Raw genomic sequence first — 240,683 nt, forward strand, 5'->3', positions numbered from 1 at the left:
TTGTAACTGGTAGTTTGTACCTTTTGACGACCTTCACCCCGGTACAACCCACCTGTAGTCTGATCTCCATTTCTGTGACTTTGTTTCTTGAAGTGTAATTGACCTATAACACTATGTTAGTTTCTGGTATACAGCATACTGATTTGATATTCCTATACATTACTAAATGATCACCATGTTAAGTCTAAACCTGTAAAGTTTAACCGGTTAAGTTAAAATGATGTCACCATTCAAAAATCTTGTTGGCTATATTCCAAATGCTGTGTATTTTATCTTCACGACTCACTTGTTTTGGAAGTGGGAGTCTACACCTCTTAATCCAGCTCACCTAATTCATTCATCCCCCTACTGCCCATCACTCTAACAACAACTGTTTGTTCTCTGTGTCTGTAACTCTTTTTTTTCCGTGTTTGCTCATTTGAATTATTTTCTGCATTCCACATATAAGTGAAATCATATGGTGTTTGTCTTTCTCTGTCTGACTTACTTCACTTAGCCTAATACCCTATAGGTCCATCCATGTTCCAAATGACAAGATTTCATTCATTTTTTATGGATGAGTAGCATTCTTGTTTATATATCTATCCATGTATAATCTCACATATTCTTTGTCCATTCATCTGTTAACAGGCAGTTAGGTTCCGGCCATATCTTGGTTATTGCGAATGCAATGACATAGAGGTGCATACATCCTTTGGTATTAGTGTTTTTGTTTCTTTGGAAAAATGCCCTGAAGTGGAATTGTTTGGCTTCCCTGGTGATTCAATGGTCAAGAATCTGCCTGCTCATGCAGGAGACACAGGTTTGATCCCTGGGTTGGGAAGATCCCCTGGAGAAGGAAATGGCAACCCAATCTGGTATTCTTGCCTGGGAAATCCCATGGACATAGGAGTCTGGTGGGCTACAGTCTATGGGGTCACAAAAGAGTTGGACATGACTTAGCAACTAAACAATAACAAGGAGTATTTGAATCATATATAAGTTCTATTTTTAATTTTTTGGAAAACTTCATACTCTTTTCCGGAGTGGCTACACCAGTTTACAATCCCACCAACAATGCACAAGGGTTGCCTTTTCTCCACATCTTCTCCAACATTTGTTATTTGTTGTGTTTTTGATAATAGCCGTTCAGACATGTGTAAGGTGATATCTTACTGTGGTTCTGGTTTGTATCTGCCTGATAATCAGTGAGGGTGAGCATCTTATCACGTGACTGGTGGCCATCTGTATGTCTTCTTTAGAAAAATGTCGATTTTGATCCTCTGCCCATTTTTTAATTCGGTTGTTCAGTGTTTTATGATGTTGTGTTGTATGATTTCTCTATATATTTTGGAGCTTAATCCCTTATCAGATGTATCATTTGAAAATATTTTCTCTCATTCAGTAGGCTTCCTTTTCATTTTATTGGCAGTTTCCTGTGCTGTGCAAGAGCATTTTAGTTTGATGTAGTCACTATTGTTTATTATTACTTTTGCTTCCCTTGCCTGCCGAGACATAGCCAACAAATTATTGCTAACACTTGTTTCAAACAGCATATCGCCTAGGCATCCTTCTAAGAGTTTTATGATTTCGGATTTTACGTTGGTTCTTTAAAGCATTTTGATTTCACTTTGGTATATGGTGTAAGAAAGCAGCCCAGTTTGATTCTTTTCCATGTTCCTGTCCAGTTTCAGCAAATGATTTCCCTACAATCATTTACTGAAGATTTTCCCCTTGCCGTATATTTGCCTCATCGTGTAACTGTGAGTTATATTTGAGCTTCCTATTCTGTTCTATTGATCTGTACACTTATTTTTGTGCCAATACCACACTCTTTTGATCACTATTTTGTAGAGTAGTTTGAAGTCAGAGATCATGATATCTTCAGCTTTTTCTTCTTTTCCAAGATTGTTTTGCTCTTCAGGGTCTTGTTTTTCATGCAAATTTTATAACTATTTATTTTTGTTCTTTGACAAAGTCCACTGGTATTTTGATAGGGATTGTCTTAAAGCTATAGATTGCCTTGGGTAGTGTAGTCATTTTGATATTATTTATTTCAATCCATGAGCATATGTATCTTTCCATTTGTTCTGTCTTCTTCAACTTCTTTTATCAGCATCTTACAGAATTCTGAGTACAGCTATTTCCTTAGTTTTATTCTTAGTTAATTAGTTTTATTCTTGGGTATTTTACTATTTTTGATTTGATTGTAAATGGGATTGTTTTATTAAATTCTCTTTCTAATAGCTCATTATTAGTGTATAGAAAGCGTATAGAAATGCAACAGATTTCTACATATTAATCTTTCATCCTTCAACTTTACTAACATCAGTTACGAGTTTGAATAGTATTTTTGTGAAATTTGTGAGGTTTCTGTATATACTATTATGTTGTTTGTAGACAGTAACAGTTTTATTTTTCCCCTTCCAATTTGGATACTTTTATTTCTTTTTCTTGTCTGATTGTTGTGGCAAAGACTTCCAAAAAAATTAAAACTGAAAGTGTTAGTCACCAGGCATGTCCAACTGTTTGTGACTCCATGGACTGAAGCCCACCAAGCTCCTCCGTCCATGGGATTTCCCAGAGAAGAATACTAGAGTGAGTTGCCATTTCCTTCTCCAGGGGATCTTCCCAACCTAGGAATCAAAGCCGTGTCTCCTGCATTGCAGACAGATTCTTTGCTGTCTGAGCCTCCAGGGAAGCCCCCAAAGACTTCCAATACTATGTTAAATAGAAGTGAGAGTGTTACTCTCTGTCTTATTCCTAATCTCAGGGGAAACACTTCAGCTTTTCACCATTGAGTGAGAAGTTAGCTATGGGATTGTCTTACACAGTCTTTATTATGTTGAAGTATGTTCTCTCTAGACCCACTTTCTTGAGAGTTTTTATCATAAATGGATGTTGAATTTTGTCAAAAGCTTTTTCTGCATCTGTTGAAATGATTTTGTTGTTGTTTAGTTGCAAAATCATGTCAGACTCATTTGTGTCCCCATAGTCTTCAGCCCACCAGGCTCCTCTGTCCATGGGATTTCCCACGCAGGAATACTGGAATGGGTTACCATTTCCTTCTCCAGGGGATCGTCCTGACCCAGGGACCAAAGCCATGTCTCCTGTACTGGCAGGCAGATTCTTTACCACTGAGCTACCCGGGAAGCCCATTGAGATTATTATATGATTTTTATTCTTTATTTGTTTATGTGGTATAGCACATGAACATGAATTTGTGGATATTGAACCATTCTTGTATCCCTGGGATAGATCCTACTTGATTATGATTTATAATCCTCTAAATGTATTGTTAAATTCAGTTACTAATATTTTATTGATAATTGTTGTATCTATGTTTATCAGTGACATTAGCCTATTTACTTTTCAGTGTGATGATTTTGTTTTTGGTATCAGGGTGATGTTAATCTCGCAAAATGAGCTCAGAAATGTTCCTTACTCTTCAATTTTCTGAGTAGTTTGATTAAGCTAAATATTAACTCTTCTTTAAATATTTGGTAGAATTCACCTGCGAAGCTTTCTGTTCCTACACTTTTGTTTGTTGGGATTCTTATTGTTGATTCAATTTCATTATTGGTAATTGTTTGGTTCATATTTTGTATTACTTTTTGATTTCCTTTTGGGAGTTTGTACGTTTTATGAGTTGATCTATTTTTTCTATGATGTTCATTTTATTGGTGTATATTGTCCATAATTGCTTATAATCCTTTTATTTCTCTTCTATCAGTTCCAATTTTCTCTTCATTTATGATTTTATTTAATTTACCCATTCTTTTTTTTTGTGATGAGTTTGGCTAAAGGGTTTTCCATTTTGTTTATCTTTCTAAAGAATCAGCTCTTAATTTCATTGAACTTTTCTAATTTTTTTTAGTCTTTATTTATTTCTGCCTCCAACCTTTATTATTTTTTCCCTTGTACTAATTCTACGTCTTGTTTGTTCTTTTTCTACTTCCTTTAGATATAAGTTTAGGTAGCTTACTTTATATTTTCCTTGTTTCCTGAGGTAGGCTATTATCAGTATAATTTTCCCTCTTGGAATTGCTTTTGTTACAACCCTGGGCTTCTCAAGGTGGCACAGTGGTAACGAATTCACCTGCCAATGTAGGCTAGAGATGCAGGGTCAATCCCTGGGTCAGGAAGAGTCACTGGAGAAGAAAATGGTAACCCACTCAAGCATTGTTGCCTGGAAAATTTCATGGACAGAAGAGCCTGGTGGGCTACAGTCCGTGGGGTCACAAACAGTCAGACACAACTGAGCATGCATATGCATAGACATAAATTTTTGATTATTGTGTTTTCATCTTCATTTGTCTCAGGTTCTTTTTTCACTGAAGTATAGTTGATTTACAATGTTATATTAGTTTCAGATGTACAAATAGAGGTTTAATATTATTACAGATTATACTAAATTTAAAGTTATTACAAAATATTGTTATATTCCCTGTTTGGTGTATTATCTTTCCGGGCAGTTTTTGATTTCCTCCTCAGTTTCATCAGTGACTCATTGCTGGCTTATACATAGGTTAGCCTCTGTGTGTTTGTGCTTTTTGCAGTTTATTTCTTATCTCTAGTCCTATATTTCTGTGGTCAGAAAACATACCCAATATGATTTAAATCTTCTGAAACACAACTATATATTTTAGAAATAAATATAGTGAGTGAAATCACTCAGTCGTGTCCGACTCTTTGCAACCCCATGGACTAGTAGCCTACCAGGCTCCTCCCTCCGTGGGATTCTCCAGGCAAGAGTACTGGAGTGGGTTGTCATTTCCTTCTCCAGGGGATCTTCCCAACCCAGGGATCGAACTGGGTCTCCCACATTCCAGGCAGATGCTTTATTTATTTTTTAGAAATAAATGTATATTTATAAATATTAATTTAATAGAGTCATTTTGTAGTTGAGCATGTGGTTCATACTAGAGAATGTCCTATTTGCACTTGAAAAGCATAGTGCACTCTTCTGCTTTTGGATAAAATGTCCTGCTTATATTGGGTGGCCAAAAAATTCCTCTGGGTTTTTCTATAAAATATTATGGGAAAATCTGAACAAACTTTTTGGCCAACCCATTTTCTATTTATATCATCTGTTCTAAGATGTCATTTAAGGTCAGTGTTTTCTTATTGATTTTCTCTGGAGGTACTGTCTGTCCATTGATGTAAATGGGATTTTAAAGTCTCCTATTAATATTATGCACTACTTGGATGTAATCTCAAAAATGGCAGAATGGTCTCTGTTCATTTCCAAGGCAAACCATTCAATATCATGGCAATCCAAGCCTATGCCCCAACCAGTAACGTTGAAGAAGCTGAAGTTGAATGGTTCTGTGAAGACCTACAAGACCTTTTAGAACTAACACCCAAAAAAGATGTCTTTTTCATTATAGGGGACTGGAATGCAAAAGTAAGAAGTCAAGAAACACCTGGAATAACAGGGAAATTTGGCCTTGGAATGCGGAATGAAGCAGGGCAAAGGCTAAAAGAGTTTTGCCAAGAGAATGCACTGGTCATAGCAAACACCCTCTTCCAACAACACAAGAGAAGACTCTACACATGGACATCACCAGATGGTCAACACCAAAATCAGATTGATTATATTCTTTGCAGCTAAAGATGGAGAAGCTTAACTGTGTAGCAAAAACAAGACCGGGAGCTGATTGTGGCTCAGATCATGAACTTCTTATTGCCAAATTCAGACTTAAATTGAAGAAAGTAGGGAAAACCACTAGACCATTCAGGTATGACCTAAATCAAATCCCTTATGATTATACAGTGGAAATGAGAAATAGATTTAAGGGCCTAGATCTGATAGATAGAGTGCCTGATGAACTATGGATGGAGGTTCGTGACACTGTAAAGGAGACAGGGATCAAGACCATACCCATGGAAATGAAATGCAAAAAAGCAAGATGGCTGTCTGGGAAGGCCTTACAAATAGCTGTGAAAAGAAGAGAAGCGAAGAGCAAAGGAGCAAAGGAAAGATATAAGCATCTGAATGCAGAGTTCCAAAGAACTGCAAGGAGAAATAAGAAAGCCTTCCTCAGCAATCAATGCAAAGAAATGGAGGAAAAGAACAGAATGGGAAAGACTAGAGATCTCTTCAAGAAAATTAGAGATACCAAGGGAACATTTCATGCAAAGATGGGCTCAATAAAGGACGGGAATGGGATGGACCTAATAGAGGCAGAAGATATTAAGAAGAGGTGGCAAGAATACACAGAAGAACTGTATTAAAAAAGATCTTCATGATCAAGACAATCACTATGGTGTGATCACTCACCTGGAGCCAGATATCCTGGAAGGTGAAGTCAAGTGGGCCTTAGAAAGCATCACTATGAACAAAGCTAGTGGAGGTGATGGAATTCCAGTGGAGCTATTTCAAATCCTGAAAGATGATGCTGTGAAAGTGCTGCACTCAATATGCCAACAAATTTGGAAAACTCAGCAGTGGCCACAGGACTGGAAAAGGTCAGTTTTCATTCCAATCCCAAAGAAAGGCAATGCCAAAGAATGTTCAAACTATCACACTATTGCACTCATCTCATATGCTAGTAAAGTAATGCTCAAAATTCTCCAAGCCAGGCTTCAGCAATATGTGAACCATGAACTTCCTGATGTTCAAGCTGGTTTTAGAAAAGGCAGAGGAACCAGAGATCAAATTGCCAACAGCCACTGGATCATCAAAAAAGCAACAGAGTTCCAGAAAAACATCTATTTCTGCTTTATTGACTACGCCAAAGCCTTTGACTGTATGGGTCACAATAAACGGTGGAAGATTCTGAAAGAGATGGGAATGCCAGACCACCTGACCTGCCTCTTGAGAAACCTATATGCAGGTCAGGAAGTAACAGTTAGAACTGAACATGGAACAACAGACTGGTTCCAAATAGGAAAAGGAGTACATCAAGGCTGTATATTGTCACCCTGCTTATTTAACTTCTATGCAGAGTACATCATGAGAAACGCTGGGCTGGAAGAAGCACAAGCTGGAATCAAGATTGCCAGGAGAAATATCAACAACCTCAGATATGCAGATGACACCACCCTTATGGCAGAAAGTGAAGAGGAGCTAAAGAGCCTCTTGATGAAAGTGAAAGAGGAGAGTGAAAAAGTTGGCTTAAAGCTCAACATTCAGAAAACGAAGATCATGGCATCTGGTCCCATCTCTTCATGGGAAATAGATGAGGAAACAGTGGAAACAGTGTCAGACTTTATTTTGGGGGGCTCCCAAATCACTGCAGATGGTGATTGCAGCCATGAAATTAAAAGACGCTTACTCCTTAGAAGGGAAGTTATGACCAACCTAGATAGCATATTGAAAAGCAGGCATTACTTTGCCAACAAAGGTCCATCTAGTCAAGGCTATGGTTTTTCCTGTGGTCATGTATGGATGTGAGAGTTGGACTATAAAGAAAGCTGAGTGCCTAAGTATTGATGCTTTTGAACTGTGGTGTTGGAGAAGACTCTTGAGAGTCCCTTGGACTGCAAGGAGATCCAACCAGTCCATTCTAAAGGAGATCAGTCCTGGGTGTTCTTTGGAAGGAATGATGCTAAAGCTGAAACTCCAGTACTTTGGCCACCTCATGTGAAGAATTGACTCATTGGAAAAGACTCAGGAGGTAAAGGGGATGACAGAGGATGAGATGGCTGGATGGCATCACCAACTCAATGGACGTGAGTTAGTGATCACTAATCTAGAGCCAGACATCCTGGAATGTGAAGTCAAGTGGGCCTTAGAAAGCATCACTATGAATAAAGCTAGTGAGTTTGAGTGAACTCCAGGACCTGGTGATGGACAAGGAAGCCTTGCGTGCTATGATTCATGGGGCCGCAAAGAATCAGACACGACTGAGTGACTGAACTGAACTGATGCTTCCTGGACCAGTATGTTTGCTTCATTCCCCAGGTTATCGAAGTTTTTAGCTACTTTTTCTTCTAATAGATTCTCTGTTGCTTTTTCCCTCTTCTTTTTCTGGGACCCCTATGTTGAAAATTTTTGCCTGCTTGGTATTGTCCCAGAGGTCTCTTAAACTCTTTTTAAAATGCTTTTTCTTTTTGATGTTCTGATTACGCTGATTTATTTTGTCCAATTGTGTAACATGTTAAGACATGCTACTCCAAAATGTGGTACTTTGGCATACTGAATATTTTAAGCTAAATGAGTCTGAGAAAACAAGAGAAGCAAGAAGATTACTCTGCCCTTCCCTACACACACATTCCTGAAATGGGTCATAAAATTCTCATGTGAGAGGCGTTCTCCCTATATGGGGAAGAAAGGAGCATCCCCATATCTGAAGACAAATAGATACCTACAGGAATCTGAACAAATAGGCTTTGCTAAGTTTCTTTCTGTTTACTACAATTACTTATTCTTTGGCCTTTCATAGACTGTTCTGTTCAGTTCAGTTCAGTCGCTCAGTCATGTCTGACTCTTTGTGACCTCATGAACCGCAGCACGCCAGGCCTCCCTGTCCATCACCAACTCCCAGAGTCCACCCAAACTCATGTCCATTGAGGCAGTGATGTCATCCAACCATCTCATCCTCTGTCATCCCCTTCTCTAGCCCTCAATCTTTCCCAGCATCAGGGTCTTTTCAAATGAGTCAGCTCTTCGCATCAGGTGGCCAAGGTACTGGAGTTTCAGCTTCACCAAACTGGTATTAATTCTCAGGTTTAACTGTTTATTCAGGTTTTCATTTCCTTATGAAGGCTCCTATGTCATGCGAAACATATTAAACAAATCTGCATTCTTTTTTCCTGTTACTCTGTTTCTGACAGTTTAATTTTCAGACCCAGCCAGAGACCATAAGAGAGTTGAGAAAAACTGTGAATACAAAAAATTAACCTTTATATCTTTATTATCCTCTAAGACTCTCATAGGTATGGGCACATCCTGCTGCTGCTGCTAAGTCGCTTCAGTCGTGTCCGACTCTGTATGACCGCATAGACGGCAGCCTACCAGGCTCCCCCATCCCTGGGATTCTCCAGGCAAGAACACTGGAGTGGGTTGCCATTTCCTTCTCCAATGCATGAAAGTGAAAAGTGAAAGTGAAGTCGCTCAGTCGTGTCTGACTCTTAGCGACCTCATAGACTGCAGCCCACCAGGCTCCTCTGTCCTTGGGATTTTCCAGGCAAGAGTACTGGAGTGGGTTGCCATTGCCTTCTCTGATGGGCACATACATTTACATAAAATTTTAATTAAGCACAAAAAGAGCAACCAATAGACAAGTCAACTTCAGATGCCCATGTAATCTTTGGAAAACTCTGTCTGTAACAGTTGTTGTTACAAGTAATAGAAACTCAGATTGGTTTGAGAAAATAGAAGGAGGTTAGGGGTAGGGTCTGGGCATTGGACAGCTCATCTGCAGTATGTCAGGGTCACAAAAATTGTTATCAGGATCCTATCATGTTCATTTCATCTTTTAAATCTTCTTTCTTATACATTGGCTTTGTTCTTTGTAAGGAACTCTTCCCATGCTAGGAAATACACCTATGGCAGCTCTAAGTGTAGGTGGCCTACCAGCCAGCAATCCCAGTAAATAAAGGCTTATCTCTCAGAGTAAAGCCACCAGGGAGGGCTCAAATCAACCCATTTGTGACTCAATTCCTGAGGATGGGAAGATGAGATGTATGCAGATTCCACTCCCAGGACATAGTCACATCCCATTAGCAGAATAAATATGGAGCAGCTGCCCTCCACCATCAGCAGAGTTCATGCTCAACAGGTTGGAGAGTCTGTCTTGGATGAAAAGGAAATAAATACTGGATCAGGCATAATTATGATGATGTGATCACTAATCTAGAGCCAGACATCCTGGAATGTGAAGTCAAGTGGGCCTTAGAAAGCATCACTATGAATAAAGCTAGTGGAGGTGATGGAATTCCAGTTGAGCTGTTTCAAATCCTGAAAGATGATGCTGTGAAAGTGCTGCACAAAATATGCCAACAAATTTGGAAAACTCAGCAGTGGCCACCGGACTGGAAAAGGTCAGTTTTCATTCCAATCCCAAAGAAAGGCAATGCCAAAGAATGCTCAAACTACTACACAGTTGCACTCATCTCACATGCTAGTAAAGTAATGCTCAAAATTCTCCAAGCCAGGCTTCAGCAATACGTGAATCGTGAACTTCCTGATGTTCAAGCTGGTTTTAGAGAAGGCAGAGGAACTAGAGATCAAATTGCCAATATCCGATGGATCATGGAAAAAGCAAGAGAGTTCCAGAAAAACATCTATTTCTGCCTTATTGACTATGTCAAAGCCTTTGACTGTGTGGATCACAATAAGCTGTGGAAAATTCTGAAAGAGATGGGAATACCAGACCACCTAACCTGTCTCTTGAGAAATCTGTATGCAGCAGTTAGAACTGGACATGGAACAACAGACTGGTTCCAAATAGGAGAAGGAGTATGTCAAGGCTGTATATTGTTACCTTGCTTATTTAACTTCTATGCCGAGTACATCATGAGAAACGCTGGACTGGAAGAAACACAAGCTGGAATCAAGATTGCTGGGAGAAATATCAATAACCTCAAATATGCAGATGACACCACCTTTATGGCAGAAAGTGAAGAGGAGCTACAAAGCCTCTTGATGAAAGTGAAAGAGGAGAGTGAAAAAGTTGGCTTAAAGCTCAACATTCAGAAAACGAGTATCATGGCATCTGGTCCCATCACTTCATGGGAAATAGATGGGGAAACAATAGAAACATTGTCAGACTTTATTTTTGGGGGCTCCCAAATCACTGCAGATGGTGACTGCAGCCATGAAATTAAAAGACGCTTACTCCTTGGAAGAAAAGTTATGACCAACCTAGACAGCATATTAAAAAGCAGAGACATTACTTTGCCAACAAAGGTCCATCTAGTCAAGGCTATGGTTTTTCCAGTAGTCATGAATGGATGTGAGAGTTGGACTGTGAAGAAGGCTGAGCGCCAAAGAATTGATACTTTTGAACTGTGGTGTTGGAGAAGACTCTTGAGAGTCCCTTGGACTGCAAGGAGATCCAACCAGTCCATTCTGAAGGAGTTCAACCCTGGGATTTCTTTGGAAGGAATGACGCTAAAGCTGAAGCTCCAGTACTTTGGCCACCTCATTAGAAGAGTTGACTCACTGGAAAAGACTCTGATGCTGGGAGGGACTGGGGGCAGGAGGAGAAGGGGACGACAGAGGTTGAGATGGCTGGATGGCATCACCGACTCGATGGACGTGAGTCTGAGTGAACTCCGGGAGTTGGTGATGGACAGGGAGGCCTGGCGTGCTGCGATTCATGGGATCGCAAAGAGTCGGACACGACTGAGCGACTGAACTGAACAGGCAAAGGGAAAGACAGATATACTAAATCCTTCTTTTAATAGTTTTGGATGTTCTATAATTCGTTGTGACATGTTTCCCTGATGTTGGTCCACAGCTCTAAGCTCTCTGAACAGCTCTTCACTTTCTCTTTAGCTGTAGCTTTAGCCAAACTTCAACTCCAATCCTGCAGCTTCTCTTTTCTTTTTGTATCAGAACAGGGTAGGAGGGGGATGGAATGCTGTCCAACAGTCTACTTTAAATAGAGGAGAGCAATTTTCCCCTCTCAGAAGAAAGCTCTTCACATCAGGGTATTTATTTTTGAGGTGATTGCTGATTAATTACTTACATTTACATAAAATTAACCTCTTTTTCTAACAATTTAGATGGCTTCCAGCTGTCTCTTCTTTCCTTCCCTATCAGTCTGGCACAACACTCTTTATCTTAAAAGGAACAGACCTACTTTTCTAATGCATGATAGAGAAGTATTCTGAAAATATTTACTTAAACAAAACAAAATCAAGGTCTTATGCAAAGCTGTAAATCATCATTTTTTGTGATAATATTGTAATTAAGAAGTTCAAGACCAAAAATCAAATGAAACTGTAATATGACCAATAGTTGACAAACATACAAAGTACCCAAAACAACCAAACACTTCTTTAATTATTACAGATGGTTAAATGAGCCCACATCCCCATTCAAATTCTCATGCAGCCATGAGGATGTGTGTACCGTGTACTGAGTTTCCACTGCATAAGCAAATAGCTACAGGTGGAATGAATTTCATCTAAAATCAATTTATGAGTTAGAAAAACTTGAAATACTTAAATGGCCATAATTTTGCTTTTCTTCTTAGAGTTTCAAAGGGCAAGTTATGTATGATTTAACATCATAGGCCTGTTAAGAAAGCCTTCTAGTAAACTTGGATTGATACTGTCTTTGTCACTCAGAAAATGTTTCTCTTTAAGCAGAATCATAAGATTTAGGTTCTATTCCCTGATCTTTCTTTCTTTTCTTTTTTCTTTAAATTAAAATGTAATTGGCTTATAATATTGTACAAGTTTCACATATAAACATAGTGAATCAATAATATTCTTCATACAGTTATTACAAAATATTGACTATATTTCCTGTTCTGTACATTATAACTTAGTAACTTATTTATTTTACCCTAGCAGTTTGTACCTCTTACATGTCTTCAACTATTGCTGCTCCCCTCCCAACCCTGAGATTTTGAATCATCTTTACTATCATTACTCTAAATCCTTTTTCAGGAAACAGGTTGCCTATTTCCTCTTCATTTATCTGGTCTTGTGGATTTTTACCTTTCTCTTTTGTCTATAGCATAATTTTTCCTTATCTCTCTCTCTCTCTATTTTTTTTTTTTTTTTGATAAGTGGGACTGTGTTCCTGTCTTACTGGTTGTTTTCCTGGGCTTCCAGCACTGGAGTTTACAGGCTGTTGGGTGGAGCCAAGTCTTGGTGCTGAAATGTGGACCTGTGGGAGACCTCACTCTGATTAATATTCCCTGTGGTCCGAGGTTCTCTGTGCAGTGGTTTGGACTGAGCACTCCCACCATGGAAGTTCATGCCCAACATCCAGGCCATGAACCAAGATCCCACAAATCACGTGGTGCTGTTAAAAAAAAAAAAAAAGGAGCGGAACAATAACAAAGAATTAAAAAACATAAATTCGGAAAACTAACATAGACATTAGAAAATTGAAAATATAAATGGAACAACCACTGGAAGGTAAAACAGAACCACAACAGCAAATGAGCAAATACACAGCCTGAAAAGTCCCTGTCTGTGGGGGGTGGGAGTGGAGCTCGGGTGGGGGTGTGGGATTCAGTCAGGGCAGGGTTTGAGTGGGGTGGGCCTTTGTTCTGACCCAAAGGGGCTTCCTAGGTGGCACAGTGGTAAAGAAATGGCCTGTCAATGCAGGAGATGCAAGAGATGCAGGTGTGATCCCTGGGTGGGGAAGAGCCCCTGGAGTAGGTAACGGCAATCCAATCCAGTGTTCTTACCTGGAAACTTCCGTGGACAGAGCAGCCTGGTGAGCTACAGCCTATGGGCTCACAAAAAGGCAGCCGTAACTGAGTGACTGAGCACAACTGAGCACATGGCCAGAAAAGGCCCTGAGGGGGCCGGGGGCCAGGCCCTGGGCTCAACACAGCTGGAGGGGGCCCTCGGCCACAGAACATGGAGAATGAGGCCCAGGACCTCAGGAGGCTCACCAGGGCGCACATGGGCGGAGGCGGGGGTATGCTAGCTGCATTTTTCATGATCCTCTGACCCCTTAAGTTCCCTCTCCATCTGCCTTTGCTCTCCCGCCTGCCCCTCCTCACGCCCCAAGGACCCAGGGAGCCAGAAAGGGCCTCGGAGGGCAGAAGACCAGCCTCAGGACCCTAGCAGGCTCCATGGTGCCTGAGTGGGCAGAGGGAAAAGCTAGCCATGTCCCCCTCCAATCCCCCAAGTCCCAGAGTGTCTCTCCCCATTCCTGTTGATACTCTTGAGGTACATGGGCCTCTCCAGGTGTAGGAACCCCTCGCATCCCCCAGCCATCTCTCAGAGGTGCCTGTCTCATCCTACGTCCACTTCTCCCCCTTCTTTGCTCCCCTGCGTGTCCTACAAGTTTGCTCAGGGATTCCGCCCATCCACGTGCATGTCGAGGTCCCCCACCAGCGTCTGGTAGGTGCCCTAGTTCTGGGAATATGCAGATCCCATATCCTCATGCTCCCACATCTTGGCTCTGCCCCCTAACAAGTACTATTTCTATCCCTTACTATTTATTATTATCACTATAATATCCCCTTTCACCTAGCTCTAATGCTTTATTTTTTAAAAATTGTATTTATAATACAGTGAAGTAAATAATGCAGGCTAACACATAACTTCCAGCAGCATCTGTATTACATATTTCATTTTAAATTATTAATGCACAGTGTATAATTATTTGTCATAAATTGTGTTTTTTAGGAGTTTTCCTGGTTGTTGTTGGTTTACTGTTATAGCTGTGTCTTAGATTCTGTCTCTAAAAAATTTGTTACCATAGATATAGGGTAGGATTCAGATTTCATCCTGCAAGTGATTTCAGATGCTGCTGTATTTTTGTCAGAAATAAGTGGCCTTGTAGATGATCACATGGAATTACTCAACTTTCAAACCCTGGTATGTTTCTTTTTTCTTTTTTTTTTTTTAGTTTTTTATTTTTTAAATTTTAAAATCTTTAATTCTTACATGCGTTCCCAAACATGAACCCCCCCTTAACTTAGTCAAAATTGCATGTTATGGCAACTTCCATATAGTTAGCAATGTAAGTTAAGAAAAAAATGATATCTTCCTATATGATTTATATAATTCAAAAAATATATAGTGCTCCTAAGAAATCAAGTTAGATCCCAAATACTGCTGAAAGTATAAAAAGCAAATATTTTTTCTTGCTTTGATTGTACAAGAGAAATAGCCCATGTTAAAGAAATATGTCACCTGGCAAGATATATTAATTTTAAGAACACCTCAGTTAACACAGAAGAAAGATTTATTGATTGTATTAAAATGAAAGAAAAAGAACCAAAATGTTGTAAATTGGAAAAAGATAATGTTGACATAAAAATAATTATCATCACAACTACTGTACATAAGTAACAGTGGCAGTTGTACAAAGAAGTAGAAGCCATTATTCCTCAACTATATATGAAAATAACAAATGTGTGACTTATTCAGGTCATATTCCGAAGAGACAAAATTTCTGCCCCAATAAGTTAATATACAATAGCGTTTAAAATATTGTACATATTATAAACATGTTTTGTGAATTCAACAAGTAAATTAAATATTTTCATGTCCATTCTAAAAAGTATTTAAAATGCTTATAAGAATACCCAATGATCATCAAGATGAAATGCAATCAGCTGCTGTCCCATGCAAATCAATGACATTCAGCAAATATTAATATGTGTATCCATACATTAAAACCATATGCAAGTATATAATACATAAAATCAAATACTATATTATTATATTAATATTTAAAATAAAATCCTGTTAGTATTGTACCATGGTAAAATCAAAAGCATCATGTTAGAAATAGATTACAAATATTCATGCAGGCTTCATGATGGGATGGTGTTGTGAACCAAGTGGAAATTGTTAAGGAAACTCTCCATGAAAAATTCCTGACTATATGTGAGGAGTGCATGCATGCTCAGTCCCATTCCAAGCTTTGCAACCCTACGGACTATAGACCACCAGGCTCCTCTGTCCATGGGATTTTCCAGGCAAGAATACTGGACTGGGTTGCCATTTTCTCCTCCAGGGTAAATCTTTGTGACCCAGGGATTGAACCTGATATAATTAACTTTAGGCATGTTGATAAGTAGTCCAAGACCCCCTTAAGGAAGAGGTATACAGTCTTTGCCTGAGTGGAGTAGGCCCCGTAAGCACCAATCAATACATCTTACTCAAGGATATGTTTTCCTTAGGCTCTGTGTTAATGATTATATAGGAACAATATATCTTGCCTGAGAACATGTTTTTCCTTAGTTCAGTTCAGTTCAGTCGCTCAGTCGTGTCCGACTCTTTGCGATCCCATGAATCGCAGCACGCCAGGCCTCCCTGTCCATCACCAACTCCCGGAGTTCACTCAGACTCACGTCCATCGAGTCAGTGATGCCATCTAGCCATCTCATCCTGGGTCGTCCCCTTCTCCTCCTGCCCCCAGTCCCTCCCAGCATCAGAGTCTTTTCCAATGAGTCAACTCTTCGCATGAGGTGCCCAAAGTACTGGAGTTTCAGCTTTAGCATCATTCCTTCCAAAGAAATCCCAGGGCTGATCTCCTTCAGAATGGACTGGCTGGATCTCCTTGCAATCCAAGGGACTCTCAAGAGTCTTCTCCAACACCATAGTTCAAAAGCATCAATTCTTCAAAGCTCAGCCTTCTTCACAGTCCAACTCTCACATCCATTCATGACTACTGGAAATACCATAGCCTTGACTAAATGGACCTTTGTTGGCAAAGTAATGTCTCTGCTTTTTAATATGCTATCTAGGTTGGTCATAACTTTTCTTCCAAGGAGTAAGCGTCTTTTAATTTCATGGCTGCAGTCACCATCTGCAGTGATTTTGGAGCCCAAATAAAGTCTGACACTGTTTCCACTATTTCCCATCTATTTCCCATGAGGTGATGGGACCAGATGCCATGATATTCGTTTTCTGAATGTTGAGCTTTAAGCCAACTTTTTCACTCTCCTCTTTCACTTTCATCAAGAGGCTTTGTAGCTCCTCCTTCACTTTCTGCCATAAGGGTGGTGTCATCTGCATATTTGAGGTTATTGATATTTCTCCCAGCAATCTTGATTCCAGCTTGTGTTTCTTCCAGTCCAGCATTTCTCATGATGTACTCGGCATATGTTAAATAAGCAGGGTGACAATATACAGCCTTGACATACTCCTTTTCCTATTTGGAACCAGTCTGTTGTTCCATGTCCAGTTCTAACTGCTCCTTCCTGACCTGCATACAGATTTCTCAAGAGGCAGGTCGGGTGGTCTGGAATTCCCATCTCTTTCAGAATTTTCCACAGTTTCTTGTGACCCACACAGTCAAAGGCTTTCGCATAGTCAATAAAGCAGAAGTAGATGTTTTTCTGGAACTCTCTTGCTTTTTCCATGATCCAACGGATGTTGCCAATTTGATCTCTAGTTTTCCTTAAGTCCTGTGCTAATTATTATATGACAACAATATGTCTTGCTTGAGGGCATGTTTTTCCTTCTTAACAGAGATCTGTTCCTTTTGGCTTATCTTGCACTGATGCATACTCAGGATGTATGCCGTGGGAAAGGGATCTGGTAACACTTTTACAACCTTGAGATATTTTTTTTGGCCTATTGCTAGCAACCAATGAGTGGAGTATTCTCTTTCATCCCCTTCTGATGTCTATGTCAGAAGTCTTCTTTGTTTCTTTTCAATAAGCTCTCTTTCCTCAACACAAGTCTTGAGTGGTTTCTGTTAGCTGCCCAGATCTTCCTGGTTCAGTGAGGGAATTCCTCCCCTCACAAGAGCCATGAGCTTAGGTACAGCCTACACTCTGTGACTTTATGACATCGGGACAGGTTTCAAACCCATGTCTCCTGTGTCTTCTGCATTGCAGGCAGATTATTTATCATTTGAGCCATTGCTGCTGCTGCTGCTAAGTCACATCAGTCAGCCATTGGGGAAGCCCCAACTATATATGAAATGCATGTTTATTAGAAGCTCTCTCCTCTGGCTTACAATGGGAAGAAGTACCTTTGAAATACATTTATAGGAACAAAAATCTTTAACAAGATATAGGAATATACTTTCTGGTACATTAATAGAAAATGAGCTAAAAGGAAACGTAAAGAAATGGGCAATTAAAAATCAACAAAGAAAAATATCAATTTGTATGGGGAAAGGACTTTGATTTTTAAAAAAGGAAATCATGCTGCTGCTGCTAAGTCACTTCAGTCATGTCTGACTCCGTGCAACCCCAGAGACAGCAGCCCACCAGGCTCCCCCGGCTCTGGGATTCTCCAGGCAAGGACACTGGAGTAGGTTGCCATTGCCTTCTCCAATGCATGAAAGTGAAAAGGGAAAGTGAAGTCGCTCAGTCGTGTCCGACTCTTAGCAACCCCATGGACTGTAGCCCACCAGGCTCCTCCGTCCATGGGATTTTCCAGGCAAGAGAAAGGAAATCATAGGTATCTGTTTTACCTTTTGAATAGAGACATACAAAGAATCTGCCAGCAATGCAGGAGACCTGGGTTCAATCCCTTGGTCAGGATGATCCCCTAAAGAAGGACATGGCTACTCACTCCAGTATTCTTGCCTGGAAAATTCCATGGACAGAGGAGCCTGTCAGGCTATAGTCCATGTGGTCACAAAAAGTCGGACACAACAGAGTGATTAACACACTTTCATACAAAATTAAGATAAATGCCTTCATATTTTGAATTTGTTAGGAGAAAGTTTATTTGCAATGAATGTACCTAATTTACAAAATGCAGCAATTGTTTTGGTTCTTAAATATGTAGTTTTAGATTTTAATACATTCAGCTTAAATGACCTTAAGTAGTATGCAATGGCTAGTATTTTAAAAATAACAATAGGGTTTCGATCTTCTAAAGGTGATTCACAATATATTTATAACATTCCCATAAAAAAGTTGGTAGTGACCTGAATATTATTATTTTTAATAATACTAGTCACTCTGAAATCATACAGAAGATGTTTCGATGGGCTAATAATTATAAATATTTAAGATTGCCACTGTGTTATGAAGAAATATCAAGCATGGCAATATTTTAATTTGAAACCAAGATAAGAAGTATATTTTAAATGTATTATAGATAACTGGTATTCTTTTAAAGCCGGGAAAGTAAAATTATAGTAAATTCTGGTTTTCACATACTTAAGATATGAAACTTAAAATAATGTGTCTTAAAAATAAAAAATAATGTGTCTTAATACACTGCCTCTTTACTTTTTCATTATTTTTTCAACTACTTTTACAGTCTTTCTATATTGTTTGCTCATAAAAAGTATTTTACTTGTGATCTATGCACCAATGAACATGTGTTCAGTGCCCCATGACGATCAGTCAGTTCAGTCGCTCAGTCGTGTCCAGCTCTTTTCGACCCCATGAATCACAGCACGCCAGGCCTCCCTGTCCATCACCAGCTCCCGGAGTTCACTCAAACTCATGTCCATCGAGTCAGTGATGCCATCCAGCCATCTCAACCTCTGTCGTCCTCTTCTCCTCCTGCCCTCAGTCCCTCCCAACATCAGGGTCTTTTCCAATGAGTCAACTGTTTGCATGAGGTGGCTGAAGTATTGGAGTTTCAGCTTTAGCATCAGTCCTTCCAATGAACATCCAGGACTGATCTCCTTTAGGATGGACTGGTTGGATCTCCTTGTAGCTCAAGGGACTCTCAAGAGTCTTCTCCAACACCACAGTTCAGAAGCATCAGTTCTTCGGAGCTCAGCTTTCTTCACAGTCCAACTCTCACATCCATACACGACCACTGGAAAACCCATAGCCTTGACTAGACAGACCTTTTTTTGGCCAAGTAATATCTCGTTTTTTAATATGCTATCTATGTTGGTCATAACTTTCCTTCCAAGGAGTAAGCATCTTTTAATTTCCTGGCTGCAATCACCATCTGCAGTGATTTTGGAGCCCAAAAAGATAAAGTCTGACACTGTTTCCACTGTTTCCCCATCTATCTCCCATGAAGTGATGGGACCAGATGCCATGATCTTCATTTTCTGAATGTTGAGCTTTAAGCCAACTTTTCACTCTCCTCTTTCACTTATACCCCGTGACGATAAAGGGAGGCAAATACTCTTCTATGCCACTAAAGAAATAGACATTTTTATAACCTTCCAGAAGTCATATGAGGAAAAAATAAGGAAAGCATGTTCATAATTGTAAACTTCTTTCCTTTCACCCAGGGATACTGAGATCTTGCCAGGCACATCCCTGTGTCCCCAGATCATTCAATTCACTGGACTAGAAGGTCCCTATAACTTGTATTTTCCTTATACACGTCTTTCTGTCTCTCTAAATCTGTGCAAAGTTTTCTCCCACAAAACAACTCTGAGTCTGTGACAAATCCCACAACATGCATTATCTCCCACTAAGCCCTTTAAAGACCCAGGCCTGCTGAAAAGTAAGCTCCATTAAAATATTACCCAAGAAAATAAAGTAACCCATGTAGGAACTTCCATAAAAGGATGACTGTGTTATTTAAGGGAAAAACAAAAAACAAAAAACCAGCCTGGAGAGAAGTTGTCAGGGCCCCTCCTCAGATGTCAGGGCACAGATGGGGAGCACTCTTTTCCTGAAGATGTTGTCATATGCTGGCACTTGTCCCAAAGCCACTTGTCCCCTCAGCGGGTCCTGAGGGGGAAAAAATGTCTCTTGGCCTTAGAGTAGAATGGCTACTAAGTATGTGGGCAGGTTGCGCCTGAGCTGCACACAGACGAAAGGATGGGTTCATGCGCCACCTGCTGGCCACTAAAGGCAGAGCGGGGTACTCAGATTATAAATCACTCAGTGTCAATGTCCCCAGTTCAGTTCAGTTCAGTTCAGTTCAGTTCGGTCGCTCAGTCGTGTCAGACTCTTTGCGACCCCATGAATCGCAGCACGCAAGGCCTCCCTGTCCATCACCAACTCCCGGAGCCTATTCAAGCTCATGTCCATTGCGTCGGTGATGCCTTCAATCTTTCCCAGCATCAAGGTCTTTTCAAATGAGTCAGTTCTTCGCATCACGTGGCCAAAGTATTGGAGTTTCAGCTTCAACATCAGTCCTTCCAATGAACACCCAGGACTGATCTCCTTTAGGATGGACTGGTTGGATCTCTTTACAGTCCAAAGGACTCTCAAGAGTCTTCTCCAACACCACATCAATTCTTCGCCGCTCAGCTTTCTTTATAGTCCAACTCTCACATCCACACATGACCACTGGAAAAACCATAGCCTTGACTAGATGGACCTTTGTTGGCAAAGTAATGTCTCTGCTTTTTAATATGCTGTCTAGGTTGGCCATAACTTTCCTGCCAAGGAGTAAGCGTCTTTTTATTTCGTGGCTGCAATCACCATCTGCAGTGATTTTGGAGCCCAGAAAAATAACGTCTGTCACTGTTTCCACCGTTCCCCCATCTATCTGCAGTTAAGTGATGGGCCAGATGCCGTGATGCTAATGGCACTGGTGACAGGGATCCCAGCCGCTCCTGCTCATGCCCAGACACGGGGCCACGCCAGGAAACTGCCCGAGCTCTCTCACACCAGCAGCCCACCCAGTGTTGATGGAGCCTAACACATTCACACTCATTCACACGTTTAAGCAATTTTGCATCCAAATAAGCTCTGTTTGTATAATTGGAAAGCTGAGACCCAGAAAGAGGTACTGGTTTAGGGGACAATATGTGGGCAGAACCCAGAAGAAAAGTAGGAATTCCAGCATCCTCGGCCAGTCCTCAATCCCTCCTATTAAGTTTAGTTTGGAAATGAAAGACCCTAAGATACAGCACTTAGGTGTGCTGGAAATAGACTGTGCCACTGGGCACCATGAGAGGGTGATTAAGGAAGAAGAGACCCTGTAAGTGACAAGGGAGAAAGCAGAAAGAGGTTGGAGCTGGCTCTGTCATGGGTCAGAGACCTCCATCCCACTGGCAACATGTTGAGAGGCCCATAGTGATAAACCGAACGTCGCTCCTCGTATCAGTAAACAAAGGATGCTAGAGTCACTGGTGTGGTCGCAGCCACTGCCAACAGGGAGCTGGGGAGCCTGGAGGGAACGCGGGAAGGAAAATAATGCCTGCCATCTCGCAGCCACCAGACCGGAGCCGCTCCTGTGGTGAGCCCTGAGGAAACTCAGGATGTGAAAGCATGGGATACTGGCCCCAGATAGGTGAGGTGCATATCAAAAGGATGATTCCAGTGTTCCCAATCTCTGGCATCTTCCCATACACAGAAAAGTGCCAAGTTCCTTAACTTTGTTATAGGGAAGAGCCAGTTACGAGGCCCTGTTGGATCTTTCTCCTTGACTTTACTTCCTGTTGCTTTTGTTCACTAAAGAGATACTGTCCATACATAATGGCCTGCCTCAGGGAACCTTCTCCCTCTGCTTCAATGTTAAACCGAAATGCCTTGTTAAAGACCCTGTCTACCCGTAGATGGCTACAGGAAGGAAGAAATTAACACATCCTTCCCCAAGGCTGGCCACTCCAGGAGAAATTTTCAGGATTAATGACCTTTTTGCTTTACTTGGGATTCCTGGTAGCACAGCTGGTAAAGAATCCTCCTGCAATGCAGGAGATATCGGTTCCATTCTGGGTTGGGAAGATCTGCTGGAGAAGGGATAAGCTATTCACTCCAGTATTCTTGGGCTTCCCTGGTGTCTCCGCTGGTTAAGAATCCACCTGCAATGGGGGAGACCTGGGTTTGGAAGATCCGCTGTATAAGGGAAAGGCTACCCACTCTAGTATTCTGGCTTGGAGAATTCCATGGACTGTGCAGTCCATGGGGTCACAAAAAGTCAGACATGTCTGAACAACTTTCGCTTTACTTCCTCATTTCACTCACTCTCGGTTTTATAAAAGAACCTGGCAACCAGACCCCAATAAAATGGTTATTTTGAGACATTTGTCTACCATATTCTTTGTCAGCCAGCTTTGCAACACCTCAACACCTCATCTCATGGTTAATTGTCTTGTCATGCAGCAAGGAGAGTGAGCTTGGACTTGGTAACAGCTTGCTAGATCTGGTTTTCTTTCAGTTCAGTCACTCAGTCGTGTCTGACCCTTTGCGACCCCATGGAGTGCAGCACGCCAGGCTTCCCTGTCCATCACCATCTCCCAGAGCTTGCTCAAACCCATGTCCATTGAGTTGGTGATGCCATCCAACTATCTCAGCCTCTGTTGTACCCTTCTCTTGCCTTTGATATTTCAATCTGGTTTTCTTTAATTACTAGAATCTTGTTATATTCCCAACTACCTGTTCTTTACTTCAAAACTCCTATATATCTGAGAAATGGAATATTTATTGCCATATTAGTATGCAAGGATGTCACAGTCATCAGTAACTGCAGCCGCCAAGGAAAGTGAGCTGGTGAGCCCTGAGAGAACTCAGGAAGAAAAAGAATACCCCAACCATTGGCCATCAGACTATACCACTCCCTATGGTGATAACTTTGTTTTCTGTGAATGGATTTAAAAACTAGAAAAGAGAGGTTGTGATAGGAGAAAAAAGTATCCAGTTTGTCTGACAATTTTATCATCACCTCCTCTTCAGCCTGTAGGTAAGAGAATACTCGCAGTTTCCACTGTTTTTATTCTCCTTTATCCTTGAGAGGGGACTTCCCTGGTAGCTCAGCTGGTAAGGAATCTGCCTGCAATGCAGGAGACCCTGGTTCAATTCCTGGGTTGGGAAGATCTGCTGGAGAAGGGATAGGCTACCCACTCCAGTATTCTTGCGTGTCCCTGGTGGCTCAGATGGTAAAGAATTTGCCTGCAATGAAGGGTACTTGGGTTCGATCCCTGGGTGAGGAAGATCCCCTGGAGGAGGGCATGGCAACCCACTCCAGTATTCTTGCCTGGAGAATCCCCCTGGACAGAGGAGCCTGGTGGGCTACAGTCCATGGGGTCACATAGAGTGGGACACAACTGAGTGGCTAAGCATAGCATAGCATATCCTTGAGAGAAGAGACTTAGTTTTCTTTCAGACATCAATTCAATAAAGATAAAATTCTTGGCCTCCCTTACAATTCAGGATTACCAGACAAATTTCAGGCCATGATGTGTGCCCAGATGAAAATATGAGCCTTTGGGGAGGCTGCTCAGTAGGAACTAATACAGCTGGGCCTGCTTTGCCCTCTTTGCAGTCTTATCTCTAGTCTGAGATCATCACTTCATGGCAAATAGATGAGGAAACAGTGGCTGACTTTATTTCTGGGGGCTCCAAAATCACTGCAAATGGTGATTGCAGCCATGAAATTAAAAGACGCTTACTCTTTGGAAGGGAAAGTTATGACCAACCTAAACAGCATATTAAAAAGCAGAGACATTACTTTGCCAACAAAGGTCAGTCTAGTCAAGGCTATGGTTTTTCCTGTGGTCATGTATGGATGTGAGAGTTGGACTGTGAAGAAAGCTGAGCACCAAAGAATTGATGTGGTGTTGGAGAAGACTCTTGAGAGTCCCTTGGACTGTGAGGAGATCCAACCAGTCCATCCTAAAAGAGATCTGTCCTGAGTGTTCATTGGAAGGACTGATGCTAAAGCTGAAACTCCAGTACTTTGGCCACCTGAGGCGAAGAGCTGACTCATTGGAAAAGACCCTGATGCTGGGAGGGATTAAGGGCAGGAGGAGAAGGGGATGACAGAGGATGAGATGGCTGCATGGCATCACCGACTCAATGGACATGAGTTTGGGTAAACTCCGGGAGTTGGTGATGGACAGAGAGGCCTGGCGTGCTGCAGTCCATGGGGTCGCAAACAGTCGGACACGACTGAGCGACTGAACTGCAGGGAGCTGAGTCTGAGATTCAGATGCAGTGCCTTGTCCAGGCAGGAAATCCAGCGGCCATCCTGGACCATGAACGGCCTTAATGATGGAAAGTACATATTAAGATTCTGGAGCAGAAAGACAGATGATCTGTGAACTGACCTGATGGAAATTCCAGGATTAATTTGGACTGCCTGCCTCTAGGGTTTTTTGTTTGTTTGTTTTTATACGAAAAGAAACATCTCTTTCCTAATTGTGGCATTAATATATATATTTCTAGACTATGTAGCCAACTCTAATTCTAAGAAAAGTATTAATACAAGTTTTCCATAGGATAACTGTTTGACCTTGGAGAAGAGAGGTCCCTTCTTTGGGACATATCCCCCTACCCAACATCACAGAGGCAAATGTGGATGCAGGTTGTGCAATTCTGACACCTGATGCTTTTGCCTGACATTCTTGTTTTGTTAGATTGAGTATGGAAGGAGTGCAAAGGGTAATGTGGGGGTGGGGGGCAGGACCTCTGAAATTGCCTCATGAGCAGAACCTTTGCATTTTGCCCATGCATGCTTGGAAAACGGCTCTCACATGACAGGGCTTTCTTCTGGCCTTTACATGGGCATAGGGACTGGTTGATTGGAGGATTTTTGCCCCATGTGCCCCAGTGTTAAGGAGCATTTAGTGCTTATGAGCACTTGAGTGGCACTCCAGTGTGACATTCCATCCAGCATATATGAAGCCTAACAATGTCTCCCGGCTGTCACTTGCTTGTGAGTGAAAGTTGCTCCGTCTTGTCCAGCTCTTTGCAACCCCATGGACCATACAGTCCAAGGACTTCTCTAGGCCATACTGGCGTGGGTAGCCTTTCTCTTCTCCAGGGGATCTTCCCAACCCAAGGATCAAACCCAGGTCTCCCACATTGCAAGTGGATTCTTTACCAGTTGAGCCACAAGGAAAGCCCAAGAATATTAGAGTGGGTAGCCTATCCCTTCTCTAGCAGATCTTCCCAATCCAGGAATTGAACCAGGGTCCCCTGAAAAGCAGGTGGATTCTTTACCAGCTGGGCTATCAGGGAAGTCCCTGAGAACATGTTTATGCAACTGTATATCTAACCTTTCACTGTACAATTTGAAAACCGAGGTCCAAAAAGAGGCAAGTACTGACCCAGCGGCAGAGCTGCCGCTCGCTGCTCCAGTGAGTGAGGTCCTACAAGGCCTTCTAGAACTAACATCCAAAAAAGATGTCTTTTTCACTATAGGGGACTGGAATGCAAAGTGGGAAGTCAAGAAACACCTGAGTAACAGGCAAATTTGGCCTTGGAGTACAGACTGAAGCAGGGCAAAGGCTAATAGAGTTTTGCCAAGAGAACGCACTGGTCATACCAAACGCCCTCTTCCAACAACACAAGAGAAGACTCTACACATGGACATCACCATATAGTCAACACCGAAATCAGATTGATTATATTGTCTGGAGACAAAGATGGAGAAGCTCTATACAGTCAGCAAAAACAAGACCAGGAGCTGACTGTGGCTCAGATCATGAACTCCTTATTGACAACTTCCTACTTAAACTGAAGAAAGTGGGAAAAACCACTAGACCATTCAGGTATGACCTAAATCAAATGGAAGTGAGAAATAGATTTAAGGGACAAGATCTGATAGACAGAGTGCCTGATTAACTATGGACGGAGGTTCGTGACATTGTACAGGAGACAGGGAGCAAGATCATCCTCAAGAAAAAGAAATGCAAAAAGCAAAATGGCTGTCTGAGGAGGCCTTACAAATAGCTGTGAAAAGAAGAGGAGTGAACAGCAAAGGAGAAAAGGAAAGATAAACCCATCTGAATGCAGAGTTCCAAAAGAATAGCAAGGAGAGATAAGAAAGCCTTCCTTAGTGATCAGTGCAAAGAAATGGAGGAAAATAATAGAATGGGAAAGACTAGAGATCTCTTCAAGAAAATCAGAGATACCAAGGGAACATTTCATGCAAAGATGGGCACAATAAAGGACAGAAATGGTATGGACCTAACAGAAGCAGAAGATATTAAGAAGAGGTGGCAAGAATACACAGAACTGTACAAAAAAGATCTTCACAACCCAGATAATCAAAATGGTGTGATCACTCATCTAGAGCCAGACATCCTGGAATGTGAAGTCAAGTGGGCCTTAGGAAGCATCACGATGAACAAAGCCAGTGGAGGTGATGGAATTTCAGTTGAGCTATTTCAAATCCTGAAAGATGATGCTGTGAAAGTGCTGCACTCAATATGCCAACAAATTTGGAAAACTCAGCAGTGGCCACAGGACTGGAACAGGTCAGTTTTCATTCCAATCCCAAAGAAAGACAATGCCAAAGAATGCTCAAACTACCACACAGTTGCACTCATCTCACATGCTAGTAAAGTAATGCTCAAAATTCTCTAAGCCAGGCTTCAACAGTATGTGAACCATGAACTTCCAGATGTTCAAGCTGGTTTTAGAAAAGGCAGAGGAACCAGAGATCAAATTGCCAACATCTTCTGGATAATCGAAAAAGCAAGAGAGTTCCAGAAAAAAACATCTATTTCTGCTTTATTGACTATGCCAAAGCCTTTGACTGTGTGGATCACAACAAACTGTGGAAAATTCTGAAAGAGATGGGAATTCCAGACCTCCTGACCTGCCTCTTGAAAAATTTGTATGCAGGTCAAGAAGCAACAGTTAGAACTGGACATGGAACAACAGACAGGTTCTAAATAGGAAAAGGAGTACGTCAAGGCTGTATATTGTCACCCTGCTTATTTAACTTCTATGCAGAGTACATCATGAGAAACGCTGGGCTAGATGAAGCATAAGCTGAAATCAAGATTGGCGGAAGAAATATCAATAACCTCAGATATGCAGATGACACCACCCTTATGGCAGAAAGTGAAGAAATAAAAAGCCTCTTGATGAAAGTGAAAGAGGAGAGTGAAAAAGTTATCTTAAAGCTCAACATTCAGAAAACGGAGATCATGCCATCCAGTCCCATCACTTCATGGCAAATAGATGGAGAAACAGTGGAAACAGTGGCTGACTTTATTTTCTTGGGCTCCAAAATCACTGCAGGTGGTGACTGTAGCCATGAAATTAAAAGACGCTTGCTCCTTGGCAAAACAGTTATGACCAACCTAGATAGCATATTGAAAAGCAGAGACATTACTTTGCCAACAAAGATCCATCTAGTCCAGGCTATGGTTTTTCCAGTGGTCATGTATGGATGTGAGAGTTGGACTATAGAGAAAGCTGACCGCCAAAGAATTGATGCTTTTGAACTGTGGTGTTGGAGAAGACTCTTGAGAGTCCCTTGGACTGCAAGGAGATCCAACCAGTCCATCCTAAAGGAGATCAGTCCTGAATGTTCATTGGAAGGACTGATGTTGAAGCTGAAACTCCAATACTTTGGCCACGTGATGTGAAAAACTGACTCACTGGAAAAGACCCTGATGCTAGGAAAGGTTGAAGGCAGGAGAAGAAGGGGATGACAGAGGATCAGATGGTTGGATGGCATCACCAACTCAATGGACTTGAGTTTGGGTAAACTCCAGGAGTTGGTGATGGACAGAGAGGCCTGGCGTGCTGCGGTTAATGGGGTCGCAAAGAGGTGGACAGGACTGAGCGACTGAACTGAACTGAACTGAACTGACCCAGACTCTAGGAGGTGGTAAGTGTTCAGATTAGCAAGTATTACAGTTTTGTGTAGGCCAGCGCTCAGCCCACAACATGAACAAATGAAAGCTCAAAAGTCCTAGAGAGAATGCGACCCATGTCATCTCCATTTGTGCTCAGTGTCCTCTGTGCATCCACACATCCATCCATCCCGTGTACACCTCTGTGTACCCACAGGTGCACAGAAGCATGCAAACTGGGTGTGTGGTTAAATAAAGGCAGACGCTGGGGAATAGTCACAACAGGGAAAGAAGAAAGGTTGGGGGTAGCTTTGGAATGGGGCAGTGGCATCTGTTTTTCTAGCTACATGCTCACAGTCCCAGAGATAGGAAGAGGAATTCTTAAGGTTCCTGGGGATCTGTGTTGTCCAGGACATTCTTGGTCCAGGCTCAATAGGATAGGACTTGTGTTCTGCAGTTCACCTGTATTAGCACCTGAAGCTATAAGCCCATACTCCCCTAGTAGACAGTGGTTACGGGAGAGAAGGCCTTGGTATCTTTCTGTGTAAATAGGGGTGCTTAAAGTGGGTGAACCCAGGGGTTTCACATGCTCATGGATTGTCTCTTGACCTTGGCTCTTAACGGAATTTCTCTTGCTGTGCTCAACCCTCATCACCTACACCTTTGACCATTTGGCAGGAGGCACCCAAACATAACCCAGGGCAGCCCAGTGCAGGCCAGGGCACAAATGTGATCCCCCTGGCAATACCAATCACCAATCTGTGACCCACTGTTCTCTGAAGTCTTTGGAAAAATGCTTCCTACTACCAGGAGGTTTTTAGAGCTGACAGTTCCGGTTTAGGGATAGAGAAGAGTATACTACAACTCTGTAGATCAAAGTCTGGGATCCAGGGAAAAGACTCCTCCTTGTTGGACTCCCAGGGTCTTCATTTGAATATATGAGGATATAATTGTTTTGGGTAAGGTGGTGCTTTATGAAGAAAGAGGACACCTCACAGATGGACAGAAAAGTGGGAAAAGGAAGCTCCTAAAGTCGATTGTACTTGGAGCCTGTAGATTCTACTCCTTTGCCCTTATAAGGAGAGCCACCGACTTAAGGACACTCAAGCAAAGGTGCCAGCTTGCCTGGTGGTGTTCCTGTCTGGGCTTGTATTTCTAGCACTGGCCGCCAAGAGGCAGGCAGCATGCTATGCCACTGGTGCCCACTAAGCTTCACAGGAGGAACTGGTGCAGAAAGAGTGTGTGTGTCTCCCTGCTTCAGAAATAACTAGATTGGATTGAAAGAGGGACCGTAAGAAGTGGAATCTTGAAAAAGAAACCTTACTTCCTCAGTCATAGGGTCCAGGCACCCACATTCCCTGCCTAATCAACTCACTTCACTGGAAGCACCGAAAAGAACAAGATGTTCTGTTGTATCCAAACATTCAGAGACTGGGCTGAAAAGTCCAGAATGAGAGACTTTTCTGTTGCTATAGACTTTGGCTCAGCCCTCATCACCTACAACTCTGGCCATTTGGCAGGAGGCACCCAAACAAGCCAAGGAAGCCCAGTGAAGGCCAGGCCACACATGTAATCACCCTGACGACACCAATCCCCTTTTTCTTCATTGTGTGCGTGTGTTGGGGTAGTAGTAGCAGAGGATGAAGGGACTGTCCTTCCTGGCCAAAGCAGGTTGTTAGTTGTTGGAAGCCTAGTCGATCTATCACGTTGATACCCCAGGCCATAGCTGGCAGGGTGAGACGATGAGTGCTGGGGACCAAGCTCAGTTAACGCATATCTTAATCCTGAGCCTCAGAGGATTCACCTGGTTCCCCTCGCTGGCCACAGGCAAGATGACTTTGAAAATGCCCCTACTGTCCTCTAATGGGGGAACAGAATTTCTCACGAGGGTGTCTTCCTGTGACAATGCCCTGTGACAATGTCCCAGGCCCTGTCTCTGCAGAGCTCCACCCCGGAGATCTTTGAGAAGCTGGTCAAATGGTTTCAACTACTCCAAATTCTCATGCAAGGGGCAGGTACCGACAGGGAGCAAAGACACCAACAACATCCAGTGCTGGTCTAAGGTAAGAAAGGGATAGAGGTCTCTCCATACTCAGGACCCAAAGATAACTGGGGTATTAAGCCTAAAAACCAGATTCAAATCTGGGGAGTTCCTTGAGGCCTTTTTAAGACTTTTCCATATGAGTGTCCCCCAGGACCACTCTCAAAGAATCTGGATCTCCTTTGCACCAGCTATATGGTAGTGTAGAAAGACACTTTTCACATATTTGTTGAGATAGTAAGGAATTATTTACTATTGTTTTTACTTTCCATGAGGCCATATATACCCTTGCATATTGCTACTGCTTTGATTTTTTTAGGTATACACCCTACGTATTCTAGCAGCCATCTGCTCCACTGCCTGGCAGACGTGTTCCAAGCCTTGCAAATCATCTCTTAGTAGGGACATACAAGGGCATGGGGTTAAGCTATTTTATAACTTTCTCGGAAACTTGTTATGTTACAGACACATCAAGTCATTGCAGGCCCAAGCGTTCAAGAGCTGTGTTTTGACTTGTCTTCAAATTACCCCATAAAGGAAGTCAGTCAATTGCTATAGCAATTCAGCCATTTAAAACAGAGGATATATATGTATAATTACAGGTGATTCACTTTTGCTATACAGCAGAAAATAGTACAACCTTGTAAAGCAGTTAACTATACACCAAAAAATTTTTGAAAATTAAATCACTGAATTTAATGCTGCTGAAACATCCAATAATGTTAAAAGGCTAAATGTGTCTCATCTTCTTTATTCATTCCCCTGTCAAGGGGACATTTAGCTTACTTCTATCCTAGCTCTTGTAACTAGTGCTGCAGTAAATATTGGGGTACATATATCTTGTGGAATTATGGTTTTTCTCTGAGTATATGCCCATAAGTGGAATTAATGGGTCATATGGTAGTTCTATTTTTAGTTTTTTAAGGAAACTTCATACTGTTCTCCATAGTGGCTGTATCAATTTACATTCCGACCACAGTGTAAGGGGGTTCCCTTTTCTTCATACCAGCCCCCTCATTTAACATTTGTAGATTTTTTGATGATGGTCATTCTGGCTGGGGTGAGTTAATACCTCATTGTAGTTTTGATTTACATTTCTCTAATAGAGGATGTACTGTTTCGATTTTTTTTCAAGTTTTTGAGTTTTGTTTTACATTTCTCTAATAGCTGACAAAGGTCAGTCTAGTCAAAGCTATGGTTTTTCCAGTAGTCATGTATGGATGTGAGAGTTGGACCATAAAGAAAGCTGAGCACTGAAGAACTGATGCTTTTGAACTGTGGTGTTGGAGAAGACTCTTGAGAGTCCCTTGGACTGCAAGGAGATACATCCAGTCAATCCTAAAGGAAGTCACCCCTGAATATTCATTGGAAGGACTGATGCTGAAGCTGAAACTCCAATACTTTGGCCACCTGATGTGAAGAATGGACTCATTGGGAAAGACCCTGATTCTGGGAAAGATTGAAGGCAGGAGGAGAAGACGACAGAGGATCAGATGGTTGGATGGCATCACCGACTTAATGGACGTAAGTTTGAGCAAGCTCCCGGAGTTGGTGATTGACAGGGAAGCCTGGCATGCTGCAGTTCATGGGGTTGCAAAGAGTCAGACATGACTGGGCGGCTGAACTGAATAGAGGATGAGATGGTTGGATGACATCATCAATACAATGGACTTGAGTTTGAGCAAACTCTGGGCAATGTGGAAGTGAAGGACTGGGAAGCCTGGCATGCTGCTGTCCATGGGGTCCCAGAGAGTCAGACATGACTCAGCCACTGAATAAGAACAATAATTAATGATATCGAAGAGCTTTTCATGTGCTTTTTGGCCATTTGTGTATCTCCTTTGGAGAAATATCAATTTAGGTTTTCCACCCATTTTTTAATTTGGTTGTTAGGTTTTTGATATTGAGCTGCATGAGCTGTTTGTATATTTTGGAGATTGACCCCTTGCCAGTTGCTTTGCTTGCAAATATTTTCTCCCATTCTGAGGTTGTCTTTTACTCTTGTTTATGGTTTCCTTTGCTTTCCAAAAGCTTTCAGATTTAATTAGCCCCTGTTTGTTTATTTTTGTTTTTATTTTTGTTACTCTAGGAGAAGGATCAAAAAAGATCTTGCTGGGATTTAAGTTAGAGAGTGTCTGCCTATGCTTTCCTTATTAAGGATCTAAATACAAGGCCAGACATGCAGAACTCAATGATTCAATTTTGTTGCCATTTTATTGGTGCTGCGAGGACTATCTTAGACTCATCTTAATAGTCTGCATTAGTTTGCTAGACCTGACGTAACATAGAATCACAGGCTGGAAAGGGCCCTGATGCTTACTAGTCAGGATATCAGGCTCTGTCTTTGTGGAACTCCATCCATGACATCTTAAATGAGCTGGTTGACAGGTTCAACCACTCCGTCTCCTAAGACAATTGACAGGTGAATCAGGCCATCATCAGCATCCAGTGCTGGTCTTAGGTAAGAATGGATGCCAAGGGGTCTTAACTCGCAGGAGCCAGAGACAATCAGGGTGGGCCTGAAACTTAGATTCAAACCTGACAACTCCCTGGGGCACTCTAAGGAATATGGATTCCCCAGAGCCTCCTGCCTCACATCAGGAGCAAACCAAGCTCTGTGTATCTTGGAGAGAATGTCACGCCACCCATGCTTTGGACAGTTTTCATTTCTGACCTATGTGATTTGAACAGTCATTTGAAGTTCCCTTCTTTTGTTTTCTCATATCGATAGTGGGACATTTCTTGATGATTCACTGCATAATGCTCTTAAAATGGGGGGTGTTATTGTTTCTCAGATAACAGAATGCATTGAAGGTACCAAGTGCTTATCACTCCCACCAAATCAAATTGTGCCTTTAAAACTAGAACCTTTTTCAAAGTACATACTCATGTCTTTCCCTTGTACAAGTTCTTGAGGTGCTAGGAGTTTCTGGCCTCAGCTCCAGATCTTGATTCTCCTGGCGGCTCACGGTGAAGCTACTAACTACTGTCCCTCACCGTCTACCTGGTACGAAGAGGAGACAGCTTGGTCTCTGGATGAGACTTACACGGTGATGATCCTCAATGAAGGCAAGGTGAAGAAGCTAATAGAGTCCCTGATACCAGCCTTCTAGAGTAGAAACACCACCTATCTCACCACCTTCCTGTACTCCTGTGAGGGCTTCACCACTGCCCAACAGGTCCTGCACCAATAGTTCATTAGATGAGAGTCTGCCTCATTCATAGCCTCATGGTAAACCTGTGTCCTTGGAGTCTCATTACATCTCTCTGAGTTTCACTTTGTTCTTTGATATGTAGGGTGGTGAAAGAACAAACCTCATAGGGTTACTGTAGGAAAATGGCATAACCTATGGACACGACTCAGATAAGGTGATGGCACCCCACTCCAGTACTCTTGCCTGGAAAATCCCATGGGCGGAGGAGCCTGGTAGGCTGCAGTAAATGGGATTGCTGAGTTGGACACAACTGAGCGACTTCACTTTCACTTTTCACTTTCACTTTTCACTTTCATGCATTGGAGAAGGAAATGGCAACCCACTCCAGTGTTCTTGACTGGAGAATCCCAGGGACGGGGGAGCCTGGTGGGCTGCCGTCTATGGGGTCGCACAGAGTTGGACACGACTGAAGCGACTTAGCAGCAGCAGCAGCAGCAGCAGCAGCGGCATGGTAGGTGCTTACTTGCTACCTGGCTCTGCAGTGAAGCCTGCTGGTCATGACAGGGCATCTTCACGTCTATTACAGCTCTCCCAAATGAGGTTGCTTTCTGCCTCATCCCTCTCTGGCCTGTGGCCTTTCTGAGCTTGGAAAAGTTCATGGAAAGCAACTTGCTTTCTTATTTGAGATTCTGTCTGGCTACTCCTGGCCCTTATTCTTGATGTGGCCAGATTAGGGATCTCTGGGGATAGATAGAGGAGCCCCAAGCCCACTTGGATAACTGAAATGTTCTGACTGGGGTTTATTCATTCAACAAAAGATATTAAGTATCTATGACATGCAGATATTTTTTCTACATACTAAAATAATCCAGTGAATGAAACAGACACAATTCCTGGGACCCAATTCTAGTCCAAGAGCTGGACCATCACTCTGGACACTGTAGCTGTCGTGCCCACAGTACATTAGATGCGATGCTCTTCCGGCTTCCTCTAGATATGGATGCATCTTCTTATATTCCCTGGTGGCTCAGACGGTAAAGCGTCTGCCTACAATGCGGGGACCCAGGTTCGATCCCTGGGTTGGGAAGATCCTCTGGTGAAGGAAACAGCAATCCACTCCAGTATTCTTGCCTGGAAAATCCCATGGACAGAGGAGTGTGGTAGGCTACAGTCCATGGGGTCGCAAAGAGTCGGACACAACTGAGCAACTTCACTTCACTCACTTTCCTATATTCTGACTATGCTAATGAACCACAGAATCAGCTTAAACTGTGAGCGGTCTTCAATAAATGCTGGAGAGGGTGTGGAGAGAAGAGAACCCTCTTGCACTATTGGTGGGAATGTCAATTGGTAGAGTCACTATGGGGAGCAGTATGGTTGTTGTCTGTTGCTCAGTAGCTCAGTCGTGTCTGGCTCTTTGCAACCGCATGGACAGCAGCACACCAGGCTTTCCTGTCCTTCACCATGTCCCAGAGCTCACCCAGACTCATGTCCATCAAGTCGGTGATGCCATCCGACCATCTCATCCTCTGTCGTCCCCTTCTCCTCCCATCTTCAATCTTTCCCAGCATCAGGGTCATTTCCAATGAGTCAGCTCCTCACATCAGGTGCCCAAAGTATTGGAGCTTCAGCTTCAGCATCAGTCCTTCCAATGAATATTCAGGGCTGATTTCCTTTAGGATTGACTGGTTGGATCTCCTTGCAGTCCAAGGGACTCTCAAGAGTCTTCTCCAGCATCACAGTTCAAAAGCATCAGTTCTTCGGTGCTCAGCCTTCTTCATGGTCCAACTCTCACATCCATTCATGACTACTGGAAAAACCATAGCTTTGACTATGTGGACCTTTATCGGCAAAGTGATGTCTCTGTTTTTTAATACACTGGTTAGGTTTATCATAGCTTTTCTTTTTTTAATTTTTATTTTTACTTTATTTTACTTTACAATACTGTATTGGTTTTGCCATACATTGACATGAATCCACCATGGGTGTACATGCGATCCCAAACATGAACCCCCCCCCCTCCCTCCCCACAACATCCCTCTGGATCATCCCCATGCACCAGCCCCAAGCATGCTGTATCCTGCATCGGACATAGACTGGTGATTCAATTCTTACATGATAGTATACATGTTTCAATGCCATTCTCCCAAATCATCCCACCCTCTCCCTCTCCCTCTGAGTCCAAAAGTCCGCTATACACATCTGTGTCTTTTTTGCTGTCTTGCATACAGGGTCATCATTGCCATCTTTCTAAATTCCATATATATGTGTTAGTATACTGTATTGATGTTTTTCTTTCGGGCTTACTTCTCTCTGTATAATCGGCTCCAGTTTCATCCGTCTCAACATAGCTTTTCTTCCAAGAAGCAAGAGTCTTTTAATTTCATGGCTGCAGTCACCGTCCGTGGTGATTTTGGAGTCCAAGAAAACAAAATCTATCACTGCTTCCACTTTTCCCCTTCAGTTTGCCATGAAATGATGGGACCAGATGTCATGATCTTATTTAATAATTTTTTGAATGCTGAATTTCAAGCCAGCCTTTTCACTCTCCTCTTTCACTCCCATCAAGAGGCTCTTTAGTTCCTATTCACTTTCTGCTATTAGAGTGGTATCATCTGCATATCTGAGGATGCTGGCATTTCTGCAAGCAATCTTTATTTTTTTTGAACCTTTGTATATTGTGATAGTTTCAGGGGAATAGCAAAGGGGCTCAGCCATACATATACATGTCTCCGTTCTTCCCCAAACCCCCCTCCCATCCAGCTGCTACATAACATTGAGCAGAGTTCCATGTGCTATACAGTAGGTCCTTGTTGCTTATCCATTTTAAACATAGCAGTGTGTACATGTCCATCTCTAAATCCCTCACTATCCCTTTCCCATAGGCAACCATAAGTTCATTCTCTAACTCTGTGAGTCTCTTTCTGTTTTGTAATTAAGTTCATTTGTGTCTTTTTTCTTTTAGATGCCATGTGTAAAGGATGTCATACAATATTTTCCCTTCTCTGTTTGACTTGGTTCACCCTGCAGGATACTCTCTCAGTTAGTCAATGGTGCTACAAATGGCATTATTTAATTATTTTAATGGCTGGGTGATATTCCATTGTAAATATGTATCTCATCTTCCTTACCCATTCCTCTGCTGCTGGCATTTAGGTTGCTTCCACCTCTTGGCTGTTGTAAATGATGCTGGAGTGACACGTGGGGTGCGTGTATCCTTTCAGATCATGTCTTTCTCTGGATATTTGCCCAGGAGTGGGATTGCAGGGTCAGATGGTAGATCTAGTTCTAGTTTTTTAAGGGACTTCCAGACCATTCTCCACAGTGACTGTTCCAATCTACATACACTCAATAGAAGGGTTCCCTTCTCTCCACACCCTCTCCAGCATTTATTGTTTGTGGATTTTTTGATGATAGCCATTCTGGCTGGTGTGAGGTGATATCTCATTGTAGTTTTGATTTGCATTTCTCTAGTAATCAGTGATGTTGAATGTGTTTTCATATACCTCTTGGCCATCCATATGTCTTCTTTGGGGAAATGTCGATTTAGGTCTTTTGCCCATTTTCAGGGGCAGGAGGCGGGGTGGGGCTTCCCTGATAGCTCAGTTGGTAAAGAATCTGCCTGCAATGCAGGAGACCCTGGTTCAATTCTTGGGTTGGGAAGATCCCCTAGAGAAGGGGAAAGGCTACCCACTCCAGTATTCTTGGGCTTCCCTTGTGGCTCAACTGGTAAAGTATCTGCCTGCAATGTGGGAGACCTGGGTTCGATCCCTGGATTGGGAAGATCCCCTGGAGTTGGGAAAGGCTACCCACTCCAGTATTGTGGCCTGGAGAATTTTTGATTGGATTCTTTGTTTTGATGTGGTTAAGCATCATGTGCTGTTTGCAAATTTTGGAAACTAATCCCTTACTGATCACAACATCTGCAAATATTTTCTCCCAATCTTTGGGTTGTCTTTTCATTTTGCTTATTGCTTCCTTTGGTATGTAAAAGCTTTTCAGCTTAGTAGTGAAGTTGCTCAGTCATGTCCGACTCTTTGCTACCCCGTGGAGTATAGCCCACCAGGCTCCTCCGCCCATGGGATTTTCCAGGCAAGAATACTGGAGTGGGTTGCCATTTCCTTCTCCAGAGGATCTTCCCAACCCAGGGATTGAACCCCGTCCTCCCGCATTGCAGATATATGCTTTAACCTCGGAGCTTCCAGGGAAGACTTAGGTCCTATTTGTTTACTTTTGTTTTTATTTCCATTAATATGGGAAATGTATCAAAAAAAAGTTATTGCTGTGATTTATGTCAGAGAGTGTTCTGCCTATGTTTTCCTCCAGGAGTTTTATAGTTTCTGGCCTCATATTTAGGTCTTTAAGCCATTTTGAGCTTATTTTTGTGTATGGAGTTAAAGAATAATCTCATTTCATTTCTTAGCATGTTGCTGTCATTTTCCCAGCACCATTTGTTGAAGAGACTGTCTTTCCAACATTGAGCAGTCTTACTTGTCATAGATTAATTGACCATAGGTGCGTTCTCCCAGCAGTCTTGATTCCAGCTTGTGATTCATCCAGCCCAGCATTTCACATGATGTATTCTGCACAGAAGTTAAATAAGCAGGGTGATAATATACAGCTTTGTCCTAACTTTCACAATTTGGAACGAGTCCATTGTTCCAGGTACAGTTCTAACATTTGATTCTTGACATACATAAAGGTTTCTCAGGAGGCAGGAATGGTGGTCTGGTATTACCATCTCTTTAAGAATTTTTCACAGTTTGTTGTGACACACACAGTCAAAGGCTTTAGCATAATCAATGAAACAGAAGTAGATGTTATTCTGGAATTTCCTTGCTTGATCTATGATCCAAGGAATGCTGGCAGTTTGATCTCTGGTTCCTCTGCCTCTTTGAACCTGAGCTTGTACATCTGGAAGTTCTCAGTTCATGTACTGCTGAAGACTAGCTTGTGGGATTTTAAGCATATCCTTGCTAGCATGTGAAATGAGCATGATTGTATAATAGTTTCTTTGGCATAGCCTTTCTTTGGGATTGGATTGAAAACTGACCTTTTCCAGTCCTGCGGCCACTGCTAAGTTTTCCAAATTTGCTGACATATTGAATTTGTATTCCAAAGCCAAACTTGCCTGTTATTCTGGGTATCTTTTGCATTCCAATCCCTTGTGATGAAAAGGATATCCTTTTTGTTGTTAGTTCTAGAAGGTGTTGAAAGTCTTCATAGAACTAGTCAGCTTCAGCTTGTTTTCAATAGTGTTGGGGCATAGACTTGGATTACTCTGATGTAGAATTGTTTGCCTTGGAAATGGCAGAGATAGTTCTACAGTTTTTGACACTGCATCCAAGTACTGCATTTCAGACTCTTTTGTTGGCTGAAGGCTGCTCCATTTCTTCTAAGGGATTCTTGCCCACAGTAGTAGATATAATGGTCATCTGAATTAAATTCTTCCATTCTTATCCATTTTAGTCCACTGATTCCTAAGATGTCAGTGTTCACTCTTGCCACCTCCTGCTTGACCACGTTCAATTTACCTTGATTCATGGACCTAACATTCCAAATTCCTGTGCAATATTGTTCTTTACAGCATCAGACTTTACTTTCACCACCAGACACATCCACAGCTGAACATCATTCCTGCTTTGGCCCAACCAGTTCATTCTTTCTGGAGCTATTAGTAATCACCCTCTGCTCTTCCCCAGCATTCCCCAGTAGTATATCGGACATCTTCTGACCTGTGGGGCTCATCTTCTGGCACCTTATCTTTTTGCCATTTCCACTGTTCATGGGCTTCTCCAGGCAAGAATACTGAAGTGTGTTGCCATTTCCTTCTCCATTGGAACATGTTTTGTCAGAGCTCTTCACTATGACCCATCTGACCTGGGTGGGCCTGCATGGCATGGCTCATAGTTTCACTGAGTTATGCAAGCCCCTTCACCACAACAAAGCTGTGATCCATGAAGGGTTCCCAGTGTGTAGCTGCTCATAAATGATTTGAGGGGCCTATAATACTGCCTCTCCACAGCTTGTGTTGTAGCTGCCTTATAAGTGGTATTCCAAGGGTGACCTGAAGTGAAAATCGTTCAGGAGACATGGGAAAGCAAGTGTCCCATATAGCAAAGGACTGTGTCTCTTCAAACCTGGATGATGAAGATTTTATATACAGTGATATTTCTCTCTACAGAACTTAAGGTCAATCTTGTAGCTGGTTTGAGATACCAGCAAGATTTCTGGTTCCACAGATGAAAGAGCAACCGTAGTCATGTTAGTGTTCCAGAAGACAGGTGAGCTTAAAGCCTTTTGGTGTGTTGGGACAGGCTTTTTTCCTACAAAATGGAAATTTTTATTTTTTAAATGAGAAATAATAGAAATATATTATATTATATCCCTGAAATATATTATATCCCTGAAAGAGCTCAAACTTAGGCCTATTGGCTCTAACCCCTTAAACCTTAAGGAAAGTTTCTGTCTTCCTAGTATTTTTCTGGGAGATCTTGATGTTCTCTACACAGCCTCAAAATGAGAATGGAACCCAAGCCCTTTTCCAGCTACAAAGTAAAATGAGATTCTTAGATTATCCAGGTGTCCTCTGAAATACCCAGCAATGAGACCTTGTACAGTAGGTTTGGGAAGAAGACTACACAATGTCTGATTACTCCAGGGAATTTTCTCATAAACTCCTAAATGAGGTGTTTGTAAATGCTCCTAAGAACCTGACTGCAGCTTTGGTGGCTAAAAGCAAGTGAATATCAACATTTTTAGAAGGTAGGCTTCAGTCTGGGACCATTATATGGGAAAGACACTCACTTTGGTATTTTTGTAGGCTAAAGCACATCCTAAAGGAAATCAGCCCTGAATATTCATTGGAAGTACTGATGCTGAAGCTGAAACTCCAATACGTGGGCCACCTGATGTGAAAAGCTGACTCATTTGAAAAGACCCTGATGATGGGAAAGATTGAAGGCAGAAGGAGAAGGGGATGACAGAGGATGAGATGGTTGGATGGCATCGCTGACTCGATGGACATGAGTTTGAGTAGGCTCCGGGAGTTGGTGATGGACAGGGAGGCCTGGCGTTCTGCAGTCCATGGGGTCACAAAGAATTGGACACGACTGAGCAACTGAACTGAAAGCACATTAAGCGCTGCGTGTTTTCCTTGGATGAAAGATATAATTGACTTCTGAGTCACGTACTGACTTTTTCCTGAACCGTGTGCCACTACTTCAATATTTACACAAAAGTGAACCTGCTCTCTAAACTCAGCAATCTAAAACCCATTCAGAGGACATACTAAGGCAGGTGTCCCATGTAAGAAAGGAAAGAATCTCTTTAAATGCAACTGAAAAAAATAATTATACACAGTGATGTTTCCATGTACAGAATTTAGATAGAAAATCTAGTCTTACAACTAGAGGTGAATGGTTTGTGACACCTGAAACACTTCTGTTTTCAAAGGGAAATGAGCACCTGGAATCAGCTTTGTGTTTATTGGAAAGGTGGACTCAAAGCCTATCAGTGTGTTGGGACAGGCTTGTTTCACATTAAGTGGACTTTTTGCGTGTGTTTTGTGTTTTTAAACAAGAATTTATACAAATGGAATGCATCATATCCCTGCAAGAGCTCTAACTTAGTTCTCTGACTCTAGGCCCAAGCTTCTTAAGGAAAGTTCCTGTCTTCCTAGTGTTTCCCTGAGGGACCTTGACACTCCCCTCTATACAGCCCTCAAATTAGAATGGTAATCCAAGGCTCTTCCAGCTACAGAGTACAATGAGGTTCTCAGATTATCCAGGAGTTGGCTTAAACACCCAGCTCTGAAGAATTTGTACTATAGGAGTTCTAGCAGTTTTATCAGAGGGTTACACAATATGTGATTACTTTAGGGACTACTCTGATCAACTTTTAAATGAACGTTTGTTAATGTTCCTCTGAACCTGATCACAGCTTCAGTTGCTGAAGACAGTAATCAAAGCCTGTCATGAGTATGCTCTAGTTCTGGACACTTTTATAGGAAGGGCAGTTTGGTCATCTTCTAAGCTGTGGCTATGTCAAGCACAATGAGCTTTGCTAGGGGGAAAGATATACTTGAGTTCAGAGGCATATATTGACTTGTACCATGGACATGGAAGTCTAGGTATTGTATTTACACAACAGTGAACCTGTGCTAGACTCAGCACCCTACACACATTTGGATTGAAAACTATCCACTGATGGCAAGCCTTGTATCAGAGGGAGAGGGAGAGGGTGGGATGATTTGGGAGAATGACATTCTAACATGTATACTATCATGTGAATTGAATCGCCAGTCTATGTCTGATGCAGGATGCAGCATGCTTGGGGCTGGTGCATGGGGATGACCCAGAAAGTTGTTATGGGGAGGGAGGTGGGAGGGGGGTTCATGTTTGGGAATGCATGTAAGAATTAAAGATTTTAAAATTTAAAAAATAAAAAACTAAAATTAAAAAAAAGAAAAAAAGAAAAAGAAAAAAGTCCAAGCTTCTCACAAACCAGAGGAATGACAGTAGAGACAGAGGACGGGTTCTGAATATGCAGCTTTGGCCTCCAATGGGAAGCAGCTCATAAACTGTTTGAGGGACCTAAAATGTTGCCATTCCATAGCTTGTGTTATAGCTGCCTTAAACGTAGTGTTCCAAGGGTAATTTCAAAGGAAACCCATTCCAACAGCAAAAAGTCAGGTGTCTCATGGAATGAAGAAAGTATCTTTTCCAACCTAGATTGAAAAAAAACTATACACAGGGTTGCTTCTCTCTACAGAACTTGGAGACAATCTTGAACGGTTTGAGACATCTGAAAGATGTCTGTTTCTAAGAGAGAATGAGCAAATACTATCTGATTTGTGCTCTATGGAGAGGAGAGCTCAAAGCTTAATTGTGTGTTGGGAAAGCATTGTTTCACTCGATGTGGACATTTCTGTTTTCTTTAAAATGGGAATTATAGAAATACAATCTGTTGTTTTCCTGTAGGAGCTCAAACACAACCCTCTGGCTGTAGGCCTGAATACCTTAAGGAAAGATCCGATCTTCCTGGTGTTTCCCTAAGAGATGTTGATTTTCTCTTGTACCCAGGCCTCAAAGTGAGAATGGCAGCTAAAACCTCTTCCTGCTGCAGAGTACAGTGAGTTTCTCAGATTATTGAGGAGGCCTCTGAAATAGCCAACTTTGAAGAACTCATACCATAGGAGTCCTGGCAGTTTTACAAGAGGGCTACACAAAGTATGATTACTTTAGGGACTGCTCTGATCAACTTGAACATGAATGTTTGATGATGCTCTTGTGAACATGACCAGAGCTCCAGTATCTAAAGACAAGTGGTAACCAAAGTCCCCCACATGGTATGCCTCACCCCTAAATGTGTTTATAGGAAGGACAGTTTAGTTGTTTTCTAAGCTGTGGTTATGTTAAGCACATTGTTCTTTGCCTGGGAAAATATACTTGACTTCAGAAGCTTGTGTTGACATATAGCAAAGACATGAAACAACACATCATATTTTAAACAAAAGTGAATCTCATCGAGACATAGCGCTCAAGAAAACACTTTGAGTGGAAGCTGTTCAGGCTGCTGGTGAGGCTTATACCAGGTAGAGGGAAAGTCCTGAGAAGCCAGAGAAACAATGTTAGAGGCGAAGGTGGTTATGAATAGGCAGCTATTCCCACAGTTTTCAGCTGCTCATAAATAGTTTGTGGTACTTGTGAAACTGCCATGCCACAGCTTCTGCTATAGCTGTCTTAAGCAGTGTTTCAAGGGTGATTTGGAATGAAACCCATTAAGACGGCGGAGGAAGTCAGCTGCCCCAGGAAGCTAAGAACATGTCTCTTCAAACTCAGATAAAAGCAGTTTATAGCCAGTGACATTTCTTTCTACAGAACTGGAGAGAATCTTTTCACAGGTGATGAATGGTTTTAGACACCTGAAGACCTCTGTTTCTAAAAAGAATGAGCAAATGCTATCAGTTTTGTGCTCTGTAGGATAGGAGAACTCAAAGCCTAATCAGTTCAGTTCAGTAACAGTCGTGTTTGACTCTTTGAGACCCCATGAACTGCAGCACGCCAGGCTTCCCTGTCCATCACCAACCCCCGGAGTTCACTCAGACTCACGTCCATCGAGTCCGTGATGCCACCCAGCCATCTTATCCTCCATCGTCCCTTTCTCCTCCTGCCCTCAATCCCTCCCAGCATCAGAGTCTTTTCCAATGAGTCAACTCTTCTAATGAGGTGGCCAAAGTACTGGAGTTTCAGCCTTACCATCATTCCTTCCAAAGAAATCCCAGGGCTGGTCTCCTTCAGAATGGACTGGTTGGATCTCCTTGCAGTCCAAAGGACTCTCAAGAGTCTTCTCCAACACCACAGTTCAAAAGCATCAATTCTTCGGTGCTCAGCCTTCTTCACAGTCCAACTCTCGCATCCATACATGACCACAGGAAAAACCATAGCCTTGACTAGACGGACCTTTGTTGGCAAAGTAATGTCTCTGCTTTTGAATATACTATCTAGGTTGGTCATAACTTTTCTTCCAAGGAGTAAGCGTCTTTTAATTCCATGGCAGCAGTCACCATCTGCAGTGATTTTGGAGCCCAAAAAAATAAAGACTGACACTGTTTCCAGTGTTTCCCCTTCTATTTCCCATGAAGTGATGGGACCGGATGTTATGATCTTCATTTTCTGAATGTTGAGCTTTAGGCCAACTTTTTCACTCTCCTCTTTCACTTTCATCAAGAGGCTTTTTAGTTCCTCTTCACTTTCTGCCATAAAGGTGGTGTCATCTGCATATCTGAGGTTATTGATATTTCTCCTGGCAATCTTGATTCCAGCTTGTGTTTCTTCTAGTCCAGCGTTAAGCAGGGTGACAATATACAGCCTTGATGTACTCCTTTTCCTATTTGGAACTAGTCTGTTGTTCCATGTCCAGTTCTAACTGCTGCTTCCTGACCTGCATACAGATTTCTCAAGGGGCAGGTCAGGTGGTCTGGTATTCCCATCTCTTTCAGAATTTTCCACAGTTTCTTGTGATCCACACAGTCAAAGGCTTTGGCATAGTCAATAAAGCAGAAATAGATGTTTTTCTGGAACTCTCTTGCTTTTTCGATGATCCAGCAGATGTTGGCAATTTGATCTCTGGTTCCTCTGCCTTTTCTAAAACCAGCTGGAACATCAGGGAGTTCACGGTTCACGTATTGCTGAAGCCTGGCTTGGAGAATTTTGAGCATTACTTTACTAGCATGTGAGATGAGTACAATTGTGCAGTAGTTTGAGCATTCTTTGGCATTGCCTTTCTTTGTAATTAGAATGAAAACTAACCTTTTCCAGTCCTGTGGCCACTGCTGAGTTTTCCAAATTTGCTGGCATATTGAGTGCAGCACTTTCACAGCATCATCTTTCAAAGCCTTATAGTGTGTCAGAAAAGTCTTGTTTCACACTATAAAATGTTTGTGTTGGCCTGACTTCCCAGCGGCCCCATGCAGCCCGGGCATGCCCAGTGCGGGCGCAGCCGCCCCGGCCCTGGCAGTGCCCGGGCGGGAGCGTGCGACCCGGTGCGGAGGGGCTTGGAGGAGACGAGCGGGCTCGCGGTGGGCGAGGGACCCGGCTGGAGCCGGAGCCAGAGCCGCGGCGGCGAAGCTGCCGGGTCCTTCATGATGAGAAATCTGGGGACACTTCTCTCTCCTTTGTGTAGTTGATAGTTTGGGCGGTAAAGAGATGGCTGACAGTGTCAAAACCTTTCTGCAGGATCTTGCCAGGGGAATCAAAGACTCCATCTGGGGAATTTGTACCATCTCAAAGCTAGATGCTCGATCGAATTCAACAAAAGAGAGAGGAGCAGCGTCGAAGAAGGGCAAGCAGTGTCCTGGCTCAGAGGAGAGCCCAGAGCATAGAGAGGAAGCAGGAGAGTGAACCACGCATTGTTAGCAGAATTTTCCAGTGCTGCGCTTGGAATGGTGGAGTTTTCTGGCTCAGTCTCCTCTTGTTTTATCGAGTGTTTATTCCCGTCCTTCAATCAGTGACGGCCCAGATTATTGGTGACCCATCGCTACACGGGGATGTCTGGTCGTGGCTGGAGTTCTTCCTCACATCAATTTTCAGCGCTCTCTGGGTGCTCCCCCTCTTTGTGCTCAGCAAAGTCGTGAACGCGATTTGGTTTCAGGATATAGCTGACCTGGCATTCGAGGTATCCGGGAGGAAGCCTCACCCATTTCCTAGTGTCAGCAAAATAATTGCTGTCATGCTCTTCAACCTCTTGCTCCAGGCTCTCTTTCTGCTCCAGGGGATGTTTGTGAGTCTCTTTCCCATCCATCTTGTTGGCCAGCTGGTTAGCCTCCTGCATATGTCTCTCCTCTACTCACTGTACTGCTTCGAATATCGTTGGTTCAATAAAGGAATTGAAATGCACCAGCGGTTGTCAAACATAGAAAGGAATTGGCCTTACTACTTTGGATTTGGTTTGCCCCTGGCTTTCCTCACAGCAATGCAGTCCTCCTACATTGTCAGTGGCTGCCTCTTCTCTATCCTCTTTCCTTTATTCATTATCAGCGCCAATGAAGCAAAGACCCCTGGCAAAGCATACCTTTTCCAGTTGCGCCTCTTCTCCTTGGTGGTTTTCTTAAGCAACAGACTCTTCCACAAGACAGTCTACCTGCAGTCAGCCCTGAGCAGCTCCACTTCTGCAGAAAAATTACCCTCACCGCACCCGTCTCCTGCCAAACTGAAGGCTGCTGCAGGCCGCTGAGTCGGTCACCCGCCATCTGGAGGGGCCGGGTGGGATCGGAAGGATGCTGCGGCAGCTCTTCTCCTGGTTCACCTCCATCCCCTCCCAGGGAAGGCAGGGCCCACCCTGCCAAGGGCCCTGCCCACATTCCCTTCTCTCTGAGGAATCCAGATTTTTGTCTCTGGTGCATGTAAGGCAGAATCTTCCTGCGACCAGTATGGATTTTAAACACTGGTGAGTCTGAAAGGACCACAGGTTTTTCTGCAGCTCTTTTCTAGCATTCGCCAGCCCCGTGCCTGGACTGATTTGAATACTCTTTCTCCCTGTGCCATTTCCCTTCCATTTTCCCTTTCTGCCTCCCACCACCCTTGGATGAATGGATTTTTGTAATTTTAGCTGTTGTGTTTTGTGGACCTGTTTTTTGTTTTTCTGTGAAGCACATATATTGGATGTGGGAGGGACAGGAGGCTCCGCTGCTCCTCGTTACTCCCTTTATAGCCATCACTGTCTTGTTTCTTGTAACTCAGGTTAGATTTTGGTCTCTTGCTCCACTGCAAAAAGAAAAAAAAAAAAACACAAGCCTGAAGACATGGGACAGAAGAAAGACCTCACAGCCAGATCTCCGCTGGGTTTGAGGAATGACTTTCTTTCTTCCCCTTGCAGGGGAAAAAGCTTTTTTCACTGGTACATTTAAAGCTCCCCAAAGATAGGGAGGTACCAATTTCGGACAAGTGCCACTGCAACACAGAATGCTCAGAGAACCTGAACTTTTAAACTCTGGAGGTCTGATCTTGACTGTTGGCCACTGCTGGGTCTGTCTGGTGTTTCAAAGGAATATTGGGTGCTGCAAATAGGAACTGAAGGGGTAAACTTATTAAACCCATTAAACCTGAAAATAAAAAATAATAAAATAAAATAAAATAAAATGTTCGTGTTTTCTTTCAAATAGGAATTAATACAAATGCAATTTATTATTCCCTTGTAGGAGAAAAAAAATATGTGCAGTACATCAAATGGAAATTAGATATTAGATTCAGCTTTAAAACTGTGCACTATTTCCTTGAACATTACTAGTCCTTTGGAAGATCCAAAAACACCTAGGCCTAACCAGTGCAGTAACTCAGGTATACATTTCACCACATGCGGTGCCCCTCGTGTACACAGGCTTATTCGTGAGAGGGTTAAGTGTGTCCCAGGCATCTATTTTCACTGCTCAGAAACTGCAGGCAAATATGGCATCTGCCAACTTGAGGTTGGGGTCTGATGGGAAAAGCCAGTATTGCCCTCGTTTGAAGGCTAGAGTGCGGCAACCTCCAAGCTGCCTGAGAAATACTTTGTTGCCTGTCTTGTGTTCACCACTGAAATGCCTCTGTGAGGACAAGTAAGATTTCTCGAAAGAAAAGGGTGCTTGTAATCCCTTCCTAGGAGCTCATCCACAGCACTCCCTGGCTAAAGGGCAGACTAAACGTGACCACTAACCTCAAAGGAATGTCCAGTTCTTCCATCCAATCAAGGTAGGCATGCAGCAGTTTCCCTGAAGCCCTGCTGAAGCTAGTGCAGTAACTTTGGCTTGCATTTCAAGGCTCCTAAGACTCTCGCCGCAGCGCCATTTTCCCTAGAAGAACACTGTATACCACGAGGCTTTTCTGCAGCTCCTGGGCAGCAGAAAGTGACATAGGCTTTGGGACCAACTCTTTGTATCCAGAGTGAAGGTCAACACACTGCTTTCTCCCTTGGAGAGCTAGGTGTCCAGAGCTTCCAAACAGCCAGAGAATACAGTTGTATTTGGTCTCAGGTGCAATTCCAGTCTGCCTCAAAAAGTAAACCTGAGTTGCACTGGTTTAAAAAAAACCCTTCTTTCCATTAACCCTGAGAACTCATATCTGATATTTTTCCCCCTCAAGCAGAAATTATACATTAGATCCAGTGTGAAAATTGTGTAGTTTTTGCACGTACATTGCTAGGCCTTTGTAAGATCCTAAGGCACCTAGGCCTAACCAGAGCAGTATCAAGCATGTATTTCACTACACACAGCACTCCTGGCTTATACAAGTTTATTCATGGAAGGGCCCAGTGTGTCCCAGGTATCTTTTCACTAGTCAGAAACTGCAGGTAAGTCTGCTGTGTGTCAACTTGAGTTTGAATCCTGATGGCAAAAGCAGTATTTTCCTCATTTAAATGCTAAAGACTCATTGCCTTCAAGCTGCCTAGACCCTGTGGTTCCCCATCTTGTGTTAACCACTAGAATGCCTCTGGAAGGACAATGGAGGTTTCTGGAAGGAAGCAATCCCTTGCTAGGAGCTCATCCTGGAAGACTCTCTAGCTAAGAGCAAACTAAACATGACTACTGGCCTCAAAGTAAGGGACACTTTTCTCTCCAACCAAGTAAGGCACATGGCAGTTTCCATGAAGCCTTACTTACTCCAGGGCAGTCAACCTAGTATGTGTTGCAAGATTCCTGTGGCTCTCCCCGCAGCACTGTTCTCCTTGAAGGAGCACCCGTGAACTAGAAGTCTTTTCTGCGGCTCCCAGTCAGCATCCAGTGACATTAGCTGTTAAGATCAACTCTTTTTCATGCTGAGTTAAGGTCAGGGCACTGCTTTATTCCTTGGATAGCTAGATTTCCAAAGCTTTCAAAAGGGTCAAGAACACACTTGTAGCTGATCTTAAGTGCAATGCCAGTTTGCCTTAGAGTCAACCTGAGCAGCACTGATTTTAAAAATAGTAATAATAGAACAGTGTTGTTTTCAGCCATCCTGGAAGTTCACACCTGATGTCTCTCTCCCTCCAGGGGAGACTGGACATTATACCCAGTGTGAAAATGATACAATTTTCCTCTGAACATTAATAGGCCTTTGGAAGTTCCAAATGTACCAAATAACTAAAGAGGGCTGCCATCTACGACATATAGCACTCCTTGCCCACAAAAGTTTAAGCATAGCAGCTCCTAGTGCCTCCCAGGGGTCTATTTTTGCTTGTCAGAAATTGCAGGTCAGTATGGTGTGTGTCAACCTTAGAGGCCTGATGGCAAAAGTAGTATTTTTCCCATTTGAAAGCCAGAGAGATGTGTGGCCTCAAAGCTGCCTGAAGAACATTGTTGAGCCCCCCTTCTCTTCAGTGCAGGAATGCCTCTGAATGAAATGAGTTTTCTAGACAGAAACAGGGTACTTGCAACTCCGAGTTTGGAGTTCATCCCAAAGCACTGTCACCTAAAGGGCAAACTAAAATGATCAGTAGCCTCAAACTAAGATCTGGTTTCACGCATCAACAGAGTTAGGCATGCTGCAGTTTTCAAGAAACCTTGATAAAAATCCAGTGTAACAACTCTAGCAGGCCTTTCAGGGCTGGTAGGCCTCTCACAGCTGCACTGTTTTGCGTGGAAGAAACTGGGAAATGAAGCCTTTTCTTCAATTGCTAAACAGCATCAAACAACAAAGGCCAATACGATCAACACTCTGTATGCGCAGTGAAGAGTAAAGCAGAGCTTTCTTCCCCGGATAGCTAGAGCTCCTCAACATTCAAACAACCTCAGGAACACAGTTTCAGCAGGTCGTTAGTACACCGGTTGTCTGCCTCAGTGAGGAAACCTGTGCTGCAGTCAAAAGAAATTCAGTGCTTACAATTCATTCTGGGAACCCAAACCTGATGCCTATCTACTTCAAGCAGAAACTAGACTTTGGATCCAGCCTGAAAGCAAGGCAGGTGTTCAGCGAACATTGTTAGACCTTGGGAAGATCCAGATGCAGCTAGGATAGTGGTATCCTCAAAGCTGCCTGTAAAACACTGTTTTTGCCTATTTTCTCTTCAGCACAGGAATGTTTGTGTGAATATCTGTGAGTTTTCTTGAAAAAAACAGAGTGCTTGCAACTCCTTGCTAAGATCTTATCTCACACTACTCTCAAGTGAAAGGGAAAACTAAAGGTGATCAGCAACCTTAAAGTATGAAGGTCCAGCTTTACCCACCAACAAATTTAGGCATGCTGCAGTTTCCAAGAAGCCTTGGCAAATCTAGTGCAGTAACTCTAGTATGCCTTGCAAGAATCAAAAGCTTCTTGGTCTGCACATTTTTCCCTGAAAGAACAATGGACACCAAAGTCTTTTCTTCAACTTGTGAGGAACATCAAAATACAAAGGCTGCTGGGATCAACACTATGAATACAGAATGAAGAGCCAAGTGCTGCTTTCTTCCTTGAACAGCTAAATTTCTACAGGTTTCAAACAGCCTCAGACACACAGTTCCAACAGGTCTTAAGTGCAGTGCAAGTGTGTCTCAGTGCAGAAACCTGCACTGCAATGAAAAAAAAAAAGCCTCTGTGCTTACAACTCATTCTAGGAACTCATACCCAGATCCTATCTAATTCAAGCAGTAATTAGACCTTATATCCAGGCCGAAAACAACTCAGGTTTTCATGAGCTGATTCTCTTCTCGGTACAGTCAATTCTGGGTGCAAGCAAGTGAGTTTTTTATTGAAGGAAACACTGTTCTTGGATCTCCTTACTAGGAGCTCAGGTAATAGAACACCTAGGTTTATAATGCATTGTATAGGTATGTCACTCACCACACAGAGAATAACCACTACAAACCACTTCCTTCGTGGTAAATTTCAGTTTGTCCCAAGTGTATATTTTCAGTGCTGGGTCACTGCAGGGAAATATGCTGGTTGTGGTTGTTGCTGTTGTTGTTGCTCAGTCATGTCCAACTCTTTGCAACCCCATGGACCGTAGCACATTAGGCCTCCCTATCCTTCACCATCTCCCTGAGCTTGTTCAAACTCATGTCCATTGAGTCAGTGATGCCATCCAACCATCTCATCCTCTGTGGTCCCTTTCTCCTCCTGCCCTCAATCTTCCCCAGCATCAGGGTTTTTTCCAATGAGTCAGTTCTTCGCATCAGGTGGCCAAAGTATTAGAGCTTCAGCTTCGGCATCAGTTCTTCCAATGAATATTCAGGGCTGATTTCCTTTAGGACTGAGTGGTTGGATTTCCTTGCAGTCCAAAGGACTCTCAAGAGTCTTCTCCAACACCATAGTCCAAAAGCATCAATTCTTCCGGGCTTGGCTTTTTTTATGGTCCAACTCTCACATCCATACATGACTACTGGAAAAACCATAGCTTTGACTAAATGGACCTTTGTCAGCAAAGTAATGTCTCTGCTTTTTAATATGCTGTCTAGGTTGGTCATAGCTTTTCTTCCAAGGAGCAAGCATCTTTTAATTTCATGATTGCACTCACCGTCTGCAGTAATTTTGGAGCCCAAGAAAATAAAGTCTGTCACTGTTTCCTTTGTTTTCCCGTGTATTTGCCATGAAGTGATGGGATCAGATGCCATGATCTTAGTTTTTTGAATGTTGAGGTTTAAGCCAGATTTTTCCATTTCACTTTTTTCCACTTTTTCACTTTCACTCTTTTACTTTCATCAACAGGCTCTTTAGTTCCTCTTCGCTTTCTGCCGTAAGGGTGGTGCCATCTGCATATCTGAAGTTATTGATACTTCTCCTGGCAATCTTGATTCCAGCTCGTGCTTCATCCAGTCCGGCATTTCACATGATGTACCCTGCATATAAGTTAAATAAGCAGGGTGACAATATCCAGCCTTGACATACTCCTTTCCAAATTTGGAAGCAGTCTGCTGTTTTACATCTGATTCTGACTATTGCTTCTTGACCTGCATGCAGATTTATCAGGAGGCAGGTAAAGTGATCTGGTATTCCCATCTCTTGAAGAATTTTCCAGTTTGTTGTAATCCACAAAGTTGAAGGAGTTGGCATAGTCAATGAAGCAGTAGTAGATGTTTTTCTGAAATTCTCTTGCTTTTTCTATCATCCAGTAGACGTTGGCGATGTGATCTTTGGTTCCTCTGCCTTTTCTAAATCCAGCTTGAGTACCTGGAAGTTCTCAGTTCACACACTGTTGAAGCCCAGCTTGGAGAATTTTGAACATTACTTTGTTAGCGTGTGAGATGAGTGCAATTGTGTGGTAGTTTGAACATTCTTTGGCATTGCCTTTCTTTGGGATTGGAATGAAAACTAACCTGTTCCAATCCTGTGGCCACTGCTGAGTTTTCCAATTTGCTGGCATATTGAGTGCAGCACTTTCACAGCTTCATCTTTTAGGATTTGAAATAGCTCAGTTGGAATTCCATCACTTCTACTAGCTTTGTTCATAGTGATGCTTCCTAAGGCCCACTTGACTTGACACTCCAGGATGTCTGGCTCTAGGTGAGTGATCACACCATTGTGGTTATATGGGTCATTAAAATTTTTTTGTATAATTTTTCTGTGTATTGCTTCCACTTCGTCTTAATATTTTTGCTTCAGTTAAGTCCATACTGTTTCTGTCTTTTATTGTGGCCATCTTTGCATGAAATGTTCCCTTGGTATCTCTAATTTTCTTGAAGAGATCTCTAGTCTTTCCCATTCTGTTCTTTTCCTCTATTTCTTTGCATTGATCACTTAGGAAGTCTTTCTTATCTCTCCTTGCTCTTCTTTGGAACACTGCATTCAGATGGATATATCCTTCCTTTTCTCCTTTGCCTTTCACTTCTCTTCTTTTCTCAGCTATTTGTAAGGCCTCCTCAGATAGCCTTTTTGCTGTTTTGCATTTCTTCTTCTTGGGGATGGTTTTGATCACTGCCTCTTGTACAGTGTTACAAACCTCCATCCATAGTTATTCAAGCACTCATCAAATCCCAGGGATGGTGGAGCCTGGTGGGCTGCCATCTATGGGGTCGCACAGAGTCAGACAAAACTGAAGTGACTTAGTAGCAGCAGCAGCGGCAGATCTAATCCCTTGAATCTATTTTTCACTTCCACTGTTTAATCATAAGGGATTGGATTGAAGTCATACCTGAATGGCTTAGTGGTTTTCCCCACTTTCTTCAATTTAAGTCTGGATTTGGCAATAAGGAGTTCATGATCTGAGCCACGTCATCTCCTGGTCTTGTTTTTGTTGACGTGTGTAGTGCTTCTCCATCTTTGGCAAAACTCTATTAGCCTTTGCCCTGCTTCATTCTATACTCCAAGGTCAAACTTGCCTGTTACTCCAGGTATTTCCTGACTCCCTACTTTTGCATTCCAGTCCCCTATGATGAAAAAGACTTCTGTTTTTGGTGTTAGTGGTTGGGGCACAGACTTGGATTACTATGATATTGAATGGTTTGCCTTGGAAACAAACTGAGATCATTCTATTGTTTTTGCTGCATTTTAGACCCTTTTGTTGTCTGTGAGGGCTACTCCATTTCTTCTAAGAGATTCTTGCCCACAGTAGTAGATATAATGGTCGTCTGAATTAAATTCACCCATTCCGGTCCATTTTAGTCCACTGATTCCTAAAATGTTGGTGTTCACTCTTGCCATTTCCTGTTTGACCACTTCCCATTTACCTTGATTCATGGACCTAACAGTACAGTTCAGTTTTGCCTAATCAGGATAACAGCGTATATGGTAGTCAACACTCTCATAACACTCTCCCCAGACACATTTACTCATGAAAATGTTCAGTGTGTCCTAAATGCGTCTTGCACACTACTCAGGAACTGTAGGAAAACTACTTTTGTGAGCCTGAATATTGGTGCCTGATAGCAAAAGCATTACTTTTACCTTTCATAAGCTAGATAGTTGCAGTTTCCAACGGGCCTTGGAAAACACTCTGGTTCTTTTATTACTTCTTTATAGCAACAACTTTGGTCAGAATATGAGATTTCTGAATGAAACAGGTTGCTTTCCAGTACTCTTTGGGAAGTCATCACACAGTATGGTTTGGCCAAATCAGGGTAACCACAGGTATGGCAGTCAACACTCACAGAACTCTCTCCCCACACATCTCTCCTCATGGAAAGGTGCAGTGTGTCCTGAGTGAAATCTGAGTGAAGTCGCTCAGTTGTGTCCGACTCTTTGCAACCCCATGGACTGTAGCCCACCAGGCTCCTCCATCCATGGGGCAGTGTGTCATAGATGCGTCTTATATACTGCTCTGAAACTGCAGGGCAAGCTGATTTGGGGGGCCTGGATTTTGGGGTCAGATGGCAAAAGTAGGTTTTTCCCCTATGAAAGCCAGAGAGTTGCAGCCTCGAACTAGCCAGGAAAACACCTGGATCATTTATCTCTTCATTACAGCAAAAAGTTTGGTCAAGCATTTGAGTTTAAAAAAAAAAAATAAGCCACTTTCCCCTACTTGCTTGGAAGTCATCAGACAGTCCAGTTTCATCTAAAAAAGGAAAACAACAGGTATGGCAGACAACACTCACAAAACACTCTCCCCAGATATCTTTACTCATGAAAGATTGCAGTGTGTCCTAGTGGGTATCTTTTTCACTGCTCAGAAGCTACAGGGAAAGTTGCTTTTGTGAACCTGGATTTCAGGGCATGATGGCAAAAGCAGTATATTCCCGCTGGAAAACTAGAGTTGCAACCTCAAACCAGTCAGAAAAACGCTCTTTCTTTTATTTTTTCATTATAGCAAAAATTTGGTCAAGATTTTGAGCTTTCTAAAAGAGACAGGCCGCTTTCCACAGTTTGCTGGGAGGACATCAGACAGTACAGTTTCACCTATCAGGGAAATCATAGGTATGGCAGTCAACACTTACAAAACACTTTTCCCAGACATCTTCACTCATGAAAAAGTGCTGTATGTCCTAGATGTGTCTTTTACATTGCTTGAAAACTGCAGGGAAAGCTGAATTTGTGAGCATGGATATTGGGGCCTGATGGCAAGAGCAGTATATTCTCCCTGTAAAAGCTACAGACTTGCAGTCTCAAACCTTCCAAAAAAAAAAAAAAAGCACTATGTTTCATTTATCTCTTCATTACACAAAAAGTTTGATCAAGTTTTTATATATATATATTATAAACGACTCTCTTCTTTGGCAGAAAGGTTATAACAGACGACCTCTAAAATTCTTCTCCAAATTTCAACTTTCTATAAATGGTTTCAGCATCTCTATATACATTCTGTTTCTTGTGCTAGATTATATTTTTTCCTTAAGGTCACAGCTCTGTGTTTTAGTTTGCTTGATTTCCCAAAATCCCCCACACAGCATTATCATCAGACAATGATCCCTGGAGAAAGGAATGGCAACCCACTCCAGTATTCTTGCCTGGAGGATTCCATGGACAGAGGAGCTTGGAGAGCTATAGTTCATGGGGTCGCAAAGAGTGGGACATGACTGAGTGACCAACACGCACACGCAGTGATTCTGGAACCTATAACATCTGAAAAGATAAGCACAGGGTTAGGTCTGTCTAAATAATAAAATTCCTATCTGGACTAGAAAAATCTTTATCATGAGGATGGCAGTGAATTATATCATTGAATCATCTAACAAATTTAGAGTTAAACATCACTACCCACAGACTTCTCAAGTGGTGCAGATGTGTAGAATGTGGGTGTAGATGTGGGCTTGATCCGTGGGTTAGGAAGATTCCCTGGAGGAGGGAATCACAATCCGCTCCAACATTCCTTCCTGGGAAATCCCACAGATAGAGGAGCATGGCAGGCTACAGTCCATGAGGTCACAAAGAGTCAGAACTGACTGATCAACTGTACGCACACACACACACACATCACTATCCATGTTTTCTAATTCATAAAATCAAGAATCACAAACATTGAGTAGTTTGTCCAAATGCTCAAAGCTGGTGTGAGTTGAAGCTGAAATCCGATCCCAGGACCATCTGATAAGAAGCTGTGTTTTACCCACTAGCTCAGATTGTATGCATCTATAATATGGTTTTTTTTTTTTAAGTGCATATTGCTGTGATCCCTGCTGCTGCTGCTGCTGCTGCTGCTAAGTCGCTTCAGTCATGTCCGACTCTGTGTGACCCCATAGACGGCAGCCCACCAGGCTCCCCCATCCCTGGGAATCTCCAGACAAGAAGATTGGAGTTGGTTGCCATTTCCTTCTCCAATGCATGAAAGTGAAAAGTGAAAGTGAAGTCGCTCAGTCATGCCAGCCTCTTCGCAACCCCATGGACTGTAGCCTACCAGGGTCCTCTGTCCATGGGATTTTCCAGGCAAGAGTCCTGGAGTGGGGCTGTGATCCCTAGCCTCCAATAAAAGGAAATAGGGGAAAAGTCACTGTGTTATTGTATGCTAATAAAGAAAGCTGAGGTCTTAGCTTCTGGTGTCTTATTTCAGGCTGCCGATGCCCGTGGGGATGTGGTAGGTTTTCCTCCAGATCACGGACGAGGCTGTCACTGCTTGAACTTGAGCCTGGTAACTCTGTCACTGAGGTCAATAGGTTCAAAGGATTTAAACTCGAGCACTGCAGTTAGAGATTCTGACAAGGTCTGGAAACCTGAGCCCAAGATCAGAAAGGATCTCATCAACAGGACAACGTTGACGCATGGAGCACCAACAAAGAATAGGAGGCAGTAAAGTAAGTTGGTATATTGTGTGTTACTGAACACATGTATTGTGTGTTTTACTTTTGTAAAACAGAGAGGGCACGATCTCTAGCATCTTCACAATTTGCTAATTCTTTACCATGTTTTGTCCCAGCTAGACAGGTACATTCTAAGAAGGTGAAGGTACACAACCAGGCACATGGGCACTTATACACTTTTCAAATGATTGATTTGGGTGTGGAAGAATAGCCTAGGTGGAGATGAAAATGTTCTAAAAATACCTGTTCAGCCCTCTGGTCTTCTTTTGCTTTAGAACAATGGTTCTCAAAGTGTGGTCCACAGGCCCCAAGACCCTTTCAAGGAGTCCTTAAGGTCAAAACTAATTTTATAATGTCACTAGTACCTAGAGAGCATATTAAAAAGCAGAGACATTACTTTACCAACAAAGGTCCGTTTAGTCAAAGCTATGGTTTTTCCAGTAATCATGTATGGATATGAGGGTTGGACTATAAAGAAAGCTGAGTGCCAAAGAACTGATGCTTTTGAACTGTGGTGTTGGAGCAGACTCTTGAGAGTCCCTTGGACTGCAAGGAGATCCAACCAGTCCAACCTAAAAGAGATCAGTCCTGAATATTCATTGGAAGGACTGATGCTGAGGCTGAAACTCCAATTCTTTGGCCACCTAATGGAAAGAACCAATTCATTGGAAAAGACCCTGATGCTGGGAAATATTGGAGACGGGAGGAGAAGGGGACGACAGAGGGCGAGATGGTTGGATAGCCTCACCAACGCTATGGACATATGTTTGAGTAGGATCTGGGAATTAGTGATGGACAAGGAAGCCTGGCATGCTGCAGTCCATGGTGTCACAAAGAGTCAGACATGACTGAGCAACTGAACTGAACTGAAAATGTTACTGCCAACAAAAGAGTTGCTAAAATTGGCTAAGATGACATTTAAAACTTTTTAAATTCGTGTATAATTGCTTAACAATGTTGAGTTGGTTTCTGTTGTACAACAACATGAATTAACTATCAGTATACAGATATTTCTTTCTTCTGGAGCATCCCTCCCACCCCCGCTATCCCACCCTTCTAGGTCATCAAAGAGCACCGAGCTGAGCTTCCTGTGCTATACAGCAGCTTCCCATTAGCTATGTATTTTACACATGAGATGGCAAAATCTTTTTGCAATAAAGTATTTTTTGAGATATAATGCTATTGCACACTTAATAGACTACAGTATAGTGTGAATGTAACTTTTATGTGCATTGAGAAACCAAAACATTTATGTGACTTGCTTTATTGTGATATTTGCTTTATTGCAGCAATCTAGAACTAAATCCACAATATTTGAAAACCAATATTTTTCCAAATGGCCAACACACAAGGTTAGGAATTATATGTGGCTAAAAGATTTATTCAAAGTCCGAGACAGACCTGTGGGTTTTAGTGTAATAGAGCACAGAAGTTCATTAATACAGTTTCCACTTTGATGTTGCAACAAATATCAAAGAGCAAATCCACAGCAAACATTATCCTCAATGGTAAAAAATTGAAAGCATTTCCCCTAAGGTCAGGAACAAGAAAAGGGTGCCCACTTTCACCACTACTATTCAACATAGTTTTGAAAGTTTTGGCCACAGCAATCAGAGCAGAAAAAGAAATAAAAGGAATCCAAATTGGGAAAGAAGAAGTAAAACGCTCACTGTTTGCAGATGACATGATCTTCTATATAGAAAACCCTAAAGACTCCACCAGAAAATTACTAGAACTAATCAATGAATATAGTAAAGTTGCAGGATATAAAATCAACACACAGAAGTCCCTTGCATTCCTATACACTAATAATGAGAAAATAGAGAAATTAAGCAAACAATTCCATTCACCATTGCAACAAAAAGAATAAAATATTTAGGAATATATCTACCTAAAGAAAATAAAGACTTATATATAGAAAACTATAAAACACTGGAAAGAAATCAAAGAAGACACTAATAGTTGGAGAAATATACCATGTTCATGGATCAGAAGAATCAATATAGTGAAAATGAGTATACTACCCAAAGCAATCTATAGATTCAATGCAAAACCCCTATCAAGCTACCAACAGTATTTTTCACAGAGTTAAAACAAATAATTTCACAGTTTGTATGGAAATACAAAAAATCTTGAATAGCCAAAGCAATCTTGAGAAAGAAGAATGGAACTGAAGGAATCAACCTGCCTGACTTCAGGCTCTACTACAAAGCCACAGTCATCAAAACAGTATGGTACTGGCACAAAGACAGAAATATAGACCAATGGAACAAAATAGAAAGCCCAGAGATAAATCCATGCACCTATGGACACCTTATCTTTGACAAAGGAGGTAAGAATATACAATGGAGAAATGACAATCTCTTTAACAAGTGGTGCTGGGAAGACTGGTCAACCACTTGTAAAAGACTGAAACTAGAACACTTTCTAACACCATACACAAAAATAAACTCACAATGGATTAAAGATCTAAACATAAGACCAGAAACTATAAAACTCCTAGAGGAGAACATAAGAAAAAACACTCTCTGATATAAATCACAGCAGGATCCTCTATGACCCATCTCCCAGAATATTGGAAATAAAAGCAAAAATAAACAAATGGGACCTAATTGAAATTAAAAGCTTCCGCACAACAAAGGAAACTATAAGCAAGGTGAAAAGACAGCCTTCAGAATGGGAGAAATAATAGCAAACGAAGCAACTGACAAAGGACTAATCTGAAAAATATACAAGCAACTCCTGCAGCTCAACTCCAGAAAAATAAATGACCCAATCAAAAAATTGGCCAAAGAACTAAACAGACATTTCTCCAAAGAAGACATACAGATGGCTAACAAACACATGAAAAGATGCTCAACATCACTCATTATTAGAGAAATGCAAATCAAAACCACGATGAGGTACCATTTCACACCAGTCAGAATGGCTGCAATCCAAAAGTCTACAAGCAATAAATGCTGGAGAGGGTGCAGAGAAAAGAGAACCCTCTTACACTGTTGGTGGGAATGCAAACTAGTACAGCCACTATGGAGAACAGTGTGGAGATTCCTTAAAAAACTGGAAATAGAACTGCCCTATGACCCAGCAATCCCACTACTGGGCATACACACCAAGGAAACCAGAATTGAAAGAGACACGTGTACCCCAATGTTCATCGCAGCACTGTTTATAATAGCCAGGACATGGAAACAACCTAGATGTCCATCAGCAGATGAATGGATAAGAAAGCTGTGGTACATATACACAATGGAATATTACTCAGCTATTAAAAAGAATACATTTGAATCAGTTCTAATGAGGTGGATGAAACCGGAGCCTATTATACAGAGTGAAGTAAGCCAGAAAGAAAAACACCAATACAGTATACTAATGCACATATATATGGAATTTAGAAAGATGGTAACAATAACCCTGTATGTGAGACAGCAAAAGAGACACAGATGTATAGGACAGTATTTTGGACTCTGTGGGAGAGGGAGAGGGTGGGATGATTTGGGAGAATGGCATTGAAACATGTATAATATCATATAAGAAATGAATCGCCAGTCTAGGCTTGATGCATGATACAGGATGCTTGGGGCTGGTGCACTGGGATGACCTGGAGGGATTGTACGGGGAGGGAGGTGGGAGGGGGTTTCAGGATGGGGAACACGTGTATACCCATGGTGGATTCATGTTGATGTATGGCAAAACCAATACAATATTGTGAAGTAATTAACCTCCAATTAAAATAAATAATTTATATTTTAAAAAAAGAGCTGACATTCGCCAATCTTCCACATAGAATCAGAGCATATAATCTATCATTTTCTGAAAAGGCTAATAAAAAATACTCCTTTTTCCAGCTAAATGTCTGTGTGAGCCCAGATTTTCTTTACTCATTTTACCCAAAACAACATATCACAGAACAGGCGAAGTGTAGAAGTGCTGAATGGACAAACCCCAGGTTACCCAGCTAGGATATGGTGGAGCTGGACACCTTGCACATCCAGGGCCACAGTGCTCTTTCTTAGACAATTCAGAAAAGTCTTTTATTACATTCCCAGGTACAAGGTCATCCTTTTCTTTAAAAAAAAAAAAAAATTAAATAAACTCAGTTCAGTTCAGTCTCTCAGTCGTGTCCAACTCTGCAATCCCATGGATTGCAGCATGCCAAGCTTCCCTGTCCATCACCAACTCCTGGAGCTTACTCAAATTCATGTCCATCTAGCTGGATGTGAGTAAAAAGAAATGTAAATGAGTGTTAACAGTGCCTCTGAGGCCACACACACACACACACACACACACAGACCCTGAAATGCCCCCAGATAACATGTAACTGGGACGCCTCTCATAACCAACTCTTTAGCATCCCCTACTCCAGTGAAAGACCTGACCATGTGTGCTGGGTGTCAACAGACAGGAGAGTTCAGACAAAAGGGCAGGTGAAAGCTGACAGAGCAGAAACCAGGGCTGTGGGCTTTGGAAGAGATGCTCTTACCCCTCTCCACACATCTCTGTGGCCTTATGTCCAGCCTGAGAAAAGGCCATGGGAAGTTCCATGTCCTGGTGAAACAGAGCAGGACCCTCTAGTCACCCTCCAAAAGTTCTCTGCCTGCCTTTTGCCTCTGGAAAAACTTTAGCCAAAGAATAAGTTTAATTAGGGAAGTGAGAAAATGTAGAAGCAAAGAAAAGCAGTCATATAGAACAAAAGTTTATTATGAAATAATAATAGGTTAGTCCTTAAACAAAGTCAAGGACTTTTAGTTCCTTCTCAAGAAATATAGATAATATTCTTAGCCATATCCTGTGAGCTGTCTAATAGATACTAAAACCCTCACCAGATGGAAGAAGTTAACTCCATGATGACAAGACTGTAGCTATGACATGAGCTGCCACAGTTCCAAGAACTGTGAAACAAACGGACCTCAAAGAACGGAAACAAACAGACCCTGGAACTGAAGGCTAACTGTACTTAAAACAGGTGACTCTGTTCACTCCACCGATGACCAGTTTCAAGATGACTGTCAGAGCTGACTGTGCTGTTTCTGTATATAGCCCCGTTTCTCCATCTATAAAAGCACTTGCCCCCTTTTGTCAGTGGGGGAGTCAGCCTTTGGACAGGAGTCCACCTTCCCTGCCCCCAGGTTGCTGGCATCCTAAATAAAGCAAACTTTCCTTTATTGACTTTTGAGTGGTGAGCAGTCAGATCCCACTTTCAGTTACACCAAGATCCCACAAATTAGATGGCTGCACAGGCCTTGGTAAAAACTGCAGGTTGGACCCAAACTCATCACTATCGAGGATGCAACTAGAGAGTCCTTCAAACTACGGGCACACAGAGCGCAGACAAAGGGCCTCAGACCGGCTCAAAATATCCTCCCCAGGGTCCTCATTAGGTAGCAGGCTGCCCTTTCCAAGAATGTGTTTATCAAAAAGGCGACTGGAAACTTTGCTTTCTCGAGAACTCTGTTAACATGCAACTTGAGATAGCCACCCAGGCCTCTGTTTGGAGAGCGGGGGCTGACTATTTATAACAGTAACAGCTCAGGCCATCAGCTCCCCTCTGAGGCGTGCCGGCCCCCAAGGTCAGGACATTCACTGGCCCCCAGACAGGCTGAGAGAACCTTGCTGAAGACAGCAGAGGCTGCAGAATCTGATTGCAAAGTCTTTCCTGCAAGTGTGGGCCTTGGCTTTTTAAGCAAAAATTAAATTTCTGGGAAGAAACCCTGGAATGAGTCCCTGAGAGGCAGCCCTCCTGGGGGTTCAGCCGTGAGCTCCCATGAGCTCTGTATCCTTAGAGGCAATGGGAAGGAATTAGCTGATTTCTACTTCAGGAGCTGGCAAAACTCAAGAGAATAAAGATGATTCTGACCTAGAGTTTTAAAACTTCAAAGTCAGGCTTGCATTGTGTATTTAAATTTTCTAGACCAAGAAAGGGCTTCCCAGGTGGCTCAGTGGTAAAGAATCCGTCTACCAGTGCAGGAGACCTGGTTTGATCCCTGGGTCAGGAAGAACCCCTGGAGGAGGGCATGGCAACCCACTCCAGTATTCTTGCCTGGAGAATCCCATGGACAGAGGAGCCTGGTGGTCTACGGTCCATGGGTCACAGAGTCAGATAGGACTGAGCGACTTAGCACAACACAGCCCAGGAAAGGGATTCTCACCTCGCCTGGCAGGGGGATACTGTGGTCTCCTTTGCCAGCTGGTCACTTGCCATTTATGGTTCAGGAATTCTGATGCCAGTCCGTGTGTGACTAATGATCAAGCCCATGTCTGTGAAAGGGCACAAGGGAAAATAGTACACCCTGGTAATTCAAAACTATTAATACAAACCTGAAATTGTGCAGGTTCATCCTTCTACTTCCGGTGTTGCCGAAAGTACAAGCACTGGGTCTAAACTGAGTTTTCATTCTCATACTTTACTTCTTTGAGAGGGAAATCCTTGAAAATTTCTAATCACTGCACACACTCCCAGGTGGGTGATACGCTCACGGGGACTGCAGTCTGAAGGGGGCCTTCACGCACAGCTCGTCAGCTTGGAAAAATGATCAGCAAAGCAACTGGCCAACAGAGCCCAGACTCCAGCTGCTTTCTGAAGGGCCAGAGTGGTGTGGATTTGTGAAAGCAACATCCCAGATAACAGGCAAAAAGAAGCTGCTGCCTGCCTTAGAGAGTTCAAGCAAGCCTCATCGCAACGAAAACTGCATTGTAAATATGGACCTCGTGGGGTTTCAGCGATTCTGTGAAAAGCTGGTGTTGCCTGATTGGGGCCTGAACCCCAACTGTGACATGTACAAGAACGCACTTTTCTGAGTAAGGAATCAGACTTCAAATGGTCGAGGATTTAAGAACATCTCTAGCATGAAAGGCAGCAATTAACCCAAACACAACCCACACAGCAAGTCATGGCGGTCCTGGGAGATGCTGGTCAGGCAGGGGAGGGTTTCTTTATACTTGCTCAGAAACAAGGAGGGAGAGAAGGATATCAAAATCCCAGAAAAACAACAGCAGTAACAACAACCAGCTTCCTCAAAACAGATTCAAATTTAAGATTTGCCTACTTGCTAGACTGTTCTAAGTTAGATGGTACTATTCTAATCTTGGGGTTGATTACACTTGGGGACCCAGATTAACTATACAGACCTGTATCATGTTTCCTTTGTAAAAAATTTTGTTGGCGTATTACAGTGTTGTGTTAGTTTCTGCGATACAGCAAAGTGAATCAGCTATAGGTATACACATATCCTCTCTTTTTTTGGATTTCTTTCCCATTTAGGTCACCACAGAGCACTAAGTAGAGTTCAGAGGATGAGATGGTTGGATGGCATCACTAACTCAATGGACATGGGTTTGAGCAAACTCTGGGAGATGGTGAAGGACAGCGAAGCCTGGTGTGCTGCAGTCCGTGGGGTCGCACAGAGTCAGACACGACTGAGCAACTGACAACATGGTATCAATAGTATATACATGTCAGTCCAGCCTCCCAGTTCATCCACCCCAGCCCCTTCCCCGTTGGTATCCAGGTGTTTGTTCTCTATGTCTGTGTCTCTACTTCTGTGTTGTAAATAAGATGGTCTATTAACATACATAAGCGCACTCTGAAAAAAAAAATGGTATCGATGATCTTATTGGCAAAGCAGAAATATATAATGTTTCTCATGAGTGGATATCTAACTATGCACCTTTGCCTCCAAGTGCCAGGCTTGGGAAGCCTGGTGGCTGTGTTATATTTATGGTGCATTGCCCAGAACTCAGTCGGGGTTCTGCTACCAGGAAGAGAGCAAGTGGAGTCAAGAGGGAGGCGGGAACAGGGAGGAGGCGGGACGCCAGAGGATGGAGGTGCTGACAGGCTGGAGGGGGTGAGCACACCTCAGGGCCAGTGCAGACCCCGCACACCTGTCTATTTTACATAGCACTTAGCTGTCATGTCACTGAGTCCCCAAAGCCTATTTTAAGAGACTCCACTTCAGTGACTGATACCAACCACAAGCAAATTCTGCCAAATGATCTAACGGAAAGGGAGTCTGGGGTTGGCGTTCGTCGTTGGAGAAGCAGAAACAACCCCTCCCTGCAAGTATGTGGGCATCAGGGGACCTAGTAAGACACCATCAGAGGGAAAGAGGCCCAGGGAAGCAAGCTCACCTTGTCCTGTGACATGTTTTTGTCATTTTGTAATTCCAGGTGTTCTGTATACACCTCTTCAAACTTTCCCAGCATGGCTGAGCAAATATTGCTTTTATTTTCCTGTTACTTTTTAGACTCTCTTTTGTTTTTTAGATCTTTCTTTTTAGTGGGCCATTTTTAATGTCTTTATTGAATTCGTTACAATACTGCTTTGGTTTTATGTTTTGTATATTTGGCCATCAGGCATGTGGTCTTAGCTCCCCAACCAGGGATGGAATCCACACTCCTACTTTGAAAGGCAAAGTCTTAACCACTGGACCACCAGGGAAATCCCTAGTCTTTCTTGATAAGTGGTCTGTCTCCTCTGGGAGCAAAGGTTTTGTATTTATGAGAAAATAATAAAGGTGTGCAAATTCTCAGAAGGATGAGCGGGGCAATGGCGGATGAGTTCCGGACACTCAGGCTTGAAGGTGGTTTTGTCGGCATAATGAGGGGACCCTGGATTCTCGCTCTGGAAGAGGCCACACCCCAGAATGTTCCTTCCTCGCTGACAGTTTCCCACGTTCCACAGGCTTCTAATCACAAAGCCACGTCTGCCAGGATCACGTCAGCCCTGGAAGCAGGACACACCTCTTATCAAAGTCCAAACCAGGCACAAGGGCGCCCTTTCGCCATCCTTATGGCAGGTGCTGACTTTCAAGCATCCTGCCAAGGCAAGGTCTCCCAGATACCACTGATGACTGATGCTCACCAAAACAGAGGCCTGGGGCGGGGCTGGGGGGTGGAGGGTCCTGACCAACACGGAGGAAGCACCACTGCAGCAGTTTCGCCGAGTGACCAGGGGGACACCAAGCAGGCTGGCTCCCCTCTACTGCCCTCCACATACCCGCAGGCAGATCTGTGGGCTCAGGTTAGGGATAAGGTGGTCCTGGCAGGTGGCCTCGAAGGTGCTGAACGCTGAAACTGTGGACTGACCTCGTCCCCCAGCAGATGGCCCTCACACAGAGTATCCCCGCCAGGGGAAACACTCCTGCCCTGAAGGGCTTTGCTGCCCCCACAAAACCTAGCGACTGGAGTTGAGTTCTCAGAAAGGAAATGGAAAACAAAACATGATTTAGATCATTGTGGTTAGAGAAATAGCTTCAGGATCCTTTGGCCTGCGTGTTCAGGAGACCCAGGAGACTTGAAGAATGCAGTGGGTTCCGGGAAGGCAGAGATGAACACACATTCCTCCAAAACACCCAATTACCAAGTTTTCATTTGCTTTTTTGGAGCAAGTGATGTCCAAAGAGAAGTCACCCTCTTTGAGGCTGGGGTACAGAGTGGTGTCTTAAGATCTCAGAGAAAACAAAGCAGGCAAAGGCAGGATATTTAACACTCACCAGACCATCGTTGCAAGCAAATTCTGATTCTAAGGCAACGAGAGGCAGGTAATGACTAGTCTACTGAAGGAGTCAGTGTTGGAATTCACAAGCATCCCTGGTGGGAGTGTAAAATGGTGCAGTATCTATAGAACACAGGTCCTCAAAAAATTAAGGACGCCCCTGGTAGTCCATTGGTTAGGAATCCACCTGCCAGGGCAGAGGACATGGGTTCGATCCCTCATCCAGGAAGATTCCACATGCCGTGAGAGGCAACTAAGCCCACGCACCACAACTATTAAGCCTGAGCTCTTTACAGCCTGAGCTCTTTACAGCCTGCTCCACACAAGAGAGGCCACCTCCATGAGAAGACGGAGCGCTGCATTAGAGTAGTCCCCGCTTGCTGCAACTGGAGGAAGTCCACGTGCAGAGTGCACAAAACAGCAAGAACCCAGAAGAGCCAAAAATAAACAAATTTATTTTAAAAAATTAAATATAGAGCTACCACATGATCCAGCCATCCACTGTGGGTATAAACCTCAAAGAATCAACAGTAGGAATTCAAACAGATATTTGTACCCCATGTTTATAGAAGCATTGTTCACAAGAGATATAAGGTGGAAGCAACCAAGTCTCCATCTACAGATGAACAAATAAACAAATTGTGGCCCAGCGAGACAACGGAATATTATTCAGCCCTGAAAAGGAAGAACGTTCTGACGCGGATGGACTTTGAAGACATGATGCTGAGTGAAGTAAGCCAGTCACAAAGGACAAATGCTGTCTGATTCCGCTAGTCTGAAGTCCCTAGAACAGGCAGATTCAGAAAGACAGAAAGCAGAATGGGAGTTATCAGGCACTATGGGCAGGGCAGTGGTGAGTTAGCAGGTATAGAATTTCTGTTTGGGAAGAAGAGCACATTCTGGGGGTGAGTGGCGGTTGCACCACATTGTGAATGTACTTGGTGCCACTGAACTTTGGGTTGGGTATATCTCAGCACGTGGTGGCAAAGACACAGTGGAAAATGGACCAGGGGTTATTTGGTGAAGCAGACTTGGTCCTACGGGTGCAGATATTTGTGGCTCTCACAGGCCAGGGATGTACCCACAGACATGGATCCATAGATGTCATTAGTGGAAAGCAGGCGTGTGTGCGTGCTAAGTGGTTTTAGTCGTGTCCAACTCTTTGCCACACTATAGACTGTAGCCCGCCAGGCTCCTCTGTCCATGGGATTTCCCAGGAAAGAATACTGGAGTGGGTTGCCATTTTCTCCTGGGGATCTTCCCCACCCAGGGATCAAGCCTGTGTCTCATGTCTTCTGCATTGCCAGGCGGGTTCTTTACCACTAGCACCAGCTGAGAGGCCCATAGAGGAAAGCATGTATTCCACTATAAGCGCTACTCATATCAGTGAAAGTGAAGAGGGTACTGTATTTTTCCTTCCAAAAATTAAAAATAGAGAAGTGAATGTAGGTTGATGTTCTTAATCGTTCTGTTTACTTTTCATCTCAAAGAATTCCTTCCTGTTCTGAGAAAAACTAACAAAGCTTTTGCATGCATTTCCATGATTTCTGAGCCTGAGGAATGCAATTAATGAGAGCCAGAACTGCCAAGTTCTTAGAAAAGGTATGCTTTTCAAAACTGAGCAATGAAACCCCGATTCCTTCTCTCAAATTCTCGCTGGTCCACCAGGTATTAATAACTGAATTGACCACCTATTTGGAAACCATCAGGGGCCTCACACACTTGGCTTCACGGGTCTCTGCTCACCCATACCCCAGATCAGAACCCCCACCCCAGGTCAAGGGATGTGAACAATAACTCAACCACGCTTGTTCTTTTCATAACTCTCGGGACTACTTTCACGAACAAGCCAGGACTTCAGAAAAAAGTATTTGGGGATGAACTATTTGATGTGGTCTTGTGGCCCAAATCTTAACCCCACACCCTCCAGACTACCTTCATCTCCCATCTCGGGTCCACCATGCATGAACCTGGGCGAGCCCAGGGCATGAGCTACTTCTATGCCTTGGAGATGGCCCAGGGCTGCTTGGCCAAGATGCAACATTCACAGAATTCTTTAGTCATCACTTTCCTGTTCGGTTCTGAAATTGGGAGTTTCGAAAGAGCTTCTAATGTGCACTGAAGAAGGGACCAGGCCTGAAGAAGAGTGTCTGCTCCAGGGCTGGACAAGCTCAGGCAGGGCCCTGGGAGGCCGAGAAAGAGGCTCTGGGTTCACGCGGAGCAGGCCAGATGGGCCGGTCCGTGCCAGAGGTCTGCACGCAGCAAATGCGACCAGCAGTTGAACAAAATTGCTGGTCCCCTGGCAGGTGTGAACACGGGTAAACTCAGATTCTCCTGTTAAACCACTCGCGTGATGGGACAGTCCTCTGAACTGTCACCTTTATGACTGGGAGTGGAGAAGGTCACTGAAGGAGAATGGCTGGACTTTCCAAGCCGAGTCTCGTGGTCTGTAAAGTAGAAGTTGAGCTCTGGGTCAGGACAGTGGAGGTAACACAGGAAACGCAGGGCAGACCTAGGGTCTGGGCTGCCGTTCCAACATCCAGGCATCGTTTTGGCTACAGGGGCCACAGCAAACTGCCCACCTATTCCTCAGGATGCCTTAGTCATGCACCCAGCACCTGGGAGGTGCTGATGGGCATCCGGTAAGACAGGACTTCATGGACTCAAGGAGGAAAAGTGGGTCATGATAAGCTGATCGGAGTTCAGAGACAAGCTGAACCTCAGAGAAGCAGCAGTTCTGGAGCTTTTTGAGCCTCACTGGACATCAGCACAGATAGGGTCCTCTGTAGGGTGAAGACCCCTACAGGGGAGATGAGGGCGGTGATGGCTTGATGGTTTTTGCCCGGACACGGGGCTGTCCCAGCATGAACTCAGGAAGCCAGCCAGTCTGGTGGCCGTTCGTCTCTTAAATTTGTTGCCAGAGAAATGCTAGGAAATGCTATTCTGGCTCCTCTGTTCCGCTGTCTGGCTGGCTCCACAGGTCTCTGAACTCAAGAGGAGTTAAAATCTTTGCCTCCACTGTGGCCTCTGTCCAGTTGTCCACTTGGTAGAACCATTGTCCTTCTGAGGAACTTGACCGGAGTTAAAATCTTTCCCTCTGCTGTGGCCTTTGCCTAGCTGTCTGCATGATAGAACCTTTGTCCCCTCTGAGGAGCGTGTATGTCATCGGGCTTGATGGTGGCCCCAGGGGACCAGAGACACGAGACTGGTTAGGGGAAGCAGATGGCCTCTGGAACAGGAAATTGCAGCTAGTGTAGTAAGGGGACTATTCTCAAGGGGCTGTCCTCAGGGATGGTAAGGGTCCCCAGGGCCAGCTACGAGGGACAGCATTGAATATTCTCCCCAGGACTGCCTGGAGAATCCCAGGGACAGAGGAACCTGGTGGCCTGCCGTCTATGGGGTTGCACGGAGTCGGACACGACTGAAGCGAATTAGCACCAGCAGCAGCCAGGACTGCAAGGGGTGGGTGAGGACCCAGAGAGAGGTGATGCTGTGCCCAGGGCCCCTGTAAAGAAATACGGAAGGACACAGGAACTGTAGCTTCACTATCTGAAGTCTCCCTCTGGGCTCCCACTGGCCGAACCCACATGGCCCAGTCATGAAGCCCCCGACCCAGCCCATGAGGCCACACACTCAGGACGCAGACCAGCTGGAGATGGGGCATTGAGGTCCTTCTGGGAGGGAAGGGAAAAAACAGCAACAGGGAGTTTGGATGGCGTCTTTATCTGTGAACATGACCCAGGGTTTCATTTTCATTCCTATTTAAAACTTGATCCAAGTAGTATTTATCATAGAATAAAAGTCAATATGTAAATGATACCGTCTTTTACTTCCAGGGAAGAACACCTGAGATGAGTCTTGAAATTCTTTGATCTTCCTGCTGACTGACTTTCACGAAGATGTGCATAATACGAATACAGATGCAAACATGGACATGTCTTTAATATAGAAATAACAAACATTTGTTCAAGAAAGAAAACCAGAGAAAATTATTAGTAAAATAGTAAAAAATTAGCTGCAATCAGTCCAAACAATGATGACGTTTGAATTCAACGTTTGAATGTATATGAAAACAGTTTCTTTTACGTGCACGTGTTTTTACCTGACATCAGTGGAGTTGTGTTCCATGTACATTTTTATATCCAGCTTTTTTCATTTAAAATGACCAGGAAGCACATTCTTGTGTTGCTGGCTTCCTGAGCCCTGTCTTGGGGATAAATCATAATTTGTTTCAGCATCAACTACTATTCAGTTCAGTTCAGTTCAGTCCAGCCGCTCAGTCGTGTCCGACTCTTTGCGACCCCATGAATCGCAGCACACCAGGCCTCTCTGTTCATCACCAACTCCCGGATTTCACTCAGACTCATGTCCCTCGAGTCAGTGATGCCATCCAGCCATCTCATCCTCTGTCGTCCCCTTCTCCTCCTGCCCCCAATCCCTCCCAGCATCAGAGTCTTTTCCAATGAGTCAACTCTTCTAATGAGGTGGCCAAAGTACTGGAGTTTCAGCTTCAGCATCATTCCCTCCAAAGAAATCCCAGGGCTGATGTCCTTCAGAATGGACTGGTTGGATCTCCTTGCAGTCCAAGGGACTCTCAAGAGTCTTCTCCAACACCACAGTTCAAAAACATCAATCCTTCGGCGCTCAGCTTTCTTCACAGTCCAGCTCTCACATCCATACATGACCACTGGAAAAACCATAGCCTTGACTAGACAGACCTTTATTTTCCTACTATTAAGCTTTGTTAAAGATTTTGTGTGTGTGTGGACCATTTTTAAAGTCTGTTGAATTTGTCACAATGTTGCTTCTGTTTTATGTTTCGGTTTTTTGGCCCCTAGACATGTGGGATCTTAGTTCCCTGATCAGGGATTGAACCCTCACCCCTGTGTTAGAGGCAAAGTCTTAAACCCTGGTGTGCTGCGTGTCCTTAGTTGCTCAGTCATCTCCAGCTCTGTGACCCCGTGGACTGTAGCCCGCCAGGCTCCTCCGTCCATGGGATTCTCCAGGCAAGAATGCTGGAGTGGGTTGCCATGCCCTCCTCCAGGGGATCTTCCCCACCCAGGGATCGGGTCCAGGTCTCCCACATGGCAGGCAGATTCTTAACCACTGTACTGCCGGGGAATTCCCAACGTTTTGAACCTGCCTCCTCCCTCCACCCTGCAGATTCCCCTCCTCAGTGACTGTTTGTCTCTCTGCTTCTGTTTAACCAGGTTGTTCTCCTGGCAAAGTTTTAGGGACAATTTATGTTTGCTGGGGGTAGAGAGGAAGAGGACTGACAACCGAAATAGAACAGTTCACACAACATTTTTTCCTGCTAAATGTCTGGCCCTGGGTTATCTGGAATCCATCTGCTCCCAGAAGAATTGTCGAAATGTTCATAAAAAAAGAAAAACCCCACTGTTTGTTAGAAGTCATCTTGCAAATCTTCCCTTATGGAAGGAAGAGAACCAGCTCAGGACTTGCAGAGGGGCCACAAGAGAAAGAGAGAAAAAATGAAGAGTAGCTCCCAGGCAGCGCTCAGGAGGCAAGCCAGGGCCACAGACAGGCCCTGGGGTTACAGTCACTCCTCCAACAAACACGGCAGCCCGCCCCCGCCAGGCCAGGCTGCCCTCGGGGACACAAAGAGCACAGCCCTGCTTTCTGGACCTGGAGGTCTGGTTGGCCTGCGGTCGCCACCGTCACACAGACAGGAGCTGCCCGCACGACACCTCTGTCCAGCATCAAGTGGTGCCCACACAAGGGAGCGAGGAGTTGTGTCCACATGGGGGTCAGGTTCGCCTCTAGAATGACCATCAGCCCAGCCTGGGAAGAGCAGGAGTGACAGCCCCTTGATAGAGACTGACAGCTCCTGGCCCTTACAGGTTTGGTCATGTGCTCACATGCCAGGTGAGGCAGCCAGGTGCCCAAGACAGGGCTGGAGGAGATGCCCCACACTGACTGCCCCCCATCCCCGACCTGGGCCAGGAACACTAGTCTTAGCCCTAGGGTCTCCGCCTTGGGACCACATGTTCACCACATGTTCCGGGGAGCAGGGATCTCCCAGCACCGGGGGAAGACGGTTGAAGTCAAGGCAGAGGTTGCAGGGATGCAGAACAGGCTCTGAAAACCCAGAGGCAGCAAACGCAGGCCTTGCAGCCTAGATCCAGCCAGCCGGTGGTTTTGCTACAGCTTGTGGTGCGTTATGGAAAGGCTAGACTGCTATTGAAAGATGAGTTTTTACAGTATGCCCTAGATTTTCAGATTCCCTGGGGAAAAGGGAGGGCCTGGCACTGCCAGGCCTGAGGTTCCAAGGCAGGACAGGCCCTCGTAGCACCCACGGGGCTGCCTCAAGCTGCGGCCAGCGTGTCACCACCCTTCCCAGCTGGGTCCAGCAAGGGTCCTCCTGCAGGGCATCGCTCCCACCACTAGAGCAAGACAGAGTTGGGTTCAGAAGCAAAGGAAAGTCTTAGTCTTTGACCAGAGAGCATAGAGGTGCTGTGATACCTTCATCCTTAATGGAAAAATAGAGAAACTGACCCAGAGGGCCCCTTCCATCACTTCTTTATTTTCCTGTTCCCCTCACAGTGCGAGTCCTCGAAAGCATCACCTCTGCCAACTGTTGGCAGTTTCACGGTCCGTTTCCGCAGGACCCATTGGTCAAGGTGGATGTCCTCCACGGGCCATCTCCGAGCCTCTGCAGCCCGGGACCCCGCTGCAGCCTCCACTAGAGAGACGCCCTCGTGTTCCCTGGTTTCCCTCCCTCCTGTTGCTGTCGCTCATCTCCACGTACATCACCCTCTCAGCGATAGGATTTGGTTACTGTTCTCTCATGGAACAGCGAGCTCCAGGCAGGTGGGGACTGATGTGGGCCACTGTCTTCTCTAGCCTGAGCTTGCAGGCTTGCCTGGCCCTTGAAACCGTTTTGCTGAAAAGATGATGCATAAATAGGCCAGCTTTTCTGTGATGATACGTGTGTGACCAATGCTTAACGAGTACTGTTGAGTCCTGCCCAGAGCCAGATTCTACGCCTTGCAGCAAGGCCACAGAAGTAGAGCTCAGAACCAAGGTCACCTCCGAAGCTGACTGAGCCCCTTTGTAATGTTGCCAAAAGCCCCTAACGAACTTCCTGACTCCTAATTAGGCAAAGATGCCCACTCCAGTAAACACCCTATTACACCTCAACCAATCACCTAACGCCAACCTTCCAGCAGGAATTTTCTTTGTCTTGAGGCTATAAAAATTGGCTATTAACACATGAAAGCTGTCCACTCTTCCTGGCCTGTCACAAGTTGTCAGCCCACTGCACTTGCAGCGCTCTCTTTATCTCTGCCCTTTGTTCTTAATAAACTCACTCCCTTCTACAGTGCTCTGCGTCTGGGAATTCTTTCCCAACCCGCACTCAGGCTGGCTCAACAAGTACCTTAGTTGCTGCTGTAACAAATCACTGCAAATTTACTTATAACAATAGAAATTTATTCTCTCACTTTTTGGGGGGGAAATCAAAAGCCCAAAATTAAGATGCCAGCAGGTCTGCACTCCCGCCAAGATCTGGGAAGAACCTCAGGTTTCTTTGGCTGTTGGAAGCACAGCTCCAACCTTTGTCCCCGTTGCCTACTACCTCCTATCTCTGTGTCCAAACCTCTCTCACCTTCCTCTTGGGTTTAAGACACCATCATTGGGTTTAAGACCAGTCCTGAACCCAGGATCTCAAACTCCTTAGCTACCACAACTGCAAGCATCCTTGTTGTTCTTCAGTTGCCAAGTCGTGTCTGACTCTTCACAACCCCATGAACTGCAGTACACCAGGCTTCCCTGTCCTTCACTATATCCTGTAGTTTGCCCAAGTACATGTCCACTGAATCGGTGATGCCATCCAACCATCTTATCCTTTGCCACCCTTTTCTCCTCTTGCCTCTAATATTTCCCAGCACCTTGTTTGTCAACAATTCTACATTCTAACATTCCTAGGGGGCTTGCCCAGGTGGTGCTGGTGGTAAAGAACCCGCCTGCCAAAGCAGGAGACGTAAAAGACATGGGTTTGATCCTGGGTGGAGAAGATCCCCTGGAGGAGGGCATGGCAACCCACTCCAGTATTCTTGCCTGGAGACTCCCATGGACAGAGGAGCCTGGTGAGCTATAGCATATAGGGTCACAGAGGGTTGGAAATGACTGAAACAACTTAGCACGCACGTGTGTACTGTCTACCACATTTCAGAGAGGGTCCCAGGGTTGTGGAGTCTCACACCTACCATGGCCAAGCAGTGTAGGAATGTGTGAAGAAAGCCATAGGTGCAAGTGGGGAGACCCTGAGCTAGACTGGTGGAACCTCAGAGACCCTGTGCACAGGAAGCAGCCAGCCAGCTGCAGATGGGTGACCCTGGAGGTAAATTAAGGGTCAGGCTGATCAGCTCAGGTCGTAAAGGCCCTGGAGACTCAGGCTAGGACTGGAGGTTTGGCCCTAGCATGCATGTATGCTAAGTGGCTCAGCTGGATCCAACTCTGTGTGACCCTATGTATGGACTGTAGCCCTCCAGGCTCCTCTGTTCATTGGATTTCCCAGGCAAGAATACTGGAAAGAGTTGCCATTTCCTTCTCCAGCATATCTTCCCCACCCAGGGACTGAACCAGCATCTCTCATGTCTCCTGCATTGGCAGGGGGAGTTCTTTACCACTAGCACCACCAGAGGACAAAACACAAAACTTTAAGCAGAACGTGAGCTCCATCGTATCAGGTTGCATTCGTCAGCATTTTGCTCAGTTGTTTGCTCCACTTTTCTGCCTTTTCCCCTGCCTCCTACATTTTTCTTTTCAATTTAAGCAAAACAGACCTTGAATTTCTTGCTTCTGGAATGTCACTGAAAATAGCTTACTCAGAAAAGCTAACTTTCCATAAATACACCAATTTATAAATGACAGAACATGATAACAGGGGCTGTAGACATTCCGGATTTGTTTTTGTTTGTTTGTCTGACTCTCTCAAGGACACGATGATCTGACGGACACATCTTTTCAGCTCTGAACATAAGTTCCAGAGTTCTGACCAGAATTCCTTAAGTCAAAAGAGTTGGCAGATTCCGTACTGTCTGAATCACTAGAGAAGCCCACACTGGCCGGAATAAGCAGAAAAGTCATTTTCCACATAAGGAAACTGGAGTGAATGACACTCAGAATCAGAAGTCCTCTTTTTGGTTATACTTCAATATGTCAGAACAAAAGATTAAAGAAGGGAAGACTGTCTGATACCTTCACCTACCGATCCATGGGAATAGGAACAGTTGAAGAATAGAGAGACACTCAAAGTTTCCAGAATAAGGAACAAATTGATGAAATTCACCAGTGAAGCCATCTGGTCCTAGGTTTTCTTTGTTGGAAGGGTTTTTTTTTTTAATCTTTTAATTTTTTACTGGACTAGGAAAAGGAGTACGTCAAGGCTGTATATTGTCCCCCTGCTTATTTAACGCATATGCAGAGTACATCATGAGAAATGCTGGGCTGGAAGAAGCACAAGATGGAATCAAGATTGCCGGGAGAAACATCAATAACTTCAGATATGCAGATGACACCACCCTTATGGCAGAAAGTGAAAAAGAACTAAAAAGCCTCTTGATGAAAGTGAAAGAGGAGAGTGAAAAAGTTGACTTAAAGCTCAACATTCAGAAAACGAAGATCATGGCATCCAGTCCCATCACTTCATGGGAAATAGATGGGGAAACAGTGGAAACAGTGTCAGACTTTATTTTGGGGGCCTCCAAAATTACTACAGATGGTGACTGCAGCCATGAAATTAAAAGACGCTTACTCCTTGGAAGGAAAACCAACCTAGATAGCATATTCAAAAGCAGAGACATTACTTTGTTAACAAAGGTCCATTTAGTCAAGGCTATGTTTTTTCCAGTGGTCATGTATGGATGTGAGAGTTGGACTGTGAAGAAAGCTGAGCACTGAAGAATTGATGCTTTTGAACTGTGGTGTTGGAGAAGACCCTTGAGAGTCCCTTGGACTGCAAGGAGATCCAACCAGTCCATTCTAAAGATCAGTACTGGGTGTTCTTTGGAAGGACTGATGCTAAAGCTGAAACTCCAGTACTTTGGCCACCTCATGCAAAGAGTTGACTCATTGGAAAAGACTCTGATGCTGGGAAGGATTGAGGGCAGGAGGAGAAGGGGACGACAGAGGATGAGATGGCTGGATGGCATCACTGACTTGATGGACATGAGTTTGGGTGAACTTTGGGTGTTGGTGATAAACAGGGAGGCCTGGCATGCTGCAGTTCATGGGGTCACAAGGAGTCGGACACGACTGAATGACTGAATTGAACTGAACTGATAGCTGATTAACAATGTTATTATAATTTCAGTTGAACAACGAAGGGACTCAGACACACATATACATATATCCATTTTCCCCAAACCCCCCTCCCATCCAGGCTGCCACATATCACTGAGAAGAGTTTCCTGTGCTGTACATTGGGTCCTTGTTTGTTATCCATCTTAAATATAGCAGTGAGCACATGTCCATCCCAAACTACCCAACTATCCCTTCCCTCTGGCAACCATAAGTCTGTTCTCTATGTCTGTGAGTCTCTTTCTGTTTTGTAAGTAAGTTCATTGGGATTTCCTGGTGGCTCAGCTGGTAAAGAATCCGCCTGCAGTGCAGGAGACCTGGGTTCTATCCTTGGGTTGGGGAGGTCCCCCAGAGAAGGAGACGGTTAGTTACCCATTCCAATATTCTGGCCAAGAGATTTCCATGGACTGTATAGTCCAGGGAGTCACAAAGAGTTGGGCACAACTGAGTGACTTTCACTTATTCACTTCATTTGTATCATTTCTTTTTAGATTGTTGGAAGGTTATAGATTATTGATTCAATCCCCAAGCTAGTTATAGATCTGTTCAGACTTTCTGTTTCTTCATTGGTTGGCCTTGGTAGGTCATACGTCTCTAGGAATTTATCCACTTGCCTAGGCCATCCAGTTTGCTAGCATATATTAAAGTGTTCATAGTAGTCACTTATGACCTTCAGATCATAGCTGACTTTTCCATCTTGGGCTTCAGAACTCATAGAAGTGACTCTTGATGGATGTTCCTCACCCCATCCCCACTGACTGACCCACCCTCTTTGGGGGAGATTGGCTTTTGAAAGAAGGAAATAGGATGCTTTCGTTTTTGTTTTTTTGGTTTTTTTTTTTGCTTTCATCTGACCTCCTTTTCTACTTCCTGCCCACCTGAAAATTAATAAATACCTTCACGGGAGAAAACAGATATTGACTCCTTGCTCAAAGCCCGCTCGGACTCCTCACAAAAGAGAATAGTGATCTGGGAGGTCTTCTTCCTCTTGATCTCTTGTGATGAAACAGATACTGATGGAAAAACAGGGCACCGCCTGTGCCTTTTAAGAAGGCTTGTGTCACTGTGTCATCTGTTCAGCAGATGACTTTTTTTCTGAGACAGCCCAGAACCTGTGTGGAAGGAAGGGAGGAAGGAAGTGTGGGCAGAGGAGAGGAGCTCCTCACCCTACGCTTAGGAAGGAAGAGTTGTCACCTACTTTTATCTTTCTGTTTCTTGGAGGAGCAGCCCTATCTCCTTGCCAAGTTAATTGTTAGGGAGCTGTGGCATTTTCACTCTATTTTGTGGCATCTTCTAAATGGAATGACTCTGACCCCTTCCTCCTGCTGGCACAGCTTTCGTTTCTTTCTCTCACGTCCCCAGTGCTTCCTTCCTCCCCCTGTGTCTGTTCCTGACCCTCCCAGTGCCTCCTGTTAGACCCTAAGCCAGTGACTTCCCCACTGATGGTAGGAGTCCAGTCTGAAAGGATTGCTAACCTCTTTCACCATCCTTGACCTCCCCTGGTCAAGCGTCAGTCTTTGCACCTGGGTTAAAACGTCTTTGCTGTAGAACCCATGAAGCGTCAAAGAATCAGTTAACTCCGAGCTCCCTCTCTGTGTGTCTGGAGAATCTTACTGGTGAATTTGTGTTGCCCTGAAACTGTTTTCATAAATTATGATGACCAGTACTGTGGCACGATTTAAAGATCAGGGCTGCTTGTTTTATGCAGGTAAGAGTTCATTTCCATGAAAAGTTGACAAATATGGTAGCATCTTGATTTTTGTCAAATATCATCAACTATGTTTCAACTATTTTAGTTCAGCAAAACCAAATCTCTCCCTTCCTGGACCTGCAAATTTATGTACACTTTAAGTGAAATATAATCCCTATGTCTCTACCACATTTGCGCTTAATACAGCCAGCTATTGTTTTCCTAATGTCCAAGAACACTTAAAGAGATTTCAACAAGCCCCTTTTGAAAAGCTTGCTTCCTCCCAGGCCCCTAAACAGGAAATTGTATTTTACTCAGGGTAAACAGATTTTATAGTTTCCAAAGTTCTAGTGTGGCTTCATGCCAAGCACCCGACATGAGTAAAGAGGCTCTTAAATTTGACAAAATATGTTCTGTTTCCTCCAGTTTGAAAGGGTACAGACGTGAAATTCTCAAGTTTATAATCTTATATGCATTGTCTATATAACATGATCAATACAGTATATAAGTGCGTTATAGATATTTCTGTGTGAGTGTGTGTGTGTGTGTGTAGACAGTTGCTCAGTCGTGTCTGACTCTTTGCAACCTCATGAACCTCTGTCCATGGAATTCTCCAGGCAAGAATACTGGCGCGGGTAACCATTCCCTTCTCCAGGGCATCTTCACGACTCAGGGATCAAACCTGGGTCTCCTGCAGTGCAGACAGTTCCTTTACGGTCTGAGCCACCAGGAAGCCCATAGATCTTTACATCTCTCTCTAATTTAATACTGTCTTTCGAATTTCAGTGCTAAGGTCTGTGCACAGTTCTTTGATCAACATGCGAGCATAGCTAATAAAGAGCTTTGCATTATGTACGATAAGACTAACATGTAAATCAGGACATGCCTGATGTGTAGGAGAAGCCATCTCATGGAGCACTGAGAGCCCACTGCTATCGGACTTTCTGACTTCTGACAATCTCTGGTGTCTAGTCTCCTCCATCTGAATACCATTTGCACAGTTTCATAACTGCTTCACTGTGTTAAGTTCACTGTGTTAACTAAATTGGCTTCCACATTCAGAATGCCATTGAAAAACTCATTTGCAGTATGCCTACTGCCCTTTAAAAACTAGTTATTTGGGGACTTCCCTGGTAGTCCAATGCTTCAGACTTCACTTTCCAATGCAGGGAGTGTGAGTTCAGCCCCTGGTCAGGGAGCAAAGGTCCCACATGCCTCGCAGCCAAAGAACCAAAACATAAAGCAGAAGCAATATTGTAATAAATTCAATAAAGACTTTTAAAATGGTCTACATAAAAAAAATATTATAAACCTTAAAAATAAAACTGGCTATTTTCCCTCCCACTAGGCTGGGCCACCCAGCAGAAGGTGAGAAATAATGTGCTTGCCTGACAGGGACCATGTTGTTAGTCCTGGCATGCTCTGAAATGCCAACATTGTCTCTCCCTAATGATTCCGAAATCCTGTTAAACTTGTTATTAATACTATCACTCAAGATCTGTGTATCTAAAAACTGAAATTAACTATTTTCTTGCATGTATGGATATATAGGTTTTTGCCTAAAACATCAACCACCATTTTAGCTTTCATGGTGTATCTGAAGAATATAAAAGGCATAGTTAGGAAAAGGAAGCTGTATTATTAAATACACAGACGTTGAGGAAACCCATGAAGCGTTCCATCAAGATTATCTCTTGATGTACCATCACTCCCTTAAATATATGATTTAAGTGAAGCTTTTCCATTCATCTAATCCAAGTGGAGATGGGTGTTACCTTGTACTCAAACTCCTGGATCCAAGTTTTACCTTTTTTAAGAAAATAATCCAGCTGACCTACTGGTTCACTCCTCCACAGCCCATCTCTGAACTGGGACAGGTTGGAGTGTCCTCAACTAAGCTCCTGGAGCAGGAAATGGCAACCCACTCCAGTATTCTTGCCTGGGAAATTCCACGGACAGAGGAGCCTGGCAGCCTAGAGTCCATGAGTTCACAAAGAGTAGGACGTGACTGAGCATGCGCACGAGCATGCGCTAAGCATAGCTGGAAGACCTTGAGACTACTCCAGAGTATATTTCCCTCCCAGGACCACTCGGCTGGCAGTTGTGTGAAAAGTGATTCTGGTCACCTTAGAGAATGAGCTTATAGTTTCTGCGGGGAAGGATGGGGGAAGTGGGTAGTTAGGAAGTTTGGGAAGGTCAGGTACACGCTGCTCTATTTACAATGGATAGCCAACAAGGTCCCACCGTATAGCACATGGAACTCTGCTCAACGTGACGTGGCAGCCTGGATGGGAGGGGAGTTTGGGGGAGAATGGATACATGTATATGTATGGCTGAGTCCCATCTCTGCTCACCTGAAACTATCGTAATATTGTTAATTGGCTATACTCCAATACAAAATAAATATTTCAAAAAGAAAATAGAATGGTTAACCAACAAGCACCTACTGCATGGCACAGGGAACTCTGCGCAATTATGTAGCTGCCTGAATGGGAGGGGACTTTGGGGGAGAATGGATACATGTATACATGTATACCTTTGGCTGAGTCCCTTTGCTGTCCACCTGAAACTATCACAACATTGTTAATGGGCTATACTCCAATATAAAATAAAAAGTAAAAAAAAAAAAAATAAAAGCAAAAAAAGTAAAGAAAATGACTCTGGTCAAAATGTTCCTTTTTCATGTGTGCCAACAACACACTTAGGGAAGCGTTCACACTTAGCTCCTGAGCATCACTTGGTGCTCTGCAAGTGTGTACACTGAGACACACACACACACACACAGCAGCACACGCACAGACGTGCAGCATGCAGAATTTTTCTATCCATTCCCACATATCCCTGAACCCAAATGACTTTCACTCCATCCCAAGAAGGGGCCCATGGCTACCTTTAATGTGTGACTTTGAGCACAGCTGTTCCAATCTTAAGAAAGAGAATTTCCTTTACAAAAACAGAATTTTGAACTGGGGAGGATGCCTCCTCATAGACGGCAGATGCTTTCATAATCACAGTCACTGGTGACAGGGTGCTGTTCAGAAGGTAATGGAAATTCCCCACCCACTGACAGTGGAGGAACTGGGGAATCTTGCTATTTTTCATCCCTTGACCCCCAACACACACACACACACACACACACACACACACACAAACATCCCCACGGGCAGAGCCTAAGGCTCCGGATTGCTTGCAGGCAAAGCAGCAGTAGGATAATTCAAGGCGGAGAGGACAGGGGATCCAGCAGTGGAATTTGAGTTCTAGTTCAGCCGTTGAATCTCCATGAACATGTATTATGTTCCCTTTTTCTGTTTAAAAATTATACATGTTCATTATAAAAAGTATTAAATGATAACCCAGAAAGATGTTGTGTACTTGAAAAGTTCAGTTCAGTTCAGTCGCTCAGTTGTGTCTGAAAATATTCATAATCTAAAGTGGAGAGCTATGTTTTACTCAGTAAGAATTTCTTAGGACTTAAGTTGAGGAGACAGCATCTCAAGCAATCCTGAGAGGATAGCTCAGAGGAGCCAAGGGGAGGAGCCAGGTTATATAGAAGTTTTACAACAAAGGGCAGGTAATCTGAATGTCAAAAGATGATTGTTAATTAAATAAAACCAAATACCCCAAGTTCCCTAAACACATTCCTTTGATATAAGTCTCAGATATCTGGGGCCATTATCCTGTGTTCTCACATCTGGAGTTCCCTCAGGGCTCAGCGTGGGGAGTGGCTGCAGTCTGTGGCAGCTAAATGGCAGGTACTGTTCCTTCCTGAGTTCCCTCAGGGCTCACCAGCTCAACGTCTGTAGCGGCTGCAATTGCTGATGACTGATAAACAAGGATATCCTTATTTACTGATAAGTGAAGTCGCTCAGTTGTGTCCGACTCTTTGCAACCCCGTGGATTGCAGCCTACCAGGCTCCTCTGTCCTTGGGATTTTCCAGGCAAGAGTACTGGAGTGGGTAGCCATATCCTTCTCCAGGGGATCTTCCGGACTTACGGCTCGAACCCAGGTCTCCCATGTTGTAAGCAGACGCTTTACCGTCTGAGCCACCAGGGAAGTGCAAAAGTGAAAGTGAAAGTGAATAAGGCAGAAAATATTCCATTTTTCAATAGAAAGCATAAAATAAAAACAGCCCAATTTTCCACCAGCCCCAGAAAGAAAATCAGAGTCTGATGTGAACAATCCAATGGGCATACTTTTGAAAATACCTCTGGGCAGCTCTCTCCATGGTCCATGTATATATGCGCACAGCACTTACCATGCCACTTTACGTCCACGGAATCCTGCCTTACATGCTATTTTATAATATGCTTTTTTAACTTGGTGATTTACTCAGTCAACACATATAGTTCTAGGTTGAATTATGTTCAGTGTCATATTGATTCGATGCACAATCATTTATTTGACTAAAACTGTAGATGACCATTTTGGTTGTTCCCATTCTTTCTACTACAAGTCAGTCAATGATGAAAATCCTCTCATCTATATCTTTTCACAATTATCAAACATCTTAGAACAGAATTCTAGAAAAGGAATTTCTGCTTGAAATGGCATGCTTATGTTAAATTTTACAGTAAACATTATCAAACTGCCCTCCAGAAATTTGATCTGATTTATACTCCCACCAACTGTTGTGTGGCAATTACCTTTTAATTGTGGTGCCATCGACATTGAGTGACACCATTTTTCTTTGGTCATGCAGCTCATGGGATCTTAAGTTCCCCAACCCCTGTACTGAAAGCTCAGAGTCCTAACCAATGGACCACCAGGGAAGTCCCAAGTAATGTCAGCTTTCAGTCTTTACCAATTTGATAGAAAGAAATGGCATCTCACTTTTGCTTTTGTTTGCACTCAATTACTAGTGAGGTTGGCATCTTTAAATACGATCGTTGACTTCTTTTCTGGTGGTTGCTAAATTATCAGCATTAGGTACTCAACCTTTCTTCTATTGGGTTGTTTACCTTGTCTTTTTAATTTATACAAATTGCATTGGCTATGTTAATCAGTTCAGTTCAGTCGCTCAGTCGTGTCCAACTCTTTGTGACCCCATGAATCACAGCACACCAGGCCTCCCTGTCCATCACCAACTCCCAGAGTTCACTCAGACTCACGTCCATCGAGTCGGTGATGCCATCCAGCCATCTCATCCTCTGTTGTTCCCTTCTCCTCCTACCCCCAGTCCCTCCCAGCATCAGAGTATTTTCCAATGAGTCAACTCTTCACATGAGGTGGCCAAAGTACTGGAGTTTCAGCTTTAACATCAGTCCTTCCAAAGAAATCCCAGAGCTGATCTCCTTTAGAATGGACTGGTTGGATCTCCTTGCAGTCCAAGGGACTCTCAAGAGTCTTCTCCAACACCACAGTTCAAAAGCATCAATTCTTTGGCACTCAGCCTTCTTCACAGTCCAACTCTCACATCCATACATGACCACTGGAAAATCCATACCCTTGACTAGATGGACCTTTGTTGGCAAAGTAATGTCTCTGCTTTTTAATATGCTACCTAGAAAGTGAAAGAGGAGAGTGAAAAAGTTGACTTAAAGCTCAACATTCAGAAAACGAAGATCATGGCATCTGATCCCATCACTTCATGGGAAATAGATGGGGAAACAGTGGAAACAGTGTCAGACTTTATTTTTGGGGCTCCAAAATCACTGCAGATGGTGATTGCAGCCAGGAAATTAAAAGACGCTTACTCCTTGGAAGGAAAGTTATGACCAACCTAGATAGCATATTCAAAAGCAGAGACATTACTTTGCCAACAAAGGTCCATCTAGTCAAGGCTATGGTTTTTCCAGTGGTCATGTATGGATGTGAGAGTTGGACTGTGAAAGCTGAGCGCCGAAGAATTGATGCTTTTGAAGTGTAGTGTTGGAGAAGACCCTTGAGAGTCCCTTGGACTGCAAGGAGATCCAACCAATCCATTCTAAAGGAGATCAGCCCTGGGATTTCTTTGGAGGGAATGATGCTGAAGCTGACACTCCAGTACTCTGGCCACCTCATGCGAAGATTTGACTCATTGGAAAAGACTGATGCTGGGAGGGATTGCGGGCAGGAGAAGAAGAGGAAGACAGAGGATGAGATGGCTGGATGGTATCACTGACTCGATGGACGTGAGTTTGAGTGAACTCCAGGAGTTGGTGATGGACAGGGAAGCCTGGTGTGCTGCAATTCATGGGGTCGCAAAGAGTCGGACACGACTGAGCAACTGAACTGAACTGACTGAGGTTGGTCAAAACTTTCCTTCCAAGGAGGAAGCGTCTTTTGATTTCATGGCTGCAATCACCATCTGGTATGTTAATACTATGTCCTATTATAAATATTTCTTCTAATTTGTGTCTGCCTTTTTTAAGCTTTGCATAAGGTATTTTTTGGCTCACATTTAATGTGGCCCAATTCAATGTTCTCATTTATAGCTTCACTATTTCATGTCTTCCCTTATCTCAACCCCAAAATAGCCCATTGGATGTTTGTGTTTGACAACTAGATGGATCCAACTTCTCAAGTCAGAAATCTGTGTTTCACTTGGTAATTTACACTCACTCTAGTCTTTGCTCCTCAGCAAGTTTCCATTCCTGTTCCTGAATTCTCTTCATGGTGCTAGGGGATCGTGGGCAGCCTCTCTCTCCCTGTCACCATGGCGACAGCTCTCCATCAACGCTCGGCCAGGCCAATGCCAGGCTCGGGTTACCAGCTACGGGCCAGAACTGACTTGCACATGATCACAGAAAATAAACATCAGTTATCACAGCAACAGCTGCTGTGGCCCAGCCTCCAAGACCTTCTCACTTGGGTCCACTCATCTTGAATTGGGCTCGTATGCTGAGCTCAAGCTAATGTTGGTGATGGCATCTGAAAAGTCAGCTTCTCCTGGGACTTCAGAGTGCTCATGGTGGTTGCTTTTTTCTTCCTCTATGATTTCATCTGTCTGAGACCCAAGCTTTGAATCCCACTACACAAAGCTAAGGAGTGGCTAGAGATACAAGGTGATTCAGATTCAATCGGGGGTCAGCAATGACTCACTAAACATGAATTTCACCTGGAGATTTCTCCTTAGTGCTGCAGAGCAAAGGTTCTCTGGGGTTATGGGAAGCCTTTGTTAGGAACGAATGCCCCGTTCTGTGCGTGGCAGCATCACCTTTCTCATAAGAGGGAACTGTAAAGACTTCCTGAATGAGGAAAGCGTGAATAACGCAGGAGTGAATGATGATGTCTCCCCAGCTACACTACACGGTTGCTACATAAGGGCTTAAATTCGATACTGGAGCAGGTCGTGATAAAGGAATGCAAAGGATTCTAGTTTCTTCTTAAGAGAGGGTTGTTTTAAATCCCTTTGAGATGGGCATCTGGTCCCACCATTCCATGACAAATAGAAGGAAAAAGTGGAAGCACTGACAGATTTTATTTTCCTGGGCTCCAAAATCACTGTGGACAGTGAGTATAGCCATGAAATTAAAAGACACTTGCTCTTTGGAAGGAATGGTACGACAAACCCAAACAGCATATTAAAAAGCAGAAACATCACTTTGCCAATAAAGTCCGTATAGTCAAAGCTATGATTTTTCCAGTAGTCATGTACAGATGTGAGAGTTGGACCATAAAGAAGGCTGAGCACTGAAGAATTTATGCTTTCTAATTTGGTGCTGGAGAAGACTCTTGAGAGTCCCTCAGACTCGGGCATGTGGCCCTGGTGGTATGGCGGGGGCAGGGGTGAGGGTGGATCTAAGCGAGGAGATCCAGAGCCAGCATCCCGGTCCTCTGTCTCATCATGGACCAACACAGACATGATGTGGAGATCGAGGACCAAGAATTCCTGGGAGTCGAGTCTATTCATCTCCCCAGTGACCTGGCAAGTGGCAGGAGACCAGGCCTTCCCCCCACATCTTCTGCTTTAGCTCTTCTCAGAAACACCTGGATGATAGTAAATAATACACATTTCCCGAGTTATTTTGCAGATGTGAAAAACCACCCTCTCCACTAAATGGGCTTCCGTGGTAGCTCAGCTGGTAAAGTATCTGCCTGCAATGCGGGAGACCTGGGTCCAGTCCCTGGGTTGGAAAGATCCCCTGGAAAAAAGAAAGGCTGTCCACTCCAGTATTCTGGCCTGGAGAATTCCATGGACTGTATAGTCCATGGGGTTGCAAAGGGTTGGGCACGACTGAGGGATTTTCACTTTCACTTTCACTTTCCACCAAATGAAAGATATTAACTACTTGACAATCTTGAGCACACAGCCCCAGGCCTCCTGGAGCCTAGGGACTGATGGTGTTCATCCCTCTGACACCACGGGCTGCCACACCATCAGTCAATTAGAGCATTGTGCACGAGCTGATCACACACCCTGAGACCCGCCTCCGTCACCTGCTTTTAAAAGTGTTTTGCTGAAATCCTTTGGGGAGCTTGGAGCTTCTGGCGCCTGAGCCAAACTCCTTGCTAGGCCATGCAGTAAGCCTTTCTCTGCTCTAAACGCTGAGGTTTTGGTTTGTTTAGTCTCACTGTTCGTTGTGCAGAGAAACTTGCGTTAACATTCCCTCAGTGCTGTTGCAGACTTCAAGGTAGGGAAATATCCACAAAGCACCCACTCTTCTAACATTTCTCCCAACTGAGGCACAGAGGCCAGCCAGACTTTTGGGATTCTTAAGTTGTGCTTCTGTGTATTTATTCTAAAATAGCGTACAAGGTCACTTGTACCTTGTTACCTGTGCCACCCACCATCCATCAAACAATACATGGATGTTAGAAAACAAAATTCAGATGTTAGAAAACAAAATTTGAAGATCTTACTGGCTTTACCCAACAACTGGTGAATCCCAGTAGCTAGAAGAGTGCCCCAGGGAGTTGCAATAAATGGAAGGTTATTATGGGTAGAGGGAGGGTGGGGCAAGGAAATCAGTAGCAAAAGAAAAGAGCTGTTTCAGACCAGATCACTTCCCCTTAAGGGGAGAGGCAGGGGTCTTACTGTGCAAATGACTGCATTCTAGGGCTGATGAGGAAGTTTCAGATTGTCTGTTTAAAGGTTACGTTTCTGGGAAAGGTTAAAATTGCAGTTTTAGTCTTAATTGCTGTCCTGGAGGCAAATGACCTCATCCTGGAGGCAAAGGGATCCTATGGTTTCTTTCTAACAGGATCAACAGAATATGTATATACATGCAGTGAAATATTGCTACTGTTAAGTCTCTTCAGTTGTGTCCGACTCTATGAGACCCTATAGACGGCAGCCCACCAGTCTCCCCCATCCCTGGGATTCTCCAGGCAAGAACACTGGAGTGGATTGCCATTGCCTAGTCCAATGCATGAAAGTGAAAAGTGAAAGTGAAGTCGCTCAATCGTGCTGGCCTCTTCGCAACCCCATGGACTACAGACTACCAGGTTCCTCCCTCCATAGGATTTTCCAGGCAAGAGTAGTGGAGTGCTGCTGCTGCTGCTGGGGTGCCATTTATTATTCAGCCTTAAAAAGGAGGGAGGGGCTTCACTTTTGGCCCGTGGTTAGGCCTTCACCTTCCAGCACAAGGAGCATAGTTTTGATCCCCAGGTCCGGGAGCTAAGATACCTGGTGGCCAAAAAAACCAAAACAGGAAACAGGAACAATATTGTAACACACTCAATTAAGAGTTAAAAAAATTTTTTTTTAATCATAAAAAAAGGAAAGGAGACTCTTGACACCTGCTAAAACATGATGAACACAGGAAACCCTGTGCTACCTAACGAGAGCCAGTGTGAATGAACAGTTACATATATGTGCAGACTATATGGTGGCCAGTTTATGGCCAGACCACCTAAAGCCCCCAGAATTTCTAAGAGAGAGGAACAAAAGAGTCATCTTTGTTATAATATTTGGGTTTTGTCCCAGGTCCTAAAGTAGCTCCAGAGGATAAAGGTGAAAACTAGGTCCTGATGTTCACAACAAGCCTCTTTCAACCAAACCTAAATTTATGTCAGTGAGGTGACTTTCTGGAAAGCCCCTAAGGATGCGGGGCTGCTTGTTGCCAAGGGAACCAGTCCTGTGATTAGGGTTTGGCACTTTCAGTCCTACTCCTGACCTCAGAGAAGGAGAGATTGAGTTTCTCTCTCCTGAAGTCATTGACTTAATCGATTGCACTTGTAATAAAGCCTCCAGAAAACCCACTGCTTCTTCCATCAATTAAAATTCCATTCTACTTCTCAGAGGAAGGGGGTTCAGAGAACACAGAGGTTCTTCGCCGCCTCTAAACGCGGAGGTAAAGAACGGATTCTTTACTACCACACCATCTGATTGTGTGTTATGTATATTCTACTGCAATAAAAATCCTCGCATTTTAAAATGAGGTGAGAAGGGGAGGGTGGTGCACCTGGGTTACTCACGCCGGGTCCGTGCCCCCACCCACCCCCACCTTGCCCATGTGTCTCTTTTCTCTGGCTGTTCCTGAGTTCTGGCCTTCATATTTAACAGATAAATGTAAGGAAAGTGTTTGCCATCCTAACAAACCATAGAGCCAAGGGAGGTGGTCATGGCAAAAGTCAGAGGGATGTTACTGAAACTGGGGTGGCCTTGGGGCCTGAGCCCTTCGCTTGTGTGATCTGATGCCACGTCCAGCAGGACGGTGTCAGAACGGACGTGACTCGTAGGACACTCAGCTGGTGTCCACAGAGCACTGGAGAATTGGTTGATGAGGGCTAAAGAAAACACATTTGGTGCCAGAAGTGACATGCAAGAGCATAAAGGGGAAACAGTTTTGTTCCCTTTAGCTCGGTGCAAAAGGGCAAATCCTGCATAAAATTCCACTTACCAAGGTACCTAAGGAGAATGCTGGTTGCCAGGGGCTGGGGGGAGGAGGGAAGAGGGAGTTAATAGGTACAGAGCTTCTGTTAGGAAAGGTGGCCAGTTATGAGGCTGGGTCGTGGGGAAGGCTGCACAGTGACATGAATGTACTTGATGCCACTGAGCTGTGCACTTGAAATGGTTAGACTGGTTGATTGTATGCTATGTACCTGCTCAGTCACTCAGTTGTGTCTGACTCTTTGCCGCCCCATGGACTGTAACTCACCAGGCTCCGCTGTCCATGGGATTCTCCAGGCAAGAATACTGGAGCGGGTTGCCATTTCCTATCCCAGGGAATCTTCCCAACCCAGGGATCAAACCCTCATGTCCTGCATCACCTGGAAGATTCTTTATCACCCCGCCACCTGATTGTGTGCTATGTAGGTTCTACTGCAATAAAAAGCCTCACATTTTAAAATGTATCTACCCTGTGATTTTTTTTTAAAAAAATCTTTATTGGATTTGTTACAATATTGCTTCTGTTTTACCTTTCGGTTTTTTGGCTTCAAGACGTGGGATCTTAACTCAGGAATCGAACCTGCACCCGTTGCTGTAGAGGGTGAGGTGTTAAGCCCTGGACCACCAGGGAAGCCCCACCTGTGGCGTTCCCCCTGAACGTATACAAGCCCATAATCCCAGGCATTTAGGACATTCTGAAATGATTCTGCAGGTGCAGTGTAAGTCATGAGGACTGCGCTTTGCGTGACACCTGAAATGCTCTTGCTTACAATCAGGTGGGCACTCTGGCCATTTGCAGTCAGGCGATGCTCCACTGGTCCTTAGGAAGGCGGGCCTGCCCAGGTCCACACAGATGGAGCTGCCATCAGAATGGTGATGCACGCAGACTTGGTAAACGCTGCAGTCACTGGGGGAAGGAGTGAGGCATGCCTCTCCTCTGGTGCAGCAGGAAGCACGAGGTGAGTGATTGCTTCCTCTCTCTGCTCTTCAGTTTCAGCTTTTATGAATGTGGGAGAGAGCAGAACGGAGGGGCAGGCCTGGGAGGTGGGAGGGAGCCCCACCTGCAGAGGGTCTCCTCTCTCTCTGTCTTCTCCATTTTGTCGTTGGTCTGGCTTCAAATGTCACCCCCTTGGGGACAGCGAATGGCACTCAAGCAGACAGAGAGTTTCCAGGAACTCGGGTGGCCCCTGTGACCCCGCTGCTGGTGGAGGCCCCTCTCTCTCTGGGGCCGAGCTGGGCTTGCCTGTAGACCCTCAGTCTCCTGCAGCTCAGAGGTCCCCTCATCCCCTCAGAGGAAGATGAGGCAGGTGAAGAGTGAGGACCTACACAGTCAGAACACTGGCGTTTCCCCAGGCTTCCCCTGGAGGGGAGGGATGGGCAGCCTGGCTTTCACCAGCAGGACCATGAGGCTCATGGACATGGCCTTCAAGGCATGCTCCGCCACACGGATAGCACCTGGTGTATGGCGAGAGCGTGTGGAAATGGCAGGTGGCATTGTACATCTTGGTCTAGATACCCAGCTGTGCAGGAAATATTGCTCTATTTCCCATAAAGCAATTTAATGAGGACCTGGGCCCCCACTCCCACAACACAGTAGGAAGTTCTCCCCCAGAGGCTCTGAGTTCTTTTCTGACCTTTGCTGCTCCAGAGCCTGCAGGCCTGTGTGGCCCTGAGTCGTGGGTGAGGCAGTCCATTCTTGGATGCACGCTCCTGACCACACCCCAGCTGTCCCTTCATTCACAGCCCCATGGGCTGGGGGACAGGGGACCCCCCTCTCTATCTGCTAAGGAAGATACTTTCTGTGCCTGTCTGGGTCCAGGCTGCAGAGAGGCTGCACCTGATCCGGTAACTGGAGGAGTGAAAGTTAAAGTGTAGTTCTCAGCTGGGTCCGCCTCCTTGCCACGCCTACCAGGTTCCTCTGTCCATGGGATTTTCCAGGCAAGAATACTGGAGTGGGCTGCCATTCTCTTCTCCAGGGAATCTTCCCTACTCTGCGATTGAACCTGCCTCTGCTGCGATGCAGGCAGATTCTTTACAGTCTGAGCGATCTGGGAAGCCAAAGGTTCTTTCTCCAAAGGTGTGGGTGGTGAGAGAAACCAGTAAGGGTGGTTGAGGATCTTGGAGCTGGTGACTGTGGAAGTCTTCACCCTCTCAGCCCTCAGAGTTCATGAGAAGGGACTGGCACCAGAGCCCGGAGAGGGGCCCAAGGGTGGTGTGGGCGTCCCCAGATGGACAGAGACAATCACGGGACCTGAACTCACTCTCCCGTCTTCTGCTCTCTGCTGGTCCCATCCACTGGCCAAACCCAACCAAAAGCCAGAGAACAAAGGCAGAGGAGAAGTGTAGGCAGAGAATCACCGCACTGCTATCAGCAAGGTGGACTGTTGTGGATGAAGATGGTAAGAGCAGATTTGACAGGGGCTTTAGAGGAGAAAGGCTGGCACAGTGGTAAAGAATCCGCCTGCACTGCAGGAGACACAGGTTCTATCCCTGGGTCAGGAAGATCCTCTGGAGGAGGAAATGGCAACCCACTCCAGTATTCTTGTCTGAGGAATCCCATGGACAGAGGAGCCTGGAGGGTTTCAGTCCATAGGATCGCAAAGAGACACGACTGAGCGACTGAGCCAGAGCTTAGAGGAGAGGACATCAGCGTCCACAGGATGCGCAGCTGGAGGAATGATGCCTCCTGCCTTGGGTAGCCCTTTGTGTGCCATTGGGGTGTGACTTGAAGCAGAGCAATGGATCGAACCCATGGTTCTTAAATGCGGAGCGCTTAGCCCTGCCCCGGACACACCTGAGATTTCTTCCTGCACTTTCAGTAGCGACCAGGACCCTGAGACCCCGCCATCACTGACTTAGCTTCCCCACTCCGTAATTTGGTTCAACACCCAGACTAGCACAGCAGAAGCCAAGTGCAAAAGGAGAGATGCCTGGATTTTCTCACTCCCAACAAATGCTGATGCTGTTTTTCGGGTTGAAATTTTCCAGAGCTGTTTCCAGCCATATTTACACTACTGAACGGTGACGCAGCCATTCCTGCCGGTTTCTTGTTCTGGGAAGTGCGGAAGGAATGTTTATAGAGAGATTTCAGCCCTAGCGCTTGGAGCAGACAAGGACACACAGCAAATGCCGGGCTTGTCCTCATGGCTCCCTCAGCAGGAGATGAGCCTCATCAGGCGCCCCTGCTCAGGAGCTGACGCTATTCCTCCCCTCCTCCATGAAGCTGCTCTCTGTGCCCGCCGGCCTCATCACTAGGCTCCCCTACTCATGCCCTGTGCCTGTCCTTCTCTGGCTGCCTGGTTAGCTCATCTTCCATCATCTAATCCACTAATCCAACCAGGGAAAATCTGTCTGGGGCAGAAGAGACAAGCTGCCTCTCACTAGGGGCAGGTGCATCAGGCCCCCTGCTTTCCCACCCCAAGAGGCCAAGGAGGAAAAGGCCGTTCCAGCAGCAGTCAGGCTGGGTGGGCTCCAGTAACTTCCACCCCCAGCAGCAGGGCCCCCTGGCTGCACTCAGGGGGCTAACGGAGGTGCCCATGCCACTTATGAAACTCAGCCCTGGCAAGTTCCAGGAGCAGCCAGGGCCATAAAACGGTGACAGCTGCCCGCCCTAGAGCAGCGATCCCATGGAAAGGTGATGCTGGTGGCCCAGCAGGACACGGCCTCGACCTTGGCCAGAAGAGAAAGATGCCCCAGGTTCAAGGTGAGAGGCTCGGGCTGTGACAACAACACCCAAGAGATCCTTAAGAGCCTCAAGGTGAGGGCTAAGGCCCCAGACCTACCACAGTGGAAAAAGCTCAACGAATATATTTTTTTTTAATGAATAGCACAGATGAATGAACAAGGAGATCTCATGACCTCATGGGCAGAGGGCCCAACAGCCAAAATGCTGGCAGGGCAGGTGACCAGGGACAAAGTCCCGGAAGTCCTGGGATGAGCGTCTCCACCCATGCCCCTCCCATCTTCGTCCCCGGGGCAGGGCTCAATACACAGATAACGGATGAATCAGAGTGTTTGCTCCAGACCGAGGTGTCCTTCAGTTTTGGTCCCTGAGTTTTTGGAACCTGGACCAAGAAAGGCCAGCCAGCCTTCCTCTGTGATGTCATGGAAGTGAGGTGGCACCTCAACATTCAGTGTGTCTCCCTGTACCCCCAGTCCTGGCCACACCCCAGCATCCTGGGCCAAAGCCCCCATGTGTGTCTGCTCCAGGGGACACAGTCTGTCCCAGCCCACCTCTCTCCCTCCAGGGCCAGGTGCCCCCGAGAGGAGGGAGCCAGCACTGGGTGCTGCCGAGCACTTCCTGGAACTCAGGGAAGAGACTTAAACCAGCCCTTATGGAGGATGCATGCTCCGTGGGCACCTCAGGTCTGCTTCCTCCAAGACAGGCCCCCTTCACCCCTACCCTGCTCTGATCTCTTCTCATGTTTGGGAAACTGGCCTGAGACTGGAGGCACCCCTTCTCATCTGAACCCATGAGTAGCACTGAAGTCAGAGGCAGGTAGGCTTAGAGGGGCTGTCCAAACAGGACCTGGGCTTGGAACAGTCTGGAGGGTTGCTCAGCCTCCAGGCTTTGGCAATCTGTATAGGGCCCCTCCTATATCAGTGACTTGACACGGATTTTTTTTTTTTTTTTTGCTTCTCTGGGTCTTAGTTGTGGCATGCAGGGTCTAGTTCCCTGACCAGGGATCAAACCTGGGTCCCCTGCTTTGGGAGCCTGGAGTCTTAGCCACGGGCTGCTGCTGCTGAGTCACTTCAGTTGTGTCCAGCTCTGTGTGACCCCATGGACTGTAGCCTACCAGGCTCCCCCATCCCTGGGACTCTCCAGGCAAGAACACTGGAGTGGGTTGCCATTTCCTTCTCCAATGCATGAAAGTGAAAAGTGAAAGGGAAGTCTCAGTCGTGTCCAACTCTTAGACTGCAGCCTACCAGGCTCCTCCGTCCATGGGATTTTCCAGGCAAGAGTACTGGAGTAGGGTGCCATTGCCTTCTCCACTGGACAACCAGGCAAGTTCCTCAACATAGCTCTTTGAAACCACCCATTCTGTGCCTGAGGGCTTCCCAGGTGATGCTAGTGGTAAAAAATAATAAAAAATAAAACAAGCCCCCTGCCAGTTCAGGAGGCGCAGTGTCACTCACTGTGTCCGGAAGACTCGCTGGAGGAGGAGATGGCACCCCACTCCAGTATTCTTATCTGGAGAATTCCATGGACAGAGAAGCCTGGCGGGCTACAGTCAGTGGGGTCCCAAAGAGACGGACGTGACTGAAGTGACTTAGCATAGCACACAGCACATTCTGTGCCTTAGACCAGGGTCTGTTTATAGAGGGGGCAGACCCTCTCCGCTCTGGTCTCTGCATCTAGAAAAGAAAGTTTCAGAGGGTGGGGCACCTCTGTACCACGACCCTTGGAGCCCAGGGGGAGGGGAGGTCCCTTACCATTACACATGAAGGAGTCTTTGGGCCTAAAAAAGAAAACAACAGTCTCAAAGGCCCTTGCTGAATCATCTAACTTCGGAGAAAACAAAACAGAACTTTAGGTCCCGCCCTGATGCTCCAAGCCGGTTGCATCTATCTGGGACTTATCACCCCTTGTCCAGAACCCTTCCACACCCTACACCTGCCCAGAAGACTTATCACCCCCGGTCCAGAAACCTTCCACCCCCTATACCTGCACAGAAGACTTATCACCCCCTGCCCAACTACAAATGCCATCTTAACTAAAGAATACCCAAAACACCCCGCCTGATCAATGTTTCCCTTATCGCTTCCACAAACCTCCCTAAAAATATGGAGCCTCCCTGATCCCTCTCTGCGCTCAGCCTGGTCATTAGGCCGACTGTCGCCCCTCCTTGCCTGAATAAAGGTAACCTACTTCTGTTGAGGTCGTCTTTCCTCTTTCTGCCTCGGCCCGAACTATACCTTACAACACACAGCAGTGAAATGTGCTCTACCCACACAGTTGTGGAGATCAAACACGTAAAAGAGGAAGTTGTCATCAGGCATAAAAATCCTACAAATAAAAGGCACAGGGTGCCTTCGTCCTGTCCTGTTATGAGAGCATGAGTGCAGATGTTAAGTCGATGGTGTGACCTGGGCTATGGGTGTTCTCTATCACCCCCGTTACATACACACTCTTACATTCCAACTGATCTTTCTCTTAGTGTTTTTGTTTTCTTTCCTCCCTCCTGCTGGCTTACCTACCTTCGCCTTGGTGGGAGCTCTGGGGGCCCTCTCAATCTTGCTACATCACATGGTCGGCATCAACATGGAGAAGAGCTGCTGAGTGCTATGGAGGTCTTTCCAGAGGCTGGGGAGACCCTGAGCAATTCCATAATTCTAAAATAAATGTGGTTCCTTAATGCAGGGGTGCAGTAAGCTCTCTTCTCATTCTCAGAAATTTAGATTTTAAAGGAAGTTCTTATTATGCAAGCAATATGAGAGCACTGTAAACAATTTAGAGATGGTGCATAAGCCAAAGAAGAAAGTAAAATCAGTCATAATTCTACCATCCAGACGTAGCATGATTTCTCATCCAGTGGGCATCCTTTCAGAAGCGGGTGGACAAGTGAATGCAGTCTGCTACAGTAAATACCCCATGTTCCCCTTCAAGTGGCTGCTTGCTTAGTACCGGTGATCGTATGCTGTTTCTACATCATTAAACCCTCTTCCACAGCCTGGCTGCAGTTTGCCATGTGTTTCCTTTATGGACTTACTTTTCCTTGTATAACCAGCCCTCTGTTTTTAGTGATTCAGGTTGCTTCCAGCTTTTCCCGATTATGAAATGAACTGCAAGAAATGTCCCCTTGGGACTCTCCTGGCAGTCCAGCAGTTAAGATACATGCTTTCCAATGCAGGAGGTGCAGGTTTGATCCCTAATAAGGCGGGGCTAAGGTACCACATGTCTTGCAGCCAAAAAAATCAAAACATAAAACAGAGGCAATATTGTAACGAATTCAACAAAGACTTTAAAATATGTGCGCTTGCGTGCTAAGTCACTTCAGTCATGTCCTCCCTTGTATAGCCTATGGACTATAGCCCACCAGCCTCTTCTGGTCATGGTTTTTCCAGGCAAGAATACTGGAGTGGGCTGCAATGCCCTCCTCCAGTGAATCTTCCTCCTGCATTTCCTGCATTGGCAGGCAGATTCTTTACTACGAGTACCAACCGAGAAACTTAACTTTAAAAATGGCCCACATCAAACAATATTTTTAAAAGAAAGCAATGTCCTCTCCGCTGCGTCCCTTTCACATCCTTGGCTCCCTTCTTAGAATAAACTCCCAGACCTGGGAACCCTGCCCTCACACAGACGACAGTCCCCGGATGAAATGCTTTTAGGAAGAAATTCAATCAGTAAGAGATTTAGGGATGAACCAGACATGGCTGCTCTCCCCAGTTAATCTTCTCCCTTCTCTTCCAGCATACTATTTTGAAAGACTCTCATAAGATTTCATTTTCTTTAGAGAAAATGACTCGAGGCTCCATTAGCCTGGGGTGGAGAGGTTGGGGCCAGGATATTCCGTAAATGTATCCAAGCTTCCCGGACGCCCGGGATTGATTAAACCCATCCCTGGTCTTCCCAGAATCTTCACCCAAACAAACTCCCTTAAAGCTAGAGATGGATTGGCAGGGGGATGGGGAGTGATCAGCTGAAAACCCGTGATGACCACAGACGGCTATGTGTGCCCGGGGAGCTGCCTCCGGCTCCTGGGTCTCAGCGACAGCCCCCTAGCCCAGCGGCTCACTGCCTGGGGGCCTCGGAGGCTCTGCCGCTTTTTGGACATGGGGAGACTGCTTCCTGGTGCCCTGGTTCTCTTGCCCCTCCCGCTGCATCAGTACATGCCAGGCCTAGTATGTCCTTGAGGCTGGAGGGCCAGATGGGGAGCTGGCAGTCCCTCTCATCTAGGGGCTGAGGCTCCTTTAATTTGCATACCTTAAAAGGCTTGCAGGAGCCAGGGACTGTGTTCTTATCTCCTGTGCGCTGGACCGGCCTTATTTATAGCCCAGCTGGCTGGCCGCTGCCTGCACATTGGGGCGAACCCACAGGCGGGTGGCCCCCAGCTGTTGTCACCCACCCTGGTCAGGCTGGAAGGCAGAAACAAGACAGGTAAGGTGCCCAGTTCTCTCCTCTGTCCCCTCCCTCACAATCCTTCCTCCGTGGAAGCACAGCCTACACCCTAGCAGTGCAAGGGTGTGTCCCAACCCGGGGAGGGAGCTTGCTGGCCCTGTGGACTGCAGACCCCAAGCAGGGACCCCAAGGATAGGGAGGGGGAGCTGGCTCCCCTGCAGCAAAGCTCCAGCTGTTCCCAGAGCCACAGGAGGGACCCACAGAGAACATGAGAGCACCACTGTGCCTCTTGCATCTTACTGTCTCTCAGTGAGAATCAGGAATTTGCACTGAGTTTTGAACACCAGAAATCTAAAAAAAAAGTGGGGGGGAGTGGGAGGAAGAAAAAGAAAAAAAATTATTAAATCAACATTGAAAGGGGGAAAAACTACAGTGCCCTCGAGCCGTTTCTCCCTGACAGTATTTCTGGATGGCCTGGGGTAGAAAGGTCAGTTACTGATGAGTCTGATTATGCTGGGGAAGGGTGTGTATGCAAGATGACTGGTTACGGCTGATGGTTCAAAATTACAGATCACTGTGGTATGCTTTCAGAAGGAAATACATTAATAACTTACTAATTTCTAGAGTGGGATACAGGCAAAAGGCATAGTACTTCAGTTCAGTTAAGTCGCTCAGTCGTGTCCGACTCTTTGCGACCCCATGAATTGCAGCATGCCAGGCCTCCCTGTCCATCACCAACTCCCGGAGTTCACTCAGACTCACATCCATTGAGTCAGTGATGCCATCCAGCCATCTCATCCTCGGTCGTCCCCTTCTCCTCCTGCCCCTAATCCCTCCCAGCATTAGAGTCTTTTCCAATGAGTCAACTCTTCGCATCAGGTGGCCAAAGTATTGGAGTTTCAGCTTTAACATCATTCCTTCCAAAGAACACCCAGGGCTGATCTCCTTTAGGATGGACTGGTTGAATCTCCTTGCAGTCCAAGGGACTCTCAAGAGTCTTCTCCAACACCACGGTTCAAAAACATCATAGTACTTAGTGATGCTCTAATGTTCAGGCCAACTGTGGGATAATGTTAATACTGATAGAATGGCACATACCTGATAAAAGTTATAACAGGTATAAACATCCTCTAGCCAGACCCTGAGCAGGGCATTTGATCAAGCCCAACCTAAGAAGAAAAAGAACTGGGCTCAGTTATTTAAAAATAATTCTGAGGTCAAAAGAGAAATGGATATCTGTGTTATTGGGCTAATGCTACTTTATCTCATGTGAAAAGTGAAAGTGTTAGTCACTCAGTCATGCCCTACTCTACGCGACCCCATGGTCTGTAGCCCACCAGGCTCCTCTGTCCATGGGATTTCCCAGGCAAGAATACTGGAGTGGGTTGCCATTTTCCTCTCCAGGGGATCTTCCCAACCCAGGGATCAAACCCTGTACTGCAGGCAGATTCTTTTAGAGTTGTTTGTTTCTTGAGGAATGCTAGAGTCTTGGGTTTATAACAACAAGATGAGTTGTAATAAAGTCGATTATATTTTGGGATCCATTCTATCATAAAAAATCTTTTGTTTTTAATGGAGTCACCAACTAATCAACTCAAATGATTGCACTGTGGAGCCCCTTTTTTAATATTAAGAAACACTAATGTCACACTCTCATGCAAAGCTGAGTACTTTGCCATAAAGTGTACCATGCCCGCTCACTCCTATCTCACCTGTCTTTGAGAACATTTTGAAAATTTGAATTTTGGCATCCTGTTAGTGTTTCTGATGACCTGGGGTCCCTGAGGCTGGGCCACACATTTCTCTCTGCTTCCTTCAGCTCCACACAGGCACCTACATGCTTCCTGTTGTTGTTCAGTTGCTAAGTCATGTCTGACTCTGTGACCTTACCGACTGTAGCAGGCTAGGCTCTTCTGTTTCCCACTCTTCCCTGGAGTTTGTTCAAATTCATCCATTGAGTCCGTGATGCTATCTAACCATTTAATCCTCTGTCACCCCCTTTCCCTCTTGCCCTCAATCTTTCCCAGCATCAGAATCTTTTCCAATGAATTGGCTCTTTGCATCAGGTGGACAAAGCACTGGAGCTTCAGCATCAGTCCTTCCAGTGAATATTCAAGGTTGATTTCCTTTAGGATCAACTGGTTTGATCTCCCTGCTATCCAAGGGACTCTCAAGAGTACCTAAAATACTCCTGTGTGTGTGCATGCATGCTAAGTCACTTCAGTCATGTCCAGCTCTTTGCAATCCTATGGACTGTAGCCCGCCAGGCTCTTCTGTCCATGGGATTCTGCAGGCAAGAACACTGGAGTGGGTTGCCATACCCTCTTCCAGGGGATCTTCCCAGCCAAGGGATCGAGCCCATGTCTCCCGTGGCTCCTGCCTTGCACACCGATTCTTTACCATTGAGCCCCCTGGGAAGCCCAAAACACTCCTCAGCTCTGTTCAGTTCAGTCGCTCAGTTGTGTCCAACTCTTTTCAACCCCATGAATCACAGCACGCCAGGCCTCCCTGTCCATCACCAACTCCCGGAGCTCACCCAAACTCATGTCCATCGAGTCGGTGATGCCATCCAGCCATCTCATCCTCGGTCGTCCCCTTCTCCTCCTGCCCCCAATCCCTCCCAGCATCAGAGTCTTTTCCAATGAGTCAACTCTTCGCATCAGGTGGCCAAAGTATTGGAGTTTCAGGTTCAGCATCAGTCCTTCCAATGAACACCCAGGACTGATCTCCTTTAGGATGGACTGGTTGGATCTCCTTGCAGTCCAAGGGACTCTCAAGAGTCTTCTCCAACACCACACTTCAAAAGCATCAATTCTTCAGCGCTCAGCCTTCTTCACAGTCCAACTCTCCTACTGGTCCCTAACACACCCCATGTTTAAAGATAGATGTCCAAAATGCACTGATTTTAAATTCTCTTCTCCTCGTTGGAAAAGACCCTGATGCTGGGAAAGCTTGAGGGCAGGAGAAGAAGGGGGTGACAGAGGATGAGATGATTGGATGGAATCACTGACCCAATGGACATGAGTTTGAGCAAACTCCAAGGGATAGTGAAGGACAGGGGAGCCCGGTGTGCTGCGATCCATGGAGTCACAAAGAGTAGGACATGACTGAGCAGCTGAGCAACAACAACGAAGGCTTGGAGACAGATTTCTTTTCTCCTGAATCTTTACCGATTCAAGTGAGACCCTGTCAAACATCCCCCTCTCTGTACAGGGCTTTGCGCTGTCCTTCAGGCAGGAGCTGAGGAAATGCTTTCCCTCCTGGTCAGCTCTACAAATGAGAGTCTTCATGGAAAAGGGAAAAGGCAACCAAAAAAACACAAAACAAACCACAGCAACCTGTGCCATTTCCCCAAGAAGGAAGGGCTGTGTGGGTAGAGCTCTGGGGGAAGCGAGACCCCACCCTTCCCCTGCAGCGTCTCCCTCCCCACTGCATAATTCACTTTCCTTCTATGCCCCCAAATAAGTTAAAACACACAGCCTGAAGACCCGGCTCCTTAGGCCTTGTTTCAGGGTCTCTGCAGCTGTGCTGGGCTTCCAGCCTCTTCCTGTAATTTGGGCGGAAGGGCTTGGGGCGCGGTGCAGGGGTGGGGATTGTGCTCATGGGTTACCCCCACATCAAAGACTGCCTTTTGTGTGACTGCTGGCCAAGGGAAGGGAGAAGAGGGAGTGCAGAGCTGAAGGGAGCAAGCCATCTGGGAGGAGAGAGAAACACACTGCCCAGGTATTTTATTTATTAATTTTTCTTTTTTTTTTCCAAGGTGTTTTAATAGACGTGCTGTTCTCGTTCTTGGCCTTGTGTTTCTCATTCTGATTTTGGTTACTCTTGCCTTGAGTCATGGAGCTCTGTTTCTTGGTTTAGGTGACTTACACGCGATGGCTTTTCCTTTTTTATGACTTCATTCATTTTTGGCTCTTCTCGGTCTTCGTTGCTGCACAGGCATCTCTCTCACTGCGGTGAGCTGGGGCTACGTTTTGTTGTGTCGTGGACGTCTCATTGCGGTGACTTCTCTTGGTGCGGAGCACAGGCTCTAGGGCTCATGAGCTTCGGCAACTGTGGCTCCCGGGCTCTAGAGCACAGGCTTAGTCGTTGGGGTGCTTGGGCTTAGTTGCTCCACGGCGTTCCTTCCCAGACCAGGGATCACACCCGTGTCTCCTGCGTTGGCAGGCAGATTCTTTACCACCGCGGAAACTTTGCGACTGGTTTTCTATCTCAGAAATGAATGCTGACTTTTTCAGGGTGGGGCTGGGGATGGTGGTAAGTGACCAAGACAGAGAGTGCGTCACCTTTCAGAAGGCAGGGAATTCCCTCTCCCTCTTCCTGATGGAACTAGAGAATGTCTATTTCCAAAACCCAGGGGACTTTGACCAATACAGATGGTAGAACACAGCATCCACAGTGGAAGAGCCGATGGTGGGACGGTGGGGCCCTTCTGCTAGAGAGGAAGCAGCCTTCTCCCCGGAGGCGCAGGCCATGGGAACAAGCAGCCCCCCACTGCAGGAATATGGTGGGCACACTCCAAGGCTCAGCAAGCACTTCCCCTCTTCTCCTCTAAAGTGCAGACAGTTATGCTTGTCAAGTGTCATGAAATATGCTTTTGAGATCTTCGAGTGGCTTCTGAATAGCTGACAGTTGAGCTCCTGTGTCCAGTCTTCAATGAGCTGCCCCATGACTTGTGTTGGAGCGCTATTGCTCTTCTGGGCTTTCCTAGCTTCCAGATCTCAGGAACCACCTGAAAAGTGAAAGTGTCAGTCACTCAGTCATGTCCGTGCAACCCCATGAACTGTAGCCTGCCACACTCCTCTGTCCATGGTATTCTCCAGGCAAGAATACTGTGGTGGGTTGTTGTTTCCTACTCCAGGGGATCTTCCTGACCCAGAGGCTGAATCTGAGTCTCCTATATGGAAGGCTGAGTCTTTACTGTCTGAGCCACCAAGGAAGCCCAGTTCTGGGAACTGCCTAGTTCTGTGGCAAAATATAGACAAGTCTTTACTCCTCTGGGGGTGAAGATCAGAGAAAGGGAGGGAAGAGGGGCCCAGGGACACCACTGCCTGGATCTGGCCCATCTGAACTACAGGTAAAGGGCAAGAAGTGACAGAGAAAAATTAAAGCCCTGCTACGGAAGACCTCACCATAGTTCGCTAGCCACCTGGGGAACACAGTGTCTGCTGAATAGAGAAGTCACACGAAAAACAGTCAGACTGCAGATATTGTGGTATCTTGATCAATGCAACCCATAGAATAACTGATCCAGACAATTATTGTCTCAATCAGTCGTCAAATAAAGAGGACACAAGAATCACCCTCAAGACATAATTTGATGGCCATCTTAAAGTGCAGACCATATTTAATTTCACTGAGATTTCTTTCATCTGGGGCATTCTGTTGTCAGAGATAAGTCACATCTGTTTGGGCAAAAGGAAATAGGTAGAAATTTTATTTTAATAGTCTTGATGCTTTTAAGTGGCTGTGGACTCGTGTCTAATCTAGAGCTATCATCCTGTAATGAAAAGGTGAATCAAAACATGAGGAGACTGAGAAAAAACATAGTCTGTGGCCCGGGGTTCACGTCTCGGTTTTGCTTCCTCCATGCTCTATCTTCTCTGAGAAGCTGCACTGGCCACATACGCCGGCCCCAGCCATTCCCACGTGTGTCCGCACGTGACCTTCATCTCCGCATCCACCTTAGCACCAACTTGGGAAAGCAGGGAATTCGTTATAGTTTGTTATTCTCACCAGGGATGTGCGTGCTCATCATTGTGCTGTGTTGTTACTCAATCATGTCCACTCTGCGACCCAACGGACTGTAGCCCAGCAGGCTCCTCTGTCCATGGGGTTTCCCAGGCAAGAATACTGGAGTGGGTTGCCATTTCCTCATGCAGGGGATCTTCTGACCCAGAGACTGAACCTGTGTCTCCCGCATCTCCTGCATTGGCAGGTGGATTTTTTACCATTGAGCCACAGGGGAAATTCAGAAGTAAAAATTTATGTTGACAAGTACCTGAGATGGCTATGCAACAGCTCCCTTTTCCAACGATATATCTGTGTGAAGCTGCGCTATACTTTGACTGTAAACACATCTCTCAAAAAATGAAATGTAAAAACAGGTATGAGACCCCCCCAGCCATCCAGCTATCTTCTACTAAGACTAATATATGAAAGAGATTTGCAAAATACTTTTTTTTTTTTTTTTGGCTATACAGTAGGTCCTTCTTGGCTATTTTATTTTTTTAACTTTTTATTTTATAATGGCTATAGCTGATTAACAATATCATGATAGTTTCATATGCACAGCAAAGGGACTCAACCATACATATTCATGTATCTATTCTTCCCCCAAACTCCCCTCCCATCCCGGCTGCCACATAACACTGAGCAGAGTTCCCTGTGCTGTAAAGTAGGACTTGCGGGTTATTCATTTTAAATACAGCTGTGTGTACATGCATCGCAAACTCCCTAACTATGCCTCCTCCCCATCTGGAAAGTGAAGTCTTACCATCGGACCACCAGAGAAGTCCCTTTGTAATTTTTAAATGAATTAACTTTTTGTTCCTCCATTTTAATTTTTAATGTAGTAAAAAAAAAGAAAAGAAAAAGCTATAGGACTAACTCACAGAAACAAAAAATCTCCCTTGGGATCCTGAATAATATTAGAGTGAGTGAAGGGGTTCTGAGAACAAAGGTTGAGGATAACTGGCTTAATTAAACTTGAAATTGATTAAATATGATTGCACACATGGAGTTTCAGCTCCCTTAATGTCCCTCACTTACCCCATCCTGTGAAGCACTTTGTCAGAAGCACATGTTTGGGCTTAAATAATCTAGACAACGGGACTGTACAGGATGTATCCTTATTGCCAGTGACCCCTGCTGCTTCACTTGGGTGAAGACCACAGAGGAATCCTTCAGGGGAGCTGGAATCTCTTGTGCCTCTACGGAATTTGCTTCGGTGACTATTTTTTGTTGTTGTGCTCTATTTTAGGAACAAAAGCTCATCAACCTTATTTTCCCAACACAGACTAATGTGGTTTTTACAGACAGTTTTTGTTCTTGCAAACAGATTATTCCACTGCCTATTGTGGAATCACTTTCTTTGTCTCTCTCTTTAAAAAAAATTAATAATTTTATTTATTTTTGGCTGTGCTGGGCCTTCGCTGCTGCAAGAGCTTTTCTCTAGTTGCAGGGGTTGGGGGTACCCCAGTTGCAGCGACCAGGTTGTCTTTTGGTGGCTTCTCTTGTTGCAGAGCACAGCCTTTAAAGTATAGGCTCAATAGTTGTGGAGCACGGGCTTAGTTGCCCCATGGTATGTGGGATCTTCCCAGATCGGGGATCAAACCTCTGTCTCCTGCATTGGCAGGTGGATTCTTTACCACTGAGTCACCAGGGAATCCTTCTTTCTCTCTTTAAACACATTAATAAATTTTATTCTTTAAAGACTATTTCAATTGTCTTTGGGCTCTTCCCTGGTAGCTCAGACGGTAAAGCATCTGCTTACAATGCGGGAGACCTGGGATCGATCCCTGGGATGGGAGGATCCCCTGGAGAAGGAAATGGCAAACCACTCCAGAACTCTTGCCTGGAAAACCCCATGGACAGAGGAGCCTGATAGGCCACAGTCCATGAGGTCGCAAAGAGTCAGACATGACTGAGCAACTTCACTTTCACTTTGCTCTGATAACAGGAATTTTAATTCTATTTTATTGAGTAGATATCAATGAACATGGTTGCAAAATTCAAAAGGTACAAAAGGAGGAATACAGTAAATCCCCTGCAACAAATGAGGTCTAAGAGTGCGTTTGTAAGTTCAAATTGCTCCTTAAGTCTGAAGAAGTTAGCCTAGGTACCCAGTTAACAAAATCTGCTACAAAATACTGTACTGTAATAGATTCATAATACTTTTCATACAAATAATACATTAAAAAGCAAGCACAAAAAATAAGGGAAGCATCTTTAATCTTATAGTCCAATACCTCTAAAAAAACAGTAGTACCAGTTACATCACTGCTGCCTCTACACTTGTTTCTGGACATCCTGGGCTTGAAATGAAGATGTCATACTATTGTACTCTATTTGCTGTTCAGTTGCTCAGTCGTGTCTGAGTCTTTGCAACCCCATGGACTACAGCACGCCAGGCTTCCCTGTCCTTCACCATCTCCCAGAGCTTGCTCAAACTCATATCCATTGAGTTGGTGATGCCATCCAACCATCTCATTCCCTGTTGTCCCCTTCTCCTCCTGCCCTCAATCTTTCCCAGCATCAGAGTTTTTTCAAATGAGTCAGCTCTTCGCAGCAGGTGGCCAAAGTATTGGAGTTTCAGCTTCAACATCAGTCCTGCCAATGAACATTCAGGACTGATTTCCTTTAGGATGGACTGGTTGGATCTCATTGCTATCCAAGTGTCTATCAAGAGTCTTCTCCAACACCGCAGTTCAAAAGAATTAATTCTTCGGTGCTCCATACGTGACTATTGGAAAAACCGTAAATTTGACTAGACAGACTTTTGTCAGCAAAGTGATGTCACTGCTTTTTAATACGCTGTCTAGGTTTGTCATGGCATCCAGTCCCATTACTTCATGACAAATAGATGGGGAAACAGTGGAAATAGTGGCTCACTTTATTTTGGGGGGCTCCAAGATCACTGCAGATGGTGACTGCAGCCATGAAATTAAAAGACACTTACTCCTTGGAAGGAAAGTTATGACCAACGTAGGCAGCATATGAAAAAACAGAGATGTTACTTTGTCAAAAAAGGTCTGTCTAGTTAAAGCTATGTTTTTTCCAATAGTCATGTATGGATGTGAGAGGTGGACTATAAAGAAAGCTGAGCGCCGAAGAATTGATGCTTTTGAACTGTGGTGTCAGAGAAGACTCTTGAGAGTCCCTTGGACTGCAAGGAGATCCAACCCGTCCATTCTAAAGGAAATCAGTCGTGAATGTTCTTTGGAAGGACTGATGTTGAAGCTGAAATTCCAGTACTTTGGCCACCTGATGTGAAGGGCTGGCTCATTTGAAAAGACCCCGATGCTGGGAAAGATTGAGGGCAGAAGGAGAAGGTGACAACAGAGGATGAGATGGTTAGATGGCATCGCCAACTCAATGGGCATGAGTTTGGGTGGACTCCGGGAGTTGGTGATGGACAGGGAGGCCTGGCGTGCTGTGGTTCATGGGGTTGCAGAGAATCGGACACGACTGAGCAACTGAACTGAACTAAATTTGTCATAGCTTTTCTTCTGAGGAGCAAGAATCTTTTAATTTTATGGCTGCAGGCACGATCTGCAGTGATTTTGAAGCTCAAGAAAATAAAATCTGTCACTGTTTTCATTGTTTCCCCATGTATTTGCCATGAAGTGATGGGGCTGGATGCCATGATTTTAGCACAACCGCTTATAGAGGATGCACGCATGTAACAATGTACACCAGACGTGTGAACTAACTTATGTGACTGGACGTGTAAACACATATTCACATCTTTGAAAATTCTCAACTTGAAGGTTGTATGTGGGGGACTTGTAGTGAAAAGTGATTCCTCCCCCATCTCCAGGCTCAGTCTCCTCCGCAGAGGCAGCTGTGATCACCAGCTAGAGACTCATTTAACTTGGGAATGACCAGCCCTCTCTGATCTCAGCCTTGAGTGCTCACTGGTGTGTGTCTTGTGTGAGGCCATGTTGACACTGATATCTATAGACCCAAGTGGGCAACCCTCGCCCACAGGATAAAACTCCCTGAGGTTGCACTTGAGATTTCCACAGCCCGCCTGCACTCCCAGCCTCTTTCCTGGCTGTGTCACACTTGATGTGTCACGCTTGATGTGCCACGGGGACCTCGGTGCCCCATTTTTGTCAGCCAGCTGGCCACTTCGTGCCCAACTGTCAAGACTCAGAAACAATGATGTCTCCTCCAGAGGTCTTCCCAGGACCATGTCTCAGTCAGTCAGTCAGCATTCTCCAGAAATAAATCTCCAGGGATTTATTATTGGGGGGGAAAAAATGGCTCATGTGCTTATGAAGCCCTAGAAGTCCCCAGCCCCGAAGAGTGAATTGACAGATTACACCCCAAGAGAGCCTGTGTTTCAGGTCTAGTACAAAAGCAAGATGAATACTGATGCCCCAGCTTGAAAGGCATCACGCAAAAAGAATTGCCTCCTCCTCAGGGAAGAGGCAGCCTTTTTGCTCTCTGCAGACCTTCAGTCGGTCTGATGGTATCCAACAGTAGGATGGGATCTATCCCCCATAGGGAGGGCAAACTGATTAACTCTACAAGTTTCTATACTCATCGCATCCAAAACCCCCCAGAATAATGTTTAACTGAATATCTGGGCAGCCTGTGATCCCACCAACTTGACACATGAAATTAGTTGGGCTAAGGGCCTTTTGTATCCTCCTCACTTTCTATGAATGCACTTTTCTGTAATTTTTCTTAACCATCTTTGGTTGTAAGTGTACACTGTAGCAGTGTTAGAAATATTCACATTGTTGTACAACAAAGCTGCAGAACATTTTCTTCTTGCAAAACTGAAACCCTATAGTCATTAAACAGCTCCCTGTCCTCTTCTCTCCCCAACCCCCGACATCCACCAACTACTTCCTGCCTCTATAAATTTGAATATTGGAGATCCCTCCTATAAATAGAATCATTCAGCATTTGTCCTTTTGTGACTGGCTTATTTCACTGAGCATAATGTTCTTAAGATCTTCCCTAGTGGATCAGTGGTAAAGAATCCTCCTGTTAATGCAGGAGATGCAGGAGACACAGGTTCAATCCCTGGGTCGGGAAGATCCCCTGGAGGAGGAAATGGCAACCCACTCCAGTATTCTTGCCTGGGACATCCCATAAACAGAGGAGCCTGGCGGGCTGCACTCCATGGGGTCGCAGAGAGTCGGACAGGAGTGAGCGCACACGTCTGCACAGCAATGTCCTCAAGGGTCATCTGTGTTTTAGCTTTTGATGAATGGAATTCTCTTCCTTTTCAAGACTGCATAATCTTCTGCTGTTTGTATAGACCATATTTGGTTTATGTATTCATCTACTGGTGAATACTCAGAGGAGGAAATGGCAACCACTCCAGTATTCTTGCCTGGAGAATCCCATGGACAGAGTGGGATCCCATGGCTACAGTGCATGGGGTCAGCAAAGAGACACAGCTGAGCCACTGAGCACTGTGAATCTTTGAGTTGCTCCCATCTCTCGGCTGTTGGGAACTCTGCTGCTATAAACACGCAAGTGTTTCTTTAGACTCTGCTTTAGACTCTTTTGAATATATACCCAGGGGTGGGATACGCTTCCTGTATCTTAACCCAGATGGGATTGTATTGGGATTTCATCTCTACCTTGCTGGCACCCTCCCTTCCAGTTGCGCTGGACTTTGGGCTCTGGGAGCGATAGCCCAGGCTTTATTCATCTCAGTGGCTTGCTCAGGATGACTCACTCGGCAAACAACAAGTTCCTGCTCAATCACTTCCTCTTGCCTCCCCCCACCTTCAACCCAATGGCTCTGAGAAGGATGTCATCTGAGCTTTTAATATCGAAGCAGCGCCAAATTCCAGGACCCTTCACAAATTTTTGAACAATCGTTCACAAGCCGTACCAGGCAGGAGTCAGCTTGTCCTCTTGGCAGAGGAGAGAGCTGAGCTGCATTATCTGCTTATTGGAAAAGCACAGCGGGGCACTTCCAGGCAGCTCCGGACCCCGGGGGAGGCCAGACGGAACTGGAATGCTGCAGGTAGATCTTTCATCCCCTCTCTGCCTCCTCTTTCTGGGGCGAAGAGTCCTCCATAGGCACTTCAAAAATAGTATCACATGATTTACTAGCTTCCTAAATAGGTCTCTGTAAAAGCAGACCCAGTGCGAACTAACCTGGTTAGTCCTGAGCACAACTGTATTAACCATTTCGTTCAACAAAGATGTAAGTCACCATGAACTTGAGGCCACTCCAAGCTGGTAGAGGCCCTCTCTCTTTCCTCAGCTGCTCTCCCACTGGGCTTACAGTGTCCTGGCCTCACTTGGAAAGGCTGGAGCTGAGTGTGATGCTAAGATGTAGGGAGATTTGGGGTAACTTCAGCTTTGTCCTCGGATTGGTTTGTGATTATTCAGTCACTAAGTTGCGTCCGACTCTTTGTGACCCCAAGGACTGCAGCACACCAGGCTTCCCTGGTGTGATGCTCAAATATCTCCTGGAGTTTGCTCAAATTCATGCCTACTGAGTCAGTTAGACTATCTAACCATCTCGTCCTCAGAAACCACCCTGATTTCCAGACATCGCTTGTGAACAGTGGTCTTATTTGCCCTCAGAAATGAAGCAGCCATGGGACTTCCCTGGTGCTCAAGTGGCTAAGACTTCACCTTCCAGTGCAGGGGTTGCTGGTTCGATCCCTGGTCAGGGAGCTAGATCCCACGTCTCGAAGCAATATTGTAACAAACTCAATAAAGGCTTTAAAAATGCTCCACATTAAAAAAAAAAAAAGTCTTAAAAAAAAATGAAGCAGCTAAAGCAGCCCTCTCCCACTTCCCTAGTGGAAGCTTCCTTTCACTTGCTCTTGCTACCTTCCCACCTTCCTTCCCTCACGTCTGTCTGTCTGTCTTGCCAGCACTGTCCCTTCATGCATCCCTCACAGCAGGCCCCTGCAGCCCCTTCACTGGGTCCCAAAGCTTTTCCTGCCACTACATCCAGCTGCTTCCTGGCCCCACCAGGAGGGACCCCACAGTCACCCTGGCCACCACGGACTCCCACCCTTCCTCGGCTCCCCTGCATCCCCTTGACTGCAAGGCCCACCTCACACCGCCTCCCCTCCTGGAGTTTCAGGCAGAAAGGAATCCTCCCAGACCCTGAATCTGAATCCACACCCATCTCACCTTCCTCTGCCAAACAGGCATCACAACGGCCGTCAAAAATAAATAAATAAAAAAGAGCAAGAAAGAAAAGAAAACGTGTTGGACGGTGATGGGGAACCAGGGACGTCAAGTGGACATCCATTGACTCTGAGTGTTTCCTTCAACTGCTTGCGGCAGGTCCTGGGGACTCGAGGGACCCAATATCCATGTAGGGAACTAGATGTACCACCAAAAACAGGGAGGGAGATGGAGTTGAGCCCATGCAAGTTTAAAGAGGTCAGGGAGCCTGTGTATGGCAAGGCCACCTGCCAGGTGGAAAGAGAACTTCAACTGCTGAGGAGAAGGGGAAAGAGAGAGGAAGGAAGAAAGGAGGAAAAGAAGGAAGGAAGGAAGAGACAGAGGGAGGGAGGGAAGCACCTTGAATGCTAGGACAGTGAGATGAACGTTTGCACACCTGACAGTGACTTGCCCCTGGCCCATCCCTGCAGGAGGCGTGTGACCAATCCTGTGCGACTATAGGGTAATTGCTCAGCATCTAACTGGACAGAAGTTTCCAAAAATATTTATGCAGTAAGGTTGGACCAGAATTTTAAAAGAAGTTTTGGGGGACAAAGAGTCCCTTCAAGGAGAGGCTGAAGGTCAGATGTTTTAGAAAATCTTTTGCTGGTTTTTGAACAGTCTACTGTTGCAATGATGTAGAAAGAAGCCTGGCTGTTTCGGGAAGCCCTGCCATGGCTCTGAGGTCTGGAGTCAAAGCACTTTCTGAAAGAGGAGGAAAATAGTCCTTAACTTGTTTTATTTAGAAGAACAGAAATCAACTTAAAATACAATTCTTTGTTATATTCAAATTTGCATGGTGGTGAAGAACCACTCATGGGAGACACTACAGAAATCTTTCAATTATTGATTAGCCATGAAAATGAGTTGAAGAAAAACTAGATTAACCCTTTAAGGTAAGAAGTGAGTGGTACATTCTTTGTCTCAAGGTCAGATAGGGTTGAGGGTGTCTCTCGTTGTTCAGTCGCTCAGTCGTGTCTGACTCTTTGCAACCCCATGGATTGCAGCACGCCAGGCTTCCCTGTCCTTCACTATCTCCTGAAGTTTGCCCAAGTTCATGTGCATCGAGTTGGTGATGCCATCCTGCCATTGCATCATCTGTCGCCCCTTTCTCCTCCTGCCCTCAATCTTTCCCAGCATCAGGGTCTTTTCCAGTGAAGGTCTCTTGCCTGTGGTCATATAGACGTATCCTCCATCAGAGCTCCTGGCTTGGAGCCCTGCTCATGCCCACCCACCTCCACCCCCCAGGGCCTGGCACCAGGCTCTTCCTGGCTAGGCCACAGGTTTTCTGTTAATGACCCTGATCTAGACGGAAGTAGTACAAAAGAACTTTGGGATTTTAAAGTTGCAGTGTTGACTCATAAAGTTATTTCACAAAGAACAATTGTGATTTCAGTGTGGTTTAAAACTGACATTCTGAGAAACAAGTGAGGCATGAAGGGCCCCCTTGGCAGGGATGCCATAAAGGATCATCAGAGGCTGCAGGTAGAGTGCTTTGGGGGACCCTGACATGGTGCCTTTAAAACAGGGTTTTGCCAGGTTTGCACAGACCTGGGACATGTATATATCCTTTAAATAGATTTTAGACTTACAGACACATGGGAAAAAAAAAAATTGCTGTCAAGCAGAGAGGTAAATCAGGGCTTCCCAGGTGGGTAAAGATTCTGCCTACCAGTGCAGGAGGCATAAGAGACACGGGTTCAATCCCTGGGTTGGGAAGATCTCCTGGAGGAGGGCAGGCAGCCCAGTTCAGTATTCTTGCCTGGAGAATTCCATGGATAGAAGAGTCTGTGGTGGGTCCATAGAGTTGCAAACAGTCAGACATGACTGAATCAACGGAGCACAGCATGCAGAGAGGTGAATGGATCGCTCGAATCAGAGAAGAAATGATCCCAAAGGAAAAGAAAGAAGCAGAGTTCTTCTGGGCCTAGAGTACAAATAGGTTCATCCATCACAACCCAGCATTTCCTGCTCTGAGGCAGACCCAGAGGAGCCGTGGAACAAGGGCCTCCTCTCACTGGATGTTAAGCCTCAGACAGAGCTGTTCCTCCTGACTTAGCAAGGCTCCTGGGGACTTGTGTCAGCTGCTCAAACATTCAGGAACCAACCAACGATGCAAAGTTCGATCCTGGCACCGCCTGTGGATCCAAGTCAGACATGTCTGGGGGCTTTACGCAAGCAGTCCCCAACCTTTTTGGCATCAGGGACTGATTTCATGGAAGACAGTCTTGCTATGGACATCCAGGGTGAGGTTGGTGACCCCTGCTTTACATACTGACTGTTTAAGGGGAGTGTGAAGAAATGGGATGTGGAAACGCAAGCATCTTACTTTCTAGCCAGAGGGTGGTTAGGAAGGAGTAGGGGCAGTGTCTATCTTTTATGCCCACCTGTGCTGTATGCCAGCCCCATCCAGACTCTTTGAAACTCCCTGGACTGCAGCCCATCAGGCTCGTCTGTCCAGGAGATTTCCCAGGAAAGAATACTGGAGTGGGGTCCTCCAGGGGATCTTCCTGACCCAGGGATCGATCCCGAATCTCCTGCGTTGGCATGTGGATTCTTTACCAAGGAGCCACCTGGGAGAGCTGAGCTTTTTCTGACTGACTGCCAGGCACAGGAACAACATGGGTCCTTCAGGAGGGAGCTATGTGGGAGCACTGTAACCTGACCAGGTTCCTTCCATTTGCTCCACCAGCTCAGGGGCACTGGCAGTGTGCCACCCTGCCTGTGGAGCCAGGTCCCAGAGAGGGTTTCCTGTGATTTCAAGAAGAGGGAGCACCAGTGCCCTGAACGGCAGGCCACAGGCCCTGCCTCCTCAGTCTGCTCCCCTCCCCTCTCCTTCTTCCTCCCCACTCCTCCCTTCTCCCCTCCCCTCCCCTCTTGGGAGCATGACCAGCCTTTAGTTCTGAGACACTTACTCCCTGTCCAACCACGAGGCAATTACAGATGATTACCTCTGAATCAGGGGCAGATCATCCACGGGCTTCCTGCCCCGGGTTGCCGTGGGTGGAACCAACTGCCAGTGAGAAATATCTCTTTAATCTACTCTGAAGATCTCTGTTGAGATGGTGGTTTAGGGTGACTAACCCTCTCTTTCTGGTGGGGGTGAGGGTAGGGGTGCTGCAGAGGTCTGCAGTGGGCCCACTCTCTGGGAAGCTGGCCCTCCTCTAGGGGTCAGGAGGAGAGAGCTCAGCTTCAGCGTTTGCATCACCGAGACGCATCTGGAACTTCTTGCCTGTACGGGTTGCATCTTGTACTTCCTTCACAAGCCGTGCCTACAGGCCGAAGTGGTGCTTGCACCTGGATCCCAATCCCTGGGCCTGGTCTGTGATTAGTCGATGCTCCCCGCCCCCCATAGACGTCTCTGGTAAATTACTGAGTCCAGAGACAGGAGTCCTCGGTGAGTGTTTCACCTCAAAGCACGAGCAGTCGTCAGGATCACTGGAGGCTTGTTCAAACAGAACCCACCTGAGAAGTTTTCTTTCACAAGTTTCCAGTGACCCTAACGCTTCTGGTTCCAGATCACCCAGAGGACCACTGGCTGGGCTTCCCTGCTGGCTCAGCAATAGAGAGCCTGCTTTCCAATGCAGAAGACGCGGGTTTGATTCCTGGGTCAGGAAGACTCCCTGGAGAATCCGTGGACAGTGGAGGCTTGGCGGGCTGCAGTCTATGGGGTCGCAAAGAGTTAGACACGACTGAGCGACTTAACAACAGCCCCACAAAGCCTTCCCTCTCCTTCGCGTTCCTTGCTGTGCCTCCCAAAGCTCTGCAGTGTTGGCTGGGGCAGGACTTCAGGAGAAGCGAAATAAACCCGAGAAAAGCTGAATGACCCATCTGCATTGCCACAGAATCCCTCTCCCAGGAAAGGGAATTTCTTAATTTTGTCCTTCTATGCACTCGACTCAGATCTATAGCAGAGAATTGCTCTCTCAAAAAGACAGTCTTTTATCTTGAAAGCAGGATCTAAACTGTTGTCCTTCCTTCCAACAAGAATGAAGTCTGTTTCCTGATTTTTGTTTATGGAGATACAATTGACAAAAAACCTTATATTACTTTCAGCGTGATTTGACATTGGCATATATTGGAAAGTGATGACCACAGTAGGTTAACATCCCTTGCCTCACATTTTTCCTTGTAAACAGAACTTCTAAGCCTCTGTCTATAAGAACTTTTAAGTCCCTACATCTCTTGTGTGCACTGTGTTACTTTCAAGTATACCACACCGCGTTGTTAACCACGGTCACCGTGCTGTACGTCAGATCTCCAGGACTTATTTATCTCACACAGTAAGTCCCCTACATACAAACCTTCAAGTTATGAACTTCCGAAGGTGTGAACGTGCGTTCACAGTCCAGTCATGTAACTTGGCTTGCACGCCTGGCATATGTTGTCCTGCGCTTGCATCCTCTCAAGTGGTTGTGCTTTTGAGCACTTCGCTGTTTGGTACTGTACGGAGAAGGCAATGGCAGCCCACTCCAGTACTCCTGCCTGGAAAATCCCATGGACGGAGGAGCCTGGTGGGCTGCAGTCCATGGGGTCGCTGAGGTTCGGACATGACTGAGCGACTTCACTTTCACTTTTCACTTTCCTGCATTGGAGAAGGAAATGGCAACCCACTCCAGTGTTCTTGCCTGGAGTGTCCCAGGGACGGGGGAGCCTGGTGGGCTGCCGTCTATGGGTTGCACAGAGTCGGACACGACTGAAGTGACTTAGCAGAGAACAGTAGCACAGTGTCTTTATTTGAAGGCTGGGATGTCTGGAAGCAAGCGTCAAAGCCATGGTGATGCAGCTGGTACTACTGTGCTTTTCGAGGTACTAAACCATAAGATGAAAAATGCTTCTGTTTTGTGTTTTTCATGTATTATTTGTGTGGAGAGTATTACAAACCTACGACAGGACAGTACTCTATAGCCGATTATGTTCGTGGGTACCTAGGCTAACTTTGTTGGACTTAGAAACAAACTGGACGTATGAATGTGCTCTCAGAACGGAATTAGTTCATATGTTGGGAACTTCCTGTAACTGAAAAAAAAAAATGTACCATTTAACCACCTGCACTTTCCCTTCTTATCCTGGAGTCGTCTCTCCTTTATCCGTGGAGTAAAAGCTAGTGTTTACTGAGGGCCTACTATGTGCCAAGTGTGTGCTACTGGCAAGCGGTTCATGTGTCCGTGTCAAGGGATCTTCCCAACAGTTTTGCAGATAATATGTCATCGGTCTATGTTACACATGAGCAAACTGAGGGTTAGGGTTTTGTGCTTGCTTGGGGCTACAGAGCCGGTCACAGGTAGGACAGGGCTTCAAAGTGGGGTCTGATGCCAGTGGTCTGTTCTCTACAATATTCCATCGGCTATACTATGTACTAACAAATTACAAAATGGGCGATGTCACATATTACAATTCTTCTGTGATCCATCCATTAATTCAAGTTCTTTATTTAGTAAGCATCTACCCTGTGCCATGCGTTACAGTCAGGTCCTGGGAATACAGCTGGCCCCCTATCAAAGGGTTCAGCATCTGAAAATTCAACCAACCTCAGATGGTTAATACTTAAAAATAAATAAAGAAAATCTCAGAAAGCTCCCAAAAGTGAAACCTGGATTTGCCAGGCTGGTAACTAGTTACATGGCATTTACAGCTAGCTACATAGTCTTCGTATTATAAATAATCTTGTTGTTGTTACAGTTGCTAAGTCATGGCCAGCCCTTTGACAACCCATGGACTGCAGCACGCCAGGCTCCTCTGTCCGTGGGATTCTCCAGGCAAGAATACTGGAGCGGGTTACCATTTCCTTCTCCAGGGGATCTTCCCCACCCAGGGGGAAGAATGAACCTGTGTCTCCTGCATTGGCAGGTGGATTCTTTACCACTGAGCCACCTGGGAAGCCCTGTTAAGTAACCCAGGGATGATTTAAAGTATACAGGAGGATATAAGCATTTTATATAAGGAACCTGAGCATCCTTGGATTCTGGAGTCCTAAGGGATCTTGGAACCAATATCCTCCGACATGGATAAAACAACTGTACAATGATGTACTGCTCTAGCCGCGAGTTCCGGAAAACAAACTCACTCAGAAGGACAATGCAGATAGTGGAGTGCCGTCTATTACACTGGCGGGCCCAAGGCAGAGTCTCCTCTCAGCCAAGGACCCCGACCAGTTTTTGTGCAAACCTTATATACCTTAAGTGTACCTGCCCAAACCCACCTCCCCAAATTCCCTGAAACTAGTCTGAACAAAGGAAAAGAAAGATACAGTCAAAGTTAACCCATGATTCATATGCCTTAAGCCTAGGTAGTTAACAATGGACAGTTATCAATAGGCCTGTGGTCATACCCCAATAAGCATAATAGAATGTATGATTCTATTCGGTTCCACAGATAATTAGGCTATTCTTTTAGGCGACTGGAGAGTCTAGGTATGAGCCCTGGGGCTCTTCCTTCCGGGGGCTCTGGTTTTCCAGTTGGTATGTTGTTTCCATAGATACTGAGCATATAGCTCAAAGTCCACAGTCTGGCCCAAGAGGCAGTCCTGCTTTCAAGATAGAGCCTGTTCTGTCTGTTTCCTCTTTCAATGCAAGAGAGAATTTTACAAAATAGTTTCCCAGAATGCCTGGTGAGATTTTATTTTTTAGTAGTTTGTCCTCTGGTTCAAGTTGTTCAGAAAACTACCTCTATCATTAGGCCCAGAATGCATTCCTCCGTCTTCAATTTGTTTTCTGTCAAAACACGTCTGAGTTTCTAAAAACTCAGTTTGATAAATTTGTTTCCTATTTCTCCTAAAGAAGGAACATGCGTTGCTTTAACTTTTAAAATATTTTTAGGATTTCCCTGGTAGCCCACTGGTTAAGAGTCTGCCTTGCAAGGCAGGGGACACAGGTTTGATCCCTGGTCCCGGAAGAATCCACATGCTGAGAGGCAACTAAGCCTGTGTGCCACAACTAAAGCCCAATGCAGTCAAATAAATAAAATATTCTTATTTTTGAAGGAACAATACATTTATAGGGCTGAAATTTTTAAGAAAACAAAGGATGCATACTAAACATATCTCTTCTCCTGACCCTCAACCCCTCCAAATCTCCCCAGAACAATCATTATTATAAACGTATATACTGTCTCTCCCTTCTTTCCTTATCAGCACAAGTGGTTGGTTACTACCGTGCATGCTAAGTCGCCTCAGTCATGTCCCACTCTTTGTGACCCTATGCATGGTAGCCCGCCAGGCTCCTCTGTCCATGGGATTCTCCAGGCAAGAATACTGGAGTGGGTTGCCATGCCCTCCTCCAGGGGGTCTTCTCCACCCAGGGAACGAATGCTTGTCTCTCTGTCTCCTACTTTGGTAGAGCGGGTTCTTTACCACTAGCGCCTCCTGGGAAGCCCTTTACAAAGTGCCAATTCAGTAAATAGTTACCTTGTTCTTCTTCACAGCTGCATATAGAAACAATTCTAAAAGGAACCATGTGATATTGAATTAGGCCCTGTTGGTGAACCTATTACATGGTCTAGTATTTTGCTATGACAAACAGTTCTACGCTGACTGCTCTTGTATGTATGTGAACTTACACATGAGCAAGTCCACCTATAAGATAATTTACTTTTAGGGGAAATGCTAGGTTAAGGGCAAATGATATGTGCATTTGTAATTAAACTTTTTTATTACTGAATATTTCAAGCATTCAGTAAGCAAAGAGACAAGCACAATGGACTTCTATACACACTCCACCACTTTTCAATGGTTATCATTAATCTACAGCTGATACTATTTCATACATACTATATATATATATATATATATATATATACACATATATATATATATATATATAGGTAGGTCCTACTTATCCCCCTCATCCCAAATTATTCTGAAACAACACTGACACAGTATTTTCTCCATGGGTAAATATTTCTGAAAAGTAAGGGCTTAAAAAATGTGTGTAATTTCACCAGCATATCTAAAATAAATTAATATTTTTTTATTAATGTCATCATTTGTTAGTATCACATTTCCCCAGATTGTCTCATGAAAAATTATTTTTTCAACAGCTTGTTCTTTGATTCAGAATCTCAATAAGTTTCAACCATTTACTGCAGTTGGTTTTTTTTTTAATTTATTGGTTTTCTCCTCCACTTCTCTCCTTTCTTTCTTTCTTCTTTTTTCTTCTTCGTCCTGAGTGATATTACTGTAGAAACTGAGTGACTTTGCTTCCAGAGGCTGGATTTTGCTGGTTACATCCCCATAGGGACATTTAATATGCTCCTCTATCCTTTAGGTCAAAGGAAAAATGCAAAATTAAACTGTAGAATTTCTTAAAATAATCAAGAAAAAACATATCCGAATCTGTGTGGCATAACTAGTTATTAAGAGAAAACATAGAGAGCTAAATATCTATATCAATCAAAAAGGAAATTAAAATAAATGAATTAAATATTCAACTTAGAAAGCTGAAAAATATAGCAATAAAAAAATTAAGTAAGCAAAAAAACAGCAGAAAGAAGATAAATACAGAAATTAATGTTTTATTATTTTTTTCAACTTGCTGAAAAGATTTAGGATCATCATTCCAGACCTAGGTGGTCATTTTGTGGTTTACAACTAAATAGACAACAAATGGTACCTCCCTGGTGGCTCAGGGGTAAATAATCCGCCTGCCAATACAGGAGATAGGGGTTAGATCCCCAGGTTGGGAAGATACCCTGGCGAAAAAAATGGCCACCCACTCCAGTATTCTTGCCAGAAGAATCCCATGGACAAAGGAGCCTGGTGGGCTACAGTCCATGGGGTCACAAAGAGTGGGACACTAAGAGACTAAACCACCACACCTAACAACATAACCTAGGTTAACTGTCAGAGGGAAAAGGCTTTTATACCCAGTTTGCTCTGGATTTCAAGATGAGGCCTGCTTTGACTGTTAGTGAGAAATCAGGTCCGGAGCCCTCACTTAGGTTCTTGGTGAAAAACTTCAAGGATCAGGGAGGACGCAGGGAAGGGAGTCCTGAGGGGTCAGGTCTGAGGGGCGGAGGGCATCTCCTCCCCTGTTGGATACAGGGCTTTGCCTTCCTCAGGCTCCAGGTCAGATCACCACTGCCAGAATCATTCATTGCTAGGGAGGCGTTTAGCAAACCCCTCTGAGAGAAATGTCTTTACCCTCAAGCAGGAGTGTTAGCCCTTACCTTAAAGGGGCGAGGGTCCAATGAGATGCCCTGTAGAGCTACATCTCAGTAGGTGACAGCTAACAGGATGGCGCTGGGGTTCTGTGATTCTACGATGGGGACCCGCTGACACACCAGGGGACACAGAGCATCGAACAGGAGAAATCAACCAGACTGCTTCCCTTCTCCGAGGCCCACTCCTGCTGAACGCGGCGCGTCCACCCCCGGGCCTTCTGCGCTGCCTCGGCCTCCATCCGCCCACCTTGCAGCCCGGCTGCGCGCTAGGACAATTCCAGCCCCGCGCGCCCGGTCCTGGCCGGGCTGCTGTGCGCTCTCGCCCGCAGGCCGTGCCGCTGAGCCCCCAGGCCGGGCTCTGGGGTCTGGGGTCCAGTGGGGGAGGCTCTTTCTCCAGCTCAACTGGGTTTCCCTGCCCCGGAGGGAACACAGAACATCGAAAGGGCGCTCCTCCGGCCTGGAGCGCGGGGACTGGTCCTTCCCGTCCCCTCCCCCGCGGGACAAAGACCCGGCCTGCCCCATTCTTCCTGCCGTCGGCCGGCTTACTTGGCACAGGAGCCGCGGGGACCGAGTAGAGACCCCACCCCCCACCGCGCTCCCCGGCGCGCCTCCAGCTGCTGCAGACCCGGTAAGTGGGCGCCCCTCCACCGCCGCCCCGCACCTTCCCGGCGGGGTCGCCGCGCGCCTGGGACCCGGCGGCAGCCCTGGAACCCGCGCCCGCGACGCCCGGGGACGCAGGAAACGCCCGCGGCAGACAAAGGGCCGGGGTCCCCAGCGCCGCCCTGAGCCCGGGGGCGCCCGCCCGCCTGGCCCGCGCCGCCCAGCGAGCGTCTCCTTATTTGGTCAAATGACACGCGGGGTTCTCCGGGCGGGGCGCGCCTCTCCGCGGGCCCAGCCGCGCGGACCTCCGCTGCCGTCCGCCGTCTGTCCGCGAGCCGCAGCGCGGTGAGTGAGCTCCAGTCAGGCCAGGGGCTGGGGGCCGGCGGTGGGGCACCGGGAACAAGGGAACCCCGGAGGAGAGGGGAGATCTGTGGACAATGCGGCTGGGGGTGGTGGGGAACCTGGGCACTGGGGAGCCGAGGAACAGAAGAGGGCTTGGGGACAGCTGGCGGTGGGGGATCTGGGGATGGGAGGTCTGGTGGTGGGGATACCCAGAGAGAGGGGAGCCAGCCACGGGGGGGATCCAGGGACAGGGGAGTTGGCCTGTGGGCCACCTTAGAGGTACCTTAGGTGGGAGGGACCTGGCCGGAGATGGACCCCACCTCATCCCGAAGGGAGGACGGCAGCCAGCCTCCTGGAGAGGAGGGTCACCAAGCCAGTGGTCTTGGTGCACTGGCCGAGTGAGTTGGCTCTGGGCATCCAGGCTCTTCCTGCGGTAGAAAGGAGTGGACCTTGCTGGTGACCTCAGGCATAGATCTGAACCTGAAACATCAGAGCAGAATAAAACGAAAGCGGGCTTCTTTTAAAAAATACAGTACTCATCTTAAACTGACTCCTGTGGTATCTTGGCATATCTGAAATTGCAGGAACAAAGTGTTAAATGTTTCCATTTTAAAGGAAGGATTAATTCTGTTGACTTTCAGATCCCCACTGGGCTTTCCATTCCCATTAGTCTAACCTGGTCAGCTATGCTGCACTAGGGCACTGGGGAGGCAGTAACCCACCCACCTCTGGGACTTAGAATCCCAAGAACTGTGTTTAGGACCCACCCCCTTGGAGCTAACCCCACTGATGTGTGTTTTGTAATAATACCTTAGAGGGAGGAGGCTTTCATATCTTGAAGGTGATTTCAACCAAGAAACAAGTGAGGAGAGTCTGAGAAGTACAGGCATTCCTCGGCTAACACTTAAAGTCCTACAAAAGCAAACAATGAAGAATATTTCATTGTGCAGCTGTATGAATTTTTTCACAGTGTTTTCCAACCTGTATTTTTAAGCATTGTGAGTTAATAGATGGAATGGGGTTTCCACAGTGTCTATTATCTGGTGTGCTTCGATGCCTCTGCAGAGCTGCATGTTCACAGGGCTCTGTTGGCTTCCCACCAGCCAGGCATGGTGGGGTAGGCTCAGGTATGGACGTGCTTTGAGGCAGATGTGGCTGGTAGCCTGTGTGCTTGGGCTGGAGCTAGGCTGCCTGGGCTTAGATTCCTGTCGCTCCCCATCCCTCAGCCTCAAGCTGTACAGTCTTGGCCAGGTCATCTAAACTCATGGTGTTTTGGTTTCCACAACCTGAAAACACAGGATGGTGGCTTGCTTGCAGGGTTTGTTATAAAGCCTGCCCATCAGAAGCAGTGTATACAAAATGGATATTACCCTTGTTTTTATAGATACACTGGAACACAGAGAGATGAAGTAACTTTTCTCAAGGTTTCCCAGCTTAGAAACAGAGACTCCAAGAGCAGACCGCAGACAGCTTTAACTTGAGAGCCTGAGTTCTAACTGCTAAACTGAGAGGGGGATGGGGGTGGGGGAACCTGAACATTTCAATGAGGGCGTAACTGCATACCTTCACCCACGGTTGTCGTTAAGTCACTTCTAGTACTGAAAGAATCTAATTGTAGCCCAGCAGGATATTGAAAAAAAAAAGACTGAAGACTGGGCTCAGGAGGCCTGGGTTCTCTTCCTGTCCTGCCCTGAGGGCCTGTTTCCCAGCCTCTGGGGCTCCAGCTGCCTTGTTATCAGCAGGAGGCTGGAGGAGGTAGCTTACCTAAGCTGCTCTGACTCAGCACCAGGAGATAACCCAGTTCCGTGAGCTCCCGTGAACAGAAAGAACCATTGGAGACTTCCTGGTCATTCTCTTACACCAGATTTATCAGAGCCACATTGCCACATGAACTTACACTGAGCGGTCACTTTCTGAAGATGACCACCTGGAACTGAACACACAGGCCCATCTCTAGGGGCTGTGAGCCCAGTCTTCCAGAGCCGGAGGCTGGCAGTGACTTTGGGGTGAGTTACGTGAATGGCCTCTCTTGTCCTGACTGGTGGATTGCAGTGTTAGCTCTTGTGGTGGTTCATTTTGCATCAGTCTGATTGGGTCACCTGGTGCCAAGACACAAATGTAACTTCTGGGTATGTCTTGGGAGGCTGTTTGTGGAGGCGATTAACACTAAATCAGTAACCTGAGTTGCCCTGCCCAGCTGGGGTGGCCTCGTCAGCTGGAGACCTGAGTAGAACAGAAGGCTGGGCAGGAGGGGACGCCCTGCGTCTGACTGTGAAGCTGGGACTTGGTCCTTTCCAGGCTCTGGTCGCAGCTGGAACTTCAGCTTATCTTGGGTCTTGAGCCTGCAGGCTTTTGAACTAGAATTTACACCTCTGGCAGACTCAGACTGGAACTTCAGACTCAAGACCTCGCAGCTCTGCTTTGCCAGTAGTTCTCCAGCTTGCCAGCTGCTTGGGACTTCCAGCCTCCATAATAATATGATCCAATTCCTAATAATCAGTCTCTTCATATAATATGTACTTTCAGTTCTGCTTCTCTGGAGACCCTGACTACTACCATTTCTCAGTAACTTTGCTTCACAATTCTCTCCATACGCTCAGTTTTGCTGTTTTAAATTTTTATTGGAGTACTGTTGCTTTACAAAATTATGTTAGTTTCTGCCGTACAGCAACATGATTCAGCTTTTTGTACACATGGATCCCCTCTTTTTTGAACTTCCTTGCCATGGCAACCAACTCTAGTGTTCTTGCCTGGAGAATCCCAGGGACAGGAGCCTGGTGGGCTGTTGTCTATGGGGTTGCACAGAGTTGGACATGACTGACGGGACTTAGCAGCAGTAGCAGCCATTTGGGTCACTGCAAGAATCAAGTAGCGTTCCCTGTCCCCTACAGTAGGTTCTCACTAGTTATCTATTTTCTGTTGTTGTTCAGTTGCTAAAATGTGTTCGACTCTTTGTGACCCCACAGGCTGCAGCATGCCAGGCTTCCCTGTCCTCCACGACCTCTCAGAGTTTGCTCAAGCTCATGTCCATTGAGTAGGTAACGCTATCTAACCATCTATTTTATACCTGCTATCAACAGTGTATATGTATCTATCTCAATCTCCCAATTCCTCCCCCACCCCATCTTGCTTTTTAAAGATTCCATCACCCCACTGCTATTGGTGGTCTCCATGTTCCCTTCGCTGTAAAATGTGCTTGCCCGCCCTCTTGGGTCTCTGATGAGCTGTTTGAGGGCAGCCTCTGGTCTGTTGATCTTCAGTCTGGTTCTCATGGGTGATTCTCATGCCCCGTCTGAGTTTTGGACATCACATGTCATCCTGCTCGTCCTTGGCCTGTGTAAGTGGTACCTTGCCAGCCCTAAATTAGTTTGTGACTTAAAGATCTCCTTCAAGTGTTTCTAAGTGAGGCCAGTGTGCCCATGGGTGAAGTAGCTGCCCTGTTTTTGTAAGTAAAACCAGTGTTGAAGGGCATCCTTGAAGCCTGTAAATGTTTGTGTTTCAAGAGAATAGGTCTGTCTGTGCTTGATGGTACGACCTTTGGGACAGATGAGAATCAGCCAGTTTCGGCAGTGGTGGGAACAGCCGGAGGTGCGTGTGCCTGTCGTGACAGGATCCTGCAGGCTGTGCTAAAACACACCAAGGGGAGTGGGGCTTTGCGAACAGGGAGGGGGCTGGTCTTTTGTGGAAGTTGGGGTCAGAGCAGATGGAGGCAGACGAGAGTAAACTTCGAGCTGCCTTCTGGAGATGGGAGGAGACGCATGAAGGGGAGTGCGGGTGTCCTTTTGTTCTGGTGAAACCCAACGTGGTTACTTGGGCCACACGTAACCAGGAAGCGGAGGGAGAGAGGCTGGGCTCCCCCTACACACGTTGATGCCAGTAGAGGACCCGAGGCCTCCAACCATCCTAGCTTGTGTAATTATGCTTGTCCTGTGCAGACAGAGTTGATATGTTTTGAGATTAAATTGCCAGATAGAATCTTAAAGGTGATTTAAATTCTTTGGAGCTAGAACTAGACAACTCTTCCGGAGACTGTGTGTTTCATCTCAGTCTCCCGGGGCCGTTTCATTATTCAGTACTACCCAAAAGATAATGCCAGAGACATCAGCTCACCTTATCCAAGCCTTGTCTCTCACACAAAATATTTCTTAACGCAATCATAAATGACTCAAGCTTTTTAAATGTTTCTGAAAGTTACTAGTTAATATGCCAAATTATACATTCATGAACCCTGCCTATATTCTTACTGAGGACTCAGTAAATTAACCCTTAAATATACAACAGGTATGGCTGCCCAGCTGGCTCAGTGGTAAAGAGTCTGCCTGCCAATGCAGGAGATGCAGGTTTGATCCCTGGGACGGGAAGAACCCCTCGAGAAGGAATTAGCAGCCCACTCTAGTATTCTTGTCTGGAGAATCCCATGGACAGAGGTGCCTGGTAGGCTGTAGTCCGTGGGATCACTAAGAGTTGGATGTGCCTGAGCTCACAAACACACACGCAAGGTATAGTCATTCTTACCAAGAATCCCAAAATGGATTTCAAAAGGATTTTAAATACATTATAATACTTTTAAAAATAGCAACATCCTTTGAGATGGTGTCCCTCTCCCTTTCAGCAGAATTTCTGTTTAAAAGAAACAATTCAGCTGGTCTAATGGCAAGAGCTTTGGGGTGAGCTGGTCTGTGTGTCTGATCCTTCTGTCCACAGAAAAACAGACTGGTGCAGAATGTTCTCGGGCTTCTCTGCTGGTGTGAGAGCTTGTGCCTTTGGACAGAGACCTCTGGTTTATAGGCTACTGTGTCTGTGTGGGACACCCCGGGCCCCCTTGGTGCCCGGAGCCTGGGTCCAGGGAGCTGGTGGTTCTGCACGAAGATGTTGGGGGCATCTCCTGGGGTGATGTGGGCTTCTTGATCTGACCAGCCTCATTCGGGGGCCATGCAGCTGTGTGCTCACATGGGTGTGGATCCAAACACAAGAAGAACAGTTTTACCCGCTGAGGAAGCAGCAGTTTATCTGGAAGAGGGACGAGGCCAGAGGCGGAGAAGAAAGAACGAAGCTTAAATCTGTTGCTTTAGAAATTGTAACGGTGTCAGATGCCAAACCACATTACATCTGGGGTTTGCTATGCAAAGTGGGTTGTTCACATAACCCAGGCCTCGTTTCCTCTGGGGATGTTGCCCACATGTTTGTGCTCTGGGATATACGTGTTCACCCACCACCCATTGCGTGTCCATTCATTCATTCTCCATGTGTCCCTGCAGCTCTGGACCCTTTTGTCACCTGGTGACACCTTGCAGGGCTTATGGTTGAGGGGTGGGAGGCACACAGGCAGTCAGCATCCTGTGGTGTCAGGAAAACATTGCATTTTCAAATATATTCCTTAAAAGAGCCCACATCCCGCAGACTGGTTTTCTTAATCCTCCCTAGAAAGCTCCAGATGCTGGTAAGCAATGGCAGTTCCCACCTGGATCCTGGCTATCAGTGAAAGCTGGGCCAGGGACTCGTCAGGACTGACTTGCTGAGGCCGCGTCGCAGGTCGTGGGACGGCTCCGGGGATGTTTGCAGATTTCTCGGGAGGAATCAAGGCTGTTGGACCAGTCTCATCAGGCCGCGTGGATAAAGACGCACGGGCATTGTGGGGCTGGAGGCACGTGGCATCTCTGGAGCCAGGTTGAGGTGCTTAGTTGGCAAGGCGAGTACTGAAGAGAAGGCTACATGGAAGGCCCACTGTTTAGGAAGGACAAGCCAGGAACTCTGGAACTCTGCCCCTCTCCTGATTCCTAGGAAATGTTTCTAGGAAAAAAAAATGCAAAGGGACTCAGCCACACATATACATGTATCCATTCTCCCCCAATCTCCTCTCCCATCCATGCTGCCACATAACATTGAGCAGAATTCCCTGCGCTCTGTAGTAGGTCCTTATTGGTTATCCATCTTAAATATAGCAGTGTGTGCTCTTCCATCCCAAACTCCCTAACTATCCCTTCCCTACATCCTTCCCCACTCCCGAAACCATAAGTTTCTTCTCTAAGTCCGTGAGTCTGTTGCTGTTTGGTAACTCCAATGGTATCATTTCTTTTTAGATTCCACGTATAAGGTACGTCACACCATATTTCTGCTTCTCTGTCTGACTTACTTCACTCAGTGTGATAATCTCTAGGCCCATCCATGTTGCTGCAGGCGGCATTGTTTCATTCTTTTTAACGGCTGGATAATATTCCATTGTGTATATGTACCACGTCTTTGTCCGTTTCTCTGTCAGTGGATATTTAGGTTGCTTCCATGTCTTGGCCGTTTTAAACAGCGCTGTAGTGAACATCGGGTTGTGTGTATCCTTTTGGATCACATTTCTGTTACTTCACTGTTCACCGGAAACGATCACATCACTGTCAGTCAGCTATACCCCAATACAAAATGAAAAGTTTTTAAAATGAGGCGTGTTCTTCCCGGCTCTAAATGCCTTCCTCCCTCCTCCACCTCCTTTCCTCCTCCCTTTCCTTCTCGTTTTTCTTCTCGTCCTGGCTCTCACATGCCCCCTCCCACCCCAGACTTTGACAGTTCTTAAACCTGAGAAGATAAAATAGCTCCCATGCACAAGCCTATGGACCTTGTAGAGTCATCATTTTCTGTGGGGAGCCCTATGCACTCTCTGAACCTGCATCCTCACACCTGAGTCAGCACAGGTGGAGAGACTCAGATCAAAGCACTTTCCCTCCTACCACCCCAGGCCTGCCAGAACTGTCTACTCCCAGCACCGTCGGCTGGGCCTGCAGCCACATCTGCAAACCTGTCCCCTAAGATCGGCTTGTTCAGAGCCGAAGGGGGATGACATCAGAGGATGACTTAACCTGGGGGAGGGGTAAGAACTCCTCGACACTGGGATCTGGGTTCAGTCCATGAACGACAAGTCAGCAGTCATCCCTGAGGCCCAGGGTCTCCTTGGCTGCTGCTTTGTGCGCTCAGCATCTGTGCCCAGGTGATGGTCTGAGTGACAGGTAGCCCACAGGGAGGGATGTGGCGGTTTGGCGAGGGTAAGCAGGTTGTGCACAATTAGGAAAAAAACAAAACAAGATGTTCTGGTTTTGTTTGAGGAAGTGATTCAGAAGTGGCCTTGGACACCCCAAAAACATTTTGAAAGAGTCACTGCCTCTTGGTTTTGTCTCCCCCAGCCCCACAGAGTGAAGTCAGGCTTCCACACAGTAAATCTTCATTCACTGCTGGCTGAGGAGTTCAGGTGCTACAGCTAACTGCCTGTGGGGCCAATCTGTTCAGGGTGATGGCCACAGGCCCTCCTTCCCCTGGCCTCTGGCTATCTCTTCAGCTTCATCTTGAATGCTCCTGGAGTGACCCGAGTCACTCCCACCTTCCTGAGGTGTCTGCTCTCCCCACCCCGATTCCCATCACTGAGCCTCCACTCTCTGCCTGCATCATCACCTGGGTAACTCTTTCCCGGCACAGGTAACATCTTAGGAAGCCTGTCCACCCTCCCAGGATGGGTGGCTCAGGGGCTGCTCCTCCCGCTTCCCATGGTACCCGTCGGGTCTCTCCCTCAGGGTGCTGAGTGTGAAACTGAGTCTCTTGGATACACACTATGCATCCGTTTCTCACTAGACCACAAATTCCCTCTGGGAGGTCCCGTATCTTACTCATCTTTGTAGCTCCAGCTTTTTGGATAACATCTCACACAGTTCCAGCTCAGCTGATGCCTCTGCAATGAATGAATAACCAAGCATTTTAGAATTTCCCTGGCAGTCCACTGGTTAAGACTCTGCACTTCCAATGCAGGAGGCATGAGTTCGATCCCTAGTCTGGGGAATAAGATCCCACATGCCGAGTGGTGCAACCCCTCCCCCCCAATTTTTTTTTAAGTAAAAAAAGAAAGAAAGAAAGAAACAATTTTAATTAAATAAAAATGTCATTTTATAAAATTTAAAAATGGAGTTATAGGGGGTATCTAAAGCAAGGCTGTAGCTAAAAATTTCCCATTAAACAGAGGCTTAGGAAGATTGGACTGTAGCCTGCCAGGCTCCTCTGTCCATGGGATTTCCAGGCAGGAATCCTGGAGGGGGTAGCCATTCCCTTCTCCAGGGAATCTTCCTGACCCAGGGGTCAAACCCAGGTCTCCTGCATGGCAGGCAGACTGTTTACCGTCTGAGCCACCAGGGAAAGCCCCATTCAAATAAATAAATAAAAATCAGGCATTTTATAAGATTTAAAAGTGGAATTATAGGGGATGTCTAATGCAAGACTATGGTTAAAATTTTTCCCATTAAACAGAGGCTTAAGATTGATAGTGTAACTTTGGATACACAATTGTGTCATTTTCTGTTTGATAGCATTAGATTAAAGAACTGGTATCAAACTCTGTAGGAGAAGGGAGACTCAGATTCCTTAGGAGCTCGTGTGCTGCTTGTTCTGAGACTCAGGGCTTGTGCTTCGTGGAACTCACGAGAAATGGGTTCAGATTCATGTCCGTCTGCTCTGCTTCTAATTAGTGGTGGTCTTGCTTTCCGCCCCAACCTGTTGGTTTGAGCAGAAGCACTGTCCTGATCAATAAAGCTGTTGTGACTTAGAGGAGATAAGGAGCGAGGTAGGAGAGAGACCCACCAGCACCTGAAACAATCTGCAGAAGTGGGCGCCATCGACCTGGAGGGCAGGTGGGGACTTCACTCGTCCTGCCGGAAGTCAGGATCAGTGACGGGGGCTATGCTGGGGCCACCTCAGCCCTCTTCATCCGCCGAGGGGCCCTGCGTGTACTCACAGTCCACTGTCTTAGGTGACTTCTGTCACAGTCCTGAGGAGTCAGAGGAGGCAGAAGGCACATCCCAGGCATATGAGCATTGTTGGGGCAATACCCTGGAGGAAACAGAGCCCCCTTTCATAGCTCCAGAGCACAGGAATGGCTCTCGATGTGGGTTACTGGTACAGCCTGTCTCCTTCCCCCAGAAGGGCCCGTGCTCTTCCAAACCCGCGTGGAACCACTCTTCCATGTAGATTGGAAGTTTATTTTGCTCTAAGTGAGAGGGCTGTTTGGAAACCAATGCTCACATAGTCTTCTGTTTTCATGGATGTTCCCGGCTTCCCATTTTTCCGTCCATAAAATGAGGTGGTGGTTGTTTAGTCGCTGTCATATCCAATTCTTTGTAAGCATATGGACTGCAGCCCAGTAGGCTCCTCTGTCCATGGGATTTCCCAGGCAAAAATACTGCAGTGGGTTGCCATTTTCTTCTTCATGGGATCTTACCAACTTAGGGATCAAACCAGATTCTTTACCACTGAGCCACCAGGGAAGCCCGTAAAACAAGGTAGTTGAATTAATAGGTAATCTCCTGGGTTGTTCCCAGATTTAAAAATTCTATTTTTTATAGCCCTATCGCCTTTCCTTGTTCTCATTTCAAATCTTCAGGTCATTATTCTGAAATTTGTGTGACCCGCTTAGGGAATAAGATTCCGCAGTTAAATAGTAGCCTCTGTGGAAAAATCCATAGGTTGGAAGGATGATGCTTAATTGCAATGAACTGAACGGTGGCCACTTTCAAGGCTAGTAACAGAGATTTCAGGAAAGCATCACGTCTTCTGCCAACTTAGCAGCTGAAACCTGAGATGGCCTTAGGACAGATGATATTCATATACTGGGTTTCAGAACAAAGATCAAACACTCCAGAGCCTCATCTTGTGATGTTATCTCAAGAATATCCCAGCAATGTTTTCTTTAACTCCAGGAAGAGCAATTTAGAGGGATGGATCTCGCCACATGTGTCCAGCTGTGAGTTTAATACTTTCGGGAAAGAAGACTGTCCTATAAACACAGAAGTCACTAAGTATGGGTGCCTGAAAGTTGTCCGTTTCTTTGCTTACAGTCGTCAGAATCTTGTATACACAAAGTACAAAATTAATAAACATGGTGGAATTCACTATTATCATAAACCAGCCAGCAATATTTTATTTGCACCTTAGGGTATCATTTTGGAATTTCACTCTTCAGTGGGTGGAGATGACCGAAAATCGAATTGAGTTTCATCAGTTTGTGAAACATCCCTCAGGAATTGTACGGTCAACCTGTCTCCAGATTTACTCATTTATAAAGCTTTTCACTTCTCAGTCAATTAAATATTGCCACCTGAGAAGCTATTTCTGAAGAAGCTGGATGGTGTTTCTAATGGCGTGGAGGCGTTTCTCCACACCTGGGCTTCCCAGGGTAGACAGGCTCTTTGTGGGGTGGTTCTGACATGTTGGTGCAGGAACTGCATGGCAGGAGGAGGAGGAGGGGAAGTCCTGCCTCCCTCTATCCCCACCCAGTCCGTTCTGCTCATGCACACGCCACACTCATCCTGGAAAAATGCAAGTCGAGGTGTCGCCTGGGGAGACGGTTGATTGCGGTCACCGAGTTTCCTACCGTGATAATCCCTGGGCCTGGAAGCCAGCCTTCCCCTGTACCCTGCTCGCTGGCTGCCCGGGCTGCGGTGGGGGCAGGGGCGGCTCCTCTCGTGCGGGGGCGGGGGGTGTGCTTCCTCCTGCCAGCGGTCCAGGTGTGCTCCCTCCGCCTCAGGTTTCCAGCTCCGACGACCCTCCCCTGGCTCCTGTGGTCGCTCCTTATTCAAATCCATGAATCATAGAGGAGCGCATGGAAAGTCTTTTTATAGACATGAGCATATTGTTTCTATCCCTGCCGAGCTATTCGGGGGCGGGAGATGGGGGAGATGGGATGTGCAGCTCCATCCTGTCTGGGGCAGGCACTCCTCCTGGGGGAAGAGGGCTCTGGCTCCAACTCTTGTCTTGTGTCCAACATCAAGATCACTTTCTCTGACACGGTCACCAAGAACTAGGAATTTTAAGGAAGCGGAATGCGCTCAGACACAGAGCTGCCCCCAAATAATTTTTTTTTTTAAGTACCGTTGAAAATGACAAGGCGTTTCAGGGGTGAGTGTCAATTGCTCAGCCAGGAGGCGAGCCACCGATGGTAAAGGTGATGGTCAAGGTGACCGTGATGGAGGGGGACAGTCCTGCCGTGTGAATGCTCACTGAAACCTGCCCTCCTCTCCTCCCTGGTAGGTGACAGGCATCCGGGGCCAAGATGACCGAGCGCTTTGACTGCCACCACTGCGAGGACTCGCTCTTCGGCAGGAAGTACGTACTTCGGGAGGAGCAGCCCTACTGTGTGGCCTGCTTCGAGGCCCTGTTCGCCAGCACCTGTGAGGAGTGCGGGAAGTTGATCGGCTGTGACTGCAAGGTACCCCGGCCGCTGGGGGTCCCCCGGTGCTCCCCACATCCTCCCTTACCGCCTGGCTTCCCTGGGCCCCACACTGGCTCCCCATGTTTCTCTGCATAGTTTGCACTCAAGTCCTGGTTCTCATCACCTTGAACACTCCTGAGCCCCATTCTGCTGGGCTGGGACCCTGCATGAACCCTTCCTAGCCTCCCCCTGCAGGCTTGGTCTCTGCCCCCTCCCAGTCGCGCCTGCTCAGGGCTTTCCAGGACGTGTGCGCCTGGCCTCCCGGGTACACTTCTGATGCCCCCAGGTCAGCATCCTTATCTAACCAGACACCTGCCGCCCAATCCCTTGCTCCCTGAGGCTCCCAGCTCTCCTCCCGGGCTGACTCACAGGGCAGGTGTGCGAGGTCAATATTTGCGAAGAGAGTGTGGTGCGGGTGACACGGCGCCCGCCTCTTGGGTGGAGGGTTTCAGAGGCTCTGCCTGCCCTGGGGCATCCGGGGAGCTTCTGGTCTTAGCAGGGAGGGCCAGCTTGTGTAGCTGCTGGCTGAGCGGGTGCGGCTGGCTCCACTGCGCGTCTGCCCTGGGTCTATCTTGCATCTCATCCTTCCGAGGGCAGGCGGTGAGCAGCTGATCGCACACCAGCTTCTGTCTCTGTGTGTTTAGTAACAGTCTAGGAATGATTTCCATCTGGGGGGGAAGGCAGACTTTGCCTTGAGCAGAGACAAAAGGCGTGGGATGCCAGCCGCTGGAGCCTGAGCTGCAGTCACGTGTCCTGGCTCCAGAGCAGGGTGGATTTTGAGAGGAAGGGACATGGGCACCCTTCAAACAACCAGAGCTTTGGCTACAACCAGGAGCAAAGGCAGCTGGTCTTGCTCACCTGAAAGGTGCCGGCCCTCCGACCTCCATCTCTTGAGGGATGTGTGTCTGAGTCCCTCCGCATCCATCTCCAGGCCAAGCGGGAGAGCTCGGACACCAAGTTGCCCCGTTCCAGTCTGGCTCTGTGTCTCACTGACTGTGTGATCTCAGGCCCATGTCTTGACTCCCTCAGTGCCCGTCTACATGTTTACGAAATGGAGCTACGACAAGGAAGCCTGGATCATGGGTTCTCACGTGCGCAGCTACAAAGCAGCCAGAGTTCTAAAGAGCAGCTGCGTGTGCGTGCTCAGTCGTGTCTGACTGCGACTCCATGGACGGTAGCCGGCCAGACCCCTCTGTCCATGGGATTTCCCAGGCAAGGATACTGGAGTGTGTTGGCATTTCCTTCTCCAGGGGATCTTTCCAACCCAGGGATCAAACCTGAGTCTCTTATGTCTCCTGCGTGGGCAGGTGGGTTCTTTACCGCTAGTGTAACCTGGGGAACCCAGAGAGCAGGTGCTGGTGGTATGAACCAGTCCCCTCTTCTCTGCCAACAGCACCCCTGTTCTTTCTGCAGCTCAGTCCCTCCCCAGGCCTCTTGAAGCTTCAGCTTCTCAGTTCTCACTAGAGAAACATCAATAAGGATGTCTGCTTTGAGGGAGAACTAATAGGCAGAGAAAAACTTATTTTCTAAAGGCTCTCCCTGGGAAAGACGTAAGTAGGTGAGCGTTTCAGGTATCATTCTGACAAAGACCAGCTCTGGTTTGGGGGATCTTTTGGAGCGTAACTGCTTTATGGTGTTGTGTTGGTTTCTGTGTACAAGGGAAGTGAGCCAGCTATATGTGTGCATATATCCCCTCCCTCGTGAGCCTCCCTCCCACCTTCCACATCCTGCTCCTCTAGGGCATCCCAGAGCACCGAGCTGCTCCCTGTGCCGTGCAGCACCTTCCCACTAGCGGTCTGTTTCACACGCGCTCGTGTGTATACCTCAGTCCCAATCTCCCAGTTCACCCCGCCCTCCTTTTCCCCACTCCGTGTCCACAAATCTGCTTTCTACATCTGCGTCTTTACTCCGGCCCTGCAAACAGGTCCATCAGTGCCCTCTTCCTAGATTCCACCTATATGCATTCATATACGATATTTGTCTTTTTCTGACTTATCAGCTCTGGTTTGAAGGAGATGTTTTGGAGATTTGGGGCTGGTCATCCTTGGCTAGGAGCTAAAGTGAAAACAAAACTCAAGTCACTGATCGTTTCTTCAGCATGATTTAGTGGACAGGCCCTTGAAACTACTTATCCTTCCGCACATGCTTTATGAGTAAATAAACAAAAATCCCCCCAAAGCGGCCAAAATCAACAAGACTGCTGCAGAGTCAAGACTGCTGTTCAGGCAATCATGCTGAACTTTTCACCCCAGATACCAGTCCACTGTGGAGTCTCAGCATGGGATTCTGTGCATTTGGGAAGGAAACAAAGAAGTGAACTTGTAGTTAGACCTCAGCATGTGGGGTTTTGAATACTTGGAACCGTTTTCTTGGCTTTCGGAAATAATTACAAAAGTTTGCTTTGTGGAGAAAGTGAGGTCAGGAGAAACGTGCCTGTCTTTCAGGAAGCGAACCCCGGGCCTGGCAACAGGGTAAGTGGCAGGGTCTCTGCCAGAGTCTTTCTTCAAGGATTTGAAGGACCATACGGATGGGAAGCACAGAACATCTTTGCAAAGTGCTGCGCCGAGTGGCGTGGCGCACCCCCCGACATGGCGGGGTCCTGTGGGTCTGAGGACTGGGTGGCTCAGGAATCAGCAGCTGAGCTTCCCCCAGCCTGGGAAAGACAGACAGGGGGCAGAGGACGGCGAGGGACCCCGCTGCCCTGGGCCGCCCCCATTAACTGGGGGGTGCAGGGTCCCTCCGGGCCCCTGACTCCACCCACGGCTCAGCCGAGACCTCAACAAGGGCAGAGCAAAGCCACAAGCCCTTCCCACATTAGGAGTGTCTCTGAAATGGAAAATCAGAAAGGAAGTGTTTGCGCCTAATCTCACATCGTTTACCAAACATTTTACAGCAATTTATGACTTTCTGTGTGCACAAGACTACCTTGCTAGTTTTTCTGGGATGTGTTGAAGATTTTTTTTTTTCCTTTCTTTTTCGCCCCTTCATGTGCTCTCTCTCTAGAGAACCTTAAAACAGGGGCATTTTCTAGGATGTTTCAAAGTTCTTGAAAGTTAGTCAGCGAGCCCCTACTTCTTAGCCTTGAACCTCTGTGGTGTCTCTGGGGACCACCCGGTAGGCTCGGCACACAACAGAATTCAGCGAGACAAGACTAGCTCGGTACTACAAGACTGAAACTCCGTTTGGAGAAGGGAATGCCAGCGGTGAGAAGAGTCACTCAGAGCCCAGTTTACATACACACGTTTAGAGCAGGCGTCAGCCTGATTCAGGCACCAGGTCAGATCACCTAAGCAGACCAGATGCCTCGGCCTTTCTGTGCCAACTTCCAGTCCAGCCCCACAAGCTTCGAGCTAGCAAAGCCAGTGGCCTTTTCCCACCTTGGCGCCCATGCAGTGTGGACTTTTCCACAGAAGGGAGTCCCAGAGGAGGTGGGGGCGTGAAGTATCAACCTGACTCAGACTGACACGTAAGGACGGCACGAGAGAAGGAGGACTCCCAGGAGAGCTGACAGCACGGCCTCAGATGGGGCTTCACAAGCGCCCGAGCAAGCTGCAGGGTGTGGCTCTTCCAGGTGTGCCCATGGGGGTGGTACCCAGGCCCGCAGGGCCAGCATCACTCGTGGCCACACAGGCATCACCGAGCAACTGGTGTCCTAGCCGGGCCTCATAGCCAAGGGGGATGGGGGCCTTCAGAGGCCAGGACAGCGCAAGCCAGGGTATGGGCAAGGGAGAGGGGAGCATAGCAGAGAGGAGGCTGGGGCAGAAGGTGAGTCTGGGTGAACATGCTGGGGCCTGCTTGTAAAGATGCTGCCGGGCCAGGTAAAGGTCTATGCCCTGCCAGATGCAGACCAGGAAGAGGGATGCAGCGGACTGGGTTCACAGCATCTTAGCGTCATTCTGTTAAACTTGCTCACCTATAAAATAGGAATAAAACCTTATTCCATGGCGTCATTGTGTGGTTCAAAACAAGAGGGGATTAAGGGAATTTAAGAGTTAGAAGGGCCGTGGAGGCTGAAAGCGCTGTACAGGTAGAGTGATTGAGCCCAGGAGCCTGGAGCTCTTAGAGGAGGGCATGGAATCCATCTTGGTCTCATGAGTAAGTGACGCTTCGGGGCACCTGATGTCACCATGAGCTGGGACCGAAGACCAATGTTAGCTGAGCAGTTACAATGTGCCAGGACTGTGGTCGATTCTTCACCATCATCTCTGCTTCCCCGGTGGCATCTGAGGCTGGAAGGGGTCAGGTTGCTGTCACCACCATGCAGCAGGTGTGTGGCAGAGCCAGGACTCAAGTCTGGAGCCTTCAGGTTTAATCGCTGGGGTGAAATACACCAGGCATTTTAGACACATGCTCCCAGGGTCCCCAGGGGCTCGAGTGGCGTGGCAGGTGTGCAGGGCAGTGGCTTGAGGTTCCCCACCTGCCTGCACGCCAGGTTTCCTCGGCCTGGGGTGGCCGCCGCCGCCGACGGCACATGGAACAGGGGTGGGTGAGCTGTCGTCCTGCCTCAGCCCACCCCCTCCCCGCCCCACTGATGGTGATGCCAGCTTGTTCAGAGAGAGTTGTGACTCACCATGGCTCCTGAGAGTGTGGGTGTAGATTGGTATTTATCTTCAAGAAAAACGTTTTTGTCAGAAGGTTGAAGAATTATCAAATGTCTTTGAATGAACAGTTCAGGGCTGTTGTATGTTAATGCGGAAACACGTGTGTGCGCGTGCGTGTGTGCGTGTGCAAGAGACAGCAGACAGGGAGCAGCTGTGCAGGGGGTGAGGATGCCACAGGGAAGGGATGGCCGGTGACTCAGCTCGGCAGGAATCTCGGCAGGATGGTGACCAGCCCCCTGGAGTGGGTGTGGGATGGGGGTGGCGCTGAGGGTTCTAGGCAGCTGCTGTCACCAGCCTGGAGGGCCATGCCATAGCCAGGGTGTGATCAGTCCCTCCCTTGAATGCAGGATGTGGGACTCGGGACAGCGAGCGACCAAATGACCAACAGTCTCAGGAGGGTGGAGGCCAGGAGCTGGACCTCCCTCAAGAGGATCTAATCAGGACGGGGTGTACTATCAGATTTAGAGAACTTTCTAGTGTCAAGGGGGCTTTCTTAGTGGCTCAGTTGGTAGAGAATCTGCCTGCAATACAGGAGACCCAGGTTTGATCCCTGGGGTCAGGAAGATTCCCTGGAAAAGGGAATGACAACCCACTCCAGTATTCTTGCCTGGGAAATCCCATGGACAGAGGAGCCTGGTGGGCTGCAGTCCATGGTGGTGCAAAGAGTCAGCTTAGCACACGCACGCAGTGTGTGTCAGAATTTCTTTCATTTTTGAGGCTGTGAATAACGGTCCACGTTTGTCCATCACTGTCTGTCCACTCTGTGATGGACACTTCAGTGACTTCCACCATTTGGCTTCTATGAATCTGGATCCACAGATTCCCACTTTCAATTCTTGGGACATCTACCCAGAAGTGGGATTGCTGGTCATGGGGTAATTCTCTGTTCACTTTTTTGAGGAACTGCCTGCCTTACTGTTTTCCATACCAAAAAGAAAAAAATTGTTAAATGCATTTATTCCATAATCAGCATTACAACAGTGATCACGTGATCCAAACCCCAACGCATCTTTAATTAGGCTGATTACTGTCCTCAGTGGACAGGACTTTATTCAAACCCTCAACAAAGACAGAGCTGAACGGCACTCACCTGGGTACATTCATCTGGCCTTCTGGTCCAGCCTGGTGGGAACTCTCCCAGCCGGCGCCCCTCAGGCTGGCCCTCCTGGTCTCTGCCCTTTTTCTGCCCAGCTCACACATCCTCTGGTCTTTGATGTTCAGCTGGTAGCACTTCCTGGAAGTGTTCTACTCGCCTTCTCCAGGTTGACCCAGGGGCCCCACCCCAGGCTCTGTCTCTGAGGTTCCCTCAGCCCATCCTCCCTCCCCTGGGAATCACAACCACCGCCTCAGACATGGTTGGGTTTGTCCCGTGTGCTTGTGGCCAGTGGACCCCCAAGGTCTGTGTGTCCAGCAGAAGCAGCTTCTCTTTCTTACAGAGAGTTCCCAGGGAAAAGCACCTGTTTTTCAGAAGCTTCTAAAGAGTGGCTCCGTACCCCACCCGACCCGTCCCAGCCCCTCGAGCTCCACCTCCCTGCCTGGCCCCTCTCACCTCTCTGCCTCTCTGCCCCGGGTCTGCAGGACTTGTCCTACAAGGACCGGCACTGGCACGAGGCCTGTTTCCGTTGCTCACGGTGCCGGGGCTCCCTCGTGGACAAGCCGTTCGCTGCCAAGGAGGACCAGCTGCTCTGCACTGACTGCTACTCGCAGGAGTACTCGTCGCGATGCCAGGAGTGCAAGAAGGGCATCATGCCAGGTGGGTGCTGTGATCCCGCCTTTCGCACATGCGCGAAGTCCCCAAGCCCTAACCCCCCAGTCCCTCCCCAGGCCCCCCTCCACCCCGCACACTCGTGCTGGACCTGGAGCTGGGTGCTGCACCCCGTGCGGGTGACATCCTGGCCGACTTGACCGCAGCTGGGCCTAGTGGCCAGTGATGAATGACCTGTCTGTTGATGGGGGCGGATGGGACTGTATCCCTTGCTTTTGGTTGGGGGAGGGGAGGAGGAATCTTTGCTTTATGGGAGAGGAATCTTCTTTTAAAGAATAGAATGGACAAAAATGCTATGTGAAATTTTTCAACACAGTATTTAAAACATGATCTTGTTAAGACACACAAAACAAGAGCAAGAAGAACCTAAGATCTGGACCCTGGATAGTTCATCGGCCACAGAGGGTCAGTGATGTCCTCTGCATGACCAGTAAGGGAACTGGACAGTAACCTTGCCAGACTTAGCGCATAAAACACAGGACTCCCAGGTAAACTGGGATTTCAGCCGATCCCACCTGAGACCTCGTTAACCTGGCTTCTCTGCCAGAGAGCCATATAAAATCAAGAGAGGGCTCCGTCCTATGACTGTCTTCTGGGGTGTGGCCCCCAAACCAGGCTCAGGGTGGTGGGAGCAGGACACAGGTCTAGGTCCCCAGCTCTTGGGAAGCTGGATGCTGCTGCCTGGGGAACCCTCAAATTGCTCAAGAAAGTATCTGTCCTCAAGATGGCTTCTTAGAGGATGTGCTTCCTTCAGTCCTGAGAAGCTTTAGAATTAAGGGCACACTTATTAAGACAATCCAACCCAGAGCAGTAATATTGTGTTAAATAATCTGATAATGCATGAGTGAAGTTTAGAAAAAAAATTGGTCTCAAGAGTAAATTAATTCTTTTATTCTAACTAAAAGTGTGCCATTGAGTGATTTAGGTTTGTGGTTTTATACGGGGATTTTCTTAATCCGTAAATGTTTTTGACACTTAAGATACCTTAGTTTTTGAGGCTGTGAATAACAGTCCACGTTTGTCCATCATTATCTGTCCACTGTATATATTTAGCTCACTTCATCGACAATTACTTAAGAACTTGAGGTCCAGTTTGCCAAGGTCCTCCTTGGCATCGAAGTAGAAGGAATATCAAATACATTAAATTTTGTTGTTCATTCGCTGAGTCCTGTCTGACTCTTTGCAGCCCCATGGACTGCAGCACGCCAGGCCTCTCTGTCCTTCACCATCTCCCGGAGTTTGCTCAGACTCATGTCCATTAACTCGGTGATGACATCCAACCATTTCATCCTCTATCGCCCCCTTCTCCACTTGCCTGCAATCTTTTCCAGCATCGGGATCTTTAAATTCTAAGTGTCCTTTTAAAGGACTTTACTACATTGGTGAATGGAACCAAACATAAAGTCATGCCCCTTAAAAGTGATTTTTAAAATGTGCTGTATCCATGAACACACTGATAAGATGCGCAGGATGAAGTTCAATGAGGGGTTTTGAATTTTCAATTTCAGTAGAATGAATGTCAGCTTGTAGAAACCTAGGTGCCCTGCAGAGTCATGCTAGTCCACACAGCAGCTGGGGTTGCGCCGACACACACAGAGAACTTAGGCAGCAGGGATCATTTAGAGTCAGACTCCTGACTGCAAGGAGACGGACCCAGGGATGCCCAGCCGCCGGGCACTGAGCCAGGGCCATGCATGTGGGGAAAGACACAGTTTTCCAGGGCAGTGGTCCAGACTGGGGAGAAAAATGATCACTGCTGTTTTGACAAAGACGAATATACCTTAGAGTAAGAGGTGAATTTTTCCTAAAATTCCTGGGGCCACCAAGACGATTCTGGATTCTGGCAGGCTGGTCTCTGAGGACTGCTGCCCCTCCCCCCGCCCCGCTTTCTCCCCAGGGACATCCATCTCACCATCTCAGCTGTTGGGGTTTTTAGGAGAAGCTTGGCTGGTGTCTACTGTGATGGAGGCACTAAGTCAGAGCAGGGCAGCCAGCAAAGGGGCCCTTGGGGACGTGACCTTTGAGCAGTCTCAAGGTCGACCTGATTTCAGCGGATGGAGTAGTCAGTAGAGGGCACATCTGGCAGAGGAAATGGACCAGGCATCAGAGGTGGTGTGCCCAAAAAGGCCTGCAAAAATAAAACAAGTACTAGACACTTAAAAAACCAAACAGAAAAAACCCACAAAACTAGATCAGAGCGCTAGCTTCCTTCCTTGGTTTGATTTTCAAAAGTGCTACAACCAAATCAAGATGAGAGCAATGCAGACTGGCAGCGCGGCTTCTGCAGGCGTCCCCACTCAGCACCCACAGCTGTGAGTCACCAACCCGAGGTATGAGGCTCCCTCCCGAGCCCACGCAGGGATGCTGAGCCCTGGCTCAAGGCCTCCAGGTAGCCTCACGCTGTTGCCAGGCCTTCACCGGTTTTCAGCTTCCTCACTTGCTCCTTTGAATCAGAAAGACACCCCTTCCTCCAGGAGGTGGACTCGGTCCCCTGGCTCATCTGCAGGTTCTTAGGAGGAGCTTTGCCGCCCCCTGCTGGTGACTCTGCACAAGGCCCACAAGGTCTGCACCAGGTCTGAGGGTACCCAACTTGGGTGGGACCTGGGACCTAGGACTGGACATCTCCCTGAGCTCCGGGGTGGACAGAAGGCTCATTCTGAACATGCAGAAGGCATGTGTGGTCTGGTTTGGGGGCTTTAGTGAGACTCACGGTCATCGGGTATTTATGGACAAATTGTTTGGGGTCTGGGCTGAATGATCAGAGGGAAGGTCAGAGGTTAAAAGAACCAGTGTCTGAGGTGTACATGGGAAATTAAAATCCCAGAGACCAAAGGAGATTTTGGTTGTAGAATTTACAGCAAAGTCCTTCCATCATTTTTACCTGAGACGTAATTGCTTGATGTAATTTTTGCCATTTTCAGGATTCATTGCCTCACAATTTAATCACATAGTTTTGAAGATCACCATTTGCTCCCTACCCCCTGCACACACACTCTGAGTGTTTTGTACTCTCTCTGGGAGGTGGTGCCTGGGGTCTAAAAGACCAGGAAGCTGAGAAAGTGATCCTGAAAAAAATGCTAAAACAAGTAGGCCATGATTCTGGAGTGATGCTTGGCTCCTTTCCAACCAGCTACAGTTTGGCCCATTGCCTGTCATTTCGACCGTGTCATTTCAGTCTTAGTGCTAAAAACTAGTTACCCAACGCCTGGGTCCCAACACGAAGCCCCCACACCCCGCCTCCGGCTCCAGCGCCGCCTCCCTCCTTGCTCCCTGATCTGAGTTCAGTCTGGCTCACGTATTCTGTCTGTAGGCGCCGTCCTTCAGGTGCGCCCAGCGGGTGGCCAGAGAGGAGAGAGCCACAGAGCTGCGGCCATGGGTGAGGGTGAGCCAGCGGGTGGGTTGCGGCTGTGTCTGGGAGGACCTTGGTGATGACCTGCGGAGTCCGGTCTGCCCCTGAGCTGCCCAAGGATCAGGAACCCTTCTGTTTCTTCACCCAAGAAGCTCCTTCTCCCTTCCTTGCGTGCATGCTAAGTGCTTGCTAAGTCGCTTCAGTCATGTCCAACTCTTCGTGACCTCATGGACTGTAGGCCACCAGGCTCCTCTGTCCCTGGGGATTCTCCAGGCAAGAATACTAGAGTGGGTTGCCATTTCCTCTTCTAGGGGATCTTCCCGACCCAAGGATCAAACCTCAGTGTCTCCTGCATTGGGAAGCAGCTCTTTACCATTAGCGCCACCTGGGGAGCCTGCAAATTCTGTAGTACTTCACAAAGGGAGCTCGCATACACGTTTCTCTTACTTAAACCATCTCTTTCTATAAACAGACACATGCTCCTTTTTTTGGCAAATATAGGGAAGAAGTCCAAACAAATACAGCCCTCCCTGCTGTGAATCAAGCCTGGTGGTGGGGGAGGGGTGAACCAACAGCGTTTTCTCGATTTCTGGTCTGCTTGAGAAGTAATGTAAACCTCTCAGCTGATGGCACTTTTTCCGGAAGGAAATGGAATATCATGAGATAAGATCAGAAAACTGTTCAATGGAAGTACAAGTGAGGTAGGTGGGTTTTAACCACTAAGATTCATCACAGCTCAGTCTATGTGGCCGGCTGCGCCATGTGAGAGACACTAAGGCTCCTCCCTGAAGCGGGCATTAGACTATAGGTCACTTACACCCGCCAGTTCCCACCCGCTGGGAACCAGGTGGGTGTTCATCCTCTGGCCCCCCTGCTTCAGATTCATGTTCCCCAAGGATGAATCTGAGCTGTGCCGGTGTGTCAATATTTCACAAGCTGAGAGACAAGTGTTTTTTCCACTTAATGTTCATAATCGTCCTGTTCAACACGTATCGACTATGTACAGATTCTGTTCCAGGAGCCAGGTGTGTGGCTGTGAACCAACTAAATAGGAAAGGTGCTGGTTGAGAGGCGAGCCTTCCGAGCTGGAGTGACTCTATGCGGGTCCCAGGACTGGAGGGCGGCAGGTTCTCAGCATCCATCACTGGGCCTCCCAGGTGGTCAGTAATGACTCTGCTGTCTTCTTGACCCCCGACAGGCACCCGCAAGATGGAGTACAAGGGCAGCAGCTGGCACGAGGCCTGCTTCATCTGCCACCGCTGCCAGCAGCCCATCGGAACCAAGAGCTTCATCCCGAAGGACAGCGAGAACTTCTGCGTGCCCTGCTATGAGAGGCAGTATGCCCTGCAGTGCGTGCAGTGCAAGAAGGTACCTCTTACTCACCCGGCCTGTGCCTGTCTGGTGTCCTTTCCTAAACAGCATCCTCCTGTCCCCAAGGTCTCTCTGCTCACCGCTCTCCTTGAATAAATGAGAAACCAGCCCTGGACCGGGCCAGGGAGGAAACAAGGAAACTGGAAAGGTCTCGGGGTGGGGGTGGGGGGGCCAGGGGTGGAAGCAGACCCCTCATACTGTCCAGGGCTGTGTCCTAACACCACTAGACACAGTAGGCAGGCCGGCCCTGGGCTCATTTCCCACGCCTTCCAAGAAGCCGGTTCCACGGTGGTGCTGACCCCAGGTGTCTGTTAAGGCTCTTCTTTCTAACGCAGGAGTAGCTGAACAGACTGTTGAAGGAGGTGCCCCTGGAGGTAGAGAGATGCTCAAAGGGACCTGCCCTCAGGCAGTGCAGCCGAGGGGCGGGGCTGCCAAGGACGGCTGGTGACAGGCATCCTAGCCGGAGATGCAGTCTCCGGCTTTGCCCTCCTGCCAGCCAGGAGGCGGCGCTTTCCCAGGCAGATACACTGGTACCCTGGTCACAGACAAGGAGCCGGGTCTGCGGTGGAGGGCAGGCAGCTTGGGGCGGGGGTGGCGGGGGTGCCCTTCCATCTGGAGAGCGTGTCTGGGGCGAGGACCACGCATCCTCCAGAGGTGTGGTGCCGCGGGAGCTGAGGTCCCTCTACCTGCAGCCCATCACCACCGGGGGCGTCACGTACCGGGAGCAGCCCTGGCACCGCGAGTGCTTCGTGTGCACCGCCTGCAAGAAGCCGCTGTCGGGCCAGCGCTTCACGTCCCGCGACGAGTTCGCCTACTGCCTGGGCTGCTTCTGCGACCTATACGCCAAGAAGTGTGCCGGCTGCGCCAACCCCATCAGCGGTGAGTGTCCCATCCAGGCTTGCATCACCCCCACCCCTCCCCGCGGGTGTCTGGTGTTAGCTTGCAACCGGGCCTGTGTTTAGACTGAAACAAGGTCCTATTGCTCCAGTAAAGGATAGGTTTTCTGCACACATCCTCCTAATCCGCTCTCAGCTTCCACCACCCTGTGCAGGAGAGTCCATCCCTCCACCCCGGCCCACACAGCGTCTCCTCCGTGAGGCCACGTTCCACCTCTGTTCTCCCGCGCTCTTTACATCGAGAAACTTCTGAGCACCAGACCTGAGGTGTGCAGTGAAGGAGTAACAGAAATCAGTTCCCAGATGCACAGTAGGAGAGATACACGCACACAGGAGCCTCACGATGAGTTCGACCATGTAGTGCTGAGCCCCTCGTACTTTTCTGAGGTTCAGGAGCGCCCCAACCTGAGCATGGAGTCTGATTTAAACGTGGAGCCCAGCCCCTCCAAGTTGTAAGAGGTCCACACTGTCCACAGTGCAGGAGCCAGGCCGCCCGGCTCCCTCTCCACCTTCATCCATGTCTTCTTCCTGCCTCCGCAGGGCTGGGCGGCACCAAGTACATCTCCTTCGAGGAGCGGCAGTGGCATAACGACTGCTTCAACTGCAAGAAGTGCTCGCTGTCGCTGGTGGGGCGAGGCTTCCTCACGGAGAGGGATGACATCCTGTGCCCCGACTGCGGGAAGGACATCTGAGCGGCCCCCCACTACTCTGACTCCCCCGCCCACCCAGGTCCCCGCTTGCGCTGCACGCAGATGCTGTTTGCTTCCTCCGCCTGCACCAGGCAATGCTGCAACCCGGTCCCCTGGCCACTGCAGGGCTTTCCTCTGCGCTTCTCAGCGACACTCACCTGTTCAAGGCCTTTACTCCACCCTCTGCTTGCGAAGGAGAAAACTCATGGGAACCTTAGGAAAGGGTTTTGACTTTCTGTAATCAAGCGAGACCAATCCGAGTGTAAAAATCCTTTTTGAGTGATATCTTTATAAACGTTTCTTTCACGCGTATTTAAGTACAATCAGTTTGTCACAAACTTGACCATTTCTTAACTATGGTAAGATAATGAGCTGGCACTTCCGGTGTAACTTCCTGTCGTGTGGGGCTGCAAGCAAGGTGACATGGCTTACAATAAAGGTATCCAGGGCAAAATCTTTTGCCAGGCGCAGTGTGTGATCTGGTGATGAAACATGCAGGTTCTGAGTGTAAACAACACTTCATGGGACTTCCCTGACAGTCACTGGTTAAGACTCTGTGCTTCCACATCCCCTTTCCAGGGGCCATGGATTCAATCCCTGCTCAGGGAACTGAGATTCGGCATGCCATGCACGTTCAATGCCTGTTCAATGCCTGGGTCGGGAAGATCCCCTGGAAGAAATGGTAACCCACTCCTGTATTATTGCCTAGGAAATCCCATGCATGGGAGCCTGGCAGGCTACAGGGTTGCAAAGAGACAGAACTTAGCAACCAAACAGCAACAACAAAAGCTTTAATTATTAGCATATATATATATATATATACACACACATATATAAGTTCAAATATGCTTTAAAAAAATCAAGAATTTTTACTAGAAAAAATGTACAGAGCTATTACGTACTTACTGAACTAGTCTTATTTCTGTCCTTTGATTAAACTGAATGTTTAGTTAAGGCTGGACACAGTTACAGCTTCTAGTTAACTCTTAGAATCAAATCCTAATTCCTACACGGCTGTGTAAGTCCCAGGTTATCTGGCCCCTGCCCACCTCCACCCCTGGTTCCTGGGTAATTTCATAATAGGCTCCCTGCTCTCACGGATCTGAGCCACAGCGGCCTTTCTGCCATGAGACCCTGTCCACTCTGCAGGACCCCACTCTGCACCTAGCTGGTGTCTGAGTTATCCAGGACTGGGAGCAAAGACCCCAACACTTTCTGCTCCTCATGATTCCGAGTCAGCTGCTGGTGCTGGTCTCATCTGGCAGTGGAGAAGGGTGACCCACAGTCAGGGGTCTGGGGGCACACTGACTGCTGGCTGGGACAGTTCTCCAGTGGGCTTTTCCCACAGCTGTAGCATGGGTCCAAGCGTGAGCACGTGATTGGTTCCACACCCAGCAGTGGGACACAGACTCTGCCTTTTATGGGCAGAGCAGCAATGACCACACAGTCCTTTGAACCCCACGACAAACAAGACTCTTCTGAAAGCTTTCCAAGCTGCCTCCCCTTAAAGCACCATCTCTTCCTGGGGGACCTTCCCTAATGCTCCTCACCACCCCCATCCCTCACTGTTGCACTGCAGAGTCTGAGTTTCCTCCTATCATTGCGATTATCTACCATCCACTGGGCAGGAACTTAACTCACATCTTTATCTTTTCTGCCACAACAAGGAAGACAACCAAGTTCAGGACAGACAGCACAGAGAACATCAGTCAGCAAAAGGCACTTTGGTAAAACTGATCTAAATGGAAATGAGATGTTTTTTAGTCTCTTCTGTCCAGACCAAAAAAAAAAATCTACGTTTAAGTTCAAGGTAGAAAGTCACCTGAGGCTTTTCCAAATTCATTAGGTAATTTAGAGCTTCAATTTCCAACAGTAAAACATCAGTAAAAAGAGGTAACTTTTTCAAGATTACTCCAGAAACAATATCACCCCTCAGCTGAACCTCTGGTCAGTCCACGTTTGCCAGGAGAGCTGACCAAGGACACATGGGGGCTGGTGGCCATCCCTGGAAGCACAGGGGCTACCAGCAGGCAGCCCAAGGACCCCCACTCAGCCCCTCACGCGGGCCCAAGATGCGGCTAGACTATTGAGACGTCGATCCAGGTACAGAAGGCTTACTATAAGGAATAAACAAGTTTCTATATAGTCAAAAAAAGGTCACTACGTGTTTTCACGTTTTATTTTTATGAATGACAGACCTACTCAGTAATTTTACTCCTTTTATTTAAATAAGGATAAGGCTACTTAAAAGACTGTTGACATACAAAAATGTACATTACAAGGTTAAACTCTCTGTAAACTCTCCATACCGAATTACAAAACAAGCATTTAATAAAAGAGCACACTTAAAACATCACGGCCATTCTGGAGCCTCTAAGGAGGACAAGCTCCACAGCAATCAACAGGGGAAGGATGCCTGACAGACCTATGATTTCACCTACGGGCAGCTTCACTTAATGTAAGTTTTTAGAAGGTCGTTGCTATCGAATGAGTCTCTAGATCTGTTTTAGAATCATCTCTCAAAACTTAGGTCAACCAAAAAGCTATTTCAAATAATAATTACAATTCTGAAGAATTTTAATACTAGCAGTGATATGACGGCCTCGTAGTGGTATTTGCAAAGTGCCTGGTCGCTGCCCGCCTCCTCGGCCACTGGGCGACAGACCCTCTCAGACCCCTGCACCAGCGTCTGTGGTCCGCAAGGAGGACGGGGCTCACCTAGCTCTGGCCCCAGTGATCAGTGGGCCAAGCAATCCGACTTGCAAATAAACGTGAGCCTGGAGTTCAGGATCTGCAGGGTGAAGAAGGAGCAGGGAAAATAGAACTATGGGGGAGGAGAGTAAGAAAAAGGAAAACAGGGAGCAAAGAGGGAGAGGCATGGGAGCCCACGTGCCTGAAGTAGACACATGCCTGCGCCAGGAGCCACCTGACTTGACCACCCACCCTCCACTCACTTCATCCAAGCCACCAGACGGGCCCATGTCAAGGAGCAAGGGATCATCCGCATGAGTGCTGCTCAGGTCAAGGCCTGGAGACAAGCCCAGAAAGTGACCCCTGGGTCTGCTGTCATCGCCCATGGAGCTGTGTCCACTCTGTGCTCGGATGTGGGGAACGTGACCCGCAGTACTTAGCCGAGGCTTCTCCACTCTTCAAACTCAAAATGGCTCAATAATATGCTGCTATATGAGCACTGATGCTGAATGTTCATAATATAAACTTCAATTTGAAGCAACAATGTTACACAGTTCAGCTGTTATTACCAACCTACTCTGTAAGTTAAATATACAAATTAAAAATTATTTTTATTGAGTAAAAACAAGTTTCCACTGACGTAAAACTGTCAAACGGCTAACTCTCTCTTAACTAGGAGAGAGATGCAAATGGGAGAGGAGACAGCAGAACATAAAATATAATCTGCCATTCTACCCTAAAATCTGCACTTTCAAAATCTCCCTTAACACACAGCATGTATAGGATTATGGCTGTCCTGTAACATACCCAGATGTCAGCCCTGCAGATAACAAAGCACGTTTAACAATTTACCGTAACATTAACAACTGACACAGCGCTAGTGTCTATCAGTTTTGTCTTATGTGTACGGATTTATACTTTGGATAAAGGCAGAAAGGCTGGAAAATGTAGGGTTAAAGTTTGGGTATCGTACCTATCTTCAAGGCTGAATGAATGTTTTGTAAGGCGATTCAAGAGCTAAAATGCTTGTTTTAACAAATCAACAAAGGGATGAACTGCTCTAGGAAGGAAAACTCCAATCTGAGGATCACTCATACGAGGGAAGAATGTGAAGTGCCCTTGACCTTGGTCAGAAACAGGGCAGAACGCGGACCTGGGAACTCATGAGCACGAGGCTTGCGTGTCTCCCCGCTGACTTCTGTTAGCGGACCGGAGTGACGCCACTTCACACACCACGAAACCTCTGGTGCCTCAGCAGCACCCCGACTGCCCCACGCTGCTCTGAGTGACCCCTAGACTCAGCGGCCCCTCTCCTGCCAACTGTACGTCTCCCAGGCATCCTGGACCCCCAGGCTCTGGCTTTTTACCCCCTCCTCCTATCCCCCGAGTCTCCTGCCGTCAGACACCACCTCCAGCAGGATCACTCCCCTCAGGAGCTTACAGTCAGCTTCACTTGGAAAAGACGATGCTCCCAGGAGGGAGTGATTCCTGGCTGAGAGGGAGGTCAGAGCTGCCATGACTACATGGCAGGAGCATCCAAGGGCTGGGCAGTCTACTCTCCAAAACTCAACTCACAACTGAAGGGAAGGAGGAGCAGGGACCAGCACTGGGCTCCCTTTTGGTTTCTATGAAGAGAGGCAACATGGGCGCCAAGGACCGCAGTGTCCCCTGAGCAGGTGACCGGCAGCACTGCAAACGTGCTCCCCGTGGGGAGCCCTGCAGAGGAGTCTGGCAGTATTCACTAAAATACTGTGATGAACTGCTACAGCCTTTTGCTTGGGAAAAGACAGAAAAATCATGAATTTCTAACGTATTTGAGTTTAAAAAAACCCTCAAATCTCCCCAAAGACCAAAACAGACAAATGAGCATAATTCTTAAAATTCAACAAATGCTTTATACCAGACTTGCAGCTAATTATGTGACTAGGGCCAATATAAATGACTTTACTACATCACTTGTTTAAAAAGAGATTCCTTCCTAACCAGAGCATGAAAGGCAAGATTTTCCCCACCACAGGAAGGAAAGGAGGGAGAAAGGGAAAGAAAAGGACTTTATTTTTTTGAACCTAATTTAAACCTCTTAAGAAAATTCCACAATAATCAAGATCTCTGTAAATACTGTCAATATATGTGAACTTGCTTGAAAAACTACAGTTACAGTTATATTTACATTTTTGGAAACTTAACTTCACGGCCATGTCACATGCTGTATCTTCCTCTTGGCTTCTGGGGGTTTCAGGTTAATCTGAAAACACAGGGGCAGAAGTCAGTGCACACTTGCAGAAATGCCGAAGGACACCCCAAAGGCACATTTTACACCCAGACTGACCCCGGATACAGGAATGGTGGCGCGCTGCTGCCACCTGGTGGAGGAACTGGAGGCAGCAGGAAAAAAGGCCAGCCCCTAGTCCTGTGTTTACAGCTGCCCAGGGCACAGACAACATGCCCAGGCCTGGAGGTCACCCCAGAGCCAACTCAACCAGCACCCTCAGGAGGTGCTGGAATGCGACCCTGACCCCAGTGGGGTTTTCTAGAAGCCCCCTCAGAGCTGAGAACCACAGCCACTCCAGACCTGCCTCCTCCCTGCAGGGCCCATCGCCCCCAGCCTCACAGTCTATGATCTGAGCACAAGATTTGAAAGAAAAGGCACACCTCTCAAAGAATGGAAGTTTTCTGAGTAGAAAAATGCTTTCCAAGAATTTGGGGGGAAAAAAAAAATCCTCAGTGCTCACTGGCTCACTGACCATAATATTCAAGGGCCTCCCTCACAGTTCCACCTCTGCTCTCCCCCGCGCCCACAGCAGTGACCGAGGACAAAAGCAGTGTGGCGTCACCAGAAGCGCGTGTTCCGGGGCCAAGCACATCTGAACTCAACTACAGGCTGGAGCCCTAGACTAGTTTGTTTAAACTATTGAGGCGGCTTCCTCCTCATCTGTGAAATGGGAACAGCTACTGTACGCACTGCAGGGCGTGGCTGAAAGGGGCCTGAACGATGAACTGAAATGAGAACTCTGGGCTGGTCAGGTCACTGCAGCTCTCTCTGGGGTCTGCTATTTATGTCTCAACTAGTCAGTCTTGATCTCTTTGACACAGAATATGAAGATGATAACAAAGCTGAAGAATATACAGGAATGCTGTGGACTGAATACCTTTGTCCCTCCAACTCCCTGTGTTGAATCCTGACCCCCAAGGTGGCGGTGCTGGAGGGGGGCCTCTGGGAGGCAGTTATGTCATGAAGGGGATGAGTGCGTGCCCCCTTAAAACAGACCCCAGAGAGCATCCTGCCCCTTCTGCCAGGAGAGAACACAGAGACAGCGGCCAACTCTGAACCAGGAAGTGGGCCTGAGCAGACGCTGAGTCTGCCTTGACTGTGGGCCCGTCTCCAGGGCTGCAGGAAATGAACGTTTACTGTCGGAGCCACCCAGTCAGCGGTGTCTGTTGTTAATATCGGCCTGAATGAACTAAGACAAGGAGTAAAAGCTATAAGACTGCACATATATATGTAAAACCTCATAATTAAACTCAATATATTCTGGCAACTATACAGATCTGCCATTTGAAATGCAAGCATTCAGATGGTATGTCTAGTGGAGCCTAACAAAGCAGTCTCCCAAATCACCTCCATCTTCCTAAAGACAGGTAGGTGCATGTGAGGGGGAGGGGGAGGCCACTGGTAAACTCTAAAGATTCTGGTGTGATTTTAAGGTTAAGTGCAAAACAGACTGATTCAAGGCCAATATCTACAATGCCGCTTAATAAATGCGTAACCCTGCCCAACTGAGTTAACATTCTGAGTCTTGCTAACACAGAACTACTTCTCTCCTTTAGTTCCAAGAGGACAATCTAGGAAAAGTGCCCAAGAGGCACTCCCTTTACATGTTTTAAGCAGAAATAAATTGAGGGCACTTTAAAAGACACTAGCTTATCATGGATCCCAGGGCCACACACAGGGAATGAGTCGTACAAACGAGACATCTCTGCACAGCGGACCTCAGGCAAGCAGCTGGCGCAGAGACCACGAGGCAGCACTCACCGTGGCCTCGGCCTCCTCCTTGGGAGCAGCTCGCTTTAACTTCACGGGAGTGGCTCCCACAGGCGACAAAGGCGGCGACTTCACAGGCCCCGAAGGACTTTTCCTATGCGTTAAGTCATGGTTCTGTTTAGTGTCATTATTATTGTGTCCCATTTTACTGTTCGTAGGCAAATTGGAAGACAAAACTAGGGGTGAAACACTTGACGAGGAATTTGACAATTTTCTAAAGGCATTACTGGTAGCGCTCGCCTGGGGTGGGGGCCTGAGCCGGTCATTATCCCCGTTCTCTGTCTTCTTCACTTTTATGCTTGTACTTGTTGAACTGCCGTCAAACACAATGAGGGGTCTTTTCCGCAACCCATCTGCAGGGCTACTCCTGAAATCACAGAGATGTATTCATGAAAAGTACTCTCTGAATGGCAAATCAGTTCCCTGGAACTCAAAGCTAAAATGATCAAAAAAGATTTGCCTAACCTAAATAGGACTACTGGAAATGAAGTTTTCTATGTTTACCCTAAATGAAATAACTTTCTGCTGCTTTGAACTTTACAAAATTTATCAACAAAAATTTAGTTATCTTTCATCTATACAGAAGATATAGTTATTTTTAGAGCATCAATCCATCAACTAACCCTAGAACTTCAAGTGGGCCTTATGAAGCATTATACGAACAAAGCTAGTGGAGGTGACGGAATTTCAGTTGAGCTGTGTCAAATCCTAAAAGATAAGGCTTCGAAAGTGCTGCACTCAATATGCCAGCAAATTTGGAAAACTCAGCAGTGGCCACAAGACTGGAAAAGGTCAGTTTTCATTCCAATCCCAAAAAAAGGCAAAGCATGTTCAAACGACCACACAATTGCACTCATTTCACATGCTAGCAAGGTAGTGCTCAAAATCCTTCAAGATAGGTTTCAACAGTACGGGAACTAAGAACATCCAGATGTACAACTTGGATTTAGAAAACGCAGAGGAACCAGAGATCAAATTGCCAACATTCACTGGATCATAGTAAAAGCAAGGGATTTCCAAAAAACCTCTACTTCTGCTTCATTGACTAAGCTAAAGTCTTTGACTGTGTGGATCACAACAAACTGTGCAGAACTCTTCAAAAGATCAAAATACCACACCACCTTACCTGTCTCCTAAGAAACCTGTATAAAAGACAAGAAGCAACAGTTAGAACCAGACATAATGAACTGGTTCAAAATTGGGAAAGGAGTACATCAAGCCTGTATATTGTCACCCTGCTTATTTAACGTATATGCAGAGTACAACACGCGAAATGCCAGGCTGGATGACTCACAAGCTGGAATCAAGATTGTCAGGAGAAACGTCAACAACCTCAGATACACAGATGATACCACTCTAATGAAGACCTACAAGACCTTTTAGAACTAACACCCAAACGAGATGTCCTTTTCATTATAGGGGACTGGAATGCAAAAGTAGGAAGTCAAGAAACACCTGGAGTAACAGGCAAATTTGGCCTTGGAATGCAGAATGAAGCAGGGCAAAGACTAATCGAGTTTTGCCAAGAAAATGCATTGGTCATAGCAAACACCCCCTTCCAACAACACAAGAGAAGACTCTACACATGGACATCACCAGATGGTCAACACCGAAATCAGACTGATTATACTCTTTGCAGCCAAAGATGGAGAAGCTCTATACAGTCAACAAAAACGAGACCAGGAGCTGACTGTGGCTCAGATCATGAACTCCTTATTACCAAATACAGACTCAAATTGAAGAAAATAGGGAAAACCACTAGACCATTCAGGTATGACCTAAATCAAATCCCTTATGATTATACAGTGGAAGTGAGAAATAGATTTAAGGGGCTAGATCTGATAGACAGAGTGCCTGATGAACTATGGAATGAGGTTCGTGAAAACTGTACAGGAGACAGGGATCAAGACCATCCCCATGGAAAAGAAATGCAAAAAAGCAAAATGGTTGTCTGGGGAGGCCTTACAAATACCTGTGAAAAGAAGAGAGGCGAAAAGCAAAGGAGAAAAGGAAAGATATAAGCATCTGAATGCAGAGTTCCAAAGAATAGCAAGAAGAGATAAGAAAGCCTTCTCCAGCAATCAATGCAAAGAAATAGAGGAAAACAACAGAATGGGAAAGACTAGAGATCTCTTCAAGAAAATTAGAGATACCAAGGGAACATTTCATGCAAAGATGGGCTCCATAAAGGACAGAAATGGTATGGACCTAACAGAAGCAGAAGATATTAAGAAGAGGTGGCAAGAATACGGAAGAACTGTACAAAAAAGATTTTCACGACCCAGATAATCATGATGATGTGATCACTAATCTAGAGCCAGACATCTTGGAATGTGAAGTCAAGTGGGCCTTAGAAAGCATCACTATGAACAAAGCTAGTGGAGGTGATGGAATTCCAGTTGAGCTGTTTCCAATCCTGAAAGATGATGCTGTGGAAGTGCTGCACTCAATATGCCAGCAAATGTGGAAAACTCAGCGGTGGCCACAGGACTGGAAAAGGTCAGTTTTCATCCAATCCCAAAGAAAGGCAATGCCAAAGAATGTTCAAACTACCGCACAATTGGACTCATCTCACATGCTAGTAAAGTAATGCTCAAAATTCTCCAAGCCAGGCTTCAGCAATACGTGAACCGTGAACTCCCTGATGTTCCAGCTGGTTTTAGAAAAGGCAGAGGAACCAGAGATCAAATTGCCAACATCTGCTGGATCATGGAAAAAGCAAGAGAGTTCCAGAAAACATCTATTTCTGCTGTATTGACTATGCCAAAGCCTTTGACTGTGTGGATCACAAGAAACTGTGGAAAATTCTGAAAGAGATGGGAATACAGACCACCTGACCTGCCTCTTGAGAAATCTGTATGCAGGTCAGGAAGCAACAGTTAGAACTGGACATGGAACAACAGACTGGTTCCAAACAGGAAAAGGAGTATGTCAAGGCTGTATATTGTCACCCTGCTTATTTAACTTCTATGCAGAGTACATAATGAGAAATGCTGGACTGGAAGAAACACAAGCTGGAATCAAGATTGCCAGGAGAAATATCAATAACCTCAGATATGCAGATGACACCACCCTTATGGGAAAGTGAAGAGGAGCTAAAAAGCCTCTTGATGAAAGTGAAAGAGGAGAGTGAAAAAGTTGGCTTAAAGCTCAACATTCAGAAAACGAATATCATGGCATCCGGTCCCATCACTTCATGGGAAATAGAAGGGGAAACAGTGGAAACAGTGTCAGACTTTATTTTTGGGGGCTCCAAAATCACTGCAGATGGTGATTGCAGCCATGAAATTAAAAAATGCTTACTCCTTGGAAGAAAAGTTACGACCAACCTAGATAGCATATTCAAAAGTAGAGACATTACTTTGCCGACTAAGGTCCGTCTAGTTAAGGCTATGGTTTTCCCTGTGGTCATGTATGGATGTGAGAGTTGGACTGTGAAGAAGGCTGAGCGCTGAAGAATTGATGCTTTTGAACTGTGGTGTTGGAGAAGACTCTTGAGAGTCCCTTGGACTGCAAGGAGATCCAACCAGTCAATCCTAAAGGAAATCAGCCCTGAATATTCATTGGAAGGACTGATGCTGAAGCTGAAGCTCCAATACTTTGGCCACCTCATGCGAAGAGTTGACTCATTGGAAAAGACTCTGATGCTGGGAGGGATTGGGGGCAGGAGGAGAAGGGGACGACTGAGGATGAGATGGCTGGATGGCATCACTGACTCGATGGATGTGAGTCTGAGTGAACTCCGGGAAATGGTGATGGACAGGGAGGCCTGGCGTGCTGCGATTCATGGGGTTGCAGAGTCGGACACAACTGAGCGACTGAACAGAACTGAACTGAACCACTCTAATGGCAGAACTGAAGAGGAGCTAAAGAGCCTCTTGATGAAAGTGAAAGAAGAGCGTGAACAAGCTTAAAACTCAACATTCCCAAAACTAAGATCATGGCATCCAGTCCCATCACTTCATAGCAAAGAGACAGGGACACAATGGAAACAGTGATAGACTATTTTCTTGGGCTCCAAAATCACTATGGATGGTAACTGCAGCCATGAAATTGAAAGACTCTTGCTCCTTGGAAGAAAAGTTATGACAAAGCTAGGCAGCATATTAAAAAGCAGAGACATCACTTTGCCAACAAAGGTCCCTATAGTCAAAGCTTTGGTTTTTCCAGTAGTCATGTACCAGTGTGAGAAGTGGACCATAAATAAGGCTAAGTGCTGAAGAACTGATGCTTTCAAACTGTGATGCTGGAGAACTCTTGAGAGTCCCTTGGACAGCAAGGAGATTAAACCAGTCAATCATAAAGGAAATCAACCTGGAATATTCACTGGAAGGACTGATGCTAAAGCTGAAGCTTCAATACTTTAGCCACCTCATGTAAAGAACTGACTCACTGGAAAAGACCCTGATGCTGGGAAAGACTGGGGGCAGGAGAAGGGGACAACAGAGGATGAGATGGTTGGATGATATCACTGACTCAACGGACATGAGTGAGCAGACTCAGGGAGATGGTGAAGGACAGGGAAGCTTGGTGGACAGAGACTTGGACATAACTCATTGACTGAACAACAACAAAAAACTTTAACTTTTAAAAGTTATCATGCTGTTGACAGAGTTATCCTGCCCATGTATCACTGGTTATTTAGAAAGGCTAACAAACTATACAACTACACTAAACCACCATACTGGCAGCTTACAAACAAGGAATTGACAGGACATCTGACCCCACTCATTAAAAGTCCTTAAAGTCCAGGCATTTTCTAAACTAACTGTAACATGTATATAATTTTAAGTTTATAACTGGCAAGTCTTCACATTCAGTTTCTGGAAACCTAATTTCCACTCTTAATTCTAAGTATAAATAATAAAAGCATTCATTTGTTCAATATTAATTAGACTTCAAGTGAAACAAACGTCTTGGCCAGGGCGGGGGGGGGGGGGCACTTCCAGTTAGACGTGTTCAAAGAACTTGAACAACCAGTTATTAGGAAAAACACCTCTGCTTTGCTACTGAGAGTCCTACTAAGGACCCGCAGCATCAGCACCATCTCAGGAGCTTATAAGAAACATGCTCATCCTGAGCTGACTGTCTTCTGATCAACACTGAGACTGTACACACATCTGTTTGCCAAAAGAGTATACACAGATGACACAGGTGCTATGTTCTTCTGCTGTTCTCAGAAGTGGGAAATCATCTCCCATCAGTCAGGAATCTTTCTTCGTCACTAGAGATTAAAACCACTAACTCAGAGCGAAGGTGCTCCTTATGCAGCCCTCTCATCCCATCTTCTCCCACTGTCTGCAGTGCACTGCCTAGGACAGTGATGCTCTAAAAAAAATATTCAGCGATTAATCAACAGCACCCACATGTAATGAAACAGACACAGGAAAATAATTTATTAGGCCACTTAGAGATCTTAAGATACTTCATCCTAACTAACTATGCTGATTAATTAAAGGTATAAAAGGAAATTAATCTGCTTGTGGTTTTACGAACATTTTTCTGGAATTTAAAATTTTCTGGCGTTTATGGAAGTGATACAACCATCTCTTTATTTCTATTTTATTCACAGACCTCATGGCCCTTATCTGACTCCACTTTTTTCTCCTACTTTAATAAATCTTGTTGGCTCTGCCTCCAAAACACAACCAGACCCCAAATGCTTCTTACCAAGTCCAGTATCTCCCCCAGAATCGCCACTGTCTACTGCCAGGATTACAGAACACCTGGCCTGGTTCCGTCACCCTCCCCCAACCTTAAACCACGACTCACTATAGTAGCCAGAGTAAACCTCTTACAATCTGCCTCAGACGGTATTATCTCTCTGCTCAAAATCCTGCGGTGGCTGCTCATCTCAGGGCAGCCCAGGTCTTCCCGTGCTCACCCTCTGCACCACCTTTCCTGCTAGGCCCCGCCTGCCTCCAGGCTGCTCCTGGCCATCGTGCGGACACACCCCTGGCCCGGCGCTCGTGTTCGGCCCAGAACCTGGCTCACCCTCTGCTTTCCACAGGTCTCTCCACGGAAATGTCACTTCTCAGTGAGGCTGTCCCTGGGCACTTCACCCACAGCTGTCATCCCTCTTCCCATGTCACTTTTCTCCTTCGCATTTACCACAGTGCAGCATGCCCTGTATTTGACTTAACATTTTTACTGTGTTTCTCCCAATTCAAATTTGAACAAGGAATTCGGTCAGTTTTATTTACACTACAGCACAATGCCTGATACTCAATAAACAGTAGCTGAGTATTTTTTAACCTAAATTCAAGTGGGGAAAAAAAGAAAAGCAAGATTGTTCATATAAAACAATAACCAGAACCGGAGAAAAGTACCTTTTTGTCTCACTTTTCATCTCGTGTTGTTCTCTCTTCTTTTCCATCATTTTCCCCCATCTACTCTTTGGCAAATCTCTCTGAGGCAGTGGTATTGCATGTTGAACATAAAGGTCGGTCAGACTGTCTTTGTTTACTCTCATGTCATTTTCAACAGATATGTTCTTCTGTGGAAAAGGAAGCAAAAGTAATTTCAAAATAACAGCCTTCATTTTAAGTACCTATCTAACAGGGTAAGACATGAGTGCTTAGATAACAAGTATAAAACAACTTTCATGTTTGGACACATGCCTAACATCCTGCAAGAAGCAGTACTATAGAAAGGCTAAGCTCTTCAAGTTTTCTGTCCAGCTTCATCTTAAAGACAATGATCATGTGTCCTCAGTGTGACAAGGACAGCAGTCCACGCTGCTCAACCCACACAGGAGGCATAAAGGCCATCTCCAGTAGCAGCATCTTAACCTATGAATGCAACTGAAAACCAGGAACTGTCTGGAGAGACCAGACAAAAGAAAGCAAACAATGATAACAGCTACTCCATCCTGTCAGAAAGGTATCTAAAGGTTACTGTCATGAGCAGATGGGCGGGCTGGAGGTCTCACCCGCTATGATCTTCCCCAAGTGTCCCTCCTTGGGAAACTATATTAAACCTGAGCTCATCACCTAGACCTCAAAGCGATTCTCAAACTGTGATCTTTGGACCAGCTGCAAGAACTTGTTAAAAATGGCACTTCTCAGGCCACACTTCAAAATTACTGAACCAGAAACTCTGTGCATTGAACCCTGCAGTCTGTGTTTTCACACACCCTGCGCTGATTGTGAGGGACCTAAAAAGTTTCATAACCACAGGGAAAAAAGGTAATTGATATCTCTAAAAAATTCTACCAGGGTGGGGGGTGAGGGGGCCGGGTTTGAGGAAACCAGAGAAAGAGTACTGAGGGGAAAAACAAAAGGAAAACAACAAAACATGCCACTTAACCCCCCCAAAGTTTTCAGCAATTCTCCACCACTTTAAACGAAACTCATCACTTTAAAAAAAAAAATTTTTTTATACTGGACGATTAACAATGTTGTGATAGTTTCAGGTGGACAGCAAAGGGACCCAGCCGCACATATACACAGATCCATTCCCCGCGACCAAACCCCACTCTCATCCAGGCTGCTGCACAACATTGAACACAGTTCCCGGTGCTCTAGAGTACAACAAAACTCAACACTTTTTTTTTTTTTTTTGATGTTATTTTTCGTCCGCTATCAGAGGCCACAACAGCTGAAAAGGAGCAAACACTGCTTTGAGAGCCAGGAGCCCTGAGTTCTCCGGCTGCACCATCTAACGGCGGTGTGAACACAGAAGTCACTCCACCTGTCTGGGACTCAGTTTCCCCGTCTTTGAACTCGGTGAGTGTGGAGAACGGACGACTTCTCCGATGCCCTCCAGGCCGGCAGCCGGGGACCGCCACCCCTTGTTCCCGTTCTTCTACGACCTTCCCCAGCCCCTCTTGGCAGGCCCCTGATCACACCCAGGCCGCGGGGGTCGTCTGGACTCCCCTTTCCGACCATCGGAATCCCAAAAGAGTATTCCCAACTCCCAGGAGTCCCTAGAATTCTGAGGACGTCTCTCTCTCGACAGGCGAGTGCGGAGACCCGGCCGATCCGCGTGGGGCGGAGAACGGCTCGACCCCGCGGCTGGCACGGCGGCGGCGGGTGTATCGGGTGCCGCCGAGGACTACTCGGGGCGAGCTCAAGTCCCAGCGCCTCCCCGAAGCAGGCCCGCCCGAAGCAGGCCCGCCCGCAGCAGCGCGCCGCACCTGCTCCAGGGTGAGGAGAAGGAACTCCTGCGACAACAGCTCCGGGTGCAGCAGCAGCTCCGAATCCGTGCAGCTGCGACCGCCCACATCCCCCGCCATCGTCGTCGCCAGGAAACCCCGGCCGGCTACCCACAAGTCTCCCGCGAGCAAGCGTCCCGGAAGTGACGTCACGACAGGCGCGGCTGCCTCGGGTGTGTAGTCACTCTGTGTCTGCCGCGCATCGCGCTCCGCCTCTCCGGGAAGGCTAGGGTGCTGGGCGGGCTCTAACCGGGGATTATCCCTGGGGGCATAAAGAAGTGAAAAAGCTCCCCGCAGAGGAAACAGGCGTTCCCAGTCTGGCAGGAAGAGAGGGAAAGGCGAAGTTCACGAGCCACGATTGGTCGCGCCTGGTCGCGCCTCCTATGACGTCAGAGACAGAAACCAATGGGAGTCCAAGGTCAGCCTCGCGGGAAGACGGCGAGGGAGGCCGGTAGAAGTTAGTGTAAATACGGTGGGTGGTGTTATGAACGGAGAAGGTGATGGCATCCCACTCCAGTACTCTTACCTGGAAAATCCCATGGACGGAAAAGCCTGGTAGGCTACAGTCCATGGGGTCGCGAAGAGTCGGACACGACTGAGCGACCTCACTTTCATTTTTCATTTTCATGCATTGGAGAAGGAAATGGCAACTCCAGTGTTCTTGCCTGGAGAATCCCGGGGACGGCGGAGCCTGGTGGGCTGTCGTCTATGGGGTCGCATAGAGTCGGACACGACTGAGGCGACTTAGCAGCAGCAGCAGCAGCAGCAGCAGTGTTCTGAAAGCTTCTTGGTTGTGTTTTTCGAACCTTTTTAGTGTTTGTTTCCTAATCTTCCTCCAATATGATTTAAGGCCAAAGGCTTTAATTCCCTGGAACCCAGCGCCTGGCCCATAGTAGACACTCAAATATTTGTTCCCGAAATAATACTCGGAATGAACCTACTCACACCTGAAAGTAAGGGCAACCGAGAAGTGCCAGGGACACAGCCGCACGTTTGTTTAGTTTCCCTAGCTGTGAAATGAGAATTAAGCCCCTCACACTGTTGTGAAGATGGAGCCAAAGTAGGGCAAATCCCTCCCGTGTTACCTCTGGCTACCTGGAAATGTGGCTACCGGTTCTTGTTTTTCTTTTTTCCCCTGTGGTTTTCAGGATTTAACCTGATGTCTCAAGCTCTTCATCAGCAAAAACGTTTTATGGCAGGTAAGGCCTGTGCTTTTTATTTTTTTCCTCGTATTTTCCAGTTTAAAACTAGAAGTACTTCCCTGGTTAAAACTAAATCCTTCAAGCTAACTCTTGGTGCCTCTGAAACAAACGTTTCAGGATAGAAGGAGTATCCCCAGGGCAGAAGAATAAAATCACGAGTCAGAGAGGAGGAAGTATTGGTAAAGTTCCAGCACCCTCCCCACTCCAGGGGAAGGAGAGACAGGGTCTTTGGTAATGCCTGCCCTCACTCCATCCGAGGAAGAGTCTTAGAGAGAAGAGCCTCTGAAAACAGGTGGTCTGCTGTGTTTTAATCAGTTTCTGATGCAGAAATAGGGCGGGGGATAATTTGCCTTTCTAACGATTTTTGAGATGCTGTTTCTAATGTGTACAGGCAGAAGGGCCACCTGAAAGAGACTTCTGCCACATTGAAGCACGGAAGCTACAGGCATTTGACCTGCAAGCCAGGGAGACACCATGATTGGAGGCTTCAAGCCAGGCTTGACAGCACCTAAACCACAAGACTGAAAACCAAACCCCAGAGGGGACAAAGAGCACCTCTGAATTCGTGCGGGACCAGAGATGTGAGGACCAGACATCTGCTTCTCCTCGTCCTGGCACCTTACACATTTCCTAACCAGACACAGTCCTGAGGAAGAGCGCTGGCCTCCCGTGATAAGATTATTGTCACTGGCAGCTAAGTGGGGCTTAAAGTAGAAATAAAGTTCCATTTGTTCCACATTTGAGTTTGTAGACTGAAGTTTATTCTTACTACAACAGTATTATCTGTATTGTATAGTAACTGAAAATGCTCAGGTTTTATTATGAGAATTTCCCCTTCCTCAGAGATCATGAGGTTTTCATTAACATTATTTGGGGCCTATAGTTGACAAGAACAAAGCTGAGGAAAACTAACAAACACTGCCCTGCTTGGCGTCGTCACCTCACTGGTTATGAGCTCCTCTGGAACAGAGTCCACCACCCCACCCGGACACCCTGCCTTGGCCCTAGCAACACACTGCATACGCTGAGTAAATATTCAGTGTCTATTGAATGAATGAACCATGAACAAGATATATAATGAGAACCTGGGACGTTGATTTCTCTTATTAGCAGTATAATACTAAGAATTCAGTTGTATCTATTCAATGCTTAATTTTCATTAATGTTTTAGGCCATCTTTTTCACACTCTATAGAATAACTTGTTTAGTATGGACCAAAGGGATATTTAATAAGGATAATAAATGACTTCCCTGGTGGTACAGTGGATGGGAATCTGCCTGCCAATGCAGGGTTCACAGGTTTGATCCTTGGTCTGGAAAGATGCCACATGCTGCAAGCAACTAAGGCCTTTGTTCCACAGCTACTAAGCCCATACTCCAGAGCTCGTGGGATGCAACTGCTGAGCCCATGTGCTGCAATTACTGAAGCCCATGAGCTTAGAGCTGGTGCTCCACAAGAGAAGCCACCACAGTGAGAAGCTCACACACCACAACTAGAGAATAGCCTCTGCTTGCTGCAACCAGAGAAAGCCTTTGTGCAGCAAGGAAGACCCAGCACAGCCAAAAATAAATATCAGAAATGAAGTTAATTGATAATTCCTTTGAAAACTTTATATTCTTAAATATGATTAATCAAGACAACATGCTGCTGCTGCTGCTAAGTCGCTTCAGTTTTGTCCGACTCTTTGCGACCCCATAGACGGCAGCCCACCAGGCTCTGCCGTCCCTGGGATTCTCCAGGCAAGAACACTGGAGTAGGTTGCCATTTCCTTCTCCAATGCATAAAAGTGAAAGTGAAGTTGCTCAATCGTGTCCGACTCTTCGACCCCATGGACTGCCGCCCACCAGGCTCCTCCCTCCACGGGATTTTCCAGGCAAGAGTACTCGAGTGGGGTGCCATTGCCTTCTCTGCAAGACAACATGAGGAGTATAGAATTAGCCAGGTGCAGATCTTTGCATGTTTATGGATTAGTTTCATAGAGCTGCCAGACATGTGAAATAGACTTCTCAAAAACTTCAGGAAGAAGGTTTGTAGATGGAATAACGTGCACGTGTGGAGTTTGCCATTTTAAGAATCTTATGACAAATTTCTTCAAAAAGGAAATAACTATTTCTGAATTATCTTCTTTTGCTCCTCTTTGTTAACACATCTTCACTCCTAGATTGTTTAAAGCAGAAGACAAATGTTCCGTAAACTATTTCAACCAACAGAGCTTAATTCTATGTATAAAAAATTCTGCCGTGGTGTTGAGTTCTTATCCTTGCTCTGTTCTTGCTCTGTGGAATGTAGGGGAAGTCTTTCACTTTGTGTCTGTTAATTCCTGTGTACAGTGTAGAAATCAGTAGTGCCTACTTCATGAGGATATTGCTTAAATGAGGCCACCACGGTAAGCCCCTTAGCCCTGTGTCTGGCTGGCAGTCAGTAGCTATCACCTCTGCCCCTGGCGGAGCACTGAAACGAAACAGTAGATTCTAGGCCAGGTGGGCCGTGATGAGCTGATGGCCAGCCACACATTCTCCATGGGCCTGGGCAAAACGAGATGGATGAAAGCTCAGGTGGAGCCAGCTCCCTGGCTCCTCCAGACCTGCACTTGCCCTTGAAGCACAGGTAGCTGTACACTCTGGAAACCCCTTACCCACCTGGAGGCTGGGCCAGTGATGCTGGATCCACAGGGTCAGGACTGAAACTCTGTCTGGGCCTGGTGGGATGTGTGTGGCCGGCCAGAAGGGAAGGACGTAAGTGGTCACAGAAAATTAATTCCTGATAATTCTTTATTTGCTTCATTTGACTTTTGGGGGGGTCATTTGTTTTTCTCCCTTTGAAACAAGGCTGGAGAGTAGTAGCTGGTATCTGCGTCTAGATTGGGGACGACATCTTTGTTTTATTCTCCAGGGGCTGGAGGAAAGCTGAGGTCTTGGGGGCCTCTTAAAGTCAGGAAAATCATTGAGAAAATTGGGCTTTTTACATGCTGATAATTGCGCAGTGACGGCCCTAGAGGGAATTTTCTTTTTCTCTGTGGAACTGGAGTTTGACTATATATTGAAGAGAGGCCCATGGATTCATCCTAACCTAGGACTCTGTGCTATCCCCAAAGGGATAGCTACCGATGGGCGTTCCTGAAGGAGTGGGTAAATAGTCCAGGACTCCCTGCCTCAGTAAGGACACCCTGCGAATTCACCGCCCCTGGGGCTCGCGGCTAGCTGTGGGCCTGGGGCGGGCGGCGGGCGGCTCGTGCCCGGCAGTCCATTTCAGCCCTACCGGGGCCACCAGCCGCCATCCACTCACTCCTCCAGTCCAACTACGTCAGGTGGCCGTGCGGTCCAGCCTTTCCTAGGATGGAGGGATGGGTGGATTCACTTGTTCGGTCAGCAAGTACACTGCCCAGCGCCGTCGCGGTGCTAGAAATAGGGCGGCGAGCGTGTCCAGCAGGCCCGGGGGAGGAGAAAGCGCGGCCCCGGCAGCTGCAGCCTTGCCGCGTTACCGACCCCGCCCAGGGCTCGGCAGGCTCCGCTCGTGCGCCGCAGAGATCTGCGCGTCTCCCCGCCCATCGCCCCCGCGAGCCCCGAGGCAGGCGCTCCAGGCCCCCCAAATCCGGGGCATCCGAGGCCAGAGGGGCGCCCCCTCCTGCGACCCGGCCCGGGGCGGGGTCTGCAGCCGACGCGGGGCTCAGGCCGGACGGGGAGCGGCGCTCCCGCCCCGGCCACCCACGTGACGGGAAGCGGCGGGGCTGGGCCGGGCCGGAGCCGGAGCCGGGGCCGGGGCCGGGGCCCAGGGGCGCGGGGCCCGGAGCGGCCGGAGCGCGGCCGGTGAGCGGGCCCAGCGGCGGGGCGGAGACGTGAAGGGGGTTAGGGGGCGGCGGGTACGAGCAGGTGCGCGCGGGCAGGTGGCGAGGAGGGGACTGCGGCCGAGCGGGGGGTGGGCGCGCAGCGCGGGGACCGGGCGGGTGTGCGGCGTGCGCGTGTTCGGGGCTGGGAAGACCCGAGACCGCGTCCGGGTTTGAGTGAGCTGTTCTGGGGGGAGGAGCCCAGCAGGACGACGCCCCGCGACCCCTGCCCCTCCACGCGAGTATGCGATCGTTTCGTCGCTATGGTTGACATTTCCTGGAGCTCCTGGGATTTGAGAACGCAAATTCCGGGCCACATTCGGGCCCGACTGTCTGGCCTGAACTGGGAGACCCGGCAGGGGTGTGTGATGGGAGGCGGGGATTCCTCGCCGTCGTTCCGCCCTGGGACGCAGGTGCTATGGAAGTTGGCTTCTCCTCTGCCCGCCTTATGTGTTTTAAGAGGTGGCTTTCAAGACAGAAGCTGCCACCTCTGGTTGCTCGCACCTGCCATCACTCCCGCCAAAGGCTTCGGGTGACCATTAAACCACCCACCCCCGCCCCGCCCCAGGCCCTAGCTGGCTGCAGGAAATGGGGTTTCACACAGCTCTTCATGCACATAGGCCGTATTGAGTTCAGGGGTCCCAACCTGTCGGATCAGGGTTCCCTCCTTGTGCAAGTGCCCGGAGAGGACAGAAAGTCGTGGAGACAGTGGTGGCAGGTGGAGACCCGGGGAGAACGTGTGTGGAGGGTCCACCGCGGTGTGAGCCGGCAGCCCGGCCCGGAGCTCACGGCTGGAGGGGCCACCGAGCCCGCTGCCTCTCCTCTGGGCTCCCTTCTCTGCTGGTCAGCAGGAAACTCCAGCCTTATGGTCTGATAGGAAGGAAGAGCTGGACAGCTGCTTCCTTTTCTTTTTCCTTCCACTTCTGCCAGCCTTGCTGCCTCCGCGGTCACTGAAGCGGCCTCTCTGGTGTATGACCTTCCCAAGCCGGGTTCTTCGCTTAACAGGGGCTGAGCCGCTCTGTGGTGGGAGTGGGGGGATGGAGTTGTGGGTTCAAACCCTGCCCCTGCCCCTTCTAACTGGGAGCCCTGGGCATTCACTGGACGTTCTGAGCCTCAATTTTCTCAATCAAAACCGGAGAGATATGAGAAAAGATACATGCAGTGCATTAAGAGAGTGCATGTAGCACAGAGCCTGGCACTTAGTAGGCGCTAGATAAATTACAGTTAGTAAACAGAAGCGGTCATGGGGCCGGAGCTGTCTGGGCTCTGAAGCGGGTGGGCTCGGCTTTGAGTAATTGGTAACCAGGTGAGGGCTTGCCTCTGCAGTTAGACCCCTCCTGGACTCTGAACTCCAGAGTGCACATTTTCTGTGCACATTTTACAGAGACCTGGAGGGACAGGTGTAGTGGCCCTCACCTGCAGGTCCGTCCTCTGCCCCTTCTCTTCCAGTCGACATTGAGCCTCAGTCCTCTGGTCCTGGAGGCAGCTTGCCCTCCACGTCAGGCTCCCAGGACGCTTCAGCCTCTGCCTAACCCTCCAGTGACAGGGGTTTGCCTGAGGTCCTTTTCTCCTTCAGGCAGATCCAGTAGACAAGTTTTAAAAGCACAGAGATCAGTGTTTTAAAAACGCTAACCTTTCCAGGCCTGATTTGCAGCTAAGCGTTCTGTTCTTACACAAAACATATGGCTTATTCCTTCATGCTAATATTAAAATTTTGTGATCCTTTAAAAAAACTCGAGGAAATTTTCCTTAATGGGTTAAGCATCTTCATCTTGGCCTGAGCCCAGTTCTCATTAGAAATACATTAAAGTAATCATTTGTGGTGGCCAGGTGTTTGGAGACTGCCCAAGAATTTGGCCCGTACTTTACAACTCATCTCTTCTGTGGCAAACCTGACCCGTTTTTCTTTATTTAAAAACGCTGTACTACTAAATGAAGGCAGAAGTAGCAAGTTAATTTGGGGCTACCTGAGTGAGCTGAAATGCCTCATGCAGAAGGGCAGGAGGAGTCACTGAGTGTGCTGTGAAATCTTGCAGGTGATTTGAGGTCAGGATCTTGTCTTGATGGTCAGGTAGCTTTGTTGAGGAAATAACATTCAGGAAAAAGAAGATGTAAAAGGGGGGCAATTGCCTAGAATCCAGAAGGCCCTCAATAATTCTTAACAGCTGTTTGAAAGTCCAGGATTGAGGAAGATGTTACAAAGGCAATGCCCTGGAGACCCAGACCACCCTCCTACTCCCCAACCCCTGCTCCTGGCCCACCTACCCTGCCCTCCTCAGATACCCTACATTGTTTGCAACTGTTGCTGTTGCTCTTACAGGATTCATAGGATAGGTATATAGACACACACATGTGCATGTATGTGTATACAGGTGGTGTGTATAAATGGTGTATCTGTGTATGTATACATACACTTGCGTGTGTGCTCAGTTGCTCAGTCCTGTCCGACTCTTTTGTGACCCCGTGGACTGTAGCCTGCCAGGCTCCTCTGTCCATGGGATTTCCCAGGGAAGAATACTGGAGCAGGTTGCCATTTCCTCCTCCAGGGGATCTTCCCAACCCAGGGATCCAACTCGCTTCTCCTGTATTGGCAGGCAGGTTCTTTACCACTGAGTCACCTGGGAAGCCCAACTTTAGGTAGAGGGTCCTTTTTAAAATGCAGGTAAGAATTCATCTTTAGTGGATTCATAGAAGGAGCCTCCTGTTACAGGGCTGTGATACCCATCGATGGGTCTTTACCTCTAGAGTGATGCCTCTCTGGTGCACACACAGCTGTGTGGGGCTCTGAAGGGCTTGTTTCATTTTAAAGGATTGGTGTAATTCTCAAATGATTCTTTGCAGACGCATAGGACGCCACGCCCATCTCAAGGCTATTCTCATATCATGTGCACATTGTGTGACAGGAGGTGACTGTCCTTTGGTTCAAGAAAAATAATAATTGCTATTATTTTTGGCTGCGCCTCTCAGGGGATCTTAGTTCTCTGGCCAGGGATCAAACCCGTGTCTCCTGCACTGACAGCTCAGGATCTTAACCACTGGACCACCAGGGAAGTCCTCCAAAAAATAAACATTGGTGAGGCTCCCATTTCAATCAATGGCACTTTGTCATAGCATTATTTTAGGATATATTTATTTCTGTCTTGGATCAGGAGTCTCTCTCTCTCTATATATATATATATATATTTTTTTTTTTTTTCCTTTCTGTATAATTTTATCTTTGGCTATGCTGGGTCTTTGTTGCTGCACGGGCTCTTCTCTAGTGTGCCAAGCGGGCTTCCCGTGGTGGTGGCTTCTTTTGTGGAGCACAGGCTCTAGGACACGCAGACGTCAGTAGCTGTGGCTCCAGGCTCAGCAGTTGTGGCGCACGGGCTTAGTTGCTCCACAGCATGTGGGATCCTCCCAGCCCAGGAATTGAACTCGTATCTCCAGCATTGGCAGGCATATTCTGTGCCACTGAACCACCAGGGAAGTCCTTTCCCTTTCTTTAATCTTGTGACCTTGAGTCTATTAGCCAGTTTCTGCATCTACATAATCGGTCTACTTCAAACATTGCCTTTATTCCGTATTTATACTTTGCGTGGTAACCTTTAATGCAGCCTGACCTTGATGAGGTTTAATTCAGAGAGAACGCAGAGGGAAGCCAGGCCCAGAGTAACATAGCATGCAGCTCCAGCTGCCTGTGGAAAGAAGTGGAGGCATTTGTGTGGCCAGGGTAGCAGAGGCTGAGTGGAGGTCGGGAAATAAGAGGCTGGGGCCCTGAAAGGTGCCCACACTGCCCCTTGCAGGGCTTCTGACCCTGCTGGACCATTCCCCATCTTTCAGTAACCTGAGTTGTATGAGAATATTCAGACCTTGTAAGTATGGATTCAGATAAACTAAGCTCTGGATTTAGATGAACTAAGAAATGACAAGTTAATCATTCACATGGGTTGTAAATGTTTCCGTGAAGTGAGACTGTAAACAAGGAACATGCATTGTATGACTCCTGCCAGGCTTATTGAGGAGTTCCCCAGTGGCTCAGTGGTAAAGAACCCTCCTGCAATGCAGCTGACGAAGGTTTGATCCCTGGGTTGGGAAGATCCCCTGGAGAAGGGAATAGCAACTCACTGCACTACCCTTGCCTGGGAAATCCCATGAACATAGGAGCCTGGTAGGCTACAGTTCATGGGGCTGCAAAGACATGATTGAGCATGCGTGCACACGAAGCTTATTTAACCAAGGCTCTGTGTCTATTATGTTTCCAGGGTAAGCTGGTTTGGGGAAATGAGTAGGGTTTTTTATAAATATTTTTAAATTAATATTTTATATATTGAAAAGAACATTTACAGTTCACATGAGATGTAGAGAGTGGCAATAAAAGCAACTCAGCATAGGGAAACAGACATGACTAATACCTTTGAGATCAGCTTCTGCCCACTCACATCCTATCCCCCTTGGGTTTCTGTTCTTTATTCCCTTACTTTTCTTTATGATCTCACTATGTTGGGCTGAAACTCTAAATAGTACATTAGTTGGAACTTCCATGTTTCTGCATCTTACAAGGCCTGAAGTATCAGGCCAAATATAGCATCCACAGCTCCCCTTTCCAGGGAGGTTTACCGAGTCATGGGTGGGCCTCAGTGCATCCCCTCACTGCTGTGTGATGCTCCATCCGTCCATTGTGGCATTTCCATTTCCTCCCAGTTGCAAACAGGACGGCTGCTAGCTTCCTTGCTCACGTCCTGCTGAACATCAGTGAGGCCAAAAGGAGAATCCCTGGCTCCCCAGTTGCCAAGGGCTTCCTCCGTCACCCAGTGGTCTGAGCAGCCCAGAAGCCTCCACCAGCAGCAGAGGCATGCTCATGAATCCGGATTCTTGCAAACCCCCAGGGTCATCAGACTTGGGAGGTGTTGTCCCTTTGATGGGTATGAAATGAAGTCTGCTTGTAGCTACAGTTTGCAATTACAGGTGGTTCTGCAGGTTGATCTCTCCCCCATGGCTGTTAACCATCGTGTTTTCTCTTCTGAATTTGAGCCCTTTGTCTGAGATGGCTATCACAGATTTTTCTCCCAGTCTGGGCCTTGCCTATTCATTTCCCTAGTGGTGTCTTTCAGTGGACACACTTTTAAATTTCTATAAAATCCTGTTTACCAGCTTTTTCTCTTTAGGTTAGTGCTTTTTGTAACCTAAGAAATCTTTATGTACCCCAAGATCCCAAACATGTTTTCCTATCTTTTCTTCTAGAAGATTGGTAGTTTTAGCTTTTGTTTTTAAAATAACTTGATCCATCTCAAATTAATTTTTATATTAAGAGATGATATGAGGTAGGGATAACTGAGGTTAATTGGAAGATCCCCTGGAGAAGGGAATGGCTACCCACCCCAGTATTCTTACCTGGAGAATTCCATGAACAGGGGAGTCTATCAGGTTACAGTCTATTGGGTCGCAGAGTCAGACACGACTGAGCTGCTAACACTTTGACTTTTCACTTTCAAGGTTAACCACATGTTCCAGCAGCCATTGATTGAAATGACTTGATTTTTTCCCCACTGAATTGCAATTGTGCCTTTGTTTCTGTTGCTTCTGATTTGTGAAACCAGAGTCCTTTCCAGAGGAAGAAGTAAGAAGCCCAAGCTTCAAGTTTGGGACAGTGTGTCTTCCAGTGGGAGTAATCCATTAACTGACCTTCTCACAAATTTGCTAAGTACCTCAACTCGCCACCTGCAAGCCTTGGAGATTCGAGGCACATCTTTACTGCTCCGTGCCAACAGATTTATTCTGGGAGCCAAACACGATGCTGGGACAGTGTGCATGCCTCAGAGAGAAGACGAAGAAGGCAATGGCAGCCCACTCCAGTACTCTTGCCTGGAAAATCCCACGGATGGAGGAGCCTGAAGGGCTGCAGTCCATGGGGTCGCTGAGGGTCAGACATGACTGAGCGACTTCACTTTCACTTTTCACTTTCTTGCATTGGAGAAGGAGATGGCAACCCACTCCAGTGTTCTTGCCTGGAGAATCCCAGGGACGGGGGAGCCTGGTGGGCTGCCGTCTATGGGGTCACACAGAGTCGGACATGACTGAAGTGACTTAGCAGCAGCAGCAGCAGAGAGAAGAATGTGAGGGAATTGGGGGTGTGGTCCCTGCTTCTGACTCCCATGAGATCCAAGTTGCAGGAGTGAACCCCACCGTGGAGCTGTGCCCCACTGTTCACTTAGACATCGAGTCAGGTGGCTGGTGGGGTTTGGGGGCACAGCGGTGGCGATCATTTTTGTCTTTTTCCAAAATGTTTGTCTTGTGTTATCTGTGGGTGAGTAGACGTGCTCTTCTTCTACCCAGAGGTTTGTTTCTGAAGATCAATGTAGGGAGATTCCGTATATAATAAGTCTCAGCTCTGTTGAGAGTTGAATATCCATTGGAAGGACTGCTGCTGAAGCGCCAATACTTTGGCCACCTGATGTGAAGAGCCGACTCATTGGGAAAGACCCTGATGCTGGGAGAGATTAAAGGCAACAGAAGAGGGCAGCAGAGGATGAGATAGTTAGAAAGCATCACCGACTCAATGAACATGAGATTGAGCAAACTCAGAGAGAGAGTGGAGGACAGGGGAGCCTGGCATGCTGCAGTCCTTGGGTTCAAAGAGAGTCAGACTTGACTTAGCGGCTGAATGACTGTTGAAGGCACGTGTGTGCTCTCCTGCCAGGGTCTCTGTTTGCCTGTGGGAGAAGGCCAAGTCAGAAGTCTTTCTTTCAGTGTTTTTCACAAGTGTCAAATGATTTCCTTTCTCTGAAGTTACAACTGGGAATGACGTTTATTTGTCACGCCTGGAAACGGTTCTGTCCGTCCCTCGTTCCTCTAACCTCCCTTTCCTTTCCCGTCCCTCAGAGCCGCCGCCAACATGATGAGCACCAAGGCCTTCACCCTGGTCCCTGCCATCGAGCGGGAGCAGCTGCTGGGCGACCGGGACCGGGGGTCGCTGGAGTGTGTGGAGTGCTGCGGCCGGAACCTCTACGTGGGCACCAGCGACTGCTTCGTGTACCACTTCCTGCTGGAGGAGAAGACCTTGCCCAGCGGGTCGGCCACGTACACAGCCACCAGGCAGCTGCACAGACACCTGGGTTTCAAGAAGGCAGTGAGCGAGCTGCGGGCCGCGTCGGCCCTCAGCCGGCTGCTGGTGCTGTGCGACGGCTGCATCAGCCTGGTCCACATGCTGAGCCTGGAGCCCGTGCCCTCGGGCGCCCGCATCAAGGGGGCCACGGCCTTCGCCTTGAATGAGAACCCGGTGAGCGGGGACCCCTTCTGTGTGGAGGTGTGCATCATCTCAGTCAAGCGCAGGACCATCCAGGTCTTCTTGGTGTACGAGGACCGCGTCCAGATTGTCAGGGAGGTGTCTACACCGGAGCAGCCGCTGGCCGTGGCCGTGGACGGCCACTTCCTGTGCCTGGCCCTCACCACCCAGTACATCATCCTCAACTACAGCACGGGCGCCGCCCAGGACCTGTTCCCGTTCTGCAGCGAGGAGAGGCGGCCCATCGTCAAGAGGATCGGGAGACAGGAGTTCCTTCTGGCGGGCCCTGGGGGACTGGGTGAGCAGGGCGCCCAGGCGCCTCCACTAACCTTGCCACTCTGCCCAGTCTCTCCACCTTCTGTCCTTGCATTCATGCTGAGGTTGGAGAGGGAGTTTGTGGTTGTGAAAAGCAGACACTCGTGGACTGTGTTTGGCAACACTGAGGCAACAGACAAACAACCGCACGCCCAGTGTCTGCTCAGTTTTCATTAGATTGTTTTATGAGTGTGGGTTTCATGGCGCAAAAATAGGCCAGTCATAGCATCACCTATTTTGTGCCAAAGTAGAGCCTGAGGAACTTCCCAAGTGGCTCAGTGGTGAAGAACCTGCCTGTGAATACAGGAGGCCCAGGAGATGCAGGTTTGGTCAGGAAGATCCTGGAGAAGGGAATGGCGACCCGCTCCAGTATCCTTGCCTGGGGGATCCCATGGACAGAGGAGCCTGGTGGGCTGCAGTCCTTGGGGTCGCAAAGAATCGGACACGACCCAGCACAGTACAAAGCAGAGCCTGAAGATGGCTCCAGAGAGAATTCCTATAAGGCGATACGTGCAAAAATAAGAATCTGTAAGACTTCCTTATAGGATTTTCCACCTGGTCTGTGTTTTTTCTCCATTCTAAAAAGGAGTTGGGGGAGCTCATTTCTAGATATTTTGAAGAGTGGAGGCTCCAAGGTCATGGCCCTGATTTTCTCTTATTGACTACAGTTCCATCCTACCAAAAAGCATCTAGTTTTGTCGCTAGCTTCTTGGAAGGGCTTTCATTGTTTCCTGTGGCCTTTCTAGTTCTAGGCGTCACCTCCTGAGAGTCATAGCTGGCCGCATTGCTGATGGTCGTAGGCATGGATGACACCGTGTCAGGCAGAGCTTTGTTTCCTGCAAGCTGGGAATTAGGATGATAGGTTTTCCAAATCAACTGTGATTTGTTTGCTTGTCTGTATATATCCGCACACCTGGTTCAGGAGTCAGAAAAGTCAGACAGGACTTAAGGACTGAAGAGCAGCAGCAGTTAGTGCTTGAAGTACGAAGTAGATAAACCGTCAGTGAATATGGATGTTATCATTGACAGACCCTCAACAGCAGACTGTCTTGAATTGTAGAGTTAGTTGCACCCCTGTATCAGAGAGAACATGGAACCAGAGTTATACCTGAACTCTCTGTGCGCGAGTTCCGCATGGGACATCTCGTTGAGTGGCCCGCATACAATAGGTGCTCAATAAGTATCTGAACGAATGCGGTCAGTGTGGAGTGAATGTCTAGGGAAAAGCTGGTGCTTAGAGATGCAAACCCATGGGAGGACTGGATGTGGCAGAAAGCTTGTGAAGCTGCTTAAATTGCGCGGATTTCTCTCTTCCCCACGTGTGAGGACACGAGCAGCGTACACCTTCACGTGGGTGCGTGTCCACTTGTTTTGGTTTGTTTACTTCGTTTTTGCTTGTTTCTTTGTACGGCTGTGCTGGGTTTTCGTTGCTGCACGGGCTTTTCTCTAGTTGCAGTGAGCGGGGGCGACTCTCTAATTGCCGTTCGCTGGCTCCTCACTGTGGTGGCTTCTCCTGTTGCAGAACGCGTGCTCTAGAGCGTGTGGGTCTCGGTAGTTAGACCGTGTGAGCTTAGCTGCTCCAAGGCATGTAGGATCTTCCCGGATTGGGGGTGAAACCCTGTCTCTTGCATTGGTAGGTGGATTTTTTACCACTTGAGGCACCAGGGAAGACCCATGCGCACGTTTTTTAACCTTATGTTTAATTCAGTTCAATTCAGTCACTCAATTATGTCCAACTCTTTGCAACCCCATGGACTGCAGCACACCAGGCTTCCCTGTCCATCACCAACTCCTAGAGCTTGCTCAGACTCGTGTCCATAGATTTGGTGATGCCATCCAACCATCTCATCCCCTGTCGTCCCCTTCTCCTCCTGCCTTCAATCTTTCCCAGTACCAGGATCTTTTTAAATGAGTCAGTTCTTTGCATTAGGTGGCCGAAATATTGGAGCTTCAGCTTCAGCATCAGTCCTTCAAATGAATATTCAGGACTGACTTCCTTTAGAATTGACTGGCTGGATATCCTTGCAGTTCAAGGGACTTTCAAGAGTCTTCTCCAATACCACAGTTCAAAAGCATCAATTCTTTGGCAGTCAGCTTTCTTTATAGTCCAACTCTCATATCCATACATAACCACTGGAAAAACTATAGCCTTGACTAGACGGACCTTTGTTATTTCTGCTTTTTAATGTGCTGTCTAAGTTGCTCATAGCTTTTCTTCCAGGGAACAAGCATCTTTAAATTTTATGTTTAATTAGAAGGAGGTATAAGGTGGACATTCTCGGGAGAGAGGTTCCCTTCATTAGAACAGATACGAGGGTCTTCTGTCCATGCAGCCTGGTATATCATCTCTCCCATCCTGAAATGTAATGAAGGGGACAGGTATTCCATGTCCAAACACCTCTGCAGAAAACAGGCAACAAAACGCAGCTCTCTGAAGCCCCCCGGCGCTTCCTGTTTTCCCAGGCATGTTTGCCACTGTGGCTGGGATCTCTCAGCGGGCACCTGTTCGCTGGTCAGAGAATGTGATCGGGGCGGCTGTCTGCTTCCCGTACGTCGTCGCCCTGGATGACGAGTTCATCACCGTGCACAGCATGCTGGATCAGCAGCAGAAGCAGACCCTGCCCTTCAAGGAAGGCCACATCCTCCAGGATTTTGAAGGTACAAGTTTCCACCGAATCTTTAGGTCTTTTGTGATGGTATTTCTTCACTAAATGCTATTAAGGAACCACTGGGAACATGGCCTCTTGCCGAGCACAGAAATTCCGTAGGCAATGGTGATAGTCTCTGAGCTGCAGGGGCACAGAGATTAAAGGGAAATAGGCATTTTAAAAAATAGCTACAACATTTGAGAGCTTGACAGCAACAAATAAGGCCAGCTAGGAGAACAGAGTAGGAAGTATTTCCTAACCGTGCCAGGGAGGGCTTCCTGCAGGAGGTGGCATTTGAGCCAAACTTTTGAGGATGAACTGGAATCAGCCAAGCACGTATGGTATGAAAGAACCTTTAGGCAGAAAGAAAGTCACATGTGAGTCTGCACAGGAGGGAACCCCAGGTCCCGGACTTTGTAGGTCATTCAGCATGACTGTGGTGCCCAGTATGTAAGGAGGGCAAGCAGGGGATGAGGCCTCAGCAGATCAGGGCAACCAGGGCGCGAACCACATGAGGGATCTTTTATGGCTCAGTGGTAAAGAAACCGCCTGCCAAGCAGGATACGTGGCTTCCATCCCTGGGTCTGGAAGATCCCTTGGAGAAGGAAATGGCAACCCACTCCAGTATTCTTGCCTGGGAAAGCCCATAGACAGAGGAGCCCAGTGGGCTCTAGTCCATGGGGTCTCAGAAGAGTCAGACATGACTTAGCGACTAAACAACAAGAACAATTTTATTATGAGCATCTTCACATGTACTGAAAAGTTGAAAGAAATCAGAGTGACTTCCCATCCCCTGTTCACCTGGGTTTGGTACTGGTTCACTTTCAGCTGAGCTGTCTGGAAGTATAGAGATCGTGATACTGAATCCAGAACCCTGCAGCAGGCATTTTCCCACATAACCCCAGAGCCCTTTCCACACCTTGGAAAAGCACTCTCAGCCCTGCCCCTGGCCAGACTTCCCGGCTTCCTAAGAACACCCCTTGTGAGGTTGCCTTGAAGCCAGGAGTTCATGTGTATCTGTCCAGTCATTGCCTTTGCCCCCAGGGCTCCCCACACTGCCCTTTCTGTTGTAATAGGTGTTAGGGACACAGCCTGCAGAGGCTTGTCATCCCACATGAGTGTGTCAGCATGGGGGTCACCGGCACAGAGAGGCTGGTGACATAACTACCCCAGGCGGGAATGTGGGAAGCCTCCTGGAAGGAGGACCCAACGCAGAGCAGGGGCTGAATCTCGCAAGGGTGGGGGGGATGATGCTGGTTGGCATGGAGACAGAGGATGCAGACAAGACCGCCAGGCAGGGAGCCCAGGAAGGGAGGTACGGGGGCATCCGGCGGGAGAGACCAGGTGGTGGGCCTGGGCTGAAGGTGATGGATCCCAAGGAGTGGGGAGCAGAGGGAGCAGGGAGGTGTGGCAGTCCCTGAGCAACCTTCAGACAGAAAGACAAGGCCGTTCCACTGCTTCCTGGGAACAGGCATTAACTGCGTTGAAACGCACCTCCAGAGAGAGCAGAACTAGCTCTCAGTCTTGGCAGGAGGAGTTCTTTGGGCGCAGGTCTGACTCTCCCTTGGATTGTGCGGGACCTCATGGTGCCGAGGGTCAGGGTCTCTCATGGGATGGAGAAGGTAACCCTGGGACTCGGTGATCTTGACCATAGTGGGCAAGTGTGAGATGTTAGCTTATGGTTCAGAATGTCACCTTGTAATCTTAGTTTCCTATAAACTGACTAACCTGGAGAGAAAAGAATTTTGGCCAGCTTTATTTGAAAAAGTAAAAGTGTTAGTTGCTCAGTCATGTCCAACACTTTTGTGACCCATGGACTCTACCCCACCAGGCTCCTCTATCCATGGCATTTGCCAGAGCACTGGCATGGGTTGCCATGACCTCCTCCAGGGGATCTTCCAGACCGAGGGATCAAACCCAGGTCTCCCGCTTTGCACGCAGATTCTTTTCCATCTGAGCCACTAGGGAAGTTCCAGCTTTATATGAGGAGTAGCATAATTCTTACTGCTCATTTTCTGTGGTGGAGCTCTACAGACTCATATGGATCTATTCAACTGACTTTAAATTTATCAGCATCATAGAATAAAAAAGGGCAAAGCATCTTTATGTCTTATACTTCAGAAATGTAGTGTTAAGAGTTTGCCTTTTTCTTATGATCGAAAGAAGATAAGAGAAGCATTAATTTCTGATTGCCGTGGCAATTCTGTGTTGGGAGAACTGTGATGACCTTGTTCAGACGTCAGCTCACGCCCCTGTGTGGGGTGAAAGCAGGTGTTTTCTTGCCAGCACAATGTCCGTTTCCTCTCCAACACTGTTCCATTTCTTCCCAGGAAGAGTGATCGTTGCCACGAGTAAAGGTGTTTACATCTTGGTTCCGCTACCTCTGGAAAAACAAATACAGGACCTGTTAGCCAGCCGCCGAGTGGAGGAGGCTCTGGTTCTAGCCAAAGGCGCTCGGAGGAACATCCCAAAGGAAAAATTTCAGGTTTGTAGTCAGCTAGCCATAAGGAAGCGTGCCTCCAAGCTGCCGATTAGGAAATGTTAGGATGTAAGGGCTCCGGGCCCTGCAGACCACTTTGTGTCTGTCATTCAAGTTTCTCTGTGCATCCACATCGTACAGATAAGGACGCGGGCTGCAGGAGGGGGTCACGATGCCAGCAGAGGCCAAGCCGGGATTTGAGCCTCTGACATGATTCCCATGCTTAATACACCACATTGTATTTCCACTCATGTTCTTCCAGAGTAGACTGAGGATACTGTGATTACAGACCAAAAGATCCTCAGTGTAATTTGTTTCCCAGTGTAGAATTTGTATTTGTTGGGATGGGGTTGAATTTTTTAAGTTTTGTTATCTGCAGGAAAAGCTTTGTGAACCATACTCATAAATCGTCTAATATTGCCAGAATCCATCTAATTAATTTCCTTAGAATGCATTTAAGAAATGCTAGCTTTAATATCATTGGTATGATCAATATGGTTGATAAAACAATCATGAATTATTCTCACATCTGATGAAATCAGGTTTTCTAAATCCTGCTTCTTGATTGGTTGCAAGGTGAGTTCAGGTCACTCTATGTATTTGAGAATGATAAAGTGTAATATTGGTGCATTCACGCTTCTTACAAACATATAAGTCACTCATGAAAGATTCTCATGAAGTCAGAGTGATCCCCCTCTTGTTACCCGCTGGCCAGATTTTCAGGACGGTATGGTTTGTGGGATGAAGCTCTGCTTTCTGGCCTCCATGGCTTTTTGCTGCAGAAGGTAGACTAAAGGTGGAAAAAGTCAGGACCTGTCACTTATGGTCACAGGATAAATATTGATAAACTTTTCACCTTTATTCCTTATTTTGAAAATTTTTTTTGAAGTATAATTGATTTACAGTGTTGTCTTAATTACTGTCGTACAACAGAGTGACTCCATTATAAATATATATACATTCTTATTCATATTCTTCTCCGTTATTGTTATTGCAGGATGTTGACTATAGTTCCCAGGTTGCGCTAGTGGTAAAGAACCTGCCTGTCCGTGCAGAAGACATAAGAGGTGTGGGTTCGATCCCTGGGTCTGGAAGATCCCCTGGAGAAGGCAATGGCAACCCACTCCAATATTCTTGCCTAGAGAATCCCACGGACAGAGAGAGGAGCCTGGTGGGCCACAGTCCATGGGGTCGCGAAGACTTGGACATGACCAAGTGCTTTAGCACACATGCACCCTGTGCTACGGAGCAGGACCTTGTGTGTCTATCCTGTATGCTGGCACATGCTAATCCCAACCCCCCAGTCCTCCCCTCACCCCAGCCGGATTCCTCGTTTTTCAAGTGAGATGATCTGTGAACTTTCAGCAGGGGGCAGCAAAGCACAGAGAAGGAAGCTGTCGGTTCAGGGCGTGTTTCCGAGCTGAGAGCACCTGTTTCTGCCTAGAGTATCGCGTTGTTTGCTTGTGCATCGCATCCTGGTGGGAAGGCCAGTGGGGCTCTGGCGGCCTCTGCTCTCAGCTCCTTCCCCCGGCAGTGGCCTCAGAGACGGGCGCGTATCGGGGATTCCCTCTTGGACACGCCCAGGGACACACCTCAAATGTGTTTTAAAGAGGCTTTTTCTTAAGGAGGCATCCCACGTTCTTGAACTTTTGCCTCCCTTCTTGTTTTCCCACGAGCGGCCGAACAGTGGGCACTGGCTAGTGTTAGCCCTTGTCCTGCCCTCCTGTGTGGTGTCCCCATTGGGGTCTGATCATCGGGCACACCCCTGTCTTGCCCCCCGCCGCCCCCCATTGTGTTAGACTCCTGTTTGGGCCCAGGATATACAGCCTCAGTGACCTTGAACTTGGCCCTGGTTCTCGTGCCTGCGTGACCACTGGGAACCCTCCTCCCTTTTTGCTGGAATTGTGTTCACAGCCCCTTCCTGCGTGTCTGCAGCCCATCCTCCACGCCACTGCCGAAGGAGCTTTCTGACATGTCCACACCCCTTGCTGTAGGTCCGACAGCGGGCACCTCCTGGCCAGAGTCAGGTCCACAGCAAGTGGCCTTGGTGGCTGGACCCTGCCCACGTCCCCAGCCTCTCCCGCCGTCTCTGTCCCCTTGTGACCTGGCCCGAGCCACCTGCCACCTGTGTACTGGGCAGGCACTCCAGAGGCAGCCTGAGAGCAGGTCAGAAATGACCAGCGTCACCGACCAAAGACAGGGGGGTCCTGGGGAAGACAGCTGCCTCTGGGCACCCCTGGGGGGTCTGGGCTGGCCTCCTGCCCCTGCGCTACTGCTTCCTTCCCTTGTTATTTGTGCTATTTTCTGTCAGTGGAGAAAACACCCATCATCCACCAAATACAGGGGTTTTTGTTTTTTAGATTTTTTTTTTAATGTGGGCCATTTTAAAAATCTTTATTGAATTTGTTACAATATTGTTTCTGATTTTTGTTTTGGTTTTTTGGCTGCAAAGCTTGTGGAATCTTAGTTCCCCAACCAGGGATCAAACCCACACCCCTTGCCTTGGAAGGCGAAGTCTTAACCACTGGACCACCGGGGAAGTTCCCTAAAATATGGTTTCTATGCTGTGCTTACATATGTCTCTTCTCTGAATCTGCCCCATCCTCCAGGCAGCACTGACTCCTCTGAGCTCCCGCAGTTATCCCTGTTAACCTATAACACACAGCCGTTTACTCCCCAGCTCCAGCTCACTCCTCCCCCAGTCCTGGGCAGACACTCGCCTCCATTGCCCTCAGCCTCTGCTCGCGTCTGCGGCTGAACAACGAGGAATGAGTGATGGTTGATTCAGAGCTTTGAACTGGTCTTCAAACAGCTAGGCTCTGTGGATCGGGGAGCAGAAGAGTTTTGGTTTAAAATAGAACCATGAGAGGAGAAGAAGACAGTATTGACAAAAACGTTCAGAGATAACATCTCATTCATATTAATGTGTTTTTAAGGACCGACTGTGACTCTTAGAAGGATTAGGGATGTTAGTTATTTTAACTTTAGGAGGCTTGCAACCAAATGCTAGACCCTGGGCTCAGGAAAACCAGAAAGTGGGGCGGGGAAGAGACCAGAAGTCAAAGAGACTGGCTTTTCACAGTTCGCCTTTCTCTCCATTAAAGCGAGTGTTGGTTTTGCTTCACTGAGTTCTGAACTAGGGAGGGATTTATGGAGAAGTTTGACTGTGGGACTCGGATTAAAGGAATATTCCTTCCAGAGATCCAAAAGGTGAGAAGGCTTAGATCTTTAAGAAGCCAAGCTTTAATTACATTAAGGTTTGGGATGCTGTAAAGAAAGAGGCAGTGAGGGGATATTTACAGACATAGGTGTGTTTCTTACAGAACGCTTGCTTGATGTGTGTCATATAGTATGGATAGTGTCATATTTAAGCTTGAGCTTTGATACCTGTTCTTTTTTTTTTTTTCCTATTTCATCTAAAACTATATCACTATGTATCTTCAAAAGACAAGAAAGCTCCCCTTTGAAATATAAGTGTCACGTACATCTCCGAAATAAACACTGATTCCTTCCTAGGTTGGGGCGTCCCATCTGCCCAAGTGTCCCCAGTTGTCCTGTAAATGTCTGCATCCTTCTTATCCTGGAGGGAAATCCTGTTAGGGCTGCACCGAAAGATTTCTCTGTTTCAGAATCACGGGGCCCAGTTCTCTGAGCTGGTCTGCCCCCTCCTCTTTCCTGTAGATACTTAGGTCCCTTCATTTCATTAGGCTTTCGTTTTATAAAGGTTGCTGTATTTGTTTATTTTTGGCCGTGCTGGGTCTCTGTTGCTGTGCATGGGCTCTCTCTAGTCCGCCAAGCAGGGGATGCCCTCTAGCCGGGGTTGTAGGCTTCTCATTGCAGTGGCTTCTTATTGTGGAGCACTGGCTCCAGGCGTGCGGGCTTCAGTAGTTCTGGTTCCCTGGCTTCTGAGCTCGAGCTCAGTAGCTGTGGCACACAGGCTCAGTTGCTTTGCAGCACGTGGGGTCTTAGCTCCCTAACCAGGGATCCCACCCACATCCCCTGCATGGCAAGGCGGCTTCTTAACCACTGGACCACCAGGGGGGTCCTCAAAGTGGAGTTTCATAAAAGCTGATCAGGTCAGGAGGTGATTACAAAACAGCAGGTACCATGCCAGGGTGCGAGGATGCCAAGATGAGTAATGGAGTGGCTTCAAGGAATTGATAGCTTCTTGAGCAGCAGGGTGTTCTGGAAAGGGGAAGGATCTACACGTGACTGGAGTCTTCAGTTGTGAGGCGGTGCAGGCGTGAGCTGTGGCGCTGGAGCCAGGGAGAACACAGCAGAGGCGGCTCCACAGAGCCTTTCAGACAGAGGTGGACAGAGCGCACAGCTGATCAGCTGGGCAGTGACAGGGTCGCGGTGGAGCTGAAGACACCACAGGGCATCTTTTTTTTTTTCTTTTGAATTTTTGATTTCGTATTGGAGAATAGCCGATGAACAACAGTGTGATAGTTTCAGGTGAAGGAGGAAGGGACTCAGCCACACATATACATGTATCCGTTCACCACAGGGCATCTCCCCTGAGTGTGCTGCTCTTTCTGGAAGTTTCCAGAACAAGGGGCTCCACGGTCCAGGAAGTCTGGGTAGGACCAGATGAGACAAAGATAAGCGGCGCTTGTACTGCAGGAATCCTCAGACTGTGACTTGTGGGCGTGGCTGTGCGTCACCAGTGGCGGAGGGGACAGAAGGTTCAGCATCTCCCCGGCTTCAGCAGGAAAGCCTGCTTATTGATCTGTGGTTAAATGAGATGGACCCCGTGCTCTGAAGGATGCTCAGAAATGCCACTGTGAAGAGAGTTCCGCAAGAGTGAAGAGGGGTGGGCGGCTTCTAGGCTGGCGGGAACACTGGCCTTGTTGACATCCACCTGAGCACTCGAGGTGGCAGCGATCAAGAAAACCAGGGACGGTGGGAGGAGGAATATGGACCAGTGGGAAAAAGTGAAAGTGTCTGTCACTCAGTCGTGTCCAACTCTTTGTGACCCCATGGACTGTAGCCCACCAGACTGCTCTGACCGTGGGATTCTCTAGCAAGAATACTAAGAGTGGGTTGCCATTCCCCTCTCCAGAGGATCCTCCTGACTCAGGGATCGAGCCTGTGTCTCCTAGTCTGCAGGTGGACGCTTTACCACAGAGCCACAGGGGAGCCCAAAGTATGTTAGTGACTCTGTGATACAGACCAGGATGGATGGGAAATCATGAAGAAGAAGGAGCAATGATTATTCAGAGAACAGATTGATCTCGGGAACAAGGGGTGGCTTGACATATATGCGTGTGTGCTAACATGTTGAGAATAGTTTCGTATAAACCTTGTTTCTTCCTTACCATATAACTTCAGGATTCCCGGTAATAATTAACGTGTAGTCTGGGTTGTGACCAGGACCTCAGTGTCCCTCCCTTGGTGAGTGACTCCAGCTGGTCTGAGCGACGCCGCCTGTGTCCCCTGCAGGTCATGTACCGGCGGATCCTGCTGCAGGCGGGCTTCATACAGTTTGCACAGCTCCAGTTCCTGGAAGCTAAAGAACTCTTCAGGTAACTTGAGGTGTCAGCAATGGGCCCTCCTGTGTCCCTGAGGTCGGGTCTGCGGTTGGACCCTGTCCTCACTGGGATGCTGTGACGGGAGAGTCGTGTAGCTGCAGTGCTCTGGGAGGAGTGGGGAGGCCCCCACCCCGCTTAGTCCAGGGGTCACTGTCGTGTGTCTTGAGGGTGAGGCTGATGAGAGGCGTACAGAGTGGTCCTCGGAGAGAGGAGACAGCAGTTCTAAAGAGCACATGTGATGACCTGTGGATTCCCTGAGGGCTTGGTTTCCCTTTGCTCCAGAGATTTTAACCAAAGGCTGTGAGTCTAGAGAGAGAGCAGGTGGGGTTATGAGAACTGTTTTGTTCTAGAGACACTGTGAACCGTGTGCTCCTGACTCAGTGTCTTAGGAAGCTGTGGTCCCTTCTGTATTTCATGAATCCTGCACGTGGGGGCCCTCCCACCACCCCCACTCCCTTCATGGCCCAGCAGCCCTTCTTCTGGTGGGGGGGAGCAAGAGGGGGTGGTCAGGTGTGTGCTCTGGAGTCAGCAGCTGTTTATGTTTGCTCAGCACTCATGCAGAAGATCAAATTGCACCTGCTATGAGAGCCCTTAAATGTCCCACGAAGGCATGGTCTGTGGAGTAAGTTTCTAAACGTCCAAGTAGAACAGACTGTGCACTTCCAAGGCGTGAAGGAGGAGGTGCGCACAGAGCCTCTGAGCCCGCCTTTGACCAGAGCTGCAGTGCCACTGCCGCTCCTTCCTGCCCGGGCTTGCAGGGACCACGGCCCCCCTCAGCCTGGGGGTGTGATGTCCTCGGCGGCCGAGCCCCCTCTTCCATCGTGGGCCCGGAGGTTGGCGGAGCATGGTGCTGGGCTCTGCGGGCAGTGGTGGGGTCCACTCCCGGTGGGCTTGCACCCTTCTCTCTCTCTGCTTCACAAACTCCGCCCTTGTGATTGCAGGAGCGGCCAGCTTGACGTGCGGGAGCTCATCTCCCTGTACCCGCTCCTGCTGCCCACGTCCTCCTCGTTCACCCGCTCCCACCCGCCCCTGCACGAGTTCGCAGACCTCAACCAGCTGACACAGGGTGACCAGGACAAGGTGGCCAAATGCAAGCGCTTCCTCATGAGCTACCTGAACGAGGTCCGCAGCACGGAGGTGGCCAACGGCTACAAGGAGGACATCGACACGGCCCTGCTCAAGCTGTACGCCGAGGCCAACCACGACAGCCTGCTGGACCTGCTGGTCACCGAGAACTTTTGTCTGCTGCCCGACAGTGCCGCCTGGCTGGAGAAGCACAAAAAGTGAGTGTCTTCCCATCCCCAGCCTGGACGCTCCCCAAGGGCTCCCCGCCCAGCCCAGCCCCGCCCCCCACCTTCGGATGCTGCTGTGCTACTGATGAACCAGAGCAACTTCCGAGTCCCCCACCTTCCTCCAGGGACCACCTGTCACCCTTGGGTTCGTCAGCCCCATTGCGGTCTGCAGACCAGCCAAAGTGGTCTCAGAGATCACTCAGTTCTCATGTCAGTCACTCAGATGGGTCCAACCCTTGGCGACCCCATGGACTGCAGCCCACCAGGCTCCTCTATCCATGGGATTTCCCAGGCAAGAATACTGGAGTGGGTTGCCATTCCCTTCTCCAGGGGATCTTCCTGACCCAGGGATGGAACCAGGGTCTCCTGCACTGCAGGCAGATCCTTCACCGTCTGAGCCACCAGGAAAGCCCCTCCATACTAACTCCTTAATGACAGAACGTGCAGTCATGGGCCTTGTGAGTCAGCGCATCGTCCCGTCTTCTCCATGTTCCTTCTCGATGGGATTGGCCTGTGCTAGCTGCCACATGTGTGTTGGTAAAATGATAGCTCACTTCAGCCACTGATGACCAGATTGAATAGAGAGGCAGACACCTGGATAAGTTTAGATAGAAAGGCGGGCTTCCTGATCCTGTGGACAAAAGGGATCAAACTCTGCCTTCATTACAGGCATGAGCTGGTCGGCACCCATCCTCTTGCTGACTGACTGCTGGGTACCATGGGGGCCTGTCTGTAGTGATGACCCGACCAGACCAGCTTCATCCTGGGGGCAGGGGTCTAAGCCTTCCGGGCCTGGGCTGGGGGTTTCTTTAAAAATGAGGGTGTTGGGTGTTCCAGAATGCACTGTGCAGCGGAGTGATTTATGAAGGAACCAGACAATGCCCTGCCCTCTGGAGGCAACACTGCTGCGACTTGGGATGGGAGGGCCTGGCGAGCCAGTGTAACTCTCTAAAGCTTCCTAGAGAAGAGAAGGGTTCCCGCAGATAGTGTAGTGTCTTTATTCTTTGAGGGGAGAAGTCTGACAGTCCCTGGGGCAGCTTGCCGGGAGAGGAGGGGGACCAGGAGGGGACACCCAGGGGACACCCCTAAGAGCTGGGGAGGTGGGAACAGCTCACACTCCAGGCAGTTCTGTGTTGTCACTGACCCTGTCCACTTAGAAATGAGAACACAAGGGCCACAGAGGGTGAGCTGCTTGCTCAAGGTCATACAGTCCATGAGTGATGAAGCCTGGATTGAAACTCAGGGCCCAGGACTCTGGGTGCCCCCTGCCCCTGCCCCCCTGCCATGCCTGCATGCGCTGTTCAGAATCCTCCCTTCCAGAATCACACAGCCTCCCTTCCGAACAGTCTTAGTTCCCCGTGATGATGTTAATGGCGACCTCTAGAGATGGGAAATCATACTAGTATGGGAAGTAAATTGTAAAGCAATGCCCAGTGCGAGTTTCCATCGTATAATCGTAGTTTTACTTTTCAGCTTATCTTAGATTTGAATATGGTCCTTTTTGGAAGTTGATAGGGAATACATTTTCATATGATAAGTAAATAAACAGAGATGGGGGTCTTTTTGCTGCTTGAAATGTGTTGCTGATCTGAGTTGAATAGAACATGCGGGGCTGGGGAGAGGGCTGGGGCATCGCTGTAGGCGTCAGCAATTTGTGGTCAGGAGAGGGTGCCCTGACCCTGTGCTTTCTTGCAGGTACTTTGCTCTGGGCCTGCTCTATCATTACAACCACCAAGATGCTGCTGCGGTTCAGGTGAGTTCAGAGGCGTCTAGGTATTGTTGTAAAACCACGTGTAACTCCAAGTTACTTGAAAAAAAAAAAGAATCACAGCTTGATAGAGACCACTCTTGCCTGATCATAGCCCTTTTAACAGAACAAAAGTGACACCATTTTAGAAAGTGAATTCCCTGAGAAACACCAGCCAAGGATTTTCTTTTCTTTGCCTTTCCATCTCTCTAAAGAACATTGTCAAGATTGAGTTTTTTTAAATGTGAGAAAAATAGGATTTCATACTGAGCCACGAGGCCTGTGACATCATTGGCTTATCAGAAATTAAGACTGTGAGTAGTAGTTTGTAATTTCTACCATTAATGACGGCAAGTTTTGCAGGCAGCTGAGTTATCTATCATCTGTGACAAAACTAAAGCTGATTAAGGCCAGTTACTTGCCCATGGGACACCACTGGTCGGGGGGGAGCTGGGGTCTGAGCCAATGCTCCAGGCTTTGGCAGGGGTTCTGTGCTCAAATGTCTTGCCCTGTCTCTTATGTCTTTTGCGAGCGGCTGGGAACACAGCAGTGCTCACAAACTCACCAAACATACCTGGTTGCTTTGAGAAACTACCATGACAACGTGATTGTGGAATAGGTTAAAAAAAAAAATTTTCCCATCAACATGTACCCCCATGGCTAAGAGCAGATTTGGGACTCTAAGATATCATTATTTTTTTTTAAACACCAAGTTCTAAGAATTATAGTTTGCTTTAAATGTATTAATAACATTAGCAGAGCTGCATAGAGAGAAATTTACAAAACTGAAGTAATTAGGAATAAATCTCCATCTATGGCAGAATTTTTTTAATGACACGTTTCAATGATTGTGTGAGTAGTTGGGTTTGGGGAATTCAGCACTGAAGAAATTAGTAATATAGAAAACGTTTGTACACTGGTATCAGAATTGCAGCGTTTACACTGCCCGCCTGTTTCTTGGGCTTCTTGCTGGGGTGTGTTTCAAAGGTCACTGTGGACAGGTGGGTGAGGTCTGCGGCACAGGGATGATGCAAGACAGGCTCCCAGGCAGCAGCCATCTCTTCTACCCCTCGTGATGCCAACTCAGAATGAGTCTCAAAGTAAGATTCCATCTTCACGGCAGGGAAGTGTCTGAGTGAAATAGCAAAGGCCTTTTTTATGAGACTCTACCCTGAGCCCTGTGCCCATGGGAGAAGTGTTGGGAAGCACATCTGAGTATGGCAGCCCAAAAGAGTCTTCAAAATCAGGAATTCCTGTGATGGAGAAGGTAGAAACGCCTAGCTGATGGATGCAAGTGAATTTCTTCTCTGTCCAAACATTGTCAATGATTATTTTATTTCAGGAAAAGATGCATTTTATAATGCATCCACGTCTCCCCATATTTTATATTTACTACTTGTATTACTGAGATCTCATTAAGAAGGAAAGAAAGAGAACTTGATGCTTTGTGTTCTTGATTTCTTAGGCCATGTCCTCTATATTTTTTTCATCTGTTAGAAAAAATTAAATGGACTTAAGCCTTTAAAGTTTGTGTTACCACTCTGAAATACTACAAGGCCAAGGAAGCACACGCACATCCTCTCTAAGCTAGTTCTAAGCTGTCTGTGCCCTTCCATCCCACCCGTCCTGGCTCCCCCTCTCCAGCTCTGGGTGAGCATCGTGAACGGGGACATTCAGGACTCCACGCGCTCAGACCTGTACGAGTACATCGTGGACTTCCTTACCTACAGCACTGACCCCGACCTCGTGTGGCGGCATGCCGACTGGGTCCTGCAGAGAAGTCAGGAGGTTCGTGCTTCAGCAGTGCCTTTGCAGGCGGGCGGTGTGTTCAGATGGGCTGGGGAAGTGTTTCCAGGTTGGTTACATGGTGGAACTGAGACTTGGGTCCTGGCTCATAGAACTCGGAGTCCATGCTTATCAGAGCTGTGTATGCTGTGTTTTGGGGTTGTGGAGTGTGTGTGTGTGTGTATGTGTGTGTGTGTGTGCGCGCTTATCAGAGCTATGCTGTGTTTTGGGGTTATGGAGTGTGTGTGTGTGTGTGTGTGTGTGCGTGTGTGTGTGTGACAGAGTGTGCATGTGTAAGTCCAGGGACACGCTCCCCCGACCCCCACCACCCCTGTAGCATTTCTTGGAAGATAGTGTTGTACTGTGAGCTCCGGTTGACTGTCAGGAGGCAGCCTGGAGATGCTGGGGTCCCTCGCGGGTCATGCACACAGTTTGTCTGGGCGTCTAGAGAACCAAGTTGACTGAATCTTCAGCTGGTTACATCTTCTTTCACTTACCATCCAGCAAGTGACCGTCCTTCTTTTGCTTGATCTTAGTGTAACAAAGCTGTTGTTTCACAGATTGTAGAAACCTGCTGCCTATAAATGTTTGGTTCCTTAGTTTCCAACCCTTTTATTTATTTAAGATTTTTTTTTTTAACGTGAACCATTTTCTCAGTCTTCACTTAGTCTGTTACAGTATTGCTTCTGTCTTATGCTTGGGGTCTTTTGCCCCTGAGGTGTGTGGGATCTTCACTTCCTGGCCAGGGATTGAACCTGCATGCCCTGCCTTGAAAGGTGAAGCCTTAACTAGACCACCAGGGAAGTCCACCCCCGACTGTTTAGAAGGCCCAGCTGGAGCTCTGGGTCATTTCCTGTCTCTGTCAGCACTCCATACTGCTCTGGTTTTCTGAATCATCAGTTTTGACAGTGCTTTTACTCAAAGCATGCAGCGCTCACAATAAAGATAAGACAGGGTCTTTGAAAAGCACAATGACCAAATGGCTACTTTTCTTCAGGTTGGAGTTCAGGTTTTCACCAAGAGACCACTAGACGAACAGCAGAGTGGTTTTAACCCAGATGATATTATCAGTTGCCTTAAGAAATACCCTCAAGCCCTGGTTAAGTACCTGGAGCATCTCGTCATAGAAAGGAGACTGCAGGTGAGGCCCAGCTCTCAGGCCAATGTCGTGGGTTTGCGGGGGCCCCGTGGGGACCTGAACTTGGCCAATGGGTCTAACTGAATGTCTTATGTTCCTGGCACTCAATCTATACTTGTGGGAGGTCAGAGAGGAAACCAGACATTTGTGAAAGAGACCGGAGGCCCAAGTGGCTTGTTTCACCCTCTACCTCTTGTCCCTTCCACTTTCATTTTTCTTCTTTGTTTTTCTTCCTTGTTGTTATTCTTAAAGGAAATGAGCGAAGCTTCCCTTCTTTGGAGGCAGCTAAATCTTGTGGGCCTTACCTGAATCCCGTGGCCCTTCTCAGAATGAGATACTTTCCCTTAGATTCTATTTCATTCTATTTATTATTTTTTCGGCTGCACTGGGTCTCAGTTGCAGCCCGTGGCATCTTCCTTGTGGCATGCGGGATCTTTCCTGTGGGCTTAGTTGCCCCCCAGCATGTGGGATCCTAGCTCCCCGACTAGGGATCAAACCTGTGTCCCCTGCGTTGGAAGGTGAAGCCTTGGCCACCGGACCCCAAGGCAGTCTCCCATAAAGTTTATATTCAGCTCCTCCGTCATGCTTTCTGAAAGCTTTCTCTCCAGTACTTGCATTCTGTTGACCTGGAGCCCCTACTCACGTCGCACATCCGGGCTCCTGCACATGCTGTCCGGGGCGGGGGTTGGGTGGTCTCCAGGCCCCCGCACACGCTCTCTCGGCTGGGGATGGGGTGGTCTCCTAGCCCCCGCACATGCTCTCTGGGGCGGAGATGGGTGGTCTCCGGGCCCCCTGCACATGCTGCCCGTCTGCTCGCCCCCTTCCTGCAGAAGGAGGAGTACCACACGCACCTAGCCGTCCTCTACCTGGACGAGGTGCTGCAGCAGAGGCCCTGCACCCCGGACAAGGATGCAGAAGTGACCGAGACGCAGGCGAAGCTGCGACGCCTGCTCCAGGAATCTGATCTCTACCGAGTCCACTTTCTGATGGGTGAGTGGACCCACGTAGCCTCTGTGGATAAATGTCACAGGGTTGAGGAGGACGAGGGGGCAGTCCATGAGCCTCCGTGGCACCAAGTCAGCCTCCGGGAGGCAAGGGGCGCCTGCTGTTTGTCCTCTGCCCATGGACAGGGCCCTTTAGCCAATGACCCAGAGGCTGCCCAGGGTGCTGGGAGGTCTGTGCATTTGCTGAGCAGAGCTGCTTTGAACTTGCTCACTCGGCTTTGAAGCCCTCGGATCAGTTCCTTCTGAGGCTCGGGCTGTGACCATGACTTTGCTGGCTGGCACTGCCCCCAGCAACCCGCTTGGCCACTCCAGGCTGGGAGGAAGGCATCCTTCCTGGAGGGGGTCCAGTTTTCACTTCCTCCAGGGCAAGGACCACAGTGTTCATGTCGTCCGGCAGAGTGAGCTGTCTCCTGCTCTATGGGCACCGTGGGATTTCCAAGTTGTCCTTACTGGGTTAAAATATTTCTCTTTAGCAGTATTTAACTCTAGTTTTTGAGCGTTAGCTACAGTCCTTTCTCATGGTTTGTGGGAGGTGTGTCCTGTATAGACCCCACAGTTGAACTCACAGACACTACGCCATCACGCCTGGCAAACCACTGGCCACACGTTTCCATCCATACATAACCTTGTTTATGTGTGTTCTGTGGAAACATACTTTATTTAATGTATATGTTGATTCACTGACCCTGCCCTTGTGGCCAGAAAGCAGCACATGCTCAGGCCTGGATGATGTTCCCGTGAAGAACTTTGTCCCAAGGCACCTGGCAGTCCTTCTGTACCTAGACACCCCCAAACTCTGCTACCCAAGGCGGTGTCCAGGTAGCCAGAGTGGCAGTGTTTAGGGGTGTCTGGGCAGCCTGGGGGACTTCCCAGTGCCTCAGCAGTAAAGAATCGGCCTGCCAATGCAGGAGACAGGTGTGATCCCTGGGTCGGGAAGATCCCTTGGAGGAGGAAATGGCAACCCACTGTAGAATTCTTGCCCAGGAAATCCCATGGACAGAGGAGCCTGGTGGGCTACAGTCTATGGGGTCACAGAAGAATTGGACACGACTGAGCAGCTGAACACAGGCAGTCTGGGTGGTGGCGTCTCGGGGTTTCCACGTAGCCAGAGTTGCTTTGGGCACTCTTAAGCTCACGGCGCTGGCGGGCAGGTGCAGGGCTGGATGTCCCCCGCCTGGCACGGGCGCTTCAGTCCCTCACTGGCAGGTCCCACCCCGCAGACAGGACCCGGGGCGCCGGGCTGCCCCTGGAGAGCGCCATCCTGCACGGGAAGCTGGAGCAGCATGAGGAGGCACTGCGCATCCTGGTCCACGAGCTGGCGGACTTCCCGGCAGCGGAGGACTACTGCCTGTGGCGCTCTGAGGGCCGCGACCCACCCTACCGCCAGCGGCTCTTCCACCTGCTGCTGGCCGTCTACCTGGGCCCCGGCCCTGCCGCGCCCGCGAGGACCGTGGCTGCCGTGGACCTGCTGAACCGCCACGCCGTGGAGTTCGACGCGGCCCAGGTGCTGCAGCTGCTGCCGGGCACGTGGTCAGTGCAGCTGCTCCGCCCATTCCTGATGGGTGCCGTGCGGGACAGCATCCATGCCCGGAGGACCACGCAGGTGGCCGTGGGCCTGGCCAGGTCTGAAAACCTCATCTACAAGTATGACAAGGTGAGAGCCCGGGCCTCCTGGGTGAGACGTTTAACCTTGATGTTAGCCCTGAAAAAGCAGTCTTATTCTGTTTTCTTCTCTATGACTTCAGCATAGGGCATGTGTGAGTTACTCATGCAGACACGGGTGTGGGAGCCGGGCTGGCAGCGGTGAGGTTGGGGCAGTCTCCCACCCTGTAGACACCAGCGATCAGGAGAGCAGAGGGAGGTTGTGGCCAGGCCCCAGTCCACACCGCAGGTCATGGTGTCACTCCGTCCATCCAGCATGTCCGTGCAGAATTGGCTGTTACTGTCCCCTTTCACAGAAGGGGGAGCAGGGACATGGGGTGTCACACAGAGCACGCAGGAGCCAGATGTGGACCACAGGCCGGTTCAGAGCCCCATTCTTCCTCCTGTCTCCATCCTCCAGGGCTGCTGTAACAGATAAGAGCGAACCCCACAGGCCAGGGGCTCAGATGACTCACAAACAGTTCTTCCTGTCTGGAGGCTGGAAGCCTGGAGTCAAGGTTCTGACTGATTCAGTGCCTTGTGAGGCCCTGTCCTTGCTATGTGCACATGGCCAGGCGTGGGCACCAGTCTCCTCTAAGGGCCCTGCAGCCATCATGGGGCCCCCGCCTCCAAACACCATCCCGCTGGGGGTCAGGGCGTCCACGTGGAGAGAGATAACAGGCATTCAGTCCATAGTAGCCCCAGCTCATCAGAGGCTCCTCTCTGGTGAGGCCCATGTGCCCTGCGGCCGGCAGGATGTCCCTCCGGAGCAGGAATCTGCAGGTTTCTCCCACTCGGAAGACATCCTTGACCTCCCCCAGTGGAGAAGCCGAGGTCTGGAGGATCTGGCCTCCCTCCTCTGACCTGTCCTTGCCCATCTCACTGTTTCCAAGACATGTGGAAGGAGCAGTGGGCCTGCCGTCCCATACATACAGCCTTCATATCCACTGGTTCCTCTGCCTGTGTCCCATCTCTTCCTTTTGTCCCTGATGAATGCCTCCTTGAAACCCAGGCTAACCTCTCTCCCTGTGAAGCCTTCCCATCCCTCTAAGCAGACTAGCACCCCATGTGCTCACTCAGTGCTACGCCTGTGGTGTCCCTTCTCTGTGAGGCTTTGGGTACTCTGAGGGCAGGAGCTTCCTTTACTGATCTCCGTACTCCTGAGCCAAGGCTGGTGTCATCTTGACGGCATCAAATGTTTGTTGAATGACTAAAGAAACTAACAAATATGGTGATTCTCCAAGCCACCGACAGGCTGACTTGCTGGGTTTACTCTCATGAATTGCGCAGAAAGGCTTTTAACTTACAGAACTCAAGTCCTGTGTTTCAGACCGGAAATGATAAAGTTGTATTAGTTTCATTTGTTACCTTTAAAGAAAGAAAATTAAGTGTCCTGGGACAGGTCATGAATGTGCTATGGATAGACCATGTGGCTTTGACCACGCCTCTTATCTGGCCTCGCTTTTCTGGTGTGCAGACAGGGGTAGCAGGAATTAGATGACTTTCTTGGCCTCGTCAGCGTTAACGCCCCACGACTGCATAATGACTTTTTGGAAAGCATCAGGGCTCAGAGAACATTTGAGAGAGGATCTTGGTGAGCAATGCCTCAACCAGAGAAGAAGCAATTACTTTTGTAAAATAAGTAGGCAGTTTTGTAGCTTTTTTGATTTTTCTAGTTCCTGAGGATAGTTTTGTTTATTTTCACTGCTGAGATTCTGTTTCCAGAAATTGATGTTCAAGCTGTCCCCACCAGGGATGACTTTAATAACTACCCAGGGGGCGATGCTCGTCAGCTCTGAAAACTGGTCACAGACATCTCCATCTTTTCTTTCTTTCTGCAGATGAAGCTGAAAGGAAGCTCCGTTCGACTCTCAGACAAAAAGCTTTGCCAGATGTGCCAGAACCCCTTCCTCGAGCCCGTGTTCATTAGGTACCCCAACGGCGGTCTCGTCCACACCCACTGTGCGGCCAGCAGACACACAGAGCCCAGCTCCCCCAGTGCAGGGGCTCGGACTTGAAGAGGCAGGGCCTTGGGTCCTCACGTGGCCTGCCGGGTGCGCAGACAGGAGGCTGTGACTGTGCTCTGTCGGCCGTCACTGGGTGCTGGGGGAATCTGGTCCATGGGAAACAGGCTGCAGCCAGCCCCCTGCCTCGGATGGAAAGGGAAAGTCCCTCCAGTAGAGACGTGCCAGGTTTCCGCATCCAGGGACATCGCCGCCCACAACAGACATCTGCTCCCTGAGGAAGTGAGCCTTTCTGTACAGCCCAAACAAGTCAGACCCCCTCCCCTCGCCCCGATCTGTAGACACGGGTCCGCACTGGAATCGTCTGCTCCAGGGTAACAGCGGTGATCTCATCCTGGTCGGTGAGTGGCCGGAGAATCCAGCCCTCCATCCTGATTGCCTGCCCACCGGCCACACCTGGGCTCTGCCTCTGCCCTGCAGGATGGCTGACCTTTGTTCCTTCCCACTTCCCATCTGTCTCTCAGCCCCCAAAAGATCTGCCTGGGTACCCCACCCTTCCTTTTGGGGTAAATTCGTTCCCTTCTGGCTGTCTCGAGAGTGACGCTCTGAGAAGCCGTGGACGCACCTGGAAGAGCTGCTCTTGGGTCTGGAGTCATCGGCAGGGGTGGGAACCCACGATGTGTGGCCTGCTGGTTTGAAACTCCACGATTCACACGGTTGAGCAGAACCTTTTATTTGAAGTTCTGTCCTCTTCGTGATTTTTCTCTAGTTTGGAAATTCACCCATCATGTTTGCTAGGGACGGTTTTCCTTATGAAAACATATCCACCCTTGATCACTTGGGAAATTAAAAGGGAAAGGTGTGAGCACAAGCCGGGTGTGTTTGCTGGGGCTGCTGGTGGTCGCCTCCACGCTGCATGGGCTGGGCTGTGGGTGACAGCTCCTCCTGCACTGGGGGGTCGTCAGCCTTCCCGGGAGAGCGCCACCACCTACAAGGAAGCCCAGGCAGGCTGCCTTACCTCCCAGCACTTTACACGCCTGCCCTGCGGCTTCCCAGACACACAGGACAGAAGTCTTTCTCAACCTCAGCACCGCAGGCCTGCATCCGCTCCTGCCTGTCTGTCCAGCATCTCGGGGAAGCTGACGCTGTGGTTACTTCACTGCCCTCTGAATTTCTTCCTGCTGATGACTGACCGACCATCAGGGACTAAGAAGAAAGATGCCATGACCCCTACCGTGAAGCTTGGCAGATACGCATCAGTGTGTGACGGGAGGACCCCCAGACCTGGCCTGTGTCCTCAGCCCAGGCCTTACGGACCAGGTGTAGAGCTCACCCACCTGTAGAAAGGCTCTGTACTAGTAACCGTCCGTGTTCTCGTCCCTCTTGTGATTCGAAGGGGCCGGGTAGCACAGGCATCCACGCACCTTCCCAGCTGTGTCTCAGTCTCTGTAAAGAGTCAGTGATGAAGAAGTTCTTTCAGCTTGGCCGTGTGCTGTGTGCAATACTAGCAATCAAAGCCGAGCCACGAGTCTTACCCTGCAGGTGGCTGTGAAGGCATGGTCATGTTCCTGGGGACGTTATCCTTACGGCTCGTGAGTTTGGGTTTATCCCTCAGAGAACGAGCAGCTAGGACACGGAATTCTGCACTGCTGAAGGCACTGTTTCTCTCCACAAGATGGATACAATCCTGGAAAAGCCTCCTGGTTCCTAACTCGGGGGCACAGGTCTTTCTTTGCTCCACACTTTGATCGATATTTTGATGTTTGTTATCCTTTAGAATAATGGAACTAAAGTTGAACAGTTTTCTATCTCTACTGAGCCCTCAAATGCAGCAGGATTCTGTGACCCTGTTGCTGAATTGTAAAAACCTTGCCTCTCTAATCAACGCCCCCCACCGACCAGGCCCCTTTCTCAAATTATATTTTTAAAAGTTCATGGTTCTTTCCAGAGGCCTGCTCTTTTGTGATCGTGCCGTTGATTAGAGGAATTAGAACCGTCACTCGTTCTTTACCTCCCTGGGTCAGTTTGGTGTCACCTACGTAGTTAAAACGGCACGAAGTGGACACAGCTGACATTAATATTCTCTGGGCAAGACTTTAATTTCATGAGCTGTTAATCTGCTGTCGCTTATCAGGCATCCCCATGGGAGGGTCGCGTGAGCTATGGAGCCTTGGGCCTGCGCTCCGAGCTGAAAGGACCCGGGGTGTGCCTGAAGGGGATCCGGGGGCCTTGGGTCCCACCCTCAAGTCCCTGCCCATCACTCAGCCAGGGTGGCCTGGGCTTCCTGCTCGCCCTCCTATGGAGACCTGGCCCTTTACCCTTTAACCCCTGGATGGGTCCGAAATGGACAAGATGTACAAATGTAAACTTGTTGATTTTATTAAAAATCATCTTAATTCTTTGTTCCTCCTGTAGTTTTTTTAAATAAAACTCGTCTTGGTGAGAGGATGGTTTCCACCCCCAGGGCATCTAGCCTAAGGGGGTCCTAGAACTTAGTCCTCAGCCCTGGCGGCCCCTCCCAGCTCCATCAAGGACTTGTATTGGCCGCCTCGCAAACCCTTAGGTGTTATTTCACTAAATTGTAAGCAATGCACTTCTGTCTCCTGCAAAGTCTTTAGGTGCTGCTGGACACCTTAAGGCCTTTGGATTCATCCTGCCCTGCAAAGTTCAACAAAGGAGATTTCTGGTTACTTCTCTGACAGGTGACCTTTAGCCAAATACTCCTAAAGAAACTTTCTGCCCTTCGGTTTCTAGCCCTGAATATGTTCAGAGGATATTTGTGTGTGTGTGGTCGCCAAGTCATGTCCAGCTCTTTGCCACCCCGAGGACTACAACATGCCAGGCTTCCCTGTCCTTAGCTATCTTCCAGTGTTTGCTCAAATAATGTCCATCACAGTCTCATCCTCTGTCACCCACTTCTCCCGCCCTCAGTCTTCCCCAGCATCAGGGTCTTTTCCAGTGAGTTGGCTGTTCACATCAGGTGGCCAAAGTATTGGAGCTTCAGCTTCAGCATCAGTCCTTCCAATGAATATTCATCATAAGGAAGCCCCCAAATCGATTTCTAGATTCTTTTTCAATACAGTGCTGTTGAAGTTGTTTGGTCATTAAGTAGTTTCTGACTCTTTGCAACCCCATGGACTGTGGCCTGCCAGGCTCCTCTGTCCACGGGATTACCTAGGAAAGAATGCTGGAGTGGATTGCCATTTCTTTCTCCAGGGGAACTACCAGACCCAGGGATAGAACCTGCATCTCCTGCATTGGCAGGCAAATTCTTTACCGCTAAGACACCATGGACGCCCAAGTTGTGGAAGAGTATAATCTAAATTTTGCCAAAAAAAAAAAAATCTACTTTTAATGTAATTTTTTTAAACTAGAGAATCTTCAACTTTGGGTAAAAAAGAGGTTTCATTCTACAATGAGAAAATTACCTCTATAATAATTTTTTTAAAAATCAGTAGGTATTACTTTTAAAACTTGTCTTAAACCTAGGGAACATTTATAAGGATGGCAAGTACGCCATTCTCTTACACAATCTAAATCTAAACTTTATAGCATCACCTTGTGTCTAGTTAAGAACCTGCCTATACCTGCTTATTGCATCGTTTGAGAAGGGAAAGACTCAAGGAAAACGGAGAAGGGAGCCAGAGAGTGAAAAGGATCTGAGGGCAGGAGAGGGTATAAAGGAGATTTTACAAAGGTATAATGGAGATTTAGATGCTGGTGGACAAAAGTTGGGTGGAATATCACCCTAGGAGAGCAAGGGAGACCCCATGAGTGACCACTCTGAGTGTGGCCTGAGCAGATGCACCTCAGCCGCCTGCTCCCCGGGAGCCTGGACCGCCTAATTCCCGGGAGGCCCCACAAATCCAAGCCGGTGGCAGCCTTGGGGAGTCAGAGCCTCCTGCCTCCCACACTGTTTCTCCCTTACCCCTCTGCATGCCTTGAAAGCAAATTAGGTCTTTGCACTTTTCCTTGTGCATTTCTAAAATTATTCAGTCCTGTTTGTCTTTTATGGAGAGGTGCCTAACCCTCTCTTCACGGTTTAATAAAACATTCGAAGTCGTCATGACACCGCAGCCAAACACCGTCAGGAGGGGAGACGATGGCAGCATTTCAATGAGGGAGGAAATGAGAAACGCGTCCCCAGAGGACACTTCATAAGGAGCAGCAAACCTGTCTTTTCAAACACGCTTCTGAAAACGAGATTGGCTGGTTTTTTTTTTTTCCAGCTGGGATGGTTGGTGAAGGGACAGTGGCTGCCAGACCAGAGGCAGCAGGATGGAGCCAGGGGAGCTGGACCATGCGGATCCCCGGAAAGGAATCATCCTTACCACCCCACCCTTGGGGGTTGTTAGGTGTTTACCTGGACACATCCAGCCTGAGCTGGTGTATTGGCACCCTCGGATTCCTGATGCAGAAGGTAACGTTCCAGTCACATCTGAGTGTTTCTCATTCAGAGTTCTTTCTGTTCCCATCAGACTAAGTAGGAAAATGCTCTGTGAGCTGCAATCTCTCCCTGGTTCCCTTGGAGCTAGGCATGCTCCAGCACCTCTCCTAATCCTAGAGCACCTTATCCCCGGCTCCTCCAGGACCATAGGGCAGACAGCGGAAGGTGAGTTAGGACTGCCTGGGGCAGTGAGTGACCTTAGATGCCCACCCCAAATAATGCGTACAAGTGCATGCAAGTGCATGCTCACACACTCACAGAAACACACACACACACACACACACACACACACACCATGCTCTTGTGTTCTAACATCTTTCACCAGGCCAGTGTGCTCAAACTGCTCAAGAAAAGGGAGGGCTAGGGACCCTAGGGGGAGGTTACATCCAGGTCGTGTAAGAATGAAGAAGCAGTGGTCACCCTGCGGGCAGCAGGGAAGGAAACGAGAGCTTGCTATTTACATAGGATTTTAGGACAAAGTTCGCTGAAGGCTCAGCGAGGCTGGAGGGAATCATGAAGGGGGCAAAATGAAAGTCAGAGGTGAGGGACTTCTCTGGAGGTCCAGGGGTTCAGAATCTGCCTTCCAAGGAAGAGGATGCAGGTTCGATCCCTGATCCAGGAACTAAGATCCCTCGAGCCACAACTACTGAGCCCGTGTGTATAGAACCTGTGCTCCACAACAAGAGAAGCCCGCTGCCACAAGGAAGACCCACCACAGCCAAAAAAAAAAAAAAAAAAAAAGTCAGAGGTGAAACTAACTGGCTGGAATTACTGAGCAGGGTGGAGAGTTTTATTAAAACTGTGGGTGCTGCCTTGGGACCCCTACTGCTGAATCTCCCACTGGTCATCTAATCAGAAATGTCCTTCAGTCGTTGCAGCTCCGTTAATGGCTTACAGGTTCTAGGAAGTGATTGTGTCCTAGGAGATGTTTGACCCCAGATTCCTGGCTTGCTATCATGGCCCTGGCGCTAATTTTGGCAAGAACACAGCCTTCTACACGGAAAGAGCAATAATACTTTATTTAAAATATATACAAAATTATTACTTTGAAACATATATATTACTGTCCAACACACATCATATAACACTGATTGATGTAAATTTTGGTGCCTTCATTCATTAAGTTTGGGGATTTCTCTTTTACTCAAGGCTCCTGAAGAACATTCTCTTAAACGGCCACCGGAGGGGAGGTGCCCAGAGGCTCGGTCCCTGTGGCGGGCGGGCTTGCTCTCAGACACCACCAAGGCCACGCAGCTCTGCCTCGTGGGGACTGAGGGCAAACCCTGAACTTGCTGGGGGCTCACGGGACACAGACGTGAGGGACACACCTCAATCAGTCACACACCAACTGCCCATCTTCAATCAACCTCTCTCTCTCATCTCTCTCTCTCTGTCACCTCTCTCTCCCTCTCTGAGTATAAAAGGGTCTAGGGGCTCTGGGTCTGTGTATAAAAGGAGGGTGAGGTTGGTGAGAAAAGTGCCAACTATTTTCTGGAAAAGAACTCCTCTGGGCTTAGAGGAGTGTAAACTGTGTTATCCCTTTTTGCTTCTGTCACCGGAAGAGAATAAGGAGCTAGTCTGGTGATACAACATCGGAAAGGAAATGAGAAGAAATACACTCAGGGGAGCATCTGTGTTCTTGCGCCAAATGTGAGTTCTGATTATCCTGAGATAACTCGGACATCTGCCTCCAGGCCCAGCCCCTGCCTCATTCACCAGCCCCTCCCACCCCACCCCACCCCAACCACACAGTGCCTTGCACCTCTTAGGCACTTAATGATAGATGAACGCAGGCGGGGGGTGTGGTGTCTATGAGCGGAAAACAAACGCGTTTTAGAGTCAGAGTGTGTGAGAGGTGGTGGGGGCCCTGGGGGCCTACTAGACCCGCTTCCTCGGGGATGGGGAAACCAAAGCCCAGAGGAACTGCGGAGAAACCAGCAAGGCCATATGACTAGTTTCTAACTGAGCTGGCCTTGGACTCATGTTTTCTACATTTCTCTTTAAATCTCCCACTCTCTTCAGATCTGAAAGTGTAAGGACAGTCCACAGAACCAACCACGTGCCCTGAACTCAGGAAAGTCACTCCCAGCAGTGGAAGCTCCTGGTGATACCAGTGGCCCAGGGAGCAGAGGCCCAGTAGCCGGGACAAGCACAAGGGTCCCCTCCAAGCATCTGCCCTCTGGATCACGGTCCTGCCTGGGCCGGGGGACCGGGGTCCCAGGGTCCCGGGGAAGCGGCACAGGCTATAGCGGTCAGACTCCTGCAGCCCTGAGTGAGGTAGAGGATCACAGAGGTCGTGGAGGCGGCCGAGTGGGGGTTGTATTCCCGCCGCTGTGACGGGGTGATGTGGCGGGCCTCAGGGCATCACAAGAAACGCGTAAACAAAGCCCCCAGCCACTTCTGAGACTGAAAGCAAGTCAACACAAGTACTTACTGAAAAGATGAATCAACAGGACAAGGCATGTGGTACCCGCTCATTGGTCAGAGGGAAGGAGGGCCAGGTGGGGCGGGGCAGGAAGCAAGAAGAAGAGAAGGGGCAGGGCTGTCGCTGCTGGCCCAGAAGTGGCTTCAGGTGAGGGGCCATGGCGGGGAGGAGGGTTGAGGACATGCATGAGCACTGGGGTGGGCTTCTCCTCTCAGCTGAGCTGCCCTTGAACATTCTCTGGGCTTCGAGCCACCAAGGTCTCCCCTGTGTCACACGGGAGCTGAAAAGCCCAGGGCCCCTCTGCCTCCTGTGTGACTTTGGTTTCCAGAAAGAATGGTTTGGCATCACCCCCAATGCACATCTGACCAACATAAAGAACTCTGCATGCTTCCACGATGCACACACAGACACAAACGCCTGTGAAGGATGCCGGCACCCCAGACAATGCCTGACCACCCAGAGATGGATGCACTGGGGTTTCGCACATCAGAACAGGGCACCCGGGTGTCTCCAAGGCAGGCCTGGAGAGGGCTCTTTAGACAGAGCCTTCCTCCTGCCACTCAGCCAACCTTCCTCCTGCTCTTCTTCCTCCCTAACCTTCGGCCCCACTCCAGCATCACTCATAGCTCAGTTGATAAGGAATCTGCCTGCAATGCAGGAGACCCGGGTTTGATCCCTGGGTCAGGAAGGTTCCTTGGAGAAGGAAATGGCAACCCACTCCAGTACTCTTGCCTGGAAAATCCCATGGACAGAGGAGCCTGGGAGGCTACAGTCCACGGGGTTGAAATAGTCAGACACGACTGAGAGACTAAACCGCCACCACCTGCATCACTGCACGCATCTCCCCTTTGGTCCTGATGGCCTTCGGGTTTCCAGCAGACCCGCGCTGCTGTTCTGCAGCAAGAAACAGAAATAATTCATCGTGCAAACGCGGGAGCCCGTTTCCCTGGTGACCAGCGGGTCCCTTTGTGCTAAGCGCTGACTGCTCGGGAGTCCCAGGAAGTCAAGCGGGGGGGCAGATGGGGGCTATTGCTCGCCCCTCCCCTACACCGCGGACTGGTTCTCCGTGCACGCGTACACTGTGCTCGGCCGGATTCGCCTCCGGATCCGCTCAGGCACTTTGGGGAGGATCTGGAAGGTGGGGGGCAGCAGCTCCAGACAGGCCTCGCGGAACTTCTTGATCCGCCAGCAGTAGACGATAGGGTTGAAAACGGACTTGAGGTAGCTGAGCCCCAGCACGCAGGAGCTGGTGGCGTAGAAAGAGGGGCCGCAGTAGAAGCGCCGGCTGAACACGGACAGCAGGCTGTACACCGAGTGCGGCAGCCAGCAGAGCGAGAAGCCCACGAAGAGGATCAGGATGGTGGTGAAGGCCTTGGTCTTGAAACTCAGGTCCAGGCTGGCCTGCTGCTGCTGCCGCCGGAGCCGCCGCAGGCAGGCGCGGGGCAGCCGGCGCAGGTCCAGGCGCTCGGACTGGTTGTGCACGCGCACCGCGTTCTTGCGCACCGCGTGCAGGACGCCCAGGTGGGCGCCGAGCATCACCGCGAAGGGAACGAAGAAGGCGGCGCCCACCAGAGTCAGCACGTAGGCGCGGCCGGCCGGGAGTTCGGTATAGCCCAGCACGCACTGCGGGGCCCGCGCCGGCACCTCCACCAGCGTCCAGCCGGCCAGCGCCGGCGCCGAGACGCAGAAGGACAGCGCCCAGGACGCGGCGATGATCACTTTGGCCCGGCGGGGATTCAGCCGGTCCTGGCGCTGCGCGATGATGAGGAAGCGGTCCACGCTGACGATGAGCAGGATGGACACACCCTCCAGGACGAAGAACCAGTAGAGCGCGGCTGAGAGCCGGCAGAAGGAGTCCCCGAAGTGCCAGCGGACGGTGACGAGGGTGGCGGCCGTGAAGGGCAGGCAGCACAGGCACAGCATGATGTCCGAGAAGGCCAGCGTGGCCAGCAGCAGGTTGATGGCGGAGCGCATGGCCGGCCGCTGGTACACGATGATGCAGACCGCCGCGTTGCCCAGGAACCCCGCCACGACGGTCAGCATCATGAGGACCGCCAGGGACATCCTGAGCGTGGCAGGCGGCGGGGGCACCCGGGAGTCCCCCTCGTGGCTCGCGTTGGGCAGCAGGTATTCGTAGGTCTCGATGGACGATTGGTTACAGGCCATCGTGGAAGAGGTCCTGGCGGTGAGGCAGAAGCGGGATAGGAGGGGCCTCAGCGGTTCGGGGGCTGCATGTTCCTCTGGCTGGTTTGGGTCTCGGGGGCGCTGGAAGGGCTGGGAGGAGCCTGTCTTTGGGAGCAACTGGCTGGGACGTGCGATTCATCAATCACAGCCTCATCGTCTCCGTGACAGCTGGCTGTGCAATTTCCTGCGCTCTGGATGGCCTGGAGCAAAGAAGCAGGGAAGAAAAGGGGGTTAGACCTTCCAAGTACGTGTGGAATAGAACAGGTTTTTTCCCCCCCCCTTTTACAGGTATTTTCAGCATCGGAGTGGAGATGACTCACTTATTTACCACTTGGAACAAGGCTGGGTCTTCACAAGTATGACAAGCCTTGTCATATCACCTAGGAAACCTAATCAGACCCACCTTGTGGGGGACCCGAGTTTGTAATCAACATTTCCATAATCAGCATTTATTTAATACTACATCCTAAATACATCCTAAAGGAAATCAACCCTGAATACTCATTGGAAGGATTGATGCTGAAGCTGAAGCTCCAGTACTTTGGCCACCTGATGTGAAGAGCCAGCTCATTGGAAAAGACCCTGATGCTGGGAAAGACTGAGAGTAGTAGAAGAGGGTGCCAGAGGATGCAGTGGTTGGATGGCATCACTCAATGGACATGAGTTTGAGCAAACTCCAGGAGATGGTGGAGGACAGCGACGCCTGGTGAGCCGTCCACAGGGTTGCAGAGTCGGACACGACTGAGCAACTGAGCAGTTTATTAACCTGAATTATAAGCACCCTGATCCAGTGGAGCCTGGCATGAGGCAGTGCTGGATGAGAGCCAGCTTCGAGAGGGCAGGGCTTTGTCTGTGTTGTTTGCTGTGTCCCCAGCAGAGAGGATGCTCAACAGAAACTCTGTTGAGTAAATAAATGTTAGTAAATGCCGCCACTCTCTGTTAGCCACTCAGGCATGTCTGTCTCTCTTGCGATGCTATAGGCTAAAGCCCGCCAGACTCCTCTGTCCACAGGATTCTTCAGGCAAGGATACTGGAATGGGTTGCCATTTCCTCCTCCGGGGGATCTTCCTGACCCAGGGATTGAAGCTGCATCTCCTGCATTGGCAGGCGGGTTCTTTACTGCAGAGCCACCTGGGAAGCTTGTTTGACCTTACGCAGCTGTAAGAAATAATCCAGCAGGATCGCATGTCTTCTTCCCCTAGTTTCCACTGTGGTAACACTCCAGGTAACTGTGGTGCTGCCAGAGTGTTGGGCTTCCCTGGTGGCTCAGATGGTGAAGAATCTGCCTGCAGTACAGGAGATGCAGGGTCAATCCCTGGATTGGGAAAAATCCCCGGGAGGAGGGCATGGCAACCCACTCCAGTATTCTTAAGTCTGGGAAATCCCATGGACAGAGGAGCCTGGAGGGCTACAGTGCATGGGGTCACAAAAGAGTCAGACACAACTGAGTGATCACACCACACACACACACACACACACACACCACCACACCACACCACACACACACACACACACACACACACACACACACACACACTCACTCACACACAAGTATATAATAGTTGGGGTAAGAACCCAGCCTGGGATTCAGATAGATCCTACCTACTGGGTTGATTTTGTTTCTTAATTTCTCTAAGTCTTTGTTTCTTTGCCTGTGCCGTGCCCCCCAGGGAGGGCTGTCACAGGGAGCACAGGAGGGGACTGGCCCTCAGTGCTGGGAGCAAGGCCAGCAGCTCACTGCCCTAGTTGCTCTTTTGTTTTCTTCTTGTACCTGACCTTTTATTGAGAGACTGTTGACATATCACACGTGTCAGTTTAAGGTGATGATGTGATACACATACATACTGTGAAGTGATGCCCACAGTAAAGTTAGTTAACAGCTCCATCTCTTCATGTTATTATCGGTTTTGGGGTGTGTGTGTATGTGGTCATGAAATTACGATTTACACTCTTTACAGCAAATTTCAAGTGTATAATACAATCTTGTGAATTGTACTCACCATGCTGGACGTTATTCACAATATCCAAGGCATGGAAACAAGCTAAATGTCCATTGATGGATGAATAAAGATATTTTCGTGTATATATGTGTGTGTGTAATGGAAGCACTTTTGAATTATTAAACAAGATATCATTTATTATATACTTTATTTTAAAATTACCTAAAAGGATAAAGCAATTTAAAAATATAAGACTTAATGAGCCAACAATTTGACTCAATTTTCTTTTTATAGGCCCAATCTTTATTTCCCCTGATAAATAAATGTTTCATAATTTCAGTAAAAAGATTGTTGCAGCGGAGCATGTAGGTGACTGAGTTGGCTATGGAACCAGGAGGGGAGGCAGCATCAGCTCCGGGTCCCCCAGACTCCCCCAGAGGAAGCCCCACTGGCCGTGGGGAGGGATCACATGGGCAGTCCCTCGCTTGGGCTGGTGCAGGCGGGGCTCACAAGGAGCCAGAAGAACACACTCGGCCAATTGGAGCCCCCTGCCATCGGCAGCGGTCCAGGAATGAAAACATCTGAAGGAGAATTGAATTGCTTCTTCTTTCCACTACCTTCTGCCAGAAACAAAATGCATGAGCCAGGTGCGAATCGGACCTGTAGACGCTCCTAGAGACACCTTAGGGACATGTCAGCTTCTCTCCTTTGAAGTCCTCTGGCTTTCCACTTATGTGCGCCCACTTCTTCCTCTGTGCTGGTGAGAAGCATCTTTTTTTCCAGGTTCCTTAGAATCAACATCATAGAGGTCTCAAGTGGAAGGACTGGGGGTGGCGAAGGAATTCAGGAGGTCTCACACCACATAGCCTAAGGGCTCTGCCAGTGACAATGTCTTGGTGATGTTACTTCAGCTCAGGTCTGCCTGGTCCTCAGTGCTCCAGGGGAGACCCACGGTCTGAGCTTCAGTTCTTAGCATGGCCAGAACAGGCTTATCTCAGCGGTGGGAGCAGGTATACAAACCTGTGCAGGCTGAGCTATATAAGCAGAGATCTGCTGTGTTGTTCTGTAAGTGAGAAATAGCTCTCTGCAGATCACAGATGCTTGTGTTAGCACGAAACAATACTCCTGTGCCTCTGTCTTCCAATCTATGAAATGCAGCCAACCACATGTCTACCCCTAGAGTGGTAACAAGATGTGAAAGGCCTGGTACAAAGAAGGGCATTAGTCAATAACTCACCAACTAGTAATTAGTACGTTAATTCCACATCCCTCATTGTTTCGAGTTCATGGATTTCTGTCTCTTGAATTAAAGAATAGGAACCACGACAGGTATGCTTGAAGGTGAATCAAGTCCCTCTTGGAGCACAGAATAAGGGCCACTGAGAAAAAGACAAACCCCTGTGTGTCTATGTGTCTATCAGTCCTGGCTGAGCCTTTCACCTGCCCCCGTCTCCACGCCGTAAGAGTGGATCTTTCCTACAACGTAATTATAGGGAGTGATTTCATGCTTAACCAAAGGAACAGATGGTGCAAGGAATTTTTTTTTAATATGTGTCTTGAGGTTGAATCAGATTAAAATTGTTTGAGCTTCTGGGCAACAACTTGTCTCAGATATTTTAATTCAGCGTTTTGGTCACAGTCCTGTTGTTCATCCCCAGATCGACAGCGCTTTTCTTACCAAGTGCTCGGGCACATTAAAGATCAAAGTAAGAGGTAACGGGCGAACGGGAGATGTTCTGGGGCCTTCTTCAGTCTGAAGCAGCTCTCAGCATCTCTCCTGCGGCTTGTATGTGGAAGAGAGGGGTCGTGATGGGAATTGTAAGCCCAGGAAGCATCGAGCTGGGAACGGAACCATTTCAAGGCACTGACTGTAGTTCCCATGCAATCGATCCCACCCTGGGGCTAAGTAGGCGTGCAGGTGTTGAAGATAAATAAGCATCTCGGTCTCACAGAGAACTGAGCTGAGCTCCCTGTGCTTACAGCAACTTGCCACTAGCTATGTCTTTTACACATGGTCATGTATTCATGTCAATCCTACTCTCTGGATTCATCCCAGCCTCCCTTCCCCTACTGGGCCCACGTGTCCATTTTCTATTGACCCAGAGGGGAGGGGTGGGATGTGGAGGAGAGAGGCAGGTTCAAGGTGGAGGGGATATATGTACACACATGTGCTGTGCTTAGTTGCTGCAGTCATGTCTGACTCTTCGCAACCCCGTGGACTTTAGCCTGCCAGGCTCCTCTGTCCATGGGATTCTCCAGGCAAGAATACTGGAGTGGGTTGCCATTTCCTCCTCCATGAGATCTTCCTGACCCAGGGATCAAACCTGTGTCTCTTATGTTTCCTGCATTGGCAGGTGGGTTCCTTACCACTGGTACCACCTGGGAAGCCCCTATGTATATATAGATAGCTGATTCATTTCACTGTACAGCGGAAACTAACACAACATTGTACAACTGTACTCCAATTTAAAAATTGACATATTTTAAAGAATAAAGAAAAAGTTGGGAAAAAATAAGCAGCATGGTGAACTGAGGTTTCGTTTACTAAGGGGAGGGGACAGCCTGTGCCCCGCTGTGAGCAGGGGTCCACTGACAGCATGCCCAGTGAGCTGCGTCTACACCCAGCGTGGAAGGAGCCACTGGCAGTGAGCAGAGAGGAGACACTGACCGGGGAACAGCGTCCGTCGCCTGCAGCTCCTTCAACTATGGCTCGTAGGGTCGCAAAGAGTCGGACATGACTTGAGCAACTTAGCACGCACAAAGGGTTTTCAACGGAGGCTCGTGCCTCCTTTCTTGTACGACTAAAGCAGAATTGTCCAAAGGTGGGTCTGCACGGAGGCAGCAGATCGCCTTATTACACGGGTTAACTGGAAAAAAAAGAAATGCACAACCTAAAAGTTGAGAGTTATGTTTTATTCGGAGGACAAAACTGAGGTCTTGCGCCCAGGAGACTGCCTCTCTGATTGATAGCTCAGAGGGGCTGCTCTGAAGGAGTGCTGGGGTTGCAGCATTGGCGGGGGCGTGGGGGGGACAGACAGCAGGGAGCCAGGACATGTAGGAGTTTTTGCAACAAAGACCAGGTAGTCAGAACTAGAGATTACTGTTAATTAAAGAAAACCAGACATCTCAAGTTGAGGAATTTACCACTTTTCTATGTGTGAGAAGGTGCAAGAGTCTGGGCTCGCTGAAATCAGTCCTTTGATGTGTGCCTCAGCTCTCCACTACCAGTATCCTGTGTTTGCACATCCTGAGCCCCCTCAGGGTGCATCGCCAAGGTGGCTGTAATGTGATGGCTTGATGGCTGCGGCATCCTCTGTTTACTGATACGGGTGGTGGCATTGGCAGTTCACATAAGTCTGAGGTTGGTCCAGCCCAGAAAGCCCGAATCACCACTGGGTGTTCAGAAAAACGACTGACCCGCCCCACACGACAGCAACAGCAGCTGCCCGCTAGTCCCACTATCTTCAGAACCCTGCTGCTGCGCTGGCTGCCCCCATAGATGCTGCTCCTCTGCGTCCTTCAAGCAAAGGTGGGCACTGGCCTTCCTGAAGCTGCGCCCTGGGTGTCCGGAGAGTCTCCCTGGGGTGGGGCCACCATCCACTTTGAAGAATAAACTCTCAAAGCACTGGGTTGGGTAGTAAACACTTCTTAGGGAACTATTTTCCAGAAATATTAAAAATAAGTCTAATAGTCACTTCACAGCGGCACATCTACATTTTAATTCACAGACTTAGAAATATGTATATAATCTCGGGGGCTTCCTTGGTGGCTCAGTGGTAAAGAATCTGCCTGCAATCTAGGAGACGTGGGTTCGATCCCTGGGTTAGGAAGATCTACCTGGAGAAGTGAATGGCAGTCCACTTCAGTATTCTTGCCTGGAGAATCTTATGGACAGAGAAGCCTGGCAGACTGCAAAAAGTCGGGCATGGTAATCTCCAGTAGAACTTGCTGTCTCTGCTGGTGGGGAATTGGTGAGTTCTTTCTCTGAAGCTGTGGTTATTGCTTCCAGGAACCAATCACATTTGTGATATAGGACTTTTCATCCTTTACTCCAGGAAAATGCTGGTTCACAAATGCCGGATCTAAGGAGTGATGTCAGCTTGGGCAGATGGGGAAGTCTACCGTGGAAACAGCTTGACTGTCTCTACCTGCAGCCACGTCACCTGTCTTTTTGATACAAGCTCTCAAACAGATGGTATATCCCAATTTCAATAACTTTATTGGCAATGAAAAACTAGGCAAGAGCTGCCAGAAGTAATTCATCAATAGCTTTGCTTAGAAACAGGTGTTAGGCTACGTGTCTCAGCTTCTAAGAAAAGTGAGCTGAGAGAGACCAGATATTTTATTTCTCAGCTCAGGCAAGACTCTTAGGAGGAAAATTTTCAAACAGAACAAAACCAGAGGGACTACCCTGGTGTCCCAGTGGTTAAGACTTTTTGCTTCCACTTCAAGGGGCGCGTGTTCCATCTTTGGTTGGGGAACTTAAGATCCTGCATGGTGTGGCCAGAGGAAAAAAAAAGGGGAAGGGGGAGATAACAGAATTGGGAGGCTTTTAATGAAGCACAGCTTTACTGAGGGTTCTTAGGAACACTTAAAATGTATTGTGTGGGTTATTACAGCCAGGCTTAGCCCTGTGATAGCTCAGGGGTCCTCTGAGCCAGGGTATAGAAACTTGTTAAAAATGCAGGTTATCAGGGCCACCAGACCTGCTGAATCACAACCCCTGGGTTGGGGGCCCAGCAAGCCGTCTGTTAACTGTCGCTCTAGGGAATCTAAAGTTCTCAATCCTCAGTCGTGGGAGCTGCTGACAGCCCACCTTGTAGAACCCTGCCACTGATGCAGTTTTATAGACTGCAGTCCCTCACCTAGAAAGCGGTGGCAAGAGACGCCTGCTTTAGGACCCAGGAGGGCTGGCTTAACCCTGAGCTGGGCCACTTCCATGAGATTTAAGTGGGCGTTCATATACATGGGTTTTTAAAAAATTATTATTCTTTATTTTTGGCTGTGCTGGGTCTTGATTGCTGCTTGCAGGCTTTCTCTAGCTTCCACGCCTGAGCTTCCCATTGCAGTGGCTTCTCTTGTTGTAGCACGTGGGTGCAGTAGTGGCAGCTCCTGGGCCCAAGGGCACAGGCTCAGTAGTTGTGGCTCACAGGCTTGTTGCCCTTGGCATGTGGGATCTTCCTGGACCAGGGATTGAAGCAGTGTCCCCTCGTAACCAGTGGACCACTAGGGAAGCCACATGGGTTTTTTATATTAGCAGTGAGTTAGTATTTTGGGACAGGAGCAGTGAAGTCTTTCAGCAGGAATAGGAGGAAGCAGGAACAAAGTAGGCTCTGTGGGAACAGAGAGAGACAGGAGCGCGTGGGGCCACAGCAGCCGTGGACGGACCCCAGGACCCTGGCTGCCCTCGGACACGCAGGACACGCCTAGGTGAGCTCTCCCGGGTGCTTCTGGACAGAAGTGGGTGAGAACTCCTTGGCCCCCTGGAGTTAACGCTGCTGGCTGCAGAGAATGTAGGATGATTGCCACATCCGCGGGAGACACAGGGAAGCACCAGGATTTGGACACTATCTGGTCTGTTCAGTCCCCAATGCCACCCCGAGGATATGTACAAAGAGCATTTGTATGGCCCCATGGAGTGGCCAGGCTTGGGCCTGAGGCGGCTAACGCGTAGACACACCAGCAGCCTGAGCATTGCTTTGGGGCCAGGCACCCAGTTGGGAAATTCTCGTCTGTGGAACCAGGCTGCAGGACTCTGTGTGAACACGGGGGTCTAAGACAGATTGAATTTTTGCTCGGACCAAAGAAACAGTAATAATACCTACTGTTTGGATAAGATTTCAAATGCACAAAATGAAACTTCCCTGGTGGCTCAGTGGATCAGAATCTGACCATCAATGCAGGAGACAAAGGTTCAATCCCTGGTCCTGGAAGATTCCGTGTGCTGTGGAGCAACTAAGCCCGTGCTCCACAACTACTGAGCCTGCGCTGAAGCCCATGAGCCTGGGGCTCGCGCTCTGAAACAAGAGAGGCCACAGCAGTGAGAGGCCCTTGCACATCAGTGAAAGAGGCCCCGCTCACCACACTAGGGAAAAGCCCACGCGCAGCACCAGCCAAAAGAAACAAATACTTTTTTTCATAGGGAATAACTTTATTTTTAAAAAATTTTATTTATTTTTTAATCGAAGGATAATTGTTTTACAGAATGTTGTTGCTTTCTGTCAAACCTCAACATGAATCAACCAGAGGTATACGTATATCCCCTCCCTCTCAAACCACCCTCCCATCTCCAAAATAAGTAAATAATTTTTAAAAACATACAAAATGTTCACAGCCACTTGATTACGTTAATATTCCCACTTACAGATGAGAAAACAGTCAAGTGGACAGAGGGCCTCCGGTCATTTCTGCCTCCTCTTGGGCCCTGATCCCTGCTCTGTTCTGGGGCCTCATTAGCGGTGCCTACTCAGGGTGCAAGTGGGTGTCATTGTGCAGAAGAATCCCTTTCTACAGACGCAGATGCTGACTTGGATCCACTGACTGCCTACACTTGCTCTAGTCATGACATAGAACAGTTGGTATTATACGTCCTTCTGAGAAGTCCAAATAGCCCACCCAACCTTTACCAAGTGCCCATTTTTTTCATCTTTACGTTTAGTCGCTCAGTCATGTCTGACTGCTTTCAATCCCGTGGACTGTAGCCCGCCAGGCTCCTCGGTCCATGGGATTCTCCAGGCAAGAATGCTGGAGTGGGCAGCCACGCCCTCCTCCAGGGGATCTTCTTGACCCAGAGACTGAACCTGCGTCTCTTGCATCTCTTGCATTGGCAGGCAGTTTCTTTACCACTAGTGCAGCCCGAGAGGCCCTTTGTATCTTTATATCACCCTTAAAGCATATGGCTCACTTAGGGACCTTAGGTTCCAAGTAATTCTTAAAAATTGTATTTATGCATTTCACTGTGAAAAGCCAACTTTCCCCCTCTCTGATTTAGAAGTGTTGCATCTAAGGGGTGGTGTTTAAAGTCTCTGAACCAGGTATAAAGATTTTGCTAGAGGCACAAAGCATATGGTGCTTGTTTAAAGATAGACGCAGTTTGATGTTTTAATGAGATCTGAGACACTTAGCACTTTTTCAAGATGCTAAAAAATAAGATCTGCCCATGTCGAGTTTCTCCATGTAGAACAGGTGATGTCCCAAGCCACTTGCCACCTACCACCACCTCCCCCACCCGCCCCCAACCAGGCTCCCAGCACAGCTGCGGCTTCTTTAAATTCTAGAAACCCTGGATGCATGCGGGCTCCTCAGACTTCTCAGCCTTGCAGCCTGGCTGCTGGCAAAACTTTTCCTTCTCCAAAATCACATCTGCAGGTGCCCATCCTTCCCTTGAGTTTGACTTCCTCAGAAACTATTTTTAAACTCTTGGGTACCTTTGCAATTTTTCTAACATTTTATGCCCATATTCTGAAAAAAGAAAACCCTGACTCTGATAAAAAAAAATATATATATATATATATATATATATATATGCTTTTTCATTAGTAATAAAGAAAACACAGCTGATAAATTATATTAAAATAACTTTTGACAACATTTTAATGTTTTAACATCTTTACTGAAGCACGATTTACATATCCTAAAACCTGCCCATTGTAAGTTCACAGTTCAATGACTTTTAGTCAATTTATAATGTTAGGCAACTGTCAGTACAGTCCACTTCTGAACTCTTCCGTCGCCGCAAAAAAGACCCCTTGTGTCTGTTTGCAGGTGACCGATGGCGTTTCATTTAATCTCATTTTTGGCCATGCTGGGTCTTTGTTGCTGTGTGGGCTGCTCCCTGGTTGTGGCAATCAGGGGCGGCTCTCCAGCTGCGGTGTGCAGGCTTCTCACTGTGGTGGCTTCTCTTGCTGCAGAGCATGGGCTCCAGGGCGCTTGGGCTTCAGTCCTTGTGGCTCCCAGGCTCTGGAGCACAGGCTCAGTGGCTGCGGCACACAGGCTCCGCTGCTCCACAGGTGGGATCTTCCTGGCCCTTCTCTCCGTCATTGGCAGGTGGAGTGTTTATGTCAGAGCCACCAGGGAGGCCCTAGTGTTTTAAATTTATTTTCCCAGAGTCCCTAACACTGTGGTCCAGAGGGCTGTTAATCTGGCAGCCCCGCCCTGGCAATCCCAGCTGGGTCCACCCCTGAGGGAAGCGCTATCGAAGGGACCACCCTTGCGATAAAGATGAAACAGCACTGGAACAATGACAGTCCTGCAGCCTCGGCCCGGTGAACAAGTATCAGTTGGGCAGGGAGCTTAACTCCTTCGCCTCTGCCTCCACCAAAGCACCGCCCAACCATCACAGAGTTGAGACGGACCAGTGATGTGCAGGAGGCTTTGGCACCGGTCTAGTCAGGGAACTCCAGACATAAAGCATTGTCCTGCCTCTGCTTCTCAGCCTGGGAAGCTGGACCCAGAGATCACCCCACTGAATGAAGTCAGTCAGACAGAGAAAGCGTGCATTGGTTTCTGCCTTACATATTGACCAAACTTCCTCCATCAGCAGGAATACCTGCTCAACCATGCTGTCGTTCAGTCTCTCAATCGTGTCTGACTCTTTGCGACCCCATGAGCTGCAGCACGCCAGGCTCCTCTGTCCCTCACTATCTCCCGGAGTTTGCTCAGACTCATGTCCATTGAGTCGGTGATGCTATCTAACCATCTCATCTTCTGTCGCCCCCTTCTCCTCCTGCCTTCAATCTTTCCCAGCATCAGGGTCTTTTTCAGTGAGTTGGCTCTTCATATCAGGTGGCCAAAGTATTGGAGCTTCAGCTTCAGCATCAGTCCTTCCAATGAATATTCCAGGTTGATTTCCTTTAGGATGGACTGCTTTGATCTCCTTGCTGTCCAAGGGACTCTCAAGAGCCTTCTTGCTCAACCATAAATAGCAACATTCTCCTAGCACCAAGACAACTCTTTAAAAGATAGCATTCCTTCTTGAAGAGAAATATCGTATGATATCCCTTATGAAGTGAAGTGTTGGTTGCTCAGTCATGTCCGACTCTTTGCGACCCCATGGACTGTAACCCACCAGGCTCCTCTGTGCATGGAATTCTCCAGGCAAGAAAACTGGGATGGGTACCCGTACCCCTCTCCAGGGGATAGGTCTAGGTTTCTCATAGCTTCTCTTCCAAGGAGCAAGTATCTTTTAATTGCGTGACTGCTGTCACCACCCACAGTGATGCTGGAGCCCAAGAAAATAAAGTCTGTCACTGTTTCCAGGTTTTCCCCATCTATTTGCCATGATGTGATGGGTCTGGATGCCTTGATCTTAGTTTTTTGAATGCTGAATTTTAAGCCAGCTTTTTCGCTCTCCTTCTCCCTTACTTCTTGCAAGTGTTTCTTCAAAAGCCTATCTCAGTGTGTCCTTTGCTGCCCACTGATGTTGACAACATCCAACCGGGAGTGCAGCCTGCACCTCCTCTCAGGAGGAACCCTGCCCACACATCTCCAGCAACTCAGGCAGCTTAGAAGCTGTTCTTCAACATTCACCCAGTGGGATTTCCCTGGTGGTCCAGTGGTTACGAATCTGTGTCGCAATGCAGGGGATGCCGGTTTCATCCCTGGTCTGGGAAGATCCCACCTGCTGTGGGGCAACTAAGCCCATGCGCCACAACTATTGAGTCCCTGCTCTAGGGCCTGTGAGCCTGCAAGCTCTGAGCCCTCTCGCCCTAGAGCCTGTGCTCCGAAACAAGAGAAGCAACTGCAACGAGAAGCCCACACACCAGCTAGACAGCAGCCCCCGCTCGCTGCAAGTAGAGAAAGCTGGCATGCAGAACAAAGATCCAGTGCAGCCAAAAATAAAATAACTGCAAACAACAAACATTCATTGAGTGAATGATTTTACTTCTCTTCCATTGCAAATCTATATATTCTAAACTTTCTGCAGGTAACAGGCCACATTTTGTTTTTCCATAAACGTTTCATTTTTTAAAATGTATAGCATTTATGGGCTTCCCTGGTAGCTCAGACTGTAAAGAATCTGCATTGCAGGAGATGAGGGTTAAATCCCTGGGTCAGGAAGATCCCCTGGAGAAGGGAATGGCTACCCACTCCAGTATTCTTTCCTGGAGAATTCCATGGACAGCAGAGCCTGGTGGGCTACAGTCCATGGGGTTACAAAGAGTCAGACATGACTGAGTGACTAACACTTCATTTCACAGCATTTTATCTGTCTGTTTCAATTTTACACTATGCATGTTTTGAACTCAAGAATTATGGATGGTGTTGGGGGAACAGACAATTGAGAGGGAGGCAGGTAGGGGGACAGGCACAATCCGCTATTTCTGGCCATTTCCTAGATGCAAGCAAATCCTTTACTAAATCAAAGGCCTGGAATTTAATACAACTTCTTATCAAGAAAGGCAACTCACTAATTTGAACCCAGGGCCACAAGATTTCAATACCAGCTGCTCCAACTTCTAATAATTCACAACATCTTTTTATTGCTTAGGATGGTAATAACATCAAACACGTCCTCCCCTGCATGAGGAACACATTTAGTTCAAAACCAGCCAAGACGGAAAACATTCAAAACACACAAAGCCGGAGGGTGATTGGGCCCACAGGTCATCGAGTTCCACATGGGCTTCCCCGAGAATCAGCCAGGAGAAGAGGTTCATTTGCCATAAGGGAGGCTCAGGTTCAGGTTTCTTGAGACGATGCTTAGCAGTCCGCTCAGACACGCAGGCCTGTTCTGCGTTAACCTCCTCAGGTAATATTATCCAGAGGTCTCCAGTGTGTGGAAGGTGAGGGCTGCCTTCTTACTTGGAGACAAAGATGGCGCTGGAGCAGGAACCATGAGGGTCCCGGGGTCTGCCCTGGCTTTTCTCATACACTCACCTGAAGAGATCCCTTCTCTTCCAAGACTCCTAACGTCCCAAGAGACAGCTCAGGCCCAATTCTAGAAGCCACATCCAGCCCCCTTTCTTGACTCCCAGGGTCCTCGGAACATCAACTCTTGGTCTGTTTTCTGCCCAGCCTGCCCGAATCAGAACTTAGCCTCTTCACCCCAAACAGGGCTGTCCCCTTATCGCTCCACATCTCAACAACCAGCCCCACCAGCCCCACAGAGTCATCTTTGACCCCTGCTTCCCCCTCACTCCATGCCGCCAGCGAATCATCTAGTCTCTGTCTTAAGAATTGCAGGGTCTTTCCTGGAGTGGTTAGGAATCCACCTGCTAATGCAGGACACGTGGGTTTGATCCCTGATCTGGGAAGATCCCACACGCCACTGAGCAACTAAGCCCATGAGCTGCAATGACTGAGCCCAGGTGCCCTAGAGTCCACGCTCCGCAACAAGAGAAGCCACCACGATAAGAAACCCGCGCACCGCAACTTGAGAGTGACCCCGCGGGCCACAGCTACAGAAAAGGCTGCAGAGCAGTGAAGACCTAGAGCAGCCCCAAATAAACAAAATTAAGAGAGAAAAAAGAGCCACAGAACTGAACCCACTTCTCTCCACCCACTCTGGGGCAGCTCCAGTTTGGGGGGGCTGCCACCTCTCAACAAGGTCACAGCCACCGACCAGCCCTGAGAAGGAGACGAAACCCAGCTACTTCCGGCTGAAAACCCGTGGACAGCTCCCGACTGACCTTGGGATGATGGGCAGCCTCCCTGCCTGAACATCCAAGGGTGTGCGCAGACACCCCGTGAAGGTAAGGAGATCAAGTCTGGGGTCATAACCAGTGCTGACGAAAGTAGAATAAGATGGATGTGTAGGTCTTCGTGCAGGGTGAGTACGGCTGGGGATGGCTGAGTCCTGCCTGCCTGGGTGTCCCGAGCTATGACATACATGCATTTCTCACTGTGGGCTGTGAAGGCAATGGCAGCCCACTCCAGTACTCTTGGCTGGAAAATCCCATGGACAGAGGAGCCTAGTAGGCTGCAGTTCATGGGGTCGCTAAGAGTCGGACACGACTGAGCGACTTCACTTTCACTTTTCACTTTCATGCGTTGGAGAACGAAATGGCAACCCACTCCAGTGTTCTTGCCTGGAGAATCCCAGGGATGGAGCCTGGTGGGCTGCAATCTGTGGGGTCGCACAGAGTCAGACACGACTGAAGTGCCTTAGCAGTTAGCACTGTGGGCTGTAGCGAAGACTAGTTTGAGAAACGCTAGTGGACGAGACCTTTGGTGAGCTGGCCCCAGCCCGACTCTCCAGGCCCCTCCTCGTTGCCCGCTGTGAGGTTCTCTAGTCGCCTCCAGACCCAGTTGCCACTGCCCCCGGCTCTTTGCACAGGCTCTTCTCTTTGCTTGCCCCACCCTGGACTTGCACGTCTAATTCTCACCCCTCAAATCTCAGCTGAAATGTCCTTCCCTTGTGGCAGCCCTCCTTGACCCCCAGGCGGGGTGGGTCCCCTACCCCCTGTCACCTTGCCTTCCCCACTGTTGCCCACGTCACAGTGCAGAGCAGTGGTTTGTCTCTGCTTTCCCACTGTTGACTCCACTAGGACAGGAATTATGTCTGTCTTTCCCCTCTGTGACTCCCTGGTGGCTCAGATGGTAGTCTGCCTGCAATGAAGGAGACCTGGGTTCGATCCCTGGGTTGGGAAGATTTCCCTGGAGAAGGAAATGGCAACCCACTCCAGTATTCTTGCCTGGAGAGTTCCACGGACAGAGGAAACTGGTGGGCTACATACAGTCCATGGAGTCACAGAGAGTCAGACACGACTGAGTGACTTTCACTTTCACTTTTCCTTCTGTGTTCCTGGCATGTAGTACATGGAGCAGGTACTCAGTGACCACATGCTGAATGAACAGACACTCGAGCCTGTTCATTAATTCAAGCCTTATGTGTTGCCGGAGCCCCTCTGCTGCACTGGCCCTGTGGACACACAGAAACAAGCAAGGCAGCATCACTGTCCGGAATTCAGAGGCAACATCTTCCAGACCTCTGCATCAGGACTGCTGCTCCCCAGGGAAGAGCAAGTTCAGGAGCACAGGCGTCCTGTGGGTGATGCTAGGTGCTTAAGGAAGATTCTTTCGGACCCAAAATAAATCAAACAAAACCTCCTCCAGCCCCAATGAGGGACTCAAGCACTGATTTCCAGCATGGAAATCTTGTATTTCATAGGACATTGTTATATGAAAATTATGCTTACATGTCATATAAAATTTCATATGAAATAGATATGAAGCCCTTGGTTTGCTCAGAACTTTAATATTCTGGGGCAACGACAAGGTGCCTTGAGGACCTTACGTGCCTGACATGGTGTTTAAAAATAGCTCAACGTCTGCATTTAGCTCTTATGCTGGATTCCTGAGTTCTAGTTGTACTTTACAGGAAGGGTCGAGGGTCTCAGACAGCTTGGGGTAACGGGAGATGTTGGCTCTGGAGTCCCAAACCGTTCCTCCAGGGATGGCTGATGGCACCAGGGTTTCCCAGAGGCCCTCAGATCAGCTCGGGGTCCCTCCTTACTCCCAAGTCTGCAGAACAAGACTCTCCCTTGAGTTCGAAGTCTCCTCTGTTCTGACTATCATCTCTTGCATCTCTCAAAGGCAGAAGCAAGTCAGGGAACACCATTAGCCTTCTCAAACTTCGTTCATTCTCTTCCCTGCGAAAGAAGTGCCCCTCAGCAAACGCCCCCACCGCCCACGGACTGCATGAACCAAAGACCCCTGGGGTCAGGCTGGACACTGTCAGTTCATCACCAACGCCTGCTGCTTTTATTCTTGTCTCTCTAGACCAGCCGTCCCCAACCCTTCTGACACCATGGACTGGTTTCCTGGAAAACAACTTTTCCATGGGCCAGGGCGGGGTGGGGGCGGTGTGGGGGCGGTGTGGATGGCAGCAGGGGGCGGGGGGCTCGGGGATGACTCAAACACATCACACTTATTGTGCTCTTGGTTGTTGTTATTCAGTCACTCAGTCGTGTCCGACTCTTTGTGACCCCCATAGGCTGTAGCCCACCAGGCGCCTCTGTCCTTGGGATTTCCCAGAGGAGAATACTGGAATTGTGCACTTTATTTCTAATCTAATGCCACCGTTGATGTGACAGGAGGTACTGGTCCACGGCCTGGAGGTTGGGGACCCTGCTCTACACCACAACCCCAGCATGAGTTTTGACCTGAATTAACACATCAAGGCCCTGAGAAGTCCTGCACGAAAGAAACCCTTGGCACAGTTAACCCAGCCTTTCCAAATCCTATGTGGTCCTGGAATATTCAGCCCCTCCACCACATCTCCCAAGACTATGCCTCATGGGATACTCTTTGGGAGACACCTCTGACCTCCCTGGGGGCTCCCTAGCACATCCACTCTGTCCCCATTGCAAGCTGCTTCCCGGGTTTGGCTGACGCCAGCTTCCTCCTCTAAAACCCTGGGCACCTCCATCAGTCCCAGCGATGACCTGGGGACACCGCTCCCCATCAGGAGAGGGTCCTTACAGTCAGATGCTAAACCAGGAGCCAGAGCGCACATATCAAAGGCCAGTGAGGAAACATCACTTCAGTCTCTCAATTGTCCTGGTTTTCCAACCATTCGTTTAAGAAAAATCTGTAGGACTGAGTAACTTCCCTAAAGTAACACTTACCAGCTGGCTGACCACCGAATCACCAGCCTCATTCACTAAGCAGGATTCTACACTCGGAGTTGGAAATACCGAGTTCGGCCTACTTTTTATCTACATATTTTTTTAAAACTTTCCTTAAGGAATGACACCATGAATGGAAAGAACCCTAAAAATATAAATTCTCTACAATTGAGCAAATTCAGGGACAATGAAAAGTCTAATAATAAACTTGAGACAGACTAAACACCACATAATTAGCACACTTGAACCGAAGGCAGAAGAAAAACATGCAATTAAATCGAAATCTTTTAGGAGAACATAAAAATGGTCCAATAATGGCTAAATCAACCAAAATGAGAAAAGTTATAAAAAGCAACCTCCAACTGATTTCCCCAAGAAGAAGATGATATAGGACCAAACAGCAAAGGCTGGAAGAAGGGGAGAAATTCTCTACGGATACAGAAAAGTGAGATGAGATGGTTGGATAGCCTTACCAAATCAGTAGACATGAGTTTGAGCAAACCCTGGGAGTTGGTGATGGACAGGGAAACCTGGCGTGAAGCAGTCCATGGGGTTGCAAAGAGTCGGACACGACTCAGTGACTGAACAACACGGAAGAGTGAAGCTGATGCCATTTCCAAGAGCAAATGATTGCTTTTCCAGAGGCACCCTGAGGGCTGAGTTCTCTGACAGTTAGTGAGAACAAAAATCACAAACTTACAAAATTCAGTTCACATGTCAGTATTAATGATGCAAAAACCTGTGGTTCCTGGAACAGCCTAGAGCATTTCCAGCCCCGGGCCTTTGCACTGTGGTTCCCTGCCTGAAGATGTCTCCAAATGATGCCAAGACTCACTCTTCAGCTTGTTCTCAGCTCTTCTCAGACGCCCTGACTGACATAGAATCCCCAGGTGCTCTCTGTGCTTCTACTGGGCTTTATTTTTCTTCAGAACAAAACATAACGCCTACTCCACACTGTACTGTGAGTTCATGCTCACTTGCTCAGGTATGTCCGACTCTTTGAGACCTCACTGACTATAGCCCGCCAGGCTCCTCTGTCCATGGGATTCTCTAGGCAAGAATAATGGAGTGGGTTGCCATTTCCTTCTCCAGGGGATCTTCCCAACCCATGGGTTGAACATGTCAAAGGCGTGAATTGACCCATCCGGGGAATTTGTTGACTCGCTAAAGGAAAGCATGTCTTCACGCTCAACGTCGCTGTTACAGACGTTGCTGAGCGGTACATAGCTGCCCTCAGCCCATCCCTGGGACTGAGTGGTCCTGGCATTGAGTTTATTTCTCACGAGCACCTTTCTGGGGAGGTTCAGGTCTCTGGGGAGAAGGGATGCTTAGGGAACAGCCAGTGAGGAGCAGACTCAGGACTGCCCAAGCTGACAGGGAGCCGAGGGAGCTGGCTGGCAGCCCACACCCACAGGAGGCTCTCCAGGAACCAGCCGATCTGGGATGGACAGAACCGTTCCCAGCACATTGGCTTTTCTCCAGTTCCTGTGCAGAAGAGAGTCCAGTTACTTGCTTCTTCCTCTCTCTGCTAAGAGAACCAGAGAGAAGGAACACCTGGCTTTCCAGGGACCCTCCAGATGCCCACAGACACAGTGACCGCCAGCCCCGGGCCCAGGAGAACCACCTAGGGGGTTGAGCAGTTAGATGCTCAGGCCCCACCCCCTCACATTCTGTTTGCACTGCTCCGGGGCTGGGCCCTGGTATCTGCATTTTTTTAAAATTTATTGATTGACTGATTGATTACATCTTTGGCTGTGCTAGGTCCTTCTCTAATTGCAGGGAGTAGGGGGCTAATCTCTGGGTGTGGAGCATGGACTCTAGCATGTGTGGGCAGTAGCTGTGGCCCCCAGACTCCAGAGCACAGGCTCAGTAGCTGTGGCACACTGGCTTAGATGCTCTGTGGCGTGTGGGATGTTCCCGAATCAGGGATCGAACCCGTGTTTCCTGCATTGGCAGGCAGATTATATACCACTGAGCCACCAGGGAAGCCTAAGGCACCTGCGTTTTTAAAAAGTACAACTGTTTGCACCTTGCAGGGGGTTGAGAGCCACTGGGCCCCAGAAGAGGTGCAAGGGGTGGAGGATGGGGCGAGGGTGGGGGGAGAGAGGGCCTCACTTTCTAAATAAATGGAAGATGATAGCTAACCATTTTTAGTTTTGTTTCAGGCTCTGATATGGCTCCACAACACTGATGATCCTGTCTTTATTTAAACATTTTGCTATTTTGCTCATCATGGGTTTCTTTGCATTCATTTTTATTTTTAAAATATCACATTGAAATGTTATGTTTATTAGGCTTCCCTGGTGGCTCAGACAGTAAAAAAATCTGCTTGTAATGTGGGAGATGCTGGTTCAGTCCCTACATCAGGAAGATCCCCTAGAGGAGGGTATGGCAACCCACTCCAGTATTCTTGCCTGGAGAATCCCATGGACAGAGGATCCTGGCAGGCTACAGTCCATAGGGTCGCAAAAGAGTTGCGCACAAATTAACAACTTAACATGCATGCACAAGATAGAAAATGTCTCCATTATTTTATTGTATCACATGTCCAAGTCTTTAATCTTTATGTAGCCCTACGCGGAAGGTACTATCTCCATTTACAGATGAGGAAACTAAGGCTCAGAGAAATTAGGCTCCTCATCCCCAAGCACACACGTCATAAATGCCAGAAGCAGGGTTGCCAAGCTCCACACCCTGTGTTTGCTCCCCATAGCAGGCTGCCTTGGGCAGTGCCGCTGCCTGCAGCCTATGTTCTAAAAATATTTTCATTCCTCCAGCTTCTGTTGTCCGTTTATATCTCTTCTCTCCAACAGAATCTCATGCAGTGCACATCTTTACTTTCCCTGTCTCACCTGCACTGTTCTGCCCACTTGCCTAGGTTCTGGCATCTACACTAGGCTGTGATGGAGAGACATATCCGCTGGAAAATCTGGAACAGCAGCTGAAGCCTCTGGGATTAGGCAGTGGAGATGGGCAGTGGCCTTCTGTCAGCAGCCAGGCCCTGGCTGGACGGGCCTCAGTGGATGCTTCACCTGGGGGCAGCTGGTCCCCACAGGTTTCCATGGAGACCCTCCTTCTCCCCATCTCGCTCACCAGACCCTGTGCATCGATGGGGACCACTGTTCTGAGGACCCCAGGCTGGCCCACAACAGGCCCCCAGCAAGGTGCCCCTTGCGTGGGGTGGGGGTAAATTGGGGGCCAGCCCCGCATCTCCTTTAAAGATCTTCATCTGTGGCTGTGCGGGGTCTCGTCGCTGCCGGGGCTACTCTCCAGCTGTGCGCCGACCCCTCCCTGCAGTGGTTCCTCTTGCTGCAGAGCACAGCTCTAGATACTACCCGCGTCCTCTGTGCTGTGAGGTGAGTGCTTAACCACTGGGCCACCAGGGAAGCCCCGGCCCCACATTTTGTCCAGGGAACTTCCCAGGAGCGGCTTGCAAAGCAGATTATCCTAAAGCTAGTTTTCTTTTCCGTAGAAATAAAGCTGTTGTTATTGTGGTGATCCCAGCCAGAGCTGTCTCAAGAAGCCATGGATGTGACCATGTCACCAACGTGGCCAGGAAGCTGAACCCCTGCCCCTCTCCCCCAACACTGGGCATCTCTCCTCTTCTTGGGTCTGGTCCAGGTAACTGGGCATCCGTGCAGGTGGGCGGGGTCTGGTTAGGGATGTGTGGGAACCTACAGTCGGGGTGGAATGCCCTGCCAGGACCCCCTGACTGGTTGCAGAAGAGCCACTGTGAAGGTTTGGAGTGCAAGGACCACTCACACCCAGTCTCACAACCCATCCCCAAAGCTCTGTGCTTCAGCCACCTCCAGCACACCCTAAAGGATGGAAAGGCCTCCAGGGACATACTGTCTGAAGAGACCCCTCCTTCCGGCTCCCTGGGTGCCCTCAATCCTGTCCTACAGGGCAGGGCTCCAATAAACGAGTTCTTGCTAGAGTGGTGGGGACTTCCTGAGTTACCATGCGTGCGTGCTAAGTCTCTTCAGTCATGTCCGACTCTTTGCGAACCTATGGACCTTTGCCCACCAGGCTCCTCTGTCCCTGGGATTCTCGGGCAAGAATACTGGAGTGTGTCGCCATGCCCTCCTCCAGGGGATCTTCCCAACCTAGGGACTGAACCTCCGTCTCCTGAACTGCAGGCAGATTCTTTACCGCTGAGCCACCAGGAAAGCTCTCCTGAGTTACCACCGATACTTCTAGCAAGTGTAAAGCCCAGAATAAAAGAAATAACTTTCTGAAAGATGCAAGTGCAAAAGTAGAAACACTATTTGAGAAGTTCCTCTACTGCCTGAAATGAATTTCCAATTAATGTAAAAGTTTTGCATGCCCTTTGGAGGCAAAAAAAAAAATAAATAAAGGCAGATAAAAAGAAGTTGACTAGAAAAGGATGTCTTTCTGGCATCATACATTGTAGAAAATAAACATTACTATCAAGAGTCTGGGAAATCCAAGTACTGTTTTATTATACCTGCAGCCTGTAATTTAATTCCCTTTGCATATCATCTTTCAGCTCTGGGGGCTGTAAATATTTACCAATATATTTATATGTATTCAGTTGCCATAATAAAGAACAAAGGTTTTACTCTTTCTTTTTTCAGCCAAGCAGGGGGAGGTGGTCTGAGAGAGCAGAAAATGGGGTACAGGAGAGGAGTGGGGGATCTGCCACCTGGGGAGTGTCTCAGCGCTTGTCAGGGGCTGGAAGGATGGGGGGGTGTCGAGGTGGGGGGTTACTGGTGCAGCCCCCAGGCATTTCCTGTATGTCTCCAGCCACACTACAGGGTCACCCTCTCTGCTCCTTGAGGTTGAGTGTGGCAAATGGCCCTCCTTGGCCAGTAAGCATGAGGGGTGCCCTCTGACTGATGCTGAATAGGTGAACCCCTGACTCCCTGCCCACTCCAAGCCCTTGATGCTGGAGCCTTCCCTGCATGAAGGCAACAAACAGGAGAGCCAAGCCACCCTCAGCGGTCACGGAGCACAAAGCACAAGCAGCGACTGCACAACCTCGTCCTCCTGGCAGGGACTCGGGGTTCAGGTCACATCTCTGCCACTCCCTGGGGGTTTGGACCAGCGAGTTGCCCTCATTGAGTACGACACACATGTTAATGCTTCCTTCAACCTACGGAAAATACTTAGGAGGCTTAAGTCAAGAACACACCACAGGGCTGTGGAGTGGCCAGCTCAGTGCCAGCCCATCTAGGTGCTGGGTGAAGCTCAGTCTCTGATCCTCGGGTTCTCTCCAAGGCTTCGGTTTCCTGTCGTGAAATGAGGCTGTGAGGTTGGAGGGGACAGTCCCTAAGGGCCCTGCCTGCCTCGTCTGAGATCCACTCGCAGCCGTTCACGCTGTCATGTTGCAGAGTCTGAGCCCGGAGCGTTTGCCTCTGTCTCAACACCGAAGGATGACTGAAGATGGACGCGGACTACCCAGCTGTGCCTTCTTCCTTCTTGGAAGAGAAGAACGATCGTTTCCCTGCCCTGAGGATCATTTATGATGCTCACAGAGCCCTTGGCGGTCCCCGGCCACAAATCAGTGGCAGGAGTCGCTGGATGTGACGTGAGATTCAGGGATGTGCTTGGGAGGGGCCAGGAGACCCTGGGGAGAGTCACACGCCTCCACCCAGCTTCTGATCAGCTGTTCCAGGCTCCGGTTGTTTATTTTTCACTTGCTTATGTGATTAGATCCGCTTGGCTGACAGTCTTCCAAGGCTCCATTCTCAGGAAAACCGTTTTGCCATTTATTAAGCCTGAGTGGACCGTGGCAGGGTGGACTGCAGGGAGCCAGGTCAAGGTTTGCCATCCCCAGGCCCCAGCCCTCACCTTCAAAGTCTCTGTTACGTTTTCCTCTCCGTCAGGGGGTCTCTCAGGGCAACCCAAATATTTGCAGACACCTCCTCCCCCAGCAAATTTCCCCGCCAACCAGATTCCTTCAAACAACAAATTACAGCACAGCACCTACGGTGTGTGGGGCACTGTGCTGGGTGCTGGGGTGCAGCCTGGGGCCTGCCTCATGGAGTCCACTGGGAAACAGACTTAACGGAACCACCAGGCGACTCCTGGAAAATGGCAGGGCTGGATCGAGCTGAGGAAGTGATGTCCACATTGCAGAGACCATGGCTATGCTGGGGGTGGGGTGGGGGGCTCCCTTCCACACATGCATGCTCCCCAGAGGGCCTCCTGCCTCCACCTCTCCCCTACCCGGCTGAAACACCCCACCTTGCTGCAAGGACTCCCCACTCTTGATCTTCAGCCCATTGTCTCAGCTTTTGGCTTTATTTCTAGCCACCAGTCAGACAGCTTAGTATTAGCTATTGTAATAATAAAATTAAAAAAAAATACCAGCATTTGTTACGTATATGTTTGACAATATGCATCCCATCCTTCTTTTGCTGTTGTTTAGTCACTGAGTCATGTCTGACTCTGCAACCCCATGGACTGTACCCACTAGGCTCCTCTGTCCATGGGATTCTCCAGGCAAGAATACTGGAGCAGGCTGCCATTTCCTTCTCCAGGGGATTTTCCTGACCCACGGCTCAAACCCATGTCTCCTGCGGCGCCTGCACTGACAGTTGGGTTCTTTATCACTGAGCCACCAGGGAAACTCATATGATCCTTCTTAGGAGTCCTCTTATTCTTATTTGGCAGGGGTAGTGGCATGCGGAGGTGGCATACACTTGATCAAGGTCACACGGCTTTGAAGCTTCGGGACCCGGATTTGAACTCTGAGCTCTGACACCAAGCCTGAGTCTTCCCCACCATCCACTCCATCCACTGCCAGTCGGGGGACCCTCAGCACGTCGTACTCAAACATCTAAAACCAAGTTCCTCCCCCTCCTCTCCACCCACCCCCTTACCCACTCACCCTATGAGAGGTCTGTCCCTCCTCCTGCCTCATCTAGAAATGGCCTCACCACTCTCGTGGAGCACTTAGATTGTCACCTGAGTCATTCCTGACCCCTCCCTCTGCCTCCTTCCTCCCGTCCAATCAGCTTCTGAGTCCGTAAGACAGCTTATGGCTCTGTCCTCTGCCAAGTCTTCTAGGTCAGTGTAATAGCTCCTAAACAACCCCATTTCAGCATCACCTCTCTCCAGCTGACCCCCAAGATGACATGTGACGCTTGTTCCTCTGAACCCTGGGTCTTTTGGTTCCTGCCTTGATCAAATACCTGATGGCCTCCTAACAACACTCATGACTAAGTCCGGCATCCACCCAAGACTTCGCTTCTGGTTTGTGCATACGTCCCCTGAAATTTGCCCGTGACACCTGAAGCTCAACACACCTCCCCTCCGAATGGGAGAAATTATTTGCAAGTGACATGACTGACAAGGGGTTAATACCCAAACCAAATAAGCAGCTCATAAAACTCAATATAAAAAAATAATAACCCAATCAAAAGATGGGCAGAAGATCTGAATAGACATTTCTCCAAAGAAGGCATACAGGTAGCCAACGGGAACGTGAGAGGATGCTCAAGAGCGCTAATTAGAGAGGATGCAAAGCAGACACAGTGCTACTCCCAGGCCCGCGCCCGGCTGGGCGCACACACCCTCAGACCCCCCTGAAGAGCTCTGCCCACCTGCTGTCTCTGCTGGGCTCTGTGCGCCTTTCCCTGACCTGTCCCCACCTCGCTCCCCAATATCCTCTCCCCCGTCCAACGTCCCTCCAAACGGTTCTGAGGCATGTGGGATCTTCCCAGACCTGTGTCTCCTGCATTGGCAGGCGGATTCTTCCCCACTGAGCCACCAGGGAAGCCCTTGTAAGTTCTTTAAAAGTGAGAACGGACCACGGAAATGTCTCTGCTGGGAATCCGCTTTTCCAAAGTGAAGACTAGAAATGTCCCCTCCTGCCTGAAGCCCCGGGTGGCTCTGGGCCTTGTGGTATCTCAACCTTCCTGGACCGGTCAGCGCCTCCACTCCATTCTGTTAGCAGAAGACAACTCTGAGCAGCAAGGCTGGAGGCATCTACCCTCCGGAGACTGAACTGTAACTCTCTCTGGAGCCAGATTCCTCCACAGGGAATAAACATGGAAATATTTGTGATAAAAAATAGGGTGGAGCCTTGCGTCTCTTTGGGGAACAGGATTCCAATTATCTCCACTTGCCTTCAGGCTCCACAGCGTAGTCTGTTTACAGTTCTTTAGAAACCCTTTACCTCTACGAAGTTCTTCCCAGATATGCTGCCGTGTCTCTGCTCTTTCATGAAGGCAGAAATAGGACCTTGAGGAGCGCATGGTACCCTCTTCCTGCCCCAGTGACATGAAAGGGACTGGACAGAGGAAAGTACACTGAAGCATATAAGCCAAAAAAGTGTTCTTTGCTGGATGTGGGTCAGTGGTCAGTGGTGATGCCGAGGGCTCTCTTGACGGGGAGCTGGGTGCCAGGATGCAGACACCCACGGAGCCCATCCTGGGGGCGTACAGTAAAGCAGGGGGCTCACACATTGACCAACGCAGCCTCAACAGCTTGCCCAGACCAACCAAATATCTAGCGACAATTTGGAATCAGTCATGGGAGAAAAAGCAAACTGCCAATCAGGTCAAGCTGCCAGGGACAAGCTCAGGGTTTAAACTTTCACTACCACCAGCTCCTTTCTCAAGCCAGACACGAATGTTTGATGAAAGAACGAGTGGATAAAAGAGATGACTTCTTGTCAGAAAAAAATACCATTTTCTCATCCTCAGGGTCTTGGTCATCTGATCTACCACTAGACTACCATTTTTACTACTTACAAAAAAAATACTTTTTATTTTGTATTGAGGTAGAGCCAAGTAACAATGCTGTGATAGTTTCTGGTGGACAGCAAAGGGACTCAGCCATACATATACGTGCTTCCATTCTCCCCCAAGCCCCCCTCCCATCCAGGCTGCCACATGACATTGAGCAGAGTTCCCTGTACAGGACAGTAGGTCCTTGTTGGTTATCCATTTTAAATACAGCAGTGTGTACACGTCCACCCCAAATTCCATAACTATCCCTTCCCCACATCCTTCTCCCCTGGTAACCATAAGACTGTTCTCTAAAGAGTCTACCACTTTTTAAATTAGTGATCACCTAACAAGTAACTCCATCCTCAATGGCTGTACCCACAACAAAAGCCTCGAATAGAAGACGGGGGAGGAGCGGGGAGAGGAGGTGACGGGTTATTTATTGAGCAAGCGCCTTAAACATGCTGTTCTTTTCCGTCTTGTACCAGCTCTGTAAGGCATTTTTCATCACATTCCTCTTTTACAGAGGAGCAAACAGAAGCTACAACTGGTTCCATAACATGTACAAGGTCATATGGAGAGAAGGGAGTGACCCCACACATGCACGTTCAAGTCTGTCTGAGTCCTCCTCCTTCTGAAATGACATGACTTTCCAAACTTACTCCAGACAGACAGGAAAGACTGATTTTGCGGTGTTTCACTGCTAAAATAAAATAATTGTTTATAATACCAGTCTTTTCCCCGTTTCACCAGAATTAATTGAATTTTCTTCGTTTCATGTTTTTTCTCCTTATTTTTTTCCTAAGGCTTTTGGTGCCTGCTACCCCTTACTGGATAGTGACATCAGCAGTCCTAAAAGGGATGAAAAATTAGGAAAGGATCCTTAACAACGATTCATGCTTCATTTGGGAGATTTTCTCTTATTACGGAAGGTAGGCTCTCAATTGCGACTTCAGATTGAATGCGTGTTCCAGGCGCCTTGGGTGCTGGCAGGAGAGTTAACGCCCACGGAGCTCATTTAAAAAGGTGTCTGGACAGGATGTCTGAGGAGGGCCGTCCATCTGAAGGAGAACACAGGATGCACCCAGCTCCACGTTAGCAAGGACACACCAGGGGCAATGAAAGCAATTTCCTATTCAGAAGAAGCTGGTCTAGTTCCTTCTAGCGAGCAGCCTGTCTGCTCTAGCTTCTATCAGGAGTACAAACAGTCTTTGGTCTCTCAATAAATCACCCATTTGCCACAGAAGACACGTCCTCTTCATTAGAGAAGGGGGAGGATTAGACTCCGACCTTAGAGCTTTAGAGCTGTATTGTGATGCTCCAAACAATTACATGAAAGTCAGACCCCACTGACAGGCAACCTCCCAGGACTAAGGAAAGGAAAGAAAGAGCTTCTGAAAGCAGCCAGGTCTGAGGCTCTGCAGCCCTGCTGAGAGGCCAACTTCTTCCTTCCAGGAGCCGTTTATCCAGTCACCCCTTCATCTACTCATCCAGCACTTTTTCAGCCCTACCCTGTGCTGTGCAGCTATTTGGGAAGCCCCAGGATGCACAGGAACCCCCTGCCATCCGTCTGGTGGGAGATGGAGTAGGGGAGAGAATTCATACAATGCTGCGCCCCACAGGCTCTGCTGGGTGGGGAAGGGGGCCCGATGGGGGCCACGGAGGAGTGTGGATGTCAAGCAGGAAAGACAATATATTCCCACACGACCCTTCCCCCAACAAGGAAACTTCAGAGTCGACGGAAACGAGAAAAGGAAAATTAGACTGGACGTTCAAATTTACAACTTTTGTGCATCAAAAGACACTAACAACAGAATGAAAAGTCCACCGATGGGAAATACTTATAAAAGCAAACACCCAGCAAGGAATTAATATCTAGAATAGATACCCCTACAACTCAACAGTAAAAATACACAGCCTTGATTCCAACACAAGACAAAGGAGCTGAAAGGGCATTTCTCCGAAGAAGATTCACCTATTTTCATAGTGTTCAGCTTTCCTTCTTTGTTCTGTTGTTTTCTGGTTTTGATATCAGAGAAATCATGCCTTCATAAAAAGCCCCGAGAAGAGTTCTCTCTTCTTCTATTTTTTCTGGAAGGCATTAGGTAGAATTGATCCGCTATTCTTTAAATGGTATAATTCTCTGGTGAAGCTGTCTGGTCTGGAGATTTTAAATTAGGAATTTAATTCCCTTAATAGTTGTAGGACTGTTAAAATTATCTATTTCATATTGAGGCAGTTGTGGTAGGTTGCACTCTTCCAGAAACCGGTCTGTTTCATCCAACTTGCCAGATCTATGTGTAAAGAGTTGCTTGCGCTAGTCTCTCACTACTTTTTTTGATGCCTGAAAGATTTATAGTGCTATTTCATTTCTGGTATTAGAATTGGCATGTTCTCTCTTTTTCTCATGATAGAGATTTGTCAGCAACTTTATCTTTTCAAATGGCTAGCTTTTTGTTCAATTGTTTCATTGATTTTCTATTTTCAAATTCACAAATTTCTTTCTTTTCTCTTTCTTCCTTTCTTGAAGTATAGTTGATGTATAATATTATATAAGTTTCAGGTGTACAACACAGTGATTCACAATTTTTAAAGGTTATTCTCCACTTATAGTTATTATAAAGTATTGCCTATATTCCCTGGGTTTTACAATATATCCCTGTGGCTTTTAAAATGTTATATATTACAGTTTTTTATTTTATACAGAATAGTTTTATTTTATAGATAATAGCTTTTATTTTATACCTCTTAATCCCCTTAAGTTCATAGATTTCTGATTGAATATCAGTTTCTTCCTTCTATTTGCTTTGGGTTTATTTTGCTGGTTTTTAAGTTTCTTGAGATGGATTATTGGTTTGAGACTTTGCCTCTTTTCTAAGTATTTAATGATGTAAATTTCCCTCTCAGCATTGAATTAGCTGCTTCCCACAAATTTTGATATGTTTTATTTTCATCTTGATTAAGTGTGTCTTTACATTTCCCTTGAGACTTACTCTTTGACTTCTGAATTACTTAGAAGTGTGTTATTTAGTTTTGAAGTGTTTAGACCTTCCTGTTATCTTTCTGTTATTGATTTCTAGTTTGAATAATAGTGGCCATTATTTCCTTCAGAACTTTTTCAGTCCTGACCTTTTTCTCTTCTCCTTCCAGAGCTCCAGTGACATGAATGTTAGGTCTCTTCTAACAGTTCCATGGGCCTCTAAGTCTTTCTTCCTTCTTTCTTTCTTTCCTTTTGTCTATTTTTTTTTCTTATTTGCTTTAGGTAATTTTTGATTATCTTCCAGCTCACTAATTTTCCTCCTCTGTCTCGTCCACTCTGCTGCTAACTTCATCCATTGAGATTTTTCTTTTATTTATCATGCTTTTCAGTTCTCAAATTTCCATTTCATTCGTTTTCATATTTTCTATTTCTTCACTGAGATTTTTTCAGTTTTTCATTTGAGCAAAGTATACCATAACTGCCCAGAGCACTTTTATGATGACTCGTTTAAAATCCTTGTTGGGTAATTCTAACACATGCATTATGCGGGTGTCAGCATCTATTGCTTGAGGTTTTTCATTCAGATTGAGATTTTCCTGATTCTTTGTATGACGAGTGATTTGAGGTTGAAGCCTAGATGTGTTGAGTATCATGTTATGGGACTCTGGGATGCCAGAGATGAAATAACACCCAGGGAACTCATAGCAGTGTTATCCTCCATGTCCTAAGGTCCCTGGTGGGTCTACCTTCTTCTTGCCACTTTCAGAGTCTTCTTATGCTTATTTTACACAAAATGTTGAGAGATGTTTAGCTCTACCTAATAGGAAGAATAAGAGCAATTACTTGTACATCATCTTCCTAGAAGCAGGAATCCATATATATATATTTTTATGAACCATCTTTCTTCTCTTTCAGGGATCATGTCCTTCTCACTCCTCCACTTCCAGTATCAGAACAACATGTGAAGATGCTACCTCCTTAATAAGCCCTGAATTAAGAGTATGCTATTTCCATATTCTGTGCCTTGGTCCTGTTTGCCCACTCACTATCTCTTGCCTGCATTATTTAAATGGTTCCCAAATTAGTCTCCAAGCTGAAGGCCTTTCCCTCTCTTCCAGGCTCCTCTGTTCTGCAGATTGTGGGCAGAGACATCAATCTCTAGCCTTCCTTTCTGTTCCTTCATAACTGTTGGCAGCTCATCTCTGGCTTCATCCTGAAACTCAACCTCCTTTGCCTTCAAAGTCAGCAATACAATGGCTCCACCTCGCATCCACTGCCTTCTCTTCATCTGCTCTCCCATGTGATCTGCTGCTGCTGCTAAAATGCATTACTCCTGGATTCCAGACACATGCTGTGCAGTTAGGTCTGGGCCTTCACACATGCCTTGCCTCCACTCAGAACGCCCCTCCTTGCCCACTGTCTCGAGGAAACCTTCCTCGATCATCCAAGGCAGAACCAATGGCTTCTCCACAGACATTCATACGTAGCCTTTTACTCATCTTTCTCTGAGCACACTTTCAATCCATTTCGCAGACATATGACAGAATGTGTAGTTCTTGCAGGGTCTCTTCAGGCCTTCTTGGCTCAGTGGTCCAGGGAGGATAGCAGGCCCATCAGCGGATGGGAGAGCAGAGCTGGCTTCATCCGGAAGCAGGGGGTGTGCAGAGAAGCATCTGCTACTTCTAGAAAATGTACCTTCATCAGGAGATTCTGCTCTGTGTCTGGCTGCTCTGAAGGTCCAGGAAGATTCTTTAGAGATGTGTTCACCACACTTGTCTTGAGGTCAGCTGTGCAGACTGTCTACAGCAAGGCTCCCTGCCCTTCAGTAGACCCACCTGTCATGACCGTGATGTGGACAGTCCATCCTTTGGGGTGCGGCTGCTTTCTCTGTAAGGGGGGATCGGCAGCATGAGGAGTAAGGGAGGGGAGACGTTGGTGGGCTTAAGTCTTGGCTCTGCCACTCACAAGCTGTGTGAACTCTGGACAGATTATTGAACTTCTCTTTGTATGTCAGATTCCTCATCTGAAAAATGGGGATAAGTATAAAACCTCCAGAGAATCACATCCAAATGCTTAGAACCACTCACAGCACTCCATAAATGTTAGTGGTTAGCATTTTCAATGATTTCCACCAAAGTGCCCTAAACAGTAGAAGAATATGAGTAAGGATCTGGGGAGAGACCCCAAATTAGCCTCTATCTGCTTGACATGTCTTTTAAGCATTCTGTGTGCGTGCATGCTCAAACACTTCAGTCGTGTTCAATTCTTTGTTGACCCCGCGGACTGTAGCCTGCCAGGCTCCTCTGTCCATGGGATTCTTCAGGCAAGAATACTGGAGTAGGTTGCCATGCCCTCCTCCAGAGGATCTTCTCAAGCCTGGAAATGAACCCATGTCTCCTGAGTCTCCTGCATTGCAGGTGGATTCTTTACCCACTGAGCCGTCTGGGAAGCCCTTAAGCATTCTATCTCATGTTAAATATTCATGCAAGTTTTGCATTCTACTCCATTATAAGGTTGAGTATTTTTTTTAACACATTTTTTACTGAGGGATTTTTGCAGAAACTAATGCCTGCAGCTAGCAATTTATTATGGAAGTGAACATTGAAACACACTGGTCAATAATGTTCGGGTAACAAAAGATGTATTAATATGTCTCTAGTTAATAAGACCCTGATGCTGGGAAAGATGGAAGGCAAAAGGAGAAGGGGGCAGCAGAGGCTGAGATGGTTAAATGGTATCACTGACTCAATGGACATTAATTTGAGCAGACTCTGGGAGACAGTGGAGAACAGAGGAGCCTGGCGTGCTGCACTCCATGGAGTCACAAAGAGTTGGACACGACTTAGCAACTGAGCAACATTTCTTCTGCAAATGTATTTAAGAAAAAAGTACACTCTAGGTAGACACCTCCATGTTGCCCCTCGACATGGGCTTGAGTGAGGGGCATAGCCAGGGGACCTTGAGCCAAGGATACAGAGGGTGGGTGCCCAGGCTGGCGCTGGAAGGTGCGTTTCACTGGTGAGAGCCATGCAGGGCCGCCGCCCCGCTCCCTGCCCCTCCCTCAACTGGGAGCCACAACCTCAGTCCAGCTTTTCTCATTTCAAGAGCTGGCCTCTTCTTGGACGCCTGGGATCTAGAGAATGTGAGCACGGAAATAAAAATCTTGGCTTGGATTTCCTGAGCTATGATCATCAATAAAATAGGGCAAAAGAGAGCTATAATCTAATGTACTATATTACTGTAATTAGAGCTTCATGCATGGAGCTCTTACCCGCCCTCCCTCCAAAATAACCAAACACTTTTAGCATAAATAGTAGCGACTTTATTCTCCATCACGGGGCGCTCTGTGATTGGGTAATTATGGTAACAGCATCCAGTACGCGGGTGTCAAGTTCAGAATGTAAGAGAAAAAGGATGGGAAAAGGCACACGAAGGAAGAGAAACACAGAATCACAGCGTCGCAGGGTTGGGAAGAACCCTGGCAATTGTGTACCTTCCTTCCTGCTAACAAAAGAGGAAATGGAGGCTCAAGATGGTGGGGGTGGGCTAGGTGGGGGTAAGAGACCTGCAAATGTCAGACGCTTAGACGGAGGTGGAAAAAATGTGAAGGGGTTAGTCACTCAGTCTTGTCCGACTCTTTCTTGACTCCCTGAACTGTCGCCCGCCAGGCTCTTGTGTCCATGGAATTCTCCAGGCAAGAATACTGGAGTGGGTAGCCATTCCCGTCTCCAGGGGATCTTCCCAATCCAGGGATCGAATTCGGGTCTCCTACATTGCAGGTAGATTCTTTCCTGTCTGAGCCACCAGGAATGGACAGAGGTGGAGTCAGAACCAAATCCTAGGTCCGTCTCTCCTGTTCAAACTCTTTTCTACCCCGATGTCCCTGGACAACTGCATAAGTAGAATATTCTAGAAAACTTTCCACAAGGCAACGAGTCTTTGCTAATGAAACCTGTGGAGCTATAGAACACAGCGCTTCCGTGCCTTGAGCTGTGGTCAGTTCATTTGTTGCCTGCAGCCCAAAGTCATGGGCACTGAATGTCAACAGTTGTTAGCAGGAAAAGTGTGAAACATGTTCTGTTTTGTCCATTTGGTTTCTCTGACCCAGCAGATGGGAAAAATGAGCAAGTGCACAAACTAATACTTTGTTCAGCTTCTGGTTAAGGAGGCTGACTGTTTACTTTCAGTGAGATTTTATTTCTGTTATTACACTGAGAGCAACTACCACCCTGGTCAGGCGGCAGCCGTCACATCAAGGCAAGACCCTCTGCCAGCAGAAAGATCACGACTCGATGAAGCCTCGGGTGATGGTTGGCAGTTTTCAGCAATAAAGTGTTTACAATTAAGGTATACACATTGTCTTCTTAGACACAATGCCAGTGCACACTGAACAGACTGCAGTGTAGTGTCAATGTATCGATAACCTTTAAATCTTTCTTTTAACATGAATTTACTTTAATTGGAGGCTAATTACTTTAATATATTGTACTGGTTTTGCCATACATCAACATGAATCCGCCATGTGTGTACACATGTTCCCCACCCTGAACACCCCACCCACCTCCCTCCCCATACCTGTGCTGGGTCTTAGTTGCAACATACAGGATTTAGTTTCCTGGTCGGGGATCAAACTCGGCCACCTGCATTGGGGAAGCCAAATCTCAGCCACTGGACCACCAGGGAAGTCCCCCCCAGTCACTTTTATATGCACTGGAAGACCAAAAGATGTGTGTGACTTGCTTCACTGCGGCATTTGCTTTTCTTGGGGTGGGGGTGGGTCTGGGTCCAAGTTCACAGCATCCTGGACCTGTGCCTGGAGGTCTGCCTTGGTCTCTTCTCACTTGAACATCAACCGCAGATTTCCCCTAATGACAGCAAACCAGAATAATATGCTCCATTTCTCCCCATCAAGTGAAATACAATACTTGGGGATCTGACAGCAAAAGTCAGGGGAAGACCTAGTTCCTAGCAGCCCTCCTCCTCATTAGCACACCAGAAGTTCAACAATTAAGGTTATGCTGTTGGCCCCCTTTAGATGAAAAGGACGCATATCCAATTACTTCACATGACGAAGTGCAAACAATTAGAAATACACCCCAGATGGTGTCTTGGAACTTTCTGGAAGAAACAACTTCAGGTGTCTAGGTGCTTTCTCAGGCTGCCATTCAGAGCTGAGATTCACCCATCTTCACTCTGCTTCGCTGTTTTCATCCCTCCATTTCGGACCCAAGGGCAGCGAATCAATTATCAGTGATGTAGGTGGACATTCATATATATGGAAGTGTTTCAAAGTAGATAAAAACAAAACTCCCCAAATCATACGGAACAGGGTGACACAAAACCTCAATCTGTGATCAACTACTATATAGAAGGGAAAAAACTCAAACATGCAAAAGAAAATAAAACATTGGAAATTTCCCAATAAAAAACTCTGAACACTTGTTAAAGTTTTTAAAAATTTGCCTAACCAGGTTGTAGCACCAATGAAATTACTCTCACCAAGTCTCCCAGCACCCGTGACTGACTTTCTTATTAGTTAATACAGTAGGGCAGTGGTTCTCAAACTCTGGCGGTGGAGGGGGGGGTGGCATGTGAACCACCTGGAAGTCTGGTTAGCATTCAGAGGTTCAGCTTCAGATTCAGGTGGTCCTGAGGGAGTGCTGATTAACATAGCCACTAAGAAGAACATAAGGAGGTTCCTCAAGAGACAAAACAACAATGTGACCCAGCAATCCCACTCCTGGACATACACCCTGAGAAAATCATAATTCAAAAAGACACATGCACCCCAAATGTTCATAGCAGCATTACTTAAAATAGCCAGGACATGGAAGCAACCTAGATGTCCATAGACAGATGAATGGATAAAGAAGATGTAATACATACATACAATGGAAATATACAGCCATAAAAAGGAATGAAATGGAGTCATTTGCAGTGATGTGGATGAACCCAGAGTCTGTCATACAAAGTGTACTTCTGTAAGAAAGAGAAAAACAAACATCGTATACTAATATATATAAATGAAATCTAGAAAAATGCTACTGATGAACCTATTTGCAGGGAAGGAACAGAGAAACAGATGTCGGAAAACAGACTTGTGGACATGGAGGGGTCAAGTGAGAGCGCAGCACGGACATACATACACCGCCATGTGTAACGCAGCTAGCTAGTGGGAAGCTGCTGAAGAGCGCAGGGAGCTCAGCTCGGTGCTCTGTGATGACCCCCAGGGTGGATGGAGGTGGGGGTGGGAGGCTCAAGAGGGAGTGGATATATGTATACATAGAGCTGACTCACTTGGCTGTAGAGCAGAGACACACAGCACTGTAGAGCAATGATAAATTATAAATTAATTTATAAATCATAAATTTTAAAAAGGACTTGCATTTCTGAATTTCTGGTGTCAGCTGCTGCTGATGATCCTCATCTTTTTTCTCCTACTATGTATTTTATTTGGCAGCACCGGGTCTTAGTTGCGGCACGTGGGATCTAGTGCACTGACCAGGGGTGGAACCCGGACCCCTGCGTTGGGCGCTCCGAGCTTTAGCCACTGGGTCACCAGGGAAGTCCCTCTAGACCTCACCTGACATAACTTAGCTGCAGGTGGCACTGGGGACCTCTCCCTGGACCTCGGGACACCACACCTTTCTTGCTTTCCCTGCCATCTCCCCTTTTCAGTCTCCTGGTGTCCCTTGAGACTTTACCCTTGGCTTCTAGTCTTTCACTAGAATCTTACCAAACAAATCCATTCTCTCTGAAGCCTGCGTCACCACCTACACCCAGAAGCCCCCGGACTGCAACTCTGGTCTGATACATGTGAGACTCACAAGCTCATGGTTCAACCTTGCATTGTGGTTCATTCACAGCTGCTTCTAGGTGACCCCAGAATGCCTAGCACATAGCACATGCTCCATAAACATCTGTTACAACTTCCTGGGAGATATTTCTACCTACATATCCCACAAGCTAACTGGCAACTGAGATCAGGTGTATTCAGAGAGTTATACATCACAAAGGGGTATTAGATAAACTAGATTCTCCCCCCACCAATATCTCCAATGGCTCCCTCGTCCACCAGTTTTGTGAGATCTAAGAAACGAAAGGGGCATCCTTGAATCTTCACAGGTCAAACACGTGTTGATTTTACCTGCTAAGTTTCTTTCTTTGTTAAATAGTTATTTCTGTTATCTTTTTATGTGGGTCTTAGTGGAGGCGCATGGACTCTGCATCTGCAGTGCATGGGCTCAGGAGTTGTGGCTCCTGGGCTTAGTCGCTCTGCCGCATGTGGGATCTTAGTTTCCTGATCAAGGATCAAACCCTTGGTCTTTGTGTTGCGAGGTGGATTCTTAACTACTGAACCATCAGAGAAGTTCCCTAAGTCTCTTTCAATCCTTGATTCCCACTGCCACTGCCTGGCTAGGCCACCTTGGTGTCTCGCTGAGATGCCACGCAGTCACCTGGCCCCCACCCCTTCTGTAATCTCCCCACCACACAGCAGCCAGCTGACAATCAGATCTCATCTTCCATGTGTGTCCAGGTCTCCTCCCCGCCAGAAGAACACCACCACCCCTGCCCCGGCCTGTCTGCTGGTGGCCCGCTGACCCCCTGGCTGTCTACACACTCCTCCCCCAGACTGTGCTCCAGTCAGCCTCAATATGTTTTTGTTCCTCAAACCTTCCACGCTCTCCTCTTTCTGAACCATGATGCATGACCTTCCTGCCACTCGGAAGAGACTTTCCTTTTCCTCTGACTACGTTTTGCTGATGACCTTGTGCTCATGTTTCAGTTCTCAACTTGAAGATTCACATCCTCCAAGAAGCCTTCCCTTTCTCCCTCAGGGAAAAAAAAAAAAAAACCCAACTAGGATATGGCCTGGAACGTTCTGCGTCTGCATACAGTGTCACCCCTGCTTGTCTAATTATCTGGTTTATCTGCCTGTCCATGGGGAGCTCCTGTCCATGCAGTGCTGGGCCCAGGGCTGGGACTCAGTCATAAATTTCTAAAAAAAAAATTATTTGTTTGTTTAGATTTTTGGCTGTGCTGGGTCTTTGTTGCTGCATGGGCTTTCGCTAGTTGCGGCGAGTGGGAGCTGCTCTTTAGCAGTGGTGTGTGGGCTTCTCTTGCTGCAGAGCACGGGCTCTAGGGAGCACGGGCTCTAGGGTGCACGGGCTCTAGGGAGCACGGGCTCTAGGGTGCACGGGCTCTAGGGAGCACTGGTTCAGTAGTTGTGGTTTCTGGGCTTAATTTCTCCTCGGCATGTGGAATCTTCCCAGACCAGGGATTGAACCAACGTCTCCTGTACTGGCAGGCAGATTCTTTACTACTAAGCCACCAAGGAAGTCCCCAGTCCTATTTGCTAAAGGAATAGGCCAACCAGATTTAACGTGAGATACTGAAAAGAAATCAATCCAAAAGGAAATCAGGCCTGAATATTCACTGGAAGGACTGATGCTGAAGCTGAAACTTCAATAGTTTGGCCACCTGATGTGAAGAGCCAACTCACTGGAAAAGACCCTGATGCTGGGAAAGATTGAGGGCAGGAGGAGAAGGGGACGACAGAGGATGAGATGTTTGGAAGGCATCACCGACTCAAGGGACATGAGTCTCAGCAAGCTCCGGGAGATGGTGAAGGACAGGGAAGCCTGGCATGCTGCAGTCCATGGCGTCACAAAGAGCTGGACACGACTGAGTGACTGAGCAACACTGAAAAGAAATTATTTTAAAAGAAATTAATTTTCTGTATTGGGAACAGCCAGAGAAGCAGTTATATCTGGAAAAGGACACAGAGGGACACTCATGGACCACAGAGATTTTCTATCTCTTGCTCTGGGAGGAGGTTATGTGGGGGTCAACATAGGTAAAGTTTGAGCTGTGCAGTGAGCTAAGTGTATAAATGATACTTCAGTAAAAAGAAAGAAGTTAGGGCGTCCCTGGCGACTCGGTGGTAAAGAATTCGCCTGCCAATGCAGGAGGCACGGGTTTGATCCCTGGTCTGGGAAGATCCCACCTGCTGCGGAGCAACTGAGCCTGTGCGCCACAGCTACCGAAGCCCGCACTCCAGAGCCTGTACCCTACAAGAGATGCCACCACGATGAGATGCTCGAGCACTGCAACCAGAGAACAGCCGCCACTGGCCACAGCCAGAGAAAAGCCCGCGCAGCTGAGGACCCAGTGCAGCCACAGACAGATAATAAAGAAACACCATCTTTAAAAAGGAGTCCTGCTACCCTGACTTGTGGGCAAGAAAATTTCCCAGCATATCAAGATATGTAGGGTTGTCTAGTTTATGTATAGTTGGACGAGAACACAAAACCCAGACGTCCAAGGCTCATTTCTAACCAGTGGGCAAAAACAGAGGGGACTTAGCTGCCTATTTTCTGAAAGTCACTTTTCGTAAGGAGCCGGTTTTTTGGGGCTCACCTTGGGCTCCCTAACAGCCTTGATGGCTCCAGAGCCGCGTGCGAGCTCCGGTTGGATCTGCGGTCCCTTGGACCAAGGAAAGGCCAGTTTGAAACAGCAACGGAAACATTCTTGGGGCAGCGTGAGAAACTACATACATCCAGAGTAATGAGATCGAGATCCACCAACCGCCAAAAGCACTTTCCACACCTGATGGGACTCACTGCCTTCAGCCCACTTGGGTGACTTTTCCACAAAGGACCTCTTTTACCCCTATTCCTGGTTATTATTTTTGGAAAAGCTTCATTTTCCTCATGTCTCCACTTACTGCTGGTATTTTCACACCCAAAAATTAAATGAGAGAGAGAGAAAAATTAAACTCCTGATTATCTAATTTAGTGAGGATATTACTTTATACTTGATCATCATCACCAACATCATCATCATTACCAAGTGAGGGGGAGTTTTTAATCAGACCTCTCCAGCACCAGAATTAGAAAAACCGAGAGCATCGAAGCCTGATTGCTACCTTAGTTAACCGGCCCCGGACAGATGACTGCACGCCCCTCTGATCTCTGATTTGAGGAGCTCTGACGCTTTTTCAAAGTATTACCCGTGAAAAGGAAATAATCTGATAAAGTTGTCTTTACACCGGGGAGAGGAGGTGGGGGAAGCCGGGATGGGCGCAGGTCAGTGATGGTGATGGCGGTGATGGTGGTGATGATGGTGATGGTGCTGGTGACGCCGGCCCGGTCCTCTCCCGTTGCTTCATCACCGCCTGTCCTCTGCCTCCTGCGTCCCCGTGTGGCCTCTGCCCGGAGAAACACGGCCGACAGGACTCGCACCCAAGCCACACGTCCGCAGGCGCAAGGCTGCAGCGCCCAGCGAAAGCGCACAGGGTCCCCGAGCGCCGCGGCTCGGCACCTCCCCCACGACCCCTGCGCCTCCTCCGCGCACTCCCGCGCCCCTCTCGGCGCCCTCTCGGCAGCGGCCGCTCCGCGCCCACCGCGCCCCGGCACCGCCTGGCCGGGCGCGCACAGCCCGAGCCCCGGACAACCGGGCTGGCCCGCATCCCCTGCAGGGAGTGCCCCCGACCCGGGCCCGCTCCCTGCCGAGCCCCCCCGCCCGGCCACCGGTCACTTACGCCTGCGCTGGGCCCTCCGCCCGGCTGCCCCGAGACAAAGGCTGCGCGGCCGCTGCGCCGCCGGCTGCTCCCCGAGCCTCGGCTGCCGGGGACCCGGAGGAGGATGGGGCGGAGGAGGCGGGGAGGAGGGGAAGGGATCGCAAGGGAGGGGCCGCCGCACCACCAGCCTCCCGGCTGGGGCTGCGAGACCTTCTCCCCGGCCCGCCGCGCTCTCGGATCCTCGGCCTAAACCTCCCCCAGGGACCAGGGTACCGCCCCTCGGGGGGCGGAGTGAGAGGAAGAGGATGGAGGGAGATGAGTGTGTGTGTGTGTTTTCCTCCTTCCCAATCACGAGTCTCTCCATCCACCCCCGCGTCCCCAGCCAGCTTTGGAAAATGCCGGCCTCTGCTTCACCTGGGCAACCCTGGAGGCGCTCCCAACCCACCCCCCTTCACTGCCTGCACCTCTTCCAAGAGGGACGTCAGCCCATTTCAGAGACAGCAAAACCGAGGCCAGGCTCGCTGAGGGGGTGGAGGAGGGGCGCCAGCTCTTTAAGAGCGGGACCCACCTCTTTTATCTGTTTTCCTTCCGAAAGCGTGGCACCTGTCGGACAGACAGACGGGCAAGGTGCAGGGTGGCGACTGAGCTTGCCCTCTCTGGGAGAAGTTACACTTCCGCCTGGCTGAGTGATTTGCATCTTGTTATGAAGAGTAGCTTGGATTTATTTTTATTTTTTAAACTTTTT

At 47.6% G+C, this 240,683-nt stretch overlaps 5 protein-coding genes and 2 long non-coding RNA genes across 22 annotated transcripts; 4 read left to right on the forward strand and 3 right to left on the reverse strand.

Moving 5' to 3' along the window:
• The first annotated feature begins 44,634 nt into the window (after positions 1 to 44,634).
• On the forward strand, positions 44,635 to 46,463 carry LOC101122263 (etoposide-induced protein 2.4 homolog). Its single transcript, XM_060413926.1, is given in 3 exon segments — positions 44,635 to 44,946; positions 44,948 to 46,093; positions 46,387 to 46,463. Coding segments are annotated over 2 exon segments (1,026 nt in total). The 5' UTR covers positions 44,635 to 44,853; the 3' UTR covers positions 45,881 to 46,093; positions 46,387 to 46,463.
• Positions 46,464 to 96,520: 50,057 nt separating this feature from the next.
• FHL2 (four and a half LIM domains 2) lies at positions 96,521 to 143,903 on the forward strand. 14 transcript variants are annotated; one of them, XM_060412359.1, is made up of 8 exons: positions 119,473 to 121,554; positions 122,515 to 122,582; positions 122,688 to 130,465; positions 130,598 to 130,775; positions 136,958 to 137,132; positions 141,692 to 141,861; positions 142,557 to 142,743; positions 143,301 to 143,903. In XM_060412359.1, exons 4-8 carry the CDS (start codon positions 130,620 to 130,622, stop codon positions 143,450 to 143,452), a joined length of 840 nt encoding a protein of 279 aa, XP_060268342.1. In that variant the 5' UTR covers positions 119,473 to 121,554; positions 122,515 to 122,582; positions 122,688 to 130,465; positions 130,598 to 130,619; the 3' UTR covers positions 143,453 to 143,903. The 14 variants fall into 14 exon arrangements, with proteins under 14 accessions (XP_060268345.1, XP_060268343.1, XP_027822830.1 ...); XM_060412363.1 differs by having other exon boundaries at positions 119,473 to 119,551; XM_060412362.1 differs by lacking the exons at positions 119,473 to 121,554; positions 122,688 to 130,465 and adding an exon at positions 96,521 to 96,601 and having other exon boundaries at positions 122,515 to 122,586.
• On the reverse strand, positions 117,393 to 118,796 carry LOC114113953 (uncharacterized). The gene is made up of 2 exons (XR_003588744.3): positions 118,613 to 118,796; positions 117,393 to 117,705 (listed from the first exon to the last, which is right to left on the reverse strand). It is a non-coding gene; the product is annotated as an uncharacterized LOC114113953 (long non-coding RNA).
• A 1,752-nt stretch (positions 143,904 to 145,655) lies between the features above and the next one.
• On the reverse strand, positions 145,656 to 158,438 carry C3H2orf49 (chromosome 3 C2orf49 homolog). Its single transcript, XM_027967034.2, has 4 exons — positions 158,320 to 158,438; positions 156,512 to 156,678; positions 150,174 to 150,549; positions 145,656 to 148,385 (listed from the first exon to the last, which is right to left on the reverse strand). The coding sequence occupies exons 1-4, from the start codon at positions 158,416 to 158,418 to the stop codon at positions 148,329 to 148,331; spliced, it is 699 nt and encodes a 232-aa protein (XP_027822835.1). The 5' UTR covers positions 158,419 to 158,438; the 3' UTR covers positions 145,656 to 148,328.
• Positions 158,439 to 158,790: 352 nt separating this feature from the next.
• Positions 158,791 to 160,277, forward strand: LOC105612334 (uncharacterized). The gene is made up of 3 exons (XR_001038941.3): positions 158,791 to 158,892; positions 159,486 to 159,536; positions 159,931 to 160,277. It is a non-coding gene; the product is annotated as an uncharacterized LOC105612334 (long non-coding RNA).
• Positions 160,278 to 163,263: 2,986 nt separating this feature from the next.
• TGFBRAP1 (transforming growth factor beta receptor associated protein 1) lies at positions 163,264 to 194,572 on the forward strand. 3 transcript variants are annotated; one of them, XM_042246354.2, is made up of 12 exons: positions 163,264 to 163,409; positions 170,225 to 170,925; positions 173,406 to 173,600; positions 175,921 to 176,075; positions 181,512 to 181,594; positions 182,542 to 182,883; positions 184,588 to 184,645; positions 186,284 to 186,427; positions 187,422 to 187,565; positions 188,393 to 188,552; positions 189,787 to 190,220; positions 192,049 to 194,572. In XM_042246354.2, the coding sequence occupies exons 2-12, from the start codon at positions 170,238 to 170,240 to the stop codon at positions 192,223 to 192,225; spliced, it is 2,580 nt and encodes an 859-aa protein (XP_042102288.1). In that variant the 5' UTR covers positions 163,264 to 163,409; positions 170,225 to 170,237; the 3' UTR covers positions 192,226 to 194,572. The 3 variants fall into 3 exon arrangements, with proteins under 3 accessions (XP_042102288.1, XP_027822836.1, XP_042102289.1); XM_027967035.3 differs by having other exon boundaries at positions 163,264 to 163,346; XM_042246355.2 differs by lacking the exon at positions 187,422 to 187,565 and having other exon boundaries at positions 163,264 to 163,346.
• A 3,042-nt stretch (positions 194,573 to 197,614) lies between these two features.
• On the reverse strand, positions 197,615 to 240,197 carry GPR45 (G protein-coupled receptor 45). Its single transcript, XM_027965795.3, has 2 exons — positions 239,960 to 240,197; positions 197,615 to 201,427 (listed from the first exon to the last, which is right to left on the reverse strand). Exon 2 carries the CDS (start codon positions 201,207 to 201,209, stop codon positions 200,088 to 200,090), a length of 1,122 nt encoding a protein of 373 aa, XP_027821596.1. The 5' UTR covers positions 201,210 to 201,427; positions 239,960 to 240,197; the 3' UTR covers positions 197,615 to 200,087.
• Between the last annotated feature and the right edge of the window lie 486 nt (positions 240,198 to 240,683).

Source organism: Ovis aries, chromosome 3 (genome assembly GCF_016772045.2).
Source record: "Ovis aries strain OAR_USU_Benz2616 breed Rambouillet chromosome 3, ARS-UI_Ramb_v3.0, whole genome shotgun sequence".
In the NCBI taxonomy this organism is placed as follows: domain Eukaryota; kingdom Metazoa; phylum Chordata; class Mammalia; order Artiodactyla; family Bovidae; genus Ovis; species Ovis aries.

Coding starts and splice junctions, on each gene's coding strand:
- GPR45 (XM_027965795.3), bottom strand. CDS start 201,209: ATGGCCTGTAACCAATCGTCCATCGAGACCTACGAATACCTGCTGCCC.
- FHL2 (XM_027967029.3), top strand. CDS start 130,620: ATGACCGAGCGCTTTGACTGCCACCACTGCGAGGACTCGCTCTTCGGC. Junction 130,776..136,957: donor TGATCGGCTGTGACTGCAAG/GTACCCCGGCCG, acceptor CCGGGTCTGCAG/GACTTGTCCTACAAGGACCG. Junction 141,862..142,556: donor AGTGCGTGCAGTGCAAGAAG/GTACCTCTTACT, acceptor CTCTACCTGCAG/CCCATCACCACCGGGGGCGT.
- TGFBRAP1 (XM_042246354.2), top strand. CDS start 170,238: ATGATGAGCACCAAGGCCTTCACCCTGGTCCCTGCCATCGAGCGGGAG. Junction 182,884..184,587: donor TGGCTGGAGAAGCACAAAAA/GTGAGTGTCTTC, acceptor GCTTTCTTGCAG/GTACTTTGCTCTGGGCCTGC. Junction 186,428..187,421: donor TCCTGCAGAGAAGTCAGGAG/GTTCGTGCTTCA, acceptor ACTTTTCTTCAG/GTTGGAGTTCAGGTTTTCAC.
- C3H2orf49 (XM_027967034.2), bottom strand. CDS start 158,418: ATGGCGGGGGATGTGGGCGGTCGCAGCTGCACGGATTCGGAGCTGCTG. Junction 150,550..156,511: donor ATGAAAAGTGAGACAAAAAG/GTACTTTTCTCC, acceptor CTGTGATTTCAG/GAGTAGCCCTGCAGATGGGT. Junction 148,386..150,173: donor AGGAGGAGGCCGAGGCCACG/GTGAGTGCTGCC, acceptor CTGTGTTTTCAG/ATTAACCTGAAACCCCCAGA.